This window comes from Podarcis gaigeae (genome assembly GCF_964106915.1).
Source record: "Podarcis gaigeae genome assembly, chromosome: 4".
NCBI classification, from domain to species: domain Eukaryota; kingdom Metazoa; phylum Chordata; class Lepidosauria; order Squamata; family Lacertidae; genus Podarcis; species Podarcis gaigeae.
The window spans coordinates 37,006,915-37,295,272 of NC_139677.1; the positions used below are offsets into that span (position 1 = coordinate 37,006,915).

General features: G+C 42.2%; 7 protein-coding genes and 4 long non-coding RNA genes across 29 annotated transcripts in view; 3 read left to right on the forward strand and 8 right to left on the reverse strand.

Annotated features, from left to right (window-relative positions):
• The first annotated feature begins 1,782 nt into the window (after positions 1–1,782).
• CD99 (CD99 molecule (Xg blood group)) lies at positions 1,783–35,541 on the forward strand. Of its 2 annotated transcripts, XM_083734529.1 has the most exons (11): positions 1,783–2,233; positions 14,370–14,402; positions 15,447–15,500; positions 17,654–17,689; positions 19,181–19,252; positions 20,009–20,062; positions 22,904–22,927; positions 24,699–24,728; positions 27,713–27,823; positions 28,096–28,149; positions 32,891–35,541. In XM_083734529.1, exons 1-11 carry the CDS (start codon positions 1,798–1,800, stop codon positions 32,917–32,919), a joined length of 933 nt encoding a protein of 310 aa, XP_083590655.1. In that variant the 5' UTR covers positions 1,783–1,797; the 3' UTR covers positions 32,920–35,541. The 2 variants fall into 2 exon arrangements, with proteins under 2 accessions (XP_083590655.1, XP_083590656.1); XM_083734530.1 differs by lacking the exon at positions 22,904–22,927.
• A 3,162-nt stretch (positions 35,542–38,703) lies between these two features.
• On the forward strand, positions 38,704–118,660 carry LOC310842506 (glycoprotein Xg-like). Of its 5 annotated transcripts, none has more exons than XR_014563114.1 (12): positions 38,711–38,861; positions 39,378–39,578; positions 49,188–49,226; positions 50,601–50,642; positions 50,995–51,060; positions 51,694–51,732; positions 52,687–52,758; positions 53,791–53,847; positions 54,674–54,712; positions 55,408–55,527; positions 56,581–56,712; positions 118,648–118,660. XR_014563114.1 is itself a non-coding variant. In XM_083734629.1 (11 exons), the coding sequence occupies exons 2-11, from the start codon at positions 39,521–39,523 to the stop codon at positions 56,595–56,597; spliced, it is 549 nt and encodes a 182-aa protein (XP_083590755.1). In that variant the 5' UTR covers positions 38,704–38,861; positions 39,378–39,520; the 3' UTR covers positions 56,598–56,990. The 5 variants fall into 5 exon arrangements, 2 of the variants coding, with proteins under 2 accessions (XP_083590755.1, XP_083590754.1); XR_014563115.1 differs by lacking the exon at positions 38,711–38,861 and adding an exon at positions 40,082–40,285 and having other exon boundaries at positions 39,129–39,578; XM_083734629.1 differs by lacking the exon at positions 118,648–118,660 and having other exon boundaries at positions 38,704–38,861; positions 56,581–56,990.
• Positions 57,041–59,939, reverse strand: LOC310842587. The gene is made up of 2 exons (XR_014563246.1): positions 59,103–59,939; positions 57,041–58,833 (listed from the first exon to the last, which is right to left on the reverse strand). It is a non-coding gene; the product is annotated as an uncharacterized lncRNA (long non-coding RNA).
• GYG2 (glycogenin 2) lies at positions 61,037–79,152 on the forward strand. Of its 3 annotated transcripts, none has more exons than XM_083734499.1 (10): positions 61,037–61,206; positions 61,666–62,494; positions 65,094–65,235; positions 67,900–68,074; positions 69,008–69,170; positions 69,965–70,091; positions 71,785–72,007; positions 72,455–72,583; positions 73,880–73,984; positions 74,859–79,152. In XM_083734499.1, exons 2-10 carry the CDS (start codon positions 62,488–62,490, stop codon positions 75,018–75,020), a joined length of 1,233 nt encoding a protein of 410 aa, XP_083590625.1. In that variant the 5' UTR covers positions 61,037–61,206; positions 61,666–62,487; the 3' UTR covers positions 75,021–79,152. The 3 variants fall into 3 exon arrangements, with proteins under 3 accessions (XP_083590625.1, XP_083590624.1, XP_083590623.1); XM_083734498.1 differs by having other exon boundaries at positions 62,367–62,494; XM_083734497.1 differs by having other exon boundaries at positions 62,370–62,494.
• LOC310842427 (arylsulfatase D-like) lies at positions 77,054–96,136 on the reverse strand. Of its 3 annotated transcripts, none has more exons than XM_083734397.1 (10): positions 95,317–95,462; positions 93,069–93,209; positions 92,524–92,645; positions 91,953–92,075; positions 89,768–90,191; positions 87,477–87,613; positions 86,673–86,807; positions 85,486–85,648; positions 83,672–83,793; positions 77,054–78,290 (listed from the first exon to the last, which is right to left on the reverse strand). In XM_083734397.1, the coding sequence occupies exons 1-10, from the start codon at positions 95,346–95,348 to the stop codon at positions 77,914–77,916; spliced, it is 1,776 nt and encodes a 591-aa protein (XP_083590523.1). In that variant the 5' UTR covers positions 95,349–95,462; the 3' UTR covers positions 77,054–77,913. The 3 variants fall into 3 exon arrangements, with proteins under 3 accessions (XP_083590523.1, XP_083590524.1, XP_083590525.1); XM_083734398.1 differs by having other exon boundaries at positions 93,069–93,259; positions 95,108–95,437; XM_083734399.1 differs by lacking the exon at positions 93,069–93,209 and having other exon boundaries at positions 95,317–96,136.
• Positions 97,318–109,209, reverse strand: LOC310842423 (arylsulfatase D-like). Of its 3 annotated transcripts, none has more exons than XM_083734388.1 (10): positions 108,900–109,209; positions 105,367–105,516; positions 105,006–105,127; positions 104,135–104,257; positions 102,189–102,612; positions 101,972–102,108; positions 101,329–101,463; positions 100,062–100,224; positions 99,016–99,137; positions 97,318–98,618 (listed from the first exon to the last, which is right to left on the reverse strand). In XM_083734388.1, the coding sequence occupies exons 2-10, from the start codon at positions 105,444–105,446 to the stop codon at positions 98,242–98,244; spliced, it is 1,683 nt and encodes a 560-aa protein (XP_083590514.1). In that variant the 5' UTR covers positions 105,447–105,516; positions 108,900–109,209; the 3' UTR covers positions 97,318–98,241. The 3 variants fall into 3 exon arrangements, with proteins under 3 accessions (XP_083590514.1, XP_083590513.1, XP_083590515.1); XM_083734387.1 differs by lacking the exon at positions 108,900–109,209 and adding an exon at positions 107,540–107,713; XM_083734389.1 differs by lacking the exon at positions 108,900–109,209 and adding an exon at positions 107,198–107,530.
• Positions 109,445–126,048, reverse strand: LOC310842426 (arylsulfatase D-like). 4 transcript variants are annotated; one of them, XM_083734394.1, is made up of 13 exons: positions 125,727–126,048; positions 123,816–123,954; positions 122,061–122,113; positions 120,752–120,901; positions 118,916–119,037; positions 118,495–118,617; positions 117,276–117,699; positions 115,069–115,205; positions 114,838–114,972; positions 113,496–113,658; positions 112,623–112,744; positions 109,759–110,144; positions 109,445–109,705 (listed from the first exon to the last, which is right to left on the reverse strand). In XM_083734394.1, the coding sequence occupies exons 2-12, from the start codon at positions 123,816–123,818 to the stop codon at positions 109,786–109,788; spliced, it is 1,791 nt and encodes a 596-aa protein (XP_083590520.1). In that variant the 5' UTR covers positions 123,819–123,954; positions 125,727–126,048; the 3' UTR covers positions 109,445–109,705; positions 109,759–109,785. The 4 variants fall into 4 exon arrangements, with proteins under 4 accessions (XP_083590520.1, XP_083590519.1, XP_083590521.1 ...); XM_083734393.1 differs by having other exon boundaries at positions 109,445–110,144; XM_083734395.1 differs by lacking the exon at positions 123,816–123,954 and having other exon boundaries at positions 109,445–110,144; positions 125,727–126,047.
• A 13,763-nt stretch (positions 126,049–139,811) lies between these two features.
• Positions 139,812–147,116, reverse strand: LOC310842528. Its single transcript, XR_014563150.1, has 3 exons — positions 146,997–147,116; positions 141,379–141,800; positions 139,812–140,185 (listed from the first exon to the last, which is right to left on the reverse strand). It is a non-coding gene; the product is annotated as an uncharacterized lncRNA (long non-coding RNA).
• A 52,954-nt stretch (positions 147,117–200,070) lies between these two features.
• Positions 200,071–226,336, reverse strand: MXRA5 (matrix remodeling associated 5). Of its 2 annotated transcripts, none has more exons than XM_083734114.1 (7): positions 225,898–226,336; positions 219,426–219,641; positions 217,525–217,654; positions 216,088–216,478; positions 210,012–214,763; positions 207,404–208,304; positions 200,071–203,663 (listed from the first exon to the last, which is right to left on the reverse strand). In XM_083734114.1, exons 2-7 carry the CDS (start codon positions 219,629–219,631, stop codon positions 201,755–201,757), a joined length of 8,289 nt encoding a protein of 2,762 aa, XP_083590240.1. In that variant the 5' UTR covers positions 219,632–219,641; positions 225,898–226,336; the 3' UTR covers positions 200,071–201,754. The 2 variants fall into 2 exon arrangements, with proteins under 2 accessions (XP_083590240.1, XP_083590241.1); XM_083734115.1 differs by having other exon boundaries at positions 225,894–226,336.
• Positions 226,337–234,784: 8,448 nt separating this feature from the next.
• On the reverse strand, positions 234,785–248,414 carry LOC310842556. 2 transcript variants are annotated; one of them, XR_014563206.1, is made up of 4 exons: positions 248,258–248,414; positions 236,444–236,525; positions 235,278–236,123; positions 234,785–235,203 (listed from the first exon to the last, which is right to left on the reverse strand). It is a non-coding gene; the product is annotated as an uncharacterized lncRNA (long non-coding RNA). The 2 variants fall into 2 exon arrangements; XR_014563207.1 differs by lacking the exon at positions 248,258–248,414 and adding an exon at positions 241,373–241,511 and having other exon boundaries at positions 236,444–236,515.
• A 13,122-nt stretch (positions 248,415–261,536) lies between these two features.
• Positions 261,537–288,358, reverse strand: part of LOC310842538 — a 49,226-nt gene continuing 22,404 nt past the window's right edge. The window contains exons 4-6 of one of the 3 annotated variants that reach the window (XR_014563168.1): positions 268,565–268,687; positions 262,013–262,070; positions 261,537–261,820 (exon numbers count right to left, since the gene is read on the reverse strand). This is a non-coding gene — a long non-coding RNA (uncharacterized lncRNA). Of the gene's footprint in view, positions 261,821–262,012; positions 262,071–268,564; positions 268,688–285,404; positions 285,473–288,358 lie in introns of those variants that run through there. The other 2 variants (XR_014563167.1, XR_014563169.1) reach the window with 2 other exon arrangements.

Consider the following 288,358-nt stretch of genomic DNA (forward strand, 5'->3'; position numbering starts at 1 on the left):
GGAAAGGCAGACATGTATGTAAAGATCATATTAACTGTAACTGTTGTTGTTGTTTTTCAGAATGTTTTAACTGTTTTAGAGAATTTTTTCATTTTTAATTGTGGGTGTGTTTGCTGCCCTGCGGTCCTTCGGGAGGAAGGGTGGGATACAAATTTTGGCAAATAAACCCATTAAATAATATGGGAATAAAACACATGGGCCTGCCTTCTGCCAAACATAACAATATTTTAAATCCATAGTACGGAAAGGGAGATCCTTGAATAATGCTGGCACAAACTCTGTATAATGCTTTCCAACAGGGGAGAAAGGTTGGGTCAGAGTGTAACAGTCCAGTAAACTTAGCTGGTGACAAATAACTCTGGAATTATTTTAATTGTTAAGTGCAAACAAAAACACCACCCACCCACACCAATGTTCTCCTGGAGCTGGAGAAATCAAACCCTGAGCAACCACTAAATAATCATTTTTGAAGTTCAATTTATGAGGGAACTTAATATTTGTATAAAATATCTCTGCACCTTGTCTGTGCAGAGGAGAGGCCATAGCCACCGCTCTGAGGCTTTATTTTATTTTTTACAATTAAGTGATGTATAAATTTTATGAAATAAAATAAATAGCTTAGTGCTATTCAAAGACATGATGCCCACCAGGCAACAATACTTTGCTATGCTCACTAGCAACCACTCCATAAATTAACACTGAATTTGACCAGCTCCCCCCCCCCCTTGTTCCAGAGCTAGGGAACCTTTGGCCCTCCGGGTATTGCCAAACTCCTAACTTTCATCATCCCCAGTCAGAATGGCCAGTACTCAGAGATGATGGGGTTGTAGTCTAGCCGCATCTGAAGGACAAATTCCCCATACCTATTTTTACTAAGACAGCACCTCTGATCTAAGCATGTGCAGTCTGTGTTATTATATTAGCCAGACGTAACCTGCCAGAAGAGGTTCAAGCATCCTCACTTGATGAGATGTCTGGCTTGTGTGAAGCTTCCCTCACAGATCTAACACTACAGTGGTACCTCGGGTTAAGTACTTAATTCGTTTCTGAGGTCCGTTCGTAACCTGAAACTGTTCTTAACCTGAAGCACCACTTTAGCTAATGGGGCCTCCTGCTGCCACCACACCACCAGAGCACGATTTCTGTTCTCATCCTGAAGCAAAGTTCTTAACCGAGATAATATTTCTGGGTTAGCGGAGTCTGTAACCTGAAGCGTATGTAACCCGAGGTACCACTGTACTAGGTTGTCTCAAAGGGTTGTGTCCAACTAAAAGGAGTGGGTCAGTGTAGACCCACTGAAATAATTGACCCTAAGTTAGCCATGTCCATTCGTTTCGATGGGTCTGTCGGCTACAACATATATAAGGCTGGCCTGCCCTCACAACATCCAGAGCGCAATGGCTTATCATATGTATTGCATTGATATCTTGCATTTCCGACAACCAGCTGAAGATCGCGCACGTGGTTCTCTCCTCCCAAGTTTATCATCAGGCCAACATTTCAGGCTGCGCGTGTGAACTCTGGAGATAAGGGCGGATTTGAACCCCAGCCTCGGCGGGATCTCCAAGCCATCCCTGCCGCCACATGCGGACACAAGATGACCCTTTTGGCCTGCCCACCTCAGCCCTGCCAAACTCTCCGTTTAGCCAAATCTCTAGCCAAATCCGGGCCCCTTCCGCTGTGATCTGAGCAGCAGGCCTGCGATTCCACACACGGCTCCCTTCGCAGATGGAAGAAAGCCCAGCTGCGCCACACCCGAGCCGGCGGCTGCCCGCGGGTTTCCTATTACTTCGGGGCATGACTCAACGCTGGTGTCTTCTCCTGGCCACCGGGGTGGGCGTTGCTCTCCCTCGCCTCTCCTTCCATTGGCTGCCGGCGCTGGGCGCCCACTCCGCATTGGCCGCCCTTCTCCTCGGGGGCGGGTCTCCGAGCGAGCGCCGCTCCGAGTCCCCTTTTTGGCTGCGGGGCTGCAAGTTGCGGGCCGCTTGTTTTGCAGCTGAAGCGGAGAGGGCGAGGAAGGGAGCTCGCGGGAAACAGGGTCGCTCACTCCATCCTCTGAGGGGAGTGGGGGAGAAACAAGGAAAGGATCCGAGCAGGGATTGGGAGCGCCGCGAAGTTCGTCTCAAGTCTCGGCGGGCGGCAGCAGCAGCTGTCGACGGCGGCGGGACCATGACGAGACTCGCCCTCCTGGTGCCTTTCGCCGCGCTGGTGCTGCTGGCGGGACGCGGCCGAGGTAAGGAGCGCTGCTCGGCCCTTTCCCCCTCGCGCGCCTCTAGCCTTCGACGCGGGGCGCTGCCCGTCCCTCTCTCCCCCAGCCCGAACAAAGGCTCCGGGAGAGCGGCAGGAAAAGGGGAGCAGCAGCCGCGCCCCGACGGGAGGCGCCGAAGGGACGCCCACCACCTGCCCGCCGCAGCGCCGCTCCCCGCCGCCTTTGTGCTGCCAGCCTCGAGGAGCGGGCGAAGGGAAGCCCCTCTGCACATCCTCGAAGACATCCTCTTCTTCGAAGGCTCGTCTTACCAAAAGAGTCCCCGGCTCAGATGCAGGGCTTTTTTTCTGGGGGTACGCATACCCCTAAATTTTTTGTGGCTTTTTTGTCCTTTTGTCCATTTACCGCATTTATTTTTCCCGATTTGAACTATAAAATGGTGGTTTTCTGGAGTCCAAATGAGACTACCCCTAAACATTTTTTTTCCAGAAAAAAAATCACTGTTCAAATGGATCCTAGAAGGATTTTTTTTTGGGGGGGGGGGAGTGGGAATCGCAACGGGGTGACAGGCGTTTGACCCAAATTGGGCTGTAAGCAAGTTGTTTTTGTTATGTATTTAGGGACACCCTGCCTTTTCCCCTGATAGGGACACAAGGCAGATAAAATAAGAACAACTGAAAACATAGTGGGCAATAATAGTAAAAAAAACCCAATTAAACATTAGAGTCTGGGACACACTTCCAAGAAGAATATGCTGATGGTTTATCTTTAGGCCACATGGACAGGATCACACCCACAGGGATGCCAGGTTGAATAAAATATTGGGGGGAGGGGAGGTAAACCCTGCCCCGCCCAATCAATCACATGGTGGGGCACACCCACACCATTTGAATGGCAGTGCGCATCAACTTGGGGGCCCTGGCCCCCTCAAGTATGGGGGCAGCCCATGGACATAGCCAAGGGGGTCAGGGAGGGGCAGCTGCCCCCCAAAATCAATAGAAATAAAAATATATAGCTAACTGAGGTTCTCCCTGCCACACAATAGGCCTGCTCCCCCCAACAAAGGTCTCTCCCCCCCAACAAAAATCCTGACTACACCTTGGCCCCTAGGAGTTGGCTCCTGTGGTACCCAGGTGTTGTCCTAATATTGTGGAATTATTCTTCCACTTCACCCCTTAAGCTTGCTCTGAAAGGAGAGGGAATTCCGCCTGCATCATGTCTACATTCAAAAGAGATGTCACTGTTAAGATCTTAGATAAGTATGTGTTTTCTGGCTTCACTTCCCTGTTAGACACGCCCACAGGTCTTTGTATGGAGCCTTTCCCCAGTTGTTTAAGGACCTGGTACTATAAACTTGGTAGTGCCTATTCCGATGCAGAGCGAACGGTGCTGAGTAAGGTGGCTGGGTGGGAACTTAGGGTAAAGTGTGAACTGGAGGATATTTGTGGAAATTCATTCTTCCTGTTGGCTGGTTGTGCCAGACTCTCGTTTATTTATTTGCCACTGAATTAACATCCTAAACAAATAGGAAGGTAGCCTTGAAATCTATTATACTTTTATGGGGTAGGCTTAACTGCAACCTAATATTCTTTGGACTTGTATATTTTCACGGGGGGAAAGGCAATATAGAGTGCAGCCCTATATAGGTTTACTTAGGGGGAAGTCTCACTGAGTTTAGGGGGCCTTTCTCCATAATAGGTGCATTTAGGATTGCAACCTATGTCTGCTTTTGGCTTAGCTATGTTGTTGAATAGTGACAGGGATACTGGATTTTCCATGGCTTTGGAATAACCATTCCACGAGTATAGAAAATGCAGTATTATTAGCAGACTATTAACATACAACTGGTCCAGTTAAGGCAGGCTTCCTCAACCTCGGCCCTCCAGATGTTTTGAGACTACAATTCCCATCATCCCTGACCACTGATCGTGCTAGCTAGGGATCATGGGAGTTGTAGGCCAAAAACATCTGGAGGGCTGAGGTTGAGGAAGCCTGAATTAAGGACTAACTGTGACTGCTAGTCACATTATTTGAGCTGACTTCTTTGGAAGATATTTATTATGAGGATGGGAATTGCCCTTTATGTGATTCAATAATTGGGAGGGGTGCACATGATGCTAGAATTCCATCCTCCTGTGACATCTGGGGACACCCTGCCCCCCGGAATCATCACAGTTTTTGGAAAAAACATGTGCACACCCATAGGTGAAGGATGCATACAGCTGTTTTGGTCTTGTATGTGGTGGAGTAGATCTAAGAGTGCTGTTTTAAGTATGACAATATATTCACACTTAAGTGGTAATCTTTGTCTGAAGCAGCCCTGATGTACTGGAAGAACAAAATTGTCTTCTCTACAGCATATTATTCTATCATCATTGTCATCATCATCATTATTTTTAAAAAACCATTTGTAACAGGACTTTCTTCCTTGGAGATCAGAGCATTGGTTATTGCTCAGGCTGCACATGATATTTTTCTTTCTTTTTATCTAAAGTAGTCTCTCAAGCTGCAATGCCCTGTGGGAGGGGGGGGACATTTTAACCCTTTCCATTCTACTGCTTTTGCACATCTGCAAATTGTCCTAGAGCTGTGTTTAGCTTCATTTATTCTGCCCCCCCCAAACTACAAGCAGCTATGTGTGGACAATAACATAGTTAGTGGTCTGCACCGGGAGTAGGGGGGCTGTAGAGTGTCACAGCAGTGGAAGACAGGAGTGCCTGGCATGCTCTGGTCCATGGGGTCATGAAGAGTCGGACATGACTAAACAACAAAGGATGTCACGGGAGTCTATAGGGCAGCACAGGAGCGTGGCATGGGACCTGCTGTACCTGGGGGTAGGGGTGGGATTCTGTGCCTCAGGGGAGCTTGCAGGTAGCACAGCGGTTCCTGGGCATTTCGGGTGCTGCAAGGGGAGGTGGAACCACTTCCCATCCCTGAAATCAGTGACTGCCCTAAACAAACTCAGCAACTGTGGTCTGCCCCAGGCGCCGGAGGGGGTTGCTGCACCACACTGTGTGTGTGGAGGTGAAAAAGCATCAGAGAGCAAAGGGTTAAAATGTTCTATCACACGCCTCCTCCTCTTTGCATCATGTTCAGTTTGTCTCTTAGCCTTAGAACAACCCACTGAGTTAGGTTAGTCTAAAATATTCTACTGACTTGACCAAAAGCACTCCTTGAACATTGCAGCTGAGCGATGTTGAAGTTGAACGTATAACAAGTTGAGCAGTGCAGTTGTTTTGCTCTAATTGCATTAAGTTTAACCAGACAGGGAAATAGCTTTCCTTGAATGCCTTTCCATTTTGGAATTCTGGCCCAGATAAATTCCCATTTTAGGCAGTGCAGCTAGTTACACAACTTTTTGACTACAGCAGAGTTCTCTGTGACAGGACCAAGTTTTAAAAATGCATTTACTTTTTGTTAGGAGAACATAGGGAATCCTTACTCTATTAGAGACCTTAAAAAAAGTTTAATACCATAGTTTATTATCCACCACCTAAACAAGTTTATTTGGACATAAATCTAGATTTCAATGATACCTGTATCTGGGTAATATGCTTGGGATGGCTGCCTTGAACTTTACAGTCTTTCTCGGCCCAAACCATTCATCTTCCTGCTCCTAAAGTGAGCATTATAGTTTTCCAATAAACAATTTTAGAACTGACTTGCACACATGTAAGTACTGTACTTGGATCCAACTTCTGTGTGACATGTACCACTCTGAGCAAGCCACCTCACTGGAATTGTTATGACTGTTCACTTATGCCTGGATAGCTCAGTTGGTTAGACCATGGTGCTGATAACACCAAGGTTGCAGGTTCGATCCCTGTATGGACCAGCTGCATATTCCTGCATTGCAGGGGGTTGGACTAGATGATCCTCAGGGTCCCTTCCAACTCTACAGTTCTATGATTCTATGTTAGGCATATTAATCATTTCCTTACCAACTATCAAACAACAGAGTCCTACAGTAGTATGTAGGTTGGCAGGGAAGTAATTTGTACACATATTGTTTTGCAGTTAAATGTTTTCTCACTTCTCCTTGCAACAATGGGCAAGTATAAAATAATATTTGTCAGCTGGTAACCTGCCAGTGCATGTGCATGCTGCATAAGCACAGACAAGATGCAGCACTTCCTCTGGATACTTAGAGAGACTTTTTGTGTTATTCATGAGGCTACAGTATGACAAGTGAAACATGGGGGAATAGAGAGCAGCTGTTGTGAAAGTTGTCATAGATGATTGCCTATTGCTTCTGTAGGCAAAATCCCCAATTAGGAGTGAGACCAAGCAATGATTAATAGGAGACCAAATGCAACGATTAATAGGAGCAGTTAGGAACATGCCTTCTACTGTGTCAGAGCTCTAGTCCATCTATCTATTGCCTATGGGGAATTTTCTCAGCCCAAGGACTTCATACCCTCATGGCAGCCTCCTGGGGGCTGCATGCCAGCAGTGGCCAGGAGCAGAGGCAAAATGGCAGAGCAGTGGAAATGACTCTTGTCTTCGTACAGTAGGGTGTATTCCAGCCACAAAATGCCTGGGTTTTGCACACACTTCTCCATTCAGTCCAGCAAGAGGCATTGGTTCAAGGACTTATTTCAGCCAGGCAAAGCACTTGTAATGGACAACAAGCATGGCTGCTGGGGGCTGGCCTGGGGAAAGTCCTGAGAGCTGGAGAGAGGCTTGGGGAGTTGCATTTAGTCCCCACGCATGAGGTTCCCCAATCCCTGGCCTACACTGACCCACAATGGCTCACCCAAGGTTTCAGAATGGGGACATTTCCAACCATGCCTGGAAGCTCCAAGGATTGAACTTGAAACCTTCTGCCTGCCGAGTTTGTTCTCCCACTGAGTTGTGGCCCCATGTCACAGAATTACTGTGTGAGCTGCTTGTCCTAGCAGAGATTGCCTTACCATTTAGCTATTGCCCACCAGGTTCCAGTTATGTTAGCAAGTGGGAATCTTATTGGTGCAAGGATGTTTAAAACAGGACAGCTTAGCAGAAATATTATCATTATGGTATTTTATGTTTATTGTTCTGGGGATAAAAGAAGAGGAGCAGGGTATAAATATGTTAGTACTGAACTGGCATCCTGCCCACCTAGCAGTTCGAAAGCACATCAAAGTATAAGTAGATAAATAGGTACCACTCTGGTGGGAAGGTAAATGGCGTTTCCGTGCGCTGCTCTGGTTCACCAGAAGCGGCTTAGTCATGCTGGCCACATGACCCCAAACCTGTACGCCAGCTCCCTTGGCCAGTAAAGCAAGATGAGCGCCACAACCCCAGAGTCATTCACGACTGGACCTAACAGTCAGGGGTCCCTTTACGAAAAATCCTAAAAATACAGCAATTAAATTAATCCAGCCGCCTGTCCATAGTACAGGTAAATGAAAGCATAAATGCAGGTATTTAAGCTCACAAGGCAACAGCAGTGCATTAGCTGCTTTAAGTATAGGGTCTTTCCCCTACAAAACTGCTGTCAAAAGAACAAAAAGGAGGAACAGCATCTTTGTTGGAAGACAAGCTGTTAGGCAATTCATTCCAGATGTTTGTTTTCCTCAACCCTTATTGAATAAATCTTGAACTTTTGCCAGCAGCTTTGTGTTTACTGGGTATGTTTATCCTGTGGATTGCAAATGGTCCATCTGCTCTCTCTTATTCCTTTCCCCCACTTGTGCAAGGAATATAGCCCATTTCCAGGGGGGAAGGAAGCAATGGATGATGATGGCAGGTGAAAGAAAATAAAGGGAGAGGCATTCAACACCTAGCTTTACAGTCAACAATGAGCACAAGCTTCGCATTAAGTGCTGTCTGCAGTTATACATTGGTGTTACCCACAATGAAACTGTATCACACTCCAGTGTGGGTAAGACTGCCATGTTAAAAGCCTGGACATAATCTTAGGTGCTGCATCTTTCTGTGCATTTGTCTGAGGAGGGCACATGATGCAGCTTCCTTGGAGAAGCTAAGAAGGTCTGGATCTTGTCAGTACTTGGGAAACCTTGGCTTCCATGACATCATGGAAGACAGGGGGCACTCACACAATGCAATAAACATTGTAAAGATTAAAAAAACACCCAGCAAGATAGAATTGGGAACCTATTGCATTCTTAACTGGTTGTAGTGATACAGTTACAGATTTGATTTGAAGATATTCTGTTGACTTGTGGAATAGCTGGGCCTCTGTTCTCCTTCCATGGCTGGAAGCTTCTTCCATTAACAGAAGTGAAACTGTTGGATACATTCCTGTTAACTACAACATGGTGGTGTAGGTTTTCTTGTATCACTGATGTAGTGATACAGTTACAGATTTGATTTGAAGATATTCTGTTGACTTGTGGAATAGCTGGGCCTTTGTTCTCCTTCCATGGCTGGAAGCTTCTTCCATTAACAGAAGCGAAACTGTTGGATACATTCCTGTTAACTACAACATGGTGGTGTAGGTTTTCTTGAAAATAATCAGTGCAAATATGAATAATTTGTAGTGGAAAAATTGCTGGTGCCGTAATACTGATCTAGTTAGCATGCCTGCTTTGCCCTTATTTGGTATACAAAGCCCAAAAGAGCTCCTTTGAAATGACCAAGTTTGCCTAATAATGCATCTACAATTGGCATCCATTCTTTGTTACCAATTAACTCGAGAGATCTGTAGGGTGGCAACATGAGAATGGGCCTTCTCTGCAGTGGCTCCCCCATCTGTGGAATGCACTCCCGAGGGAAGTTCGCCTGGCACCTTCATTATACACTTTTAGGCACCAGGCAAGAACGTTCCTTTTTAACCAGGCCTTTGGTTGATTTGACTGACATCCTATGCCCTTTTAAAATGTGGAGGTTTTTTTGGAAGGTGGGTTATTAGGTTGTTGTTTTTATTTTGATTATATATTTTGTGGTTTTATATTCTGATTTTGTTCTGTGAACCACCCTGAGACCTTCGGGTATAGGGTGGTATATAAATTTAGTAAATAAATAAAACTTTTGCAATGGACAATTTTCTGCAGAAAAATTGCACTCGCATCAATATTACTAAATTACTGGAGTATAAATATAGACTGGGGAAATTGGAAAGAAACTATAGGCTGAAGGTAGTCATTTGAGACAGCGTTATTCCCCTTCCATACGAAAGTATGTATTGCATCATGAGTCTCAGTGAGACAAGGGAAATCCCAAATCTTGTTGTCAAGGTCTTGGTTGCAATCAATTTTGGGTAGTATTCCTACAGATGAATAAGTCAAATCAGTCTGGCATGCCTCATGGCCTTCATTTTTTTGTGGGAGGTGCAAGTGTTAATTTATGAAAGTTTAGCCTTGCATTAAAGTATCAGAAAAGTCTTAAGGATAGGATTCTTGAACAGCTAACTGTATTCCAAAAGAAGTACTGTGCTCTTAACCCAGTCACAACAATGCATTTAGTAATGGTTTAGTGTTCAGTGCTCATGGTGCCATGCTTCTGATTTGCCACTGTGCGAACAGAATGTTAGATAAGGTGGACCTTGGTTATGTTCCAGTGGGGCTCTTACATTTTACACTATGTTATGTTAGAAGTTAGTTTATATAGGACTCAGTATACCTCCTCTGTTTGTGTCAACTGCATCAGCTGCCTGTATCTGTCTGTGTGCAATTCAAAGTGTTGGTTCTGACATATAAAAAGCCTTACATGGCTTTTCAAGACTAGGTGGTGCCCTTCTCCATAGAACCCTGCCTGAGAATTGATTTTCCATGGAAGGCCTTTTTGGTGGTGCCCTTTCCTCTTTTGGAGTACACTTCTCTGGGTGATCTGGGCTGCTCCCTTACTGCTTATGTCTAGCCAAGGCAGTTAAACATTCTTAGGAGGAAGGGAGATGTACAAACTATTTAAAATAAGTTCATGGCTGACAGACTGTGGCATTGGCACTTCTAACTTTGGAAAAGCTAACCTAAGGCCCGGAAGGCTACTTGCTGTTCACAGTTCAAAGCAGTGATCCCCCCCCAAACACCACTCCCCATACAAAGAGACTCTTAAGTTGTGCAAACACATTAATTATCTGTCAGTGGTACTTACTGACCCTTTTAGCCACTTTTGCAAATTGCAATCTCTTTCCTAACACTGGCAACAAGAAGCTGTCTTATACTGAGTCAGATCATTGGTTCATCTAGTTCATATTGTCTGCTAGTTCATAAAAATATTCCATATGGTATGTGTTACATTGCACATTTCTTTTTACCCTCCATCAAATAGCTGAATTTAAGACATTTCAAGAGACCAGCATTTCATTTCCCATTGAGCAACTCATGGAACTTCTACTTTCTTCTGCAATTGGGCAGTCGGGACCATGGCAGCCATTGTTTGACTTTAAACAAATGATTGTCATCTATATTTTGAGATGGAGAGCAGCCATTTATACTTAGATGTTACATTCACTTGGAAAGTACAGCATTCCTTCTGCATATATCTAATATAAAGTTTGTCTTACAACTGAGCTAGTAAGTATTCTTTACCTCTATTGCCTGGGGCTGTAACTAAGATAATGGCTGTGTCCCCAGCCATCATATCAGCTGAGCTAATGGTTACCTAGAGATGTGGCAGGAAGGGAGAAAGGGGTTAATGGACTATGCTGATTAATATGCTGATCAAAACAGGACAACCCCAAAATACCTGGGGTAAATTTTCACTGGCTAGTGTTACTGCCTTATTGGGAAAAGAAACTGATCATTGGAAGGGGGACACATTAAGTTAATCATGCTTCTCCCCCCTCCCAAAAGGTGCTTTTAGTACTGGTCGCTACACAAAAAAACAACATGAGGCCCCAATCTGGATCAGGCCAGTGTGGACAAGGCATTAAATGTTTCACCCCACATTCACCACCCCTCACCCTCTGCAGTAAAGTGAACTGCCAGCATGCCAAAGGGGGAATGATTTCTGGTAAAAAGAGGATATGTTTTCATGATCACAACCCAGAAGGTGGTCTTGCAGAGCAACTTGCTGTGTGTATGTATGTGTGGAAAGTTAAGCATTTGCCCCAGCTGGGCTCCTCCTTTAAAAAAGGCCTGAAAGGCAGTGATTCGTACTGCTGAAAGACACAGTAGAATGAAGTAACACAGATTAGTTTAGTGATTTGGTGAGTGGGAAGGAGCCTAGTGTAGACCCAAAAGCAGCTGGCAGCATGGTAACTTGTTAAAAACAGGGAAAGTGAAGTAGCAGAGGCATGGGATTTCAGATTCATAGGAAAGTATGTAGATGCAGTTGCGGTTGTAGTACTTGAATCTATGAAAAAGTTTTGTCTCCTAAGCTTGGCAATTCCTAACTTAAAGCTATTCGGACAGTACATTTTTGATCCCTTGCATCTTAAAAAGGGCTTTGAGATAACTTTTTCCTTGGACAGAAAATTAGTACAGCAGCAGCTTTTTAGCTTGGAGCAGTGTGCTGATAGAAGCAGTCTGTGTGGTGTACACTTTCTTGAATCTGCAGTGCAGCGTCGACTCTTCCCAACTTCGTGGTATGTTGCTGCAGAGCTAATTATAAAGGGCTGCTTGGCAGCGCGTGTAAACATCCTGCCAGGGTTTTTGCCTCATCGGGTAGCCCACAGATTTCTGCGTAGCACGAGATGACTCATGCTGTTGCAAGCTGTCAGTTATTCTCATATGAGTCATGCTTGTATGCCAGTCCCTCTGCTTTAAAGGTGTCCAAATGTCCAGATCTCTCTATTGAGCTGTTTTGCAGAGGTGATATGACAAAAGCATTCCAGTCTGTTACTCATTAGCAGGGAGGGTGTCCCCCACTTCATCGTTCTGAAATCCCATACCCAGTGGTTTTGGTGTGCCTCTGTTGCTAAATGGATTGCAGATGACAAATGAAACTCTGAGAAAATCGCAACAATAAAAATGATCAAAATGCAAGGGGGCAGGAGGGAGAGGTTAAATATTACCCACCTCCAGTCATTTGAAATGGATGTTTGCTTTTGTTTATTGAAAAGGTGGCACAATGTTTTCATTGGTGTTGATCTCATTGGGCTGGATCCTGACTCTTCTCCATGGGTGTAAGGGATCCTTCTGTGAACACAACTATACTTCTGATTTTTAGAAGTTCTTTCAATTTTTTAAGAAAAGTTGGGAACCATGTTATTTTTAATTGAATGGTGTTGAGCTGTTTAGTCACACTTTATAGTCGTTTAGCAAGCTATATCTGCCAATATCAGAACAGAACTTTCATCCCACCCAGCACTTTCTTTCCTGATAAATCTCTATTGGTAACCGGACAGGAAATAAGTTACCGTATGTGTTTTTAAACATTAGTTTTGAGTTGGAGGAGAAAACCCACCAAAAACAAGGCACCTTATCAACATGCTAATGGTTTTTCACACATACCTGCACCCTAATTGACTGTCTATGGCTGAAAATAAAAATTGATAATGTGTTCATCCAACCACTGTACTGATTCCTGCTGCTTTCATCAGCAGGCCTTTATATTATTATATTTAATGGATTTATTAACTACCATTCAGAACACAATATTTTTGGACACCCGCTTACAGCCATTTAAAACAATGGTTTAAAACAATCGCTATCATAATAACAGCAATAAAAAACATTAATATGTCACAGCCAGCGATATCCATATAAGGCTAGAACAGAAACTGCTTCCTTTTGGATCATCTCATTATTAGACTCCATTTCATTTTCCTTATGCGTGGTGGAATTGAACACTGGAAGTAGTAGTTGCTGTAGGGTGGGGCAGGTCCAGCATGAATGCGGTCATGCACTTATCCATGGATTAGTTTTGGGTGCAGGATTGAAAGACAACTTGCCCAGAAGTCATGTAGGGTAGACACATGTATCCTTTAAACACCAAGTTCAGGGCTTTGGGAAGAACACAATCCCTGAGCAGGTACGAGAAGACTGATGGCATCCTGCCTTAAAGAAAATTGTGATCGCTCAGGTCACAAAGCATTAGCACCTGCTGTTCCAGCTTTGCAGGGTGATGTTGAGGGAGCATATCTATTGGGCTGCTATTGAGAACCTTCTGAAAACCCATAGTTCTACCCAAGGGAAATAGACAAGTTTGGGGGTACAAGGGTACTGTTGACAGATGCTGAGAGATATGTGTTTGGCAAGCTTGTAATGCCTCTTCAATCATGTTAAGAAATGGAAGAATGGAAAAGTTAACTGGACAAGCTCTTGTGTTTTGTTATAATCGCCCTGCAGTGACCTTTTTTTCCTTAGACTGTTCTTTTGCATGTGGCAGAGCCTGCCAACCTTTGATTCATTTGCAGCTTGAAGATACTGTCACGGGCAACACACACCACAACTAAGCACACATTGCAGCCAGTTCTTCTGGCTACAACAAAATGCTTCTTTCAAGCTTAATTTCAGTGGAAGGGGACGGGGGGGGGGCAACGAAAGCTGCTATGGGCACATATGTATACACAGATGCTACATTGGTGACCCCTTGTGTGTGACATAGGGCATATCTATGGGTGGGTGAGGTTAATCTAACAGTGACAGGAAACTGAGCCTGTGAAATGCTTTTCCAACAGAGACCTAGCAGTCACCTTTTGTTTTAACCTTTAAACGTGCTGGAAAAAGTTCTATGTCACCAAGTTTGTGCAAGCAATTAAGAAACTATTGATGATCTCTGATTTTAAATATTTATGTTGTTTTTACTGGATGTATGTATGGCGGCTATGGGACGTGGGTAGTGCTGTGGTCTAAATCACAGAGCCTAGGGCCCGCAACGGGGTGAGCTCCCATTGCTCGGTCCCAGCTCCTGCCAACCTAGCAGTTCAAAAGCACGTCAAAGTGCAAGTAGATAAATAGGTACCACTCTGCCAGGAAGGTAAATGGCGTTTCCGTGCACTGCTCTGGTTCGCCAGAAGCAGCTTAGTCATGCTGGCCACATGACCCGGAAGCTGTATGCCGGCTCCCTCAGCCAATAAAGCGAGATGAGCGCCGCAACCCCAGAGTTGGTCACGACTGGACCTAATGGTCAGGGGTCCCTTTACCTTTACCAGGGGCTTAGTCATGCTGGCCACATGACTCGGAAGCTGTCTGCAGACAAACACCGGCTCCCTTGGCCAGTAAAGCGAGATGAATGCTGTAACCCCAGAGTCTTCCGCTACTGGACTTATTTTTTCCTTTGACTAGAGGCATACAAATATATTTATAAATAAGCAAATATTTTAATTTTACAGGACAAGATATTGACTTGGCAGATGCAATTGGCGGTAAGTTAACTACAACCTAATGAAGTAAACTTAAGAATATTTAATGGGTTTTATAGTAACCATGATATTGTGATGCAGATTTTAGTCTAAATCAGATCTTAACCCTGTCTTCGCTTCAGATGCATCATGCTGCATTATCTCAGTTTGATGAATCAAGAGGGATAATCCTGATTTATAGAGCCCAATAATTTTAAACAAGGTGGATAATGTAGAATTGGGGGTAGGAGGGGGAGGAAATGTTAAATTACTTTAATGTAAAAATCTGCAGTGCCATGAGATTGAGCTGTGATTAACATACCAGCACAGCATTATATATTCAAGAGAGCTAGAAAACTAATTACCAGGGTGTACACTGGATTCAGATGAATTTGAGGCTGAACCAAATCTTATGGTCAGTGCACACCTCTACTCAGTTATGTGAGCCTACGGGGCTTTAGACATGCTGGCACAGGGGCTGGGGGAGCAGTAGCCTCTTGCCCAACTACTTTTGAAAGTGATGGGAATTGCAAATATAGTTTGGTATTCAACCCCCCCCCCCCACCCCACCCAGGTGAAAACATTTATTCTGAGCTAGCACAAATCCCTTGTGGGAACCTAAGCAGCTCTTTCAGTTCACGCCCACAAGGGTGTGGTCTTTAAAGCTTGACCATGTGCACTGTCCAAAGTGAATTCCTACCTTCCATTCCCCACCCCCTGCTTTGGCACAAACTTTGCTTTGCCTCCTACCCCCTTCGGATGACCAGTTTAGGGTTTGGCACAGCTCTACTTTACTCGTTGTGCAAATGAGCAGCAAAGGCTTGCTCCTTATATCTGGCTTCTTTGTGTATTTTTAAAAATAATGAATATATGTTACCCACCCTTCGCAAAACATCCTGGGTGAGGTCTAGTAAGAATAAAAATGCAGTCAAGCAACTATCTTACCAGCAAAAATAAGTGCAGCCCTGTCCAGTTTGTGTGTGTGTGTGTAATGCTGAATCAGTCCTAGCAAGTGCCCCCTTTGGTCATTGAAGTTATACTAAGCCCTGTGTGTTTTTAATATGGCAGATCCTGAAGATGTAACACAGAAGCCGATTCCACCTAACAAAAAGCCAACACAACGTGAGTATAAAAGTAATCAGAACATTGATTTTCTATTCCTATACAGTTATTTTTCAGTGTGCGTGATTAGGTTTGGGTTATAAATGGCATTGTATGTCATGAGTTGTCATCCATCCATCTCAGGAAACAATGGAGGAGTGCGCTCTGATGAGTATAAGACAAGTAGATGCTAAATTTGCCTTAGTCCAATGTTTTGCTTTGTTTTTTGCCCGATGTGTGAGTGAACTTTCCATAACACTGATAATTCATGCATATAGGGTCTAATAATGCAGCCCACTTCAGGCTTGGTATAGGGCAGGACAAACATCCAAATAATGTATCCTTGACTACATGTGTACATGAATGTGAACACGTGTCACCATCAAAGGTGTGATTTCCAAGATATTGGGCCTAGAGTCAGGTCATGCCATCGGGACATGGCCTTTCCAGACTATTTACAGAGGGGAAATTGCAGCAGAACACAGACTTCCATTTGGGTGAAAAATGAAAGCATTGGTTACAAAATTGAAAAGGGGTCAGTGGGTAAAGATATACGTGCAAATGCTGCTTGAACACCATCCTGCCTGGACCAACCACTCTTCTCAAGTAGTTCTTTGAACAGAGAGATAAAAACAGGCAAGAACAATTGCTGTTGCCATATGATACGGCAGATAAAGTGGGTGGGCAGCTAGGAAGCTACTATGCTGTGCTGGAGCGCCTCCCCCCAGTGTGCTCTCTAAATCTGTTCTGAAAGTTCCTCCAATGCTTCAGAGCAAAATCAGGGACAGTGCAAGGTACATCTGGTGGGAAGTCTCATTGGGCTAGTTTTATTATTGGTGCTAGTGAAACTATTTTATTGAGTACCATCCTTTCTGCTTTAAAATATCAATCATTTTAACCTATAGTATTTCATTGGCAACCCCATGAGTGCCCAATTCAAATAGGGTTCTATGTGCATTGTGAAAACACCCGCCCCATGTGTGTCACTTACTGTTATCATTTTTAAAAAATCTAAATCGTTTTACCTGAAATATTTCATTTCTGGGAGAAAAATTACAACCGTGTTGTCTTCCCTGTTTAGGTGATGATGGCTTTAACTTGGCAGCTCTGTCCAGTTTGTGTGTGTGTGTGTGTACACATAAAATGCTGAATCACTAATCAGTCCTAGCAACTACCCCCTGGTAACTAGTCATTCAAGTGATATTAAGCCCTGTGTGTTTTTAATATGGCAGATTCGACAGATGTAACACAGAAGCCGATTCCACCTAACAAAAAGCCAGCACAAAGTGGGTATAAGAGCAATCAGAACATTGACTTGCTATTCCTATACATTTATTTTTCAGTGTACATGACTAGGTTTGGGTTATAAATGACATTGTGTGTCATGGGTTGTCATCCCTCCGTCTCAGGAAACAATGGAGGAGTGTGCTTTGCTGAGTACAAGACAAGTAGATGCCAAATTTGCCTTAGTCCAATGTTTTGTTTTGTTTTTTGCAGATATGCGAGTGAACTTTCCATAACACTGATAATTCATGCATATAGGGTCTAATAATGAAACCCACTTCAGGCTACGTATAGGGCAGGACAAACATCCAAATAATGCATCCTTGACTACATGTGTACATGAATGTGAACACGTGTCACCATCAAAGGTGTGATTTCCAAGATACTGGGCCTAGAGTCAGGTCATGCCATGGGGACATAGCCTTGCCAGACCATTTACAGAGGGAAAAGCATGAAGTACTAATAACTGTTCCAAAGTTTCTCATTGCGCAACAGAAAGCGTTTCTCCCCCTCCTCCCTGTGTACTCCCTAAATCTGTTCTGGAAGTTCCCCCAACCCTTCAGAGCAAATTCGGGGACAGTGCAAGGTACATGCAGTGGGATATCTCATTGGGCTAGTTTTAATCTTCGTCCTAGTGAATCTACTTTATTGAGTACCATCCTTTCTGCTTTATAAAATATCAATCATTTTAACCCATTGGCAACCCCTGACATTGACCATGAGTACCCAATTTAAATAGGGTTCTACATACATTGTGAAGCACCCCCCCCAACCCGGTGTGTGTGTCACTTACTATTATCAATAATAATAATAATAAAATCTAAACCGTTTTACTTGGAGTATTTCATTTCTGGGAGAAAGATTACAACTGTGTTGTCTTCCCTGTTTAGATGATGATGATGGCTTTAACTTGGAAGATGCCTTTGGTAAGTATTGTCTGCACTCCATGCAAGTCTAGTTTGTATGTTGCTTTTGAAGACAGTCGCAAATTCAAAGACAATAGGACTTTGGAAGTCCTTTGTACAAATAGCACTTCTGCAAACCTAAGGTTTTAAAGAGCAGTGTGAAGCTGTTTGCAAAAGGCTTTCAAACAGCCCTGTGTTGTGCTTTGAAGCAGCATCCGGCAAGATGCTGATGAGTGGAGATTTCAGTGCTGCTTTCTGCAGGGGTCTGAGCAGGATTTAAACTCAGCTTATCAACTGTTGAGTGGCAGTTAAATCCTGCTGCTTTGGCTGCACACACCACTTGCCTGTGAGGAAGTGGCATTTGCAGCTAAATTGAACTCTTCCAGCTCCCTCAGCAGCTGATGTCATCCTCCCAGATAGGTAGGTGGCTGTGGTTTTGGGGAAAAATAGCCTTGTGTGCCAAGACTGGCCCAAGAGCCAGAGCTTCCCTATCCCAGCTGAGCAGCATAAGCAAATATAATGGACAAAGCAGTATCCCAACTGTACAGTTGCATCAAACAGTTTACTTAAATTTGGCCAGAGAATTGCCTTTTCCATCTTCTGCAGATTTTAGGAAATGGTGCTGCAAGATAGTCTACAGTCACACTTTGCACACTATAAAAACCTTTCCCAGATGTTGCAAGAATGCTAGTCCCATCATCCCTGACCATTGGTCATGCTGGCTAAGGGTGATGGGAGTTGCAGTCCAAAATACCTTGAGGAAGCAATTTCAGGCATCTGACCCAGCACTACAGATGCTGTTTGTGTTTGCCTTTCCCTTGCTCTGTGTATGCATTATTTAGTCTCTGCGGGTAATCTGTACATCCCTCACCTGGATACATTTATAATTTGGGGGAGTTGGCAGGTGACATTCTTAGTGACTGCGGGGAAGTAATATGTATATTACAGTGGCTTATTGAGCTGCCTTTACTCCTGTACCAAAAGAAACTTAAGGGAAGAGAGGGGAGGTTATTTATCCTGCTTGGTCTGGAACAACTCCTCCCCAAGGAGCTTAGGGTCTTCTAAATAGTTCTCCCCATCCCCATTTTATTCTCACAACAATGCTGTGAGATACATTTTGCTGAGAGACAGGCCCAAGATCACCTAATCAGTTCCATGGCTGAGTGAAGATTTGAACCCTGGTTTCCCAGATCCTAATAGCCCTGTGCCAAACCCCTCCTTAAATTTGGATGGGTTTCTGAGGGTATGAAAGCTGCTGAACAAGAAAGTGATGGAATAACCTGAGAGCATGCCAGGATGTCATGTACACACAGCTGTGGTATTGGCTTTAAGCTAGATTCCAAGTTTTACCATTGTGGATGGGCTTGTCAAGTACGTAATTCTACCTAAGAAGCAAGGAAAATGGGATACCATTCCTACAAAATCAGACTATCAAGGTATTTTCTACTTCTCATATTTTTGTTCTCTCTCTCTCTCTCTCTCTCTCTCTCTCTCTCTCTCTCTCTCTGTTAGTTGATGACCCCAAGAAGCCAGAACCACCAGCACCACCTCAGCCAAATCCTGGAAGTCATGGCAATACCGGTGGTAAGCTTCTCTAGAAATATTACTTCAGAGCGTAGCCTGACAGTATCAGTTATGGTCAGTAAACTAAAATCTAATATGAGATTAAAGAAGAGAGGTGATAACTTTCATCTGTGCTTCAGTGAATCTTCAGATCTTTATAGTTCACCACCTGCAAGATTTACAGCTCAGTGCTGATATAACACTGCTGATGGCTTATCCATAGCTAAGGGATATGGTGTGGGCTGCAGGCACATGCACTCTCTCTTTCCCCCTCTCATTCTCACTTCCTTCCTTGGTCAGCAATAATATAATGGAGCTTTATATCAGCATTGATTCTGGTTTAGTTTTAACCAGAACTTGAAGTGATTTGTGAACCTGGTTAGAGCTCACTTAGTGAGCTACTGCACCAGACCTTTTGCAGGAGACATGGAGAAATTTATAAAGCATATATGTAATGTAAGGCACTGTAGGTGGAGAGTGCTGCCATCATGCCATCATGCGCATGGGTGCTTGATGCCAACATGTTTCACAAAATGGCACTAGCATGGCTGTTCACTTGCCCCTCTTGAGCAACTCAATGTGAGTCTTACACGTTCTCCATAACCAGCTTAGCTGAATTATGTGGGCTTTTCTTCATGGTAAACATGCTTGGGATTGTAGCTATATTTATGGTCCCTGGAAAAGTGCCACAAACACCATAGTGTACAGATTGCCATAGGAAATATATGTTGTGGGTTTTTAGAAGACTTCATTCTAACAAATATTCTCTTTTCAAAGATTTTAGTGATTTGGATTTAAATGATGGTCAGGCACCCCCAGATCCACCAAAAGGTAAGTTTCTAGTGCAAACTGTTATAAATATACTTAGATATGTCACATTTGTGTTTTTTTTATAATACTGAGGGATTATGATGGGGGTTCTCTGGTCCAATAATAATAATAATAATAATATGTTTCCCTAAATCAGTTGAGATTTAATTTAGCTGGATTGACTTGCATTAACTAAGCAAACCTTTTTAAAATATTAATTTAAACATTTTTAACAGTTTTCTACTAGCCAAAATATGTTGAAATGTTTTATTTGGGGGTGTGGTGTGTGGGACAAACTAAAAAGATGGATTGTACTGTGATCTTAGCTTTGGTGCTTACAGAAATTCAACATTTTACTTGGAAATCATCTTGATTAGAATACCTGTAGGTATTTTGAGATGGGCTTGGGAACTTGCATCTCTCCAGGTGATATAGGACTACAATCCCGATGGGACCTGGAGTCCTACAATGGCTAGAAGGCCACATGTTCCCCATCTCTTAAAGATGTTTCCCTTCGATGCTGAGGGGGTGGGGGTTAGGGGCAACGACACTGAAAACTTTGTGCATAAATACATGTTTTCCAGGGACAGGCATCTGAAAGTAAGTTAATTACAACTTTTTTAAAAAAAATTTTTACTAACATTTCTATTCCATGTGCTATTAATTAATTTCTGAAACAGGAAATGTCTAAAAACGGGTTGGGAGTTGAGAAAGCTTGTAAAAGTATAGCCATGGCAAATGCTCAACTATACATGCTTGGTTTATTGAGCAGCTGTGGTTGCCTGGGTGGGGACACGAGCATAAGCAGTGTAAATCTTGCTCCAGAACAATCAGAACTACCACAAAGCTGTGGGGGCAGCGAAGAGATCCTACTCCAATATCTGCATCACATCCTTGAGAAGCCAACTAGCAGAGTTGTTCTGTATGGTCTGGAGGTTGATCACTCCTGACCAGGGGGTAGGGTGGACCTCTGGAGCACATGGTGCCTTTTCTGTAACCAATTGGCTAAACACTTTGAGGATAAAGTTGGCCAGCTCTCCTGTTGTGGCATTGCCAGCCCAAGTGTCGATAACACAACATTGTTGGATCCAGTGTTGTGGGATCGATTCCAGTTAATTTGGTCTGATCATGTAGACAGGATACTGCCAGTGCTGGTTTGATCCTGTCAGTTAGTTGGAGTGGAGCGACCGTTTTGGTCCCAGATGTGGTCAATGCCTCATTGTTGTAATCACATGCCTCCCACTACTCTTAAAGACACAATGATGCATATTTTCTTAAACAGCCTGCTCTGAATCCAGCAGAATATAGTGACTATAGGCAAATCATCAACATCCCTTTCTTTGCAAATATGGCTGAGAAGGTGGTAGTGGAGCCACTGCAGGCATTCCTGGATGAGGCTGATTACCTGGATCTGCTGCGATCTGAGTTTCAGACCTACTTTCAGAACTGAATCGGCCTTGGTTGCCCTGATCAAGAAAGAGACAGTGGGTGTGTGACTCTGTTACTTCTGCTTCATCTCTTAGCAGCTTTTGATACCACCAACTATACGAAGTGGCTTCAGGTTTTCATACATTACTTTCTCTTAGCCCCCACCGCCAATATTAGTATAGCAACACGGCTGATATAGCTCGTGCTTTCTTTACCATGAAAAGCCCACTTTGTAATATAAATATACTAATGATGAATTATTATTGTTAATAGTTTTTGCATGAAATTAACCCCGAGTTGAAAGAGCATGAATGCTCATATTTGCGAATTCCTTTTGCTTTGGAGTGGACAAACTACAGTCCAGTCACAGCAACACTAAACTCTTGAATTTCTTAATTTTTTCTCAAAGCCACAATCACTTTTCTATTAGGGACGATGGAATAAAAACTTCAGAGTGAACGAGGACATCTTTCTCAGTTGTCCAAATGTAGAGGGGGAAATGAAATTGCACTCAAACCAGGGAACACCCAAAAATTGCTTCAGTGGAGAAAGGACTTCCTGCTTCATTCTGAAGCTATTACTGGGTCTTCTCAGGACATGTATAACTCTAAATTTCCTTATAGCACTTGACAATCTTGGTTATTGGCTAAAACACTGAAAATGAAAGCAGGCTCGTATCTTGCAAACCAGTTGCTTAGTATACTGCCTGCACATTGTGCTTTATTAACTTTTGTTCTACAAGGACTAAAGGCTTGTTTTTTAAAGAAATGAAACTCAAGAATCTGTTCCCCTGCTGGCCCTGGACCCAGTATCTGTTGAATTAGTTTCCAGTCCTGAAATGAAAGCTTTGGGAATCTACTTTTCTATACCCCTTTGTACATAATAGCAGTTTCAGCATTCCTGACCAGACAGAAGCTCTTAACATAACACAGTTAATAACATTGACTTTTTGTTTATGTGTAATAGCTTAATAGTTTTAGTTTTCTGTTCTAACCATTCAAGGAACTAATGGTACAATGAGTGTCTGTAGTGGTGGCACTTGTACTGCTCAGATTTGTCTACATGCTCCTTGAAACTCCCTGTAAAGGTCCTTCATAGATAGGACACACTTAAATGATCATGCATGATAAATGAATGAATCACCTTGATTGAGCATGATAAATGGCTGAATAATCTTTGAGTTTTGATCTGGGGCTGGTTTTGCAAGGCATGCAGAAGACTCTGATAGTTTGAACGTTATTCTACATTTTAAGTAAAGAAGTACAAACACATAGTTGAAATTGGTTATGTCTGCATGTATTCTATGCACAGCTAATTGATGCTAACTTTGTGCACAGCTAACTTACTCATAATTTCTCAGTTACTTTTCTAAGAATAATTTATGTTGATTTTGCTTCTCACGCTGTTATGCACAATTTTTCTTTCTTAATGTAGGCCGTGCTTCTAATCCTTCTTCAGGTATGTGAGCTGTGCCAATGTTTGCTTTTCCATGTAGCAAGACCTTTGCAACTGCTGTAGGTTATAGCACACATGTCCTTGTTACATTGTTGTTTTACTTGTAACTTGCAAGTCCCTTGCAAGTCTTGGTGATACTGCTCATCATATGCTTTCCATAGGTTTGTGAGCTACTTGAAGGCACGCAAGGTTCTAAAAAGAAAAACAAGAAAACAATCCAGTTTAATTGTACAGGCAGTCCTTAATACCTTTTATCAAAGCAAATTTATTTTAAGGATAGCCTAACTCAAAACAAGGCAAGAGAGCAATTGCTTGTACAGTAGTTCTGGACCTCAGTGTGATAGAAATATGATTACAGTCATACCTTGGATCTCAAATGCCTTGGCTCCTGAACAAAGTGGCTCCTGAACAATCTAAAGCTGGAAGTGAGTGTTCCGGTTTTTGAACTATTTTTGGAAGCTGAATGTCCGACGCTACTGCAGCCAATCCGAATCCGCACCTTCGTTTTCGAATGGTTCTGGAACACATTCTGTTCGAGAACCAAGGCACGACTGCAATAAGAAAAACAGAAGATGTATCTATGGACACTGATGAGCCAATCATGGGTAAAACAAATACAAACAAAAGGATTGGCAAGACTGCAGGTAGAGTGAGGAGATGGTCCATCATGTCTGGTCAGATACCAAGGGATGTATTAGGTGAGGTTAATCTGCAGATGTAGAACAATAAGCAAGGGACCAAGAGGAATTGCAGACTGCTACCTTTTCACAGTATCTTCAGTACATCAGCAGTAGAAACAGTTGGTGTAGACCTGTGTAATAATATTACAGCTCTAGTCTGACTATCCTCTCTGCTGCCATCTCACTTTTGTATAGAAGTAGTGCAGCACTAACAACACTTTTACATTTCTTTCACTCCCACTCACATATTGGGAAGGGCAGTTATGTGATTGCATTCAGCGTTCTCAGAAGGTTGTTGTGTATCATTTCCCTCTGACTTAACTGCTCATATCCAGAGTATTTCATAGTAAAGCACTTCTATCTGGAAACTAAAAGGGTTACAGCTAATTGTTGGAAGGTAATATTCTAAATATCTCTTCCAAGGAACTCTGAAAGGCTTATAAAAAGGGGGAAGGGAGAATCGCCCTGCCTTCTGGGAGTCTTAGGCCATGCCCAGCACAAAGATAAACAGCAAAATACATCTGGAAATAAAATGCATGGCAAACTAAAATATTTAGAGAATAACCATCATTGAAACACCAACCCAGAAATTTCTGCTGGTGGCAATGAAACAACAACAATTTGGAAAGTTCTGTGTGATCTATAAAGTCTTCAGTTGCTGTCTCTCAACAATGAAGGGGACAGAGGTAACCTGAGGCAGAGATCATTCCAAAGTCAAAGCCCTTTAGGCATAAGTGATAGAGTACTTTTGGGTAAGCATTTCTGACAAGGAGCACCAGCCGACTTTGAAAAAGTGTACCACACTATTTATATCTTTCAGTGATTAATAATATGCACCTTGCCTTTGATCGCTATTCATAATTGAGCAGAAGAAGGAACAATATATGAAGAGGCTTCAGATGTAAATATTTATCTTGGTAATAGCACTGGCCCTTCACATACTGCTTATTTGTTAATACAAGAATCCTTCTGACCATCTTTTACTCTGCTAATATTTGAATTGGAAGGTAGAACACTTTTTACTGCAGTTGCATCATAAGGGGGAATAAAGAGCTACTGTTTGCAAAGCATATTCTAACAAAGTGTTTTCATAGGTGGCTCGGACTCTGGTGGCAAAGCGGAAGGTAAGCTTGTGAGGTTTTTTAATGGCACTTATAACTTTGGATTCTTAAGTCATCCCTAAAAGTTAACCTTTGTGCTACAGCGGTCTATATGTTTTATCCTTGCTGTGTGTGTTCTGGTTCATCAGGTCAGTTGTGGGACAGAACTATTAAAATGACATCTTGCTGTGATATTAAATCATATCCAAGGGGGAATAAAGCAAAGTCCAAAATGGCCATGTTCACACATCACAGTCATCCAGGGTTGTTGGTTTCTCACATGCAATCTACCTAATTATTATTTTTTTAATTACAGTTGGGAAGGAGGCACAAAACCATTTTGGTGTCTACATATGATATGTGGGTTAGCCACTCCTAGTGTTTAGGATTACAGTACAAATGGCAAAGTCTCAATGATGGGTCAAAACAGATCTAATGGCTGTTGGGCAGACTGGAAGTAAAATTTAATCAGGCAAACACGAAATAACTGTGGGTGGCTTCTTTTACTCAGAGTAAGCTCCTTGAAACTAATGGACTTTATTTAGTCCTATTCATTAATTTCAGTGGGCCTACTCTGAGTAATAGTTAGTTGAATACTACTCAAGTTTGCTAGATAGTATTCATTTTTGTGAAACAATAATACTTTTTCTTTTACATAGAAAAACTTTCTGTAACTCTTATCAGAGGCATCAATTCATAACTGTAGGACTATATTCTGATAATTTAATATTAATCTATTCTTTAAAATAGGGATGGAGAAGATGTGGTTCTCCAGCCTACAGCTTGCACTACAACTCCCATGATGGCCATCCTGCCTGGTTCTGATGGGTTTGGTAGTTCAACAATAACTGCAGGGCCACAGGCATCCTACATTTGTTTTAAGAGAAGGCAATCACATTGTAAAAGACACACATATACACAAAATAACATGGTCTTAAATTTCTTTCTGTTTATACATAAAAATGCAAAGCTGTAGTCATGCTGCAGTTTATGGTGGCCCTGTCAACTCCAGTGTGAAGAGCAGCCGGCAGACAGGCAAGCAAACAAGCAGTGTGGGTGACAGGCAGCCCAGTTATGATGTTTAAACATGGCTACAGTGAGGTTTGACATTGGGGGACAGGTGCTTCACACAATGGTTTAGCAAGCCATTGTGTGAAGCTCCTCCTCACTTCTTTAAAAATGGCTTGGGATTGGGGTGAGTTGGGAAGGGGTGCTTAGGCAAGCTGGTAGGGTAGGGAGTTAAAGGTAAAGGTAAAGGTACCCCTGCCCGTACGGGCCAGTCGTGTCCGACTCTGGGGTTGCGTGCTCATCTGTCCAAAGACACTTCCAGGTCACGTGACCCGCGTGATGAAGCTGTTCTGGCGAGCCAGCACCAGCGCAGCGCACGGAAACGCCGTTACCTTCCCGCTATAAAGCGGTACCTATTTATCTACTTGCACTTGGGGGTGCTTTCGAACTGCTAGGTGGGCAGGAGCTGGGACCGAATGATGGGAGCTCACCCCGCTGCGGGGATTCGAACTGCCAACCATGCGATCGGCAAGTCCTAGGCACTGAGGTTTTACCCACAGCGCCACCCGCGTCCAGGGTAGGGAGTTAGTGAAGGGTAAAGGGTCGGGGTTTGCTCAAGTGGGTGGGAAGAGTGGGTGGCAACAGGGTGGGTGAGGTTTGTAAGCAAAAGCCTTAGGTTTTTTTAAAAAAATATAATTTGATTTGCATCCATCCTATCATTCCTCACAGTTGGTAGGAACCTGTTGTCACTGTATGAATCAGCCCCCGCCCCCCTTTGAGCATTGTTTGAGCTTTTTGTTAGGAAACAGAAAATTGATGACCCTTCAAATTTCTGCTGAAGCTCTCGGATTTGTCATTACTTCTGGGAGGAAGTCTAGCCATCTGTTCCCCTTTCATTCCATCTGTTCTCCTTTCTATACACTTCCTTGAAACTTCTCATGAGCAAGCATCCCTTATCAGATCTGACAATCGCTGAGCCCTTGCTTCCTCTGCAAGCAGATTGGACAGCAGTGAGTTGTAGCGTAAGAACACAGCAATTGCTCTGCTGGATCAGGCCAGTGGCCCATCTAATTCATCATTGTTCTCTCACATAGACTAACCAGATACCTATGAGATGCCTCCAAGCACATCCCGAGAGCATTAGAGAACTCTCCTCTCTGCACTTTTCAACAAATAGTATTCAGAAGCATACTGCCTCCAACCATGGAGACAAGAGTATTGGCATTGTGGCTAGTAGCCAGTGACAAACATATCCTCCATGAATTTGTCTTTATCTTCTCTTCCGGCCATTCAAGTTGGAGGTCATCGCTGTCTGTCCTGAATCTTCCGACATCTTCTGTGTTGATTTCCATGAGTTCTAGTGGTGTGAGAGAGGGAGAAAAATCTACCTGTATTCATCTTCTCCATACATAATTCACACGTGATTTTATGTGTGAACCTGTGAAGTAATGACTGGTTTGAATACTTGGGTTTTCTTCCTTTCCGCCATGCCTGAACTCACCATGGACTTGTTTAAGAATATGGATTTTTCAGCTAGAAGCCAATGATATTGATGTTGGAAACCTACATTTCACAATATCTAGCTTGGATTTTAAATGGAACAATTAGCATTTCTTCTAATGCAGCTTTTAATTTTATATATATATATTGTATACAGTTCTTTATCCATAGAATTCAGGGCAGTTCATAGCATAATAACTAAGTAATTGGAGCTAGAGATCTTCCTGCCTTAGGAAGTACTACTGGGTAGTAAATACACGATCAAGCAATCACAAACATTATGAAATGTAACAGTTATTCCAAAATTTGCATTATTTGAAAGCTGTGAGTGAATGTCTTTTAAAGAAAAGGGAGCAAACACTATTGAATACAGTGATTTCTTCCAAGTGCATATTCTCTGGTGTCATTAAATTGCTCTTAAAAATGCTTTCTCTGTTATTTTTATTTATATGGCTTTTGAGAAGTGGATCAGATTAAGCCTGCTTTCTACCTTTTCACAGAAAATCCAGGAATGTTAGCTGGAATTATTAGCTCAGTACTTGTAGCAGTAGCTGGGGCTGTGTCAAGCTTTGTAGCCTACCAGAAGAAAAAGCTCTGCTTCAAAGCAAGTGGTAAGTTTTTATATTGAGTTTCTTTTTGCTTTTCATATGTTGCCTTTAATGTTTCTATTAGCCTAACCAGTGACATGAGGAATCTTGTTTGTGCGTGCACGAGAGAGAGAGCGTCTCCATAATATGCATTATGATTGTATTAGAATTGTATTTCCCAGTGTAATTGGAGGCTTTAAATTGGAAATGCGCCCACACTAGGCATTAGGTAATGTGTGTGAGCTGAATTATCTATGTGAAGTTTAAATGTATCTAAATTATGTTTGTATCTACAGATGAAGAAAATGTTAATATGCAAAATCAACAAGGAGCACATTCTGAACCACCTGGTAAGGAATCTTCTTTATGAAAACAGAACTGAGTATGATTATTTGCATACTTGAGATGTTTCAGAGTGGCTTTATATATGGAATTCTGCATGGTCTCCCATCAAGACAACACCCAAGGCAGGACTGAAGAGCCAGTGTAGAGTAGTGGTTAAGAGTGGTAGATTTGTAATCTGGGGAACCGGGTTCGCGTCTCCGCTCCTCCACATGCAGCTCCTGGGTGACCTTGGGCTAGTCACACTTCTCTGAAGTCTCTCAGCCTCACTCACCTCACAGAGTGTTTGTTGTGGGGGAGGAAGGGAAAGGAGAATGTTAGCCGCTTTGAGACTCCTTCGGGTAGTGATAAAGCGGGATATCAAATCCAAACTCTTATTCTCTTCTTAACATGCCTTCAAACAACTCTGGTTTTCACTTAACTTTGTCTTCCTTGCTAATCCTTTTATTAGCTTTATTTATTGGCCATATGTACCATTGTACCATATGGAGATAAAGACACTGACCATTTTGTGTACATTCAATTTGTACGCCGTTTTCAGATCTGGAAGTGGGCATGGCAGGGTTGGAATGGGGTGGGGCAGACTTGCACACACTCCACCTATGTGTGTAGTGACCCAGAATGCAGCCTCCGCACAGACAGAGAGTTTCCTACATATCTAAATGCCCTCAATTTGGAGGTTGGGCTTGGCTCATTAAGTGGGTGTGTTTTCTTCATTATCGGCTCCAAAATTGTTCGTCTGCCACCTCCAACTCTGTTTCATTTGCGGAGCTAGTAGAATCTCATGTGTCATCATGGAAAAGATAGCTAATGCTAAAAATGTGTTGTATCCTCTATTTGTTGTTTAGAGCAAAATAGTTAAACAGAGAATAAAAGATGTGGAGTTGTTTTCAGCTAGGTTCTAGTCAAAGTACACCCATTCACATTTGGGTTCCTAAGTCATGTGCATTCACTTCAATGGGTCTACCCTGAGTAGGCCTAGAATTGAACACCACCCATGGTATTGCAAGAGTTGCCACATTCGGTTATTTGCCATGTAGCTTATCATTAAATATGTCCTTAATAATTGTACATCTTACTTGCTTGCCAGTACATAAAAGATAGAAGAGCTATTTATTAGTCCTCTTCAATGCTTTACCTTCAGATGGCAGGTTTTCTAGAGTTTCTTTTGAAGATAAGTGTTGCCAAATAATTGCATTGAGCTGGAAACATTTATTAATGCTCTGGTTGGTTGAGCGTAATGTGCTACTGCTACTGACTATTGGTGGTGCTCTGGAGTTTGAGAAGGCAATCTTTCCTAGCCATACCTGGAGATGCAAGGGGTTGGACCTGGGACTTCCTGAATAGCATATGCTCTGTGAGTGAGCTAAGATCTTTGCCAGCAGTAGCAGGGAATGACTTTTAATAACAGAAACATACAGTTCAGGTTTTCGCCATCTTCTCACTATTACCTTCTCAGCCATAGCCGCCCAGTTGTGGAACTCTCACCCCTCTTGAGATTTGGCTGGCACTGACTTAATCTTTCAGTGCCAGCTGAAGTCTGCTCTCTTTGGGCAGTCATTTCAGGTGCAATCTAGACCAATACAATGATAGATGATCCATCTTGCTTATGCTGGGCTCTGTGTACAAGTGTGTGTTGTGCATGCAAGGGGACACAGACACACACACGTGTTCTGTCAGAAATGAGATGTTACTGCATCAGAAACCCTACAATACCAAGGGATAAAATGGGGGTGGGGAGCAGGTTTGTTTATAAGATGTCTATCTCATACTCTGTGTGCACATGAAGTGACCTGAAGCATAAAAGCAATAACATTAATTATCAGCTAACAAAAATATCTCTGAAAATTACAGTGATGAAAAGAACCCACTAAATGCTATAAGCATCCAGCTAAATAAAAATGCATAAAATAGTGGAGAGTGCTACCCTTTAAATAAGTCTTTCATATCAAGATGTCTCCAGCCTGCTAAATTATGGAATTATGGAAACACCCATAAATTAGGGCTGCCATACGTCTGGGTTCCCTCTCACATTACCGTGATTTCAAAGGTGGAATTGACATCTGGGGGGGGGGGGGACTTTGTCCTGGATCTTAGGCTTGTCTAAAAATAGCTCAACAACTTTTGGGATGTCCTACAAAAATATCTGGTATGCATATGTGTGTTTTAGGTTATTTTCACCCCTGCTTACATGCCTACTTTATTTATTTATTTTTTTTAATAATAATTTTTATTAAGGTTTTCCAAATTAGAACAAATCAAAGCAAATTAAATCCAATCTATTGCCAATAACTAGGACTTCCCCTCCCTACCCCCTCTTGTGTTCCAAATCTTCCAAATAAGCAATTAAATTCAACAAATTCTTATCCCCAAATTACACTCTTCGTCAATAACCCAATTTATCCAAATTCTCCTCCCCTAAGATCGATCTTTACCCTTCCACGGGTTTCCCCCTTTCAAACATAGTACAGATGAAAATAAGATAAATGTAAATAATAATTTTACAGCCTTTGGATTCCAATTTTCCCTCCCCTCTTTCCCCTTTGCGTTTCACCTATCCCTCCACTTCTAATATCTTCCTGGAGTTCCCACATTATACTATATCCCTCCGATTCTTTGCCAGTCTTTAATTACGGATGTCCAATCGTAGAAGGAGTCTATCAAATAAGGGCCCATTTCTTCTATCCAGGTTTTTATATCCAGGAGTAAAAACTCCAATTTTGTATCCATAAGCTTGTCAAACCTGAATATCCCAAATGTTCCCCCAGTTCTGTCCAGTTCTTGTTGTTTCCTTGTTCTTATCAATCATTCTCCTCCTTTTTATTTCTCTGTTCTCCCACAGAAATGTTCTTTTTCCAAAAGTTTCTAGTGTCTCTGCAGAGGTTTGTTATTCTTGAAGCAAAGCATTACATCATGTTCCTTTCATTTTCCAACAAATAGTTCCATTGTTTCCTGTAGTATGTAGACCTCTGTAGACAAAATAGTGTTCCATTCCTGCAGTTTCCCAGGAGATTGAAAGTTCCATTCAACTGTTCACATTTCCTGTGAAAAACACATGCAATGTCCCTCGGCTCCTCTAGGTGGATTGCAGTAACAAAGTTCCCTTCCAGAATCACATCCACCAGACCAAGTAGCTTGTTGACCGATATTTAAAACAGTTTGTATTCAATTTGTAACAAATATAACCGGCAAAGTCCTCATAACAAAGTCTCTATTTTAATCTTCCTTTTTGACAGCTCTTTGACAGCTGTCAAAACCTCCATCACTTTTCTCCAGGCAGTTTCACGAATCGCTCCAGGGATTCCGGGGGGGTTGCTTTTTTTAAAAACAATTCCACTTTTCTCCTCCAGCTCAATCTTATAATTTTCCCTCGCGAAGTTGCTGATTCGGCAAGATAAGGTTACACTCGATCTTAGTTGTCCAGTCCTTTGTTTTGGCTCTTCTACAATTTAGGGGTAGGCTGACTTCCTTTTTTCCACCTCCCCCGTTCGCTCCGAATTTTAAAAATTTATCCCCTTTTTTTTTTAGTCCATATTCCAATTACTCACGAGTTCTTCTTTAGAGCCGAATTTTCAATAGAAGAAGTCAGCGCTCTCCGCCGGATGGCATGCGGCTGCGCTCGGCAGGGATAGCAGAGAACTCAAAGCACCACGCTTCTCCCCGGCACCCGATCCGTAGCCTTTAAAAAGGCTCCTTCACGAGTCGGGAGGGCGCTAACGGTGCCAGCCGAGTCTCCATGTCCACGGCCTCAATCTGGCCGTGGTTTTTAAGGGTCCCCGCCTCGCCGGTGCGGTAGGACCCAGCCCCTGCCAAGCCGGCTCCCTCCGGAGCTCGGAGGGAGCCCGCCATTCGGCGATGGCGCCGACCCGGAAGTCCTCCATGCCTACTTTATTTTTTAATTGTATTTTGGTGCTTAATCAAAATTATGAATCCTAAGTAATCCTAAAGTAAAAGTGTAAGAAACAGTTGCAGCAAAAAAGGGAGGGGAATATGAATTATGATGAGGGATATGTGTTTAACCTGAAGATTACAAGGCTGAAGCTGCAATTGGTGTGTAGCACAGTCTACTGAGAAGTAAGTGCCACTGTCTCCCATGGAGTTTACTCCCTAGAAAGTGTGTTTAGTATTGCAACTTCAATTGGCAAAAAAAAGGTATCAACAATAATCAGCTAGTAGTCATGGTAGTGGAATGTTGGATGTCTGACAGCTGCCCCTTATTGTTGGTCCATGGATTAGGCCAATAAAGCAAAGCTTAGCAGGACTTGGCTTTAGGGAAACTTTAATAGAATTTGGACAGAACTGAAACAAGCTGGAAGCAGGAAAGATTAACTTTGCTGGTGAATTGTTGCATGGAACAAAGAAGCTTCCTATAAAAGAGAGCACAAGACAGCAACTTTTTCTTTTGTTTGTGTTCATAATGATCAGATAATTTTTCTCCATCTCCAAAGTGCACGGCTGTTAACAACTGCTGAGAGGGCTTTCAGGGCTTTGAGGGTTTAGGATCACAGAGGACTAATGTATTGCCCATCTTCAAAAAGCCCTTCACCTTCTAGATTGCAGTGGTGACAAAATGCTTCACTACTAGGAAAGAAGTTCCCATAGGTCCTGTTTTGGGGGTTTTGAATAGGCATGCTTAGGCATGGGCTGTAAGAAGTTTTAACAGCAGCCTTTGTACTTAAATACACTTTTTATTGACTTCAGGAAGTAATATTTGAATACTCTAATCTGTTTCTCTTTTTTCCTTTTTAGTTCAACGCACACTTTTGCAGAAACAGTAGCATCATTTAAGATTAAGCGAAGGCCAGAAAACTGGACAGAGAACCTGCATATTTCCCTGAAAAAATACCACACATTTCAAGCAGCAAAAAAAAAACGAAGTTGCAAAGTAGAGTGAAAATAGTCCTGTTGAAAATGTCTTTTGAAAGGGAGAATGGACGTTTTAACAAATCTAAGTACTTGTATCTGTGGTTTACCCTTTGAAGTTCAAAGTTGCATACTTGCTGATTCCTGGCTTTAAAACAAATTTGTATTTGTTGGAAACTGTTGCTTTTATCCGAAGACTCTCATTTTGCATTATGGCAAGAACCTTAACAGAGGAGATGATTTTAATGTATACTGGTTAAATGCCAATAGGTGGGCTGCACCTGCCACTCAGTTGTTGGGAATGGAATAAATGTTTGCCCTCTTCATGTTCATGCCCTAAAATGCAGCACCTTACTTGTCCCCCATAAGAATATATCACAACCATCTGCCAAATGGATAGAAGTTAAGCATAGCCCTCAGGCCTATGCTACACATAGGGCTAAACTTCCTTGTCCCTAGAGACGCCAACTATTTTAAAACTGCATAACCTTATCCTGGCTTTTGCTTTTTTTGTCATCTTAGAATGTGAGCAGTAGGTTTTTATATGTACATGTATTTGCCTTTGAATAAGTGATTAAGATCTAATGTCTCTTTTGGAGCATCTCTGATAATTGTACCTTTGCCTTTACAATGATTGCATAGGAGGTGGAGGTGGTATTTGCATTGCCTTGCTACTTATTCCCACTCAGGGCAAGTCCTATCTAGTATACATGTTACACCTGGGGCCTTTTGAATGCAAAATAACAATACAGTGGTACCTCGGGTTATGAACTTAATTCGTTCTGGAGGTCCGTTCTTAACCTGAAACCATTCTTAACCTGAGGCAGGCTTTCCCTAATGGGGCCTGCTGCTGCCGTGCGATTCCGTTCTCATCCTGGGGCAAAGTTCGCAACCCGGAGCAACTACTTCCAGGTTAGCAGAGTTTGTAACCCGAAGTGTTTGTAACCCGAGGTACCACTGTATTATATTGAAATGAAGTGTGTAATTTTGGGAGGGCACACTAAAGCTGTGCAGCTGCATAAGCATATCATGTATAACTTATCCAGCCACTGTCTCTGAGCTGGAGTTGTTTTCTACAAGAATACCAAAACTTAATTTAGCAAATGCAATTGCCATTTAAAACTCAGTGATAGCATGTGCCTCTGACTATGGGATTTACCTCTTTATTATTCACAAGTGCCCTGCTTCCTCTTGTTTTGTATTTACAAAAAAAGTTGACATTATTGTGACTACGTAGCTATATTTTTCAGTAAGTGGCTTCCAACAAGGCTTGTTTGACCAATTGCAGATGCCTTTAGCTGCATACCTTGAAGTGCCATTAATATAGTAGTAGGTAATTGATCAGAATAATATGAACTGAGCACTCTGTATTCCACTTAACGTGCAGAAAGGCTTGATAATGGTCACTAGGAGCATGAAAATGGATTGTTTTCATTGGATCTAAATAAATTCCTGTCTACATGCTTTCAGTTTCAAGATTGTGGTAAACGTTTGGCACAAGCTGACAGCAAAAATTTGACCAGCTAAATCATGCAATGAGCATTATTTTTTGGAACTCAGATACTTTCTATCGAAGCATTGTGCCAATGTAAAATCAAAGTTATTGCATAGAATGTGATTTCTGTATGCATGACTCTCGTAATCAAAACAATATTGGATGCCATATTCTTACTTAAACTAGAAACTAGATGGGAGCTAGCCACATGTGTGGAGCATGGGTGCTTAAATTTGTTTCCATTTTTAATGCACACAGAACTCAAGATCAGTTCTTCATCATATTATAAACTGAGCTAGGCACATGCTCCACGGCAAATGTGCATCAGTTAACCTAATAAGAATATTGCATTTTGAGGCAATGTGTGCCACTGAATAAAATTTGCAAAGTGGCAATACTTTTTAAAAAAGGAAAATAATCATTTTGTAAACTACAAGCAATGCTAAGCTTAATATTGGAATGCTGCTGATTTCTAAAGATGTTTCTATGTCATTCCTAAACAGCAGAGCCTGAATTTTGTGCCCATTACCCCCACACCTTTGCATATTTTATCTAATGTTCCACAGAACTCAGGACAGCTTACTTCCCAATGACGTGTGTATAAAATTGGCTGCACTCCTATATGTATTTGGAAGTAAACTATATTGAGGTCAGTGGGGCTTGTTTCTGAATAAACAGACATACAATCAGGCCATTAATTTCTAATGGAAATCATTGTTTTATTTCATCCCATCTTATTTCATGTGTACTATGTGATAAAATGACTTAAAACAGTAGCTGTTTGAGTGTGCTAAACTTCAAGTAGAGTAAGGATGGTGGGCCTTTGCTTCTGCAGAGATTGCCGGACTACAACTGCCATCTTCGTTGACTATTGGCCATTCTGGCTGGCACTGATGGGAGTTGGAGTCCAGCAACATCTGGGGGACCACAGGTTGTGAATTAGTGTTGTGGCTCCTTAGATTGCAAGAACTTCTAGGAATTTGGTAATTAAGACATAATACTTGTGATCTTTTTTTAAAATAAAAACCAACAAAACCTAAAACGTTTTCGCTTGTCTGTATGTTTTTAAGGGGGTCTAGACAAAACGGCTGTATGATTTTAGCAGAGGCTTTGGGATTGAAAACCAAGAAAATATAAGTGGCTTGTCGACAATCATAGAATTGTAGACTTAGAAGGGACACCAAGGGTCGTCTCATCCAAACCCCTGCAATGCAGGAATCTCAGCTAAAACACCCAAGGCAGATGGCCACCCAAACTCTGCTTAAAAACTTCCAAAGAAGGAGAGTTCACAACTTCCCAAGGGAGACCGTTCCACTGTTGAACAGCTCTTATTGTCAGAAAGTTCTTCCTGGTATTTAGTATGATTCTCCTTTCTAGTAACTTGAAGCCATTGGTTTGAGTCCTACCGCCCCCCCCCCCCAAGAGCAGGAGAAAGCAAGCTTGCTTCATCTTCCATCCAGTAGCACCTTAAAGACCAACTAAGTTAGTTCTTGGTATGAGCTTTCGTGTGCATGCACACTTCTTCAGATACACTTCTTCTTGGTATCTGAAAAAGTGTGCATGCACACGAAAGCTCATACCAAGAACTAACTTAGTTGGTCTTTAAGGTGCTACTGGAAGGAATTTTTTTTGTTTTGACTATGGCAGACCAACACGGCTACCTATCTGTAACTTCATCTTCCATGTGACAACACTTTAGATATTTGAATATGGCTATCATATCTCCCCTCAGTCTCCTCTTTTCTAGGTTAAGAATACCCAGCTTCTTCAACCGTTCCTCATAAGGCTTGGCTTCCAGACCCTTGATCATCTTAGTTGCCCTCCTCTGCACACAATAACTGATGGTGACCTGGTTTAGTTTTAAATTAGGTGAATATCTGGACTAGCTTTGGAAGGATGCCAGTAAGCAAGAGGACCTTAATATAGCCTCCATTATAGCTTTCAAAAGCCACGGTGAAGAGATGGGGCTCTATTACACCTTTTCATAGGTGTATAGTGAATATAGTTCTCCCCTTTAGCAACCTGGATTGATAACCTTATTTTATTGATGCCCCCTACAATTCTTCCATGGGTGCTCAAGGCAATGTTCACAAGTCTACAGCATCTAATCCAGAAACAGACTTAGCATAGCTACGGCAAGTCTGTGGCATCATGTGCCATCTGTTCACACCCTTGGACTTACGATTCACAGGTGGGCATGAGCATCTGAGGAAGTTAGTGCCATTTTGCCAGTCTTTGAGGGAGCATTAGGGAGGGGTTGTATCAGGAGAGCTCTGCCAAAGTTTCAGTTGTTGCTCTCACTGCAGTGACTTAGGAAGGGAGTTAAAGAACCCATGGTCTGTTCCTTGACTTTTGAGCATGAATGAAGTAAGGAAGAAAGCCAGTGTTGCCTCCTCTATCTTTATTCACCTCAAAGCCTTGCCCTGATGTAAACAGCGACAAGTTGCCAGCCAGGAAAAATTGTCACTGAACATAAGCAGGGCTGTGTTTATGCTATGATCGAAAGTAATGGTTGTATGCCAACTTGATTCCAAATCTGCAATCTGTGTCAGTCATGGAAAGTAGGCACATACTCATTATTTATAAAATAAACACCAATCTTAGTTAAACTCTGGTCCCCTCTTAGGTTGTGAAGTATCAGTTTATTTTCCATTTGTTTAGATCAGAGAGGCACACGCTTCAATACCTGCCTGTGACTGGCTGCTTTCTCATTCTGTTGCCCACTGCAAGTTGACCAATACAACATAGTGTCCCAGGTAGAAGAGCCCCAGAAAGATAATAGTTTGGGAGACCAGGCCCAGGGCTGAGGATCCTGGAACAGCCCTTTCCCCCCCTCTCCATCACTCCATGCACAAAAATGTGCCTGTGCAAAAAATGGGCGTTCTGGATTCTGCCATTTGTTTGAAAAAGTAGTGAGCAGGGATGGGGAAGAAAATGGATTCAGATCACATTCAAAGCTGATACCCTAACCCTAATTCACACTTTCTGAAACATTACATGAACCAAAACAAAATCAGCCTTGGAAATCCACCCTTCTCTGAATTTTTCAATGCCTATCTCTAGACAAGTAATGTGTACAGAAATGCAGGTTCTGAAGTAGTATACAGATACTTCCTCTGATCCTGAAAGCAGTACGCAGCCATCATGATGTGCTGGGCCCGGGGGTAACCCATGAAATGCAGTCCAGGACCTGTCCAGAATCCGAAGGTTCCACTGGGAGTCAGTCCGACAGGGCCAAGGCAGGAAACCAGGCAAGGACAGGTACAGGATCTCAGGCAGGATCTAGCATACAGCAATGTTGCTCCCGCAACGTGGGGCAAGGTCCAACAGCCTTTTTGTCAGGGTAGCGGCTGGTCCTGATCCCCTGGTGACTCACCTCCCTGTTTCGCCAGAAAGCGAGCACTCCTCCTGCGAGTACTCAGGTCTCTCCTTCTCTCAGACCTTAGTCTCTGCAGCTCGGGAGACGTAGGTGGGTTACTAGACCCAGAGACCGCCTCAGCCTCCCCTGACCAAACTGGTAGTAGAGCAGCTGTAAGTGATGGCCCAGCTGAAGGCAATGAGGTAATCCCCGCATCTGGAGCCAGGGCAACCTCAGGCCCCTGACTCAGCCCAGCTAGTGTTTGTTGCAGGGGAACCTGTGCAGACTGGGACTCTTCAGGATTAGGCCTCAGACTTGGTTCAGATGATGCCTGAGGCAAAGGATCCGGTGCAGACTGAGTCTCCTCTGGTTCCGAGCCTGAGTCCCAGGCCATCACACATGGCTAGTGGCCTTGGATTGTAGCTACCTTTATGATTTTAAGCCAGTCCTATCTGTCCACCTAGCCTACCTTGCAGGGTTATTGTGAAGATAAAATGGGGAGAAATATGTATCTCAGCATTGATTTTCTTTCAGGAAAGACTGGGGGGGGGGTGTCTATATGTTTATGTCTATATATATATAGTCATAAAATGCACTGAAGACAAACATGGCTTGACTCTCCACAGCAGTATATTCAGCACTGTTGATCTTTTAAAGAGGGCGGCATTATCAGAAAGCATAAGCCTGCCAAAACTACTCATGCCTACTCAAAACTAATCTTACATGATCACCCTGCATATTGGTACTAAATGGTTGGCTGTATAATGCGCAACGTAAGTTGCTGTTTTGCAGCATGTTAATTCCAAGTTATTTCTTCTGTGCTTTGTCCCATGCAAGCTCTGCTGCTAGTCAAAATGTGAGGAAACTTGCTCTCTTTTTTCCAGTTGAATCTTATGATTCATGAGCAGCTGAGTGAACCAAGCTTTCAATCAGGGGAGCTTTTCAAGTTCTTGCGGTGCAACATCTACAGATGGCCAAGACATGTTTTGACAGCTTGTTTACAGGTAGCCTGTGTATAGTTTGGGCTTTCGTTCCATCCTTTCTCTGTCTCAACGATTGTAATAACAGATGGGGAATTCAACAAGGGGGTCCTCCTTGACGCTTTGCACTCATTCTCTGCAAAGCAAAGATGTGACCCACAGCTCTCTGGTGATTTTACAAGAAGTTGGTTGAGCTTGCTTCACAGACATTTTCCTTCTGCTGGGGATTAGCATAATGCATACTTAGGCCACACCCTGCTTGGCTGCTTAATCATATGACAATTATTTCCGAACGCTGAGTGTCTTCTCTGTGGGAAGGGAGGTGAGCTGGGGAAAGCCTTAATTTGTGCTTTTTGACTGGCTGCAAACAGCTGGTCCCTCCCTTTTCCTGAATCTACATGCCTTTTGCTCATAGGTGAATGGATGCAGATGTGGGTGTTGTATAATGCAGCTGCCAACTGTTTGCTTGAGATACTTTGCAATCAGCTTTTGACGCCTTCCAAACTTTTTCTCCTGCGTGTGACGTGGATTTCTCGGTAGGACACCTGCGAGACCACAAGCGGTTCATGGGAGTATACAGTCATCATCTGCGTGGGGGGCTTTCTTCTTAACGAAACAAGGAAAGGAACTGTAGAGCTGTGACTCCTTTATCCACTTCAGACAAAAGGAAGACAAGCAAGGCCATGGTGAAGTTGGCAGCTGCCCTTTTGTGTGCAGGTTGCTTTCTGCTCACGGTCACAGGTAAGAAGCCCTTGTGGCTCTTTTCATATCTGGCATGGGGTGGTCAATGAAGCATTAAGCCCCAATAGGCTCGTAATTTGTTGATGATGTGGTCCTTCCTGCATTTTATGCCTAGGATGAAAAGATACAGATTATCTCTCTCTCTCTCTCTCTCTCTCTCTCTCTCTCTCTCTCTCTCTCTCTCTCAAACTTTGGGGTGGGTGGTGGTGCTCTTCCAACCATCAGATGGTAGATGTGGACAAGAGTGCCCCGTACGCAACATATTACTTTGCCAGCTCCACCTCCTGCTGCTGGAAGAGAAGATATTTGCCCACATTCCTACCTCTGTGATCTCCACATTGGTTTAAACCCATTGGACTGCTCTTGACAATTGTTCTGAATCAGCAGCTGGTACATCTCTTGACACTCATAGGCTGGTGAAAAGACATCTAAAATATCCATATTGGCAAACAGTTTGTTTACAGACCTCTGCATTCTGGGTGTATCAGGGAGTATTTGCATAGGAAGCCACCAGGGCCTTCAGGTCTGCTCATGAAAGCCTGCTCCAGCTTCCCTCCTTTGGGAAGGTGAGACGGTTGAGATCATCCCCGAGGAGCAGGTCTTTTTCTCTATTGGTTCCAGAGTTGTGGATTAATATCCCCAAAGATGCCCTATGGTCACCTTCAGTGGACATCTGAAGATTATTTCATTCCACTTGGCATTTAAGCGTAATGGCAGTTTCTTACTTTTGCTTGTATGCAGTTTGCATGTTTGTTGTTTTAACTATAGCTTTTATATAGAGTTTTTAAAGAAGTATTTTAAGTTGTTGTAAGCTGCCTTCTGAACAAGCTTCATTTGAACAGCAGTCTGTAAACGTTAAGTAAATAAAACCCTGGGGGTGGCTAAAAAAAAAGAAAATGACTGAATAAGATAATTCAAACAGGCTAGAAGATTCAGATTTTAATAAGGCTTCTATTTCCCCTGTTACGTACACATTTCTCCAATAAGGAAAAAAACAACTTTCAAACACATGTCTATGATAGTTAGAGCCAGGGGTGGAGGAAAGGGAGGCGGTGGGGGCCCCCGCCCTGGGTGTCATCACTGAGGGGAGGGGTGACATTCAGTGAGCCACCTGCCTGCGACTCCCAAGCCTACCCCAAGCCGTCAGGGGAAGGGGTGGAGCTGCGCCACTTTATCGGCGGCCTTCTCCTCTTCATTTTGACAGCTTGGGGGAGGCTTGGGAGTTGTGGGCAGGTGCCGTGCCATTTTTCCTGCTCCCGGGCAGCTTCCGGGTTGGGGAGCCTCCCCTGAGCTGTCAAAAGGAAGAGGGAATGGAGGAATGCTGCTGGCAAAGCGGTGTGGCTCCCCCCACCCCCGCCCAGGAAACAGCCCATCATGGGTGGCTCGCTATACCCCCTATGGGCAGCTCACCCCTGGGACACTCGCCGTGGCACCCCCCTGGGACGCTCACCCCGCCCCCATGTCCCCACCCCTGGGTGCACAGGATGTGTGCCTCTCCAGGTGCTGGAGCAGCTAGCTCCGCCTCTGGTTAGAGCAGGGGCATCTAACATTAATAATAATTAAAGAGCTCAGTTCTGTAAGAGATATGCATAAGTGATGTTGCTCAGTAATTTCTTTGGATTGTAAACAACAACAACAAAATATTATTATTATTATTTTACAGTTCATTTCCAACAAAGGAGCCATTTTCCAGCTATATAGCTCTAAGATGTAAACATCAACCAACTGTGGTTCTTTGTATCATGTGTTGTTAACTTTTTCATTGGATCAGAACATTGTCATGAAGCACATCGGCAAACACAATATTTGGTCTTAATTAAGCTAGGGTTGCCATATTTCAAAAAGTTAAAATCCGGACAGAAAAGTAGCTGAGCATTTTCCTGATTTCCACCTGGACACTGCTTGCAGCTGCAGTATTCCAGAAATTCTGGTTGTATGGTAATCTTAATTTAAGATGAACTCCCATCAACACATATTTGGGAGTAAGTCCAGAACCTTGTTTCACTGAGGCTGTATACACACCATACATTTAAAGCCAATTTAAATAAAATGCCCTCCTCCAAAAGAATCCTGGGAATTGTAGTTTGCTAAATGGCTGGGACCTACAGCCCCGTGAGGAATAAACTAGAGTTCCCATGATTTTTGCTGGGGGTGGGGAGAATGTGCTTTAAATGCAACTTAAGGAAGAATTTGTTGCTCTGCCTCAGGCAGCAAAATGTCTTATCTCTAGTCATGGTGAACCTTACCCAAGGCTGGTCACATTATTTTGGCACCTGAGGCAGAAAATCCCACAAGCAATAACAAATAAAAATGATACATTAAGGCAGCGGGGCAGGGGGTGGGGAGAGAACCCTTTGCTGCCTTTCCATTATACCCAAATTCAGCTTCCTGAGGTGGCCACCTCTTTCTGTTAGAAAGTGTATTCAGCTGTAATTATTAGAGCTTTACATTTGGGTAAAAAGAAAGCTTACAAAAGAGGATTGTACAACTTGGTCATATTCATTTTGCATTTTTTTACAACGTCAAGCCCTTTTACTGCAACCCGGAAGCTGCTTATTAGCATTATAATCAGTACTGCTATATTTTCTTTTTTTTAAAAAAAAAAAAAGCACCAACAAGCTTTTTAAATACATAATGTAATGAGTTCAGACTTCCAATAGTACCAATCATCTGTAGGTAATCTCATGAGTTTGCATTTTTATTTTTGCATGAAGTGGAGGGAGAGGGCAGAGGCAGGAGGCAAAATCTAGCAAGATTATAGGCCTAGGCATGGCTTTGCTATTACAAACTATGGAAGCAGAAACAACCCAAGGCCTGCAATGAACAGATGCTCTTTGCAAACTCTGAATTGCAAGTGAAAGTCTTTACCAGAATGAGAAGAGAGAGGAATGCAAGCTCTTGCCAAAAAAAGTGATATTTGTATTAATATAGGTGCATTATCCATACAGCTCTATTATGTGGCTTGGAAACTCCTGATCTAGTGTTTCGTCTTGAGTATTATTGAACAAGCTGTTTTTCTGACTCATGCATTTTAAAACTTAATTCATTAATGCTAACAGTCCTAATTTACAAAAGTTAGTCCATTTTTTTCTGAAATGAATGATAATTGCCTGAAAACTGGTGTGCTGGACAAGCTTTTCAATTTATCACATAACTAATGAATGACTGAAAGGATGACAGTCTTCCAGAGAAGAAGAAAGTTCATCTGAGTAGGTGAAGAATGATAATCCACACCGTCTCATTAAGTTTGGTATGTGGACTTTCTTGTTCTACAAAAAAATTAGACGGGGCGTTGCCTCTTCATGACACTTGGTAAGACTTCAGTTTTCAAATGCAGCCTGAATATTGAATGGTGTATTTTATAGGACATATTAAATTCAACAGTTGTATTTTTACGTTGTGAACTGCCCTGAGATCTTTGGATGAAGGGTGGTATTATACGATGACGACGACTAATAATAATAATGTATATTGCTCCTATGTCAGAATCCATAGTCTGCTTTAGGATTTCCGTGATCTCCTCTTGAGGGACTATTTGTAGTGAAACCTCATTACCAATACTTCTTTTTGATACTACTGATTTGCACTTGACTTGAGTGCCCACCCTTCCCTAAAATGTCAGGCCCCCAAGGCCAAACATAGGACTAGATTATTTCCAAATAGTCCATGCTCCACAGTGAAGTCCTGTCAATCCTCTGTTTCAGGTCCACATATACCTGACAGCCCTGTTTGCTGTATAAATGCATCCTGATTGCTTTGGAAACTATTTCATTATCTATCTACATTATTTCATTATCTATCTACATCTGGGTATCCATTATCCTTGGTCCAAACTAGACTCTGCTTCAAGCACAGTATCAAATACACATCTAGGGCACTAAAAAGCTGACATGAGGACTGCAGTCACATGTTCCACACCTTTCTCTCAAAGTCCCAATCTTCAAGTGTCCTTTAAATGTCATCATGAATGCTAATCTCACCTCATGGCTTCAAGATGATGAGTCATGTTGACAACCTGCTGGTGAGGAAGGGACATCTTCATGAGTCTGTGCTTTCCATCCTCTTGGAAATTAGTCATGGCCTCTGAATCATAAGCCACCTCTTTCACTCTTCTGTATCATTGTCTTCTCTTCCCTTGGCTTATGAGCCACTGTCTTAAGTGGTTGTTGACATTGCTGCTGATCAACCTGTTTTCCCTGTCCGTAGTACATGCTCAATTTAGGAAAACGCACCCAGCTGAAACCATTTCCATGACTGGATATGTTACAAGGTTCCTGCATGAATACGAGGTTGGATTTGATGAGGCCCATAGTCCCTTCCAAGTCTGTGCTTCTGTAACTTCTAAGCCAATAATGAGGAGCTAAAGTGGGGGAGAGACCACAAAACAGGAAGGGTCAAAGGCCTGCCAATCTACGTTTCAGTAACAGAAATGCAGTTGGTTGTTCTTTGACTGTTGATAATATGTCACAAATCCTGCTACCTGTGCAGCTTGAAGCTGTTTTTAGAGTGTGACATTTTTGTGTGTGCTTGCCCACAGATAAAGCTATGAAAGAAAGAGAAATAATGCAGGATTGCACCATTCCCCCATTGCAATGTCATTTTTCTTATCTATCTATCTATCGTCTATCATCTATCTATATCTATCTATCATCTATCTATCTATATCTATCTATCTATCTATCTATCTATATCTATCTATCTATCTATCTATCATCTATCTATCTATCTATCTATCTATCTATCTATCTATCTATCTATCATCTATCTATATCATCTATCTATCTATCAATCTATCATCTATCTATCTATCTATCTATCTATCTATCTATCTATCTATCTATCATCTATCTATCTATCTATTTATCTATCTATATCTATCTATCTATCATCTATCTATCTATCTATCTATCTATCTATCTATCTATCTATCTATCATCTATCTATATCTATCTATCTATATCTATCTATCTATCTATCTATCTATCTATCTATCATCTATCATCTATCTATCATCTATCTATCATCTATCTATCTATCTATCTATCTATCTATCTATCTATCTATCTATCATCTATCTATCTATCTATCATCTATCTATCTATCTATCTATCTATCTATCTATCTATCATCTATCTATCATCTATCATTGCTTTTTTGTAGTGACTCTCCTGAACAAAATGAACAAAGCAGACTTTGGTGGTGCTATAAAGGATGCTATTCCTATATATATTTCTATATATATATCCATTATTAACAATGATCAACAAAACTGTTTTTTATTTTTAAAAACCTTCAGATGATAATATTCCACAAGTAAATAGAACTTAGCAGACAATTACAACATTTCTTTTATAAAAACTCAAAACCTACCTGAATTTGCTTTTGTGGGAGGTAATTATTTTATTGACAATATTGCATAAAGGGCCACCTGTTTCCCCAGAATTTATTTCTATATTCCCTTGCAATTCTCACTCTTAGATAAGACAAAGGATACGATTTCATACTGCAGCAAGGATACCGAGAGACTGTGGTTGCTATCTGTTTTCTCCCTTCTGCTTCATTATCTCCTCCGGCTGTTAATCACAGTATATTAAAATTCAATATAGCATGAATTAAATCATTGATGCCCTAATAATAGACTTTGCTCCCCCAAACCATGAATGTATGTTTGTGATTCTTCTTTGAGTGCCCTGCATGCCTCTATCTTCTGTGTCAACATAGCCATTTTCCTCACAAAGTTGCATTTTCCTGCACTCCAACTGCAGAACCGCTCAAAAGCCAGTAATGAGGTACCTATTGAGATTGCCATGCAAATTGCCTCGATAACGGTGTCTAGAGGGAACTGAGTAATGAGGTGCTTGTGTCATCCAGGAAGTCACTTATCACATCCTATTTCCTCCAGTTTTAAAATACGGATACTCCAGAGCAAAAATCACTGGAGAGGAGAATGATTACCCATTTTTCATGCATGGAAGCTACCCATGTTCCATTTTTTGTCATTAGAAAGCAACCCTGCTCACGTTGCTAGATTTTCAGGATAGTTTCTAGGCCCTCCAATTGCCCCAATTTTCCAGGGACATCCCTGATTTAAATAAACTGTCCAGGTTTCTGATTTGATCCTGGAAAGTCCAACTTTTCCTAAGGATGTCTCTATTTTCATTGGAGAAATGTTGGAGGGTGTGGAGTTATCCAACCTTTGAGCCATCTGAAGGGAATTTTTTTAATAAAAAAGTTTATTTTTTAAAAATATATATATGTTGGAAGCTGCTCAGAGTGGCTGGGGCAACCCAGTAAGATGTGTGGCATATAAAGAGTAAAGTTATCATTATGGAATGGGACGTCCCTATTGTAATTGGTGAACTGTTGGAGGGTATGAGTTTCCCTTTAGACAGAATATATTGATGGCTTTTCAAAATATTCATCCGCTGTTCAACACAGATTTCTTGGAACAAAGCAGTACAATAAAAAGAAACTGGCGCTCTGCTGTTTGGGTATGTACAGATGTTCCACAGAGGAGATGTTTTTGGTGAGATTGTCTGTTGTTATCGGAAAAGGACTATTTTTACCAATCCATTTTCACTGCCTGCACAACTCCAAGCATTTGAATTAGGAGCACTGGAAGCTACCTTACACTTAATAGACCCATTGGTCTATCCAGCTCAGTATGGTCTACACACCAACTGACAGCAGCTCTCTAGGGTTCACATGCTGGTCATTCTCAGCCCTACCTGGAGATGCCATTCAGGTATGGGATTGAGCCTGAGACCTTCTTTGCATGCAAAGCAAATGGCCTACTACTGACCTATTGCCTTTTACATTGATGATATCACCTGCAGCTTCTAGTGTAATCTGTCCTTTTATCACCACACTGGGATTTACTGAATGATCCCAGACCTCAGGCGTTTCATGGCTTGTCTGTGGAATCTAAGGATGCTCTAGGGTGGGAATGGGAATCCTGTGGTCCTCCAGAAGTTATTGGACCAGTGGTATGCCATCAGCGGACTAGGAGAACTAGGCTAATCCCCTAAATGTTCCTCTGGTGTCTCCTTCTCAAAGCTCGTGAAGCTTCTGCCTAGTCTAGGGAGGGGGGCACAATGCTCATGCACACGGTGTCAGGATGTTGCAATGTCCAAGGGGAGCATTGGTTACGCTTGCAAGCTAGTGCCTCTGGCCCTAACTATTCTCCTGTGAAAAATTTCACTGCATGCCACTGTATTGGACTACAACTCCCATCACCACTGATCACTAGCCATGCTGATCAAGACTGATGGATCTTGGGCATCTAATAACATCTTACTACTTCAGCATCCAGATCAGTTTATTAGACTGTCCTAACATTATATTTTCTAGAGGCAGATTCAGAGGAACAGTTAAGGAGCTGGCATGGTTGTTGGTTATTATGGTTGATTGCTATTGAAGCACTGTGGTTCTGACCAGATGCACAGTGTGGTTCACCACTTTCTGTCTTAACTCAAGATGCCATTTTTTACCCTGTGGTCCTGTGATTTCACCACACACGCACAAAATATATCGGAACATTTATTCACAACACTGTGTGGCTTTTAGCACATTGATACATCAACATTTTCCCCTCAACAGCAGGCATTTGAAGAGCAACTAAAATCTAAAATTTAGTTGAAGAGCAACTAAAATCTAAAATTTGTTTATATATGGCAGGGCTGTCCAACTTCCAAGAGACTGTGAACTACTCACAGTATTAAAAAAAAAAGTGGTGTGGAGAGATGAATTTGTCACTGAATTGGGCTTCTTCCCAATTCAGAAGACATTGTTATTAAGTAAGAATGGATGAGAAACGTCACTTCTTGTTGATTTTTCCAGATCCAAAATGAATGTAAGACTACATACACACAATACATTGAAAGTACCCCCATCTGATAATTCTGGGGACTGTAGTTTTCTTCTCACAGAGCCACGGTTCCCAGCACCTTAAGCAAACAACAGTTTTCAAGATTCTTTGTAGGGTGGAAGATGCACTTTAAATATGTGGTATGTACTCAGCCTCAGATTCAATCCAGAATTATAAATGCATAGGATCTAGAGAATCCCACCCCATCGCAAAAAAAAACCCCAAAGCTAGGAAAAAGTGCCATCACAACTCTGATCAGAAACAATGTAAAGTTTTTCAGTGTAGCAGCTTTGTTTTGTTTGTTTTTTTGTAGCTGTCTCCTGATCTGCACAGCAACTGTAGCTATGCTAAAAGCAATTTTGATTCTGCTTCCCCCTCAATGTTATGTGAATACATCAATCAGATTTTGTACTGCTGCAGTTCTATTGGCACTTAAAGTGGAATTATTTCACCGTTTCACATTTCCTATGTGCTATGTGCTACAGTGCTTTGTCTTTCCTAATGCCTCATTTGCTTAACTTGCAGAGTGATAGAAAGACTACAGATTAACTAGAGCACAGACAGGAAGAGGTCTTAATGAAACAATGTCACCGCATCCATATTATTATTAATCATTTCTATTGCACTTTTCAGTTCTGCTTTGGGCCCAAGTTTAAATGGTTCTTTCTAATTTGTATGGCACCCCCAGTTTTCACCATCCTGGCCCAGAAACTCCTCAAATCCCTGCTTGTTTGCTTGCCTGCTTCACCAACAGAACACAACCTCACACTTTCAGTCTAGTAGAGCAATTGCAGTCTGCCTTCAGGCAACCATCACTTGTCTACAACCAGTTCACTGCGTGGCACTATTTCCTTTCTCCATCATAGTACCAGTGTTGCCATTGGAGGGTTCAGCAGAGAGGAGAATGGAGACAAAACCAGAATTACTGCCTCCCATAGTTGAACTCTGTGCTGAGCAAACAGTTATAATATACCTGATTGGATATCTTAAGCATATCTTAAGATATTGGGCATGCCAGGTATAATCTTCTACTATCCAATATTCACAGTTTATGAAAGTCCCTTTAGTTTCAAGAGGTTTGCCACCATGCAACAGGAGGAGAGAATTCAAGACTTCAGGAAGAAATCTTGATGGCACATTGGCATCATGACACCATTGAAAACATCATTTTTGTTTTGGGAGGGAAACAATACCTGCAAACCAAAATACTTGTTTTCAAACACTTCCATTAAGTTTACTTTGGGAATTTGTAAACAAGCTTTTTGGAGTTGCAGCCAAACTGTTTTCTAGACTCTAGAGGCTACATCACATGTTTCATCCTCATTCTGATGAATTAAGCTAGTGTGATTCTGTAAATGAGATCATTATGCTTCATTTCTGAGAGTTCCTGTTTTGAATCAAATGGGCCAACTGCATCAGTCATGCCATCTTCCATGGGACCCGGGTGCAACAGCTGTGGAAGAAGGCGCATTCCGTGATGGGAATCATTAGGAACAGAATAGAAAATAAAATTTACTAATATCAAGTTGGGGAGGGGAAAGTTCATTTTGGGTTCCTTCCAGACTAGTTTAACTCAGAGCAACCACAATCTTTCAAATTTTATATAAAGCTCAGGCTACACGTCTGCCATCATGCTGTTATAGCAGGCCAGAATCCTTGGCAGATATTCTGGGGAGACAAGGCAGATTGAAGTGTTGCATTCTCTTACAATGTCTTTCTAAATTATTGTGTTCTTTTGATAGGCAATGATGACTTTGACTTAGCAGATGCTCTTGACAAAGGTAAGGTTCCTGGCAAAAATAATTTTTAATATTATTTTTTTGATCTAAACATCAAACTGAAGTGACTCCTCTTTCAGCTTAAGTCAATGGCAAAACTGGACATCATTGTGCAGAAATAAATGTGGAATCCTGGGTAGATTTTCTGAAGAAACAAAACACAATTAACAAAAGGGTCTAAAAGAAGTAAACAAATGCTGCAGTTCAAGATTAGTCATTTTTATTTTTATTCTTGTTATTATTTTTTAAAGAAATTTTTAAAAGAGGCAGAACATGTTTAATATGATTTGGTAGAGATCTCCCTCTTCTGGTCATGACCAAAAGCGAAACCCAAATCTAGGATTCAAAGGAGCATGTATGTAAATTATGCATATCCTAACTTTTCCTAAACTATTTGTCCTTGCTATTCCTTCCTACCCAACAACCTATGCAGAGAACTACATATGCATAATCCTCCCAGAATCCTTCAACAGATGCCATTATGTGTACATGTTGTTGTTGTTTTGGGGATTGTTGTTTTTTAGAAACTCGTCTTTCTATCTAAATAGCAAACTTTTTTTAGCACAGGGAAACTCAAAGAATGAGTTTGGGGTTCTGGATGGCACCTTCTTTACCCAGGAGTAGAGTTTGAAGGAGAATTTACAGAAGATGCAGTTGGATATTGGCCCAATAATTCTTCATTTTAAACATAATTTTACATGCCATGAAGTGTGATTCTTCTTGATTGGATCAGGGGTATCCAGCATCAGCTACTTGTTATCTGGGAGAAGGGAGATGACAAAATATAAATCTAGAGGGGCCATTGGGAGTTCCTTCTACTTTAAAGCAGGGGTGGGAACATCTTCTTCAGTCCCTCAGTCCTGCATGAGGAACCACCTGGGCACTGTGGCAGAAGGGGCTCAAGGCAAAATTGGGCAAACGTAATACTTATCTTCACATGGCAGGCTACATTTCAGCCATGGAAAAGTCAGAAGTTTCTAACACACCCACCCACCCCTCCATCTTCCATCCCAGCAAGCATTATTGCAGTTCAAGAAGGACACCTTCCAGTCAGGTGAGAGTGCATAAGGATGGCATGGAACAGGGAAAAGTCCCTGAGGGGCTTAGGTGGCTACATTTGGCCCTCAAGTCTGGACTTCCCAACCCCTGCTTTGAAAGAAAAGGCCAATCATATTTCACAATGCAATGTATATACAGGTCAGGAGTGGTGTGTCCCATTTTGCCACCTGAGGTGAAAGAAGAAAGTGCTGCCCTGCAGCCAAATGAGTATAGAATTTCAACCTTAATCGTCTCATTTGGATTGAGAAACGTAATATCAAGTTGCCCCTGCTTTTGATAAGCTGTATGATACACTAACTTTAATTTTAATCGTGTTAGGTACCCCAAAGCCTCCTCCAGCTACCAAAAAGCCTTCAGTGGGTGAGTTGCTATAATTATACTCTATCTTTTTATGCTCTTTTAGATGTGGTAGACATTTTGTGTCTGGTGATCAGGCACTTCCCCAAAACTTCAAATGTGTTTCATGGGCTATAAAGGCTAGTGACCCTTGCCTTAAATTAAGGAAGTAAAAACAATGCTCTTGCTAAGGAAAGAAAAATATATGAACCACATTCAGGTGGCCAAGGGAATAATGAAATGAATGATTTACATTGTTAATGAGGCAGATTTAAAATTTAATAGTTAAGACTGGATACAGATTTTTAAAAGGAGCATTAATTCTGATTTCCATTTTGTTTTTCTTCATGGATACACTTCTTGAAATGTTTAATAGATGGCAACTCCAGACCTAAGCTGTATCCTGACCTTAGACCACACGGAGGTGGCAACGGAAACAATGGTAAGAATTATTTTCACTTTTAAAATCTAAAAAAAAATGAGTGTTTATTTCTGATAATTAGAGTTATATAAGCATAAACGTTTTGGAAATCCTTATTAGATTAGTATTTTTCTAAGTTCTATCCTAAGTTTCCCCTGTTATTATGAGATTTTTTTTGGAAATGTTCTCTTAATATGTCTGACTGGATCAGATCAGCCCTAAAATACACTGTGTACTGTTGTAGTTGTGTGTGTGTGTCGTGTGTATGTGTGTGTGTCTATATATATATATATATATATATATATATAGAGAGAGAGAGAGAGAGAGAGAGAGAGAACTTTAGCCTAAGGAATGGGGACCTGTGGCATTCCTTATGTTGTAGGACAATTCCCATCATCACTGACCATTGATGGCTGTGACTGATGGGAGTTGAAGTTCAATAATATCTGAAGGGCTGTAGGATCCCTATCCAATTTTAGATTAAAAAATGGATTATAAACGATGGGATGAAATGTTTGGGTGTAGACATGGGATGGCTGTTATAACTGTTCATATTTGCTTTCTATTTTAATGCTTTCATTCATTGTTGAAAACTGGTATTTTATCTACATTGATAATTCTCATCCATTTGTAATATATTTTTATTTCTTTTAGATCCCGACTTTCACTTAGGAGATGCCATAGGTGCTGGTGGTAAGTATTTGTCCATTTCCTACATTTTGCAGTAATCTTTTCATATTTTTTTCAGCCAAATCCACAAATCAATGAACTCTGATTAGTTGGGTTTAAACTCATAATGCTAATTTAACTTAAATTCATCTAAACACATTCTGCATTACTCATTTAAATCCATGTAATCTGGATTAACAGGGTTATGAATCAGACTTTAGCCCTTTCGCATGTGCATTCTATGAATTTATGAACTCATTGTGATGGCAAAATCAGGGTCAACATTAAAATTGACAAAATACCTTCAGTCTAGTTTCAGGTATATTTAGGATGCAATACAGAAAAATTGAGTAGTTAATTTATGAAGGTATGTAGGCCTTGCACCACCATACAAGCAAGATATTATAATCCTAGGAATGTTTACTTGGGAATCATACTATGCTCAATAGTCCTTATTCTCAGGCAAGGTGCATAGGATTACAGCCTTAAATATGCATTGCATCAGAAGACTCACATGTTGCATCCCCTATTGAAAAAGTTTGAGACTCTTGCTTCTTAGTGTGTTTTGCATTTTTCATCCATACCATTTGCAAAGAATAATGGGTGCACGAGCTTCTTGTGGTTACCACATCTGTGCTCTCACTACCGACACAGAAGCATCAACAGAACACAAGTAAATTGGCCATTTTTTCCTTAGCACAATGGTCCAATATTGTGTTTTTGTAACATGACACAGATATTTATGTAAACTTTTAAAAAAGGAATAATCATCAGGACTGATTTTAACTAAACTAAACTTTAAAAAAGAAAAAGGAAACCCTGTAAAACCAGTTAGGGCATGTTAGGCTCAACCTTTCAAGATGGAAACCTACAAGGCATTTCTAGAACGAAAGCCCAGCAAAAGCTAAAGCAAGCAAGTAAGAATTCTATGCCTTGCTTTGATTTTTCATTTCTTCAAATTGTACCTGTCATTTCTAGATGGTCCTCCTCCAAACCCTCAGCCATACCCTCCACGTCCACGTCCACAGCCAGGAAGCCATATTAATTCTGGTAAGCATAATTTGTGGTAAATGCAAAAGGCTGTTTAACAAGCAATTGTTGTTGTTGTTTAGTCGTGTCTGACTCTTTGTGACCCCATGGACCAGAGAACGCCAGGCACCTCTGTCCTCCACTGCCTCCCACAGTTTGGTCAAACTCATGCTGGTAACCTCGAAAACACGCAACCATCTCATCCTCTGTTGCCCCCTTCTCCTTGTGCCCTCCATCTTTCCCAACATCAGGGTCTTTTCCAGGGAGTCTTCTCTTCTCATGAGGTGGCCAAAGTACTGGAGCCTCAGCTTCACAGTCTGTCCTTCCAGTGAGCACTCAGGGTTGATTTCCTTCAGTATGGAGAGGTTTGATCTTCTTGCAGTCCATGGGACTCTCAAGAGTCTCCTCCAGCACCATAATTCAAAACAAGCAATTAGTTGCCTATATATTTTGATAATTATGACTGGGTTTAGGAGCAAAGTGGCTGATGTGATTATAAGGAGATCTGTCTTGAGACACACTTAAGGCTATTGGAGGGGTAACTGATGGGGGTTGTAGTACAAAACATCTGGAATAGATCAGGTTGGGGAAGACCATAGTCATTCTGCAAAAACAGCACATATCTTCCAGTATATGTGCTTTTTGAAAATATATCGTTGTACTATTTTTGTTGTTGTTAGAACAGCAATTTTCTGTCTGTCTGCTAGGTATTGTAGCTTTTGAACAGAAGTGGATGCTTTGAGGTTAAAGATAGCTCATTTCTTATATCTAGCTCTAGATCAGGATTTCCCAAGCTTGGGTCTCCAGCTGTTTTTAGACTACAATTCCCATCACCCTTGACCACTGGTCCTGCTAGCTAGGGATGATGGAACTTGTAGTCCAAAACACTTGGAGACCTAAGTTTGGGAAACCCTGGTGTTGATATAGACCGAAGGCAGGTTGCTGCCTTTGAGCCAAGAAAGATGTTTGCAAAATATTAGCATTCATCCTGGCAAAAGCTGGGAAGGATACTTTGGAGAAAAGGACTAATACCATAATTTTAATTATTTGTAGGTGATTTCAATGATTTGGATCTCAACGATGGGAGACCTCCACCTCCAGGACCAGCAGGTAACCTACAGTGATTCAGGTCCTTCACACTGGTTCACAGTCCTCCTCTCAACATATCATAGCAACATATCATCAGCATTATTTTAGCTGCACTCTTAGAAATTCATAGAACAGAGATGGAAAACTGTGGCCTTCCAGATATTGTTGGACTTCAACTCATCCTTAGCTAGTGGCTGTGGCTGATCTGTGTTGGGGCTTAGGTAAAGGTAAAGGGACCCCTGACCATTAGATCCAGTCATGACCGACTCTGGGGTTGCGGCGCTCATCTCGCTTTATTGGCTGAGGGAGCAAGCATACAGCTTCTGGGTCATGTGGCCAGCATGACTAAGCCGCTTCTGGCGAACCAGAGCAGCACACAGAAATGCTGTTTACCTTCCCGCCGGAGTGGTACCTATTTATCTACTTGCACATTGACATGCTTCCGAACTGGTAGGTTGGCAGGAGCAGGGACCGAACAATGGGAGCTCACCCCGTCATAGGGATTCAAACCACCAACCTTCTGATCAGCAAGTCCTAGGCTCTGTGGTTTAACCCACAGCGCCACCTGCGTCCCTGTGTTGGGGCCTAGCAACATCTTAATGTCCACATTAATGTCCTGCCAAAGAGTTTACAAAAAGTTGTAATTGACCGTGGAGTATGTATTATCCTTATTCTTACTGCTGATACAGAATGAAAGCACAAAAGGTTAAGCTAACAGCCTAATAACTGGCACAACTGTAGCAGAGTATTTTTAACCAAATCTTGCTAAATAGCTTGCTGTGGTTTTGACATTTCTCTATTTCTCTTCCCCCCAAAATCATGTTTTTGTTGCTGTCTCTCATTTCAGGGGGCAACGACCACATTTCAAATCAAGGTGGCAACACTGGTAAGGCTAGTGTACAGTTTTTTTATAAAAAAATGTTGACGTATATTATGGAGCAAAGTACATTTTATGATAAATGGGCTTTTAAAAAACAGCCTTAAACTGGCCATGTTCATTTCAAATAAAAAGTAGCTGGAGGTCCCCCATCTGCTGAAAATCACTTTCCCAGCGTCAGGCATTTATTTCCCCCTGGAGTTGCGGTTTGAAGTAAGCAGCAGTCAGGTGAAGGCGTTATCTGTGGACGGAACCATTTATGTCCCCAACATGGATCAAGTGCGTGCTCCAGTTGGTGGCCTGTGTAGCTGCTTTCCCTTCTAATTCAGGGAGGTCTGCATGTAGCCCTCACGGCCTTTTCTGGTAGCCCTTGGTAACATTTGATGCCCCCCAGCCCTCACTGGCAGATACTGGGTTTGGGAAGGAGGTATGAGGGCTCTAAGACTCTGTCAGATCCTCACACCTCCTTCCCCAAGCCTGGTAGTCAGTCATTGCTTCCTTTATTGTGATTTTGAGCAGTTCTACTCAGATCTCTCTTTCTTAAAGTAAACAAACAATATTAGACCACCCTGACACGGATTATTATAATTTTTAAAATATACATGTGTGAAACTACCATAGTGTGCTGGTTCAGTTTCTATACTTAAAACAGAATATTCATATATTTCAGAAGAGAAATATGTGTTTCCTCCCCTTCTCTCTAGTGGATAGTTCGGCAGCTCAGATTTCGTCTCCTGTTGTGATTGCAGTTGTGCTGTTAGCCTGTGGGGCGATAGCGGGCTACACTGCTTACAAGAAAAAGAGATACTGTTTTAAACCGAGAGGTAAGTGTAACTGTAGTAAGAGTTACATATTTGCTATGATGAACTAAAAAATAATCATGTTTCTAATGGATGAAACCACTTGCAATGAACATTCAAAACTGAAGAGATGAGTTAGAGATTCTTTGTTCTTGCCAATCTACGGTACTTCAATTCACCCTCAGATTTGCTGCTAGATTCCTTCTGCCCACCTCTGGTTTAGCCTTTTACTATTTACTCTGTCAACTTGTTTTTAAGGCATTTCCCACCTCTACTGTCAGAGAGTCACATTCCTAAACCCAGAATGTTAGGTATGCAAGGCGTGTGCTCTAACACTGAACTCTGGACTCTTCCCGAATAATTGGGGATATCTGACTCTCCAAGCAAACAGAGGTAGAAATAATAATCCCTGCATTACCCATAGCAGAACTAGAGACTCAAGAGAGTGGGGGAAAGTGCATTATTTTCTACAAAAGTAGAAATACTACAGTTGAGAAATACTATTTAACATTTAAAATAAATCTTTCTGGTTTCAACTTCTGTCATGCCAGATTTCTAAGCTACATTACGGCTGGAATCATAAATACACATGAAATAAAGTTCTTAAGTGTTCAAGGACACGCATTAGGAAGCTCACAATTGCATATCCCCGGTGCTTTTTTTTCCTGGGGGGACACAGGGGTACACATAGATGGGCAGTATTTCAATATGAGTAGGAAAATGAGAGTACTCCTAAAAAGAAAAAAAGAGCACTGTATATCCCTTGTGTTTAGGAATGCACAGGTTTACTGGAAGAATTACCAGTGCAGTCACAGCAGATACAATTGCCATGTAAAAGTTTGATAAACCAGTGGTTCTACAAACTCATGGTTCCTTTGAGCATATAGGCTCTGTTCTGTGCATGGATTTCACCAAATTATAAGGGCTTGCAGCATAATCCTCCGCATTTGTCTTTATTTGGAAGCAAGTCCCATTGTGTTCAACGGGGTTTTCTCCCTAGTTAGTGTATTTGCATTGCACTGCACTTTGGGTAATGCATGCCTCTATTTTAAATTGATATGACATCTTTCATTTTAGGTGGGGCAGTTGTCTAAACCATCAAGAAACCAACTGAGAAATATTGACCTCCAGAAGATCATCTATAAACTCTTACGCACTGTGTTACATTTATGTATAAATTAATGTATAAATTCCTCCCATTGAGGTTTTCAATAATATGGCATTTTCCTTGAGTGAAAACTGTTAACCAGTATTTCAAAGCTAGAGACTAATTAATTGCACACAACTACATGAGAGTTCTTCATTAATATGACATAAAATGTTTCTAAATGTCATACTTTGTAGGGGGGAAAAGTCTTTCAACTATATTTTCTGTTTTACTCAGGGAGTAATTGGAACATGGTCGCTACCCTGGAGGTAGCTTTGAGCAATACACAGGTTTATTTGCCACTGACAATCAGAATATCAATAAATCTTTGTAATGACAATATGACGTGATTTATCTCAGTTCAGACATTACTCATTATTTGGATGAGCCTAATGCATTTTGGTAATATTTTATTAAGCAGCAGATGTCCTAGTCAGTAAATGCAGCATCAGATCCAGAGCATATGAAAAACTGCATTCTCCCAACAAACCTGTCTGTGTATTAGAATCAACAACAGAGACCCTGGTCTTGGAGTTTCCAGCACCAGATATTCAGTGAATAACAACTGGCTATGAGGCTTTCTTGGTTGTGTTGCCCTGGCAATGGAATGACCTCCCCAGATCTATGTGTTGGTGGCAAGCTCTTAAGTATTTGGCAAAGGCTATTTTATTTCCTTCTGCTTTTTAGTGAAATCTGCTTTTTAGATCTATTTTGGTTGCTAACATTACTTTGTTGAGGTTTCTGATTTTAGTCAATTGTCTGGAAGAACAGGGTAGTGAGTCTTCAATTCAATCTATTGGTATCTGTGAGATATGAAAGACATTGGTTTCACTCACAAGTAATAACCCTCAATCAGATATGTGGATCCACATGAACAAATAAACATGTTTCTGAATGCACATTCCCATCTGGATGATAAAAAAAAATGAATTGTGCATTGTGCAGTGTTAAAAACTCTACTAGTATCCGCAAGGCTACTAGTTGGGCTCAGGGGTTTCTGGCTTAGGGATATTGTATTTAAAAGTGGTGGTGGGATTTTTACCTACCCCTGACTTTTCTGTCTATTTTTAATACATAATGATTTCTCATGATCATCTTTGTTAGTGTATCAGTTGTCTATTATTTGCAGAATTTATGGGAGGATCATGTTCTTGTTGTTTTCCTTTCTGTCTTAAACTGCACGTGAACAATTGTGCCAAATGAAGAACTATTGTAATGAAATAAGTATTTAAATATATTAATATGCTGCACATTAAAAGTAAAAAAAAAGAGAATCTGAGATGGAATCCTTTGTGTGTGGTCTTCAGCCATATTTCAAAAAAGTATTCTCAGAATAAACAAGCCCAGCCCTGACTTTCATCTAAAGTGAGGCCAGGTGTTTGCATTGTGCCTTAGAAGCCTTTCCTTATCTGTTTGTTTTGATACTTAAGTTCATACCCTACAATATTTCATCAAAAGGGTGAGCAGTTGTAGCACCCCAATTCTCATACCAAGGTTCAATTGCTATGTTCTTAAGTACTTCCTTTGCTATATAAATTTATTTTGCAATGGCTAGATTGCCCTTGTCAGATATTGTAATTGTCTTTAAATGTTGTTATGCTCACTTCTAAGAGCAGCGGGGGCACACGTTTGTTGCATGAGAGTTTAAATGTAACTGTGAAACCTGAAATTGTCAAACGGTGACAGTCTGGAAGTGCCCTATGTGTTGTTCTCTGGATTCAAAACCAACCACCCTTTCTATTATTTCTTTCCATGCACAAACCAAGATTCCATCATTCTTATCTGGGAGGGGGAAATATGTGCCCCACAACCCTTTCTCAGTGTCAGGAAGCAATCTTCTAACAATTAGTTCCCATGGAGACACACCACTTGAATATTGTGGGTTATTAACATTCCTTTCTCAAGTAAGCACAAGAACTCTGGCCAGGTATTGCCTGAAGGCAACAAGCAGAGATGTAAGAGAAATCTGATAGCAAAAATCCTTACTATATGAAGCATACGACTCAGGAGCTGCAGTATGTCATATGCCCAGGCTTCATGGTGGAGCCTCATTCTTTCCTTTGCTTAAAGACAGCCATATTGAGGTGAAGGAGAATCTAAATTCAGATTTGGGCCTTATTCCCTGGGGTGGGGAATTTAACCATTTCTCCCTCACTCCATTTTGCAGATCAAACACACACACCCTTGCCAGTGTGGTGTAGTGGTTAAGAGCGGTAGTCTTGTAATCTGGGGAACCGGGTTCGAGTCTCCCTCCTCCACATGCAGCTGCTGGGTGACCTTGGGCTAGTCACGCTTCCCTGAAGTCTCTCAGCTTCACTCACCTCACAGAGTGTTTGTTGTGGGGGAGGAAGGGAAAGGAGAATGTTAGCCGCTTGGAGACTCCTGAAGGGGAGTGAAAGGCGGGATATCAAATCCAAACTCTTCTTCTTCTTCTTCTTCTTCTTCTTCACACCCACACACCACCACTGCCAATTAATATGGAGATGAGTGCTAAATTTTCACAAGATTCCACTAGATTTCCAGAAAAGGCCTTTATGTCATGTGGAAGCTAAAATATAATGTGCAATGTCAGGGAAATGGAATAAACTGTTGTGTCAATGCAGCCCAACCAGTCGAGGCAGAAGGAAAAAAACACATGCATATTTCTCCCTATCTGTGGCTTAAAAATACTGCCATACACTATATTAAATAACTAACATTTTGCTGCCTTTTCATGACACCCATAATATATTGCTGAGGCAGCCACCTCACTCTCCCCTCAAGGCAAATAGCAGCCAGGAAAGCTTTTGACAGGGAGAGGAAAGTTAAGCCCCTCTTCTCTACCTTTGGGGTTGTTATTATGACATTTATATCCGTCCATGCACTTCAATATATCTCCTTTCCAATGGTGCAGGGAAGCCTAGGTATGCCTCTGATCCCCACATCTCTGTGAGGTGAGATTAAGAGGCAGACTGACTTAGAGACTGGCCCAAGGTCACCCTCTGGGACTCATGGCTGAGCAGAGATTTGAATCCTGGTGCTCCAGGGTTAGCCCAACACACTAACTATTACGCCACACTGACTACAATATGGCCCCTTCTTGTTATCAAGTATTTTATGTTTTTTATACTCTAACATAGTTTCTCTCTGCCCTCCTCATCCATCCATGTAATTTCCCCCTCAGTGATAGGCAGTCTCTCTCTCTCTCTTTGATGCATACAAGAGGCAGAACACGTGAACCCTAAAGAGTGCCAACTCTAGCAACTCACAACGATCATTTTTAACGAGGCCGTCCCCGCCGAAGGCAAGACTAGGGAGAGCGATTTAACTAGGAATGGGAATGAGAAAAGACAAACCAACAAAGGGTCCAGGAGCTCCAACCCTCCCTATCTTGACTTACAGTGGTGCCTCGCAAGATGAAATTAATTTGTTCCACAAATCTTTTCATCTTGCGAGTTTTTCGTCTTGCGAAGCACGGTTTCCCATAGGAATGCATTGAAAATCAATCAATGTGCTCCTATGGAAACCGCCTTCAGACCAGGTCTGAAGGCCGGCGGGGGGGTGGGGGGTGAAAGTCTTTGCTTCCACCCCGCCTGCCTTCCCGGGCTTCGCTGCCGTCCCCCAGCATTTTAAAAGCCCATAGGGAAAATCGTCTAGCGAAGCGATGCAAAAACCGAAAAACCCTTTCGTCTTGCGGGTTTTTCGTCTTGCGAGGCATTCGTCTTGCGGGGCACCACTGTATTTGGATAATTTCATGACGTCGACTTGTTTCTAAAATCTTTTGATTGTCGTTTTGTATTGTATCGATTATGCACACCCACAGGAGCCAACTCCTAGGGGCCGAGCCCCTTTCAATAAATTTATTTGAAGGGCTGCCTCCCGCCCAAGTTGATGGGCACTGCCATTCAAATGGGGTGTGCGCAGCGCAGCGCGTCTTGTGATCGATTCTGCAATCAGTGGCGTAGTGTAGGGGGGGTGCAGGGGGGGCCGGCCGCACCGGGCGCAACATCTGGGGGTTAGGGTTAGGCGGCGCAAATTACTTGCCTTGCCCTGGGTGCTGACAACCCACGCTACTCCACTGTCTGCAATCCCCCTATTTTATTCAACTTGGCACCCCTGTGCTCACTGCTTTTTCTTCAGCGGCATATAAATCTTTTTACCAACTCCCAACCTCCAAGTGACAAGATCGACCCCCCCTCCCGCTCCGGCCCCAACGGAGCCTGTTTGATGCTGCAGCAGAGCTCGCTTCGCTCCCGCTCTGTCGCAGCGCGCCTGGCGAGCCCCTCTCCGCGACGGGGCCCGGACACTGCTTGGCTTGGCGGAGGGAGGGGCGGGGTCGCGGCGAGGGCCAATGAGCGCGAGGCCCCGCCCCCGCTGCCTGGGAGGGGGGCGCGTCACAGGTTGCCTTTGGCCCCGTCGGCTGGCCGCGGCGGCGACTGGGCAGAGAGCAGCGACGCGTCGGCCGAGCTGCCCGTGGAAGCCCCCAAGGGCGCCTGGAGGACTTGCAGAGGGCAGCGCCGCTTGCAGAGCAGGGGACGCGCATGGTGTGGAGTGGTAGCAGGGATGGAGGCGGCAGGGTAAGCGGGGAAGGAGGTCCGAGGGGCGCCCAGCAGCTTTGTCCTTGCACTGGAGGGGAGGGGAGTCGGAGCCAAGATTTCTCCCATGATGGAGGCAGGAAGGGGCTATTGCATTTAAAGCCCACCCTTTCTCCAAGAAGCTCTAGATGGCGCACGTGTCCTGCACCACAACCCTGCGAGGTAGGATCGGCTGAGAGGCAGTGGCTGGCCCAAGGTTGGACTATGCTAATAGCACCCTTTCCCCTCACCAGCCAGGATTTATGTTAGGGGGGTGCAGACTTTTTTTGCGGGGGCAGAACCTCATTTAGTTAAGTATTTTAATTGATTGGGGGGCAGTTGCCCCCTCCTGCCCCCTTTGGCAACGCCCATGCCCCTCACCCCGTGGGAGGATGGAGGGGGGCAGCACGGGCTGGTTGCCAGCGCATGGGTGAGGGTTATTATTGCCTTGATCCGTTATAGCAAACCCGCCACGATCCTTGGGGCAACCTTGAGGACTAGCGGATCGCCGAGGCATTAGCCTGTGTGCACCTACTCAGAAGCAAGTCCTACTGAACTCGCATGCAAGCAGGCGTGCAGAGGACCGGGCCCTGTGGTTGCAGCCCTGATCACGCGGAGTTACATGCCGCTGAACTTTGACGGGCTTGCTCCGGAGTGAACGTCCCTTTAGCATCGTGCTGTTCGAAGAAGTGGGGGCTAGCCGGAGAAAACAAAAACGATCGCCAACAACCACCGGCCTGTTAGGCTGCTGCGAGACTCATTCTTCGTTTTAGCCTTGTTAATGGTCGCCTTCTGCTTTTCTCCCTCTCAACTGCAAATGCACGGTCAGATATCAAAGAGTCAATATTTTGCTGGGGAATGTGAAGGAAGGAACATGAAACTGGGCCTCCTTTTGCTGGTAAAAGGGAATGGAAGGAGACGTGCTCACGTGCGCTTCTGCATAGCCTTTAAAAGATTTGTACAGCATTGAGTTTCCTTTTTTGATCGACCACCCAAAGGAAAGTTTGGTGGGTCCTGAACAGTAGGAAGGATCAAGTTCCTTCTTTTCCCTCTCCCTCCGACATCTTTCCTTCTTTCTCTCAAAGTGAGGTTGGATTTGTCTGGGGCCACATGCAATCTGGGGAATGTGTGAATGAATGTTTTAATTCACTTGCTCTCATCAGCAGGAAAGAAAGAGGCTAATCTTATCTGGTGATTTGTTGAGTGAGACAGGCCTGCTGGGAACCCTTCTCTCTCCCATCAGTATTGGATTTACTTAGCAGCTTACCCTGTTGGCTTTAAAGGATGCCTGGTAAGTGGATTTCTCCCCTCTCGCCTCTATTCTTTGTTTCCTCCTTTGGGAACTACAGTATATGCATTTTCTCCAAGCAGTTTTCATTCTGAATACATTATACTGGGCACAGTTCATCAAGAAGAGAGTGAGAAGGAAGAGGTTGAATCCTACTGCATGCTTACTTTTGTTACCTAGTACACATGGCAGAAATACACCCTTAGTACAGTGGTACCTCGGGTTACAGACGCTTCAGGTTACAGACGCTTCAGGTTACAGACTCCGCTAACCCAGAAATATTACCTCAGGTTAAGAATTTTGCTTCATGATGAGAACATAAATTGTGTGGTGGTGGCACAGTGGCAGTGGAAGGCTCCATTAGCTAAAGTGGTGCTTCAGGTTAAGAATAGTTTCAGATTAAGAACAGATCTCCAGAACAAATTAAGTTCTTAACCCGAGGTACCACTGTACATTCTTTCATTTCTCTTTTCTGATCTCAGCCATGTAGAACGATTCTTTATACATGTACATGCAATAGGTTTTTAAAGAATTGTATACATTTATTTCAGTGGGAGAGGGTCATGGGTGGCGCTTGCCGATCAGAAGGTCGGTGGTTTGAATCCCCGCGACAGGGTGAGCTCCCGTTGCTCAGTCCCAGCTCCTGCCAACCTAGGAGTTCGAAAGCATGTCAAAGTGCAAGTAGATAAATAGGTACTGCTCTGGCGAAAAGGTAAACGGCGTTTCCGTGTGCTGCTCTGGTTCGCCAGAAGCGGCTTAGTCATGCTGGCCACATGACCCGGAAGCTGTACGCCGGCTCCTTCGGCCAGTAAAGTGAGATGAGCACCGCAACCCCAGAGTCTGCCATGACTGGACCTAATGGTCAGGGGTCCCTTTACCTTTACCTTTTATTTCAGTGGGGCTTACTTCTGAATAAGTATGCGTAAGATTATGCAGAACATACGCTTGTGTAAGATTATGTAGAACATGGCCATTGGTCCATATGGCACTGTATTGTCTGCACGGACTGGCAGCGACTGCAGGGTTTGACGGGGGACATTCCCAGTCCTATCTAGAGAAGCCAGAGATTGGACCTGGGACCTTCTGCATCCAAACCCCTACCACTAGACTATGACCCTTTCTCTAGCAGATAACTATCACACTGTATTCATAGAATCGGAGAGTTGGAAGGGACCCCAAGGGTCATCTAGTCCAACCCCCTGCAATGCAGGAATCTCAACTAGATCACATGTGCTTAAAAACCTCCAATGGAGAATCCACAACCTTCTAACAGATTCTGCTCTGCTGTGGAACAGCTCTTACTGCCAGAAAGGTCTTCCTGGTGTTTTGTTGGAATCTCCCTTCTTGTGATGAAGCCCCCCCCCCTTTATTTAAAAAGCACTGAAAACTGTATCGTTTTTATTAGTTCACCTGTTTCCCGTAAGTAAATATAAACAACCCTATTTAATTCCTGTATGTTTCTCTATTGTGCCTGAACTTTTATTCCATTCGCACGAGCGTAGCCTGGCAAAAGCAAAATCAGAAATAGTCTGTAATGAAGTAATTTCCCTTCTTTACATGCTAAGTGTTGTTTGATGAGCAACACATCTGCTTTCAAAAATAAACATCCAGTTGCAGTAGTTGAAGATTCCTTGCAAATGTGCAGGGAAATTATAGGTTTCGTTTTGGTTCCTAATTTTAAGGTTTAGCACCCGCTCATTTCCAAGGAGGAATTTGTATTAAGCAAAACAGCAAAAATGGTACTTAGACTCTTCACGTTGCTTGCTTTCTGTACAGCAGGGTTGTACAGTATCACGAGAGGGTTGCAATTTAGAGAATGTCTCCTCTTTCTGTACCTTAGGCCTAGGCCTGACTGCACTGGCAGTATTTTGTATGAATGGGATGTTGTACCTGCTTTGCCGGACCTCCATGAGGCCTGACAAGCTAAACTGGTACATCACATAAACTCTCTGTGTATCCTACACCCCATGTCCCAGATAACTTGTGCAATTCACTGGAGTTCCATAACAGGTGAGTGGGTGTGCAATTAATTATCTGAAGGCAGAGTACTTTAAGTCCGCAGAAATATCCCAATGCCCATTGGGTGCATATAGGCAAAGTCATAAATAGATGTCACATAGCCATAAACAAAGGGCTTCTGTGTACATAGCCTGATACCAGTGTCCTAAATGTATTAAGGCACCTGTCTCTCCCCACAGTGTGTGATACAAAGCTCGCATACCATCACTTGCACTCATAGGCTGGCTCACCCTATATGTTTGCATCTATTTCAGTTGCACCAAGATTGCATGGGTGGGCCTCTGTGTGCATGAATCTATGTACAAGTGCATCATGTGTTATGCTTAATTCTATATTGTCTCTTTCACTATGGCAAAACAAAATCTGAGACATGTTGTCATACAATCTGCTAATAGGAAGCAAAACCTTGCTAGCGTATGCAATTATTTACTTGTTTCTCTCAAAGGTTTATGTAAGCAAAAGAGCTAATTGTAGAGTCAACACACGTTTACAGAAATTGCAGCTTGGTAGGATGAGGCAAGAAGGTCCCCAGCTAATTCTCAGCTGCTGTCATAATGGACCACTCTGAAATGCTTGTTTACAGTGACAGACCAGGCCTTTGTGACCCTTGCTACCAATGATGTTTATTGCTACGGAGCTCTGGTTCTCGGACAGTCCTTGAGGAACCATAAAACATCCCGAAGGCTGGTAGTGCTAATTACATCTCAAGTCTCCAGTGCAATGAGGTGAGGACATGCTCTCAGATTCAATTAATTGAATATCTTCAAAATGTAAATGCAAATTCTGTTCCATAACCCTGATTACAAAATAACAATAAGCAGGCAGTGTGTTGAATGAGTTGCTTAATTCCTAATGAAATCCTGTGTGGCCAGAAGTGTGAGCAAACAGGTTTTGTTTTGTTTAGAAAACAGATTTTCTCTTGTGGTCCTATATTTGGATCACTTTGTGCACAGAACTGTAAGCAGAGACTGATATACTTCGGTGACTTCATGAAGAAAAGAACTGCATTACAGGTTTTCAGCCATAAAAAGTCCAAACTCCAATTTACACACAGATATGGATAACCTTTCAGCATTCAGTTAGAGTGTGGTATGGTGTAAGCGGTCAATCAGGGTTCCCATTCCTTCCTGGGAACTGTGTGTATGAGTAGAAGAGCTCCTTTCAGAAAAACGCAGGTCATACATTGGCCAGGAAGTGTGCCTGGTGCACATAGCATCACCAAGAGGGTGGGGCTTACCCTATGCATTTTCCCTTCTCCCTTTCCATATTCAGACAGAACATCCAAAGAGGGCAATATTCTCTCCAAATATTTGTAACAGGTTTTTTTGCGGTGTTTCTCCCCAGCTCCCATTTCATTCTCTTACCGGAATCACCGTCTATTGACAAATTTTGTAGGGAAACACAAACATATTTATTACAGTTTAGGAAAGAAGGAGGTCTCTTAGAAGAACTACAGATAGAAGTTTTGTTTCCAATCAGAAACAAAGAACTGAGGTTTATTCAAAGAAACCGATTGGCAGTAGGTTCAGACTAGATAAGACGGAAGTATTTTTTTGTGCCCAGTGGGCAATAAAGGCATACGCACTTACCTGGGATAAAGTCCCATTGAATTCCATGGGGCTTGCTTCTGAGTAGACATGTCTAGCACTTGGCTATAAATTATGGAATTAGCTCCTGCCAGATGTACCAATAGCCACTTGTTTAAATAGGTTTAAAAAGGATTGGATGATGCAGGATAGGACAGCTGATGGCTATTAACTAAGCCAAATGGTACCTGCAACAAAATTTTGCAGCACCAAATGCCTTTGTTTACTGTTCCTAGTGTTAGCCATGCCTTCCTTCCATTTGCTCCCCTCCCTAACAGCCTGCTACTTTTCTGTGGCCACTGGGAATATTTAGTCTTCAAATGGGCTGTACTGGGAACCCTCCTTTATAGGATCATTATCTGCATATTTTCTGCAGACGTTGGGGGTTTTCCTGAACCTGCTGATACCCCCTTCCCTTGCTCAGGGGTGGTGTCATTTTGGCCATGTAAAAATCAGCACTCATGCCTGAACATAAAAACAGGAAATGACAGCTCAGTGGAACTTGATATTCAGAAGCCATCCTTGTATCCGACTACTAGATGCTGGAGACAAGCAGCAGGGGAGAACATTCATGCTCTGCTTTTGAGCTTCCAGGTCTATGCATCTGGCTGCCTGCTGTTGGAAACACAGGCAGTTCCTCCATTACATATTGATCATTACTCATTTACAGTTGTACCTTGGTTTTTTAACACAATGCGGTCCGGAAGTCCGTTTGACTTCCGCAATGTTCAAAAACTAAGGTGCGGCTTCCAATTGGCTGCAGGAGCATCCTGCAGTCAATTGGAAGCTGTGGAAGCCATGCCGGACGTTCGACTTCCAAGGCAAAGTTCGCAAACCGAAACACCTACTTCCGGGTTTACGGTGTTCGAGTTCCAAGTTGTTCATGAACTAAGCTGTTCAAAAACCAAGGTACAACTGTATTCCCCATCACCTGGCAGTCGCTTGAACCGAAATGGATATTGAATCGTTCTTCTAAGTCTTACGATAGCTGATCAACTTTATTAGATGATATTTTAAATAGTCAGATTGGTTTTGACCTGTAATCTTTGGTTCTTGCGTGGCATCTTTAACTTGTTTCCTTACATTTTGCTCCTGCTCCTTAGTTATCAGCAACTGCTTCTTATAGTTCATAGGAAGTGGATTTTGGTTTTGGGTTTTCTTATATTTCTAATGTGACTTTGTTTGCTTGTTTATCTTGCATCTAGTAGATACTACAGGCATCTCCCCACTCATGTGGGGGTTACGTTCCCGGGTACCACATATATACATGAAATCACGTATAGTGGGGGACACCATTTAGAACGCCTGTAAACATCTTCTAAACCCCTGGAAATCCTTGAAAACCCTTAAAAAAACCAGCTGCACTTACCAGACTGGCATAAATGGTGGCAATGGTGGCTCTCAGTCTTTCTCATCCCTGGAGGACAATGTGGAAATGACAACAAGGAGGGTAGACCGGTACCCTGAAGTACCTGGCTATGATTTAGAGGTACCTCCTTTCTCAAACTTCAACTCTCTACCAGGTCAGTGCAAAGGCTCATGGGATAGCAGTTGCAAAGTCTCCAGGAATTGCTAGCCATTTCCCCCACTTTTTACATCACCACTCTTTGTGGCTGATTTTCCCCTTTTGGCACCTTTCGGCAGTTTAAATCAAACACATGTAAGTGTGGAGATGCCTGTAGTTGTTTTTAAAAATCCAGCTGCTGTTCTCAGTTCAGTTTAATGTCAGAAACCCTGCACTGCATTTCTTGCAAAAGGAGATGTCTCAAGGCTCCCAATCTTGTGTTTTACTTGTTTTGTCAGGGCTGCCCTCAACACCTTATTTGACACAGTGGTGGAGGTGAATGAAATTGACAGCAATGACTCTATGCACTTGGCTTTGCTGGAGAGACCGGAACTGGGTGTAACCTTTACCAAACTTCATTGCTGGACTCTTACTCAGTATAGCAAATGTGTCTTCATGGATGCAGACACGTTGGTAAGGGAAGCACCAGTTAGAAAAAGAAAGTTTTGCCATGTTGCTTTCAGGTGACCTTTTTGTTGATTGTTGTGGGATTTCAATGGGATTTCAATGGAATAGATTCATATGTGGGTTGGGGAAAATCCTGTGTAGGTTTGTAAATACCGTATTGGCCCGAATATAAGCAGCACCCAAATATAAGCCACACCTTTAAAATTGGGGGTGGAAAAAAAAGGAAAAATACCTATATATAAGCTGCTCCATTCCTCACTGCTGCTGGCTGCATACTGGGTGGGCAGGGGAAGCCACACTGCATTGACAACGGCCTTTCCCCTTCCTCATTCTCCCCCTTCCCTGCCTTGGGGGAGAGGATGGGGGACTACGCACGGGGCGGGCACCGCTTTGCCGTGCTCCTTGCACTGTTTGCCCCGTGCTCCTGGCTGCATACAATAAGGTTGTGAATATAAGCCACATTTTAACTTTTCACAGTTGGAAATTGGGGGGAAAGTGTGGCTTATATTCAGGCCAATACGGTATGTTTGCATAGCACATATATATGAATAATATATGTACACTGTGGGTGCGAATCTGTACTTCATTGTTCAGTGCAGAATGTCAGTACAGTTATAAAGCACCAGCTATCTATATCTAAAGCTATATCTACACACTTTAGGGTGTAGAATGTTCTATTCTGTTATTGAGATGGGAAACCACGAATGCTTAGCAGTCCTGTAGTACATTTAAAAGTGTCTCCCATCATTTCCAATGTGAGAAGCAACACACTGGTGTGTTCATATTGATGCTGATTGCAGGGCTGAAGGGGAGTGGTGAATGGTAGGAGATGACATAGCCGGTTGATAAAGACAAAACAGCTAAGAAAGAGCTTTGAATCCCTGAAATTTGTATAGTAGGGGGATCGGCTATGATTCCAACATACCATGTCTTTTCTAGGTACTGTGCAATATTGACGAGCTGTTTGACCGGGAAGAACTCTCAGCAGCTCCAGATTCTGGCTGGCCAGACTGCTTTAACAGTGGTGTGTTTGTTTTCAAACCTTCTTTGAAAACCTACAACCTCCTCCTGCAGTTTGCAAATGAACATGGCAGCTTTGATGGTAAGTTCACTGACCTGCTCCCCTTCCTGGTTCTGCTTGAGTGAGGTCCGCGTTGGTGAAGTTCTTTGACGATGTGAACTTTTGATGGAGCTGGACCCTTACTACAGCCAATGTGTTTTCGTGGATGCGGACACTTTAGTAAGGCCACTGATCTCTGAAATGGCAAGCTAGGATGAAAGTTCAGAAGTAGATGCTACCAAAAAGAGACAGGAAAGAACGTCAAACAGCAATTGCTACTGTAAATGGCTTTCATATATACAGCTTTCCCCATTTCCTGTATCATCTAGCAGTTCATATTAGATTGTGTCATGGTGTCTCATGTACCTTCCCCCACTTTGGCTTCACCGGCTACTATTTGCTGGGTGGGGAAGTTGGCTAATAATAAAGCCACCACATAAACTGTTGGCATTTTCAGTGCTGGTTGTTGTTTTCGTTCTCATAGCTCTGCTACTCCATAAAGAGGAATGTACAGGGATGGAGAAACTGTGGTCCTCCAGATATTGCTGGACTCTAACTCCCATCATCCTCAGCAAGCATGGTCAGTTGTCAGGAATAATGGAAGTTGGAGTCAGGCATCAGCTGGAAGCCCACAAGTTCCTCTTGGTGATGTTTCCCCCCCAAATATAGCATGCCATGTAAAAACGGGAAGAAGGAATAAGAAGCACCAGTTTCGGAAACTGATTAAGAATTTGGGCAGGTGGTCAAAACCAATTGTCAGTACCATTTGGCATGAGTAAGTTTGGGTTTGAAGATGAAATGGTTGTTTATGTTATGTGTTCTTTTCAATACTTTAGGAGGTGATCAGGGATTGTTAAACAGTTTCTTCAACAACTGGGCAACAACAGACATTAACAAACACTTGCCATTTCTCTATAATCTAAGCAGCAGTGTTGTCTACACCTATGCCCCTGCTTTTCAATAGTAAGTACAGGAATGTACCTCTCTCTATAATACATTGGTGAATGTCTCCCTTACTCTAGGGCTGAAATCTCAGTGGCAGACCCTTGCATGGGCAAAAAATCTCTTCTAAAGACATATGCTCACAGGTTTCTCTTTGTCATAGCTGATAATGGGATGTATGTACACACATGCAACACAAGATTGCTCACAACCAAGATCATATATAGGTGTTGAACCTCTCGTAGAATCATAGAATTGGAAGGGACCCTGAGGATCATCTGGTCCAACACATTGCAATGTGTCACAACAGTTTCAAAAGCAAGCCTGATTTAGGAAATCAGTACTGTAATTGGCTATTCTGAAGCTACTGATCACCTTGTGTCATACATAGCATTCCTATCAGTATATATATATGTAGGTCCCAAATATGGTGATCAACTGGTCAATTTATTTATATGGCAAAAACATTCAGCTTGCTGTTTCTGACCATTATGTTTACACAAAACCAGTGATCAGCTTGGAATAGTTTGACTGCCGTGTTTGTTTAATCTGGAAGAAGCAATGGCACCCCTAAGCATGCAAAAATACAAACACCTAAATTATGCACCAAATATATAATAAATATATAAAATATAAACACCTAATTCTGCAACTACTTGCTTGATGAACAACAGAAAAGCAAATGAGACAGCCCATGCAATGCTCAACCGGAAAACCAAAAATCTCTACCAGGTACTGATGGGATGCTTTTGCTTTAAATGTGCAAGAATCCCTCCTTGTTGATGTGTTATGGAATGGAAGGCCTTTTACACTTAGAAGAGGCCATAGGTGATGGAACAGGATGAGTGAGACTGATGTGTTTCCAGGGCATCTTGCTAAACATCATTCTGTCCATCCTGCCTTCATCAGCCATGGCTTCCGGCCATAATTCAAAATCCCCCTCCCATGTTGAACATGGTAACACCTTCTAGTTGTTCCTTGTCCTCCCAAGTGCATTGTCAAGTTCATGCTCCTGTTGTCTAATGAGCAGTTTGCAAGGAGTTTAATTTCTCCTCCCCCCCCCCCCCCGCACAACCAGCAAGGACATTATTCCTGCTGTCAGTTGGCCTATGACTGCAGAGATGAAGGGGAGGGCACTCTGACCCTTGTCACTAGCCACTGGAAGGCTGCTCACCTCCTTCCCAAGAGGCCACTTTCTGGCAAGGGTGACTTCAATTGGTTCAGTGACAGTGAGCTGCTTTCAGTCTCCCACCCAACAAGAGCACTGCTGCTGGTGTGACAACAGAGGCCTTTCCCACCAAGCAGAGGACCAAGGCCTGCTGAGTGCTTGCAACATCTCCATCTCAGCAAGAACACTAACAAAGGAAGAGCATTCTGGCCCCAGCTAGATGCAAATGCCTGTTATCAACTCACATCTTACTTAGTACTGGAATTATCAACCTGATTTCCCTCCTCTACACTTATGTATTTGTAAGCCAGGGCCTGTTCTATTTTCACTTATGTTTAGCTCCTGCAGTGGTGCTGTGTATTGAATTTTAATTGCTATGAGTCACTGGATTTTTTTTATTATTATTAAAAAAACTATATACCCATGAATGAATAAATAAAAAGTTCTGCAATGCCTTGGCAGAGATGAACCATCTTGCATTTACTTTTTAAAAAATGGGGCTTAATATAAACTCATTTTTAAGATTACATGTGTGTTTTTTTGTAGTTTTGGCAAAGATGCAAAGGTAGTCCACTTCTTGGGACCATCAAAGCCATGGAACTATAAATACAATCCTCAGACAGGAACAGTGATAGAAGACGGTTCATCCTCATTATCTAACAGTCAGCTCTGTTTCCTTCAACTCTGGTGGACAACGTACAGTTCTGATGTATTGCCATTACTGGAAAAAACACAGGAGTCTTCTGAGCCACAAATCCAGAGAGAAGAGGTAAATTTTTTGGAAGGGAAGCTTTTTGGGTTGGTTTCCTTGTTTTGTGAAAAACGGCTTTTGAACCCGCAAGAACTTTTGTTATATACCACAGGGGTGTGTTCAAGGAAAAAGGGGAGGAATATGGGCAAACGTCGCCTCCCGCACCGCCATGCTTCCCTCAGGCACACCTAAAGCACTTCTTGGGATATGTGTTTGAATGTGCATTGCCATTCCCTGCCTGGCAAAACTATTCACCTTTTAAAGGAGAATTTGAGCTACATTAGAATAGCAATCTGCATATAATATAGTTGTTAGCAGTGGTAATAGAATGACAACTGTCAAAATAAATAAAAAGTGAAATGTAGCGGAAAAGAAGACAGAATATTTAAAATGCGTGGAGTACAAACATAGGAACTTTCATGGATGAAGAACTTCCAAAATTACATTAATTTTTGTTGTTATTAGCCAAACTTGAGTGGAGATGAAAGTAAATTGGAAAGAGGAAATCCTGCCACTAGCAGTTCTTTGCCAGCAAATGAGGAACATGTATCTGAAACAGTTGCAAACTCACCTGATGAGTTATTTGCCAAAAAGGTAAGTACTTTTTATTTCTGCTAATTAGTTATAGTAAACTTAATTATAAAAATATCATGATGCTTCCAAGTATTTAAAATTGATTTAAAGTATTGTGCCGGCTTATCTCCCAACTATATATGGCATGAGTATGCTTAAAATCTGAGGGGGGGGGGTGTGGATTCCATTGGAAAAGCAATGAAATTAGAATTTCAATTGTAAATAACTTACTATAATGTTATTTTCTGTTTTAAAATGAGTGGCTTTGGACCAGACAGAGAGCAGCAGCATTAGTGTGCTTGTGGTTTCCTCTCATCAGTTTTCTGCTTCTTGTTTGAGCCTTGTAGATGCACATATCTGAGGGGGGAGGGATGTCCTTAAAGGATTTAGGACAAGGCACAGAAGTCTGGTGATACTAACAGCATGCTTATACCTCATTCAGTTCACTTGGGGTTTTCTTCCCAGTAGGATCGCAGCCTCAGAGCGAGGAACTCCATTTCTGACTACTTTTGGGAACAGAGTCTTCTCTCCAGAGCAGAGATGGGGCTTATTAAACTATATTCAGTTTAATCCTTAATACTTTTACTTGACAACATGCTATGTTGCAGTCATTGGAACTGCAGTTGTGTCTTGGTTCTCCAATGAAATCCATTCCGGAAGTCCATCTGAAAACCAAGACGCGGCTTCCGATTGGCCGCAGGAGCTTTCTGCACTCAATCAGAAGCCATGTAAGATGCATTGGACGTTTGGCTTCCAAAAAAGTTTGCTCACTTCCGGGTATGTTGCATGCTAAGTAAGTTTGAGGAACCCCATTTAAAAATGAGGATTTTTTAGGGTGACTCTGGCTGGAATCTTAAGCAATACAAACCCAAGAACGTCCTCAGTGAGGGATTGGAACAAGTGGATCTCTCAGCCAGGGCTAAGCCAAGACCAAACTACTGAGAAGGCCCTCTGTCTGGTTCCCTGTAGCCTCACTTCTCGCAATGAGGGAACCGCCAGAAGGCCCTCGGTGCTGGATCTCAGTGTCTGGGCTGAACGATGGAGGTGGAGACGCTCCTTCAGGTATACAGGACCGAGGCCATTTAGGGCTTTAAAGGTCAGCACCAACACTTTGAAACGTGCTTGGAAACATACTGGGAGCCAATGCAGTTCTCTCAGAACCGGTTTTATGTGGTCCCGGCGGCCACTCCCAGAAAGAAATGATTGACCAAGTGATGATGTATTTAAAGATATGGGCCAGGCTCCATAATGGCTTTGATAAAAACTGATCTCTTCTTTTCTGAATGAGCAGTAAAACAGGCACTTTATTTTTATCAGTCTGTACAGAAAGCTGAAGGCAGTCTTGAGGTCCACATTGCTGAGCTAAGTGAATCTTCTCCAGAGCCCACTTTTAACCCAACTCCTCGGGAAACAGTGAAAATGGTAAATATGAGTATATACCTTTTGGAGGCAATGTTTATTTCTGCATTCTGATCTGAGAGCAGTGATTTTGGAATGGGCATCTTCATAAGATAATCTGTACAGACAAATAGCAACATGATCCGCTAATTTTGTTCTGTTTTTAAAAGAAGAAAAGGGGAGGGGAAATGGATGAAGCACTTTAAGGCATTCTGAGCCATGGGAACAAGGGAAGAGCCAAGAACCTGAAAATGTCTGAATGGGATACACATCCAGTATGGTGGGAATGACAGCAAAGTATTTGGAAGACGGGAGCCAAAATTAGGGCTTGCTTACATTTGCTATGAGACACTAGCTCTGTTCAGATGCTCTGCTCCTTTGGGTGATTCCAATTATGTGAGGAGGGAAGTCAGGGAGCTGCTGCCTGGCTCTGCCCATTCTGCTTCACTCTTTGCACTCATCCCTTCCATACCTTGAGGACTGAACTTGTGCAACATTGAGCATTCTCCACTGTGCAATTTCTACTCATATACAGGCCCTAGAAGATCCAAGTTCTAAATAGCACAGGGAGTCTCCTTGAGAGGGTGGGGGACTAGGGAGCACCCCCCTCCACTCCCTCACATTGTTAGAATCCTAGTGTGGGGAAATGCTTCAGTTTTGCTACTCAGACCAAACAATTTGTGCACATCTCTATTCCCATACAGTACTGTAATAATGTCCCTCAAGTAACCTGAGCTACTCTATTATCTGTATTAATACATAGCTCATCTTCTAGTTACCCTGGGCACTGAAAAGTCAACTGTTTGCACTTTTATCAGAATCTTGAAACTAGCTTTCAGGCTTTTATGTGTTGCCTGAAAATGGTACAAATGGCATTTCTTGATCTCCCTTTTTGCAGGACGACGTTACCAGCTCTGTTTCAGAGCTATGTATTCAGCCAAATCCAGAGGTGCTAAGTGCAGAAGATGAACGAAGGAAATGGGAGGAAGGCCACATTGACTATCTGGGGAAAGATGCTTTTGAAAACATTAAAAAGAAGTTAGATTCCTTTTTATTATAGATCTTGCTCATATGCGCTTACAGGGACCGACTGCTGTTTAAATTTACAACATCTGTGAAATCTCCAGGGCCCTTTCTGTTTTGCAGGGGGGAATGCAAACAAAAATAGCACCATGAAAATGGTTGTGCTTGCTAAATGCACCTGTGTATGCATTGTGACAGTATGCATTGCTTCCAGAGAATGAAACACAATGGGCTTCTAAAACTGCCTTACATGAGTCAGAACATTGGGTCAGCTTAGCCAGTACTGATTATTCTGCCTGGCAGCATCTTCTAGGCTTGTATAGTAAAGCTACTTGAGAAATGCTTAACTGAAAAGGCCAGGGGATCTTCCATCTGCATTTCTTGTGTGGTTTTTGGTGGGACAATCCACAGTGCCTAGTTGCACAGTCTACTGGTACTGCAGCTATTTAATCTTCATTCATTTTTGCAGCTCATTGTGTTTTGTCAGACCAATGTTGTTTTCTTTTGGATTTATTTACTTTTGTTTTGGACCAACTTCTATAGATAAGCATGATAAAGACTTTGGAATCCATTAGATCTCTCTCTCTCTCTCTCCCTCCCTCTCTCTCCCTCCCCCTTTCTCTTTCTCTCATGCAGATGGGTGCTGTACACTCTGCTAAAAACAAACCCCTGTTTTTATTACTGATCTATAGTGCCTCATGAAATATTCTCACCTTCATCTGAGAGCATGAAAAATGGCTTTATACTAATGAACCAAATATTGCATCCTATTTGATTCTTCGGTTTGGCAGGTACAAATACTGGAAATAAAAAGTCCAAAGACTTCTAAGGCAGGACTGATGTACACACAGCAGACTCTGTGTTTTAACACCCATCCATAGAGGATTCCTGTGTGTTCAGTAAACTTGTCTTTCTCCCTTCCCTCTGCCCTCAGGGGTGAGGAACCAGTGGCCCTCCAGACATTGTTGGACTCAAAATCCCATCAGCCCCAGATGATCAGAAATGATGGGCGTTGGGGTATAGCAACTTCTGGAGAGCCACTGGTTCCCCACTCCTGATTTACATGTGGTGTGCTCTCAAGCAGTACAGTAGATGGCTAAGGCGGTCTCTGCCTACTTTCTGTATCCCCATCCAGTCCTGCTTGTTGTAAGTTGGGCATATGCTGAAGCATAAATTACATCAAGATGCTAGGGTGGACCTGGAAGTGCTGGTCTGCCCCTAAGGCCTAGCTTAGTGCCCATATGTGCAAACTTGTGGGGGGGGGGGATAGAGCTACATCGAGCCTATAGGAATCTCTAGTATATTCCATGATTTCATGGACCATGGCCATAGTTTTCTGTTTTTAGGAATTACCTGGATGTGTGTGTTTTGGGGAAAGAAGTTTCTTTTCTCTTTTTGGTTCTTGGGTAACTAAAAGTTTGTTAATTTTTTTCTGTTGAGAACAATTGAAGTACATCTTTCTTCAGGGCTTGCCATAGCTTACAAGGCAAGGAGGTGGATCGTTTATTAGATGGTTGACACGTGGAATCAAACACTTTCTACAGTGGTGCTAATGTAGGACTTTTGTACTGCTTTATAATTGCCTTGGAACTTAATGTACATAGGTACATACGCCATGTACTAAGTCAGACGTTTGGTTCATCTAGCTCAGAGTTGTCTAGAACTGACTGGTTCTCCAGGGTTTTAGATGGAGATATGCCCAGCCCTACTTGGAGACCCTAGGAATTGAACCTGCAACCTTCTTCATGAAGTGCAGATGCTTTAGCACTAAACTACAGTCCTTATGTTCCCATGTATTTGGACAGCCCCAGGACAGAAGGCACTGTCTATTTATATGCACCTATCAATATTGTTTGAAAGTTTCAATATGTTGGGGACAGTTAGGGAAAGAGTTTGCTAAACTTTAGGAAGCTGAATGCTAAATAACACTGGGGAACAATTTTTTTGTTGCATTGACATCTGCAGTTGTTCTAACCTAGTTCTGACATGCTGATTTCATATCTGAAGTTTGTTTTGTTCTGTAAGCTCTAGCTTCTTTGCAATTCATGTTTTTCACTTTTCACCATAATCTTTGTTTTTCACAATTCAAGAATTCAATATTTTATTAAACACATAGCCAAAGTAGTACAATATGAGTATAAATGTAAGTGACTTATATAGCATTGAACCTGACATGTATAGCATTGAGAATGACATGTATATCTATGTACAGTTGGAAGTATGCAAAAAAAGTATTCCCTTGGGATACAGTCTACTTGAAGAAGCCATGGTCCAATCTGAAAAATACAAATATTTAGGTTACAAAACTACAAAAATTAACTTTACAAAACAATATTTACCATGTGGTTAGGGTAGATGTCAGTGTCCACTTATTCCCAGTGTAAATATGACATATCGGCAAAAGTCGGAAATTGAAAGATAACTATAGCATGTACACGAAAATATTTTTTAAAGATTTTAAATCAGCACTGAAAGAACATATAAGAACAGTTGAAAAACCTCATGCAACAGAAAATGATTTTTTTTTGTTCCCCAGTGTAATTAGACTTTGTATCTAATCCTGCAAAGATCTGGTGCAGCCCTGGGGTTTCTCTGCCCATTTGATGCTCCTTGATCCAAATTTTAAGTATAGTACAGACAACACAAGCCAAGACAGTGAGAACAGAGGTCTCCCTGTATAATTTTAGCTGTTCCTTCTCAATTAAGGTTTGAGCAAAGCAGGGATGGAGAGACACTGAGGGGCTGCTGTTTTTAAGAAAACAAGCCAGTAACAAGGAAAAGTGGCACATATGGGTATAACACGGAAACTAACCAACAACAAAAACCTCCCACTTCCAATCCCCAGCTGCTTTATGAGAGAAAGCTAAGAATGTCTTGGCTCGTGTTGTCTGTACTAAGAACAGTGTTTCATTGCAAGAGGGTTCTTTTTGCTAGCCCACTTTATATGAATGGGTATCACTTTCTTCATTGTCACACCAACAGAACGGGAAGGTCCCACAGCATGGCTGCAGCCATGGTTTCCACATATTGTTTCCAGAAGAGAGCTGCTGTGGGACAGGTGTGAGGGAGCTGCGGTGCTCCTCCACAGCTCTGCCTATGTGCTTTAGGACTGTGTGGAACAAGGGCTCCATGTCCGGTGAAAGAGGCACAGCCTCTGATGGGTCTCTCGAGAGATCAAACAGCAGAGGAGGATCGTGATGTGTTACACCTTCTCCGGAACATGGGCAAAGCCCCTTTCCATAACAGGCTCCTGCGCCTTCGGGGTCGAATATTGGTGTTGTGTAATGAACTTTCCATACTGGACCACCTGGAAGGGAAAGCAAAGCAAAAACACCATGATGCAATAACTGTGAAAGTGATGGAACATGACGTTCTCTGGAGATTCGGTTTAAGTATAATAATTCAAATAGATTTTGTTGATTTGTTCTATGTACAAGGGGAGTCAAGAAAAGTAAGGAGGAAGGGAGTGGGGGAAAAGGGTTGAGTGTGAAAATGAGGGTGCAAAGGGAATTGCAAAAATAAAAGGAGGGAGTAGGAGGCATGGGAATGGGGGTGAAAATGAAACCAGGGACATCAAAGTCTATGCCGAATAGGAGGGCATGTTGGCTTCATAATGTACTGGAGGCGAAAAGGGTGCTTAGTAGTTGCAAGTTCCCATCATCAAATGCATGAACTAAGATGATTTCATCTCATTATGTGGACTCCACAAACATGGATGCCATAATAAAAATCCTTATAAAATTATATTTGGCCTGGATAATTCTCTTTACAAGTTTCTAAATGAGCCACTAATGGGCAATGTGATTGTTTTAATTAACTATAACTGCAACTTGAGACTACTGCAAAAAAGAAGACGTATACAACATTCTATAATTTGAGATGCATTAGAATAGTTTTCATAGATTTCTGCACCCTTCCTGTATTTGACTGTGAACATCCCTGTTTCATAGTGGGAAAGGACAAGTCTACTTGTGCTCTTTCTAAGTAGAGTTCCTTGATAACCGTTGCTGCAGGAGGAAACTGCTTTTGCCAACACAATCAGCAGTTTCTCACCCATATTTGTTACTTTGTAATTCTTTACTTTCTGGTTTTGTAAATAGAGAAATCCTGCTTTTTTTCTTTATTTTTGTAACTTTGTTCATTATCAAATAAACATTTTATATTCTTGATTTCTATATCTGTCTTTCATTATATTAATTAGTTTGGGAATTGTGTGTAGCATCTGTAGATGTTATTGTCAATGTGACTTGTAAGAGCTGGTTCTTTATTGGGAGAAATTTACAAGATGCAGTTTTTTAAGGGAAAAGCATCTGAGCGCTCTGGAAATCCTGTTAATGAATGTGTGTGTGTAGTATGAACTAGAGATGTGAAGACAGGAGAAGAATTGGAATATCCCCCACCCATTTTTTTTCAATTTTTCCATCCCACCCCCTCTGCCTTCATATCACATTTCAGTATAAAGCAGCCTTTGCTGTTTTAATCACACATTCACTTGCACCAGAGTTGTTGCACCAACTCTGATGTGATACATGCTAATTTTTGTAACTGACACAATACTGATTTTTTTTAAAAAAAATCACAAACACATCAAATGTGAAGTGTACCTGCTTGAACTTTTAGGCATTGGCAAAAAAAATTGACTAAAATTCATGCTCGTTGGAAGAGTGAGGGCTATACAAATGTTGCAAAAGATGTAATACACTGCGGATATGATCAATGAGAGCCAGACAAGAGAAGCAAAGGTGGTAGCCTTTTAAAAATATATTTTGGGTGCCCTAGGCACTTTAACATGACCAAGGGAAAGTAATGAAATGATGTGGGTTTTTTGTGTGGGTTTTTTGGTAATTTAAACCAAAAGGCTATCTTTCAAGAAACAAAGAATTAGACTGAAAGAATTGTCTCATCTAAGGAACAGCATGGAACTAAGTAACTGAGTATCCTTTGTTGCATTTTACACACTGCTCAAATATCCCCACAGCATCCCCCCCTTCCCTTGTACTTTTCTTCACCATACCAGGAAAAACAAACCTTGGCTTGCCATCATCAACAAACCATTGATGCCGGTTTGTGCATAATGGCAACCTATCTGCTGGTTGGTTTCCTCCCATCATGCTAGTTCATTGTAAACTATAGCTTATTTTAAACCACAGTTCAATGCAGTGGTGGGGAACTCCTAGTCCATGGGCCTAATTAGAATAATCAGGCCTGGCACACCCCCTCATTTGGCCCATGCCATACTGTCTTATCAGACGTCCGTCATGGCATCAAACTCAAAAGAAGAGGAAATGTACTCATATGTGAACTGATCCTTTGCAGCTGTGGGCTGAATTCTTTTTTTAATTCATGCCAGGGCTGCAAAGGAAGAATTGGGTGTACACTCTGAAGCAGCCCTTTGAGAGCTCATTTAATGCTACATGCAAAGTAGCTTAATGGCCATGGGTTGAATAAACTTGTAATTCATCTCTGGATTATCTCTTTCAACACTTAGATGGATTGCTGTAGGAAAGAAGCCCTATAACATGGCGCAGTATCCAGCCTGTAAATTTCCAAAGAGCTCAGCTCAGTAGTGGTCTGCATATTCTCACCTTCACACTGGGAAGCTGGTAGTTTATTTTAGGTGCCTAGCAATTCAATCAACATCTACGCTGTTTTTTAGCTGTTATGTTGACCAAGGACCAAGCTCCTTTAGCTCCATCGCTCTCAATGAAAATTAATCTGCTTAAATCCAAGTTCTCCGCATTAGCAGTGTGGAAGATTGGTCTGTTTATAAGGTTAGAGCTGATGCTTGTAGGTGTAACTGAGTTCATAGTTTGGTGCACTGAAGTCCCATTCCAATGGGGTTTAACTATGATTATATTATGAACATGATTTAAAAATGTGACCACTTCTTTCTGGATTGAGAGGAACATGCAGAATTCACGACCATGGGCAGAATTATTTCCGTTACAAATGTAAGATTCTGCCTTATACCAAATCAGATGAATGGTCCATCTAGTTCAGTTTTTGTCTGATAAGCCATGGTTTTGTCTGATCATCTTCAAGTCAACTTGGTTCTTTAAGCAAACCATTACTTAGCATTACACATGAACTAGGCCAGTAAGAAGGGAATTCTATAAAAGTCATCGGAGTCTACAATTTATTTGTTTAAATAAGTGCATCTTCATTATCACTTCATTATTATTATGTTTGGAGATCTATCGGGATCACGCGATCGACAAGGATCGACCAGGAACGCCCGTGATCGACCAGTAGATCATGATCGACCGGTTGGACATCACTGTTCTAGTGTGTTGAAAAGTGGCTCAGAATTTGGTGGAAAAGGACTGGTTTCAGAAGGATGATGTGAGGTCAACAAGCAAAGGAGGATTGTGGTGAATTATTCGCTCTCCAGAACACAGACACAGTCTTCTTCCATAACAAGCACCCCCCCCCCCGGGTGAAATTTTGGAGTCACATAATAGGCCTTCCAGAGAGCACCACCTTAGAGAAAAGAAACTAAAGATATTCAGTTTCTAGTTGATGAATATGTGGTCCTCCAAACACTTTTTGGAATTCTCACTGGAATGGATGTCAAATTTGTTCAAGGTTGGTTAAACCACTTGGTTCTTCCAACGGAAGATTTTCCAGGACAAGGTATTTGGAGCCTTTACCCTCATACAGCTCTGTCAAAAATGATGAATTGCTAGTTGCCATGGAAGAACGCTTCTCCACAGGATAGATATGGAATTCTGTTTTTCCGCTCCACAAAACTGTTAGCTCTAAAAATAGCCCTGGTGAGCAGCTATCAGGAAGAGGGAGCCATTTTTGTGAGGTGTTCAACTGTAGCATCAGGATACCTTATAAGGGGCTGAGCCTACCTCATAGAAAAATCTCATCTCCAATATTAAAGATAGATATTTCTAAAAAATGTGTTTATACTGATTAATTGTATCGAGTTTAAGAATGGAAGATAAGAAAGCCCACTGATTCCAGGAGAGGGTCTTTAAAACAGTGGCCTGCAAGCTTCTCTCAGATCGTCTGTAGTGTGTCTGTAGATGTATGGTTGCATTAAGGACTCAAACTGATTTTTAACTGTTGCTTTCCTTTTTATTTCTTATCTTGTATGCATTTTATTGTATTACAATTTGATTTCTGTGGCATGCAAACTGCAATGCAATAAATTACAATAGGTAAGAAATACAAATATAATTTTAAAAAAATCACACCCCACCTAATGGTCTGATTAGAATATTTTTTTTAAAAAAATCAGTGACTTGAAAAAAGAAGAGTAAAGATTAAGGGTGGTATTCAACTAAGCATTCAACTACATTTTTGCACTTGTGTAAAAGAATTTCCACCCTTTCTGAAAACACTGTGCTTCTGCATATAGGGGTTATAATACCTGCAGCTGAATCACTTTCAAAATCTGGCATCAAAAGCACTTCGCAATTCTGTGGCTGTGAAGATAGCTACTTTTCAGAAAAATAAGCATTGGAAAAGGAAAGAATAAAATGCATGGTTTGTTCAAAGAAAGCTTGGATATCTTTGCCCTCTAGTGGAATATCTTATAATACACATATTCAGCATCTAGTTACCGTATATTCCAACAAACTGGTGAAAAGAAGGATGCTGAATGATGCACACTTCCAGATTAATGCAAGAAGAAGAAGAAGAAGCCTATTTCTTTATTTGTTTGATAATCTCTAGTTTGGTACAAAGATTAAGCTTGGTACTATTGATTTCTCAATTTTGTTGAATTCCAGACCTGTACTGCCAAAAGAAACCCGTCAAAATGATCAAACCCAACTCCTTCAAAACAGACAAGATCCATCAGGCACAAAATTGTTGTATTCTTGTCATCAGTGCTCAACCCTTACTGCAAGCAAGAGCAATGCTGTGCATGTTTAATCATATGAAAATCCCACTCTGTTCAATGGAGTTTCCTTCAGAGAAGTGTGCATATCTTACTCACCAGCCTGCAGGCAAATAACATTAGCAAGTAATGTTGTTGGTACCCCATGGCCAACTGTGGCTGACTCAACATGTCACCTGACTCAACTTTTGAGAAAGACTTCAGGAGAGAGACATTGTTTTGCCCCCTTTATGACCCCCAGACAGTCAGTTCATAGAGAATGGATATACACAGATATAGAATGTCTCACACATTATTTTGTGTACATTGTGGTTAGTGCGTGAAGATACTCAATGCTCTGACACAGATTAGCGAGTGTGTGAGCTTGCTATTGGCAACTCACAGGTAGAATCCATTCCAGCTTTTGAGATTTCACCAACCATTTCCAAAATGTTTTCAGTCTCAACCTAGCAGTCATAATAGACAGAAATGGATACTCGATCCAGAAATGGATAATAGGCTACCCAGTACCAAATCCTCATGTTTCTAATAGTGAAATCCATACAGCACAACCTATAGCTTTGAGTGCAGTTGTGTGGACACACCATACATTTAGAGCACATTTAAACTGCATGGCTTGCCCCCAAAGAATCTTGGGAACTGTAGTTTACCCTTCACAGAGCAAAAATCTCCAGCACTTTAATAAACTACAGTTCCCATGATGCACTTTAAATGTATGGTGTGCACACAGTCTGAGAAGCAAGCAAGTTGGTGTCAAGATGCCACACTGAATCATGAGCTACGCACTTTATTTCAGTGACCCAATACCTGATATAAGGAGAATATTTTCTACTCACTCTCTTTCTGGTACCAGCGCACCGCATGCAAGTACGACCCACAGTAGTGAAACATGAATTCATGCTCTGAGTGCTGCACCGCTCCCTGTAGCAAAGCTATCTGGTTCCTTCCATCAATCACCCTAAGAAAAGTAATAATACATTTAGTAAAGTAGTATTGTACAGCATAGGCCGATGACTGATTCTTTAGCTCATACCTAAGGAACCGCCTCTCCTGGTATGCCCCGTGGAGGACTTTAAGGTCCATAAATAACAACACTTTGGAGGTCCTGAGTCTCAAGGAGGTTAGATTGGTCTCAACTAGAGCCAGGGCCTTTTCAGCACTGGCCCTGACTTGGTGGAACGCTCTTTCACAAGAGACCAGGGCCCTGTGGGATTTGACATCTTTCCACAGGGCCTGCAAGATGGAGCTGTTCCGCCTGGCCTTTGGCTTGGACTCAGTCTGACCCTTTGTATGGGATTTGGTATATAAATTTTCCCTTGGCTTTTTTGCTGGCCCATGTAGGACCAGCATGGATAGCTGGCTCAGGTGAATATCTGATGTTTCCTTCCTTTATGTCCTTGGTTTATGGGCTACTATTAGAATGAGGCTGCATTTTCAGCTGTATTTTCAGCTGTATTTTAAGTAACTGTTTTTTTCTTTATTTCTATTATGTTTTATTGTAATTTATATTTGGTGTTAGCCACCCTGAGCCTGGCCCTCTACTACTACATACAGTTCAGGGCAAAATGTGCCAGGATAGAAGGAAGGGTGGAAAGAAAGAGGATACAGGATTTACAGGATCTTCTCTGTGCCACCATATTTCCTGTAAGAGTCCTTATTCTGCCTTAGGAGTTGCGCTAGTCTTGGTACTATCAGTTTTTCCATTTAATTGAATGAACAGTTTTCAGTCAGGCAAATGCATAAGGTAATACTCATCACCAGATGAGCCAACTTCCACTCACATAAGACGACTTCCCCTTGTCTTGCCCCCTTCTCCTACCAACTGCAGCTTTCCATCCATCCTCCAGAATCCAATCTGAATGGTTGGTGGACCCACTGGAGTAGAGGTGGTGAGCTTCTGAGGGAGTCAGGCAAGCAGAAGTCCATTGTGCAATTGATCAGGCATAACGATGTCAACCATATGTCCCAAATTCCTACCTATTGGGCAGCTTCCAACAAATTTAAACACAATACGACATCAAACATTAAAAACATCTCTGAGCAGGGCTGCCTTCAGATGTCTTCTAAAAGTCAGATAGTTGTTTATTTCCTTGACGAGAGGGAGTTCCACAGGGTGGGCGCCACTACCAAGAAAGCCCCCTGCCTTCTATTTAAATATGTGGTCTTGTGATAAAAAGAAAGATTTACATTTGATTTTGTATTTTACAAAGTCTGGGATAGCTCAGTTGGTAGAGCACAAGATTCTTAACCTCAAGGTCATGGGTTTGAGCCCATTTGAAATGGAGAAAAGGGGAGGGGAATCCTAAAATATTAAAGGCTGTTGGGAAAATAAAAAAGCACATGATGTGGAATAATATTCCAGCATTGCAGGGGGTTGGACTACATGATCCTTTCAACTCTACAATTCTATGATTCAACAGGCTTTTGCCCTTATATGGAGAAATCCATTTGAATTTAACAGGTCAGCATATTTTTTAAATGCAATCTTTACAGAATACCTGTAGATGAAACCACTTAAGATGTTTCTGGATTAAAACATGTCAGAAAGCCAAGCAAATGGATGATGCTATGGATTATATACACATTTTTGCAAATTTTAATGGCTAAAATCCAAATCGTCTTGAGCTACTTTCAGACCGGTATTCTGTACCTGTCTTGTGGGATGGATGCCCCAGCCAAGTGAGCCACTGTGGGGAAAATATCCAGAAGACTTATTGGTTCATCAATAACACTGCCAGCAGGGACTATCCCTGGCCACCGAACTATTCCAGGCACACGGATTCCTCCTTCCCAGCCTCCCATACCTTTTCCACCTGCCAAAGAAGAAGTAATAGAAGAGAAAGATGATTACAATTCATGAGCTGAATGTCATAGTTCAGTGTGGAGATCGTCAGAGTGGAGATCAGCTGTTAAATGCATTTTAAAAAACCTAGAGCCCAGCATGAATAATGAGGAACACACATATTGATAAAGAGGATGCGCAGGCTCTTGACATAAATATGTTTGTATATATAACTGCCCACGCTTTAAGACTGATATCCAAGGCACTGTTTTGTGATCCACCTATGAAAGCAGTAAGCTTGTCGAATATCAGGGATCTCCCATATCTGTGATGGTCAAGATGAATTCATAAGTCCCCCACTCTTTGGCCATTTAAGAAATCTTAAAGACTTGGGGGATGGGGATCCAGATGGTTTTATGGATATTCTATTTAAGAACAGTTTTAAGCCACTGATGCTATTAATTTTTAACCACTATTTTAAATTTTGTTATGTCATAATAATTTGTTGCAACCCACTTTGGGAGCCATGGGACACGGGTGGCGCTGTGGGTTAAACCACTGAGCCTCTTGGGCTTGCCGATCAAAAGATCGGCGGTTCGAATCCCCGCGACGGGATGAGCTCCCATTGCTCGGTCCCTGCTCCTGCCAACCTAGCAATTTGAAAGCACGTCAAAGTGCAAGTAGATAAATAGGTACCGCTCCAGCGGGAAGGTAAACGGCATTTCCGTGTGCTGCTCTGGTTCGCCTGAAGCGGCTTAGTCATGCTGGCCACAAGACCCAGAAGCTGTACGCCGGCTCCCTCGGCCAATAAAGCGAGATGATCGCCACAACCCCAGAGTCAGTCATGACTGGACCTAATGGTCAGGGGTCCCTTTACCTTACTTTGGGAGCCAGTCAACGTACCTTTGTAGTAGCATTATACGTTTGTAATTCAGAAGCCCAGTTTGCCCTCTCAAAGCTTTGTTCTGTACGCATGGAAGTTTCCAGACACACAGGCACATTGAAGTACAGTAATCTATACAAGGGCATGGAGAATTGAAGGAAAGCTGCCTTACCTTTGTATATACCGTTCCAGCCACCTAGCTGGGTAATACCCTCTCTAGCCTCCAAAAAGCCACCGTGGTCAGAAGTAAAGTAAGTAAAAGTGTTGTTCCTCAAGCCCTCTTTGTCAACAGCAGCAAGAATTTCCCCTGCAGAGTTGGATGAACCACAAGAGTTAATTTTAAGCCAAATACTTGGGTCCAGGATACCTCAAGGACTGCAGAATCCTTTATATCCCTGCCCGATCACAGATGTCTTTTGGGATTCAAGGCTCATATCCCTCAGAAGATATGAACTTAATATTGTGGGCCCAGTTTTATGGTGCCCCCTTCCATCTGAGGTCAGGCAGGCCTCCTCCCTGTTGCACTTCCAGTATCTAATGAAGATTTAAAAATAATAATAATTCCAGATAGTATTTTAACTGGTGATTTGATTTCATAGTTTTAACTGGTTTTTATTTCTTGCATTGTATCTTTGTAAACTGCTTTTAGATACTATTGTAGTTAAGCAGCATATAAGTTGTTTCAATAAAATATAAATAAATAAGGTTGTAAAATCACTATAGAGAGGATTATTTGCCATTTCCAGATGTTGAAATGACATTGCCACAGTTTCAGGAAGTATTTCAAGGAACTGATGACAGGGAAGGGGAGCTGTCAGATTTATGAATCTCTGTTCTCCAGTGCTAAGCTGAACGGTACAGTCAGTTGAAGGACAACGAGGAAGTTACAAATTCAGGAGAAAGAAGAAGAAATGGTCCAAGAAAGGCTACTACTTTGGTCCTTAGAAAAATATCAATAGCCACAAGTGCTACTCACCCACCATCCAGTCCATTTCCTCTACATTGTCTCCATATAAACCATGCCTGCTTTTTCCATGAAACGTCTTTGTGGTGAAACAGGATGTGTGGACGTGTAACAAAGAAACAAAGAGGAGGAATGGTCCTTGTTTGTTTCTGGGGGGGGGGGGGGAAATGTTTTAAAATGTTGTTTTAAAACAACAACAAAAGCATCCATTAGCTATGTGGAATTCATAGCTGAGCAAAGATCTGAACAGATACAGACACAGAGATCTTTCCATACACACATGTTACAAAAGGAGTAGGTTTTAGCCCATTCAGCCAGTCATTATTATCACCACCATTACCATACTTCATGGTCATTGTTATGATAAGCAGTGCCTGCCAGACTGAAATGCTGTGAGCTGCTGAGTTTCCTATTGACTGCCACCCTAAAACTCTGAGCAACTGCATTTGGTGAAGCTTATGAGTTGCATACTTAAAGCATGGGAATTGCTGATCCTAAATTTGTTGTGTTGGCTGTACCACATGCTTACATTTACACACATAGTCAGGCACTTCAGCACATGTGAACATCAATGAAGCTGTAAGAGCCTTTTCAGATACCCAATAGGTAAGAACTTTGTAATCGATCTCGATTTTCTAGGAGTGTTGCAGCTCCACTGCTTTTCCCCTTGTGGATTATATTGTTTTCTTTCTTTAGACTAGGAGTATGTATGTAATAAGATATTGGTTTAAATGCACCCTTGATGCTATATTTGTGCTGCACCATATTAGTCAACCTACAACTTACTATTAATTTTCTTTGCAATTTTATCATACATGGATGCTTCTCTTAAGCGTCCAGAGAAATTTCTGATGTGGTGGGAAGAAACTGTTTAAAGACATTTTCTATAACAAAGTGCTCAGTCTGGCTCCTGCCAAACTTCCCACCTTCAATAAGCATCTTTTAGGGTCATGTATGAAGTACACACAAGCTCCTACACGTATAATAATGGGAGCTATAGTCCAACAATATCTTGAGGGCACATTGACAATCCTTCCACAATACCAGATTGTTTATTTTATTTACATTGAAGGTCAAAATAGATGATGATGATATTCAACTACTTTATACATAGTTGTTGTGAAAGAGTCACAACAAGAATAATGTACACTCAACACTCTGAACACACAATAGGACTTTATGGGTATTATTACCCTTATGCTTGCTGCCAGTGGTTCAGCCCAAATTAGTGAAGAACTTTGGGTAGAATTCAAATCACACTCTTTAAATTGTTCTGTCTGCGCAAGCATTTCAGTTTGCCAGATGGAACAATCCCCCTTCTCCTCCCCATGCACTGTTCTGAGTTCTCCAGACTCCTGAACCAATTTTGGGGGACATCTAAGAGAAGGGAATCCTGTTGCACCAGCAGAGAGAAATCCTTGCAGAAGATTTCGGTTGATGAAGTTTCTTAGGGGAATCCAACCCAGTATGTTTACAAGTTGCACACTTCTCTCTTATACGCTTAATTTAATGAATGTCTGAGCCCAATCAAAGCGCAAAGGAAAATTCACATTTCACACACATAGTTTCTTTTACCACATGCACACAGTTGAACATGTGGACATCTTGGCTGAGATGTACCAATACTTCAGCAAGGTACGCAGATCCTAAATCAGAGCTTTGCAAACTGTGTGTCACGATACGTTAGTACAGGGGTCAGCAAACATTTCCAGCAGGGGGCCGGTCCACTGTCCCTCAGACCTTGTGGGGGGCTGGACTATATTTTGAAGGGGAAAAAAATGAATGAATTCCCATGTCCCACAAATAACCCAGAGATGCATTATAAATAAAAGCACACATTCTACTCATGTAAAAACATGCTGATCCCCGACCATCCATGGGCCAGATTTAGAAGGTGATTGGGCTGGATCTGGCCCCCGGGCCTTAGTTTGCCTACCCATGTGTTAGTGTGTCGGCTGCAGTGTGCAGGTGTGTTGTGTGAACACTCCCCATGGTCCTCCCGGAGCTGGAAAGGGGTTAGTTTAACCTCCCGTTTGCTAGTAAAACTGAATTACTGTGTCGCGGAATGATGCAAAACTGAATTACTGTGTCGCAAAATGAAGCATAAAACGTTTGGAAAGCTCTGTCCTATAAGTTTGTATCAATGCAACATCATCTGAAAAACATGCCACTGAGCAATGCAGTGATTTGACACACTAGTAAAGGTAGTCTTAGCTCTATCCTAAGCACAGACGACAAAGGTTTCAAAATCAGTCCACTCCTCTCAAAATCTGAAAAGCAGTTAAATAATTTTAATGGGTTACCGTTTAATAAATGAGGTTGACTCTTTCAACATCCTGGAGGCAGCATTTTCCAGCTTTATTGGCTGCTGAGTAATGATGTGATCTCTCAACATGATGCAGTTCCAGTATCTTACAAATCTATAATTGGCAAACCAGGAGATAAAAAATAGGATACCACATGAAGCAGTGAAGGCAATTATTTTCCATTTCACATAGAACAAACCAGTAGTTCTTCCCAGCACAAGAGTGAACACCAAAAGAGCTGCCATCTGGGTGTAAAACCAATACGTAGCTTGCAGCTGGACGTTTATCTCAGGATCCTTATTAGCCTGGCATTCATTCACAAGTGTAAAAGGGGTGCCATAGAAGTAATCAAAGCCATGGTTTAAAGGGTGGTGGCAGTGGTCATTGTGGGATTCACAGTTCATGCCTTGGTGCCATTTTCCTGAAAAGATAAACAATGATAGCTAAAGAAACCATGAATCCTGTAAATTACCAATAAGCAACTTAATACACATAATATTTATATTGGAAAAATATAGGCAAACCCTGTCCTCCATTCAAAATAGCTTGCCCCCCTTGATTCTGCCTGCTCACCCTCTAATTTATTTTATTAATGTTTTTTTAAAAGTTTTTTATTTATACTTTTCAAGTTTATACATTTCATTAATTTTACAATCAATTTGACATTTCAAAATACGACTTCCTTCCCCCTCTTTCTGCGGTTCCTTAAATTTATTTTTCAATATCTTCTGCATATACAAATTCATTTAACTTCCCCTTTTAATTATCTTCTGTAAATATATACTCTTATAAAACTTCAGGTTATTACAACAATCCTGCTAATGTTTTTATCTGTTTACAATTTATCTTTAATATTCAATAAAATGTTTCCATTATTTTATAAACAGTTTGTTATCTCTGCATATTCCATAGGTTTTTGTATCCATTCTTCCTTTACTGGGACTTCTGCTTCTTTCTACTTTTGGGCATTGTTGCTGCTGTAGTAGCATACAGTGGTACCTCAGGTTACATACGCTTCAGGTTACATACACTTCAGGTTACAGACTCTGCTAACCCAGAGATAGTACCTCAGGTTAAGAACTTTGCTTCAGGATGAGAACAGAAATCGCGCGGCGGCGGCATGACAACAGCGGGAGGCCCCATTAGCTAAAGTGGTTGTCAGGACTGCCGCTAGGTCCCAGCTCACAGAGGACCAACGCCCAGTGGATATTATATACAAAAGTCTTTATTGAAGTTTAGTTTCCATTTCCAAGCTCTGGGCGCGCAGGCCCACGTCTTAACGCTAGACCGGCTAAGTCCCCTCTGACTCACTGCTCCACCCACACCAGTTTAAGATTCTAGCCCGGCTCCACCTCTTGCGCTGCTCTTTCCTGCGTTGGGTCCTTCTGCCCTCTGGGGTTCCCTCCTTCCTGGACTCCTCTGACGCGGAGCCTCCTGAGTCTTGCCCCTCCCTCCGGCGGGCTTTAGGACCTGGCTCCCTTCCCGGGCTCCCCGCTGTGCCGCGCTCCTGTACATTTGAACTTGGCGCGCGCGCCCAGCCGGTGACTTTCCTTCTGACCGTTTCCCCGCTTCCTGATGTGGGTGTTGCCAAACCTGACTCCTCTCCTCCCTCTGGTGGTGAGGACACTGGTCCCGACTCCTGGGACTCCCCCTCCCCACTGCGCTCTGGTGGAGACGCTGGCCCTGATCTCCAGCTGCTGTTCAGAGACTCCCCGCTGGCCCCTCCCTCTTGAGGTTTCTCCCTTGGAATCTCCCTTGCTCTGGCCACCGGCGCTCCCTTCTGTGAGTCCTCCGATTCGCTAGAGAGGCTTGTGGAATAACTCTGGCCACTGTCACTGCCTGCGCCCCCCTCGTACTCCTCCTCCTCACTCTCCATTTGCTCCCCCTCCTGTGTCTCTCCTTCTGAACCCCTGACAGTGGTGCTTCAGGTTAAGAACAGTTTCAGGTTAAGAACGGACCTCCGGAAGGAATTAAGTACGTAACCAGAGGTACCACTGTACATAAATAAATTTCTATACGATTTAGGTAGTTCTGTCCCAATAATTTCTTTTGCTTGCCCTCTAATTTAACTTCGTCAGCTGGAGACCCCAAGAAGGCAGTGACAACCATGAATTTTTTGATCAAACTGAAGCTCAGATGTGTCAATGAAAAATGGAAGGAATATGTCAATGTGATACTGTACCTACAATGCCCGTGGTGTAGCCCTGTTGCTGTAATAACTTAGCAAATGTTGTTTCATTCGGGGGGAGTCCTCCAGAAGCACCAGTACGCGTGAAGACACGGGGCTCATGTCTAGACACCATACCTAACATGTAAAAGGAATTGGGGGCAAAAGCCTTAGTATAAGTGGCAGCTGCTATCACATTGACTTGGCTGGGCTGCGGTTAATTAACCCTTCAGGTCAGGCAGGGTTCCCTCCCAGCCCAACCAGGAGATGATGGGGATTGAACATGGAAACTCCTGCATGCAACACAGTTACACTACCACTGGGTACAGACTTGTGCCTGTGTGAAAAGACTCCTGGAGTCTTGTGCTGCATGATAGCTGGCCAGGAGGTGTGACTGACAGGATCTTGTCATGCTAGGTCCAGCTATGCAAAAAATGCACGCACAACTGCAGAGCCCTGAAAGAGGTCTTTGTATGTGTGTGCATGTGCTTCTCCCTCCCCCCGATCTGCATCAGGACTGGTTATCGCTTAGGGTAATCCTCTGTGCACCCAAACACCAGCCAACCATTTAAAGAGAATGTCAAACCTGATCTGATGGGGTATCTGCCAGTCAGAAAAGCTGCTCTGCTTGGGGTACAAAGCGAAGCTGCAGCAATCTGCTGAGTAAGCTTGACTCCTTCCCTTGCTAGCTGGTCAATATTAGGAGTCCTAATATGTAGAACAAAGAGATACTTCAGTTTGGGAATACTGTATGGTCCCCTGTCATTTGCAGAAACCTTTTCGTGAAGCCTTTCTTTGGTCGCAGCTCCATCTTGAGGGCTGCAGAGGCAACAAAGAGTTTATTTAGAAATTGTATCAAACACTTACTAAAAAAATTCTCTAGGCTGTAGAGATGAAACCATAGAAGCAATATGGCTAAATTGCATGACCCAAATCATCAGGCTCTAGTCATGCAGTGGCACTGTACAAAACTGTGATTTACACTGTGGTGGTTAATTGAACAAGGAGCCATCGGGGTGAATAGGAGCTGCCCCCCAAAGCAAAAGGTTAGCCTGGGGAGGAACAGGACGAGTGGTGCAACTTTGTGGGTGGGGCTGAGTGCATGATCTCAAGTCACAAAATGACACTTACTTGAGTGTGTCGTTACCAAAGCATCCCAAATCACCATAGCCAAGGTCATCCGCCATTATCAACAAAATGTTGGGTCTTGACACGGCTGCATCACACATTTGGGGAAATAAGGAGGAAACTAGCAAAATCGCTAGACTGCATCTACATAAACAACCACAAAAACATCATTTTACAAAGTATACCAGGAAGATCTGAAGTGTTTTATATCAATTATCTTTTGCCTCACCAGTTTCCCGAGATCACCGCCAAGGTAGCTAGTTTTTGTGTGGCAGCAATAGCTTGTCAGCACAGGATCTTGTCTTAATTTTAGAATTATTAACACCTTACCCTGTGTGTTTTTTTTTTAAAAAAAACATTTTAATATAATTATTTTATATTTCCCCTTTTTAATATCTTACATTGTTTTAAACTTCACATGTAATAGTATATGTTATTTATTTTATTGTGGTTTGCTGTCTTCTTATCTTCTGTACTGGTCATTGACTGAAATAAAAAAGTGTTGATATGAGAGAGAGGGAGAAGAAGAGGGAGAGGGAGAGGGAGAGAGAAAATCTTGCTTTAGCGTTTCTTGAACGTGACCTGAATGTCCCTGACCTGAAGGAACATATTTTGAGTTCTTCCAACTTATGGCATGATGGGGTGTGTGATGATGATAATGTAAAGTTTGTTTTAGAGTTAAAGTCATGCCCTTTACCCCTGATACCATGGAATAGGTTTTTAGTCTTTATCATGAGGTAAGGCATCTGCAGACCTTGTAGTAGGTGATCATATTTAAAATTCCCCTGTGTTTTTAGTTATAGCTACTAACTTTCCTTATAGTTATTTCCATACCCCATCCACTACCCAAACAGTAGGAATAAGGAATAGACATGACCCACCATATTCAGGCCCCTTTATGGTGCCGAGGGGTCCGTTTTGCTCAGGTATACAAGTCATACCATTCCCCACTTACCACCCCAATGTGATTGTTCCCCCACCTCAACCAATAAATAAATGCATTACAACTTCACTAAGAAACACACTTTATAGTACATTGTGTATGCACATGTTTGTCCCCATTTTAGCTACCCCCAATTTCTGTGATGTGTCAATTTCCCACCACCATAAATTTCTTCTACGAATCAAATGACAGACATCTATAGAATAAATCTGGCATGTACAGCACAATGGACTTTAACAAAAAAAAGTTACAACCACAAACTCCAAAACCACAATGAATTAAGTATACCAGTGCTCTGGGGAGTAACACTGACACATTTAAAAAGTACTCAACACAACTAGCATTTTTACTGTGTTAGTGATTTGCATGTTTAAAGAGAGGCATTTTTAGAGCCGTTGCAGCGTTATTTATGTATTCAAGTGCATACAATCCCATCCCCCTCAGACGCAACAAAACTTACTTGAATAGGGTGTGGTGTTTGCCCTCCTAGGTGGGTCATAAGGAACGGGTTAAATGAGTGTGAAGTGATTGGCCAGTGGGAACCCCAGGGGAGGAGTCAGAGTTAGAGCTGGAGTTGTGTGGAAGTCAGTTGGGAGTAGGAGAAGGAAGAGGGAGGATAAGTCTGTGGGTTGGTCGAGTTTTGATGTGAGAAAGTGAGAGAAACTGATAGGAGGAGTCAGATAGACAGTTGGGATAATCAGTTAGCAGTTATTAGGAAGATATAGGCCGGTATAGAAACTAAGGATAAGAAACTGAAACCATATGGTTATCTGAAACCATAAACTTGTTCATGCTTATAAAATAAACTTGATTATTTGTTTTAATGTTAACAACTGTCTGGACTCAGTGTGTACCCGAGAGAAACGGGTTGGTGGCAGCAGGGAAGCAATCAAAGTGGTGGCACAGGGATCAATAGACTGTCAAACGTCCGGGGACTCTGTGTGATCGCCACATAGGGCTTCAATGGGACACAGTACTGAAGAAATCTTAGAAGTTAACCACTTGCTACATTCCCTTAGTGTTTCAAAAATATAGCTCAGTCTTGGTCAGAAAACTGCCCTGCATACTGTAGTTACTTCCACATTCACCACCAATCAACCGGACATCAGGGAACAGAGAGATTATTTTAATTCTGTCTGGGTTTGCCTGCACAGAGTGCAGGGTCACAATGGGAAATATGCTGTCTAGCCATTGCTACAAATACCAGAAAGCACTGGAAAAACTAATTGGCAAGGATCAGAATTAGTTGCTATTTAAAATATAGAAAGAGAACAATTCCTTTTTCAAAAAGGAATGCTTTCCACTTACCTGGAGAGCCTAATCTTCAATTTGTGATCCATCCCCAGTCCTCTAGGCGTTTGGAGGTGATATAGCGAGAACGACTGTCAGGCTTTGTCTTCTTTTTTGACAGCTCGCAAGGCTGTTTTCCCAACCATCTGCTTACTTAATAGCTTGCCAAGTAAATCGGTGGATTGTGAAACAAGATGGCTATTACAAATTGACACGAACCCTTGAGCAGCTACAGACAAAGTCCACTCTTGGAAAGCAATCACTGTTATGCTTTTCAACTGCTCTAGTGGCCTTTACAGCAGCGTCTGTTGCACCCAATCACTCAGAGAACAACCTTCACCGTGCCAACAGGAAGTTTTGTTCCTGAAGCAAGTAGGATTTTATTATATTTTGTTTCCTCTCTTCTTTTTGCTCACAATCCCAAATTTACAGACAGCTGAAATATATATATATCTCAGCTCACATTACATTCAAAGCAGTGCTCTTTTTTTTTTTTAAAGGAAAAAATGGTGCTGGTACACAGCATGAAGTTGTTGCAGTAAGTGCCATTTTTTTTGGGGGGGGGGTGCCAGTACTACATATCCTTGAGTACCCCTAGGAAAAAAAGCACTGATTCTAAGAAAGGTACAATCACTAAAGGAAAAATAGGGATGGCTGTGGCAACCTACAAAAGATTTTCGTGTGTGTGTGTGTGTGTGTGTGTGTATGTGTCATGGGCTTTTGTGGGCCAGTATAAACACAGAGCCTAGGGCTTGCTGATCAGAAGGTTGGCAGTTTGAATCCCCACAACGGGGTGAGTTCCCATTGCTCGGTCCCTGCTCCTGCCCACCTAGCAGTTTGAAAGCACATCAAAGTGCAAGTTGATAAATAGGTACTGCTCTGGCAGGAAGATAAACAGTGCTATCGTGTGCTGCTCTGGTTCGCCAGAAGTGGCTTAGTCATACTGGCCACATGACCCGGAAGCTGTATGCCGGCTCCCTTGGCCAGTAAAGCGAGATGAGCACCCCAACCCCAAGAGTCGTCTGCAACTGGACCTAACGGTCAGGGGTCCCTTTACCTTTTTAAGGAGTCTCAAAGCGGCTAACAATCTCCTTGCCCTTCCTCCCCCACAACAAACACTCTGTGAGGTGAGTGAGGCTGAGGAAAAGAGGAAGTGTGAATAAACCCAGAGCCCCAAAATTTGTGGAAGGACAAACAAATATTATGGTGGAATGAGGTGGGATGGAGAATAAAATGGGAGTATCCTGGGAGAAGGAATCTTGTACAACAGAATCTTCTCATCCCATGCACCCACTAAATCTGTATTAGGGATTCTCCAAACTCCCTGGAGCAGGTTTGGGGAAGGTGAAGGGCATGGGCAGAGGACGAAGCAGGAGGAACTGTCCTATTGCACAAGCAGAAATGGGTTGGATGAACATAGGCCTTTGTGTCAAGTTCCACTTGTGAATGGATGAGTGCACCATCTGTGGAAAAATCCATTTGTATCTTCTCCTTTATAATTAGAAATATGCCCCCCTGCCAGCCACTATACTGCCCTTAACAGCCTCCCATAGTCAAAGGGAATACAGAAGCTATGAAAAGTTTACACAGAGAGTTGTTAGGAACATAAATATGACAAGGAAATGCTTTGTGGCTTGAGCCTGAATGAATGAGGTTGGCTATCAATCTCAATAAATACAGCCAACAACTCTGGCTTCTAAAACCAGAGTATTGCTTTTTCCTTTGCCAAGTAATTTGCTAAAGGATATATAAGTCACAGCAGTAAAGGAACAGAAGCGAAAGTTGGCAGGCCTATAGAGGTTGGTAGAAGCATACAGGAAATGTCATCTATGTCACACTCCAATCAGAAAAAAGATTTTTCATTCTTTTGCAACAGCCATATTTTGGAGACATACTTTCTCATTTTTTTTCTCCAAACCTCTAAAATGCAACTATGTGTTCTCTCCATGTTTTCAAAGTGCTAACCAAATGGTTCTAACCAGTGCTAAATCTCATTATACAGTCCTAAAATCAGTGATATTAACTGAAACATGTATTTTATTAAATTTAATTCATGATCAAATACCCCAAAAGCAAAATATCAGTCAATATTAGTACTGCAAAAATGGACACTGATCTCCAAAAGCCTTACTTCCAGCATAATCATGAGTATGTCTGCTCACAAGCCAGTCACATTCTGTTCAAGGGAGTGTGCTGCCATGTAAATATGTATAAGATTGCAGCCTAGGCTGAGGGAGCCAGATTACAGTTTCCAAGTCATGTGACCAGCATGACTAAGCCACTTCTGGTGAACCAGAGCAGCGCACGGAAACGCCGTTTACCTTCCCGCCGGAGTGGTGGGGATGTGAAGGGCAGTGTCAGGGGCTGGCCTGAAGAGGAATGGCGGGGGCCACTCCCCTTCTACACAACCTTCCCAAGAACAGGAGGACAACATAGAATTACAACAGTGGTTTGCAGAAGGTCATAGTTCAGAGAATGTAGAGGGGAAAAGCTGGGAAATATTGGAAGAGGAAGTAGAAACAGCTGGCAAGACACAGTGTGTGAGCATTCCTGAGCCCCCCTCCCCCAGGACTAGGCAGTGTGAGTAGCTGAACAGAAAGCTCAGAGACAGAAAGATCAGTCCAACCGGTGCAGGGATGACGCATAACAGAGCATAACAGAGACAAAGGAGGACGGGACTTTATTTGGAGCCATTTCTAGAGAGAGAGAGAGAGAGAGAGAGATACATTCCTTTGTCTCTCGCTGTGATTATTGAATAAACTAATTGGTAAGAACTCTTTTTTTAATCAGCTTCTTTACTGCCACCAGAAGAGGGACCTGATTCCCCGAGCCTGACAGGCAGGAAATGATGTGGCTGCATCCTCCTTCAAGCCTGGGGACTCCTTGAGAAACAAGAGAAAGCAACCTTAACTGACATTTCTCTGCCATAAAAGGATTCTTTGGTCAGCCGACTTTATATGAATGGGTATCACTTTCTTCATTGTCACACCAACAGAATGGGAAGGTCCCACAGCATGGCTGCAGCCATGGTTTCCACATAATGTTTCCAAGAGAGAGCTGCTGTGGGACAGGTGTGAGGGTCCCACAATGCTCCTCCACAGCTCTGCCTATGTGCTTTAGGACTGTGTAGAACAAGGGCTCCATGTCCGGTGAAAGAGGCACGGCCTCTGATGGGTCTCTCAAGAGATCAAACAGCAGAGGTGGATCGTGATGCGTTACACCTTCTCCAGAACAAGGGCAAATCCCTTTTCCATAACAGGCTCCTGCGCCTTCGGGGTGAAAGATCGGCGTTATGTAATGAGCCTTCCATAATGCACCACCTGGGAGGAAATAGAAAGCACAAACAAAAATACCCTGAAACAATAATCATGAAGGTGATGATGTTCCCTGGAGATCTGGCTGAAATCTGAAAATTCAAATAAATTTACTTGCCAGCAGAAGGAAATGCACAAGAACAACTCTCCGATAGCCCAGTGTATTAGGTGTAATCTATTCCTCTCACTTTCCTTCTGGCCACTTGACCTGATTTGTCAAGTTCCATTGGCAATGAACTTTATGCCCAGAAGTCTTAGGAACACTGCTCTCTATGGCAATGATTACCAGGCATGTTCTCCCCCCACCCCCGCAAAAAAGTAGTAAATTTAAGTACACCTTCATCTTATTAGTTTAAATAACAGGAGGTTTGTTTTCACACTCAGGGAAATCTGTTGTACTCACTGTCTTTCTGATGCCACCGTACTGCATGTAAGTATGATCCACAGTAATGAAACATGAATTCATGCTCTGAATGCTTGACTTCTTGTTGTAGCAAAGGCAATAGATTCCTTCCGTCAATTATTCTATAGCGACAAAGAAAGAATACGTCATCAGGCAAGAAGACTAAAATGAAAAAGCCATGTTTTTGCAGTGCTTTCTTGTAAACAGAGCCCCCCCATGCATTCACCTCAATTTTGAACAACATCCTGAAAAGTCTGTTTTTAATCCCCCCACCCCCCAGCATTTGATTAAACACAGATTTGGCCACGAGGGACGCAATTGCATTATGTCCAAAGATATTATAACAAAGAAGAAAGATGAGTGTATACACTATTCAAACAACTAATTATGAGGAAAGAAGTCATGAAGTAGTGCAGTTATTTAGATATTTGCTTCTTTTTTAAGTGTTATGTGAGCATGCTTAAGCTTCAATGCTGCAGAAAGGGAGCAGCCAAAATTATAAACAAAACCTAACTAAGGAAACATTTCCAACATTCAAAAAATAATATAGGCCATAAATGGAGGAACCATGGTCATCAGTTACGTCACAGATGCTGTGCAGTAGGTGCTTACAACACTAACACAACCATATTCCACACAACATTGATGATCTCACTGATGCACTAGGTGGGCTGGGAATTTTCTCTTTCTTTCATTTCAAAAGATAGCAAAAGTGCTGGAAAAGTGTACGTTGCCTACAAAATGGTATTACTTAATACCTTAATTCAGATGACTGAATCTTGCAGAAGAATACTGGATAACCCACCCCACCCCCCAAAAGGAAGGAGGGAGGGAGGGAGGGAGGGAGGGAGGGAGGGAGGGAAGGAAGGAAGGAAGGAAGGAAGGAAGGAAGGAAAGAAGGAAAAGTGTATCCTTCAACAGAGAACCTACACTATCAATGTCCACTGCTCCCAGGCTACATTATATATTGCGTGATGAATTCTGCTTATTTCAAGATGCATTCAAGTAGAGCATGCACAATACGAGCAAGGATACAGGCTCTATACCTGTCTTGTGGTACAGTCCCTCCAGCCACATGTGCCACCGTAGGGTAAATATCCATAAGGCTTGTTGGTTCATCAACAACAGTGTTGGCAGGGAGCATTCCAGGCCACCTTAAGATGCCTGGCACACGAATGCCTCCTTCCCAACCTCCCATGCCTTTGCCCCCTACATTGGGAACACAATAGCAGAAACAGACATGTTTATTATACTTACTTTCCTAAGCAAAAGAACATTCCAAGTCTCTTGTGGGTGGTGGAACCACATGGGCTTTCCATTTTCTTTTAAACTATCAATATGCACTAAAGGGCTGAGAATCAGTGGGATTACTTTCATTTCAAACAAAAGCAGATCATAGGTTTTAGAATATATTGCAACCTTCCATATTTGTATTTGTATTATTATTTTATTTATGCCCCACCCATCTGTCTGGGTTTCCCCAGCCACTCTGGGTGGCTTACAGCATATATAAAACATAGTAAAATATCAAACATTAAAAACTTCCCGATACAGGGCAGATGTCTTGTAAAAAGTTATGTAGTTCTTTATCTCCTTGACATCTGAAGGAAGGGCATTCCATAGAGATGGTACCACCTCTGAGAAGGCCCTCTGCCTGGTTCCCTGTAACTTTGTTTCTTGCAGTGAGGGAACCAACAGACGACTCTCAGAGGAGGACCTCAGTGTCTGGGCAGAATGATGGGGGTGGAGAACTTCAGGTATACTGGGCCCAAGGCTGTTTAGGGCTTTAAATGTCAGCACCAACACTTTGCTCAGAAATGTACCGGGAGCCAGTGGAAATCCTTTAACACCAGTGTTATTTGGTCCCGGCGGCCACTCCCAGTTACCAGTCTAGCTGCCACATTCTGGATTAGTTGTAGTTACTGAGTCACCTTCAAAGGTAGCCCCAGACAGAGCTCAGTGCAGTAGTCCAAGTGGGAGATAACTAGAGTATGCACCACTCTGACAACACAGTCCATGAGTAGGTAGGGCCTCTGACAGCGTACCAGATGTAGCTGGTAGACAGCTGCCCTGGACACAGAAGTGACCTGCACCTCCATGGACAGCTGTGGGTTACCCAATAATATTTATCAGCAATATGCAACTCAAAAGAGTTCCCAGAGACATATGTCTACAGGGTGTGGTCAATAAAAGACCACATGCCTCCTCATTTCATAGCACAGGAAAAGAGATAAATTTATCCTAGAAAACAACCCAAAGCAAAATTACCCAAACTTCCAGATAGGCAAAGCAACTATATGCTGCACTGTTTACCTTTATATATGCCATTCCAGCCACCCAGCTGTATTGTTCCTTCCTGAGCTTCCAGCTGCCCTCCATGGTCTGAGGCAAAATAGGTCAATGTGTTGTTTCTCAAGCCTTCCTTGTCAATAGCATCTAGAATTTGACCTACAGTTAACCCACCACCAAAAACAAATATTTACTATGGAGACAATAGCACACAAGGAATTTGTCTTATCTTATCCTCAAAACAGTCCTGTGGTACAAGTTAAGCTTGGCTCATGAAACAGGGATAACCTATCTCTCCCTGCTGACTTTGAAAGAGGCTAGCTGTTCCTTAGATGCACATCAAATTATTGCATAAAGGTGTACGTTGTAGAATTGACAGTGGCCATGCAGGAACCTTTCTCCTCCTCCTCTCCATCCTAACAGGATGTGTCTGTGATTATCCCACCAAAACTATAATAAACTGCAGCACTGAGGGCAGGATGTTCTATATTTCACCTTTGTACTACAAGAAAGGGTAGCTGATTTTTAAATCATTCACTCAACCCTTGCAGCCCATAAATAAGGCAGTGTTCAAGACAGCCACAGAATCATAGTCCATGCCTCACCACCACTTGGGATGACTAGTGTCCATTAACAAGAGAAAAATGTTTAGAGAAAGCCAACACACCTACTAACCAGTCCATTTCTTCTACATTGTCTCCATATATCCCATGCCTGCTTTTCCCAAGAAAAGCTTCTGTTGTAAACAGGGGCGTGTGGACGTGCAAAAAAGAAACAAAGAGGAGGAATGGCCCATGCTTGTTGCTTAAAAGAAATGAATAGAACACATTTAGTAAATTGCAGCATCTTTGCAGTTTGATATTTCAGGAAAAGTGTTCAATTACCTCTGAATAAATGAAACTGCTTCCTTTAGGACAAGAGAAGCCGTTCTTTCCAGCTTCATTGGTTGTTCAGTGATGTTGTGGTTGCGCATCAAGATGCAATTCCAGTATTTCACAAAGCCATAGCTGGAATACCAGGAAGCAAAAAACAGGAACCCAAGCAAAGCAAAAAAGGTGACCACCTTCCAAGTAACAGAGACCAGTCCTGTTGTCTTTCCTACAAGAGCTGTGAGAATTGCAAGGGCAATAAGTTGGGTGTAAAACCACAGCTTAGCCTGCAATGCTGCATCCAACTCTGGAGGCTTGTGGTCCTGGCAGTTGTTGAGAAGAGTGAAAGGCATGCCATAAAAGTAATCAAAGCCGTGACTCAAAGGATGGTGGCAGTGATCATGGACAGAGTCACAGTTTACCCCTTGATGCCACTTCCCTGGAAATTAAAGCAGAAAACAGTCTGTTACTATTGCTTGGAGTGGATTCTGCTGCCCACCCCTTCAGAGTTTCATAACTAAAGTTATCTTCCAGGAAGGTCTTCCTTTCAAACACAGTCGCAATGAATGGTACTGTACAACCGTGCAGTTTCATGGGACTATAGCAGCACTAAAGCACTCTTGTAGCATTTTAACATGTCATGACTTCCCCTAAAGAATCCTGGGAACTGGAAGGGGTTAAGTGTGCTCACCTAACATACCTACAATTCCCAGTACCCTCAAGAAACTAGTTTCTAAGCTTCTCCATAACTTGTAAATCTGGTATCAGTGTGCTTTAAAAGTATGGCATGTTTGTCCACTCAAATCCTTACTTCCCTCCCTATAATGATCCTTTAAGCGGAGATTTCAGAATGATCCTTTAAGTGGCATTACCTGACCATCTGTGCCAGACAGTGTTAATCTTCATGTTTAATACATGAACCATTTCTCAAAAGGACCGCTATGACTGTGAATCTTTAGAAGTACTGTGAACGTTTAGATTTACAAGGAAACTGCAACACAGCAGATTTAGTGGAGTCTCTTGACCTACTAACCTCCACTGTGAAATCAATCGACAATTTGTTGCACTTGGCTTCCTTTCCAGTTGATGGTCTAATCATTTGACTCTTAACTCTCACGCACGAGCCCAGCATGTAGTCGGAGAAAGACTCCCACAGAAAGCAGCAATGAGCATGCATCACTTCAGGAGCACTCCTAATCCACACAGAAAAAGTCCTAAACGTCTAACCCGGTCCCGAATCTCAAGATGACCTTAAGATACAGTCATTACTGTCCCTGCACACTGTTTACACAATTGCAGCCAGGTGTTTAGGTACTGATGCAGACATGCAACTATAAATAGAAATCTAGTTACAGTATTATTTATTTTCTCTCTTTTTACAATCATTTGGTATTTCTGATTTTTCTTTTCACTTTACTTCTGCCATCTTAAATCAGGAATGTAACCAAGTGGGTATACAAGTCAGAAAACAAAGACATACTTGCCGACACACTTGGTAACATATTTGCCTCGCTCAAATGCTTGCTACAGTACAGGCAGGTTATTGTGTAACACTGTTAGTATAAGTCACGTAAAAGTAGGTCATGTTAATGTAGCACATTCTGACCCAGTCATACCAAATATCCCAGGTTTATTCTCAACGCACACCCTGAGAGAGAAAGACAGGCAGACAGACAGGTTAAAGAGGGCAAATTCCAGGTAAGCATGGGGACCCTTAGCTTTAACAAACAAACAGAGGATCTTATGGGAACAGGGAATTAAGTCAATGTCAAAGCTGCCTTCATTCCACAGACCTTATGATGAGGAAAGGTCAGGCAACAAACATTTTCTTATCTGTTGGAACCAGTAATTTTTCATTATCTTCACATCCAAGATTTAATAAGCATTTCTTTTTATATGAAGACCTGAAGATCTACAGACACCTATGATCATGAGGAGGAGGTCATAGGATTTCTACGTACCTACAAGTCCCGTGGCATAACCCTGCTGCTGCAAGACCTTGGCAAAAGTGGTTTCATTGGCAGGGAGTCCTCCTGAGGCAGCGTTCCACTGCAGAGCCCGATATGAACCACCTGAAGCCATGCCTGTATTACCAAGGATAAAGACCACATGTAAACCAACCACCAATACATTTATCAAGTTCAGTTTACATGGATCTGCATTACTCAAACATTATCAAGACATCAATATATATTATATCAATATAACCCAGCTGTACAAATTCATCCGGTTGGGTCCAAAGGTTGCTGGTGTCACAAAAATACCATATCCTTCCTTTAAATAATACTATCACAGGAATGAGCTCCTGTCCTGGAACACAACATAATAATGCTAAAACCATTTCATTGACGGGGAAAGTATAATAGAAGCTGTAAAAACAAATACAAAGCTTAGTCATTTAAATATGGTTCCTTGCGTCATCAGCCTGGTGAAACTTCAACAGATGCCAGTATCAAACAACCTAATGCCATGTACAGTGACAATTCTCAACAGATAATTAAATCAAAAATTTAAGTAATTGTCATTATTTAAACTCGGGAAATACATCATTGAATTACACTTCATTGACGGATAGTAGATTCAAGACAAGACAGATAGTTAACTTGCAGAACTCACAGCCACAATAGGCTATGGCCACTAGCTTAGATAGCTGTAAATGAGGTTTAGATACATTTATCAGCACCTGAGTATCATGCTAAAAAAATGCAGTCGGAATGAAGTACTGGTTTTTCATGTGGAACAAAACTGTACTACTTTCAGCGTGCTTATTTTGTTCAACTTTGCACATTGTCTCAGCTGCACATCAAAGCAAACATTCCAAATATACTCGACCTGATCTGATGGGGTATCTGCCAGTCAGAAAAGCTGCTCTGCTTGGGGTACAGAGCGAAGCTGCAGCAATGTGCTGAGTAAGCTTCACTCCTTCCTTTGCCAGCCGGTCAATATTAGGGGTGCTGAGATAGAAAGGTGATATATTAATAGAATGAAATAGCAGGAGACGAAAGGAGGAGGCAATATATGGCAATTTATCTTGACAGTCCAAGCAACCTGCATCACATAGGTGACACTTCTTTGTAGTGACAAGACACACTGAGAAGTAAAATCAACTGGAAGATGGCCCAAAGCTCTTCAAGAAACCTTTTAGCCAGAGTCATATTCACAGCAATACAACAGTAACCCGAGAATCCCTTACTTGATAGTGTCATTGCCATAGCAGCCTAGATCTCCAATCCCGAGGTCATCGGCCAACATCAGAACAATATTAGGTTTCATGTTCAGAGCTGCATTTGTCCCACGGGCATCGAGTGATGTAAGTAAAGCCAACAGAGTAGCTAGATAGATTCTGAAATCAAAAATCACCAAACAATGGTTTACTTGTATGAAGCCGACAGGAGAGAGGAAAGACCCAGACCATATGACAGTATAGTGGTACCTCGGTTCTAGAACGTCTCTGTTGACGAACGTTTTGGAACACAAATGCCAAAGACCCGGAAGTAAATGCTTCCATTTTCAAACGGCTTCTGCTGTGTGTTTTCAATTTTCTCAATTGAATGTGCAAACAGCCCTTCACGCCTCAGTTTTTGAACCTTTTGGAACCTGAACGGTCTTTCAGAACAGATTACGTTCGAGAACTGAGTTACTACTGTATTTTTAATATGCCAATGATGAAATTGTTATAACGGACTACGACAGTTGAGTAAAATGGGGCGACACTTTCAGGACTGCTTTAGATGTAAATTATTATGATGCAATTTTAATTATAATAATTTATTAAATTTCTGTTCTGCCCTTCTTTCCAAAGGAGCCCAGAGTGGTAAAGCAATATGATTGAAATGAAAATTTTAAAAAGTTAAAACATCTAAAAACAACAAGGACAACACTGTAAGCCTAAGTATTGGATGGATCCCCACTTTAAAGGTAAAGGTAAAGGTACCCCTGCCCGTACAGTCCAGTCTTGACAGACTCTGGGGTTGTGCGCCCATCTCACTTAAGAGGCCAGGGGCCAGCGCTGTCTGGAGACACTTCCGGGTCACGTGGCCAGCGTGACATCGCTGCTCTGGCGAGCCAGAGCCGCACACGGAAACGCCGTTACCTTCCTGCTGGTAAGCGGTCCCTATTTATCTACTTGCACCCGGAGGTGCTTTCGAACTGCTAGGTTGGCAGGCGCTGGGACCAAGCAGCGGGAGCGCACCCCGCCGCAGGGATTCGAACCGCCGACCTTTCGATCAGCAAGTCCTAGGCGCTGAGGCTTTAACCCACAGCACCACCTGCGTCCATCCCCACTTTACCCCCACCTCAATTTGAGAACTATGCATCTCTGCTATAACAGGTCCCCATGTGTTGGGAGAAATGTCTGTAGAGGGAAGATTGTCCTATGCATGGAGGCCTCAGGGTACCAAGAGGTACAAAAGACTCTTTCAGAGATACAGTGGTACCTCGGGTTACATACGCTTCAGGATACATACGCTTCAGGTTACAGACTCCACTAACCCAGAAATATTACCTCGGGTTAAGAACTTTGCTTCAGGATGAGAACAGAAATCGCACAGCAGTGGTGTGGCGGCAGCAGGAGGCCCCATTACCTAAAGTGGGCTTCAGGTTCAGAACAGTTTCAGGTTAAGAACGGACCTCCGGAACGAATTAAGTACTTAACCAGAGGTATCACTGTAGTCCCCATAAGGTGTGGAAAGCACAGAGGCATAGCTGTGACCATAGGGGTGGGGCTAGAGGCATTGTCCTGATTTAAAGAGGATATCACGTTGCCCATGCTAGGAAGGGCAAGAACAACCCCTCCAACCAATATTATTGTTGAGAGCAAGCAAAAATATTTACGGCTTCTTCAAATGGACGCAATCCCCCCCTTCCCTGCCCGCCTACTCTTGTGCCTTTAATAGCAGCTCCACAGCCTAGAATTATGCAAGTGAAGTTTTATTCAGTGTGCAGGAAAATTGTTTTGTAATGGGGAAAGCTCGTTTGCTTAATTTCTGCTGGTAATGGCAAAGGTAGGAGGAAGACAGCTCTACCTGCCACGCCTTTGTAGGGTCTTGATTCCCCTCCAATTTATTTTATTTTTTAATGGAAAGTTCAGTCATTTACATAACTGAAAACCGAGCCCCTGCTTTACAAACTCCATAGTTCCTTTGAAAACAAAGATCCCCCCAAGCAAGATCGCAGGAGTTTGACTTTTCCGAAGGACGGGTGTCTAAAAGGAGGGAGCAAGCGGCAGGCTTTCGCCTCCGACCCCGCTAGTCAAGCACAGGCTCAAAACCAGAGCTCGCAGACGCTGCGCTTCCAGACACGCAGAGAGGGAACGCAGCTCCGTGGAAAGCAGCCGTCATGGTCCAAGCAATTCGGGAAAGGCACACCTTGGAAACGAAGGAGAGACCCTCTCCAGGCGCTCGCCCTCTGCTTGGCTGAGCCCACCGTGTAGCCAGGCAATCCCCATCGCGAAAGCCAGGACCCACCCGGAAGAAAGGAGCCTGGCCAAGGGGGCAAGGCTTAGGCAGAGCCAGTAAAAGGCTGCAGCAAAAGCCTTCCTTGAAAACAGCGAGCTTCGGTAAGGGGATGAGGGAAAATTCCAAACTTTTTCAGAAAGCGTAGAGCAGGCTTTCTTTCATAGAATCATAGAGTTATATGGGATTGTGTGGGGTGTTAGGTAGTACTTCTGGTGGGGACACGTCGCTCTCCTTCTGGGATACGTGGTACACTTTAGTCCCCACCCTGCACTCAGCTCTCACCTAGGGCTCCTAGAAGCTGTCAGCGTGCAGCCACACCCCGGGAATGGCTTCAATTGGCTGGCTAAACCAGGTGAAGGTAGCTGATGGGTCTCAAGCCCTCATAGGGACTTCAGTACTTGGCTGACCAGACCAATTGTGGATCCAATGGTTAAGAAGGTGGTTTCTGCACATGCTGTAGAAGGAAGTGAGGGGCAGATGGGACTCATCAGCTTGGGAAGGTAGCCCATCTAGGAGAAGGAAAACTCTGGTCTTAAACCTCCACTTCCTTGTGGGATATCTTGGGGGGGGGGGGGGAAGGCTAGGAGTAAATCCTACAGAAATCCAGAGTTCCTAGGAGGGTTGATTGGCACTTGGCGTGGCTCCTTCCTGCAGCCAAGTCGGTGCCAAACATATTGCTCTGCTTTCCTTTGGACTGCATTTCATTGTCTTTCGTTGTCAGCCCTCTAGGTAGATAAAAAAAAAAAAAAAAACTTTAGAAGGTAAATAGGCCTGCCCAAAATGATTTATGGCTTTTAGGGTTGCTTTTTTAAGTCTAGCTGAAGCGTCTTTTTAAGCATGTGAAATGAATAGGTACTATCTTGAAGGACCCAGGAATACCAGATGACAATATCTGAATGTTTGTGTTCATCTGTAGCTTTGATTCAATTGCCCTTTGTAGAAAGAAGGGCACTGCAGACAGTTACCACCTGTTTAATCAATCAATTTATGGACAACTTCATATAACTGTGGGAATGTTAAGGAAGGTAGGAAAGGTTATATTGTTTTGATATTATCCCTCCTCACTCATGCCAGCATGTAAGTAAACAGTAGAGCACATTCCCTTCCAACTTATTGGAAGCTAGTTGATGATTCATTAGAATCCTTTAATTAAGCAATCGAGTTTGGCTTGTCCAGTCTGGATTGTTCCTGGCAAGTTTCCCCTTTATTTTCCTATTAAAATAATAACACAACACAGTCTTCTTTAAAGTAAGAATAAAGTTTTACTCACATTCAGTTCACAGCAGTAATCTGAAGGTAGGCTTTATCTTGTAGTTACAGTGAAAAGAAGTTTGAATTATCTCATACTTTCTGCTTGTGGGCTCCATCCTATGTGAAGGTTTGAGCCATGCACTGGTTAAGAGCCAGGAGAGTGAGAGTCCATGAGTAAGACTATGAGACCAAGAGATTGAGGGATGGTTGCATGGCCAGCCCTTTTACCTGGTCAGCTAGGGTCACGTCCATCCAGAGCAGGTATGACAGGAAGTCCTCCCTGTCTGCAGCCACATTCCCATGTGTCCATTCTAGGCAACAGGAAATTGTATTTGACTGCTCTAGTAATAATACATCTCACAATAACAAATCACTTAGTAGTTTACAAATAAAAAATGGTAACACCACAAAGCTAAAAAAACAAGTAAGAGGAAATACATAATGTCAGCATCACAATAAAATACAATATTGCTCTACACATCTCCAAGCAGCAAAAGACTCTAGGGGCTCCAACGCTTACCCAGGATTCTGTTTCCTTGGAATGAAGGTCAAAGGAGACTTTGGTGTTTTTAAGATATATGGTTTTATTTACACACACACAAATATATACACACAATGTGATCAAAGGATGGAGGGGCTCTCAGCATTAACTCCCCAACAGATCTTTCTTCCTCATTAGGCTTCCAGCAATACCCCAGGCCAGAGCTCTTGGGTCTAGCTCAGAGCAAGACATCTCTCTGTCTCTGGCTTCAAGCATCACACAAAAATAACTTGACCTATTATTCCCCACCCCATGGCAGCTTGGCATCCAGCCAGGTGAGCAGGCTGGGAAATGGCCTACCTAGTTGTCTCCATTGCAACTTATTAGGGCACATAACACAGGAAACTTTAAAATGATGTCCCTTTTATAGGTTTTCCTTTTCTTTGTCACACCAGCAGAATGGGAAGGTCCCACAGCATGGCTGCAGCCATGGTTTCCAGATATTGTGGCCAAAAGAAAGCTGTGATTGGACAGGAGTGAGGGTCCTGCGATGCTCTTCCACAGCTCTGCCTATGCGCTTTAGAACTTCATGGAACAGGGGCTCCGTGTCTGGTGAAAGAGGCACAGCCTCTGATGGGTCTCGAGAGAGATCAAACAGCAGAGGAGGATCGTGTTGTCTTACATATTTCCCAGAACATTGGCAAAATACTATATTGTAACAACCTCCAGATCCCTCTGGGTGAAAGATTGGTGTCATATAATGAACCTTCCACACATTTCCACCTGTTGGGAAAGAATCCACATGAATATATTATTATTATTTTTAAAAACTATTTATTGAATTTTCAAATTTTACACATTTTCCACCCTTCCATGATGTCCTATGTTTTCCCTTAAATGCTTCATATTTTTGATTCTTAATCTCTACATTTAACCATCCTGAGTTATTCATCCTGATATTTCTAAACTGTATTTCAAATCCTGCTTGCATTTTCATAATACTACAATATTTCTTTAAATATTCTCTGAAATACTTCTATTCCTCCAAAAACGTTTCTTCATTCTTATCTCTAATTTCACCTGTTAGCCTTGCCATTTCTGCATGCGACATCATTTTTATAAGCCATATAATTAACACACACAGTTTCCTCAGTCTTTTATACTGGCTGCACCACACACACACACACACACACACACACACACACACATGCATACCTTGTGAGGAGGGCAGATTTGTAAAGCTTCTGGTCAATTGCAGTCCTTAAATAAAAAACTATTACGTGCCAGATTCCTGGTTATGTACCTTTGCTCTAGTTAGTATAATAGGAGTGACCAAAGGGGAAGGTAGATCTCATGTTATGGTCTGGAGGGACTAATAGCTTGCTGAAGCGAATATCTGGAGACTACCTGGAATCTCATGCTCCCCAAGTTTCCATGATGGAAGAAAGGCAGAATATATTTGTAAGAAAAGAAAAAGTGATTGTCCATAGAATAGCTGCTCCTTTCTCCTCTTTCTGACTCACTTGTACTGGGGTCTTGGATCATGCTGAGCCCTCATTTTCTTTATGGTCCCCAAATTTCTCCTTGTCAGAAGTGCCACATATCCCGCCTCTATGTTAATTCTTATGAAAGAGTTTTTACTTATTAGTGAACCAGCCCAAGCACCCAAAGGCGATGGTTTCAACACCGAGATTGTTCCTGCCAGCGTCTTGATACATATTAAAGTCACAGCCAAGTGACTTTTTTTGTAGAATGATATATCTCAGATCAAACCAGAAACAGGTTGTCCTACGTGCACCACTTTCAAGATGAGGCATCTGTTGCCACATTTCATGACAGTGCCTCATCGAATCCTAACCCCATTTATCTGGAAGGAAGCCTCACTGAATTAAACAGAACAAATTTTTCAACAGACATGGTTATTCTTGTGCTGTAAGCTCCCTACAATATCAGACAGTGTGATGAATATTTGCATTCAAGCTTGTAATTTTAAATGGCAGGTGGGCATGTTTACTTGCAAAATGAGCTGCTCCTGGGTACATAGTCCGGGCCACCATAATAACTGACAGTCTAGAGCCTTTGCCTGCCCAAAGATCTGCTCTTAATCACCTTGCATTATCTTGATGTATGCCTTATTACGCATCTGTCCTTTTGTTATACAAGAACACAATGGGAAATAGGCAAAATGTGGGGGCCCAATGGAGGATGCAAGTAGACCAAGAAAAGAAATCACCATTTGAAATGTGGAAGTATTCTTAAGACTAAGTACCATGCTAAACAAGAAATCCATTACAGTGGTACCTCGAGTTACATACGCTTCAGGTTACATACGCTTCAGGTTACACAATCCGCTAACCCAGAAATAGTGCTTCAGGTTAAGAACTTTGCTTCAGGATAAGAACAGAAATCAGGTTCCGGCGGCGCGGCAGCAGCAGGAGGCCCCATTAGCTAAAATGGTGCTTCAGGTTAAGAACAGTTTCAGGTTAGGAACGGACCTCCGGAACAAATTAAGTACTTAACCCGAGGTACCACTGTAATTCATGTTAGGCATATGGTAATACAGCATGCAGAAGTGACTGCTGCTTCACCAATTTGAAAAGAGACTTAATAGATTGTGAGATAGTGAAATAGGGGCCCATTTCTTTCTACTGTGGGACCAGTATCTTCCAAGCAACACAGCTTGTTGCAATTAGCAAATCCGTCAATTTCTGATTCTCTCAGTTCCCAAACTTAAATTCAGTTCCCCCTCAGTTTGATTTTTTTAAAATTTAAAGCCCTCATGAAAATTCATTGACATTTGGGTGGGAATTTCTCCTCATATACACTTTTGCCAAATATACACATTATTTTTTTTTACACTTTCCCGTGATATAACCATGGTGTACATATTACTTGGCTAGAGAACTAAATTGCAAAAGTAGGTTAAGTGTGAATTTCCAATGATGGTTGTGTTTTGGGTTGCGCATTGCTTCAGAAAGTGCAAATAAGGTTGGTTCACCTTTAAATGCAAACTTCATCAAATCCTTCCTCCTATACCTAATCTGTGGTCATCCTACATTATCCTTATAAATATGCTGAAAATGAAGAGGGACCTTGAGTCGCTCATTTTTCGTTGTTGATCTTTATTAATTTCCTTAGTCCGACTCTATTATTATTAAACCATCTCTTCAGAAAACATAACTATTTTGCCACTGTTTTGTGAATGATTATTTTACCAGAAATTAAATAGATTTTTAATTTGAAGGAATTTGCTGTACTTACTGTCCTTCTGGTGCCACCGTGCTGCATGTAAATACATCCCACAGTAGTGAAACAGGAATTCATGCTCCGAGTGCTGAACTGATCCCTGCAGCAAAGGCATCAAATCTCGACCATCAATTATCCTGAAGGGACAAAGGGAATGACTTAGATTGCTTTCGACAAATTGCCCTTGGATGGGTTCCACATTAGTTTTGCATTCAGAACTTTGAAACAATAGTGACTATGTAATTTGCTAAATGAATGTGGGTGATAGCTGCTTGTTTATATCTAAAGCAATATTATTTTCTATTTATAACCACTATGTGAGTCCTTGGGAGCTGAGAATTTGAGATGCCGTGTGTGTTTGTGTGTGCGCGCGGACACGTATGCACGCATATGTATGTGAAAAAGGTAAAGGCAAAGGACTCCTGGATGGTTAAGTCCAGTGAAAGGCGACTATAGGGTTGCAGGGCTCATCTCTCTTTCAGTCCGAGCGAGCCGGTGTTTGTCCACAGACAGCTTTCCAGGTCATGTGGCCAGCATGACTAAATTGCTTCTGGTGCAACAGGATGCCATGATGGAAACCAGAGCGCATGGAAATGCCGTTTACCTTCCCACTGCAGTGGTACATACTTATCTACTTGCACTGGTGTGCTTTCAAACTGCTAGGTTTGGTGGAGCTGGGACAGAGCAACAGGAGCTCACCCCATTGTGAGGATTCAAACTGCTGACCTGGTCAGCAAGCCCAAGAGGCTCAGTGGTTTAGATCACAGCACTACCCGCTGTGTATATCTACTTATCAAGGGAAGTTGGCCACCTGTATACAATAAAACCACAAGCCATTTTGAGACACTGGTAAATATATGAAAGTGTCTACCGTGACATAATCCATACCTGTCCTGTGGTACTGTCCCGCCAGCCAGATGAACCAACGTAGGGAAAATGTCCATTAGACTGGTTGGTTCATGAATAATCTTGCCCTCGGGTAGCATTCCTGTCCATCTAAATAATCCAGGGACACGGATTCCTCCTTCCCAGCCTGCCATGGCTTTTCCACCTAGAATTACCATAGAACAACATCTCATGATTAAAATTGAACTCCCTGCCATGCACTTATTATGTTGCTCATATAGAAAACTGAATAAACTGCACTTCATTTTTTTATGCCATTTATTTAATACTTCACCCTTCAAGGGAGAAATACACTCACAAATTTATCAAGCAAAGAAAAAGATAAAGCCACCAAAACATTCCTAGATAGCTCAGTTAAGCATGGATGGCTCAGTTGGTTAAAGTGTGGTGCTGATAATGCCAAGGTTGCAGGTTCGATCCCTGTATGGGAGAGATGCATATTCCTGCATTGCAGGGGGTTGGACTAGATGATCCTCAGGATCCCTTCCAACTCTTCAATTCCATGAATCTATGAGAAAAACAGTACTACCACTAATTATCTATCATCTATCTATCTATCATCTATCTATCATCTATCTATCTATCTATCTATCTATCTATCTATCTATCTATCTATCTATCTTTCTATCTATCTATCTATCTGGGGAAACAGAGGCATTTGTCCAGTGCTCAAGGGATGCTTTATGTTTGAGAAGGCAATCTATCAGGACCCAGGACATGGAGGGTTTAAAAATCTTAAGTACTGACATTTTTTTTGCTTGTGCCTCAAAATGGGCCTCGAATCAGGGCTGAGATATGTTCCCATTGTCCAGTCCCAAGACTGAGTCATGAGCAGAATGACTTCCATGTGCGCAGTGGACCTTCCCTTCCCTCAATGGTCTCCCTCAAATCTGTTCCAGAGGGTTGGGTATACCCCCAGAGCAGATTCACAAGAGAAGGGAAGGGACGTTCCATTGCAGGGGCGTATCAAGGGGGTGCGGTGGGTGCGGTCCACCCTGGGTGTCACCACTGAGGCGGGTGACAAAATGGTGGGTGGCACTCACCATGGGGCCTGTAGCTTGCCCTAGCCACGCGTCTCTCCTGGGAGTGATGCAGTGGCTTGAGTGCCCACAGGCTCCGTGCTGCCCCAAACGGTACACCCACCGCCTCCCCATCAGCTGTCGGGCGGCTGAGTGGGAGGAGGCAGGCAGACATCTCGGAGGCCCCATGGTGCCGCTGTGGGCTGCTGGCCCCCCATGGGTGGCTGGCCCCACCTCCGGGCACGCCACCCCAGGCGCCCGATCAGCTTGCTCCGCTGCTGTTCCATTGGTATCAGAATTCTCACCTTTGTAGATGCCATTCCAACCACCTCGCGGAGCATTTCCTTCTCTTGCTTCTAAGTGGCCACCATGGTCAGAAGTAAAATAGGTCAGTGTGCTGTTTTTCAAATTTTCCTTGTCAAGCTTATCCAAAATCCTTCCTATAAAGAATCCACAGTGACATAGAGGATTACGGTATGGATTGCTCTGCCCATCTGTTTTATATTCTTTTTTTTTTTTAAAAAAGGTTGACTTACCTACCATCCAGTCCATCTCTTCGACATTGTCACCATACAATCCATGCCTGCTTTTCCCCCTGAACCTTTCTGTTGTTACCACTGGTGTGTGGACATGTAAGAAAGAAACAAAGAGGAAGAATGGTCCTTGCTTGTTCCTACAGAAACGACAACAACAACTAATTATTGTTTAGAACAAATTTATATATAATTTTCTGATACTTCTGTTAGTGTGAATAATCTATACTGAGTTAGTAATTAAATAAGGGATAGGGAAGCTGTGGTGTGTGTGGCCCTCTAAACCTTTCTGTCTGCCTCATGGGGATGTTACGAGTCCTATAATACCAACCAAGAGGGGCTGTCAAGATCTGTCAGAGGGGGAGGAGGAGTCTGATGAGAGGGTATGTGGTGGGCTTGAGCAGTGTGCTGGGAAAAAGAAGAAGAAGAAGAGTTTGGATTTGATATCCCCCCTTTCACTCCCTTTGGGACGCAGGTGGCGCTGTGGGTTAAAGCCTCAGCGCCTAGGACTTGCCGATTGAAAGGTCGGCGGTTCGAATCCCTGCGGCGGGGTGCGCTCCCGCTGCTCGGTCCCAGTGCCTGCCAACCTAGCAGTTTGAAAGCACCTCCGGGTGCAAGTAGATAAATAGGGACCGCTTACCAGCGGGAAGGTAAACGGCGTTTCCGTGTGCAGCTCTGGCTCGCCAGATGCAGCTTTGTCACGCTGGCCACGTGACCCGGAAGTGTCTCCGGACAGCGCTGGCCCTGGCCTCTTAAGTGAGATGGGCGCACAACCCCAGAGTCTGTCAAGACTGGCCCGTACGGGCAGGGGTACCTTTACCTTTACCTTACTTTCACTCCCTTTAAGGAGTCTCAAAGCGGCTAACATTCTCCTTTCCCTTCCTCCCACACAACAAACACTCTGTGAGGTGAGTGGGGCTGAGAGACTTCAGAGAAGTGTGACTGGCCCAAGGTCACCCAGCAGCTGCTTGTGGAGGAGCGGAGACGCGAACCTGGTTCCCCAGATAGTGAGACTACCACTCTTAACCACTACACCATACTGGCTCACCACTGCCAGTGGTCCTGGGAGAGGACTTTGCCCCACTGCCAGATATCCCACAAGCCAGAGCCACCCCTGACCCCTCCTCCTCTGCTTGACATTTCCAATTAGCAGGGCTAACTAAGTCTCAGGCAAAGAGGAAGTTGGAGGAGCTGAACCTTTGCTGTCAGCTGTGCCAGTGTGAACAGACTGAGCTCCTTCAGAGAAGCACTCATTTGCAAGCACAATCCTAGAATTATGCTTACACACCCTACACCCTATAACCTGTAGACCAAGCTAAAGCATCAATTGTGGGCTGATTCCTTGAAACCTTTGGTTTCCACCAAGCAGAGACTTGGCTTTATGAGTCTGAGAGTGGGAGCCAGAATAGGCACAATTACAGACCACACCCTTCATCAGCAATGCTTTTCACCCACCTGTGTATTTATACTTGGCTAGAATTTGAACTCTAATAATGCTTCTTGCTTGCCCCAATGGAGGATAGAGGGTGGTGTGTCTCTCTGGGTATAGAAACACGCCTACCGGACAAAGTGCATTCATTGCTATACCCACTTTTGCTTCTGGTTCTGCCCACCCATAGAATATGGTTGCTGGAAGGTTGTCTACAAGGAGTGCCAACTTGGCCCCGTGACTGTGAATGTCCATGGCCGTGGGTGCTGGAGAATTTTGTGGGTGCTTGGGCACCCAGGGCCCCAGGGAGTTGGCACTTATGTTGTCTACAAGGTCTACAGGCTGTAAAAAGTTCTTCACTTCTGCATTAAACTATAACTGATGGCATGAAATACCCCAATAAGGCTCATTGGTTTCTATAAAATTATGGGAAGATAAGATGTGAGGCAAATGCTTTTCATCGGAGCAGACAATTACAGTGAAACATCTTTCTGACTGATGAAGCAATTGATTGTGTAGCTTTTGCTTACTATTCTAAGTCTTTTGTGTAACCAAAATGCCTCAAGAATCCCACAACTGGAGATGTGAGGTAGAGTAGCCATTTTGCTGACTGAAAAATAATAAGAGACAACTTCTAAAGACCTTGTTGCTTCTGCCTCTATTGAATATCATTACATTCATTACAACTGGACTTTTTAAAAACAAACAAACGAGATGGATGCTTCATTTCCTCTCACACATTTGTAATCTCATGTAATTCATACGAGGAATCTCGTTTTACCTTTCAATAAAGGAAATGGCTTCCCTCAGCACCAGGGATGCAGCTCTCTCTACCTTCATTGGTTGCTCTGTAATTTCATAGTTTCTCATTACAATGCAGTCCCAGTATCTTATGAATCCATAGCTTGAGAACCAGGAAATAAAGAAGGCAAAACCGAACAAAGCCAGGGAGAAAATTGTTTTCCAACTGAGGGGCAGCAGATGAGTGAGCTTTGCTGCCATAAGTGTAAGTACAGCAAGGGCAATCAACAAAGTATAGGACCCAAGCTTGATTCGTTGGTGCATCTCCTTCTCTGGAGGGTATGTAATTTGACAATCACCTATCAGTGAAAATGGCATTCCATAAAAATAGTCAAATCCATGATTTAAGGGGTGATGGCAGAAGTCGTCACGGGTTTGGCAGTTCATACCTAGATGCCACTTCCCTGAAAAACAGAATTCGGGAGGGAAAGTTACATTTTTGCCAACCAATGCATGCTAAGCAGATGTATATGGACAAGTTGGCTTCCAATTTGTCCAACTTATTTCATACATTAAAACAGTCCCCACCCTTGAAACATTCTTGAACTACAACTCCCACCACCCCTGATCACCAGCCATACTGGCTAGGAATGATGGGAGTTGTAGTACAACAACATCGAGGGACCCGAGGTTGAGAAAGACTGCATTAAAATGTTTTTCCTCGGAGAATTAGTGGCATATATCCTGGTGAAAAATGTTCAAGATTCCCTTTTACACATGTGTTATTATTACACATGTGTTATTATTTATTTACAGACTGGCTTCCAGCAGGGTCTTCAGTTATAAAGATAATAAAACAGCAGGAATATAGAATCAATTAATAAAACTGATGATTGAAAATTGATAATTAATTGATAAAATTGATAATAAAATCAAGAAATAACAACAACAGCCATTATTCAGTGGGTACACAAAATTATCCATTATATTTATTATGTATTCTGTGGTTTTATATCTTGATTTTATTTTGTGAACTGTCCTGAGACCACTAGATATAGGGCAGTATATAAATTCATCATGAAAAAGAAGAAGAAGAAGAAGAAGAAGAAGAAGAAGAAGAAGAAGAAGAAGAAGAAGAAGAAGAAGAAACAAAAAAGTTCTTCCCAGAAGGACGTAGTGATGGGGACTACTGCTGTGCCCCATGACCTTCTATGACATTTGTACATTCTTTCCTAAATGCTGTGCACAAGTTTTCTTACCTATTAAGCCAGTGGTGTAGCCTTTGTTCTGCAATATCTTGGCAAAAGTAGTTTCATTCTGTGGAAGCCCACCAGAACCAGCAAGCCAGCTAATGACACGGAAACGATCCCTTTCATCCAAACCTAAGATAAAGTGATCATATATAACATAGCCAGTAATATGGCTGTGAACTTCAATCAGTTGTCCACATACAGTTCTAATGGAAGATTAAGATGTCCCTCTCCTTATCTAAATCAATGGACATCAGATTAAAAACAAACCAGATCTTTGTAAAGCCTGCATAGCGAAGCCCTCCCTCTCTTATCCTTCCCATCGAGATCCAGTACCTCGGTACAACTGTAAAGAATATTTCCACAAATGTCTCCAAGGGCAATTGTTTCTACTGAATACTAGATGGTGCCTTTTGACAACACTGCACACCTGATCTTACGGGGTATCGGCCAGTCAGAAAAGCGGCTCTGCTTGGGGAGCAAACGGGGGCTGCTGAAATGTGCTGAGTGAGTTTCACACCTTCTTCTGCTAGCCGATCAATATTGGGAGTCCTAAGGAAAACAACAATAACAGGACAATATATTTGAGCTGAGTAACTGTAAAGCAAACAGAGAATGTCTAGGAACCGAATGCCTTGACAAAGTCTAAGTTAGCTAAAGGCACCTCCAGATTGTCGTGTTTTTGTGAGAAGGATTCAAGTGCATACTGGAAATTTAGGTTTGCACAATTAAAATGGGTCAAAGTCCTGCCAGCCTAGCACAACAAATGCATTTAAACGACGACATAACTTGGTGATTAGCACATAAATGGGAAAATGCGCAGAAAGATGTGGAATGAACTAATTGTTAATGGAAATAATAGGATCATACAATTGTAGAGTTGGAAGGGACCTCAAGGACCATCTTGTCTGGCCCCTGCAATGCAGGAATATTTTGCCCAATGTGAGGCTCAAACCCATGACCTTGAGATGAAGAGTCTTATGCTGAGCTATGTCAGCGTATATAATACATATAAACAATTCAGGCTGCATGCTAATGGATGTACAGTGGTACCTCAGGTTACATACGCTTCAGGTTACAGACTCCGCTAACCTGGAAATAGTGCTTCAGGTTAAGAACTTTGCTTCAGGATGAGAACAGAAATCGGGCTCTGGCGGCGTGGCAGCAGCAGGAGGCCCCATTAGCTAAAGTGGTGCTTCAGGTTAAGAACAGTTTCAGGTTAAGTACGGACCTCCGGAACGAATTAAGTACTTAACCCGAGGTACCACTGTATAACCTCTCCATAAACAAATCAGACTGAACGCACAATAAAGACCAAAGATAGTCTAACCTCTGCATAAGCTTTCGACCTAGTAAGCCAATTAAAAGTGTCATTGTAGCAGCCTCAACACACACACTCAATGTAATAATATAATATAATATAATATAATATAATATAATATAATAATATGAGCTTTTCGTAGACCAACCTTAGGTAACTAAATAACAGCCAACTAGCACAGAAACTTAGTTCTTCAAATGTAACCCTTGACTTTACCTCCACCTATGCTTACATTGTATCTTAAGTTGTTTCAAACAGTTTTTAATATTCTGCAATATTGTATTTTAATATCCACATTGGATTAACTGTTGCAACCTGCTCTGGGACCTTAGGGTAATAAACTGCAATAATAATAATAATAATAATAATAATAATAATAATAATAATAATAATACCAAGCCTTGTTCTGTTAAGCACATTTTAAAAGGTGATTTCCCCACAGTTTATATAAGTCAATGTGGTGTAATGGTTGGATGAAGACCTGGTTGACCTGGGTTCAAATCCACATTCAGTCATGACGTGAATTTCAGTGGGTGACCGTGGGCTGGCTACTACAGTAACTCTCAGCTTAACTTACCACATAGGATTATTAGGTTAATATGGATTGGTGTAGGGATTCATGTATGTCACCTTGCGCTTCTTAGAATAAATGTAGGATGTAATGAATGAATGAATGAATGAATGAATGAATCAGATTTCTATATCGCCCTTCATCTGAAGATCACAGGGTTGCTTACAATATAAAAACACAAAAAACACGTACCACTATAACAAACAAAAATACCCCACACAGTTTAAAAGGCAATAGATTTATTATTATTTATTAAATACAATGAGGAATAGATAAATAAAATTAGTGCCTAGCACTAGCACCTGACATTTAATATCATGCATATTTATAGAATGTGTCGTGGAAGGCTATCACAGATCTGCAGAAGACTTTACCTGATTGTATCATTTCCATAGCAGCCGAGATCCCCAATGCCAAAGTCATCAGCCAGGAAGATGACAAAGTTGGGCTTATAGCTGACTGAAGCTTGCAGTTCCACTGAATTTAGCAATAGCACAAAAGCTAGAAGTGAGCATGGATTTCTCCTGGAAAGATGAAAGATGATTAACTGTTATGGGTGTGTTGTACTATCTTAACTCATCCTATTCACACTCCATAGTAACTTTCCTCATGAAAGGCTGCAAAGGAACTTGTAGGTTCTAAGAGAGTGAAAATATTTTAATATGGCTTTTTTAAAAAAGGAACTTTAATTTTGCGTATTCATCCTGTAGATGTTATCTATTAGCTAATTTCACCATTAAGCAGCGTGAAACCACAGAGGGCAGCAGTATGATTAACTGGGCAATAGGTAGCTGTCTGAGAGAAATGTCACCATGCAGCCTCCAAGGGCATGAACCTGAAATAAAATGCAAACCATAATGTTCCTTTGAACACTGACCGCCAGTTTTATTATATGTGATGTACACATGTGTAGCATCTTGCTCCTACGGGTGCGTGACCAACAGACAAGTTACTGCCTTCAAGCAGCTCCCATTAAAAACTGCCAAGTTGGGTTTTTTGTTTCATATTACTCAAGAATATCCATTTGACACACCATAAAGCATATTGTTGTAGTTTCCATATGCTTTGCTTTCTAATACAAGATTATTATTTTTTGCACTGGTTTCCTTATTAATCAACAGGGGGATTATTTTGAATGAAAATTCATTATTATGAATGAAAGTTTATTTAAGCCATGTTAATGTTACATACGGGACGCGGGTGGCGCTGTGGGTTAAACCACAGAGCCTAGGACTTGACGATCAGAAGGTTGGTGGTTCGAATCCCCGCGACGGGGTGAGCTCCCGTTGCTCGGTCCCTGCTCCTGCCAACCTAGCAATTCGAAAGCACCTCAAAGTGCAAGTAGTACCGCTCTAGCGGGAAGGTAAATGGCGTTTCCGTGCGCTGCTCTGGTTTGCCTGAAGCAGCTTAGTCATGCTAGCCACATGACCTGGAAGCTGTACGCCGGCTCCCTTGGCCAATAAAGTGAGATGAGCGCCACAACCCCAGAGTCGGTCACGACTGGACCTAACAGTCAGGGGTCCCTTTATCTTTACCTAAAGTCATACAACAAAATACAGCAATTATAGAGAAGCACACTGCTTTCCCATTGCATTAATAAGCTATTGGAATTTGTTTTTTTTTTTTTTTAAAAAAACCAACATATAATGAAACACCATCTAATTCTAGTAATGTGCTACATACCACATGACCTCTTTCAGAGATTGCCACGTTGTAGATATACTGCAATGAAGAATCTAAAAAAGAAAAGAGAACACAACACCAATACTAGAGAAGATCTGGATAATGACAATATATAGATGTTAAAACTTTCTATATTCATTTAAAAGGAAGAAAACAGCATACTGAAGGAGGCAGACAAACTTCTGTTCAATGCAATAAGATGGGGAACAGAGTTCTTCTTCTTCTTTATGCCTTTTTATAACTACCTTCTTATAGCCATGAGGGGATGGATTTATTACTGTGCTGTTCCACTTCATTTTTGTTGTGGTAAAACAACATTTCTTTCAGTGACATGATTAGGGACTTGCCTATTTCGTTTCTTTTTTAAGTGCATGCAGCTCAGTGTTATGCTGCAAAGAATGTTCTTTCCTGAGGGGAGAAACTTCCAGTGCTTTCAGCCAGTCACGTTTAAGGGCACGCAAAGGTTTACAGTCATACCTCGGGTTACAGCCACTCCAGGTTGCGTTTTTTCGGGTTGTGGATCGCCACAACCCGGAAGTACCAGAATGGGTTACTTCCAGGTTTCGGCGGTCATGCATGCATAGAAGCGCTAAATCATGCTTTGTGCATGCGCAGAAGTGCCAAAACGCTGCAGGTTGTGAACGTGCATCCAGCACCGGTCACGTTCGCAACCTGAGCGTCCACTGTACTCAACTTTTGCAAGCCTCCAAAGGAAGGTTAAGTTTCTTGTTCTGCACACCAAATATCATAGATATGGGGGCTTTCATGTAAAAAATAATTGGTGGTTCTACCAGATTTTTTGCTGTTGCAAAACTGCATCTCCTCCTGAGGCAGTTTATCTAAAACACACCCACCCACCTTCCCCCATAGCAATCATAAACCCAATGAACTCAGTGAGATTTCCAAATAAGCACGCCTAGGATTGCACTGGTAGGCATTGAAGTCTGCTTGAATCTTTGCTTCTATGCTGAGATTCCTGTCCCTTAAGTGTCCTTTCAACTCTACAATTCTTCAATTCTATGACTTGTTTCAAGAGTGCAAGCATCCCCTTCCTGCAATTAGTTTCTTAATGCGGTTCAGAACAGTGCAACAGTATACATTATTTCTAACAATATACTTTACTGGCACCTGATGTCTCATGTTGCTGTGAATCTTAAACATTGTATTGTGAAACACTGTCCTGGTTCACTCTAACACTGGGAGCCACTGCTTTTTCTTATCTTATGGCTACTACATGAAAAGCTGCCTGAAAACTGGTACAGACATGGAGTCTCCCTAGACAGCTATGGATGGGAAGCAGCTCTCCCTTTCTATAGCAGTCACACAAGTAGTCACCACACTTGTGGACAGAAAAGTGTCCATAGGTTTCTTAATATTTGGGAATAGTTATTTGAATAGTAGTCTTGACTGACAGATCTCAGTCAAACTACCTTTGGGCTTGTGACTGATTTGCACTGGTTTTCAACTGGACCAAGTTCAATGTAGTGGTTCTAACATATAAGACCCTATGCATCTCAGTATTAGACTGCCTATCCCTTATATACCTCATAGGTCACTGCAGTTTCTCAGCCAAGTCCTTAAAATATCAGAAGCCCACTCTCTAGTAACTTTCTGTAAAGCTGCCCCTTTTTTGTGGAACAGCATAAGGCAGAGCATTCCTATCTGTACTTTCTGAAAGCAACAAAACATTTACAGGTGCTTTAAATGCATGGTGTGCATGCATCTAGAGCGAAACAGAAGGAATAAAACACTAACCATTACCTTTTCCAGAGAAAAGGAGAAGTAGCGGCTTTCGTGTGGTTCCAAGCAAGCAACCTGGGGCCCTTGGAAGTGGCTTAAAACTAGAAAAGTTCTCCTCAGAAGAGCACACAAGGCTTGTATTCCCTTAAGGTTCCTAACCAAACATAGGGAAGATGTGGGGAAATGGGGGTGGTTAGAGAAAGGGATGGGATCAAGTTAGGCAAGTTGAAGGAGGTCTGCTCTCAAAGGCATCCATGGGGTCAAGAAGGCTTGAAAGCAAGGAATGTTCAGAATCTCTACCATACCCTCAGGAGAAAGATTAACAAACTTGAGACTGAACAGCTAAAAGACAGGAGCTGGTAAAGGATTATTACATTTAGGACAAACAAAGAGACTGTCTACTTTCCAGAAAATGCAAATACAGTAGTACCTTGGGTTAAGAACTTAATTTGTTCTGGAGGTCCGTTCTTAACCTGAAACTGTTCTTAACCTGAGGTACCACTTTAGCTAATGTGGCCTCCCACTGCTGCCACACCACTGGCGTGTGATTTCTGTTCTTAACCCGAGGTAATATTTCTGGGTTAGTGGAGACTGTAACCTGAAGTGTCTGTAACCTGAAGCATCTGTAACCTGAGGTACCACTGTAGTGCATTGACTAAGATATCAGTAGACCTTGCCATTTGGTAGGAAACACTTTATTCTTTTGCCAGAGTTAATTAATAACCAAATAGAACAGTTTACTTGTGTTAAATGTGGCAATGTTTCCAGTTGTTAATTTGGCATTTGTACACAATTGGGGCTCTTTCTCAGTCCCTGGAAAATAGGGACATGGGAGGGTCTGGTAATAGCTACACAGACTCACTGTCACTCTCTGTCCTCTCTCCATGAAAGAAGAAGGCACTTGCAGATTTGAACGTCATATTCTAGGTTGGCAAAACACATGAAGGACCACGTTTTGCTTGTGGGCCTGAAGTTTCCTACCCCTGGTTTTGGTCTTGATGGAATTTTACTCAGCCACCACTAGAGCAAACCCCAGCAGCTCCTGACAGGTCTATGATTTGTCTCTGGTGTTCAGGAACTTGAAGAAGAATAGATAACCCCACCAGAAAGGCCAGCAGAAAGTGCATGCAAGCCTTAGGTGTTTTTCCACAACAATAAAAAATTGCACAGAAGAGAATGCTGCCCACTCAAAGTAAGTCAAAACACTGAAATGCCACCCACTTTACTGAGTGTTGTCCACAACATGGGGCAATGCAAAAAGAAAACAAGCTAAACACACAAATTTAATGGAATTCATAGCAATAGCTCAATGCAGTGTTTGCTCCCCCCTTTAATGCATAGTATATTGAATTATACATACCAATTGTGCAACAGTTGTATTGCTAGCTATGAGGTTCTCACTATGACCCCCTATGATTTGACACATCTACAGCCCAGACTTGCCCTTCTCCAGTCAGATGTGAGATCTATTGTGTTCAGTGGGTGAGTGTGTATATGGCTGAAGTCGTAATTTCTTTTCCAATTCCCCAGACTTGCCAAAGAGAATCATATTGTTCTAGGCAGTGTTTATGGATATGTTCCAACCCATCATGCTTTGCGTGACAGAGCCTTTCACAATTGCCTTACTCACAGGACCAGCAGGGCTACACCTGCTAATTTCAAAATTACAGGTTGGTGCATAGTCCCAGAATAGCGAGAGGACATCTAAAATAGCTTTGCAATGCTTGGGAGCTTTAAATGTAGTTTTCTCTGTACAAGCTCTTCATGCAGAGAGGAAGCTGACCTCCTTAGAGATGTTATCAAAAATAAGCTGTTTTGAACTCAGTGTGCTGGCGTGCTCTTGAGCGCCAGCCGTAGCAGTTGCATACTTTCCAACAGGAAAAAGATTTCTTGTATTTGATCACAGCAAAATGTCTTATACTGTACCTGGTGAAGTCTCCAGGAAGCCAGAGAGGCTACAGCAGCAGCAGCAGTTGCAGGGAGTTTAGATTCAGGGCAGGCTTCATTCCCAGCTTTTCATCAAGGCTTAACCCCAGCCACAAGTGGCACATCTTTCATCAGTTGCTGCCGGAGGCTATAAAGGAAGTCATCATATCTGTCCCATCTGCTCATGCGCACTCTCTGAACAGTTCCCACTGGAAGAAACGCCGCTTTCTAGATCGACAACTAAGCTGAAAACTTCTCAGGCTGCTCTCTGCCTGCCAGTCGCACTCTGCAGCTCTCCCCAGTCTGCCGCCCTTTGATATCAGCACAGTGTTAACATTCAGTTGCACATGTGGGACTGATCAGAGAACAGTAGGGCCTTTCAGGAGAGACCTGGCTCAGATGATTGAAGAGGGACTCCCTGGTTTCTGGGAAATGGTTGCGGAATGCTCCCACTCTAAATTCTTACTGAAGCAGACCAATCCCCATTCCTAGAAGAGCCCCCCCCCCAAGCTACTCTATAGGAATTTAAAGTAAGCAATCTGGGGAAAGTGACAAACCCCTGCAAAGGTTGCATAAAGGAAGACCTGTTACAAATGTCAGGCAGTTCATTTTCGAAAAGAACTTTTGAATGATCCTTGCAGCCTATGACTGTAGTGTCATGAATTTCTTTCCAATGGTTTTCTTTGATGGTGGTGTAAAATCCTTTGAATAAGACAAAGAACACCCCCCCCCCCTGCAACAGCCGGAATATCCTCCACTCTCTCTTGCCTATGTGCATGCATGAGAGCACATGACCATACACCCTCCAACGTATGTCCTCCATTTCATTCTTCCTCCTTCTCTCCTTTCCACAGCCCCCTCCCCAGGCACACCTTTTTACAAATGGAAGCTTTTAACTGCTGGGCTGGGGGCAAGATCAAGGAGGGGAGGCTTGATGAGAAAGCCTGTAAGTCACTTGAGAGCACAAAACTTGGATTATAAAATAAAATATTACTGATAAGGTGCTTTTGGAGCTACATTAATTCCCTGATCTTTTCACAGAAGATGCAAGCTGCGGAACTGATGAGGGGCAATTCATGCAGCTCAGCTCACATCATGGGGCAATATGCCTTGTTGTGACTGTCTAGGACATGGTGCAACATGCCAATTTTGCTGAGTAGCAGTGTTTGAGGTTATCAGTGCTTTTCCCCCTAGAGAAATAGGTGCCGGTACTCACCATGATATAAGAGAGAGAGAAGATACTCCGAAGTCAACATATTTCAGAGGGTGACATCGGTTCCACTTCCGAGTGGGACTGGGTTGCGCTCAGGCCACCAGGTCCCACCCCTGCCCCTGGGGTGGGGTAGTGCCCTGCATCACACTGAGGGTGCCCCAGCCACACCATTTGCCAGGCGACCAATCAGGGTGCTGTGGCGTCATGGCCGGGGCCAATTTAAATGCGGCGCTCCTCTTTCAGCTTCGCACCGCAGATCTCCCACCCTCCCACCGTCTTCTAGGTAGGGTCTTGTTATGGACCTCGGTTGGTCACCTGTTCAAGGGGCCTGGTAGGACTTTTTCCACTTGGCAAATTGGCATCAGACACTTGGTTTTCGCCGACCTCGTAGCAATCATCACAACTTTGTAAGGTTTGGCAGTTAGGCACTGGAATAGCGATGTGTGGGGGAGGGGAGGTGCAGCCATACCTGCCCCTCTATGCGTAAGGGTATTCTGTTAAAGGAATCTGGGGGTTGTGGATCTTGTCTGAAGCCTGGGAGGGGGGCTAGAGCCATGCCACGACCCCAGCGGGAACCCAGGGGGGCTCGAGTCGATCCTCATTGGTGGGGCTCCCCCTACTGGTGGTACCCTTCCAGACTTCCTGCAAGGTGGGCAAGAGTCACATATAGTCTGTTGATGCCTCTGCCTAACCAAATACAGTGGTACCTCGGGTTACATATGCTTCAGGTTACAGGCTCCAGAAATAGTATCTCAGGTTAAGAACTTTGCTTCAGGATGAGAACAGAAATCGTGCTCCGGCGGTGCTGCTGCAGCAGCAGGCCCCATTAGCTAAAGTGGTACCACAGGTTAAGAACAGTTTCAGGTTAAGAAAGGACCTCTGGAACGAATTAAGTACTTAACCCGAGGTACCACTGTACCGCTCGAATTCAGTAACCAATAAAGTTGTGGCCTAAATTTTGCCCATTAACATTAACCTAAATTTTGTGTCCTTGTGTATTTATTCTTCTGGGGGGTGGCTTGGGGGGGGGGTTTGAAGTGCAACCAGATTTGTTCACTGCAGGTCAAGCTAGATTTAAGCTTGTTGATTTCTCTGGTATCTTCTCTCTCTCATATCATGGGTGTCAGCTTACATTATGGATGGATGTTCTGTGCTATTTTATTAATACTATTGCTACAAGTTTGCCATGGCCTTTCACTAGAGCAATAGACTTATAAACTTTAAAGTAATGAAACAACTCCATTGCCTTCAATGTTTTGAAATATGGCCGCTTTGTGGTATGTACCTTTGACTGGTTCTTAGAGTCAACTCCTCTTCTCAGTGAACTCTGGGTACTGTAACACCGAAGAAAACAGGGGTTTCCTAACAACTCTCAGCACCCTCAACAAACTACTGCTCCTGGGATTCTTTGGGGGAAGCAATGACTGTTTAAGGTGGTATTTAAATGCATAGTGCAGATAGGACCTGAGATGCACGGAACAGCAGAGCTCTCACTCTAGAAGCTTAAATGAGTTTAGCCACACAAGGCCTGTGGGCTGAGACACACTAAGCTCATAAATTCCACCCAGAATTCTACAGATAGTTAAAACTGTCACCGTATATTTAATTATAGAAAATAATGCCCATAACCATGTGCCATTTCATACAGAATACTAAAATAAGAGCCAGTGTGGTGTAGTGGTTAAGAGCGGTGGACTCGTAATGTGGTGAACCGGGTTCGATTCCCCGCTCCTCCACATGCAGCTGCTGGGTGACCTTGGGCCAGTCACACTTCTCTGAAGTCTCTCAGCCCCACTCACCTCACAGAGTGTTTGTTGTGGGGGAGGAAGGGAAAGGAGAATGTTAGCCGCTTGGAGACTCCTTAAAGGGAGTGAAAGGCAGGATATCAAATCCAAACTCTTCTTCTTCTTCTATTAATACCCTAACCTAGCTCACTCTCTATCCTCTAATAAATTACCTGAGAAAACAAGATTTGATCTTTTATTATTAAAGGAACTGTGAAAAGATCAAAATAACCACTAGAGGGTGCAAGTATCTCTTTTTTTAAAAAGAAAGAGGGGAGAAAAAGTGGTGCATAAAGATAGATGAAGAGGAGAGATGCTGGAGGAATTTGTTATTTGTGTATTCCAAGATAAACTAACCTTATCCATACCTTCCAGCTATTTGGGACTTATTGATATATCCACTGCCTTTCTCATGTCCCAAATATTCCAAGACAATTCCCAGCTAAGAATATATTTTGAATTGCATATTTTAAGAGAAGTATAATTACACTAAAAAAGTTAGTGCAGATTTTTTTTAAGTAGAAATTGGCTAGCTTACTCATCCCTAGTAAGGGGACAGCCTTGAATCCCACTTTGCGCCAAACCTCAGCCTGTTCATTGTAGATCACACCATAGGTGCCAACTCCCTGGGGCCCTGGGTGCCCCAGCACCCACAAAATTCCCCATGAAAGGGCCAGATACCCACAAATTTTGGTGCCAGGGCCATGCACACTGCATAGCACCCATGGTCCCGGGCACCCACAGTCGTGGGGCCATGTTGGCACCCCTGGCTCACGCAAAAGGACGGAGAAGGACAGAGAAACTCCTATTGACATTTTGAATATACAGTGGTACCTCGGGTTAAGTACTTACTTTGTTCCAGAGGTCCGTTCTTAACCTGAAACTGTTCTTAACCTAAAGCACCACTTTAGCTAATGGGGCTTCCCGCTGCCGCCGTGCCGCCGAAGCACGATTTCTATTCTCATCCTGAAGCAAAGTTCTTAACCTGAGGTACTATTTCTGGGTTAGTGGAGTCTGTAACCTGTAGGGCAGCTGAGTGGGAGGAGGCAGGCAGACTCCAGAGGCCCCACGGTGCACCCTGCCCCTATGGGTGGCTCTCCCCACCCCTGGGCATGCTGCCCCAGGTGCCCAAGTGGTTTCCTCTGCTGCTGCTTGTATCCCTCCTTCCAGCAACTCTTGTGGCCAAGTTGGGGCCAAACATATTGCTCTGCTTTCCTTTGAACCACATCAGCGAGGCCAAGAAACAACTTAAGATACAATGTAAGCATAGGTGGAGGTAAAGTCAAGGGTTAAATTTGAAGAACTAAGTATCTGTGCTAGTTGGCTGTTATTTAGTTACCTAAGGTTGGTCTACGAAAAGCTTATATTATATTTATTATATTATATTATATTATATTATATTATATTATATTATATTATATTATATTATATTATATATTATTATATTATATTATTTTATATTATATTATTAACATTGAGTGTGTGTGTTGAGGCTGCTACCATGACACTTTTAATTGGCTTACTAGGTAGAAAGCTTACGCAGAGGTTAGACTATCTTTGGTCTTTATTGTGCGTTCAGTCTGATTTGTTTATGGAGAGGTTATACAGTGGTACCTCGGGTTAAGTACTTAATTCGTTCCGGAGGTCCGTACTTAACCTGAAACTGTTGTTAACCTGAAGCACCACTTTAGCTAATGGGGCCTCCTGCTGCCGCCGCGCCGCCGGAGCCCGATTTCTGTTCTCATCCTGAAGCAAAGTTCTTAACCTGAGGTACTATTTCTGGGTTAGCGGAGTCTGTAACCTGAAGTGTATGTAACCCGAGGTACCACTGTACTGCCATAAATCAAAGAGATATACAAGACTTAGGAGTAAATAACGTATTGCATATATTTATTCTTATCATCATTATCATCATCACCACCACCATCATTATCCCACTGCCTTGAGGGATATCTTCAGGAGAAAACAAGAGTAAGGAGCAAATAAACCCACGCAAATCTGGAGTGGAGTCCCTAAGACAGTTGGATGATGTCTTGCACACAAGGGCAGAAAAAGGGGGTGCGGTGGGTACAGGCTGCCCCAGGTGTCAGCACTGAGGTGGTGACAAAATGCCAGGTGGCACTCACCTTGGGGCCTGCAGTGTGCCCGAGCCACATGTCTCTCCTGGGAGAGACGCAGTGGCTTGGGTGTGCGCAGGCTCTGTGCTGCCCAAACGGTCCACCTGCTGCCTCCCCCCTAGCTGTAGGGCAGCTGAGTGGGAGGAGGCAGGCAAACTCCAGAGGCCCCACAGTGTGCCCTGCTCCTATGGGTGGCTCTCCCCACCCCTGTGCGCGCTGCCCCAGGTGCCCAAGTGGTTTCCTCTGCTGCTGCTTGTACCCCTCCTTCCAGCAACTCCTGTGGCCAAGTTGGGGCCAAATATATTGCTCTGCTTTCCTTTGAACCACATCAGCGAGGCCAAGAGGGGAGGGGTCTTGCTGTCTGTGCAGCCCAGGACCTCCAGACACATTGCCCAGGCTTGTGCCTGGGGGAGGTCACTTGGGTGCTACTAACATAGCAGTTTGACTTCACCCCTGGAGGTGCATTCCATCGTCTCTTCAAACAGATGGATGCCGACAACGTTTGATATCCTACCCCCCCCGAACGGAGCATCAAAGCAGCGCACATATTTATATCATAATAGTAAGTAGTTTACAAAAGGATAACAAATACTTCATAAAGAGAACAAACAGAACAAACCATACTAGATGAAATGGGTATGTGGGTGGCGCTGTGGTCTAAACCACAGAGCCTAGGGCTTGGGTGGGCAAACTAAGCCCGGGGGCTGGATCTGGCCTAATTGCCTTCTAATTCTGGCCCGTGGACAGTCTGGGAATCAGCGTGTTTTTACATGAGTAGAATGTGTAATTTTATTTCAAATGCATCTCTGGGTTATTTGTGGAGCATAGGGATTCGTCCATCCCCCCCCAAAAAATATAGTCCAGCACCCCACAGGGTCTGAGGGACAGTGGACTGGCCCACTACTGAAAAAGTTTGCTGACCCCTGGCCTAGGGCTTGCCGATTGGGAGGTCGGCAGTTCGAATCCCAGCAAACGGGGTGAGCTCCCATTGTTTGGTCCCTGCTCCTGCCCACCTAGCAGTTTGAAAGCATGTCAAAGTGCAAGTAGATAAATAGCTAACACTCCGGCGGGAAGGTAAACAGCGTTTCCATGGGCTGCTCTGGTTCACCAGAAATGGCTTAGTCATGCTAGCCACATGACCCAGAACCTGTACACCGGCTCCCTCGGCCAGTAAAGCGCGATGAGTCGTCCGTGACTAGACCTAAAGTCAGGGGTCCCTTTACCTTTACTAGATGAAACAATAACATGCAAAAAATAATAATCCCATAGCAGCTTACTTTGAAAACTTTGAAAGAGTTGAAAGATGACTCAGTTGTCTGGCCAGCAAGTACTTGTAAGATGGACAGAGGACCAGAGCCATCTGGACCCCACATCCTCCAATCACATCTCTCCCTTCTTCCCACACTGTCTCCAACCCATAACCTATTGAGTAGGAGCAATTTGCAGAGAATTAACCAGTGGTGGCTGGTCCATTAGGGCAAATGCAGCACTGCCCACTAATCTCAGTCTGCCCTCTGCCAGCCTTCACCTGCCCTGCCTTCTTACTTAGAACCAGTGCAGAGGGCAGCACAGCTTGTCAGCTTTCTCCTCCTCAAACTCAGTGTTTCCCTTTGTACTACTCAGTAGGGAAGAGAATAGGGACAAAACTGGAATGAGTTGGCTTTGCTTGCCATTAGCTCTGGCGCCACCTACTGTTGGCCTCCCTGCGTTCCGCCCTATCAGGCCAAATGGACACCAGCCACCACTGGAATTAATACAGGAATTCCAGGTGCTCCAACTGCATCTACTCTGTTGCTTTTATTGCCATAGTTGCATCAGCAGTGAATTTCCTGGCTGGATTCCCCATTCCAAGTTTTCTTCTTGTGTCAGGTGCATATAGCTTGACATCTGCACCAAAGGCCTTGATCTACGAGGGAAGCTCGGAAAGAATGCAAAAGTTCCTGTCAAGAGTTTATGGTGGAGAACAATACTCAATAAAGCGCTGCTCCTCTGTGCTCCAGTGTGAGAAAACTCTTGACAGAAAATTGGCTCTGTTGTTGAATGTTGAGGGAAGGTATCAGGATGGTGTTCATTTGGATGGGATTTCGTCGCCGAGTATTTCTGCGACTGTTACTTGAGTGTGACTGTGCATCTCTTCCACATCTTGTTCCGATTTTGTGAAGGGGACTTTGTGGGATAGAAAATGCTGTTTCACAGCCAAGGACGCCCGTCAAGTATTTTGTGTTTTTGGCAATCGATGGAGACAACACTTTACTGCATTCGAAGAAAAGATATATCAATGACTACTTCCACATTTTCCCCTCACCTATGTATCATATGCTGAACTGTGGGATGCTCTGAAGCCTATATTCTCATAAAAATCCAGTATAGTATTTCCAGTATTTTAAAAATGGTCTTTTTCAATGTGTCTCAACTTTCCTCTCATAGCCAATTACCTGTCAGTGTCTTTAAGTTACTGCTTTAAGAGTTCGTCCCTGTAGACAGTTTCCCTCTCTTGCCTTTGGCTTTTGGTGGTGTGGATTAGGGAGAAGAGAGCTGCTTCCTTAAAAAGAACACAAAGTGCTTGGAAACCCATTACTCATTTCAACAAAGGTAGCACTTGCTGCTAAGGGTAAACTCCAAGCCCCTGGGGGAGGAGACACGAACCCTTTCCTCTGCTAGAATTACTACAGTTCCCCACTGCAAATAACCCTTCCTAACTGTGGTATGAATTGTTCATAGGGAAAAAGAGGAAGTCAAATACATGCAGTCATTGAGGAGATTGCACCCCTCCCATATCCAAGAATCTCCTGATGAGTCTGGTGATTCTCCAGAGAGAAGGAGGCGTGTTCTGCTCTCTACTTATTCTACTCCAGCACCAAGTCAGTCAGTCAGTGTGTTGGAGAGAGAGAGACTGAGTGTTACAGATCGTGTGTAGAGATAAGGTTGCTGCTAAGAGCAGCTGCAGACACTCAGAGCAGTTTAGCATTCATTTATGCTTAGACCTCGTTAAGCTCTGTATATAGTTGTATAATAGTTGTAGATAGAATAAAGAAGATATTCTACAGAGCTGCTCTCCAAGTCGTTTATACTCTGCTAGACTCTGCTATACTCTGCTGTGCGACGACTGTCTTCTTGTTGGAAGTGAATCCGGTGCTCACAACTCTAAGCTGTGAGTCCACAGCACTTTGACCTGTTCCTGTGCAGAAGGTGGTCTCTGGAAGTGCTACCCCAGCTCGCCTGGCCCAGTCGGGGCTGAAGTGGATGAGTCCAGTTGGTGGCACTGGCTCAAGGGCGATGCTGACAGTCATATCCATCCTATATACAGTCTTCAAGTGCATATACATGCAGCCAAACAGGATCTTTTCATATGAGAGATGACAAGTTTTCCCTCAAACACCTGAATAAGTCTATACATGTATACACCAGAATTGCCAGGTAGCAACCTCTTGCTACCGTAGGAGACACACCTCTGCTTCCAACTTGCTTAACTGGTACTATTTCCTTTCCCCACTGTAGAGCTGGTGTTAATAAAATTACCCACCAACACTATATTTTGGAGGCTGGTCCCCTAAACTTTGCTAACTGGAAATTAATTGGGGCACAGCAACGTATAAAGCAAATATCCTTCAACTTTTTATTTTTTAAAAAGAGAAATGTCCATTCTGACCGAAATTGTCAAAGTTTGGCAGGAAGAAGTTATTTTAAAGAAGAGAAGAAATACTGATAAATTAAATGCAACATAATTAAATACATCATCCAAAACCATACATTTCCTTATAATATTGTTATGAGTTTGGGGTGGCAGGAGGAAGTAGGCTGGATGTGAGATCCTTCTAACCCCTGGGTCCAGCCTCCATCATAGGCTCAGGTCGTAGATATGTGTAAATAAACCACATATCATAAAGACACCACCTCCGCTGTGCCTCATTTCCAAAAGGAAGCACGAATCTTGGGTAAACTCCTGGAACTCTTGGAATCTGAAACCACTCGGAGAATGGAATGGCTCGCAACAATATGCTTTAGCCACTAGAGGGTGGAGAGATACTATAATGTAAGAACATGGGAAGTTGCATAGAGCGAACACCTCATTTTATTGCGGGCTTTTTGCACAATCCATTATCTTGAACTTTGCTCAAGACACCATCTAGGTTTCAAGTGGAGGTGCAGAAAGTACTGTATTTTTCGCTCTATAAGACGCACCAGACCACAAGACGCACCTAGTTTTTCAAGGAGGAAAACAAGAAAAAAAATATTCTGAATCTCAGAAGCCAGAACAGCAAGAGGGATCGCTGTGCAGTGAAAGCAGAGATTCCTCTTGCTGTTCTGGCTTCTGGGATAGCTGCGCAACCTGCATTCGCTTCATAAGACGCACACACATTTCCCCTTACTTTTTAGGAGGGAAAAAGTGAGTCTTATAGAGCAAAAAATACTATACTTAGATTTCGTTGGAATCTATGTTGATCTGTTGTTCATATAAGGAAAGATTTTGCCTAACCATGAGCAGACACTTTCTGAGACGAAGAGCTGTTCTCCCATGGAACAGTCTACCTTGGGAAGCTGTGTGATCTCCTACGCTGGAAGTATTTAAGCAGACACTGGGCAGCCATCTGGCAGCAATGCTGTGGTTGTGTCCTCCATTGGAGACCCCACCCTGAGTAGCAGGTTGAGCTGGATATCCCTTCCCAGCCTAAGATTGTAACCAGACAAATGGTTTCTGCAGCATGGATAGCAACTGCAAAATTATTCCACTAAGCACAATGTCATAGATAGACACTTTCCTCTAGCTGCTGTACAGAGAAAGCTTCAGTTCAGCCCTCATGTGTTGCTAGCAATCTTGGGTTCATTCCCACACAATCTTTCATTTCTTATTCACGAGTGGCTGGTGGGATGGTGTCAATGCTCTTTTGTTCTGTGACCTCAGAATGGAGCGGAGTAATAATTCTTTGCAGAAACTCGAGGGTGCTGTTCTTAGAGAGTAACTGTTGCCCGTGGTGCCTGGTATCATTTCTAGTCACCAGTTTTAGAGGGTGTTGTGGCGCTTCAGTAATCTGTATCTATGATGTCAGCAGGAAAAAGAAAACGTGCATACATATTTTGGGAACCGATATTGTCAACTTGCCAACTGCCCAGGACAAAGAATAGCCTAATTTGCTTGTTTGACTCCCCCCCCCCCGCCCATTTCTTTTGCAGAGTTTTGATATGCATTGCATCTGGCCTGGAGTTAAACATTATCACCTTCTCTAATGGCAACAGATCAAACTGCTCTTAAATGGAGAGCTACAGGGGCCTGTTCAATATGAAGTGGAAAATGTGATCTCAAATTTTAGTATACACCACACTGTTTCCCCTCTTTCATCTCCAGTGCCTTCCCACGGCTGATTTGTTCCATATATCAAGAGAGTTATATTTACCCTTGTTGGGATTCTGTAATTAATTACTGCAGATGGAAAAGTGGAGGTGACGGGGAAGGGAAAATCTTGAGGTAAAACCAGATCAAAATGATGTGGAACCAGAGCCCAGTTTTTCTCCACTCTTCAGGCATTCTGCAGCCACATACAGTAGATTTAAGGCATTATCACGCCACTTTAAACAGTTATGGCTTCATCTGAAGAATTCTGGGAGCTGTAGTTTGTTAAGGGTTCTGATAGTTGTTAGAAGATCCCTCTGTCAAGGGAGATTTATTGTTAAACCACTCTGGCAATTGAGGCAGGGGGCTCCTGTACTAACAGAGGCTCTGAGTGTATTTTAGAACCCTGGAAAAATCAGGGTTCCGCTGCTATTTTTCTAGAAGAAGAGGTGCCAGAACTCACAAGAACCCTTGTTCTCTTATAATGGCAATGGCGCCCACCTGAGAGGTGCTGGAACTGAATACCCAAGAGTTCCAGCTGAAACAAAAAGCCCTGAGTGTGATTGTTTGCAAGGCGCAATCCACACAGAGCCTCTGCTTAATACCAGGAGCAGGGCCATCTTTACCCGGGGTGCAAGGGGTGCGGGGCACCTGGGCACAGAATTCTGGGGGGCGCCAGGCGCCCACCACTGAAACCACCTAAGCTCTTAACTATCTACCTGTTATGAAATAATAAATAATTTTGATCAAGCTTGAAAACCAAATTACATATATACCTAGGTATTACCGAAATGTATACCTACTGTTTCACTAAAGGATTTTCGACTTTGTGCGCTCATTTACCAAAGATGTGCTGCACCAGCTGCGGCCCTTGCCATTCACAACAGTGGCACTTGTCAAATTTGGGGGTGCTGGGCAGATTTTTGCACCCTGGCAGCACATAGGCTAAAGACTCCCCTGACCAGGAGTTTGTGCATTTGGTTTTCTGCTCACATAGCCACACACAGCTCATGATTTGTGCATGGAAAAAGCATGATGTTGAGGTGGGATGAAAAATGCAGACTGCCCCTTTGCTCTCCACATCAATGCCTTGCACACAGATAATATGTGAATATGGGGAACAATACCTCAGTAATATCTGCAGCAGCCCTGTAAAGCAGATAGTATGATTAACATCATATTACAAAAAGCTACTGGAACCAGGATCTTTGTCTCACTGTGATCTTTAAATACTGTACGATGCTGAACTCATGATGAAATCAGGCCCAGGAATCTCAGTCTAATGCTGACCCTAGATTGAATCGTGCTATGTGAGAAGGTTCAAACTCTTCTACCACTTTATTTTTACATGGGTCCTTACCAAGTCGCTTGATCAGGATGGAAATTAACGACACAGTGGGGAATAGAGTAGATCATTAGCACGGCAGTTTAAAGCTCTGTATGCATCAGTAATAATTGCAAAATCCTCTGGCAACTTGATAGCTATATATCCTTCACTAATTCCCTCTTTATGCATCGTAACATCAGAGGACTTGGATGCTCAAAGCAACACATTTTAAACTGTTTTCAAGGCAGCTTAATAAAAGGCCTGAGTTGAGCACATGCTGCTTCTATTAACTTTAATGGCACAAGTTTTCAATCTCAGATAGCTATGTAATTAATAAATTATGCCTAGGCCACAATTACATGCATGCCCACTCACTCACATACACTTAAGGGAGGAGAGGCTAATAACCCCCCCCCCCCAAAAAAAAAAAATGAGCAGAAAAAAATCACAAGAAAGGATGCATTTTAGTAATATGTGCAGGGGGACAAGTGACCAATCTTCAGTTTAGCACCAGTGGAAATGAGTGCCACACCCCAAAGTTGAATTCAACTAGACTTAACTGTCCAGGGGTCCTTTGCCTTTACTTTACTTTTACCTTACTCTTTAAAATGAACAAAAAATCCTATACGAGAAAGGGAGTGGGTGAGTGAGGTAGACATGGAAGACACACAACAGCAGTTATAGTTTGCATTGAGTATTTCCTCCTTTCTGTGTAGGTGGAATGGTTGTGTAGACACTGTCAGTTGTTGGAGTGGAGTCTAAGTATGCACACAATACATTTAAAATGTATTTAAAGCATGTGGCTTCCTGCAAAGAATCTTGGGAACTGTAGTTCACCCTTTACAGAGCAACAAATTTCCAGCACACTTAATAAAATAGTTAATGGGATTCTTTGGTGGAAGTCATGTGCTTTAAGTAATAGAGATAATTAGCAATAATTGTGCTTTAACTGTATGGTGTGTATCCAGCCTGCATTATTGTTTGTTGGAGTCCCCAAACAGGCACCTGTTAAGATTCAGACCAGAGAAGACTTAGCAATGAGATCAAGTCCCTAGGAGTGTTCTGGAGGAAAGCTCTTTGTGGAAGTGCTTCCTTTGTGTGGTCTTGCCAAATTGGGAGAGGTAGCCAATGATGCAGAAGACAGAATTGGGATTCAAGAATACCTTAACATATTGGAGAACTGGGCCGTGGTCTGGAGGTGTATAGGATACAGTTGTATCCAATGCTAGTCCTACACAGGGTAAACCCACTGAAATTAATAGATACTACTAATTTAATTTCAGTGGCTCTAATCTGGACAGAACTTAGTTGGGTACAGTCCTAAGTCTGCTCCTTCCATTCGCTGCCCCATCCCACCCATGACTTCATTCCTAATTTAGCCATTATGGTGGCATATCTGGGGCATTCCACTAGCATATATGTCATGGAAAGAGCATGTCTAGCTGACATAACAGGGCTTTCACCAAATCCTATAGCCAGAACTGAAGTACAGCATTGTCACATAAAACTCTAGAACTGGGATGGGAAGCTTGTGAACCTCCAGACGTTGCAGAGCTCTAACTCCCATCATCCCTAACCATGGACCATACTGGTTGGGGCTGTTGGAGCCCAAGAAGATCTGGTAGGACAAAGTCCTCCTATCCCTGCTCTAGAAGAAATGTGGAAGGGAAACTAGCACAACAACTTTTCCTTCCAGCATTTAACTGGGAAGACATTTGGCAGAAGATTGAATAAAAAAGCAAAAAACAAAAAACCCCACAAAACGTAATAGTAGTTCCCAGATGTCTAAGATTACCTTTTCAAAGCAGAATTCTGAACTGATATATTTGGCCCCAGAGCTATTCTTTATGGAGCAGTTAGGAAAATCTAGCAAAAAGATGGAACCCGAGAGCAGAGAATTCCACTAGCTGTGTGTCTAAGCAAAACATTTTCCAGAGATCTGAGTAGTTTTCCAATATTCAATAAAAAAACAGGTTGGCTAAAGCCATGTCTTATCTGTAGACCTATATTCTCACGATATAAATGCATGTGTCTCTAAGAAACAACTACACATGAGATGGGCAGAATGTTGGAAGCCAGTTAGAAGAAGAAGAAGAAGAGTTTGGATTTGATATCCCGCTTTATCACTACCCGAAGGAGTCTCAAAGTGGCTAACATTCTCCTTTCCCTTCCTCCCCCACAACAAACACTCTGTGAGGTGAGTGTGGCTGAGAGACGTCAAAGAAGTGTGACTAGCCCAAGGTCACTCAGCAGCTGCATGTGGAGGAGCAGAGACGCGAACCTGGTTCCCCAGATTACGAGACTACCGCTCAGCCAGCCTCGTATGGTTCTGTCCCTCTGTTCTCCCTTCTTCTTCCCACCACACCTTGCTAAGGACACTATTCTCCTGTCCCCTCTCTCTCACCTCCCATCACCTTGGCAGCTTCTGTCTGCCTAGGCCCAAGATTCCTCTTAGTTGGGCCATTGACACCTTTTTGTCATGTTAACATGTCTCTCCCAGGTGAGGCACTTTAGGTATTGTTGTTGTTGCTGTTGTTGGTGAAGAACCAAAGCGTACTAAATGCAGTTCATCTCATGCATCTTCAGGTAGGGTCAAGAAAGAATCCTGCTTGAAGCACTGTCAGTCAGTGCTGACAATATTGAGCAAGATAGTTCAGTGGTATGACTTGGTGAAGGCAGTTTCTTATGCCTATACACGAGAGAAAGGGCAAGAGGGAGAGAAGTAGGTGGGGAAGGATACAGCACTCCCATCTACATGCCTCTTGTGGTTTAAATTGCATCCCACACATCCCACTCTACACCACGATCGGAGGCAGCTGCTACCCTAAGAACCAGTGCAGATGTTTCTGCAGCTGATTCAGGGACTTAACCACAGTATCAAATTTGTTCTCACTGTTGTAGAATTTGCCTCAATTTTGTAATGATATGACCTTTTTTTGGCCACAAGATCTTCAGAAGAACACATTGGTCAAGTCTGAAATAGTTAATGGGATTCTTTGGTGGAAGACTGAAGAACCACGAGTAATTGCTAAGCACAATTCAGTCCAACTTCAAATTAACTTCCAGACTTCCAATCAACTTTTCTGTCTTGCATTCCACTCCTAAAAAGAAGGCACTGACATGTAAAGAGTTATGTTCAGGTCAGAAACAGGGTGTCCTGACTGTTTCTGACTATTGCCACTTCTGAGGTCAGAATTACACCAGTTTTGTGCAGGGGTTGGCCTGTTTGTCCCATGTAGACTGTGGAAGGGCACTGCTGGCAAATGATAGCATATCTATCATTTTCCAGAGATGTGGGCAGTTTCTTCCATGCCACCAGTAATCACCCCTCCTCTCCCTCTATATGCAGCAATATAGAGAAAATCCATGCAGTGGTTGTGAAGAGCATAATAGGATACCAAGTGTGTCTGTAGGGGTCCCTATTGCTGGTTCAGACACCGAGGCTGAAGAAATAGGGTTGCTATGACATCATCGTACTTGATGTGGGTGTGATGATTCCGAAAGTGTGTGGTAGGCATGGTCCCATCACTGGTTCCCTCTGGATGTGAGAAGAATGTAGACATTATTGTTACTAGAGTCCCTGATTGCCACTGGTGGTGTTTCCTGGGTCACCGTGATGCGCCTCTCATTTTTATGCCATTAGTTTCTTTTCTGGTTGCATGTTTCCCACCCTGCCCTTGTTGACTGGGAAAATCTAGAACACGGCAGCTGTTCAGGCTCCCCCCACCATCAGAATTAGGATTGCTCTGCCTAGCCTTTAAAAAGTTCTATGGTATTAGCACACAACAGCTGATGTTGCAGCTATCCTTGGATCAGACTACTGCAACCAGTTTTATTTAGATGGAGACAGAATTAATCAGTGACCTTCACTAATGCACATACCATACTTCGCAACTCCAAGGATGATGAAGCTCTTAAGATTCCTTGGTGTATTTTTCTGGTAATGTTAAATGGAAAAGTTCATTAAGGGATAGAAAATTCCCAGCTCAGCTAATTTATGTGCCAAATGGCTCTGTTCACTTCCTGCAGAAGGTGGGTTGAAACCGAGCTGTCCAGCACTAAGTCACCTCGTACAAAGGTTGTGGGACCAAATATAACTAGTCACTTGATAATTCGCTCCCCGTTAATTCTGGAAAGAATGCGAGTGTTGAAAGAGACAAAAACATTCTGATACTTAGGAGCATTTAAAGGGCATTTCCAGATTATCATGTTTTGTAGGAAATAAATGTCCAGTTGCGTTACTCATTTGTTGCGTGGGATCCAGACGTCTGTCTTCAAGGTAGTTGGGGAACATCACAAAGGCCCTAGATGAGAAATAAACAACACTCCCACACTGAAGCATAAAATGTAATAAAGACTCTTAATATACAATACAATGCAATGCAAAAAAAAATTAGCATAACGCATGAACACCTAAAACATTCATTCATATTAATCTGTGTGCACCTTCCTTTTGAGCATCAAAAGCCGAGTGACACTTTTCTCATATTTTTACAGGAGGGAAAATGTATGAGCAATGTCTATTCCCCAAAGTGTACTCTAATCTCACAGCATTTGGTTCAAACCAGGTCATCATTTGTTCTGCATTATCCATGGGCCAGACTGGATAATATTGGGCAATATCCCTCACTGAGGTCCAGTGTAGTCTCTTGCTCACCCAGTGCATTAGCACTGGCTCCACATGTAAAAAGTAAAGGACCCCTGGAAGGTTAAGTCCAGTCAAAGGCTACTATGGGGTTGTGGCACTCATCTTGCTTTCAGGCCAAGGGAGCCGATGTTTGTCCACAGACAGCTTTCCCGGTCATGTGGCTTGCATGACTAAACCACTTCTGGTGCAACGGAACACCGTGACGGAAACCAGAGTGCACAGAAACGCCGTTTACCTTCCTGCCTCAGTGGTAACTATTTATCTACTTGCACTGGTTTGCTTTTGAACTGCTAGGTTAGCAGGAGCTGGGACAGAGCAATGGGAGCTCACCCTGTCATGGAGACTCGATCCGCCAACCTGCAGATCAGCAAGCCCAAGAGGCTCAGTGGTTTAGACCACAGCAGTTCCAAGTACCAAGGTACAAATTGCTTATATGATATAATTTGGAAAACCATCCATGTAGTTTTCTGCATATGTTGAACTGGACATATGCAGATGGCATTCACATGTCTTATCCCTGCATGTGCTTTCGGGCTGGAACACTGAGTGGGTGGGTGGAGAGCTACATTCATATGTTGGGACAAGTTAAGGGAGATGTACCATCTGTTCCCAAAGGGTAAACACTGGGCCTCTGATGCATGTTTGGTATATTAAATAACTTCTGAGGACCTTGAGGAAAGAAACGGATATGAGGGTGTCATTACATTCAGGTGAAATTTGCTTATGCTCTTTTAAAAGGAAGATTTAATTATACTCTTATTACAAAACTGAACTAATTTGGATGATTGATATGCCCAGAGAAAAAAAAAGAGGACCATGGTGTGAAATAATTGGCATAAGGAGGTTTAAATTAGTTGGATGTAACCTGAGACCATCAGCACATGGAAATAAGTAGGAGAAAATGATACTTTCCTCGGAATTAGTGTTTCTTTATTTTGAAAAATGGTCTTGCCACGAGCACTTCAGGAATGGTTAATAGCACTGGGATCAAGGTGTCAGCTATTGCTAGTGTTTCATAATAAGTAATTCTGCTTTTCAGCTAGTGACATGTATAATTGCTCCAGTATTAAAAGGAAACCACAATTAAATTGCTCCAAACCTTAAAAACTTTTTTCTCCTTTCCACTCAATATATTTCATTGTAAGAGACATGAACAAAATGATAGTAAGAAATGTTTCAAATTGCACTTCCAATCTTGCTGGAAGAGGGGTGGGGGTGGGCTTCAACACTAAAATACATCTACTTGATACCTTCATAAGTAACATGTGGTTTTATATTTTTAAAATGTGGATTCTTTTTCTGCCTGAAGGAAAGCTTTGAGAAGCTGCTGGGTTTGCTTACTTCCTCAGTATCAGGCGCTGGCCCGCTGAGAGAGATCATTTCCCCAAGTCTCCAGCATTCCTAAAAAAACCCCCATTCCATTAGCATCCATTACACAGAGCCAGAAGCAGAGGCTTTGCAAACCCTACATTTACTTCCAATATGTTGTACATGAGATTCTTTTGAACGCCTAGGCAATTGCTTTAGGATTGGTTAGGAACATAATAATATAATAATAAATTTTTATTTTATTTTATTTTATTTATGTCCCGTCCTCCCCAGCCGAAGCCGGGCTCAGGGCGGCTAACAACAATAAAATAATACAACATTCTAAAAAACATAGCGTTAAGGAAGATATGCAGGAGCTATGTTACAAGGAGAGGGTGGGATTCTCTGATGGTTTATGCAGGGCCTTTATAGAAGCCTGAACTTGCTCAGTTAATAACCTTCTAGGCTGTGTCCTTTAAGGATTTAATTATGTTTAGAGATGCATCAGGTGAGGACAGATTAATGCAATGTGAGCTGATTTTTTATTATAATAAAAATAACTTTTTATTGGGTTTTATAAACACAGAGCACTGGAATATTAAACGATACAAATAAATAGACTTGGGAGCTGATTTTTAGACTACAGAGACAGGACAGAGATAGAGGCTTATCAGGACATGAGGTCAATCTGGATACTGAATGCCAAGATTGAGGATTGATTCATGTGCTTGCAGGATCAAAGTCATGAGAATGACAGGGACTAGTGCTTCTCACACGAACAGTAGAAGAGGGCAGCTTGCCAATCCTTTGATGTACCTGAGATGAAGCCATTGGTACTACCCCTGGCTGAACACAGGGATATGGCTCCCACACCCAAATAATATAAATATGGGAGACTGGAACGCTGCTAAGATTAAAGATTGAAGACACTGAAGACATTGCCTTAGACTGAAGGAGTGAGAGGAATAGCTGTTGCTCTGGAGGTGCTTCCCCAGCCATGAGAAATCTGATTTTTTTTAATGCTTTACTTTGTATTCTTTGCTAGCAAATAAACTTGTTAAAATAACCACCTTGGTCTTTTTATTGTCTGCCAGAAACAAACAAACAAAAAAGAACCCCTTGCGTCTTGGAAAGGCACACGATTACATAGGAAGCTGTGTCAGACCACAGGTCCCTCTTTATTTGACTCCCTGAAGCCCTGATTGTGACTTTGGTGGGACTATATTAGAACCACGCCAAACAAAAGTGAATGGCTTGGGGATTCCTGTCTGTAATAGAGCAGCATAAATAATCTTGAAAGTGTTGCTTGCTTATGACTGTATGACATTCTTGAAGACGGAAAAAGTGACTTAAATGTGGTTCTCATTAGATCACAACCAGATGGGCTTTATTAAGAATAATATTAAGTGATTTGCTGCTTATGTTATGGTGTAGCACTGCCTTACGTTCTCCAAATTGTATTGCACTCTATAGGGCTTTGAAAGACACAAAAATGTGGCTGCGAGGAAGTCAGCTATGTATTTCTGTTTTGCTGCCTTAAGCTGAAAGCTATGTGAAATCCAGATGTATTTGTTGTATCCAAAGTTACACTGGGTTATAGTCACCATTAATGAATCTGCATGTCTTGGGTCATATCCCACTGAAACTTCTGGGAAATCCAAATTCCATTACCTCAAATACAGCAAAGGGATTGTAATTAGTGAGCCCACCACATCAGAGTAAAATGTATTTATTCTGGTTGATAAATTGATGGTTTCCCCTGTGCTCTGTAGCCAAGTGGATGAAGCTTCTTGATAGCAGGGACAAGGTCTTTCTTACAGAAGGATGAAGGGAACTGCCTCAGCTGGCACCATGGATGTGGTCAGATGATGGCAGGAACTGGTGTGTGAATGATGGACTTTAAAAGAGGGTTCTCCTAGGACACTTGGCTGCCTGAGCCAAAAATGGCATCTCTGTATTCACTGACCTTTATAATAGAATCAGTTCAAAATGCAATGCTTGAAAAGGCGGAACAGATATATTTGGACTGAAAGGACAGCCTCTGCAAGAGGAGAAGCAAGCTCCTTTGGATGATAGCTAGCTCATTTCAACAGGACTTTAAAAAACAATATTCATGGGAAGAAGAAATGAGACAGTTATGTCCGTTTGCCTAGTGACACCTAGTGATAATGGCATGAGATGATGACCTTTGAGTCAAATAGCCAGAAAAGGGGCATACAGTCCAGAAGACCTACAGTCAACACATCAGTCTACTTGTCATGTAATAAGAGAGTATAAGAACCCCGGAGACAGACCTATTTTGGGGCAATGGCCTCTGCAGCACTCCAAGGAGCAGCAGGACACTTCCATCATCATCCCACTTCACCATTCCTCTGTGCTACTCGACTGGCCATCTAGTTAGAACTTTGGTTAATGTTTATTTATTTAAATATTTATAGGTTGTTTTTTTTAAAAAAGGTAAAGGACCCCTGGACAGTTAAGTCCTGTCAAAGGCAACTATGGGGTTGCTGCACTCATCTCACTTTTCAGGCCGAGGGAGCCGGCATTTTTCCACCTACAGCTTTCTGGGTCACGTGGCCAGCAGGACTAAACTGCCTCTGGCACAACGGAACACCGTGATGGAAACCAGAGTGCACAGCAATGCCATTTACCTTCCCACTACAGTGGTACCAATTTATCTACTTGCACAGGTATGCTTTTGAACTGCTATGTTGGCAGAAGCTGGGACAGAGCATTATTTATAGAACACTCTTCAGCAGCAAAAATACAGCAAGGCGGTACACAATTTAACAGAAATGACAAGAAGATCAACACAATATGACATGAAGATCAATACAGTACAAAAGAAGAAGAAGAGGAGGAGGAGGAGGAGGAGGAGGAGTTTGGATTTGATATCCTGCTTTATCACTACCCAAAGGAGTCTCAAAGCGGCTAACATTCTCCTTTCCCTTCCTCCCACACAACAAACACTCTGTGAGGTGAGTGAGGCTGAGAGATGTCAAAGAAGTGTGACTGGCTCAAGGTCACCCAGCAGCTGCATGTGGAGGAGCGGAGACGCGAATCCGGTTCACCAGACTACAAGTCTATTGCTCTTAACCACTACACCACACTGGCTCTCAATAAGTCAATAAGATCAATACAAAGTATATCACTGCACCGCATGTGTGATGAATGCATCATGTAACTCAGAGTTCTTGACTCTAAACCAGGGTTGGCATTTCCCCTTTCACTACATGAGGCAAAACGGGAAGGTGTCCTCTCAGCTTGCTGCCTCCCCAACCCTGATGAAGCCTCCCTTAGTTGGGTTGTTTGGCAGTGCTTGCAAAGTGGCAATGGGGGGTTCCAGTGAGATTTTGTGGAGCTCTTATGAGATCTTATGAGATCTGGCTGAAAACTGCTGCTGGTGTCACCTGAGATGACTGCCTCTATGCACTCCTCCTTTGACCCCAAGTGGTATTCATAACATCCCCTCCATTTCCAATTTTCCCAAATAAATAAAGCAGAAAGTAATATTTTAAAATATGGCTTAGGTTAAAGTACTTACTGGGGTGGGGGTGAACATTTTTGGTAGCAATGAAAAGTGCACCTTTTCAATGTCTTTTGGGCTGGGACAGGACAGGAAGGTTGTGTGTGACTGATTCAGTAGTGTTCACTGGGTAGCATTGTCCTAACTCCATGACGACTTCATTTACATACAGTGACGTCATCACACACCAAATCTGATTGGTTATGTGCAGAATCGTGACACCATCCTCACCATTATGTGATTACTGATGGCCTGGGAATACTAATGCAACTAATCCAGGAAGAAGTGGTAATTATTATTATTATTATTTTAATGTGCAGAAATAGCAACAGATGGGGAAATAGTAGCAGTGAACAGGGCTCTGAACAGGTCAATATTTTGAAAATTAAGACCCTTGGATACTGAGAGAGTGTCCTAGGGGGCCATAGGATATATCAGAGCTTACTCTCCCAGGTCCACACCAGGGAGCATTCTGCAGGCGCATCGGGACAGGCTTCAGATTCACTGCATCTTAAGCCTTTATGTTGTGTGGGGAGTGTGCCACCCCTCCCATTGTAACAAAATACAAATAAATATTAGTAAATAAGAAGGAGGCAATGAACAGTGAGGAAAAAATACAAAAGGCCACCCTCCCACCTTCTGCCTTGTACCTACTGCATGTATAAAATTGGCTTGCTCTGCCTTTTTTTTTGGTGGGGGGCAGAACATTTGCCATAGACCTACTACTTAAAACAATATTGATCCCAGCAGCCTGCTCAAAACAGGAAGCTTTTTCAACGCCCTCTTAAATGGGTCAATAGAGAGGCTCCAATGGGAAGGAGTTCCAGAACCAAGGGACCTCTGCCAACAAAGTTCTGTTTCTAATGGTAGTCAGTTTTACCTTAAAGTACTTCTTTTACCTTAGAAAAAGTGTCCCATTTTCTGGAACCTGAATCACAGGGGTTCAAAAATATATTCTTCATATATCCAAGACCCACAACCCATGCTCATTTGTGATGTTCTGCGTTTAAGAACCTGGAGTCCAACTCTCGTTCCCCACAAGGCTCTTATTTCCACTTTAGCGACGGTGTAGGCTTCTGAAAATAGCTCTTAATAACGGAAAACCTGATAAAACTCTAGCTGAACTGAAGTACTGCCAGTGCAACATTAGACGGCAGTTACCAATCTTCAGAACCTTAATAATTGGAAACAGAAATTGAGAAGTCAAGAGGCGCAGCTAGCGGTTCGTGCTGATGATAAATCATAAGCCGTTGTGACTAAATTTATGCACAGGTGACAACAGCTATATTTCCTTCCTTTGTTTTTCATGTCTAGAGCAGATGGTCCACAGTTATCTCTCGTGGCCATTAGACTGCTGTATCTTTCGGACTTTCTTTTGATCATAGTCAGCAGATCAGCTACTACTGATTTAATATCAAAGATGCCTCTGCAAGCAGAACGATGCCTATAGAGGCAGCTGTAAATAATCAGGTAGGACACAGCTAGGTACTGGCAAATCTGTCAATTTTGGTTGGACTCAGTGCCTCAATTTCCCATTCTAAAGTTCAGTTTGCCACATTTTGACACTAGTTTGATATAGGTATGCATACACACATAGAGTTCACATGAAAACTAACCAGCATTTTAGTGTGCACTTCTTCTAGTTTACACATTTTTAAAAGCCATTTCCCCTAATAGAATGCATTTTGTTTGTTAGAGATCCCACCAGCAACACTTCTGCCCATCCATATGTTTGGGGGGAAGAAGAGGCAGCTTTGCACTTGGAGAATGATAGGTTAAGGTAAAGGGACCCCTGACCATTAGGTCCAGTCGTGACCAACTCTGGGGTTGCATCGCTCATCTCGCTTGACTAGCCGAGGGAGCCGGCGTACAACTTCCGGGTCATGGGGCCAGCATGACTAAGCCACTTCTGGCGAAACCAGAGCAGCGCACGAAAACGCCATTTACCTTCCCATCGGAGTGGTACCTATTTATCTACTTGCACTTTGACGTGCTTTCAAACTGCTAGGTTGGCAGGAGCAGGGACTGAGCAATGGGAGCTCACCCCGTGGCAGGGATTCGAACTGCCGACCTTCTGATCGGCAAATCCTAGGATCTGTGGTTTAACCCACAGCGCCACCTGCGTCCCTTGGGAGAATGATACCCCTGTCCAATCTCTTTATTCCTTCAGTATACCAAATTACCTAGCTCAATTCAGTCTCATTTCAGTACAAATCTAAGGACGCTTCCTATCCCACCATTAATCTTAGACATCTGTGAATAAGACAACATTTTCAGGAAGTGAGTGGGCTGAAACACTGAGCGGACACATTTTTTGGGTATTGCAAACAGAGGTGTTAATCTCTCAAAAAAGGAACCCAGACTTTAGAACTGGATGAGCTAGTGATAGTTGTTATGCAGAGTCAAAAATATGAGCAGCTGAAATTAGAAATTTAGGGCAATTTTGAACAGTGGGAAAAATTTTTTTCCAGTGCATGGCAGTTTTCATATACAGTAACTCCCATGTTACTGTTACAGCGGGTGGCGCTGTGGGTAAAAGCCTCAGCGCCTAGGGCTTGCCGATTGAAAGGTCGGCGGTTCGAATCCCTGCGGCGGGGTGCACTCTCATTGCTCGGTCCCAGCGCCTGCCAACCTAGCAGTTCGAAAGCACCCTCGGGTGCAAGTAGATAAATAGGGACCGCTTACTAGCGGGAAGGTAAACGGCGTTTCCGTGTGCAGCTCTGGCTCGCCAGAGCAGTGATGTCACGCTGACCACGTGACCCGGAAGTGTCTCCGGACAGCGCTGGCCCCTGGCCTCTTAAGTGAGATGGGCGCACAACCCCAGAGTCTGTCAAGACTGGCCCGTACGGGCAGGGGTACCTTTACCTTTACCTTTAACTCCCATGTAATATCTGGGTACTGCACTGATAGTAAGAACACACACACACACACACACACACACACATGTAGCAAAGTGAAGTTATTTTTTAAAATGGCTTATAATAAATTTCTACCAATGTCTACCCAGAATTAAGCTGTATTGACTTTAAGAGGGGGTGGGATGTGCTTCCAAGTAAGTCCATCTTAGGTTGCACCTGTAGTGTCAGGATAGCAGAAAAACAGGTCAGGATCAAGCAATCCATCCTAACCCAACGGTACTTCATTGCTATAAACATGTCTGGAAAAAGTATACCTATGAACCACTGAAGCAACACAACTGTGGAAAGTCAAGTGCCCCCCTTTCCAAAGCAACAACTTCGAAGCACATCGCCCCAGAGCATACACAACAGCTGCCTTAAACTGTTTCTCTCACATGGCCAATGACTGAATAAAGCTTTGGAAATATGTAGGTAATAATCACTTTAACCTAGTTTGATAATTATTAAGATGAAGGAGCTTTGAAATATATAGCACTTGACCAGAAATGGAAGAGGTTAGACTTGCGTGTCAGATGTTTTCCTTTAATTTTCTGGTAACTATTATAGGACCTCTGTTTATAAATAGCAATTGTCAAAAATAATAGTAATGAAAAAGAGATGGAATGGCACATGCAGACATGTGGATTCTTTTAATATTTACTGGAAACTTGTCTCAGTGGAAAAGCAGAGTGCTCTGGCCATTTTAACAGAGTCAAGTACACTTTTTATTATAAGCATTAGCATGGAGGATGCTGGCTCTCCTCTCCCCATTTCCTATTTCCTTTATGAATATAGATATTTGCTTCTTTTAACAGTCTATCTGACATTAACAGGACAGAATCCACAGCCTTGAAGAATTTTTTAATGGCACATTTTACAACATAACACAATAATTTTGAATATTAACGGCTCATATGGTTCAAAGGAAGTGAAATAAGGGACGATTAGGATCCTTCACTAGGCTACTAGGCCTTCTCAGTAGAAGCTTCATTTCTCTAATGCCAAATGAAACTTTGGCTGCTACGCTATACCAAACAAAAAGCCTATGTAGGACTCCCAGAACTTCTACATCTACTGATCTATATTTCTACTATATATTTCTATCTATATATTGTTAAACACCAGTTTAGGATTTCCAATTCTACTCTTTCCATGCCTTTAAGATCCCCTTGGTGCAGAAATATAGCAGGCAATATATTGGAGATAAAGTGAACAAAAAGGTTTTTCTTGCATGCTATGTAATACCTAAAGGCAAATTTTGAATATCTGCAACCTGAAGACTTACTATTATCTGCAGAGAGCACATGCCCCCTATCTTGAAAGAACTTCATTGGTTTCAAGGTGTTGGTGTTGACATCAAAGCCCCAGTCTACTTACTGGAGGATCTACTGCAATTGTAAACCTCCAAACAACCTCTAATGCAGACTTCCTCAAACTCGGCCCTCCAGATGTTTTTGGCCTACAACTCCCATGATCCTTAGCTAGCAGGACCAGTGGTCAGGGATGATGGGAACTGTAGTCTCAAAACATCTGGAGGGCCGAGGTTGAGGAAGCCTGCTCTAATGTCTTCTGGGGATTTTTGTAAGAGCCATCCTGGATCAGACCAAAGGCTGATCTAGTCCAGCATTCAGTTCTTGTAGGAAGCCCATATGAATGGCATGAAAGCAACAGCAATTTCTCCCCATGATCGCTAGCAAATGGTATTCAGAGGCATACAGCCTCTGATATAGGGGGCAATATAGTGATCATGACTAGCAGTCATTGATAGTCTAATATTCCATGAATTTGTCTTAATTTGTCTAATTTAACACTGTCCAAGCTGGTGTCAATTATGATGTATTGTGGTATCAGATTCTACAGCAACTACAGTGGAAGCTTGGTTTTCGAACGTAATCCATTTCGGAAGACCGTTCGACTTCCTTAACATTTGAAAACTGAAGATCAATGGGCACTTGGCAAAATCCATTGGAAAAAAAATGAAGAAACGCATCTCAGAAGCTGTTCGACTTCCAAGGCATGTTCAAAAACAGAAGCAATTACTTCTGGGTTTGGGGTGTTCGGGTTCTGAATCGTTCATCAAGAGAGACATTCGAGGTTCCACTGCATGTCCATTTTCTCTTTAACATGAATAGTTTTATAACCTCTATCACCCAACAGTCAAAATGGACCAGGGGGTGGGAAGCTTTCCAGATCCTGCTTCCCACTCTGCTCTTAGGATGGCGGATAAGAAATGTCAGTGATAAAAAAAAAGTTCACAAACTTCATTGTTAATGTGTAATATCTGTAAATTACTGTACTGAAAAAATGCAGGGCTGCTTTATGTTCAAGTGTGAAGAAGAAGATGAAAAAGCCACAATTTTGCCAAAAGAAGAATGAGCTGCTTTGTAGAAAGGGCATTACAAAACCATTCTCTGTCTTTTCTTACTCAGAAGTAAGCCCCATGAAGTTTACATATTAGTAAATGTTCTTAGCACCGCTGTCATTATTCTCCTAATATAATCCACTATTTCAGTGGAAGCCCCTGGATAAGGCAGGGACTACAGTAAAACAGCTTCTTGCTGTTAGGAGTTATTATTTGCGTTACAAGGAATACAATGAAAAATAGAATCCTTTGTGTCAGAAACCAGAAGCTCTCTGGCAGATTATATCGAGGCAAATGATTTAGTGTCCCTTCTTGACTGTGTTAATTGTTATCTTAGTCGCCCAGGAAGGGAATTTTAAACATGCAGAAGTCTTGCAAAAATAAGCTTCAGCACATTTATGACTGTCTCAACAACATCCCAGCTTTCCGGCTAGATGGGTGTTCGGTTCAGAGGAAAGTTGATTTTGCTTTAGCATAGCAAATAAAGAGTTCCCACAGATATATATCTGAGGGGGGCGAGCTGGGGAGATCTATAAAAATAGTTATGAAACTCAACAAAAGTCGAATGAGTAAAGAGGTATGGCTAGGAGGCATAAAGCTCTGCTATCTTAGGAAGGATTCTGTAAGATAGGAATTGCTGGCAAGAATACAGTAGTTGAGCATTTCATTTAACCATTAGCTAGGGTAGATTTGACATAGGTCAAAGTACAATTTTAGAAGGAAGGGGGCATGGACGGGGAACTTTTCTCTGCTTGCAGACTTCACTTTAACACTTTGTATAGGGCTTAATCACAGTTGTCTCCAAGCAATATGTAGGAGACCCAATACAACAAGACTGATTTTTTTTTAAAGGCTAGAAATGAGTTAAAACTATAAAATCAGAGTTCTGTTAAAAAGCCTGCTGGAATAATGTAAAGTTCTCAGTAAGCATGTAAATAATACACTTTATAGTCTAAAGTTTATACCATAAACCTAACCCCACCTTCTTGGAAGTAAATACTAGTAAATGCAATGGCACAAACACATGCACTTAGGATCTCTGCCATACTAATGAAAGGAATGTGTGTGGGATGGGATTTAGGAGTGTGTTGAGACGTTGGTTCCAAGAGATCATTTTAGCCTTTGAGTGACCTCTGGTATGGAATGACAATATAACTAGTTGCGTGCAGGCTATAGACCCAGGCAAGGCTTCACTACCTTCACGTGTTTTAGAGAAGGGGAAATTTTACCAGGTGTAGCTTGATTTAAAATCAACAGACATGGTGGATTACAGTCAGTGTTTTGGAGCAAGGTAATTGTAAAATAGCACAAGGGTAGAAAATTCAATGGCATATCCATCCCCCCTTTGCTTCAAAAAGCATCACACACATCATTAATGAAACATTGTTAAAATTGGATCCAGTAGAAATAAGAGCAAATTCTAGACAGTAGAGTTGTATCTGTGATGTAGTATACTGGGATTAGAAGCCTGACTGCTGAAATAAGATCCTGACTATTGGAGCTGAACATCTCGAAAAGCATTTTTTAAAAATAACTTAAAATAAGGAAATTTTGTGGGTTTCTCCAATCTCCTTCCCTGCACCTGCCTAAATCTGTTCTGGGGTTTCCCTTAACCCTCTGGAACAGATTTGGGGAGGGTGTGTGCAGAGAGACGTGAGGGGAAAAGTTAAGGTTGTTGGATATTACCCATGCTGCCTAACCAGTTTTCTGATGACAGGTCTTCACAGTCCCTTAACGTACATTTCCAAGCCCAATTCAAAGTGTTGGTGCTGACATTTAAAGCCCTAAATGGCCTCGGTCCAGTATACCTGAAGCAGCATCTCCACCCCCATCATTCAGCCCAGACACCGAGGTCCAGCGCCGAGGGCCTTCTGGGAGTTCCCTCACTGTGAGACGTGAGGTTACAGGGAACAAGGCAGAGGACGTCCTTGGTAGTGGTGCCTGCTTTGTGGAACGCCCTCCCATCAGAAGTCATGGAAATAAACAAGTATCTGAGTTTTAGAAGACATCTGAAGGCAGCCCTGTTTAGGGAAGTTTTTAATGTTTGATGTTTTATCACTTTTTAATTATTAATATTCTTTTGGGAGCCGCCCACAGTGGCTGGGGAAACCCAGCCGGATTGGTGGGGTATGAATGAATGACTATGTGTTGTGAAATGTGCCTGCTCTGCCCTTATGTATCAAGCCCAGTCAAATGCAATGGGTAGGCCTCAGTCATGTAAGCACACCTAGTTGACAGGCAGGTGTAAAGGCAATTCTCTCAAATGTTTGCTCTTCTAGAACAAAGCTCTTGTGGGGGAAAAACCCAAAACCAACCCAATACTTTTGCCGCCTGACAGATGTGTTTACACAAATTAATGTCAAGGATAGATTCCAACTTCAGAATAACCAAATTGGAACACACTGGGGCATTTAGTGTGTCAAATGAAACTAAATTGGACAACTTTCTGCTGCACAGTAGCAACTCACAGAGCTCCAAAAAGCTCACACCCAAAGGGAAAGGGAAATGTTTCGCCAGTATACAGCCATGGGCAGAATGTCCAGCTTCTCTAGGTGGGAAACTATGCTGCAAATGAGATTGGCTATGGGCAAAAGGAAAGGTTCTGCCCTGTCTCTGTAGCCTTAGCCAGAAATGCAAATAGAAAAACAGGATGCTTGCTAAAGGATTTAATGTGCATGATATGTCCATATGTATTAAGGGGTCATTGTTGAAGGAGAATGCTGGTAAAGGTGAGGGTTTCATTACAGCACATTTTCTTCTGACTTTCACAGCATGCATTAAGAAAAAAAATATGTGTGTAGGTTGTACTCCCTGTAAGCTTCCTTTCCTTAGTCTCAGTATTGCCCTTATAGTACTCGGAAGGGAAGAAGATGGAGAGTAAAGTAGAATTAGTTGTCTCTGCCTGTGGCTCTCTCTGGCTTGACCTCCTCTTGGTCTTTCTGCCTTCCAACCTACCAGTTCCAAGGAGCACCAGACATCCCTGGTCTTTCTTTCTTTCTTTCTTTCTTTCTTTCTTTCTTTCTTTCTTTCTTTCTTTCTTTCTTTCTCTCCTTCTCCTTCTTTTAGTTTAACAAAAGTCATTTATTGCTTGATTGTAGGGGAAAAACACCCTCTCTAAGTAGGTTACAAGACTATATAAAACAAAGCATTAAAATTGTTGATAACAACAGTTAAAAACAAGGATATTTGGAAGATGATCCAAATCAACAATTGCTAAAAAGAATAAACCACATGTAGCTTCTATATGTCTATTGGCTAGAGCGTGGTGCTGATAATGCCCTTCCAACTCTACAATTCTGTGTTTCTATGAAAACATTCAAATTGTTGATAAAAACAGGGCCTTACACACCTCTTATAGCCAGGCATTCCTGGGTGGTTGCTAGCTCAGAGAATGCTCAGCCTTGTCTGCCATCAGTCAGTTGTCACTTGATAGGGCATTCCATGCCAAGGGATCACCCCAAGAAGTCAGACTTGCCCCACATTTGACCTTAGGCCCCTGTGGGGCCTCAGTAGGCCTGCAGACCAGAGGTTCTCCATTGCTGAATTATAGCTTTGAATATCCAATTATAGGGACAAACAACAGAGAAAGGCATCAGCTTCGCTGGGTTCTTGTGAGCGCCTCAGGTGATTTTGCTGCAAACAGATTAGATGGAGTCTGCTCTGCTCCATCAAGACCATTCTTGGAGTTTGCAGGCTCTGAGGAAGAGCATCTTGAGCCGTGTGTGTGTGTTCTAAATATTCACTGAAAAATGAAATGCAAGCCATAAAGTATTTAAAGATGAAGCTTTATTTTGAAGAGTAGCTTTGAGATGCGGGAATGTAAACATCGGGCAAATGATATAGCAAGAAATGTGACAGGGTTATTCAAAGACTGCAGTGCCTAATTCTTTTTTAGCGGTGACAAAACAATGTGCCTCTTTTGCATAACTTAATCCAGAGCAAACCATTTAAGCATGGGCATGTTTTTGGAATAAGTACTTCTACATGGTTGTGGAACTACATACAGCACAAGCAGTTAAAAGCCGCAGTGAATCATTTTCTCATGGAAAAAGAATTATCTGCATGAGGTTACTATTGGATTCACACGTCATTTTACAGCCAAGGCTAATAGACATTTAGATTATTTTAAGAAAACTACAGAGGATTAACATATACAATAGCCTCATTCATCAGCGAGGAAGTCTATTTCTGTTCAGGTGTTTAAAGAAACGCAACAGAATTTACAAAGAAGCCAACACTTGGAAGATTTATCCCTACCACAGTACTTAGTTTATTTAAAGTGACACACGTATCTCAATTTATGCTTTATCTGTTAAATTGCCATGTGCGTCTAGAAATATCCCACCACAAGAACACAACCCTTATAAAAATTCCAACATATGCAGACCTCCTGGCTCTGTGATTCTGGAACAAATGGTTTATAGTCAGAGTATGTGTTACTAGGGAAGCCACCTCCCAATCAGCCCCACACTTCTATTCCAAGTGTTTTAAGACTGAGAGGAACAGATTAAACATTCCTGTCCCTTCTGGAAGACTGTGGTGGTCTCAGCGCCTTATGTGGTGTTTACCCCAGATGCTAGGCCAGGCAATGGAGAGACACTACAGACTTTTAACAGGTCCTCCAAGCCTTCTAAGCAGGATGTCAATATAACAACATCAGTGTGGATGATGCTTTACCTATTACAAGAGGACAGGTTCCTACATTAAGAGGATAACAATCTAAAATTTGGCACAGGGGAGTGGCACAGAAAGAGGATGGGGCTAGAGGTAGGAGTAAGAAGGGGAAGCTTACACACGTATTTCATTTTCCTGTGCTTAGAGTTGGTTACTGTAGGGAGCAGGGCAGGGCGGGGAACCTGTGGTCCTCCACATGTTGATGGAATTCAGCTTTCATCAACCCCAACCAGTATGGACAATGGTCAAAGGTAATGGGGACTGTACTCCAGAGGACTATAGTCCTGGTGTAGGGACTAGGGTCGGAGGGGAGATTTGTTAACTTAGCATTTTAAAGTGATCCATTGTAATTTGCAGTTCCTGGATTTATATGTAAATCAGAACATGGTTACCAATTGATTGTGAACTTCTCTGAATTTTGTAGTGCACATGAAGCACATAAAAATGCATATTTCATGGGGGAAATGCATATAAAATGTGTATTTTACAGAAAGCATATGCAAAAATGTGTATATTTTAAATACCAATTCCCATGTTTCAAAAAGCACCCCCTGAGAATGGAATGAGATGGTTTTATGATTGAAATAGAATGAAAATAAGCTTATCTATCAATCCCCAGTAGGGTTTAAGAGGTTTTGCTGGTAAAGACTTCATGAAAATTATGAGTTGTGAAGAAAGTAAGAGTTTTGGCACCATAAAGGTATTCTGAGGGGCAGTTCTTGATGTAAGGGATATTAAAGATAGGGGAAGTTTGATAAGATCTTTCGGTGGCTTTGAATGAAGGAGCTGGAGAAAAAATGTTCATGAGAACAGAAATGTCATGATATGAGTTGCCAACTGGTCAAAAATATCCTGTCTTTATATCCTTCTGTGGTAGTTGATCTCTGGTCTTCAATTTTTTAAATATGGTTTTATGATATGGTTTTAGGTATGATTGTTGTAAACTGCTCTGATTTTTTTAAAGAAATAGTGATATATAAATATTTTCCATAAATAAATAAGTGCTCAAAAAATGCAGAACTTGCCAGGCAAGGATGGTTGTGTCATGGAGGTAGATTTTTTATGTGGAAAAGATGAAAATACTTTATAATTGTATAATTGTTGTGCCTATTTGATCAGATTTGGGTTGAAGGTATGTGAGTGTAACAATGATGCCATGCTTTATCCAGTTTCTGCTATTTGTAAATGCCCATGTTATTGTCAGCACAACCTGTGGTGTTACATTTATGCAAGCTTTGAACAGCAGCAGCAATATAGGCGATAAATAGAGTCAAGGCACAAAATAAAATTAAAGCTATGTCTGCAGTTGAATACACAGTGCACATGCCCTTCAGTTGATTCAGTTTTACAAGGATTCCATTAACTTATATTCTCCAAGAGCAGTTTATTGAAATTTCCATTTTGGCTCTGCTCTGGAGATTTCGTTCATCTGTTACAGCAATCTCATTCTCCAGCTTCAGATGTGGAAGCCACAAATCCCACACAACTCTCCCAATGGCCTTTGTGGGATTTCATTTCATAGCTTGACAAAAGCTGGTTTGACAATAGCCTTCATATGCAAAGCACAATTGAAATTTACAATAATTCACTGTTGGGTTTGATCCAAAGCCCAGAGCAAGTCAAAGTGCAGTTTTTCGGTTGACTTCCCTGGATTTTGGATCATGCCCATTTGTGATTTAAAAGCCTTGCTTCCTTAAGTTTACATCACACATGATTTTCATTCAGTTGAGTGCTATTGCAAAATATTCCCATTAGTACAATTTTTATGTTGGGGAAAAAATATACACCTGCTTCTTCTCAAGTCAGACAGGAGTATGCCAAGCCACCCCTAGATTCACAAGGTATTTCTTTTTGATTTGATATCTATATCCTTGGAACATTCTGAATTTTTTCCTTCACATGAATGGTTTGTGGGAACAGCCCTGTGTAAGAAATTCATATTGTTGGAAGCAGCTCTCTGAAAAAATTCTTTTGAAGATCCAGTATACCAGGGTTTGTCATTTTTGGAGGATACTATTCTCTGAAAGGGCTGTGTGTATTTTGCCCCCAACTTCTGTGATTACTATACTAAGCTGTAATCACTGAATTCCGTAATTAAGCTGAATGTTGATAGTTAAACTGCTCTCTAAACAATCATGTGTGATTTATATAACTCATTTTAAGTGACAATATAACAGAATATAGTCTTAGTTTTTCTGCTGAAGTGCCCATAACTCAGAAACCATAACTCAAAGGAACTAAATACTGGGGGGAGGAATTCAAAATGATTATTCAGCAAAATAATGCATTGTTCAAAGGTACAATAATCTTGGGCTGTGTTTAATACAAAATTGTGTGTATGTGAATTTTCTGCACGATTTCAATTCCAGAGACACTTTTCAACCAATGAAAGTCCCACAGTGTGCTCATAGAAGGGTTTCTTTTATATAAAGATATGACTTTGCTTCGGTACATGGGTGGCGCTGTGGGTTAAACCACAGAGCCTAGGACTTGCTGATCAGAAGGTTGGCGGTTCAAATCCCTGCGACGGGTTGAGCTCCCGCTGCTCGGTCCCTGCTCCTGCCAACCTAGCAGTTCGAAAGCACGTCAAAGTGCAAGTAGATAAATAGGTACCGCTTTGGCGGGAAGGTAAACAGCGTTTCCGTGCGCTGCTCTGGTTCGCCAGAAGCGGCCACATGACCTGGAAGCTATACGCTGGCTCCCTTGGCCAATAAAGCAAGATGAGTGCCGCAACCCCAGAGTCGGCCACGACTGGACCTAATGGTCAGGGGTCCCTTTACCTTTACCTTATGACTTTGCTTGGCTTCAACATCTCAATGTGTTTAATATGTAAGGTTCTAAAAAACTTCTTCACAAAGTAAAGTTACAGGAGCAAAAAGGAGACTGGTAATAGACCCTCATTTGCTGCCTCTTCTATGGTGAAATAAATACTCTTGTATCAACTTTGAGCCTCCAGGCACTTCTAAAACTAGGACCATCTGTTCACATTTTGCTGAGATGCCAGTTAGGCTTAACAAGTTATATCTGCAATGCATGGGAAATTGGTTTTTGTTTTTTTTAAAGGTAGGTCTGTGTGAATTAAACCTGGGTTTCAAATGGTATTTGGAGTTGGAGGGTTTTACGTTTACCCCACTCTTCATTTTCCTTTATGCCTATGTTTTGACCTACTGGCTTGTAAACTTGGCTGTTGCAACACCATGCAGATCAAGCCTGGAAATACCTCATTTAAGATTTACAAAGAAGCGGCTGTTTTCATCCAGCTCCTGCTGTAAGGATTTTCCTCTTTCTTTGCTAGCTTGCTAGGAATTTTTTTAAAAAGAAGTAAAATACTTTAGGATATACTGGCACCAAAATTTGAATGCTAAAATGATTCCAAAACCCAGCAGCAGGTATTTAACGCTAAGTTCATTCTTCATTCGAGGATTATTACACTACTTCTCAGCAAAAAGCTCAACCATCATTTTTGTGTAGTTGCTCTGCCCAGAGATAGAACATCATATTATTTCCTTATGCTACCATGGTGTAATCGAATAACTCAAAAGCTGCAATATGTTTCTATCTCTCAAAATTATACCATGAAACTGGAGTAACTACAGTCGTATCTTGGTTCTTGAACTTAATCCGTTCTGGGAGTCTATTCGACTCCTGAAACTGTTCAAAAACCAAGGTGCAGCTTCCGATTGGCTGCAGGAGCTTCCTGCACTCAAGCGGAAGCTGCGTCAGATATTTGGCTTCCAAAAAATGTTTAAAAACCAGACCCAGGGCCAGGTTTAGGTTTGATGAGGCCCTAAGCTACTGAAGGTAATGGGGCCTTTTATTTGTCCAGCTGTCATTTGTCAACAACAAATTGTCGCTGTTTTTTGTGTTGAATATAGGCTATATGGTAATTTGGGGACCTAGAAGGTATCTAAAGCCATTTGCACGTAACAAGTAGGAGCCTACACAACACAAAACACTGTTACCGTGTGTCGGTTTTATTTTATTTGTTTTTTTATCTTATATTTTGGAAATGTACATTCAGTTTTTCTTCTTCCTTTAATTTTTTTGGGGGTCTTGAGAGCAGCTCAATAACAGCTTCACCAATGACAACAAAACCCTTATGTATGATTTCCTCCCACAAAATGACAGACTGTATATTTTACTTGAGAATAATAGCTAATAAAAGTTTAAATAAGTTTGAACTGGAGGCACTAGAGCCCCAAACAGATTTTTATTTTATTTTTTGAAATGACTGTTAAATTTGTCAATGCCTGGATTCCCAAATAAGCTGCTCTATTCTGTTTTTCATATCAGGTATTCATGGTGCCCCTAGAAGGTATATTTGCAGAACTAACAGTTGCCTAGAATCACATATGTGTGTGCTAAAAGAAAAGTTATGTATGATTGTCATGTGAACATTCTTTCATTACTGGTGATATTCAGAGTGGCAAATGATGGTTTAGAGAAAGGCACATCCAAATCTTAATATGTAAACACACCCCAAAGCCATTTTGAAAAGGGATAGTGGATGCAGATCTCAGCCAAAGATCCCCAATTCTGAATTATGAAGATTTTATTCCAGCAGTTTTCCATTCTGTTGCTCCAAGAACACACTTTGGATTAATATTAACAGGAATTCTGATTTCGATTTCAAACTAAACACCAGGCTTTATTTATATAAAACTTAAAAGATAGGATCTGGACAGGAGTGAGCATGTGTTTTTCTAAATGTGAATACTGTATTTGATTATACATGGAAGTGTGGAACAAGATGCTTAATGCCAAGGAAAATATGTAAACTGTTTTGTGGATCCAGTTAACTTTAGGCCCATGCATGGCTAGGCAATATTTATATATGTAGGTTGTAAAGGCGGCTGCTACTTGCCAAGAGTTGAGCATATTCTCTTTGTCCTACCCAAATGAGACAAAGTCTAGTCGGGATATTGACTTATGCTTCATATGGTCAGCTTTCCCCCACCCCAAAACAGTGTATATTATAACTTGATAAATGTGCTGCAAGCAGGTGGTTGGAAAAACCCTTCCCTTTGCCTTTCACAAGTCTTCATTCTCCGAAAAAATGAGCCTTTCACTCCAGGGCTACGAGCCATATCTGAGGTAATGTTCACAATTTATTCATGGCTTCCAATAGCTCTCAAACCTAGGACCCATTTTAAAAAAACCAAGACAGATTAAGGCCAGAATGCAGTCTATATGTTTTATATTATGGGGATAAGAATGTTGTTTTGATAGTGGAACTAGCTTGGCATAACAAGGTCGCTGTGACCTTGAATGAGACTTGATCACAGCTAATGCTTGGTAAGGTGGGGTTTTTTTTGGGGGGGGGAGGTAGGTAGGGCAAAAAAGCTTCCTGAAATTTGTATTAATCAGCAGTCAACAGTCAGATTTTTAAGACATTTCAGGAAATGGAGATCTTACCTTAAAACATAAGATGAGCAGTGCCAGATTAATGCACAAGCCAAGTAAGCTACGAAAAAGAATTTCAAATTTTACTCAAGTACACAAGAATACACAGTTTTTGGTAAATGCTTTGGGGCCAGTTGAATATGACATCTTTCAGGCACTCTGCATGTCTTAATCCAGCCCTGAAAATGAATATAATATGACTGAGGTCCTTCACATTTTTTTTATATCGAAAAGGGGGGAAAAAAAGATCCCTTCAAGTCCACATGGAAGCAGTCATGTTCACTCTCTGAAGAATACTCCTGAGAATAGCGCTTATTTCTCTTGTTTAAGATTACCTAGCAAGGTCATGGTTTATGTAAAATTTGAAGGACACAATAGAAATCAGCACAAATGAGTAGAGGAAGCAATAGTATCTCAACAGATGATTGAATGAAAATAGGTTATTATGCAAAAAGTTGCAGCCAGCAGCAACATCCATATGAACAAAGATTCAGAACAGGTGCTGTCAACGATATCACTTATATAAATGCTATACTGCAGAAATATAAGATTGAACAATCATATATATATATATATAATCACTTTAATATTGCTATAAAGTGCAAGTCTTAAAATTAATAATCATTGGAAATAACAATGGCAGCATTAATATTGACTATTATTTTTCACCGCATTCCTAAAATTATGCCAAATGAAAACATTCAGGAAGGGAACAAGCAGAAGCAGTTTGCACAACGTATTTAAGTTATAAAGCATGAACCAGGGATTTCTGGAACTGCATCAGACATCCTGCTACATCCAGTCCAAATGAAACAAAAGTAAATTGTCCCAGTCCAAAAATTTGCTGCCCCGAAAATGGGTGTTTCAGGATGGGGCTGAAATGCCAACAGCTGTAACAGTGTGACTTCCTGTTCTATTACATTATACTGCTGTCGTAGAACTACAGATAGTTTTCTCAAAAATGTTGACTATTGAGATGCCAAGCATTCTATGGATATCAGAAATCTAGAGGACACTGTTCTCGGCTAGAATAAGAAGACATTCCTTCCTTACTCATTTCGTTCATTTTGTTGCTATTTGCATTCTGAAAACACAGTTTTCAGGGACTAATAGTGCATTCCTGTTCATGTCTACTCTAAAGTAAGTTCCACAAAGTTCAATGAAACTTGATCCCAGGTAAGTGAGTACAGACTTGCAGCCTGTTTGCTGTGTGTTGTACACATGTGATTACCTGCACACAATTTGCCACATGATAGCCTTCCTGAACCTGCTCATGCCTTCCAACTGCCCCGATTTTAGTGGGACATCCTGGATTCACAGAACCATTCCCAGCTTCCATTTCAATCCAGGAATGTGCTGCTTCTTTCCAGCCCTAATCACCACCACTGAGCTCGGGGATGAGGATGAGCCGAAAGAGCCTCTCCATAGCCACTGTTGCCAGCCTCCTCCCTTTGGCAGCTTATAGTGGCTCCTGGAGAGCAGGCAGAAGAGGGGATGCTGCCACCACTGAAGCCCAGCCCCAGTTATGTGCCAGAACCAGCAACTCTGGTGCACCCATTGCAGGAGCTGCCAGCATGGCTGGCCCTGTATGGATGATGTCCCCATAGGGGTTGTCCTCACTTCCCTTGTGTTCTGGATCCCAGCAGTGGAAAAGTGCAGTTATGCTGCCACCACGGCTTCTCCTCTTCACTGCTTCCGCCTCCAGATCAGGCCTGACCTGGGGTGGAACTGAGACCTGGCGGTGCTGAGCTGGCACCAAGGAAGCAGCCTCCACAGCTCCCTAGTGCACCGTAGACCTATAGAAGAGAGATGTGGCACTGCCGCCGCCACTCCTTCTCCCTGTCACTTCCACCCCCAGCATTTTGATGTCTCGGATCCAGAGATATGTTTGTTGGCGGGTATGATTGCTATTCTCCAGTTGTTCCACCAGCCCCACCCAGTACGGCTAATGGTCAGGGATGATGGGAGTTGTAGTCCAAAACATCTGGAGAGGCACCAGATGGGAGGAGGATGCCATGCAATCACTTCTCTTGTCTCACGTTTACAGAATTAAGCTGGCACAACCAGCTGTTGATGGACCCCATTGTCAGAGCATTGAAGCGCCCCAAGGGAAGGGTCTTCAAGAGATAATATCAACTTGCCCTTGTCAGGTGTAAGATACTGGTTTGCTTGACATATCAAGGAATGGCATTTCCATTTTCTTCATGAGAACGACCACAGACAAAGGAAAAGCAATTGAAATGAATTCTTAAACAAACTGGTGGATGGATGCAAAGTATGGAATTCTTTGCCTAATGCAAAACAGGACTTGGGAAATTGAGCCAGAGAAAGCAAACTTTGGACCGACCTAATGAGCCAAGCCAAATGCATAATGAGGCTTAGCCACCTCTTTGTATTCACTGTAAGCAATCGTGAGGAAAATTAAGCAGTCAGGAGGATTGTTAAATGAATATTATATAAAGTACTTTCAGGTGTCCAAATGCTTTATGACTTCTGCGGAGAGCCAAAGTTAAGCCTCAGTGAGTTCAGCAGAAAAGAGAGAACATCCCTAAGTTTCCTGTTGGCTAGATTGCACCTGGTGTTTGCTGAGTGCAATTCTGCAGTTAAATGCTGCACGTTTAAGGCTTTGCAATGGATTTACGGAGTGTGAGATTCCAGTCTGTTCATAATATAACCTTCAAATCTCCCTGCCCTGCCCTGCCTTGCTACCACTTTTTAATAGCATGTAGCATGATCCTATGCATTTTTACTTGGAAGGAAGTCACAGGGTGTTCAATGACACTTCTTCTCTAAAATGTGCATTTAGGATTGCAGCCTAAATTGGTGCCAGGATTCACTAGCACTTAGCCACAGAAGTTGGTAATGAAGTATCTGTTTTAAAAGCAACAAACAAACAAACAAACAAACAAACAACCCTGGCCTTATTCTTCACCTTATAACAACCTCGAGTGGTAGGCTTGGCTGAGTTACTTTGTTGATATACCACCATTCTTCCAATGACCTTGAAGTGGTTCACAGTTTAAAATAATGATTTTAATATGAAAAGTAAAACGGGAAGGGTAGCAGGAAGAAAAGAAGCACACCCGCAATGTGAATCCTATACATGTTTGCTCAACTGCCACCATGTTCAATACAGCTTTCTCCTTTGTTAATGTGTTTTCAGGATTAATCCTTCAGTCCTCAGAACTCTCCAAGAGACAATTCTGGGAGGAGATAAACAGCAGGTAGTGTCAGCCATGTTTATGTATGGGCCCTCACTGTTCAGTTGCCCAAGGTTGCCTTTTCTAATTAACTTTGTCAATGAATTGGTATTTGAACCTGGGTTTCCCAATCCGAGGATGATCAGTTTAGCTGCTACACCTCATTGGCTGTCATCAAAGTTCAGCTACAGAACATGTGAAGTAACAAACTAGTTCATCTGTGCTTATGTCTTCTAACCCCAATTCTATACATTTAAATAAAAAACTGTATTAATTATTTGAAAACAAAATAATTCTGTGCAAGTGTTTTCAGGCTGGGGAGGCTGAATTTACTACTCGTACTATACAAAAGACTGGGAAATGGGAGTTTAATTATGCTGGTGATGTTTCCCCCCCTGACTTGAGTAGACACATTTAAGACTATTTAGCAAAACATATAATACACCTCCTTCCCTATGACATAAATTTGCAATATATATATATAAACTACTCAAGGATAAAGTCAGCTGGCATTTATTCTCCTCAGCATTTTCGAATGCTCTTAAAAAATTGTCCCCCCTCCACTTAATACATATTTTCATTTCCCCTCATTAACAATAATTTTAGATGGTGCCAATCTTGTAACTGCAGTATTCTATTGCTTAAAAAAAAACCTGTTGGGAAAGAAGAATTCAAAACCAAGGAAAATAAGAATAAATATAAAAGAGAAAACCCCCTATAGCTGCACAGTATACCTCTGCTTCAGAGTCCCCACCCCCACCTGCAGCAATCCCACAAGCAGGTTTCCGCCAAATGTGCATTTTGGCAAATACGAAGGGTCTTAAATAATGGTCACATCTGCTATGAAAATTTGGCTGTTGATAAGCAACAGTATAATCTTAGGGACCAAGTAAATGTTGACGCTGCTCAAAACACAATTTCAGATGTGGTCTGGGATTTGGCATATTTTCCTGTCAGCTGACCATAGCTATCAATTTGGGGTGTACAAGGCGATAAATAATGGTGCTCAACTACTGAAGAGTGAAGTCATTAAATCATCATCATTATTTTAGCACACTGATCCTAAACACATGTATCTGGAAACTGATTTCTGTGGAACTAATTTCCAAAGAAATGTGTTTAGGATCATAGCCTGAATACATAGACAGCTTAAAAAATATATCACAGTTGTAGTCTTAACTAGCTATTTGGGTTTCTATTTTGCACATTTGGTATTAAGCATAATAAGTTGCGGGTGATTTAGCATTCTGCTTACGGGGTTGTACGGGGCAGCAAGGCACTTCATTGCTTTCAAACCTGCTTTTGAAAATTCTTGTATTTTGGGGGTTTCTGTTTGAAAATAGAGAAGTCTCATTGCACATGTTGTTGTTTAGTCATTTAGTTGTGTCCGACTCTTCGTGACCCCATGGACCAGAGCACGCCAGGCATTTCTGCCTTCCACTGCCTCATTGCACATACATCTATATAACTTTTTAAAATCATGACCAGTGTCCAAAGACAACTGACTTTTATATTCCACATTTCCTCCAAGGAACTCAAGGTGAAATACATGCTTCTTCCTCTCTTCTTTTTATCCTTACAGCCTTACAGCCTCATGATGTCACCCGGTGACCTCATGCCTTCTTTAGTATAATGAAAAGTGGGGAATTTCCCCCCCTTTTCTTTGCACGTTATTTAATTATTAAAAGAGGTTTACTCCATTTAAGACAGCCAAGGCTGCTAATTAGTTTTGTAAATATATTGATATGAGAACTAATCAGGATCTAAGTTTTGCAAAGCTGTAAGTCAGGCATCCCCAAACTTGGCCCTCCAGATGTTTTTGAAACTACAATTCCCATCATCCCTGACCACTGGTCCTGTTAGCTAGGGATGATGGGAGTTGTAGTCCCAAAACAGCTGGAGGGCCGAGTTTTCCTTTGCCTGTTGTAAGTGAATATAACTAGTGTAATGTCATGGATTGACTGGATGCAGAGGAGTTCGTGGGAGGCAACCAGCTGGGGAACTCCTAAGGCGAGAAAGCTCAGAGCCAGGGAATTGGTGGTAGGACAACAATGAGTGATGAGAGGTAGGAGAGGGAGCAGACTGGGAGGAGGAGGTGTTGGAAGCTAAAGAGGCAACAGGGTTTAGTGAACAGGAAGAGTCTGTGGCAGAGAGCGGTCCAGAATCAGAGGCAGAAGTGGAGGTTGGAAATAAGGGGGCCAGAGACGAGGCAAGCTGGTGAAGAAGCGAGGGCATCTCCCTCTCCTGCTGAGACCAGCTCCCCTTCCCCCTGGTCTCCCAGAACACACAGAGAAAAGAAAAGAGCAGAGGAGATATTAGTTGTGCACAGACACAGTCTCCACTGGCTTGGAAAAAACCTTGGAGAGGATGGGAAGGTAGAGCCCGTCAGTCTTTGCAACTGCAAGACCTACTGAGAGGAGTTGCTGGGATCCCTAGGCCTGCACTCTTTTAGTTTTTTTGAATAAAGAGTTAACTTTGCTGACACCGGTGTTCCTTTATTGCTTTTATTACTGACCTACACCTGACTTTGGCTCCTGACATGTAACTGCACAAGTTAAATAAAACATTCCTTTATTAGGAAATAACTTCTTTAGAATCAATTATTGAAGGAACCACAACTTTGTTATTTTCTTGGTTCCTGGATTTTTTAAGACTCTGTTATTCATTCATTCACAATATTTTTACTGCCTTTCAACAAAAAAACATTTTCAATGCAGTTTACATGGCAAAATTAGGGAACAATTAGAATAGCTTAAAGCCACTTAACTCTAAAATGTTCACTACTCTCTGCTCTCTTCCAGGAACAGTGTGTTCCTTGATCTTGTAGGTCTCAAGTGTGAAATAATTTCCTGAGTGTCAATCATTGCCAGAAAGAAGCATGTTTTCTAAGAAAACTATCCGAAGAATCATGAGTGTCAGTTACAGGGAGGTCTTCCACACCTGTTTTGCCCCATGCACTGTAGAAGATGGACAAGGTTCCTTTTCATTCCGCTCATAAAACTAGGATGTCAGATGGTCCAGCAGGAGAACCTAATCATGAATTTCTATAGAATCTTTCACTAACCTAAGGGGAAAGATACCAAGTAACTTAACTCTTTAGGGCAGCGCTGGAGAACCTTCATCAGCCTGAGGACCACATTCTCTTGAGCAATTTTTCAGGGGCCAGAAGCAATGTGGCAGGTGCAACTTTTGTACAGAAGGCTGCATTCCAGCCACACAAACTCAGAGGTTTCTACACACACACACACACACACACACACACACACACACACTTCCATCTTTCAGCCAGGCAAGCAAGAGATATCACCACTTTTCAGCCAGGCAAAAGCACTCAAGGAAGATGAGGAGCAGAATGGCGGGGGGGGGGGGCAAGTTAGAGGATGCTAGAGGGCTGAATTTGGACCCCAAGCCTGAGGTTCTCCACCCCTAACTTCACTACTTGAAAATGCCAACAATCTTTACCTAGAAGATTAGAGACAAAAAAATGTGTTAAACCATAAGGATTACTAAACAGCATGGGGAGTATTTATCAAAATGAATACATGTGGAATTTTTTTAAAGACACAGAGTGGTGGGTGGTGGGTGGTTCGTGTTGGCAGTGTGGAGCTGGGCACAGTGGTGGTCGGGGGTGGTGCATGGCACACAGTGGCAGCAGCAGGGAGGGGGAGGCCAGGCACCCACAACAACAAAAATTATGGGTGCCCAGGCCCCCAATAGCAGTAGAAGTGTGTAGGCTCCTCCAGATGAGCTGCTCATTGAGCATTCATCTTGATTTCCTTTGCACAAAACTGATCCAGTGATTATATCTGGTATTTAGTGAACATTTGGTCTGATTTGTTTGTGGGGCAGATATAAGACAATGAACGGTTGCCATGCATTTGCTTGTGCAGTGTTTATACACCTTGCCATAAGCCACCCATTCACCCCACACTTTTCAATGTATTCGTCCATTCCTTTCAAGTCCCATTCTTTTTTAAAAAGTGAATTTGTTGTGCTAGTGTTACAGTGTGCTTTAATCCACAAATATAAATTTATGGTATGTACTTGAATCCCTCCCACAAAATGGTAACGGTCTGGAGACAACCTGTGATTCTGTTTCCATTCCTAATTAAGCAATCTTTTTTAAAAATGTGCCATTGAAGGACATTTTAGAGAAGGGAGAACTCCTCACATAGTAACTGTCTGTACCTGATTAGTAAAACCTGCTATGCATTGAGAATGTAAGTGATGCATTGATGAATCCAAGCAGTTTTCCATGAGCTTGCTCTGTAGAGACCTGATGCTACTGCACTCCACCCAGTTACTAAAAAGCAACCTCGCTGCTGCCAGCATTCATAGCTGCATTTTATTATTGAGGGATGACTTTATTAACCTCGTATCTTCCACCAGGCAGATGATGTCCACCTGAGTGAATCCAGGGCAGGCAAAATTTAATGATCTTCTTGATGACGAGCTGGATGAATGCCTACCTGGAGGACTGAGAAGGGGAAATGAACTCTCTGACCTGCTCTTTGGCTGCAGCTCAACAAGGCTGAACTCTTACTCTCCCACAAGTAAAAAGTTCAACAGCTTTGAAGGCAGCAGAAGGAGTCAGAGCAAAGAAAGGGGGTTGGAGTGGTGTTCCTCAGCTGCTTAGAAGAGGCAAAATGAAAATGCAGGTCTAGGAGTGAGTTCAGTCTCTCCAGAGGCACGCAACAATAGCACTGCTTCTCTCCAGAGAGACAAAAGTGCTCCTTTTTTAAATTGCAAGCTGCTGCAGAGGCCAAGGAATTTTGTAGAATTCTGGCCAGGTTTCTGTTATATGGACACTGCCATATAACATCCATGTGCACTCTGAAATTGTTAGAACCTGGAAATACTTACTTGACAATCAGGCCTTGTCCGTACACCCTGGTTATCCCGATGTGGCCAGTAACACAGTCTGAGCAGCAGTTTTAACCAATGTTGTAATGCATGGTGAGACTTTTATCAATTTCATTTGCATCCCACCATCCTCCAAGGAGCTCAGGATAGTGTACATGACCCCCCCCCCCTTAGCCCATAATGCTATAAGAACCAAGGTATACTGAGCATCCATTGCACAGTTTTAAGAGTGCTTAAAGATGTTACTTCTGTTTTTCAAGGAAAGCAGCCCTTCGTAACCAGGGGCCTCCATCAACTGCTTCCCACCCAAATCTTCCTAGCTGTTATTCCCCCCCCAGAGATGTGAGGGCAAATATGAGGTGGAGGGCAATTTCTATCAGCAAACTGGCACTGGGCCTCAATGTGGGTCTGGACTGCCATGCACAATCAGGATCCTGCTTGACTGCTGTTCTTTCAAACAAAAATATAGTACATTTAAGTGTACCCTTTAAAAAGCATGGTTAAAATTCCCACTGACATAAGTGGTACAAAAACTTACTCCTAGATTCAGCTTGAAACCTGTATAAGAGTAACATGCTGAAACACATCTGTGATTGGAGCAATTTACCTGTCCTTCTTTAAAATGAAAACCATTTCTTAAGGAGAAAAATAAACCACGAAACATCTGGCACATTTTGTCCTTAAACGAACCTCTATTTGATGCAGTGGGAGGGTAGGAAAAAAACATGTAAAATGGTAGAAAGAGGTAATTGGGCTATACAAAGGAGTTGCTTTACTGTGTCTCAGGGACCATAAAAGTGCTGCTTTATTGAAAGCCCTGCTTCAATGAGACAGGAAAAGAAAGAAAGAAAAACACTTTGAAGGTGTACATAGGTATAATTTTAAAATGCAGTCCTTGATACCACAGTAGCTCTGGGCATTTAATTAAAACATGGCACTACCTCTGGCTTAGTATAATTCAACTTCAAAGGGAAAGTAATATTTTGAATAACATTAAATGGTGGTGTTGAGGAAATTTTTAATCCAACATTTAAGTATAAACTCGAATTTTAATAAACGCTGGCATAAAGTTACAAGTTTTGCATTCAGATCAAAGTCCGTCCTCTGAGATCAAGGTGATTCTGTAATTTTACTGGCTTGCCTATTGCATTTTATTTTACCATTAAAAAAATAAAAAAGACTTCTGGAGATAATAGAAATCTGAAACACACTACAAAGTAAAGTAGGGCTATACCATTCTACTAAAACCTCGCCCCCTTTCTTACTGCTTATATAACAGGTGGAGAAACTTATTGTTGTACAGGTTGAGTTGCTATAGGGCTGGCATGTATATTTGTGTTGGCTTAACAATATGTGAACACAAATAGCGGATAAAGAATGAGAGCACAAGGAACGGGCACTGACACTCATCATTAAACAGTTCTTTTCTGCAGGATGTACAAAGGAAAACACTGGCCATCCAGATGCTATTGTGATGCAGCTCCCATAAGCCACAGACAGCATGGCCAATGGCAAGGGATGATGGGAGTTGTAGTACAGCAACTTATGGATGGCCACAGATTTGGCATTGTTCTTTTAAAATATTCAACTGCACCAAAGGCTCAATTAATTCCAGTTCAAATATGCATGTGATCAATGGGATATGTGTCTGAAACAAGACATGAAGTATCTGTTTGGTTTTTCATCAAGCATTTGATCTGGGGCACCATTTCATAATGGGAGGGGCCACCTCAGAAAGATGTAAATGCTCAACCTTGGATATATTCAAAGAAAAACAGCAAAATTTTGTGTAATCGAAGTGTTTTTGTTTGGGTTACTTATTCATATCTTATAATCACTACAGCAACATTATTAACATAGGTCACCTACCCCTTTTCTTTTAAGCAAAGTGATTTATCTGTGCCTCTGGCATGCATCTGCCCACCTAGCAGTTCTGGCGGGAAGGTAAACAGCATTTCTGTGCGCTGCTCTGGTTCACCAGAAGCGGCTTAGTCATGCTGGCCACATGACCCGGAAGCTGCGGACAAACGCTGGCTTCCTTGGCCTATAGAGTGAGATGAGCGCACAACCCCAGAGTCGTCCACGACTGGACCTAACAGTCAAGGGTACCTTTACCTTTACCTGGCATGCATAACTGGTACACTGGTAGGTTGAGAGGAACAAAAAAACAGAACAATTAGGTATTACAATGAGTGGGGGAAAGCTATCTATATAACAGCATGCATGCACGCACACACACACACACACACACACACACAGAGAGAGAGAGAGAGAGAGAGAGAAAGTGAGACAAAGAGAAAGAAAATTGTCCAAGTACAGTGCTACAAAGACTCAATAATTCACTGTGGTTTGAATGCCCAACTCAGGATGCCATTTCCACATGCAATCATTCTGCAGGACCATTCTGTCAGTAGCTCGTCCTGCACTCGAGTAGGACCCTGGCAGAGACACATGCCCAGCTGGCATGTTCTTTCCCTCCTGGTTGATCATTCGGGAGCTTCAGAAGCTTTCTTCTGCCTGAACATCACAGCGACCGATGCCAACAGAGATCAGCACACTTAGGGATCCATAGAGTTTGCGCAGCTTGCGTAACAGACCTCAGGAACTCAGTATTTTGCCTAATCTACTTTATTTACATATAAACACACACAGAGCATTGCAACATGGCTCCCTCTCTCTCTAGCATCAGATAGCAAAGAGAAAGAACAGAGGACAAAAGTCCCACTTCATGGAATACAGTGACACAAACATCCTATCTCCGTCACTTCCCACACTGTGGAGTCCAAACATATACCATCATGTGATAGACAACAATCCCATGACTGCAGTCATGGAGCAGGAATTCTAACAATATCCACATGCAATCATTCTGCAGGACCACTTATATTTCTGACCAACTCACTGGTTGCACACCCTGCCTTTGATGCAGTTGCATCTTTTCATGGGGAGAGGCATGCAGGGAACAGTAAAACCAACCATCCACCCAGAACAGCTGGTGAATACAGCTGCTGTTTATTTGATGCTGGGCTATGTGAGCACAGCCCTGGCTGCTGGGCCTGGCGGAAATCACAGGCACATCACCCATTTGCATGTGTAGTACATCATCAACCTTTGAATATGTATGTGGAAGCCTGTCCTCATCTGCATACTGCTTATAGCTCCCACCTAGCTTGGAACAACTGAGTGGCCTATTGATAGACAATCAAAGCCAAGTTGATTTTGCTGTTGGGTGCATCTATGGCTTCATACCTCTCCCCTGATGGATGACTGGACATGTGACCAGTAAGGAAGAGGTCATGCCATGCTTCTGTCTGTTGCTGCATCTACTACCCCCTCAAAACAGTTGTTGCGGTGTGACAGTTAATGTTGATCCCATCATTTCATATCTCTTTTGCATCTCTGGATTGACCACACCCAAAGATTTACTGCCAAAGTCTCTGGAGGGAGTGTGAATGAAATCACTGCAGACAAAAGTATATAGTCAAACCTGCCTTTTTAAAAAAAGTTCATATTGGCTGATCCATAATTTATACACCACAAATCTACAGGGGATTTAATAAGCTTTATACATCAATTAGGAAGCTGTAACCATTTAAAGTATTGTTTTTTTTTCCTTCCAGGAAACAAGAGGTTTCAAAATGTGCAAATGGCTTCAATGAAAGTATTCAAGGAGGGGGTTTAGCGTTCTCTGTGATGCAGCTGGGATTAGAATTAAAAGGGTCTCCTTCCAAGAAATGGAAGTTTACAGGCTTCAGCAGCATTTTTATTCAAACCTGCCAAAGTTTATACAGCAGATTACATTTCTCGTTTATTTATTTTACTGCTTTCATACGGAATGAACATCGATAGTAGCTCTGTTTGAGAATGGGATGGGGGAAAACAAAATGGTTGATGTACAATGGTGTCCCCCATTTGAAGTTCTCGGGAACATGTGGGGTCACTGTTGGGCAAGAGGGCGACTGCTTGAGGGAATCGGTACCTTCGCATGGCTGTTCCTTATCACACGACTGCTTCTGTGCATTCCATAAAGGCAGCCCTTTCCCAAAGTGCCCTGACTTATCTGTTTCATTTTCCAGCAAGTATTTCTATACCACCAAACATAAAATCAAACATCAAATCTTCAATAAAACTATATTTGGAAAACAAACAGAAGCAAACCGACTAATCAGATTAGTTGCTCAACTTTGCTGAATCAGCTGGTAGAAATGCCATTAGTAATGCCAAGTGGGCACAGCTGGGCCTTGGCAATAACAGCATCCCTGCAAGTTTTTGGTGCTGCTCTCAGTTGCTAGGGAGGAAGAACATCAGAACCCATGATATCTCTCCCAAGTGTTGACCATAGGAGGGAGCCGAGTACCTAAGCAGCTTTGTGTGACACAGTAAGGCTAACCTTGGCATAGTGAGGCCCTGTGATTGTGCAGGTTTCGAGAGAGGAGCCTGCAGATGCTTTGCTGCTCCCTGGGCCTTTTTGCTGGGCCAAGGAGGTCTTAGCATGCCATCTGAACTGGGACTCATGATTAAGATCTTTCTACTCATTAACCACAAGCTGTACCAAATCAGGCCAATGCAAAATGGGAGCCGGCCCTACCATTAAGTAGAGGGAGGCTTTGGGTTCCACGAAAGGGCAGCATGTTGCTAATTATTTAGTATTACTGTCCATGGGATCTTACCCAGCACTTCCCTAAGTTTTATGAAGTCGGCTTTCTTAAAGTCAAGAAATTGAGTCCTAGTATGCTTGGCTGCTCCTTTCCGCTGTATAGTAAACTTCAGAACAGCATGATCACTCACGCCTAATGATCCTTCCACTTCTACCCCACTAACCAGGTCATCAACATTGGTTAGGACCAGATCTAAAATGGCTGTTCCTCTTGTTGCTTCTCCCACTTTCTGGACAATGAAGTTGTCTGCAAGGCCAGTGAGGAATCTGTTTGACCTTATGCTCTTGGCTGAGTTTGACGTCCAACAAATATCCGGGTAATTGAAGTCCCCCATTACTACTATCTCCCTTCCTTTTGCATGCTTGGTCATCTGTCCCAGGAAGGCATCATCTATGTCCTCCGTTTGGCTTGGGGATCTATAGTAAACTCCCACAATGAGGTCACTGTTATTCTTCTCTCCCTTAATTTTGACCCAAATGCTCTCACTTTGGCTTTGAGGTTCTAAATCTTGGATCTCTTCACAGGTATACACATCCCTGACATATAATGCCACTCCTCCTCCTTTCTTGTCTGGTCTGTTTCTCTGAAATAGATTGTATCCCTCCATTATTACATTCCAATCGTGGGACTTATCCCACCAGGTTTCAGTGATGCCTATTATGTCATATTTAGTTTGCTGTACCAAGAGCTCAAGCTCATCTTGTTTATTTCCCATGCTTTGCGCATTAGTGTACAGACATTGAAGTCCATTAATCATTCCCCCGTGTCTCTTATTTAAGGATTTTTTCCTCCCAGCACTATGTCTGCGTGCTGTTTGCTCCATTTGGTCTATGACATTTGGATGATCATCTTCATCAATTGATAGACTCCTACCTTCAGGAGTACTGTCTCCCTCCCCCACATTAGTCAGTTTAAAGCCCTCCTAATGAGGTTTCTGAGATTTTTGGCAAAAACATTCCTTCCAACCATCGCTTGCCAGAAGTCCATCTTCAAGAAATTGCAGTCCGTGATCTAAGAATCCAAACCGTTCCTGTTTACACCATTTGCGAAGCCAGCTGTTCACTTCCACTATTTTTCCCTCTCTCCCTGGGCCACGTCGTTCAACTGGGAGGACAGATGAGATGACAATTTGTGCATTTAATTGCTTCAATTTCCTGCCCAGAGCCTTGTAGTCTCTTTTGATCTTCTGGACGCTATTGCTTGCAGTGTCATTGGTTCCCACATGAACCAAGAGGAAGTGGTATTTGTCAGTGGGTTTTATGATTCCTTGAAGTCATTCAGTTACATCTTGGATCTTAGCCCCGGGGAGACAGCACACTTCCCGAGACATCTTGTCAGGCCCACAGATCACTGCTTCTGTTCCCCTCAGTAGGGAATCCCCTATCACCACTACACGCCTCCTCTTACGTCTGGTCGGGGTTCTTCCGTGACCTGTCCATTCCAAGGTCACCTGCACATTCCCTGAGGACTGACTTTGCTGCTCGTCTTCATATACCTGATCGACTGTAATGAGGGAGAGATCCTCAAATGGAGTCTGCTCTTTGTCTTCCATGCTAGGGGAGAGGACCTCAAAGCGATTGTGTATTTCTAAACAATCAGAGTGAACCCTGGGCCTCCTACTTCTTTGAGTCACATTTCTCCATATATCTGGCTAATGGTTTCACCATTTAATAATGGTGAAACTCTTGGCATCCAGATGCGTGTTGCTGAACTACGTAGAGCAGGGGTGAGGAATCTTCTCAGACTCAAGGCCACATTTCCTTTCAGGGGCCACATAGCAACAGTGCGCAGGGCCAGAGGCAACATATTATGGGTTGGAGCTATAGGTGTCAGGTTCCCATCTCCAGATGCAATGACAGTAGTTCTTAGTTGAAGGTAGGGAAGAGGTTTTTATTCAGGCTAATAGCAGTGCAGGCTCAGCAGCAAGCACAAGCTCCAGAAGTCAAGATTCCAAGGCACATAAACAAGGCAAGAGGTTCAAACCCAAACAGAATCTACAAAGATGCCCCCAAAGTGGACAGGTCCCTCTTGACAAGCTTTTAAAGTTGAGATGTTGTTCACTCACTCAAAAGACAAGAGTCTGTGGTTCTGAAGCACACACCTGCACTCTGCCGCAGTGGGTGTATCTCACCCAACTTATATCAAAGCAGTGTCTGGTTTTTGGAGGCATGATTGTGTCCTGCCTCTCTTTCTCCAGGTCTGCTGCCACCTCCTCCTGTCATAAGAAGCATTCTGCAAGTCCATTTTCCATTCCTTACACTGCTAAAAAGCAAATAAATCTTAAAATAAGGCCCTGATGTTAATGTTCCACTTACCAAAATTGATTTGCTTAATTCCTTGGCTCCAGTAGCTAAAGCTCATCCCGTTACTGTTAATAGGACCCATGCCAGAATATACACCATGCTCTCATTACCAAAGAATGTCAGGTCAAATTAAGTCGATGTTCTTAAAACGTACTGGTGTTAAATGATGAACCATTTTTAAATCTGGCACACTTAGTCAGTGTCTTTCAACAGTAAATGCTGTTTGATGTGCTGCGTTCAGGATGCCTTGCAATTATTTTTCCTTCAGTACATTACATTCTGAAAAATGACAATACTGTACTAATGGAACTGCTTGGGAGTAATTTGTTCCCCAAACACTTGGCATGCAAGGCAAATGGAATAAATAAAAGGGTTGTGTTTCAGATGCACATTGACTCATTTAGTATGGACAGGACTGGTGTCAGACTTCAGAGGGACCCTTTACATGGTGCCCCAAGACCCCTTCCCATTTTTCTTCTTCTGTGACTGCAGTGGCAACAGCAATACCATACACCACCACCCTTGAATTCCTCAGAATGGCATTTTAGCAATGGGCAGTGGCACTTTTGCATGGGAGTCAAGTTCATCTCCCATCCCTGGTGGCACCTGTCATCTTAGTTTACCCATAATGCAGTGCCCCAGCCTATAAATCTGTGAAATCCTACCCAGCATAGCACCATGAAATCTATAGGTGCTGAAGATTTTATACCACCAGCTTGGTAGTGGTGGTTCAAAGCAGTACATGTATGAATTTAGAGACTAGCTGAGTACACAATGAAAGAATCACAACTTATTTGCCAGTTGTCAAACTGCACCTCAGCCTCTCATTCTCTGCTTTTTCTACAGACCCACTTAATCATGTGAGTTGTCCAGCGTTCCTTGTTGAACTCAAGAAAATCATTGCCAAGTACTTTTTCTTTTCTTTTACTAAAGCATGCCAGCAATGAAAAATAGCTCTAAATATTTCAGGAGAGAACAGATTAGAATTTAATTTTAGAACATTCAGCAGAATGAGACTAGTGATGCAGATTTTTCAGAAAAATTCAAATCAGAAAAATTTCAGAGTGCTCTAATTTAGCATGTTTATTTCACTTGTGTTTAATAAAGTAAAGGTAAAGGTACCCCTGCCCGTACGGGCCAGTCTTGACAGACTCTGGGGTTGTGCGCCCATCTCACTTAAGAGGCCAGGGGCCAGCGCTGTCCGGAGACACTTCCGGGTCACGTGGCCAGCGTGACATCGCTGCTCTGGCGAGCCAGAGCCGCACACGGAAACGCCGTTTACCTTCCCGCTGGTAAGCGGTCCCTATTTATCTACTTGCACCCGGAGGTGCTTTCGAACTGCTAGGTTGGCAGGCGCTGGGACCGAGCAGCGGGAGCGCACCCCGCCGCAGGGATTCAAACCGCTGACCTTTCGATCGGCAAGTCCTAGGCGCTGAGGCTTTAACCCACAGCGCCACCTGCGTCCGTGTTTAATAAACAAAGCTAAAAATGTTTAAACTCCTTAACTTGCTCAATATTGTATTTGCAGTTGCTATCCATTCATTGTTACTAATGAATTTGTGAAAAAGATTGTTGTTTTTTGCATAAAAATGACACACTGCAAAAAATAATAATCTGGAAAATAATTAGGAAAATCTTCCACCTCACATCACTAACTGAGATTTGTATGTCCCAGTGAGAATTGTATGTCTGTATGTTGTTTATCCACAACTAAATTAAGAACAGGCATGTTTAAACTGGTATGTTGAAACTGGTGAAGTGTTTTGAACACTAAACCCTCCCTTCCCTCTCTCTCTCTCTGTGTGTAGGTAGATGATAGATAGATGATAGATAGATAGATAGATAGATAGATAGATGATAGATAGATAGATGATAGATCGATAGATGAAGAATATCATCATTCAATTGTCAGTTTCTCTAAGATAAATACATACCTACAACTAGCCAAAGTTTTTTTTTAAAAAAACACAACAACCCATCACCAATGCTTACAACATTAAAAACAAAATTAATCCCACTACTCTTCATTTTTTTGGCAACCATGGGAACAGTAATTTGTTTCATATAAATACATCCTTAATCACTTTATGATAGTCTTGGGCTACATTCATCTGCATCAGCTTTTATCTGTTTGAAAGCCCCCAAAGCATGAACATCTTCTTCAGGCACAAGGCCAAGAGGCACATTAGACTTTTCCTAAAACTTGACTAAATGTCACAAAACACGTCTGAAGAAACAAGTAATCTTTAGGCATAGGTTTGAGATGCATGAACTGATTTGGGGGCACTTTGCCAGATGTATATCTCTCATGCTCACCATTCAGACATTGCAAACATCTTATTAAAGAAGCCTTGCTTCAGAACAAGGAAGAAAAAATAAAGGCTAAATGAGATCCATTATGAGTGCACATCTCATGTATGGAGGGTCCCCAAAGGTTAACCCCATTCCCCCTTTCATGACACATGCACACACATACATATCTGCAGTGCTTTCTTTCAAAAAGATGTTTTGGGGTACTCTCATTTTCCTATTCATATTGAAAAACTTCCCCTCAATGAGGCCAAATTTAGATTCACAAAATGTTTAGGGGTATGCGTACCCCCTGCACACCCCCAGAGAAAAAGCACCGCATATTTGTGAACTATTACATGGAATTGGAGGTCAATGTCACCCATAATATCCCCATCTAGTCCTTCCTTCAGCTTTGCATGAATCAAGTTTCTGATGCTCTAGCATGAGAAAGTTGCAACACAGAGATAAACCTGTTTCCACTCATGGTCTACCTGTGAGCTGCTTGTCTGTGTGGCCATGCACATAAGCTGGCATGTGTGTGAATATTCAGCAAACTGGAAAATGATATAAAATATAATCTGTATTGGGGTGGCTAATCTTTGGCCCTCCAAATGTTGGACATGATCGATCATCATTTCCAGCCAGGGATGGGTGAATCTGCTCACTTTGCCTTCTCACAGTTTCTCATTTGTGCAGACTTAAATTTGGTTCTCCACATTTCCACGTCACTTTGCATCTCTTCACAAAAATTCTTCGGCATTTTAGTGCAACTTTCTTCTAATATAGACATTTGTTGCTGTTATTTGTAGTAATATGTGCATTTTATGCACTTCTTTCTTTCTTTCTTTCTTTCTTTCTTTCTTTCTTTCTCTCTCTCTCTCTCTCTCTCTCTCTCTCTCTCTCTCTTTCTCTCTTTCTCTCTTTCTCTCTTTCCATAGAAAAGGAAAAGGGAACTCCTGCCCCAGGACCCAGATGAAGCACAATGACTAGCACAATGACTAGGTCTAAAAGGTGAACTGATATCTAGTTCAGGGGTAAGACTGGAAGGTGGACCCCAAACAGAACAGGTTTTTTGCAGGTTCCCAGGGTAACCAGTCTGGTAACCATTATCCTGCTAGGTCAACATATTCTATTCAATCTATTTCAGACATGTATATACAATGTTGGAGGAAGAAAAAACACCTGAGTTTCTTGGAAAGCATCCAGTTCATTGCTTTCAAATTTGCACACACCATTTTCAGTTGGCCCGGCAGCAACGGAATTTAATTATGATAATCTGTACTACGAGGGATGTTTGAAAAGAAAGGTAGTTCCTCCCTGGACCATTTTGCCAGGTTAACACATATAATTTAGTCAATGCTCCAACAAGAACTAATTCAAAGTGCTCTTCAACTTTCCATGCAGCCACTTGATAAAGTGTCTCCCTCACTGCAAAAAAAATATGTCATTTTCAGATAAATGTTTAGTTATACAAAACGTGTTTTCAGCCATATCAGCATTCAGCTACTGTGTACCAAAATTAACTGATCTTTAATACTAATCACATTCTGATTTGTACAAGGGTTAAAAAAAACTAGCAATATTGGCTCCACCCTAATTTCTAATTGAGCTAAGTTTGGAGCTTAGAAAAAAACCTGGTGCTCTTTAATTTGTTTGTTACTGCTATAAAGTACCAACAGAGACTTTGGAAGAGACCTTCTTCATTAGTTACTTGAATCTCTTTTTTCAAAGTACAGGGAAAGGACAGACAAGTCCCAGACCCCTGTGGGACAATGTAAGAAGGCACCTCTCTTTGGGGCAGGGGGGGCAACTCAGAAACCTGGGGCAGCAGCAGTGGCTGCCCAGAAGACTTCCAAGGAGAGGGGGGAGGAGAGGAGGCTGAGGGAACACTGCACAAGGGAGGGTGTTTGAGAAAGGGTATGGGTCTGCCAGCTCTGCAAGCAAGGGGTGAGATAACTGGGCTCCTGGGCCCCACAGGGGTGCTGCAGAAAGAATGTAGTTGGTCAAGGGAGCCATGGACTCAAAAAGGTTGAAAACCTCTCATATATACCTAAAGAGAACCATCAAAACCTCTGGGCTGACAGATCTCTGATCATTCACGCATGAGGCAACTACTAAGGAAGGCATAGGAATAATTAAGGACAATAGTATCTCTAGTGACAGAAGGTCCTGTGACAATGTTTACCGCTAGATTTCAACAAATGTGAAGGAAGGAATCAAACAAATATCCCATTCTTGAAGGCATAAGCATTCAATCACATGTGTTCGGTTAGATGTGAACTGTTGCCTACATAGCTAGAAGTCTTGTTTTGAAAGTCTGTTCTCCATCAGTGATTTATCCTTTCAGTCGCTTATTCAAGTGGTCCTTACAATACAATGCACATCAAATTATGATTTTGGTCCAAACCAAACCTTAGACAGGGAAAAGTAATACATGCAAATAAAATGAATTAATGCAAGACATTCCATTCATATGAAACAAGATTCTTCCTTTGCAGGATTTGCTGGAAATGATTATGTCATTAAGCCACTGAAAAGAACACAGTCCTTCACTACTGATTGGTAGTGATCTAATTTGGGAATTATGTTTTTAATCCAGATGTTTCCTCTGATTCAGCCAAAATACTTAGCACAGATCTGCAGAGAGGAAGGTGTCTTATTTTATTTCCCACCAGAGGTACCCCCTTAAATCAAGTTGCCTGCAGAGATAGTCTGGGCCAGTAAGACACCATAAATGCCAATAATCTATGACCCATTTGGAACCTGATCACAGGGATACATTTAGTATCTCCCTGATTACTTTTTGCTGATGAAGTGATTGCAATGCCAAGACTTTCACCAGAAATGAGTGGATTTATCTTAGCAAACTTTGGAAAAGTGGGTGAGCTAATAAAACTGCACAAGTACAGTGGACACCCGGGTTGCAAACGTGATCCATGCGGGAGGCACGTTCGCAACCCGCAGCGCCGCATCTGCACACACGCGTGTTGTGATTTGGTGCTTCTGCACATGCGCAAAGCATGATTTAGTGCTTCTGTGCATGCATGAGACCAAAACCCAGAAGTAACCCGTTCCAGTACTTCCGGGTTTCGGCACGTCACCTGAAGCATCTGTAACCCGAGGTATGACTGTAGTGGTGGCTGATGCCTGTGACAGCAAGTGGTACTGCTAGAAGGTCACAGGGTCATGGCGAATGAGCAGTAACAGGAATGTGGCCAGGTTGTTCCGATTTTGTCCCCATCTTCCTCCTTTGCAAAGTGCCTGTGGATACTTAAGCATTGCAGTTTTACAAATAGGTATCACTTAAATGAATGGTTCCCACTTTGGTTCAGAAAGGGCCTCTGCCCTCACAGTTGCTTCTGCGGACCTCATCCGTTCTGGTTCTCTCCCCATCTTTCTCCTTTAAGATGTGTTAATGTTTAGCTTTTAAGTGTCTTTACCTTGGTTCAGAAAGGGTCGCTGCTGTCAGAATTCCTAGTGTGGGTTCATGCCAAAGAAGCTGTACATTACTCAGAGGTAAACCCCAGTGATTTCCATTAAGATTAAAATCCTGATAAATATGTACTGTACAGGATTGCAGCCTGAATTGGTTAGTCTTAAACAGGGGTCAGCAACCTTTTTCAGCTGTGGGCCGGTCCACCATCCCTCAGACCATGTGGTGGCCCGGACTATATTGGTCTTCCTTTTGTGTTACAGTTGTGATTGAGCTGGGTGAAAGGTTCTAGTTGGGTCACGAGTCCTTTGGAGGGTTACCTCTGTGTGTAAATAGCTCACTTAAACCAACTAGTGTGCTCCCCATTTTGTAAATAATACTGTTTGGTATGTTCCGAAATCATCAGTTGTTTTGAATGAACCTTAAAAATAATATATCAGACTGTGGAAACAGAGAAAAACTTCTTGTTCTGGTCTCACAATCTGTCCTCTCCATATAGGAAAGAATAATGCTATAAATGGGTCCTTTCATGAGCAGAGAGAGAAATGGTAACTTTTCAGATACTTGTGTTTTAATGGCAGGAAGTCCTAACCATACACCAGAGAGTTCAATCACACTTAAAGCTTTATTTGTGTAGCCCCCAAAGGACTGCCTATACATCACCACATGTGTTCATTGCAGGGACAGCACAAATATTTATCTTTTCAAGTTTGCATGAGAAGCCCCTGCTTTATTGTCTGTTAGCTGACTCTGTTCTACTGTATATTCCTTCTTGTGACCAAAGGCATTTCAAAATCTAAAGTAAAGCTTCTTCTTTCTTTTTTTAAACAACAGATGTCTTTCTATGGCCTTTGGAGTCAAGACCTTGCACCCACGCAATTTGATATATGTATATATCTTGGCAAATATCACAAATCATAGCATATTTTTTTTTCATTTTCAGGGAGGGATGCATAGAATCAGCCCTTCATGCTTAACAACAGTTTGTATTTACTGATCATTCCAGATTTTTCAAGCATTTAGCCTCCTCTCACACAGCTAAGATTAGTTCTTCTCTGGAGAAGATAGAATGTGAAACTAGAGTGGAATGACTAAGCATGAAATATATGTCTCTATTTTCAGGGGGAATAGTTGCAGCTTGCAAATGGCTTGCAAATAGTTTAAATCTGCAAGTTGCAGAGCAGCAGAATTCTATTAGGAATTAGCAGCACAGCAAAAGGCTACGGTGTGTGTGTGTGTGTGTGTGTGTGTGTGTGTGTGTGTTTAGCTGCACATTCAGTCACACATTCAGAACAGGTTGCTGATGCTAGTATGGTTGGTGAGGAGATGTGATCAACTGGCTCCTGGGAATAAATGCTGAAGGAAGCACAGAATTTGGCCAGCCAGATATTGTTTTTGTGATTGGAATCTGACAAAAGGAGGGAGCTGTAAATATGGTCAGATGTGCCTGGAATTTTACTTAAAATAGGTGTAATATATAAAGCGTGAATGTCCTTATAAAACAAGCAGTACAGTAGTGCATGCTCCGTTGTTCCAATACCTGATTGACAACAGCAGACACACTAGGTATAAAGGATGTGTGAATATCTCTCTTCCAATAGAACAGATAGTATGACATTAAAGTAGGCCAAAGTAAAAGTTCTGCTGCTATATTTGGGGATTTGGGGGGGGTATAGAAATAGTAAGATGGAGCTAGGTTTTTGCTACAGTTTCCAGCTGCTGAGTAACACACAGTGTGAGCTTTATCCTCTTGGAAGGTTACATCCCAGATTCATAGTTTCATTGTGTCTTTAGCTCTCAGGGGCTCCAAGTGTAGTAGAGGTGTGGTGAAGCCAAAGTATGATAGTTGCACGTCTAGAGCAATCCCCCAACTAGAGGAGAAATTGACAGATAGAATGAAACAGCAAAGGGTTAATATATAACTAAGCCAGAAACTAATTGTGTAAAAACACAATGCTTTGAGTGTGATCCCTCTGAGATTATATTCTGAGTAAAGTTGTGAGAAGGATCTTCACAGCCTGTTCTGTGTAGGTAAATGCTTTTGGAGAAAAAACTGTAACCTCCAGCGCTATTAGCTACAAGCAAAAATGGAAAAGCCAATTCCAATTTTGCAACCTGAGAGAGAAGCTAATTGTTGGCTTTCCTATGCCCTGCTTGTGGTGTATTTTTATTTTTATATTTGTAAGCCTCCTGGGAACTTTGTAACTGTATGTGCAATACATTAATCCCTATGATGAATTAGTCAATCAGTAATCAGGCTCTCATTCAAGATCTTTTCAAATGCTAGTAGTTCCCTAGCACTGCATTGTGATGGGGACAATATTGCAGTCTCTGCTGCATTTCCGCTCCCACTGCAGTGATGTGCTAAGGGGAGAGGAGATGGTTTTTCTCCCCAAGGTAGTGCTGTGCTGGGAGGAGATAGGATTGCACTATAAGTCTGTTCACTGCGGGGTTTCTATGTTTGCAATTTTCAGCTAAAGACTATAAAAATGCAGCTATGGGCTACAGGTCTCTCATTTCATAACAACCTTTCATAATGAAAATGTTGCACTTTTTATTATAGAAACTTGATGAATATAAATTATGCAGCAACGGAATGCATAAAAATTCTCGTTGTGCAATAGGACTTGAATGTTCGCCAAGGAGGATCCTTCTAAATAATACTTTCCGTGCTCTTTTAAAAATTTGTTTTGGTCTAGTGGAAGATTTATTTTGACAAGTAATCTTGGCACTGATAAAAGAAAGAAGACCTGAAGCAGGAGCAAAGAGAGATAACAGAGTAAAATCTCTAAGGTCTCGTTTCACTTTAGAGATTATAACTTATGATGACAATTTAAATTAAAGCCTAAAAGAGCATAAAATCCTTTGGTGTTTGGGGCAGAAGATCCATCAATGGCTACCTTGAAAGGTTGTTATGAAGTGAGAGACCAGGATATTTTTCTATGTAGAAAATTGCTATAGAATACAAAACCATTTTAAAATAAAGTATCAAGGATGGTCTTTCTGCAACCCTTCTTTTGGAGAATGTGTTGACCTATTTCTAGTTCATTGGCCTGCATATGACACCACATCACACAAAGAACTTAATATGTAGAGCTCTACATTGCTGCATTTCAATTTAGGCTAGGGATGGGAGAACCCTTTTTTCAAAGTGCCATTGCAGGGATCATTTAGTTGGTTAATTCTGCTTTCAGTAAGTCAGCTAACCAATGATGCAGGCATTGCTTAGCAACTAGGCAGAATGGCATGTTGTTTGCTGAAGCAGCATGTGCCCTGATTGGTTGGGTAGTACGGAAGGAGTTTCTCCTCTGTACGCATGGTTTAATGTCACTCTACTATGTAAAAGGCACAAAGCAAGAAAGAAAAATTTCTCTGTTCCTTTCCCTTCAAATTTTACATTGTTTTTATTCTGTTTGCTAAAGCGTTATCAATTCTTTTCTCTTTGGACTTTGTCTGAGTTATTTAAGTGACCTTGCGAACACCTTTTTTTAGCCCATAGGTCACATTCCCTGCTGAGCCACATTCTAGAGACCACATGCTTGTGATGGTCAGGGCAAAAGCAAAAGTGGATTGAGCAATGATTTTACCTTTGTATCATGAGTGTCTGCACACTTGCACATATCCATGTCAAACCCTTCCATCCATGCAAGCAAGAGGCATGGCCAGAGTTCTAGGACACATTCCAGCCATGCAAAAGCACTGAAGAAGAGTGTGACAGGCCAGATAGAGAGACCTGGGTGGCTACATTTGGCCTCCAGGCTGGAGAGTCCCTGCCTTTGGTTTAGGCAGGGTGCATGCATGAACTGAGCCTCAGCATTTTACTTATTTAGGAAACTTAGATGCCATCTAAAAAGCTCCAGGGAAGCAACAACAGGTTTTTGTTTTGCTTTTTTAAACTGTTTGCAAGTGAAGTGAATCACAAACTTTTGAAATATGCTTCTTTATAAACTACAATGTCTTATAGGGAAAAAAGAAACCTGAAGAGAAGGCAAGAAGTTTTAAAAGATGGCTAAGAAAGTCTTGCATGTGTTGTCAGTGTCATAACTTGTCCCTACATCAAATATGGGTTGGAAAGGAATGATGAAGATGACAACAACAGAGAATGGGCACATGCTTATTTGTTTTCAACATCAAAGATATCTTTTAAAAAACCCTGTTTCGGCAGTGCCTGCCAGAATTGATGATCGTTTCATATATATGAGTGCTATGCTTAAAAAAAGAAATAGTGACTGCATTTTATTTTATAGCTGGCATGGTAAAACCTTTCCCAGGCAAGCAGATAACATCTGTGTTTGGAACTATATCAAAGGCTTTTAAAAGCATCTGTATGCAGTGGTTGTGTGATAAAACAAAATAGTATTCAAGGCACAATCACCAATGGGGCTGAAGTGACTTGTGCCTCTGTGGTGATCTTTTGATCATTAAACTAATGTTTTCATGAGAAGGATATAGGGTGTTTTTTTTAAGGATTGGTTTTGGCTGGGGACTCACAGTTTCCAGCATCTACCATATTTTGAATTGGGATACTAGTGCTGTACTGAACATTTGTTGACCCTCTTGTATCACGTCATGAGAAAATAAATTGCATTGAAAACTTTTCAAAGAGGAGGAAAATTGTTTGGTGAAAGTCTGTGTCAATAAGTGGGTTACACATTGTGTGTATGTTTTCTTTCAAGATGATCAAGTGAGCATCCCTTTTGTGGCAGCTGGGGAGGCTGTCTAGATGATGATGATGATGATTAGTCCTTTTACTAATGAAAGAAAGAAAAGAAAAACAGTTAAAAGGAAGAACTTCCCTGAAAAAACAAAATCAGTGGTCACACCCATCTCAAGCACTTGGTAGCCAGCCTTCCTGGTTTCTCAAGATGTAACATCATGAGAAAACTGCTCCCGTGTGTTGTTTTCACCTCAGGAAGTAAGGATAGCTGGGGAGGCTGTACTGTACTAGATAAAGGTTGAATGGAAAGAAAAACACCCACAGGGGAGAAATTCAGTTCAGTAATGAGAACTTCCTTAATCTACACTTTCTGAAACAATATAAAGCCAGACCACAGGCATTCTTCAAAATGAATTTTACTGGACTAATGTCTACAGAAATGCATGTATTGGTGGAAAGAATATACAAAGATGCATTCTTTGAGAGGAAATTGCTTTGTGGTTCGAGGACCCGATCCCCACATAGTGGAATGAAGACACACGGACACGTGATATAAGGTTAATGGGCAAGGCCACAACTTTCTTGATTACAGCAAGTGAAAAGGTATTGGCTTAGGCATTGGATCACGTCACTTGATTCCACCCACTTGGAGAGGGATGAGTCAAAAAGGGGGGTTTATTCACCAGTAGGTGGAGCCTGTTGATGCTAATCCAACTATAAGCTCTCCCCAGATGTCACCGAGGGTCGTGCCATGGCCTCCCGCCACGCAGGCATCAGACAGAATACACGACCGCCAGATTCCTTTAACAAAATACCCCAAAAGTGAAGGCGTAGGCGATGGCCACACCTAGCCCTTCCACACACCACAACACATTATTCCAATGCCTAACCTATCCACCAATACCACGAAAGTTGTGACGATTGCTACGAGGTAGGCGAAAAAACCAAAGCCTAATGCCAAATGGAAAAATTCCTACCAGGCCCCCCGGACAACCAGGGCGACCAACCTAAGGTCCATAGCAAGGCCAAGAGAAAAATTGAAACCCTGAGCTCTAAGGGAGTGGAGGTTGGTTGACTCGCGACGGGACGGTGAAAAGTGAGGCCACGTGGCTGGAGCAGCAGCAATTTACGCTGCCGTCCACGCCCCTTCAAAGGCACCTTGTTGGGTGCCTGCCTGTGGGTGTGGTGTGCCAGCCAGGTGAGTAGGAGCCAGGGGGCTAACGCCCCTTGCTTGAGGCGGAGACCGGCTCCCGCCCACAACCACTCCCTTCTTTTGCAGGAGGAGAGTCTTTGCAAAACTCTGCACATTAAGCAAAAATGGCTACCAATATGCAGTTTTTAAATACTTCAATACTAGGGGAAATTCACAACAAAATGCTGATGAATTTCCATGATGACTGTTTTTTATTAAACAAAGAACATGATGTAAAATCATTAAGTAGCTCCTAAAGATACAGCATCAGTAGTGAAATGAAATAGCAAAGGTACACAAATATTAAATATATGTTTTAAAAAACATAGAGGGTCAGGAAAGATTTGGGTAAAAATATGTGATTTCAGGAGTGACTAAAACAGATAACTAATGCTGTCTTATGAATTGTAGCATGACTAGAGGGGTAACCATGGAAAATGGAAAAACACCTTGGGAAAAATTGCAGGACAGTGTCAACAAGAAGGTTCTCACTAATCATCTAAGTGGCCAAATAGGCCTGTATATGGGGAAGTGGTCTTTCAGGTTTTTACATGTTAATAACAAGAACTTGATCCAGTAGCTAATTTGCAGTCAATGCAATTCATTTAGCACTGGTGCAATATATACAGATCCAACAGTGTTCTGCACCAGCTTCAACTTCCAGACTAGTCTCAAGGAAAGCCCCACACAGTCCAGTTATTCTATTTGAGTTATTGTAAGTGTCCTGGGATGACTTATGATGAAGAGTGGGCTGAAATATTTTAAACAAAATAAATGTTTAACAAATAGTTTTGTCCTGAAAAAAAAAATGTTATCAGAACTGCAGGCAGGAAACTTTATTTTATGTTACAAGGCTGACATATTCAAGTACAAAACTTGCAGAAGAAAAGAAAAAGAATCAAACTTGGCATAAAAATTGAAGTTTCATAACACCTGCAATATATTGAAAGTAATTAGCTGAGTGACTCTTTACATGAGATGCTAATCACAAATACCTAATAAAAATAAGTCTTCAGGCAACAGAGAAACATAAACTATCTGATAAAATAATGTATCCCTATTTGTTTGCTAGGAGAAACACATAATATTTTTCTTATCACTATATGATATCCATTGTGAAAAGAAGCCCTTGTTAAGCAGTTCACTTATTGAAAACTAACTATTTACAAATGTTACTAATCTTTTGACTTCTCAACACAATTCATCAATAGATGGAGCTGAATGATAAACAGTTGTAAAAATAAGGCCATTATGGTACTATATTGGAATGTCTTGGCATTTAAAATCATTTCCACCACTTCACAATATTGTCCAATTTTGAAATGCAGCTAAATTAGATTTTCATATTGGATTACATATTTTGACATTTTAATATCAAAACCATCCCATTCCAAAAAGCTTCCATTTATGTACTGTTATAAAATTTTTATGCTTTGAGGTCAACAAAATTTAAGAAAGTGACATAAAACCCATATAAAAATTCATTTTATGAGTTCAGGTTCCTTTTCTGTCTCTGTGATCATTTGTAAGTTTCATGAAGTTTCACAAAGAGTTTAACACTATTCTAGAGTGGGGCTCACTAACGTGGTGCTCAATATAGATCCTCAGTCTATATGGACACTGACTTGTTATATGTTTGATAAAAAGGAAATACTGATATAATCATATAATTGCTGGAAGATTTCTCTATTTTAAAATCCTGAATGCAAGTTATGTGACATTTTACCACCCCCCGAGCGATATTGAAACAATGTCATTGAAACATTGACCACCTAAAGAGATATCAGTTCCAGGGGGCTACTGTAGAAGAAATCCAAACAAGTTTCAAAGAAAACCTCTGGTGAAATTTTCAGATGAGAATAAATAGATGGTGAGCACAAAGGACTTCATAGGGAGTAAAATAACATCTACTTCAAATTTGCTGACAGCAGGGCTGTTCTGTGGGGATGGTGAGTACACAGGAAGGCCCACAATATAAACTTAAAAATGCTTTGAGCATCCCAGGGAGACCTCAGCCTGAGAATCTCTCATCCCATTCCGATCTCTCTCTGCTTTGACTGGGAGCATCTCAGAGGTAACTGATAGAAAATACGTGGGGAACTTAAAAAGAAGCACCCTGAAGATTCATTGGAGGTTAGAATCAACATCAGAAGATGTCCAGCTGAGAGATGAGCTGGAGGCTTGTATAACAGATCATTGACAGCCATGTCTCCTTGACTAGCATTGTGGTTAACCGGTCAACAGGGGAGGATTAAGCAACATTACACACAAATGTGGATCTACAAATGACTTGTATCATGTCACTGAAGGCAGGTTGATAACAGATTGATAGAAAAACTACATATAAGTAGATTGGGTTGGAGGGTGGGATTTGTGGTTGGCAGAGGTTGTGGGAAGTGCCAGCATAAAGAATCCATTGAAGTTCAAAGTTGTTTTCAGAAGTGGTGCTTAAATGAATGTTTGCATTGCCTGCGTCTAAAACTGGCATTGACTATTAAGTTTTTTTAAATGAGAAAATCCCTCTTTTGTGCTTTTAATCTTGCATTAACTGTGTTCCTAATTCACACTAAAGGGTTTGTAGGGTTACTTGTGAATATACCCAGAGAGTATCAGAATTGCTTTGTTGCCGGGGGCGGGGGTTGTTCCTTTATTTTATATATGCTCTGACAACTGTAGTGTTGATTCTTAGTCATCACACACACCAAGCTCTGCCATATACAGTAGTGCAATTCATAAAGCAGTGCCAAATGCAATGAATGATTCATATGTTTCCCATTTGCTCTAACTGTGAGCTGGACTCTTGCTCTGGCACTAAAAGCATTGTAATAAAAAGCAGACTTGGCCAATGCCTACACTGACATTGTTAAAGTCTTCTGTTACCCTTGACCAGCTAACTTCTTAAAAAGGCATTTGCATTAAAAAATCTTAAAGCAGTTTACAAAAAGAGTAATCAAATGGCAACAGTGCAAGATAAAAAAACAAAGCAACAACATCATAAAATATAAAACCACAATGTTGAATACAGATCCATTAAAAGCTTACCTCAGTGATCTGGGAACCCCTATGCAAAGAGACAAGTTTTTCAAATGGTGCGGAAGATACATGAACATTTTGACAGGGTGAGTAGCCTAATTCAGACAAATACTTCTCATCATGTCTCCATCCTACTGTCTGTTGGGGTTACTGCAACTGGTGTCAGAAGTACCCACATAATTTGCACTATCCATATGATCAAACCATCCATTTATTACTTATGCTTAGACCATGTAATTGCAGCCATGCTTCTCCATGTGCCTGACACAGCCTCATTAATCTTCTTTATTTGTGAAAGTTTTAGAAGGAAAGCACTGAGCTCGCATGTGTAGTAGTAATACATGCCTTCCCTAGGCATGATGTTTATTAGATGGTATGTTAGATGATGTTAGAAGGTGTTCTGTTCTTTGCATACATTGTATACAATGCATAATGACACCAAGAGTGAAAGCTAATTAATAATAATAATAATAATAATAATAATAATAATAATAATAGAAGCAGTCTATCTTGAAGACTCAGAACAGTATCCTATTTGTGGGGGAAAAAAGAGAGAGAAAGTTAGAATATTAAAAATAGATATGGAGAATAATTTCCTATTGGGTCACTAGCTAGTTTTTTAAAATTAGTTTTTATTAAAGGTTTTTTTGTAATGCAAAACAAACAAATAAACAAGGGAAAGTACATATAGTGTCTCCTCTTTCAATTTACAGAGTCTTTCTTCACAGGTTGTTTACATTTGGTATGAGACCCTATTGTCATAGACAATGGGGAGAAAGAGAGAGGGGGAAGAGGGAATAGTTGTAGACATCCAATGGAAATAAAAAGCATTTATACTATCTCTGCAAAATGATGTTGTTCTGGATATGATGAACTTCCAAATGGACTTGTAGGACATTCAGCAAGAAACCCTCCCAATGACCCTGCCCTCAGGTTTACTAAAAGTGCGTATTATTATGTATTTGCTTTTGGTCTATGAGAGAGACTTTTTATTCATTGTTACAACAGGAAATGGTGAAGGATTTGGCTCCTTCTAAATGTATAGAGATCAAAGTATATGACACATTAGGCAGAAACATGACTGAACACCAGTACCATTTGCACGGTGACAAATTCCAGAGATGCAGATTGTTAGTCTGAAACAACGATACACAAAGAGTTATCCTCAGTTGACAGTTACACACCCAACCACAGGTAGCGACAGAAAGTGTGTGTGGAATGTCATTGCAAGATGAGGCCAGAAGGCTCAGCAGCAGAAGAGATAGGTGTGCCACATGGTTATGTTGAGCACAGGGTGTATCCCATGAGTTAAAGTGATGATGCAATGATAAGGCTAAATATCACGTTTTCTCAGTAGCAGTAATCAAATATGATGTCTGAAAGGGCTCCCCCACTCTCCAGGTAGCTGTTTTTCACAGCGTAAGTTTGTCCTTGTTTGAGATTGTTCCTCCCTAAGGTGTGGTGTCCTGTTTATCAACTTCGTATTAAATATTACCTTTTGGCATATCCTGTGCTAATTTATGTCTGGATAATTTTACTGACTCCAGAACTGCAGAGAACTTGGCCACTCATCTGAGTCTGCCATTAAGCAGTCTTATGGCAGCCGTAATTCTCCGGGTGGTTTCAAAGCATGTCTTGTCTTGTCATCTTTGTGGTTAAGATTCCCGTCCTATAGCTCAGATTACTTTAAAAGCAGGAGGAAAGGGTGCCATACAAATATTCCAAGTCAGCAAAGCCTGCGGGAGCTTGACAATCGGTGGCTCACTCTGACTTAGGCTAGTTGTTGGTTTTGGCAGGCCTGTCAGTTTGTTCCCCCTCCTTCCTCCTAAAAGGGACTAGTTGTTCCTAAAAGACATTTAAGGGGGGGAGGGAATGGAGGTCAATACCGATGTGTAGAAGAAACAAAAACTGAAGAATCTTTGAGCAGGTCTTGGCAACCTGTTTATTGAAACAGTCTGCGCTAGTTGAGGACATAGCATAAATAACACAAATTTATGACAGGACTCGATATGTTTCTTTGGTCTTGGATGTTATAAGAATAGGCTATGATTACACCATTAGTCTGAGGGCAAATCATCCAAAATGAAACTAATAATTTCACAGTCCTGTGGGAAATTCCATTCAGATTTTCAGAGACCCATGGCCTCTTTCTTCCACCAGTATGGCACAGAAACACAGGTGTCTCATCAGGTGAACCCGTGTCCAATCCTGGCTCCCTGATAGGGATCTGTAGGGTATCTGCTGGCCACATTTCACCAGCCTACTACAGCTTTATAGGCACATGGGAAATGTCTTGTGTGCTTGCCCTTTGAATTACAATAAATTAGCTCATCTGCCCACACTTAGTAATTGGTTCTTGATTTGCAGATCTTACATTTCAATAAACATAATCATTCCACCAGTTTTCTGGCTGTTGAGTCTTCTTCAGGGGTCTGGGGGCAAGAGTCTCATTGGATCAAACCACAACTCATCTAGCTCAGCATCCCATTTCCCACAGTGGAAACTGGATCCCTCTGGGAAGCTCCTAAACAGGTCATGAGGAGGTTGGAAAAGGAATAGATCCCAGCAACTTTTAAAACATCTACCAAAGTGGGAATTTTCCATCTCTTTCCAACAAAGCAAGCCACAAGAAAGGTTTTCTTCCACAACTGGATGTAACAAGGGATCACGTTACTTGTTTGCGCCTCACTCCTCCTGCATATATGTGTGAATCACCAGGAATACATCATCCTTATAGCAATGCTCTTAATTGAATTCACTATACGGCCCTTAAATTTCTATTTTCCTTTCAAGATAATGTATGAATCATGCTGTAGGTCACATAGAAACTTTTAAATGCTTTGCAAGACCACTTATGCCTCTTAAATCTGTACAATTACCTTACAGATGGTACATGGGTGGCAGATCAACACGCAAGCAAAGGCCAACGCGAGCATTCCTGCCTCACGGTTCAACCTTTTATTGTACCCAAGCCCTCCGCTCAGCGAGAACTGCTTTATCTGAATCAAAATACAATGAGTAAGGTAACAGCAGGACATACAGCATAAGTTCACGAGGCCAAGTGCTCCTTTGTTGTATGTGGCACTTTACAGTACTTCCCAAGGCACTCCATGCTTCCAGTAATGAGGGAAATGAGCATTTATTCACATGCTGGCTATTCCAATTGCTGTTAGCTCTGCGGTGGTGATTTAATGTAATTGCGTGTTCAGTGTATCGAGATGACCCGGGTACAGAATCTAGATTAACGTTTCTTTTGTCTTGGAAGCTTATGAGAATTGACGAGGATACAGTAGGTTTGAGGTCGGGCCATTCAAAGGAAAGAAGATTAATAATTCCATTCAAAAGCTGCAGAACATGCAGTTCAAATGGTTCCCCATTCAGAGCCCATGAGATGTCTTAATCATAATGATGTACAAAAATGTTGACAGCTCAATTTACAGAAATCTCTCTCTCTCTCTTGAAACAGAAATGCTAGTAAATTAAAATCTGGATGTTTCTATTAAAATAAATAAATCATTCTTTGCAGAGGGAATTTGTGTATGTAGTTTTGAGTCTCTCACATCTTCATGAACTCAGAATATTTTAGTATTCTGAAATGGGCCATTCAAATAATATACAGTAGTACCTCGAGTTACAAATGCCCCAGGTTACAAATGCTTCAGGTTACAAACTCTGCTAACCTGGAAGAGTTACCTCGAGTTGAGAACTTTGCCCCAGGATGAGAATGGAAATTGTATGTCGGTGGCGCAATGGCAGCAAGAGGCCCCATTAGCGAAAGCACGCCTCAGGTTAAGAACAGTTTCAAGTTAAGAACGGACCTCCAGAACAAATTAAGTTCGTAACTAGAGGTACCACTGTACAAATTTGTTGTTGTTGTTGTTTAAAAAACACTAAAAACATATAATCCCTTATTGATGTTTCATGTACTCAAAAATATAGGAAGTCAGATTTGCTTGTGTTGAAAAAGCTCATTTTATATTTTTTAAATATAGACATACAGTTTCTGACAGGAGGGAAATCTGTTTTATAACCATAGAAACCGATCATTATTGTGAATTTCTGGAGAAACCGTTAAGAAAAACTCTAAGGGGATCTATACTGATATGGAATTGCATAATTGTATGTGCATGCTCTGAGCTTCTTTTCTTTCCCCCTCTTAGCTGTTATGTTGACAGCAGCAGTTTTGACAACAATAATTGTATCAAGTACATACTTTATCCCAGTGGTGCAGTTTGATATTTTCAGATACTTTATGGTCTCGCATTGCACTTTAGATGGTAAAGTGTATTACTTCACCTCAGTATGTGGTGAGCCAGCCCTATTGTGTTTGAGGGCCCTCTGACAGCTGAGTGGGTCCTTGGACTTATGCCCCAATCTCTTCCCTTTACAGCTCCATGACCCTGTTCCTTCTTTATACAAATCTTCTAAGTATATTTGTGTATACTGGTTGAAGATTCATGCTTCCCTGCTTTGCTCTCATGTATGTGCCTGACTATTCCCCCAAAACTGGTCAGTTTCTCATGCTTTTCAATAAGGTCTCCCACCTCCACCCTGAAGTCTCACTGAACCTCAAACTGCTACTTCAGAAAAAGAAACCCCCTCCTTTTTTTTTTAACATTGGCATTTATTTCTCTTCTTTTGCTTTCTGCAAGTTACCTTGTGTCTTCACAATGTCTCCAGATAATTAATCTCTTTGACAAGTTCCACGGGGATTTGCAACTCACATGTTGCAGTCAAGTAATTCTGTGTAAATTTAGCCCGAAGACAGCTTTCACCTTCAAGTGTTACAAATTAACTGCGATTGATTGAAGAAGATATGATATGCCATTTTGTTCTGTGGGAGGCGAAACGGTTCCTTATGATTGAAAACAGATATCTTTCTCTTAGGTATTTATGCTATTTGCTGTATGATTGTCTCATATTATATGTGGTGGGTCCCTGCATACTTACAACAGCTTCTCTGTATGAACAAGCCTGCTCTATGAATCCCTCTCATTGGGGGTGGGGAAAGACAGAGGTCCCCACCTCCAATCTTCCAGATCTTCTTAGAGAACAGTTGCATGTAGTAAAGCCTAACTGAAGCATCCTCTCTCCATCTTAAGCCCATGACTTAGGGCTCATCCAGACTTCCCTTTATGCTATGTTTCTAGGCACAGGTACATGCTTTAAAGCTCTGTATCTGAGTGCTTTTATTTATTATTATTTTTTGCCTCAGCACTTTCCCCACAAAAACACCTTCTTTACTGCTGAATCGGATCAAGGGGCAATTTGTAGAGAACTCAAATTACCATTGGTCTGATTCAACGTTAAAGAGTGGGTTGGGGGGGCACATAGAACTTTAAAGTGCAGGCCTGTGCCTATAAAATGTGGGCTAAAAAGTAAGTCTGGATTAGCCCTAAATGTTTCAACACTAAGCATATGTTTTCCCTGCCCTTTCTGCTTTGCTTAACAGCAGCCCTGATGGAGTTATGGAGTACTCAAAACATATTTACTATTTCGTAATGTTTCAGTTTATCCTTTTAAAAGTGGGTAGCTTTGTTTTTGAAATGAATAAATTAACACCTGCGTAGCATCATAGCATGTGGCATTACTGTTTTATTAAACCATGGCTGAATGATTACACTAAAGCTTAGTATTAAGTGTGAGCCTTGCCCAGTGCCTTAACTATGACTTGTTTACTGCCAACAAACCAGTCTGAGGCTGTGTTTTGTTGTTGGTGTATGAGCCATGGTTTAACTATGGTTTGGCATTACCGGCAAATCAATCATCTTTCCCTATGGTTTGTTTGAGCATCCTCACTAAATTAAAAAGGCATGAGGCAAGAGCAGATGGAGAACAAGCCAAACTTTGGCAAAAGAAACTGTGGTTAGTCTGATGCTCTGTGAGACAACTTATTAACTTCTTGTTGTTTTGTGCAAACAAGGCCAGTATCTAACCTAGCAGTATTCTTCTGCAAATACTTGGAAATGATAATTAGCATCTCTGTGTTGTGGAGGGAGTGGAATTGGGTAAATGCCACATAGTGGAGTACTCAGATGACCACTGCAAGTTCTGGATGCCACATTATGCGCAGCTGTTTGAATTGAAAGATCTGCTTTGCAATGCATGGTCGATGTTAATGGATTTCCTGACTCTCTGGTAAGAGATTGCCCAAGACTCCAATTTAATATGATATTGAAGTATGGAGCCAGCTTTAATCATGCAGTCTTTTAAAGTGCTATTGTTCTTAGTCTTCAGAATAAGAATCCATATAGAGCTAATTGCCCTTTTAAATTTTTTTTTTGGGGGGGGAGGGGGTTATTGGGTTCTTGTATTTATTTTGATTATATATTTTGTGGTTTTATATTTTGATTTTGTTCTGTGAACCACCCTGAGAACTCTGGGTATAGGACAGTATAGAAATTCTAATAATATTATTATTAATAATAATAGCAGCAGCAACAACAACAATAAATAATGCATTGCTCAGTATAATAACAGAAGTGGGCTTGACATTTTAAACTGTTTTTCTTTTCTTTCTTTAAAAAGATGTTGCATCATGCTTCACAGATGTTGGTGCCCTATCATTTAAAAATAGAAACATGTCTTTTAAATCAGAGTCAACTTTTAGCATGATGTTCTTTAAGTGGCTATCAAAGAGCAAGCAATTCAGCAGTGGTGGAACAAAGTAGTACTTCATATACCCTTCATTTGGTTATAAATAGGACCTAGACAGACAAAAAAAATTCTGAGGATTCCCTCCCCCCCAAACAATACATTTTGGAGATTTAAAATCAAGTTGGCTGATGGATGAAGACTTTAGGCCAGCTTGCAAATGGTGGGGAAGGGAGCTATGTTCTTCTTAAAAACCCATGACAGGATATCATATTAAAGGTCCATTGCTCTCCCTACCCTTCACACCTGAATTGATGCTGATCGGACAGCAGATATGGAATTGTAACCAGGAGTTTTGGTACACCTAACATGGACTCATTGTGTAACTTTGACCAACTGTCACAATTTTTCAGCTTCTCTTCCCCATCTGTAAGAGATGTGCATTATCAGTGACCCATTTTACAGGATCAGTGTATGAAAAAAGGATTGTGAGCATTGTGGAGCTTGCTACAGTTCACAGCTGCCACATTTACCTAGCATTTCCATAGCAGCTAATAGCATTTGCTCAGTCACAAGGCACGAGTCCTGAGCACTGAAGCACCTTGGGGAAGGAGGATAGATTACCAAACCACATCAACACTAAGACTGTGGCAGCTTTGTGCACCTTTGATCAAGTCAGTGCTGGCCCTACCATTAGACAGAATAAGTCAATTGCCTCAGCTAACAAATACTGTCCCTTCAAACCATTTTTCCATGAGCCGCCAGCCATTCCCAAGCTTTGAGCAGAGCTGTGTGTATCCAAGGATGGTTGAACCTGTCAATCCTGGTTACTCTGTTTTCGTTTCCCAATTTTAAGCTCAGTTTTCCACATTTGCATATCAGCTTATGATTTTTTTAAAAGTCCTTGTGAAAATTCATCAGCATTTTAGAACACCTTTCTTACAATATGCACTTTTTGTATGCAATTTTGCTCAAAATGCACATTTTTGTAAAGCACTTCCTTCCTAATACAATGCATTCTTGTATAACGCTGCTACAAATAGATGTATTTTAATGCACATTTTGCCCCAGCAGATGTGCTTTGGGGCACATTGGAGAGCTGCATTGCAATATTCAGGATCAGATTATCAGAAAAGATAACTATTTCTCTTCTTGCACTGCTAGTACGAATGAACTAAGTTTGCCTTTAAAGGCAAACTGAATCAAATTCCTCCCCCATCTCTCTTTCTGCCACAGGGTTGTCATACACCCATTAAACTGTCCCCTCAGGTTCACTGGATGCTATTTTGTTGCCAGAATTGAAGGAGGACTCAATTGCCAGTGCTGTCAGGCTCAGTACATGGACTGGAGAACTGCCATCTTTTCCTTCATGTCAAGCAGCAGAGCGTTACCTTGGGCTGGCCCTGGGCTGAGTCCTTAAAGAAAGCACTTTCTTTTTAAGTGTTTTGGAATTGTCTATTCTTTAACCACACTCTGTTTGACATGGTCCATGGAGCGGTTTTATTACCAGGAAAAACCACTGTGACAAAGCTTTGTGGAAAATATTTTTTTTTATTATAAAACATACAGTATACTGATCTTAATATTTATATAAAACACAGTAGAAGTATCAGAGTCTTGTAAAGACCAATAATTTATACACTGAGACACAGGTCACTGTATTCTTCCAGTCTCATAGTCCGAAACAAACACCATACAAAATACAGAAGGACTGAAGTCAGCTAGGGATTCCCTTGCTGTGAGGCATTTGCATTGTTACAGTAATTATTGCTGTGCTGTGATGGAAAAAAAATCAGGGTTGTTGCTAACTGAAGAGTTGATCCCAGAGAGCTCATAGAAGAATGGTTAGAGAGTAAGTTAGTAATCATATTCTATAAAGGCTTGACTATGTCAAAAGTATTGCAGGGGATTATGGAAATAATTTTGTGTCCAACAAAAATAATAATGAAATAACGTCTCTTGCATCAGCTCTTTTGTTATATTTAATACTACTTTGGTACATTTTAAGGTGCATGTTGCATAAAGGAACAGATTTGCACTATCAGTGGTCATAGTACTTTATATCATAGGCAGAACCAAAATTGATTGGGGTAAGGAGAATTATCAACATGTTTCTCTCAGTTTAAGCTTTCTTCCAAAAGATGCACATTTATGTTCCTATTTTCTCCTTCAAAATAAAGCCATGGGGCATGGAAAGGGAACATGTGGCCCTTTAGGTGTTGCTGGACTACAACTCCCATTAACCTGACTATTGGCCATGCTGCCCAGGGCTGATGGGAGTTGGAGTCCAACGATTGACGGGCCAGAGGTTTCCCATTCCTGCCACTGGAGTTTGTAGATAGCACAAGGTGTGAAAATATTAATTTGTCAAGTTAATGCTATACTTAGGACAGAATTACTTGTTACATGCCCTACAAGACTGCTTCTGAGAACAGCATTCCTGGATCAAGTATTCTCCTCTTCCTCAATACCAGTAGGAAACTCACAATAGGGTAAGTGTTCTGAGAAGTTATCCAGGAGAGAAAAACTTGACAGGGGGATTCAGTGGTCAGGGATGATGGGAATTACACTCCATCAACATGTGGAGGGTTACAGGTTCCCCACCTGCTCTGTGGCCCCCTAGATGTTCTTGAGTTACACCTCTCATCATTCTGACTGTGTTGGCTGGGACCAATGAGCAATGTTGAGTCCAACAGTGGGGTTCCCCATTCCTGACCTTAAGGTTGTGCTACACAATTCAGCCACTTATTGGGTTCCATTGATCACAGTGGTTAACTCTTCCACTGAAATCAATGAGTCCTGAAAGTACTTAACTTTGGCTGAATTGCACTATATACCCTAGATAGGTATATGGCAGGATTAAAGCAAACGCCTCTAAATCAAAAGCAAAACTGAAAAATGTTTAAAGTTCACCACATTGAGATGAAAGATTGTGGGCTATTAAATCCGTAGCCCCCAAGGTCAGATTTCAAGACAAGTGGCAAGAAGCCCTCTAACATCACAGAGAGCGTGTAGACGGCTTCTCAGATCTGCTACCTGCCTGAATAGTATTTTGGAATTTCATGAAGGTAAAGCTGTGATCCACCATTTCTGGCACAACCCTGTTCTTCTCTCAGTTCAACTGTTTTCATTTAGCAACTGTATTTTCCTAGCTGTGCTCACTTGGCAGGGACTTTAGATATTTTTGTGTATTCAAAGGCATTTTTTAAAAAACTTTAGAATATGTGTATGTAGGTTGCTTTTGAATCACTGCCTAGTATATTTTTAGCAGTGCATTTATAGAAGCCTGCATCCTTTTGTGTAGCCTGCTGGATGATCAATGAGCCCTGAGGGTGAAGGAATTTGTTTCCATACAGACGGGATTGAGCTCCCGTTGTCAGATGTGATTTGTCTGGGAGATCCCACGTTATTTCTGCTTTAGGGATCCCAATGGCCATGCAGTTCAGCTTCACTGTATTGCCTGGCCTTGCGTAAATGATGGGAGCCGGTTCGCTTGTGATCCGGGGTGGGTAGGCTATCACAATCACTGGGACATTCATAAGGGAAGAGCCATACTCGGTCGTGACCTTGCACAGGTAAGTACCTCTGTCAAACACGGATGCTTCACGCACTGTGAGAGAGCCATTCTCTAACAGGGAAAATCGCCCAACAGCCTGGGGACCATCTAACACCATTCCGTTGGGTAGAGTCCAAGTTATGCGAGCTTGCTGGCTGGGCTGGGTGATGCAGTGAAGCTGCAGGGTCTCCCCATTGATGATGCTCACTAAGTTGTTATACTGATTGCTGATTTCTGGTTTCAACCCCACTTTGAGGAAGACCACCCTTTCTGCATAACCACCTGGGTTCCTGGCTGTGCAGCGGTAAGTCCCAGCATCTGCTGCAGACAAGGCACTGATGTGTAATATTCCATCCCTCTTGTGGTAGAATCGGTGCAAATGGCTGCTCTTCTGCAGCTCGGTGCCATTGGGAAGGATCCAGGCTGTGCTAGGTTGAGGAGTCCCATACACTGAGCAGTTCAGATTGATACTGTGTCCTGCTGCCGCAGTGATCCTTTCAGTGACTGGATCCCGAAAGGCTGGCTTTTCTATGTGGTCCATGACCTGCAGCTGCACAATCAGCCTGCCCTCTCCCCCTTCATTCCTGCCAATGCACACCAACTGCACTGAGTCTGTCTGTCTCACTCCTCGGATGTCTAGTGTGCCATTGCGGTGCACAGTAATTCTGTTCCCATAATAGGGAGCAGGCAGGATCACTCCTTCTGGGAAAGCCCACATGACCCGTGGAGTTGGGATGCCTTCAGCTTTACAGTCAATGAGCTTCCGGCTGTCTCTCAGGGCCATTTCTCTCACCGAGGTGATGGCACTGGGGTGCCCATTTATTTTTGGAGGTTGAACATTGACATGGATCCAGACAACTTTCCGGTCTTCCCCAGCAGTATTCCGGGCTACACATGTGTAGTTGCCACTGTCAGATCTTTGGGCCTTCTGTATGAGAAGCGTCCCATCCCTGTACACCTGATATTTATCTGACAAAAGTGGGATAGGTCTGTTGCTTGGAGACAACCACATCACTTTGGGTGTGGGCTCTCCTTTTGCTTCACATGCTACAGATACCACATCTCCATATGGGATATTGAGAACCAAGTAAGTTTTATTCCTAATTGTAGCAGGTTCGGCCACTACTTTTACCCGCACTTTCATCTCATCTTTACCAATCTGGTTTTCGGCGTAGCAGGTGTAGTCTCCCTCTTCTCTCAGCCCTACATCATTGAAGTACAGTGTCCCATTGTTGAATACAACATATCTCTTTGTTCGGCTCCCACTGTCATCTGCTAGCATGAGGGTATTGATCATGCTGCCATCTGGAAGGCCCCAGGAGATCTCAGGGTTAGGCAGACCTGTAGCTACACAGTCAACTTTCAGGTCCCCTCCATACATCACCTTGTGATTATTCTCATTCTTGTGTTCGATTTTGGCAGGTTTCATCATCACATTCACTTTAAGAACCACGTAATCATCTCCAATCTTGTTGCGGGCCACACACAGATAGTCCCCTGCATCCCTTTCAGTGATGGAATGAACAACCAAAGTTCCGTTGCCAAATACCTTGATTCTGCTGTCCAAACTAATTTAGAAAAAAGAAAGAAAACAAAACATGTGTTTTAAGTTTATGTTCATAAACCATCATATTTTGAGCCAGAAAACAAACAAGAACAATTATCTTCATTTGCAATCAAACAATTCCACCCTGCAACTGACTTTCTTCTAGTGGAAGGATGTTTTTACATCATTATGCTTCTTCTGAAGATCCAGATTTTATTTACAGTATTCTATGCTGCATTTAGACATGGAAATACAAAGGAGGTGGGGGAATCTCCTGTATATATACACACCACAGATAAATCCCATGTAAGCTTATATGCATGGATACATATGTTTATAAAGTGAACAGGATATTGACAATATACTCCATATGGCAAGATATACATACACTTATTCCATAGAGAGCCACATTGCTTTGGTATGAAACAGACCAGAGAATTTATTAGCTATTATATAGCTATTATATAGATATATTACCTTTATATTGTACATACGAGTGCCCACCTTCAGAATGCAGTCCTATGCACTTTTACTTGGAAGTCAACAACACAGAACTTAATGGGGCTTACTGCTGAGTAGACATGCATAGGATTGTGCTGCCAATTCCCAAATAGTTACCATGGGGCCTCTGGGAGCAGAAGATAATGGTTGTTTGGGTCTCACTAACACAATACAAAATATTTACATGGAACAATCTAAAAAGTTTATAAAGCCTAACTACTTAATGCATAAGGGCACTTATCCTCTCTGCAACAGTAAAATGTATGATCAATCTATTTTAAATGGTTATAAACATCCAGTGACACTAAAAATAAGATGTTTGCCTGGGATGCTGCTCTGCAGGAATACCTAGTCCTTCTGGCTATGACATTTCAGGAGTTACTCCCGTTATTCTCAGATCAGAGAGATGGAAGAACTGCAAACTTTTCTCTTTGAGTTACTTTGGCAATTACTGTGTGTAGTCCTCTCTGCATTCACCAAACAAAGGAGCTTCAGGCAGAGTTCAAAGGAAAACTTGTGTGTGGTGTATCTAAATCCTATGCATGCTCCACTTCAAATGTTAAAACCAGCACTGCCAATCAGATGCAAACCACTCCCAAAACTATCTTAAACTAAGGGATCTTTTTCATCCCTGCTACCAAGGAGCCTAAAAGTGGAACAAGATGTTATGGAAGGTCTAGGGCTGCTGCTGCAAAAAATAACATAAAAAATGACACCCCTACACCTTGTTATCTGTTGTTAGGAAAGACTAATGAGATTTGGTGCCTGGTGTGATATAATCACACAGTGACATTCTTTACTCTCAATAGTGAGAGTGGCAGCCCATGATGTAGAGCGTAAATTGGGGGAATTCACAGTATGATGACCTATTGTGACTTCCTTACATGTTACAGGGAACGGGGGGAGAAATAGGGGGATGATCCCATGTCTTCTGTAATATCTAATTCCACAGTACGTTTATAGAAAAGTCCTATAGAATCCATCTAAAAAACCAGGAGCCTCAAGAGTTCTACACTTTTGAATGTTAAAATTTGCCATACTCATCCTACTATAGTTCCATGACCTCAGGTATAATTAATGCATTTTATATGATGGGTGGATAAGCGGCCTGTATAAAACTCACATTTGTGAACAAATTACTTTACAGTCATAAATGCTTAATGCCCTTCTCTTAAGGCTAACATTTTTTACATAATTTTTTGTAAGGCAGGTAAAAGGTAAAGGTACCCCTGCCCGTACGGGCCAGTCTTGACAGACTCTGGGGTTGTGCGCCCATCTCACTCAAGAGGCCAGGGGCCAGCGCTGTCCGGAGACACTTCCGGGTCACGTGGCCAGCGTGACATCGCTGCTCTGGCGAGCCAGAGCCGCACACGGAAACGCCGTTTACCTTCCCGCTGGTAAGCGGTCCCTATTTATCTACTTGCACCCGGAGGTGCTTTCGAACTGCTAGGTTGGCAGGCGCTGGGACCGAGCAGCGGGAGCGCACCCCGCCGCAGGGATTCGAACCGCCGACCTTTCGATCGGCAAGTCCTAGGCGCTGAGGCTTTAACCCACAGCGCCACCTGCGTCCCACTTGTAAGGCAGAGTCAGTGTCAAAAAACTGCGCACACAACTATGTATTTTAAAACAACATTGCAATTGCAAACCAATTTGAAGTAGCATTGGTATGAATATAAATCAAGCCCAAGCATTTCTCCATACCTGAACCTCTTGGAAAACATAAATGATTGTATATATGTTTAATATAAATATCAACACTGGATTTCACTAGATGTACACAAGCATGAACAGGGAAATCAAATCTCATATTGCTCTTCTAGCAAACATGTCCACAATCTGGCCAAAATGAAATACATTAAGCCCTGCTGGTTTAAGTGAGGAGTTCACAACACAATTATCTCTCCTCAAGCCAATGCCCTGAAGAATGCTTCACTCTGGATACACTACAGCCTATATTTTTTTTCAGATGGAGAAAAGTTGGACAAATAATGTGGACAGCTATGCAGGCCAATTTTAGCTTCACTACCCTCTTCATTAGAATTATTTCAAGGTATTCTACCTTAATTTAACCCATCCATATCCAGAGGAATTTCCTATACTGGTCTAAATGAAAATTTCTGCCTTTAAGGTACCTTTTCCACAGTGCTTTGCTCCCTGCAGAATCCTGCATGCTGTGCACTGCAAGACATTCAAAAGCATAATCTAGCTCCATATTATGGCACTTTGAATTTCACTGGTGATATGCATAAACAAGAGTGTACCTGAGAACACACCAAACACCCTACCACTCCTTTGCAAGGCAAGGGAAGATTGACAGTGGTGGGCCAGCTGTCTTTCAGGGATACTTTCCCATTGAGGAAACTCTGATAAGACTGCAAGGAACCTTAAAGGTAAAGGTATCCCTGACATAGATCCAGTCGCGGACAACTCTGGGGTTGTGCGCTCATCTCGCTCTATAGGCTGAGGGAGCCAGCGTTTGTCCACAGACAGCTTCCGGGTCCTGTGGCCAGCATGACTAAGCCGCTTCTGGCGAACCAGAGTAGTGCACGGAAATGCCGTTTACCTTCCTGCCAGAGCAGTACCTTTTATCTACTTGCACTTGACGTGCTTTCGAACTGCTAGGTTGGCAGGAGCAGGGACCGAGCAACAGGAGATCACCCCGTTGCAGGGATTCAAACTGCCAACCTTCCGATCAGCAAGCCCTAGGCTCTGTGGTTTAGACCACAGCGCCACCTTAGGATTCTTTATAAAACAGGTATTCTAAACAAATGGTCTTAGGTTGAAATGCTATACATACTTCATAGGAAGTGTTACTGAACTCGGTTCAATTTGTTTCTGAGTGGCCATGGTGTACAATCAAGCACTTAAGTCCAACATGTCATTACAGTGAAAACTGTCATGGATGCTTTAGTTGAGATTCCTGCATTGCAGAGGATTGGACTAGATGACGCTCAGGGTCCCATGCAACTCTACTATTTCAGGATTCTATGCATGCGAGAGAATTGAAATGCTGTGAAAGGTATAACACTATCGCTGGTGGTTTACATTCTGAAACCATGTGCAAGATACAGAGCTAAACTGCACTCTACTGAGAAGTAGCCCAGAGAGCTATTCCCAAGTAAGTGTGTATAGGATTGCAGCCTAAAGGAAGTAACATTGAAATCACTATAGCTATAGTGCTAATTTGAATAGTTGTTATATTTAAACTAATCAAAAACAACAATTAGATACATATATCTATGGTCATTCTTATTTTTTTACCTTTGTAGAGAATCCACCATCCTTTTTGAAGGCAGCCTCCAGAGGATCCGTGGCCAGGGATCCCCAGAGGCGCTGCAGTCCAGTCTCAGGGTGCTTCCATAGGTCACATCTGTTCTCTGAGGAGAGCTCCCAGTAATCTTGGCATTTGTGGACTGCTTTCTGACATGCAACCATACGGTTCGCCTGGCAGCCCCAACCATGTTGGCTGCAATGCATTCGTAGCTCCCACTGTCTTTGGGAGAGACGTTACGTATGTAAAGAGTTCCATTTGGAAAAACAAACAGATTGCCGCGTACAAACTGGGAAGTGCGGATCTGGGTTCCATCAAAAAGCACCCAGCGTATGCCAGGCAGAGGAGCTGCTTTGGCACTACAGTGAATGTTAATGTTCTGCCCTACACTGAGGGTAATGTTTTCCTGTTTCTCCTGTTGGATAATAGGTGGCAAGGCAGCGATGTGAAGCCTCACGGCAAGACTGTCAGTTCCTGCAGCGTTGCTGGCTATACACTTATATACTCCACGATCTGAGAAGTTAGTGTCCTTGAGGGACAAGGTTCGGTTTTCATATAGCATCACTCTTCCCTCTGTAGTGCTCACAGTTTGTAATATTTTCCTGTCGGGGAAAATCCAAGAAATATGGGGACTTGGAATACCATTGGCTTGGCACTCCATGATCACTTTTTCTCCAAAATAAACAGTCACATCTCTGAAGCGGGAACCCAGCATTTTGGGCTGCTGAGCTAAGACGGTCATCGAGACGATCATTTTATCAACACCATGCAGGTTCTGAGCAGTGCACAAATACTGTCCACGGTCCTGAAGCTGAACATTGCGAACGAGGAACGTACCATTTTTCAAGACTTCAAATCGTTGTATCCTTGTATTGGCTGTCATGACAGCTCCTGAAAGGAAAAGCAGGAAGGAAAAAGAAGAAAAGCATTTTTGGGGATACCTTTTTTTCTGAAAAGGAACATAGAAACTGTAGTAAACTACAATATTCAAGATTATGATTATTTTATTATGCATTAGTATTATATCTTGTATATTTGATAAAATTTAAATAAATAAATTTCTAATTTAAATAAATTAGAAAAGGCCAAGACACATCACTTTATTCCTTTTTTGCTGCATAATAGTACTCTGGTAGGACCTTATAAGAAGCAGAGGTATGAAGATCCAATCTAGTCAGTCATGTCAGAACACCCAATGGTCCCAGATGCAGTTTTATGTCCTTATTTGCATCATAAGAATTTTCTGGCACTAGCAAAAGACATTCATCACAGTGCAGATGAGAATGGGCAGCCAGATACACAGAGGGTATAACCGGATGGGTGCAACAGTTGTGCCAAAACAGGTACCGTCAAACCCTATTATTAGGTAAAAAAACGAATCAGCGCACACCTAAATTAATGGGGAAATGGACACTGTACCCTCCAAATAGGTTCCTAAAGGGAATGAAAATGTATGTTTATTGTACATAAAACATACTGTTCATTGGGGGGGGGGGTATAGAGAATGCCTTACGGAAGAGGTTGCCAATCTGGCACCTGTGGGCAGCAGCCCCAAACTCTGAATTTGCATTTAAAAAGTAAGTCTCTAGCCCTCCTACAAAGAAAGGTAAGAAGCAAAATATGCAGGTACTCTTCTATGTGATTTCTCTGAGACGAGCAAGCCTGGCTGCTGCTTCCTGTCAATGTTTTTTAGCCAATGACTGACATCAAAGCTGCAGTGGATAAGTGAGTTGTTTGGAATCCCTGGGATCCTGAATAACTAACTCCCCTCTCCCCATTAATGCACTTTTCCTGTTTCCATCTAATCTTCTAGGCTGATATTCAATAGGATACGTCTTTTTTCCCACGGTTGTACTTTTCACCATGTACCTTTGCTCATTTTGTATTCTGCCACACCCTCATGACAATCATATTGTGAGTGGCACCCCCAGCTCTCAAAATTAAAAATGGTTGGTGGCCTCTGCCTTATTGTGACTGGATCAAAATTGAATGCTTTAATACAAGCTGTGGGAAAATGGCCTCTAAAAATTATCTGCTCTATTTAAGGGCAGAGAAACTGTGGGGGGGGGGGGACTGAATTTCTCCAGAGGGGAAGATAAATTCTTCACCAATTTCTCAGGGGCAGGACTCACCATTAGGGGTGGAAGTAGGGAAACTTTTATGTTCCTTATTTATTTCTTTTTGTTTCTATAACAAGTGGCGGCAGCAGTAACTACTGTGCAGCCTGGTCACCATTTTGCATCCTCCACAATTCTCTGGTCCTAGCATCATTCCAAGAGAAAGGGTAGTAGCAGCAGTGCTTTTTTTCTGGGGGGAACACAAGGATATGCATACCCCTAAACATTTTGTGAATCTAAGTTTGGCCTCAATAAGGGGCAGCATTTCAATATGAGTAGGAAAATGAGAGTACCCATAAACATCTTTTTAGGGGGAAAAGTAGCATTCACAAAAAAGTTAAACAGTTCATAACATTAAAAAAAAAATCTGTAAACGTGCCTTTTCTAAGGGCAGGGGAAGAAGAAAAACATCAGGGTTGTTGTTGTTTTTTTAAGAAAAAAAAAGTATTCTGAGAAATTCTAACTGGTTTAAATATCTTACCGGTGGATACTTTTGTCCAAGAAAGGAAAGGCTTGGGTTCTCCCGTGGCATCACATGGGATAACAGCATCTGATTCAGCAAGGATGGATAAACTGTTAGATCCTTTTGTTATAATCTTAGGCCTCTCTCCTTGTATCTTGAAATGTGTTGAAGGCTGGATTATGCTGGAATTAAGTGCCTTCACTCCTCCAAATTTAGGCACAAATAGCACATTAGGATTATTGTAGTGGATGTTTCTGGAGGACTGCATTGTGGAAGTCCCTTGTGGCTTAATGTTAGGAGTAGTACTCTCAGATGGCAGTGTAGTATCAAGGGGCACAGGAGGCACTGGGGTAGCTGCAGTCCTTAGAGGAGTGCTTTGTGTGATCACTCTGGTTGGAGAGACAAATTTCTTCTCGGTTGTGCTAACTGGGGGGTAAAGCGGATTAGGCACTATAGGTTTAGAGTTTACTCCCAATTGTTGGAATACCCTAGTTCTGTTCAACAGGAATGGTATTCTGGAATTGGGGAGGTAGGGTACAGCTTGATTTATTGTTCTTCCAGGCTTGTCTCTGGTGTCGGGAAGGTAGTTATTGGCAAAAACTCTGGAGTGACTGTTGAGTCTGTTTTCTCCCTGGTTGCCAAATCTGCTGGGGGTCTGCAACTTAGGTCTGTATAATGGAGCAACAGTTGTGGTGGGAAAGGTCTCTGTATGAGGAGAAGAGGTTCTTTTGTCCTGTGTGGTATGTGCTGCGTAAGCTGTAATTTCTGGCTTATTGGTATAGTGAAGGGGGGCCTGGTGAGTTACAAAATGGTGATACAGACCTGGTGCAATGAGATATGGAGGTCTCATGGTCCCTCTTGCAGGGATCTGTTTTGGAGGTGCAAAAGCAGGTGCCTGATTAAAAATGGGTATAATTCCAATTGGCTGGTTGGGAATATTTGGATTCAGTGTATTGTATCTCCTACCACCATATGGTTCTTTCAGTTGCTTTTGCTGTGAGGTTATTCTGTTGTAGTTTGAATGGGAAGTGGAAAGTTCATTCTGTCGTGGGCTGAGACTGAATCTTTTGATGTCTGGAACTGCTACTTGACCAGATGTGTAATTTTCTTTTGTAGACAAATTAAGAGTGCTAGGCTTTGATGGAGGAAGAGTAGTGGCTAATGGTGCAGATGGAATAGGTAATACTGGGGGATAGTTTTTTTCAGTTCTATATGCATTAGTCTGACCATGACGATCATGTAACTGGGTAATACTTTCCTTTGTGTGCCTTGAAGATGGGGGTATAAGTGTTTTATTATGCCAAAGACTGATCACTTGTTTCGTTTTTGCAGGTGTGAAAATGTGATCACCCACTGTACCATGGTGAGAAGAAGTCAGTATTTCTCTTTGATGAGGAGATGTTGCCACTGTACTTATCTTTAGAGAGTCTGAAAATTTCTCCTGTTCATCTACAGTTGGAGGATCTTTAAAGCGTTCCCTCATGCCATCAGCAGTACTTAAACGCTGTACCTGGGAAGGTCTTGACTGAGCTACCCTTAAGTCAACTTCATTCCTTGAAGCTGATGAGCCAGTAAGAAAAGCTTCTTCTTTGAATTCTGGAATCTTTGAGAAACTAAGCTCAGAAAGTGACACTGGCCTAGTGATACTTTCTACAGATACTGAAATGCTTGTTGTATGAGTGTTTCTAACTTGGTTATTTGCTGAAACAGTATTCCCTTCCAAGACTTTAATGAATTCATTGCCTGCAGATGTTGTAAGCATATGTCCTGAGCTGTGAGACAAATGTGGTTGTCTACCAGGGGCTGTAGTTAGAGAATCCGGTGTTGGTGTTGTCACCATGTGACTTTTCCAGTCCTTGGCAGCATTGGAAAGAGTTACAGGTATTTTAGGTGGCAAAGTAGAAAGATGAAGAAATGAAGCTTCTTCTGTGTCTTGGGCCCCAGTAGACTTCCTTAAGGCAGCAGTACTTGTTGCTAGTGGAGAAATTACTTCAGGAGGCTTATATTCATTTCCATGTTGTGTTTCAGCATCAGATTTATGATGACCTTTAAAAATGGAACCCTGCAAACTTTGGGTAGCAGCTTCCGATTTAGATATTTTTCTAATAAAAGGTGTCTCTTCTATGGTGAAGACAGTAGGAGGGATAAGTTTTGGTCTTCTGAACCTATTTGGTCTTAGTCTCCTTCTCCCATATGGTCGTCTTCTGGGATGTTGGATGACCTGTGAGTTAGAGGTAGTTGTTTTGCTTGTAATCATGGTAACTGTGGTCAATTTGTTACTGGCAGCAGCAGTCATTGTTTGGGTTTTCTTGTTAAGTGGAGCAGTGGTACTTTCTACAATAAAAGTGGCTTTGGGGTTTTGAGCATCTGTTTTTTCAAGTATTATACCTTCAGAACCCCTGAAAAGGTCAGAAGAAATTCTTCCTTGCTGGTGCTCTATACTACCACTCTCTGTAGCTACAGAAGCAAAAATAGTAGTAGAGGCTATTGAATTAATATAATTTTCAGTTTGAGAATGTGTGGGATGTTTTACAGCATGATGTAGCTTATTCATACCTTTCTGCTGTAAATTTGTTCCTGAACCTTCAGTTTTTGCAGGGACAGGTGCTTTAGGTGATAGTTCCACAGATGATAATGGATAAGGCAAGCTGCTTGTTACATCTTCATTTGAAGGGTCTTGGGTGAAGCTATCTATGCCTTTTCGTGCCCCTGGTGGATCATCTTTCCTCAAATCACTATGATCCCACACCTGTGTCTGTACAGTTGGAGAAATCAGAGCACCTCCTCCAGTAGGTGTTTCTCCCCTGTTTGACAATCCACTTGCTATGGAAGACTCAGTACTCATTGGTGTAGACGGTGTGTGGTCTTGGTTATTATTCTGAGCGTTGACAGTGGGAAGAATTGTGACTGAGAACATTTCTCCCTCAGCCAGCTGCCATGAATCTGCAGAAGACTCCTCTCCATTGACTTCCACAGCAGTGTTTGGTGGAGGGCTGATAATGGGAGGAGCGTTGGTGGTTTGGTGCATGGACGGCGTCTCTGTTGTAGTTCTGAAGGAAGTGCCTGGTACCATTGTTGTTCTAGGGAAATTTTTCCCACGGACTTTTGCCAAAATGTTGGCCCAGTGCTGCGGATTAATTTGTTTGTTGGCCATATTTATTCTCCTTCGGGATTCAAATACCCTACGGCCCTCTGCAACATTGATCTCTTCAGTCCTGTCCATGCCTTTCCATAATTTCATTTTGTGCCTTCCTTTTTTGTTCTTCTTAACCTGAACCTGAGGAACGTTGTCATTCTTTTCTTTAAGGGGCACTTCACGGTCCTTCAGGTGGATTTTTTTGCTCCGAGTATCATCAGCTTCTTCAGCACCTGAACCCTCATCATCTTCTATGACCCGCCCCTTTGCTTTTACAGAGGTTCTTGAACCAAGGCGTTTTTTTAGTTTCACCCTTTTTGAGGATCTGTCAGAGACCATTTTATTTACTGTGACTTTAACAGCAAATTGATCTGATCCTTGCTGGTTTATAGCCACACACCTGTAGTACCCACTGTCACTGACATGGCTGCGTGGAATTAAGAGGGTGCCATTGTCTAACAGGTACTGGTTGGATGAGTTTGATAAATCATGAAGGACATGGCTGCTTGGGAGTACCCAGCTTATGTGCGCTTCTGGTACAGCCACTGCACTGCAGGGCAGAAGTATGGAATCCCCCACATTTTTTTCAATTTTCATCGTCTCAGAGTCAGCTGGCTGGATGACTGCGGGTTGTACCAGAAGTCTGTAGGCCATTGTGTCTGCATCACTCCTCACTTGAGCAACACAGTGGTACACACCAGAATCAGCATAGGCCACGGATTTGATGACTAACTGACCACTGCTGAGGACAGAAAACCTGCTGTCTTCCATTCTGAATGGAGCTTTTAGTTTAGTTCCATCTGGAAGCATCCACACGATGGAGGGACTTTCTGATGCTTTCACATTGCAACTTAGCTGAGCATCCGAACCTTCCACTACACTCTGAGCTGCCTTTGTGTGCTGGTCTTGCTCTATCATAACCCAGCTGCTTCTCTGCTGTCTGTTTTCCTGAATCTGAAGTGTTTGAGTAATTTGGGTAGAAAAAGAGAGCACTACTTTATTCCCTGTGCTCTGGCGCCTGTTCAGTTGGATATGTATCAGTGGCTGCATCACCCAGGAAGGCTCAGCAAGGATTCTCCCTTTGACACCTGTGTAGTAAAGAGCATCATAATCAGAACCTTGCTTGTAATGATAGCTTAATTTGGGTTCATGGCTGAGCACATGCTCCCTTTCTAACTTGACAGGCACTTCACTGTAATAAGCAATAAGCTTCCACAATTTTTCATAGTTTTCTCGGTTCATTGGGCATTCCAGATCCAAGGAAATGGTTGCGTTGATTTCAATTTCTTGAGGCGAGTTCTGGCTCCACTGAATTTGGGTGGTGTTTGTTGGCTTCTTGATTTCACACTTCAGATTCACTATGTTGCCATGCTCATCTGTCAGGTTCAGAGTAATGTTCCATGGAGACAGCTGAAATTCTTCCATGGGAAGCTCAGAGACATCATCTTCCTCCACTTCCTCCATCTCCTCCTCGAGGCCAATGCTCTGTTTCAGTGGAGACTGTATGATAGGCTTTGTGCAGGAAACATTTTTCACATTTTGAATGTCTTGTTTCTGGAATTGCTTAGGGAAGGTGCATTTAGGGCAAAGCTGGCCTTCTTCATAGGCTTTGTCTTTTTTACACTTTAAAACAGCTGGAAGACAAAAAATAGTAATAATCTAAAAGTCAGATGGAATTTTGACAGAGAAATACTTTATCTGAAAGTTTTGCTTATACAACACTCTATCAACTAGCCTATACAACCTATTGATATATATATATTTTCAAATGCCTTGGTTTAGAGGATAGAACTGGGAAGAGAATTCTAACTGAAAGTATCATCATATGAAATAAGAAACGCAAGAACCTTCCTTCTGACTATTCATATCCTTCTGCCCTATCATACTACTGTCTTCCAGAAATTCGGCCTAACAGCAATAGCTATTGGTTTCACAAGCATGAATTCTGCAGCTTTGGGAGCTCAATACATGCTATTTAAAACATTTAAATGAGGAATAGGGAACCTCCAGTTTATGGGTCAAACTTGGCCTACCAGGCACCTCCATTTGATCCAAGGTGCCATTTTTCTCATGCTGTGGCCACTTTCCCCACATCTGACATCATATGTGATATTCGGTATGGGACAGGTAGAGACATGGCTGCTCCGAGGAGGATTGAACTCCCTGAGCACCTGAAATGGTACAGTCCACTCTGCCATTTCTGAACTGAGCCACCATATTCTGAAACATGTGTACGCCTAACTTCTATCATTGCCCCAAAGAGAAGAGATAGAAAATACCCTTTTCTGTAGAATGGAAAGTTCCCCAGTTAAGTTGGGTCTGTTGAGCTAACTGCTCTACAACATCAGAAATACATGAAAGAATCAGCCTCCCCACACCCAAATCATGCCTTTAAGGCCCAATATGTAGCATGCAGCTGTGTCTTCAATTTTGGCGCTTTCCCCCCTAAGCCTTGCAACTATGTGGTTTGTCTAGACTGCATCTAGGGAGGGAAAGGATACCAACAGAACTGGGACCCACTGCATCTATAGATTTAAAGAAAAGGGAAGACGGAACGGCATGCTATGTATTTAGCATAACGTGTAATTTGCCCCTTATACTGTACTTTGCTATTCAAATAGTGCCCAATTAGCTTGGAGGAATATCTCAGGACCAGTTCAGGTGTATTCACTTCTATATTTTTAACACTTTCCATTGGTTTGGTTGGTTGGTCAGGTCCTGCTCTGGGGCTTCCCAGAGGCATCTGGTTAGCAACTGTAAGAACAGGAGACTGGACTAGGTGTGCCATTGGCATGAAATTGCAGGGTCTTCTTATTTTCTTATGAATTATGGAAAGGCAGTTTTTAAGGTTTAGAAATAAATAAATAATCCAGCCCCCGAGTATAGGCCAACAAAGGAAGGCAATATTTCTGCGATAATTTCCAATGCAGTAAAACAACAACTATGATCTTCCCTTACCTGCAAACTTCTGATTCCATTCAAGGAACCATTTCAACCTGCAGTCACAAGACCAGGGGTTCCCATGAAGATAAACATTCTCTAGGAGTGGCATTTTTTGAAAAATGCCCATAGGCAGTGTTCTAATGGCATTTTCAGACAAGTAGAGGTGCTTTATTGTCGACAGCCTGAAATAATCAAGGACCAAAAATGTAGAAAACGTGTTGGGGTGAAGCTGTTGGAGCAAGTTTCCTTCCAAATGGAGAAGTCTGAGGGAAGTTAATCCATTAAAAGCATTTGGGTGGATGAATTCAATTCGGTTGTGGTCCATGTGCAATCTCATAAGGCTGGAAAGCCCTTGGAGGGTTTGACCAGTTATAACCTGCAGCTTGTTGTAGCTTATTTTGAATACCTAAATGGCCAGGTAAAATGAATAGGTTAATACTTTTTAGTAGTAACATGGCACTGCAGAATAGGCACACATAAAGCAATACAGGAGAATATAGTGGCACAGACTAGACAAATGTAGCCACACTTCAGTCCCTTCACAATAAGCAGGATTTACTTAAGACACAGCAAAATGGATTTCAGTAGGATGTACATAAAGTATGATTGACTTTATGTGGATTAGAGCTACAGAACTGTAAGTCTGATCAGGAACTTCTACATACATGAGGAATGAAAGTGACTGCTCTGTGTGCTACTCTCTCTCTCTGTGTGTATGTGTGTGTACCCACTAACAAACATAGTTCAATAATATAGACTACAGGTGTGGGTGGGTGTTTGTGGGTGTATGGTCTTCAAACAAAAACATCTTGGAGGTCCCAGGCCACAGAGAGGTTAGGCTGGCCTCAACCAGAGCCAGAGCTTTTTCGGCTGATCTGGTGGAACACTCTGTCACAAGAGACTAGGGCCCTGCGGGACTTGACATTTTTCCACAGGGCCTGCAAGACAGAGCTGTTCCACCAGGCCTTTGGCCAGGGCACAGCCTGACTCCCTCCTTTGGCAATCTTCACAGAACTCTAGCCCAATGGTTGCCATAAATTTGATTTGAATTAATTTTATAATGAAATGATTTTTGAATGTTGTATTATTTTATTGTTGTTAGCCGTCCTGAGCCCGGCTTCGGCTGGGGAGGGCGGGATATAAATAAAAATTAATTATTATTATTTATTATATGCAGGAGCTTCTGATCATGTATCTTATATAGCTTTCTCCAATGCCACCAACAACCAGGCAGTTAACCCAGCTCAGTATTGCCAGTCAGCAGCTCTCTAGGGTTTTGGGCAATGGACACCCCCAGCCCTGTGTGGAGATGTCACAGATTGAACCTGTGGGTCTTCTGCATGCAACACAGATGCTCTACTCCTTCCCCATGTATGCACATCTGGGCTTTGTGGGAACATAGCTAATAGACTGAAACTGTTGTTATTTTAAGAAGAAACATTTTGACTCAACCTGTAGTGATGTCAGATCTTTTAAGGCTCCGTTAGGTATGTTTTGGATGTCATTCCCATGAAGCATGAGCAGTTCCAGTTTTGCAAGGCCTGCAAATGAGTTTCCAGATATTGCCTGTATGCTGTTAAACCTGGAGGGGGGAGGGGGGAGAACCACATTTAAATATAATCTGTGCTGAATCATCATTTTGCATTGAGTAAACCAGACATTTTAGGCACCTTTGGGTTATTCATAAATCATATACTTAACCTGAAAAAGTTAATGAAGCATTTTAACAAGACCTGGTATTTCATGTGTTAAAAGTCAGTTTTATGCTTCTTTGGCTACACACACACACACACACACACACACACACACACACACTTCAGTTGGAGCTTAAATTAATGGAATTATCAATTAATTAGAAAAGGCTTTTCTGGGCAGTGTTCTCCATGTGCTGGATATATTAGTCAGTGGCAGGGATCCAACCTATGATGATATGGAGACTGGCAACCAGTAGGCGCACAGGGATGCCAACAGAACATGTAACAATAAATGAATAACGTTTTGTGCAGAGGACATTTAAACATGGATGCCTGCCAAGCAGTTTCTGGAACCAGAAAACCACAGCTACTAGCTAAACTGCTAGATTTGCACATATAGCATGTAATTAGGTATTTAACTGTTAAGATAAATACAGTATGTGGTTTTGAAATTGCAAAACTGTGAATCTAGAAACTCAGGCTGCAAACTGATTAAAAAATGCTTAGTTGATTAATCGGTTGCCCTTTGACAGGCCAATCAATTAACTCTCAGTACATTTGCATTTTACTAAAGTTTCACTGCAGTTGTCTCAGCTACTGAAGGGAGCATATAAAATAAAGAAAGCCATGGTTCATTATTAGAAGGCCATCTTTTAACCTCTGTCCGAATCACAGTAGCACAGCAGAACAACTAATGAAGAGAAACATGAAAATGCTCTCATGACTTCTATGGCTCCTCTTCTTGAATGCTACACAGCAGCCACTGTGGAGGGTTGTGGTTATTCTCTTGGTTTTTGTAGGCTACCATTACAATATGGCATCATTTAGGGAAGCAGCATCAGAGACAGTAGTACAGCAATTATTTCTGTATATTTTGAGTCTTGTAGGCAAAATGGGATGCTGCTCGTCTAAGTGGTCTGTGCACACATTTAGCAATTGATTTGGGGAGAACCCCAATGTAGGCAGGAGGAGAGTCACAACCCAGGTAAACAGAGGCAGAAGAAAGGATAAAAGCAATAGCAATGGTGGTAGTAAGAGCAGATGCTCTAGAGTCTAGAGAAAGTAGGACATTCTGGAGCAAAGCAAGGGAAGGAAATTGCTGGGACATGGACACAGAGAGACTACAGCTTATCAAATAGTCCATGGCCATTCAGGTGTGGTAAATATAAAATTAGCTGGGTAAGGTCTTTGTTTAAGAGCTTAGAAGAAACAAGACTGGTAGGGCTGACACGTAAGAAGTGAGCAAGAAAGCTCAACTGAAATTGTAGATCTATTTTCCAAAAAGGATACAAGGTGATTATTAGTGCTTCAACAATTGTTATCTCCCCTCTGAAAATGAAGTGATCGTGATGTGGGCAGGAGAAAGGTTTGTAGCAAGACAGCAAATGCTAATGCACATTCACCATTGGCTCATTGTGTTGGTCAAATACTGTAGACAAAGCAGTAGGATTTATCTGGGTCTCGCAAAAATGTTAAATATAAATGTAGGTAGATCACAGTAGTTTTAGATCAATTCCCATAAATGCTCCTCTTTATGGAAGGCTTTTAATCTGTACAGTAATGGTATCACATTGCAGCTCATGTGATGCACAATGCTTCAAACTAGTGGGATGAACTCTCAAAGAATGTAAAATGCCGCAGTAAAATTGCAATACAAACCCCAAATTGATTCGTTCCACATGTTTAGAGATTCTTGTTGGCACAGCTGCTAAGGACCGAAATGTGCAGTGAACTTCAGTGGGAACATAACAGGCGCATGGATGAGGACACGCAAGTGTAGTTTCCGGAAGCCCGAGAGAGAGAATCAGCACCACGGATAGTGCCCCCAAATATGTTTGCTTTAGCATCTTCACCAATTTATTCATCTCACTATACCTGTTTAATTCAAAAGAGAGAGAACTAGTTTAATTTTTAAATAGATGTCAAACATGACTATTTAGATACTCTGCATTGCATGTGGCCAGTTTGATGACCTCACTACTTCCTTAAGTGTGTGGAATCCCTTCATGGAGTAACATGTGAAGGCGGCTAAGGAAGAACCCAGATCTATCACACTTAAAACACTGCTACCAAATTGACCCCAACGTGGAAGAAACCACCCACAAGCACTCTTCTCATTAACATACACAAAGGAAGTAACAAGTGGGAGCAGAACACACCCATATACTTAAGACTTAACACAAGTTCACACCCATTAAATAACCAAAAGGCAGATCTTAAACATTTAGAGCCAATGAATGAGGTTTAGATAAAGTAATGCAAGCATTTACTTGCTCTGCTGCAGCTGAAGCATGGCTGTATGGATGGATAACTCCTAATACTACCCGTGGCTGGTGCAAAGTATGAAAAAGACCGATGACATGTCAAGCAAGGAAGGATCTTCCCCATTCTCCTTGAACTTCCTTAGAATAATCTGACCTATTTCCTCAAACAATAAGCCAACGGCTTTGCTTACTCTGAGCCAATCTGAGTTAAATCAGAGCTCAACCTCCTATGTGCCTCTCAAATTCCTCCTATTCACCACTTAGCCCCACCCCCTCTTCGGATGTAAGCTCACCCCAGGCCATTTTGATCTAATTCTCCATGACTCTTGCCTGTTTCTGTTTACTTGTTCCCTTCCTGTTTGCCCTTCCCTTGATTCTGCTATGCCATCCATGACCTGGTTTGTTTTCCGTCAACAGAGACATCCTTACATGGCTGTGTGTGAGTCAAGGAGTAGCACAAGAGCGGCTTTGCCATAAGCTTGTTTGAAGCTCTGGAGCAACTGGTGAGTTACAGTCTCACATCCATGCTGGAATTCTCATTCCTGATCCCTACAAGCTGCTTCCTCAGAAAAATGGCTCATGGGATTGAGCCATTAGCGTCTACAAAGCTATTGCTTTGTGTATACTCCAAAGTTCTTAGATCTGCAAGCAATAAGGCTGTCATTCCTTTCCTATCAGCATCATATGCAAGCCATTATGACTCTAAAGCAGCGGTTCAAGAGGCTGAAGGGGCTTCTCAAATGTCTGTGGTCAGGTTAATACAATAGTTGCCCCTTCTTTAAAAAATAACTCCATGGCACGTCAAAGAACTTTGTACTTAACACAGTGTTTCTTTAATGCATATCAATATTTTACATATTTTCTTTTCTTTAGAGGACTAATAAACATCTATTCATATAATTCCTGCTTAGAGTCAGACCGAAGTTACAACATCAAAAGATGACTTCCTACTCAAAATCCTGAGCTCAGGCCTCTAAGTGGAAAATGATGTACCGCGAGGTTTCTTTCTTCCTTTTAAATAAGAAGATCCATAACAATGGAAAATGCATTATGCCGTCACAATGCCTTCCACCCCTACAGATGGAAGACCCTAGGGAAAAGCTGTAGCTCTGTAGCAGAGCACATGCTTTGTATGCAAAAATATCCCAGGTTCAGTCCCTGGCATCTTCAGACTCCTGCCTGAACCCGTGAAGAGCAGCTGCCAAACAGTACAGACACGACTAAGCTAGATGGACCAATAGTCTGACTTGGTATTAGGCAGGTTCCTATGCTTCCTACATTTGGCACAATGGAAAACACATACTGACTAGAAATAATGGCTTTTTAAAATTCACAAGTTCATATTACACAGAAATGAACATTTAAAATATGAATGATCAAGAAGCTATATATGAAGACTAGCAATTGTAGCAGGAAATCAACTACTAATTTACCCAGAGAGCTCTGTGTGATGTCATCTAACCCCATTACAGTATAAATGCTGACATTTGCACTGGTTCTGGGTTTAGAAGATGATTGCAATGAGAATAATTGTTGAATCACACAGGGACTTCACATAGGTATTTCTGTTTCTTAATTGATGCCTTCTCTTAATAGTCTTTGTAATATGCTGCTTATCTATGTCTTTTTCTCGAGAAGATGTGTGATAAAAAAAGAAGCAACTTATTCAAACATTCAGAAACACAATTACCAGTGGACAGAACAATCCAAATCCCAGGTGGGCAGCAGAGACATCATCACCTCTGCACCCCTGTTGCTTTCACCAGTCAGGGTGGTAGGCAGAGTACAGGGGAATTGCTGTGCTAACCTGGAGCTTGCACAGTGATCAGGCTCAATGCTGATGAGTGAAAGCAGTGAGGCCAGTTCACTTCTTCCCCCAGAATGCCTCATTTGGAGACTTTCTGCAGGTGGGGATCCCACAGGTGGTACTTTCTTCTGACGGTACATTTGGGAGGCAGAATGGGGAGCTCCATGCCAGAAGAGTGGTACTCCAGTCTCTGATGGCAGAGATTGGCATGGAGGGACACATATGCTCAAGTTGGGGTCTGGTAGTAGTGGTGGTGAGGGATGCACACACAATGCCTGGCCCCAATGTCCAGGTAAGTTCTGATGCACCTGCTTCTTTCCTGATCCTTCCCTTTGTTGAACAGGAGAGGTCTGAAGGTGTTTCTTTTACTCATATTTGCTTGAGCTACTAGGCATACTGATGAAGGAGGGTGCCCAATCACACAGAGGTTTCTACTCGCTTTCAAGGAAACTCTAGTTCAAGTCTCATTCAGACTGTGCCAGCTCAACAGGACAAGATTGGGGACTGAGCAGGAGGGGATGTGCATGTTAGGTGCAGGGTCAGCAGAGACAGCACCATGCCTCCTAAACATACCTTGATGTATAGTCCACTGGAAGTTGGGTCAAAGCCAATAATGGACATATAAATGCTTCAAATGAGCCAAATGACAGGACACTTCCATACAGCAGTTTATTGAGGATTTGGTGATGCTCATGCATGGAAGACTTTGCAGGGTCCTCATCAAAATGCCATCTGGTTTGTTTGGTGTGTGTTTTAACTTAATTGAGTTTTTTGTGGAAAATCTGATTTAAATGGAAAAAATAATGTAGGGTGGAATTTGAGGAGGACAACGCCAAGTGAACGTTGCACAAAACATGCATTCATGAGCACCACCAGGTCCACAATAAACAGAAACACTTGATATCATTTGCTACGGGAATCTGCTACTCAGTAGTTGGGAAGCACAGCAAAACCTGCTTCATGGATGTGAGTGACCAGTGAGGCTGCTATTGAGTTTCTAGTAAGGTTGAAGGTGAATTTGCACTTTTAAATAATCACAGGGCAGAAAGAATGTACCTGCACTGTGTTCTGTCCTGAACCTGCACTGTGCTTGACAGGAAAAAACACTTCTCCTAAATTTCTCTAGCTTGTAATGGATATAAACAGCATTGAAAGGGCCAAGGACCTTGTTTTATTAGCAGTTTGGTGGTTGGTGACTGCTAGGGCGCTTAACCCTCATACAGAAGAAGGAATTTCAGCAAAGGCAGCATGTCATGCTATTATGTTACATGAGTAAGAAAAGGAGCCCCTGCCAAAATCTGCAAGCTTATGTAGCATTTAGAGCAGAGATTTCCATAATGTGTGGCGTGACATGTTAGTGTGTCGCGCGAATGCTCCCCACACTCCTCCCAGGGCTGGAAAGGGGTTAGCTTAGCCTCCAGTTTGATAGTAAAGCTGGATTACTATATAGCGAAATGAGGCATGTCCAAAAATGTGTCACCAACATGAAACATTTGGAAAGCTCTGTTTTAAGAGTTACAGGAGCCCGTTTCCCCTTTGTTTCTAGCCAACCTGATGTTGACTTTGAAAAGTGGTGATCAATAGAAGGAAGCCAAGTAGCATGCTAGATAGAGTCAAGTCTAGGAATCTGGGCTTGGTGCACAGGAGAGCAAAAAACAGAGGATGTGTAAAGAGAGGTTGTGGGTTGAAGAGCAGCAGACCACATTATGACACAAGCAGAGATCCAGTCTACATCAGAGGGGGAGTTGTGGTTAGAAGGGAGCAAGGCACAAACAAGTAGTAAAATACAATCAACAGTGAATAACCACCGTTCTAGTAGAAAGCTTTACAGTCGTATCTTGGAAGTCAAATGGAATCCATTCTTGAAGTCTGTTTGACTTCCAAAATGTTCAAAAGCCAAATTGTGGCTTCTGATTGGCTGCAGGAAGCTCCTGCAGCCATTCAGAAGCTGTGGAAGCCCCGTTGGACGTTCAGGTCCCAAAAGAACATTTGCAAACCGGAACAAACATTTCCGCGTTTGCAGTGTTCAGAAGCCAAAAAGTCTGAGTTCCATGGCATTTCGGATCCAAGGTATGACTGTACACTTGCCTCCGACCTATAAAGATTAATTAGTGGGCAAGTCACTGGAACTCAGAGGCTCAGGGATGCCAGGTCCTGGGGACTGAGCTGTTTTGTCCCCCCTAATATTTTTTGGGAGGGGGTCAGGGCTGCCCAATGATGAGCTGAGTGTGGCACAGCTCCAGTGGCAAACTCTTCCTCCTGCTGCCATGGAAGAGAAGGAGGTTGGAAGCAGCTTTCTGTCGGTGGTGGAGCCAGGAGGAGGTGGAGTGACTGGCCATTGAAGCCTTGCAGCTGCCACATTTGGCTCTGCTCCCAGCTCCTCTCGACGTCACATGCGTCACATCAGGACGTTGCATCACATGTGATGTCACCCTCATCACGTTGGACCCCCAATCGCCCTTGCAAGCTGGTGATCTATATACACTACTCTGAGCTCATCAGCAGAAGGGTGGGATGCAACTGTAATAAATGAAATAACTGAAATATTAATTTAAGCTCTGTGGAGGTAGGCTCTGTGGAGAGGGGAAAGTGGTTTGAACTAGATGACTTTTGATATCTTCCAAGCCTGCAACTCTATAAAACCAGTGAAGCAATGAACAAGCAATTCCAAGGGTACCAAAATAAGAGAAGGGATATAATACTTGGATCTAATTACCAAAGCTCTCCTATTGAAAAGTGGCCTATATGTGATGGCAATGTGCAAAGGTACTAACATGTGACAGGGATAAAGAGATCTTGGCTTAAATTGGGGTGACCCTACATTTTCAGCTTGAGGGCCACACTGACAGCCACCCTCTGAGGGCCACATGTAAACACAGCACTAGATGTGTGCCCCTGAGGGTAGAAAACTTTGGCAAAGTGGTACAAACTGGTGGGTGATGTGCTTGAATTGGATTATTAGAAGCATCCCTGCATCTGCAGGGGACATTCTGCAACTCCAAACATCTTCCTTGCTCTCTAAAACAGAGAAGTTGGGGGAAAGGGTGAGAAAAAAGAGGAAACGTAAGACAGGAGGGGAAATTACTGCTTTGAAATCCTGCTTGCCCCATTCCATCTCAGCATTCATACTGTTTCCCACCGCCCCCTAGGGATTGTTTAGAGTTATTACCTAGGCAGAGACCTTAAGGGTCAAGAAAGCAGGATTATTGAGATAATGTATGAGGTGCTAGGAAGGCTCTGAATACTCTAAAGGGCTATATATAAACACAGTGCTGATGATGCAAAGGAAGACACATTGAATCTGGGAGACCAGACAGGGTGAAGTCAGAGAGAGCTTAACTTCTGGATGGGCAAAGGACTGTCTTGTGTCGATCCCTCTGCAGATGATTTCATGACACTCCATCCTGCATGTGCCTTTGTCTGGGCAGGGGCTGTGGTGGGATCAAGTCCAAGGATTTATCCCCCAAGGCGGCCTCAGGTTTCCTCCTGGAGGCGGGAGAAGGAGTAGGTGGTGAAGGAAGGAAGGCTGATTATTTCCCCAGCCCTTCTCAGGGCAGCTGAAGGTGATGTGCCTGAGAGCTACACTGTTTAAGGGATACCTGAGCTGGATGTGCTTTCCACTCCTAGCTTCATTTGGAGGGCACATGCTTCTCATTAGAGAAGAATGTCCTTAATTCACTGAGTCATTACAGCGATATATCCCTTGGGGAAAGAAAGAGAGAGGAAAGAAAAAGAGAGAGAAAGAAAAAGAGAGGGGGGGGGAGAAAGCCCCACTTCCATCTCTAGAAAGTGAGTTTCTATTCCACATTTCATCCCGACCTTTCAAACACAACAACAACAAAGGGGAGGATTGTGAAATTCAAACTAAGCCAGACAAAGTTCCAATCCTTTCTAATCGTTCCAAAACAACAACTCCACGAGCTTGTGCAATTTATTCTCTCTCTTTCAAACAAAATATAATGACAAAAGCAGTTAAGGCTGTTTGACTACGGGGCAAGATTGCATTCGGGAGGCGCAGCAAGCCATGCAAGAGGTGGAGAGCGCGCGAGAGATTACCTACTGTTGGCCAAGAGTGTCAGAAACTGTTGCTTGCAGGATCCATCCTGTCGACGAATAGCAAAGAACAGCTAGTGCCACGGGCGGGCGCTTCGCCTGCCTGCCCGAGCAACACCCCACCCCCGCCGACGCCCCCGCCTCGAGCGCCTTTCTGGGTCTCCTCTTCCGTGGACTCCAGAGCTGCGCGCAAACGTGGTTCACACCCCACCCCGAAGGTGCGCGCTTTGAGCCGAGCTCAGCAGTCTTCCTTCCTGGTTCTGCAACTCCCAGTTCTGAGATGCATCAATCCGGGGAAAGTGGGGATGTGAGGAGAAGAAGGGGCGGAAAATAGATACACATTTTAAGATTTAAAAAATATATATATGGGGAGGGAAACAAAACAAAACGGGAGCTCAGGAATCCTTCCCAAGATCTATTCTCTGTTTTCCTCACCCCTGTTAGGCAGTAAATCCAGGAACTCTTATTGAAGAGCCAAGTGAAAAGCGAAGGAATGGAAAGCAGGGTAACAGAACAGGGAACTTGGAGCGCTTCTGTCCTCTCGGCGCTTCTCTCTTTGAACACTTTGAAACGAGAGGCACCAGCGAGCTTGGGGATTTCTTTCTTTCTTTTTCTCCCTACTTCCCCACCGAGTCGCTTCCGCAGCCAAACTCTTGCCCCGGGGACGGACTCTGCCCCTCCGGCTCCCTCCGCAGCTGCTGCGTCCCGGGACGAGCAAGAGGAGCGCGCCCCGCGCCAAGCATGCCCCGCGCTGGCTCTCTGCCTCCTGCGTCTTGCGCGGCGCGTTTGCAAGCAGGCGCGAGCGGCGGCTCTCCTTTGCCTGGTGGGCGGCTCTGGAAGGCGGAGGGGATTCGCGCGGCGGACTAAGCTTTGCGGGAGGAGACGTCGAAGGGGCGCCCCTCGGTTGCCCATTGGCTGAGCGCGCGAGCGGCGTGGGGAGATCACCTTTCGCGCAAAAGCGCAACTTGACTTGCTGTCCCTTTTCCTGCGCGCCCGCCTTTCTGCGATTCATGCGCCCACGTGGGCCACGCCGCCTGCAAGGGGCATACAATCGCAGAATAGTACAGCTGGAAGAGATCCGTGGGGGTCATCTAGTCCAACCCCCTGCCATGTGCCACCAGAACTCGTCTTGGTGCTCCTGGCTGTCCGCCACCATTCCCTCTCTCCACAGAAGCCCCTGCCAAAGCAACTCTGTATCATTGCACCAGATAGTCTAAGGGTGTTCACAAATACGATTTTTTCCCATGGTTCATTGTCATAGATCATGATAGAGCAGTTGGCATAACCTGATATAAAATAAGGAGCCCATTATCTGGTACTAATCCTTATCTTCTGCGTGTCCTGGCAGTTAGTTATGAGTAAATATCCTGAGCTAATGCCTAAAGGAAAGATCAGCAATCCTGCGCTACCAGCCAGCTTTAATTACCATCTCCTGTAGGTAAAACACATGATTCAAGAAACAAACAAGGTAACTAGGTAGAGGTAGCAAAATAGGAAACAGGAATTTGTACGAAATAATGGAAGAAAGGAATAACTATATTTTGGCACTCACCCCCAAAGACCCCTCTCTTCTCCGTAAGGTTGCATTGATTTAAAAGACAACCAAAACCCTAGATTTTCAATGGCTAGGTTGCTCAAAACAGCAACGGGCCCCCGTTTGCTCTGCAAAAAATGGACCAGCTTCATACCCCACTGGACCTGGACCCAAAGAATGGGTGAGAGATCTCTGTTGCCTGGTTTGTATGGGATTTTAAGGGAAGAATTTAACTCTTGCAGGAGGTCCAGATTTTGCATCCCTCACTTTGTTCCATGAGGCTTCGAAGTTGAGTTGAGCCCTTTCTTTTCTCCTTGTGAGCATGGGTACTTTGGCAAATTGTCACTCTCCAGGCTCTGGGGATAGTTAGGGGTCTTTTTTTTTTTTAACTCTTCATATTAAGGTGTGTTTATGCTGTATGATTTCCTTTCCCCTTAGATTCTAACCTTGCTATTGAAAATAGCATCCCGGTACACTGTCTCTTTCTGTTCATGTAATAAACCAAGCCTGCTTTATTCCTCTTGCATGTGAACTTTGTGGAGCATAACACGTATTAACTCCAGCAAAAGATCCTAAACCTCTTGGGAGTGTGCATAGGTGAGTGCTGGACACATATGTAGGGACTCAGACTCATACCTTGTAACAAGAGCTTTTGGGAGAAAAATGACAACAGCCTGTTTGTGGCTGCTAGGAGTTATGGCATCACAGGTAAGGTCAGTGGAGTGTTTTACACACTCCTGAAGTTCAGTCCCTTGCTTCCCTCAGAGTTAGATTGAACTATAAAGAGATTCAGCACAGTGGCGTAGCGTGGGTTGTCAGCACCCGGGGCAAGGCAAGTAATTTGCGCCCCCTAACCTGTGGATTTGCACCCCCTAACCCTACCCCCCAGATGTTGCGCCCGGTGCAGCCGGCCCCCCCTGCACCCCCCCACGCTACGCCACTGATTCAGCATCATGCACCATTAGCTAAACATAAGGATGGCACCAAATCCATCCTGTGGATTTTTAAGAGGAAATCTGTTAAAAATGTATGCTGATGCGCTAAGGTAAAAATGAACAAATAAATGTATTTTTTTTATATAATAATTTTTATTAAGGTTTTCCAAATTAAAACAAATTAAAACAAATTAAATCCAATTTATAAACTTTTTGCCAATAACCAGGACTTCCCCTCCCTACCCCCTCTTGTGTTCCAAATCTTCCAAATAAGCAATTAAATTCAACAAGTTCTTATCCCCAAATTTACACTCATCATCAATAACCCAATTTATCCAAATTCCCATCCCCTAAGATCGATCTATTCCCTTCCACGAGTTCCCCCCTTTCAAACATAGTACAGATGGAAATAAAATAAATATGAGTAGTGATTTTACAACCTTTGGATTCCAACTTTCCCTCCCCTCTTTCCCCTTTGCGTTTCACCTATCCCTCTACTTCTAATATCTTCCTGGAGTTCCCACATTACACTATGTCCCTCAGGTTCTTTGCCAGTCTTTAATTACGAGTGTCCAATCATAGAAGGAGTCTATCAAAAAAGGGGCCCATTTCTTCTATCCAGGTTTTTATATCCAGGAGTAAAAACTCCAATTTTGTTTCCATAAGCTTGTCAAACCTGGATATCCCAAATGTTCCCTCTCCCAGTTCTGTCCAGTTCTTGTTGTTTCCTTGTTCTTGTCAATCCTTCTCCTCCTTTTTGTTTCTCTGTTCTCCCACAGAAATGTTCTTTTTCCAAAAGTTTCTAGTGTCTCTGCAGAGGCTTGTTATTCAGGAGCAAAGCATTGCATCATGTTCCTTTCATTTTCCCACAAATAGTTCCATTGTTTCCTGTAGTGTATAGACCTCTGTAGACAAAATAATGTTCCATTCCTGCAGTTTCCCAGGAGATTAAAAGTTCCATTCAACTGTTCAAGTTTCCTGTCAAAAACACATGCAATATCCCTCAGCTCCTCTAGATGGATTACAGTAGCAAAGTTCCCTTCCAGAATCACATCCACCAGTCCAAGTAGCTTGTTAGCCCATATTTGAAACAGTTTATGTTCAATTTATAACAAATGTAATCGGCAAAGTCCTCATAACAAAGTCTCTATTTTAATCTTCCTTTTTGACAGCTCTTTGACAGCTGTCAAAACCTCCATTGCTTTTCTCCAGGCAGTTTCACGAATCGCTCCAGGGATTCCGGGGGGGGGGGGGTTGCTTTTTTAAAACAATTCCACTTTTCTCCTCCAGCTCAATCTTATAATTTTCCCTCGCGAAGTTGCAAATTCGGCGAAATAAGGTTACACTCGATCTTAGTTGTCCAGTCCTTTGTTTTGGCTCTTCTACAATTTAGGGGTGGGCTGACTTCCTTTTTTCCGCCTCCCCCGTTCGCTCCAAATTTTAAAAATTTATCCCTTTTTTTTTAGTCCATATTCCAATTACTCACGGGTTCTTCTTTAGATCCAAATTTTCAATAGAAGAAGTCAGCGCTCTCCGCCGGATGGCATGCGGCTGCGCTCGGCAGGGATAGCAGAGAACTCAAAGCACCACGCTTCTCCCCGGCACCCGATCCGTAGCCTTTAAAAAGGCTCCTTCACGAGTCGGGAGAGCGCTAACGGTGCCAGCCGAGTCTCCATGTCCACGGCCTCCTCTGGCCGTGGTTTTTAAGGGTCCCCGCATCGCCGGTGCGGTAGGACCCAGCCCCTGCCAAGCAGGCTCCCTCCGGAGTTCGGAGGGAGTCCGCCATTCGGCGATGGCGCCGACCCGGAAGTCCCAAATAAATGTATTTTTGAAGTGGTCTGAAGTGTGCAGCACTACTTTTGGTCCTCCTAAGATATTTCTTTCCTTTTGAAAACAGGCAACCACAAGAAAACATGGCTCCCCCATGTAAACAAGCAAACAAACAAACCTGGGGCTAGACATGCTTTTCTTTTCTTTTCTTTTCTGTACAATTCCCCCTGAGTTTGAAAGAACATCAAGTCCTGTTGCTCCCAGGGGAAATTTTCTGCATTTTGGTCAAACTGTGTGATATGTGCTAGCTTCACCAGACTACAGTGGTACCTCTGATTAAGAACTTAATTCGTTCTGGAGGTCCATTCTTAACCTGAAACTGTTCTTAACCTGAGGTACCACTTTAGCTAATGGGCCTCCTGCTGCCACCGCGCCACCGTTGTGCAATTTCTGTTCTCATCCTGAAGTAAAGTTCTTAACCTGAGGTACTATTTCTGGGTTAGCGGAATCTGTAACCTGAGGTGTCTGTAACCTGAAGCATCTGTAACCCAAGGTACCACTGTATAGGCAACAGGATTACCTGTTTTTAAAGTTTAAAGCAGGAAATGGAATCTGGCTAGTAGGCCAGGATGTTAATTTCCCAATCCCTTGCAGGCCAAGTTTGTCAGGGAGTTGCCCAATGATGTCAGGTGATCTCCTCCCCTACCCACAGGGGTATTCTAAATCCTCTTTCAAAGCACTGTCATGCCCAGCAATTCACATTAGCTGTGAGTGAGTGCTGAAGGGCTCCAATGCTCAGTGGAGGCTGGGCCATTTGGGTGAATGGGACCTGCTCCAACAACCTCCGTCTGCCATCAGCCAGCCTCCACTTGTCTGCCTTGCTGCTTCCTGTCCAGGGGGTGGCACTGCTTGTCAGCTTCCTCCTCATTAGTCTCAGTTTTGGCATTGTAGAACTTGGCAGGAGGGAGGATGGGGACAAAGCGAAAATTCATTGGTTCTTCCTGTCATTGGCTCCAACTCCACTGACCTTCTTGCCTTCTGTCCCACAATTTCCAGAAGGCATCAGCCACCACTGCTGGTATTTCATGGTGCGACGGCTCTACAATGAACCACACATCTAATAACGAACAATCATTGGCTCTATAGTGAGCAAGGCAGTATAAGGTTTCACCCCAGCTGTTGGCAGTCCTATCTTCAACACTGAATAAAAGAAGGAATAAGTATAGAATAGGAACAAATGACTGGTATCGTCAAAACCAGTGCTGATGGTTAAAGCTCATCACAGAACCACACGCCAGGTTTTTAATCTCACATTTTGTCATTGCAAATTGTTGCCGTATTTTTCGCTCTATAAGACGCACATTTTTCCTCCTAAAAAGTAAGGGGAAATGTGTGTGCGTCTTATGGAGCGAATGCAGGCTGCGCAGCTCTCCCTCTTGCTGTTCTGGCTTCAGGGATAGCGGTTCAAAGCCTCTTCGGTGAAGTGGGAGCGTTCCTTGTGCTTCGCTGAAGAGGCTTTGCACTGCTCTGCTGAACCCAGCACAGCAAGAGGGAGAGCTGCCTCTTGTTGTGATGCCTTAGGCTGATCCCCCCTCCTCCTTCCTCTTCAACAACATTTGATTCAGAATATTTTTTTTCTTGTTTTCCTCCTCTAAAAACTAGGTGTTTTTATCTTATCGTCGGGTGCATCTTAGAGAGTGAAAAATATGGTAAATTGTATCTGAAATCATTTTATGACTGGCAACAGTGGAGCTTATGCCCACAATGCCCGGAAAGGGGCATTCTTCCATGCACTACAGTTCAGGGTAGGAGAGAGGTGAGGAAGCTTCTGCCCACTCACCTCCTGCTCTCTGGGTCAGGCCTGACCGGTGGCAGAGCTACTGTAGCCGGGCGTAAGATGCCTCATAGGCAAGGAGGGTGGGCAACAGCATTACCCCCACTTGCCTGCTCTTTCCCCCAGGGTCAGGCTGGACCTGGGGCAGAGCTACGTCAGGCACAAGTGCCGCCACCAAGGCACAGCTCCCTCTGGTGCAGGCTCCGATGAAGGTGTCTGCTGTGGGGGCACTTATTTGTGCCCCCTCTCAAAATTGCACCCGGGGTCACGGCATGAGCCATTCAAGACTGAAGAATTCTTTCCATCCTCATACCATTTCACTGTGTTGAATTGCCTGCTCCCCCCTTTCTCTGTGTGTATGTAAGTGATAGCACAGTTAATTCTTCAAAGATGTGCTTATTAATATGAAATTATGGTGAGTCTGTTTCATAATGTTTTAATTTGAAAGTAGACTTTTGTGGCTCAGTTAAATGGCAAGATGCTTTTTTATAGGTCTGTCAAACGAGTACAGGAGACACTGTTGTTTTGTTTATTTTTAAATGTCGTCCATCCCACCCCCCCACCCCCGTTTAGAAGAAAATTAAATGGAAATCCCTGTCACAATGAATATGGAACTGCTACTGAAGACAGCATTTCCCATGCCAAGCTATGGGAGCAGCTGTGCCTCGGTGAGTGTGTGCAATGATTTGCATGCAAGAGAATCCTGGCCTCAGCCCAGTATATCCAAAAGAGCATCTCCACCCTGACTGTCGAGCCCCGACACTGAGGTCCACTTTCAAGGGCCTTCTGGTGGTTCCCTCACTGTGAGAAGTGAAGTTACAGGGAACCAAGCAGAGGACCTTCTTTGCAGTGGCACCCTTCCTGCAGAATGCCCTTTCATCAGATGTCAAACAGATTAAAAAAACTACACAACATTCCAAAGACATCTGAAGGCAGCTCTGTATTGGGAAGTTTTTAATGTTTGATGTTTTATTATGTTTTTATATGTCCCCCCAGAGTGGGGGAACCCAGCCAGATGAGTGGGGTATAAATAATAAAATCATCATCATCATTATTAAATCCCCAGCTTCTCCAGGTAGGACTAGGAATCTCTCTCTGCCAGAAACCCTGGAAGGATGTTGCTAATAACTCTTTGTCATCCCACCACCAATTCCCTTCTTCCCCTGGGGGTTCCCTAGGAGTTCCCTGACTGGTGTCTTCCATCACTCCTCTGCATCCAGCCAGTCCATGACATTCAGTTCTGTGACTAAATATTCCAATGCATGAATGAATATGTTAGAAAAATGTAAAGGAGGGGGATCATGATTCAGGGCAAAATCTACATCCACCTAACAGGAGCACAGGAATTATGAATGTTTATCATCACTAGTGGACAGAGTGCATCCATAGGGGGCTGTGGCTTCTCACCCAAATAAGTAGTATAGTCCCTTTGTGTGAAGGCCAGCTTTCTTTGTTCAGGGACATCATAAAGCAGATGCATCAAAAAAGTCGCATTGTAGATGATACTGTATCTGGTGAGATAAACCAATGGTCTCTGACTCGGTATAAAAGAAGCTCCCCATATTGCTAAATTATTTCCCTCTGGAGCATGCAGTAAGACTTGCCCTGCGTTCTAGATATCCTTGTGTTGAACATTTTCCTGCTCCATATCACTGGATGCTGTGGGTGGAGAAACACACATCTGGCAGATCAAGGAAACAAGGGATATGCCTGAATTTAATTATTTAATCCCGTGCTGTATTAAGAAGCAAAAAATAAAAATAACAGAGGAGGAGCAAGCAAAATGTGTTTGCAGGCTTTCAGAAATGCCTCTAATATTTCAGTTCTCATTAGCTATAAGTCTGCACTATGTCGTTTCTCCACTTGAGTGTGTATGTATGTATATCTATATGTGTGTGTGTGTGTGTGTGTGTGTATGGGCAAGCATGTCCTGTGTCTGCGGAGAAGGTAGACTGAGTTTTCCCCATGGGATTTCTTCAACAGTGCTAATAACTTCCGGACCCTGCTTTGTATCACAGTGCTTCTCAGGAAGGAGTAAAGCTCAGATATGACGGACAGGTTCAAGCTTGTCAGCATATCAATGTTTTTGATGTGCATGTCTGCTTATCCTCTTAGGGTTTACTCCTTTGTGTTTTGTGTGGCTGGAGTGCTTTAATATTGGAAGAATGTAATCAACGAACCCTAGCCAGCTTTTACTCATCTTTCTCTCACCTACCAGGATGATTGATATATCACCCAGCCAACAAATTATCATTATCATTATTATATCATATTTAGATATCCCGAGGTATCTAGGAAAGAAGAACTGAAATGTTGTCTCATTTTTCATAGATTTAATCCACTATCCAATATTTCTGTTTAGACAAGAAGTGGGGAAAATGGCACATCTTAGAATTATCTACTCTTTTCCCTCAAAACAATAAAGCTTTCAAAGAAGTATAAAACCTTGCTTTTACAGAATCAAAAGTAATATGATTCACTTAGAACAGTGCTTTTCAATTTTCCATTAACTCTGTTCACATTGGCTGACCATGGAACATTTGTGTCTCCAAGAAGATCTTAGGGCATCTTCTAAGATGCAGAAAACTCACATGAAGCACTGGCAAAGCATATGTTTTTATCATCACCCCATGTGAACAGGGAGCACACTCTGGAATAGACCCAGCAAGCTCTGTGGCTCTACATTGATAGGGAGATCAGGATTTGCCTTATATTTCTGGTCTTCTCATTGAGCACCCCACGGTAAATTGTATGCCCAGGTGCATGATGCCTGCAGCCTGGTGAGGCACCAACCATTGAAATAAGACACAGAACATTTGCATTTGGTCGAAATTGGCTACAACTTTATTGACTACAGATGTAAGTAGAGATCCCACAATAATTTATTCCGTAAGGGAGAGAACCTCCAGGTGTAGTCCTCTCTTTATACTACGAAGGTGGAGTCGGCTTCGGCTGGGACAGCCCCACCCCAGCTGTGCCCTGGTTGGCCTGTTCCAACAGGCCTTTGGCATCAAGCCAGCATGGCCCCCAACAGTTGTGAGGAGAAGAAAATATGCTTCTTGGAGCTGGGCCATGACTGCACCAAGGCAACAAACACTGCTTCTCTGGAGCAGCAGGTAAACGGTAATGTCCAAGGAACCCAGAGTTTTCTAGAACACACTTTGAAAAGCACTAATATAGAACCACCAGTGGTTGCCAGAAAAAAAATATTCATTGGTTTGGAAGTACACATTCTGGTGACTTGGCAGGGGGTTGGACTCGATGGCGCTTGTGGTCTCTTCCAACTCTATGATTCTATTCTATGATTCTATGACTTTTTAAATGGGTTCCGATAACATACATTGTAACAGCTAGTAATGCTTTCTTCTGAGGTTAGTATTGGGGAAGTCTGTAGTTCTGGAAAAAATGACATTTAGCACTGTCCTGGCACCCGGCACATAGCTGTAGTGTAGTTTGAAAGGTGGGTCCAGTTCTTCTCACCCAACTGTTGATCAGCTAAGAAGGGGGAGCAGTGATCAGATAAGAAGGACCTACACATGTTTCCCCTAGCATGTGGTTTTCAACATAAGGAGACAAGATGAAGTCACTGAAATGTAGATGATGAGCTACAGAAACTTATGAAGGGGAGTCTCATTCATTCAGGAAATGTCATGACAAAGAGTAGCCAATCTTAATTTTAAAATTATTATGTGAATAAATCCTATTTAAATGTCTGGAAGATAATAATAGGGGTGCCTCAGATTTGCAATCCAAGTTGTGAGTTGTCCTTCTGAATGCTGGATGGTATCCACATTTTGAGGCTCCTGTCTGCTCCCAAAATGTCCCCCCCCCCCGGTTTCCTGCAGAAGCATCACTTGATCTGCAACTATATTTTCAGCTTGGTGCTTGGCTACTTTATTGTACTGATCTGGAGGACAGGATTAAAATAACTGTTCCACACATACACATGCCATCACCATTGGCAAAGGAGGGTTTTTTCCCTACTTGCAAGTGAAAATCTGTTCCAAATGGACCTCCATTTGTGACGGATCTGGTTCTTTTTATGCAGGCAGATTGTTGCAAGGGTTTCCCCTCCCCCAAAATTATGATAGGCAGCTTCCAGTTGAGGGTTCCAGTTGCTTGGAGCGTGTCTTTACTGCCAATAACTTGCCTCAGTCCAGCTTGGGGTGGGGGCAGGGAAAGAAAGAAGAGAAGAGCTTTAGTTTCCCAAAGCCAGAACTTAAGAAAAGCTTGTGAACTATCCTTAGAATGCAAAGAGGTAGATTTGCAAACATGCAATCTAGCATGTGGGGATGATTTTAGTGAGAAGTTCCAGAAAGTAGCCTTTTAAAAACCAATAAAGGCAAATGTAAAAACATATGGAATTTTACCAGAGAATAAGAAAGGGAGGGGGGAAAGGAAGGAAATGGAAAGGCATCAAAATTGTGCTTACATAGACTTGCAAATGAGGAACAAAGCTCAGTTTAAATTAGCAACTTACAGTTTCCTTGCTTAAGCAGAGTCTTGGATTTCAGAGATGTCCTGCCAGATGGGATGTTCTGAAAGACAGCAACTTTGGAGTCCTGATTAGATAAGGAATATAAAATACTACAGTGATGCTTCACATTTATATGAGGATCTGAGACTGGTAAAAGGTGCCCCCTCTGTGCCCAAATCCCTGGAAGACTTCATACCACCCACACTTCTAATATTTTACTCAAAGAGGCTGGCAAATCAGGTACTATGGTTGTCACAAACCACTTGGACTACATATGAAAGGCTGAGAGACAACACTTAACACCAACACATTCTGCAGGCAATTGTCTTTGTTTGATCCTACCAAAGGAATTACACAGCTTTCTATAGTGCCAACTCTACAAGCTTCAATTTGCTTGTAAAAAAATAAAAAATAAAATCCATTTTTTTTCCTTACGGTCAATTTTATAGCATTCCCAAGTAATGGGTACTGTTGGATTTAAGAAATTGGGGGCAGGGGAGGAGAAACAAAGCATAAAAGTATTGAATATGTTGACCCTGGACCTTATTGAATTAACTTAAATCACGATGAAATTGTATTTTTGTCTTTCAAAAAAATAAAATTCCGAGTCAGATTTCAGTGCAGCAAAAGAGATCTGTGCATGGAAACTGGCTTCTGCTTATGGGCCACTGTTCTAAATTAGATCCATGCACACAAAGGGGTACACATTGGACACTTCTGCACACCATACACATTGCCAAACAAATGGTTGGCAGTATTAGGGACAGTGGCTTGGATCCAGAATTCCTGTGAGTGAAGCTGAACTCATGGGGCACTCTCGCTAGGAAAGAAGGAAGGGGCTGATATTGATTCCTCTATCCTCCTTGCAGTCCCATGAAAATATGCTCTGGAGAATTGCACGATGCTGCAGCCAGGAGGGGAATCTGCAAGAATTGCCTCTACAGGATTTCAATCCGTTCCATGAATCCAATGAGTCCATCCATTTTTGGAAATGCAACTCTGGAGCTAATCCAGTGTCAATGATACAGGAATGAGGAAAGGTTTCCCTTTCTCTCCTTCTTCTCCAACACATGATCAGTATTTTCTCTCTAGCACCAAAGTTGTGCTTAGATCTGTGCATGCAGCCTGATCCTGAGGCAGGGAGTCTCAAAGTCTAGAAAACTCAAATTATTCATAATGTTGATTTTTCACTTCTCTTCTACCTTCATGCCTTTCTTTCAATTTGTTTCCCTCTGGAGAAATGTAATGTTGCCTCTGCTATTTCCTGAATTAACACACTATTATTAACGGCACAGACTTCTATGGAACAACTTGTTCTTACTTTTACGCTCTTGCTACAGAAATGATGTTGGAATTAAATTCTAAATGTGTCACTTCATCAATTAAAAGGGACACAGTGGGCAAAAAAAACCAAGTTGTGGTTCAGAGTTTGAACATGTGCTTCCCTGAATTTTCAAACAGCTGTTAGCATTTTCATTTGTCTTCATGATTGGCTGGTGTGAATTCAGCTTCACTAGCTAAACGCATTCTCTGAATAGATAGAAATCTATGGCTGGTTCTTAAGGTTGCCACCTTGCAGCCTGGATAGGTTAAACCCTTCCATGTTGTTCATGGAATAGCCACATATGTTAAACCCTTCCATGTTGTGTATGGAATACTTGTCCTGTTAAATAGCCACATATTGCAAGCTTGTTAAGTATCTTTGTTACCATGAACATTTTTAAAAGCTGTCTAAAATGTATAAATGCAAGTAAATAAAAACTAGAGGGCTCCAAAAAGTGGGTTGATTCTTCTCAGACCCATACGGAGGTATATAGCTTCACACTGGGTCTGAATCAGAACCTCACTTGTCTCCCCATTGACTATTAGAGGAAATCAGCACATGGCTATGGACTTTTTGCTTTGTGGCAAAACTGGCTGAAATTTGCAGGCTTACTATCCCCTTCCAAGTGGATGATGCATGTCAAATGTCAGACAAATAGGTGCAGAGGGGATTGTTTGCGTATGTGCAAGTAGCCCTTGAATTTTGAAGGTTTTTTTTTTTTAAAAAAATGTAAATGCCATTATAAATATTTTGTCATAATTTGATGAATTTTGTAGGCACAGTAGCCTTTTACATATAGAGAGATACTGTCAAATTTCAGATGGATAGGTGCAAAAAGTGTTGTGCTAGATGCCTTTGAATTGGATTGGGGGTTACGAAAACAAGATTTGTCTCATTTCTGTTTAATGAATCACAATACTATCTATTTCGAAACTGAGTGAGCCAAACCTTTTTGGAATGTGGTGGTATAGTCCTGTTATAGAACTGTTCTGTCTTCATTTACATTTGAAGAATTTGAAAGCAGACTTGTGTGAAAATTCAGTTTAACACTTTCAGGTTAAACTGTCAAGTTAACAAGTTGTAGGGTTTCTCAGGCATTTTAAAGCCTTTATTGATTTTAAAAGGCAGAATTCTGTAGTAACTCTAGAACTCTCCTGACGACTCCCTCCAAGCCTGGTTAGGAGTGAAGAAAGATAAAAAGATTTATTTTGTAACTGATCTTCAGATTATGAGTCATTTTAATTGGCTGCACTTTAAGCAAAGGTCCCATCATGCTTCTGATGTTACAGGCAGTGCAATGTGACCTAGGGACTTCTGCATCCAATACCAACAATATTTCACATTGTTCTCAGTGGCCCCTGAATGCTGTTGTGTACTTGCAGTTCCACAGAGATCCTACAGCAGTACCTTTTGCTAGCCTTTACCACTAAATAAATGTTGAAGGAAGAGGATAGTCAGGATGACGAGGGCTTGTGGTAGGAGCTGGGCATTTTGGGGTCCATTTAGACTCACGTCCAAATTTCAGAGGATCACAATTTGAAACAGGCTTGAGAGAGAGAGAGAGAGAGATTTGTGACATTTAGGATACAAATGCTTGAATGAAATTCAGTGCCATTACTTGTTGTTGTTGTTGTTGTTTAGTCGTTTAGTCATGTCCGACTCTTTGTGACCCCGTGGACCAGAGCACCCCAGGCACTCCTGTCTTCCACTGCCTCCCGCAGTTTGGTCAAACTCATGCTGGTAGCTTCAAGAACACTATCCAACCATCTCGTCCTCTGTCGTCCCCTTCTCCTTGTGCCCTCCATCTTTCCCAACATCAGGGTCTTTTCCAGGGAGTCTTCTCTTCTCTTGAGGTGGCCAAAGTATTGGAGCCTCAGCTTCACAATCTGTCCTTCCAGTGAGCACTCAGGGCTGATTTCCTTCAGAATGGATAGGTTTGATCTTCTTCCATGGGACTCTCAAAAGTCTCCTCCAGCACCATAATTCAAAAGCATCAATTCTTCGGCGACCAGCCTTCTTTATGGTCCAGCTCTCACTTCCATACATCACTACTGGTAGTGCCATTACTACCGGGAGCTAAAACTTTGCAGCAGAATATAAAGTCAGGGACACTGTGTGTGATGATGGATTTGTTATACATACCTTGGAATCATGCGACTTGGGATATCACACCATTTCTATTAATCTACAACTTGATCCCACAGCCATAAGAAAGTAATCTACAACTGGCTGTAACTGGAGATTTTTCGACAGCAGCAGTAATTGGAGCTGACATGTATATTTTCTGTTTTTGAAAAAGATGGCAAAAGAAATGCAGAGAGGGTAAACAAAGAAAAACAAAACAGTCTGATATATTTGGAATTGACAACTACTAGTAAGCTGAGAAACCCACTTCCTGGATTTATTTCACTACCTGGAAGAATCAGCACCAGTAAGCCAATTCTTATAGTCCCCCCCCCCAAAGGCCAGATCCTGTCTCCTCAACTCCCACCTTACAAATTTGTTTTCCTACTTTTCAAACCATTTAACACCTGGGAATTTATAGTAGAAGAAAACAATGTTCCATCTGTATTTTAACTTGTCAATCTGTATTTTGCTTACCTTTAAGTGAATAGACACAGACCTCATTTTGATAATTGCCTGCATATTAATTTCCATTTATACTCAATTATGGCAAGGGAATGCATGCCAACAGAATAAAAAGTAATAGAACATACATTTAATCTTAAACCATCCAGCATTGTATATCTAGGCAACTGGTTCAGGATCAATTAAGCATAAAAAAATGATATAAAGAGCATCTTCATTGAAGACTAAAAATTAAGGTGCAAGAAAGGTAAAACTGCAGGGCTTAGAGTAGCTTCTTTCTATGATTGAGGGTTGCGGTGCACAGAGGCTAAATCACAAAGAACGTTTATTTGGCTTGTTGTTTTTGTTAGCACATATTCGTCATGGAAGTTATTGGTGTCTTTCTGCCCTGTAGCCTAACAAACCTCTGTAAGATGGGAGCTTACTGTTCACACTGGATGTATTTTACATGTAGGTAATTGAGTCTGAGAGAGAACAACTTGTTCAAAGTCACTTGGGCTGAACCTGGCTGGAAATAACAGACCACTGAGGTAGTTCCATTATGCTTCTATTCCAGCAAAACAGTTTCATGGATTGTCTTCAAGACTGCTCCATTGGGAGCACAGTCAGGAGCACAGATCCTTGGAGCAGGGGCAGACTTTGGCACCCTGTGTGACACAAAAATCCAGAGTTTCCTGCCTCTCACCTTCCATTGTTCATCATTGTTGTGGCACCTCCTGCAGCACCTCCTCTCAGCTTGGCCTAGTGCAGGCAAACCTGTCACACTACCCTAAAACCATCTCTGCTTTTAGGATGGTTTATAGTGGCATGGTGAAAAAGTAAGGCCAGCCATCTGGCACTGAGGAAGGTATTAAACACAACAACCAAGCCCACAGGGCAGATGTTAGAATGAAAATATATAAATGCTAGTAACGCCAGGACATGTGTGGCTATCATAGGATAACAAGACCCTAAGGAATTATGAAATACAAGGAAAGAGACAGGAGATATATATACACAAATCCAGTAATCATATTTACCTTACTTTTCACGCCAGCAATGATCTCATAGATTGTAGGGTTGTTAACTGTACAACACTAGGTCTTATTTAAATGAATGTGAACTTCTTAGCCTGCAAATTTCAGTACTCTTAGATCAACTCATAAGAGGTGAAGACAAATAAAATGGGAAAGAATTAGTTGTCCTGTATTTAACAATACTGTAGCAACTATTTTCGTATGTGTAAACTAAAGGATTGCTCATGAAGGACCATATTTATTTTCTCTCTCCCTTTATTGCCACTAAAGGATTGCTCATGAAGGACCACATTTATTTTCTTTCTCCCTTTATTGCCACCCTTTGGGTTCCTGGGGAGGAAAGAGAGATCCTGTCCCCATCAGGATATCCCATTTTTTACATGCTCTTGTGTGAGAACATTGCTGCTGAATCAAAGTGGATTTTATCACTAGAATCCCCTGATTACTCCATTTCCCCATTTTTGTTTGTTAAGCTATTTGGATTATGATGGCGATTTCAACATAACGTTAAATATTCTAATACGCGAAATCCTGTACAAATATTATTGTCCATATCCTGTGGAAAACAAACATTTATTTGGCAAACTGCTCCCCCTGAACCATGTAGAATAGCATTCCTTTTATACCTCTGTTGACTGATTTCTGAATTAATTGTGCTGTTGAATGAGTAGAAGTGACTTGTTTGCCCCTTTTCAATATTGACATTAGGCTTGTGGTTCACCTGCAATATCTTCTATTCATGCCCATGGTGCTATGGCACAGCCTCAATTTTGTTCATTTAGTTCCTCAAAGAAATTCCTGCCTTATTTGTACTCTCCCATTTCTAAAAAATAATAATAAAATAAAATAAAAAGCCACTGGGCAGGAACAAGAGAGAGAAAGGCAGTTATTCAAAGCCAAGGGGGCTTTAGGTTTCTGTGTCTTAAACATCACCTCCAGCCCCAAAAAACCAACCTCATACCACCTTTGAAAATGAGGGGACTTTGAAAAGCAGTTTGTGGCATGGCAGCCAGGGAAGTCAGCTGTTCAAAGGCAGAGACCCAAAAATCCCAGTGGGTATACCCAACCAATAGGCATGTTGATTCCAACCACTGCTACAATTTTGAAATAATGAAACAACTACTGAACGATGTTTCACAAAAGAAAGGGGTCTACTAGAAACTCATTTTTTTAAAACAACTACTGAACGATGTTTCACAAAAGAAAGGGGTCTACTAGAAACTCATTTTTTAAAAAAATGTAATATGGATTCAGCCCAAACACATTTCTCGTTTAAACTTACCCACTAAAGAGCCATCAGAAAATGCAGTCATTGTTTTATATGTGCTCCCTGGTTCAAACAGAAATGTTCTAGCTGAGTTGTCAACAGCAAAGATAGCCAATGCTGAATCTCCAGAAGAAGCGAAATGAATGGATATCAGATAAAAATCACAAATGTTGACAATGGCAGCTGAGTCAATTATATCATGAATAATGAAATCAATACATAGAACTGGTGTGCATGTAACACACTATAGCTAACCACACCATAGCTTAGGACAAACAGATCAGCATGAGGGTTCCTGAAAAGGCCCATGGACTCTCCATTCTTTCTGTAATTCTTCCTCTTCTGTGGTAAGCCATGGTTTGGCTTTGTATGTCAACTTGGACTTTTGGTTTGTGCACCTTACTTGACTGGAGAACTGCACTGCAAAATTCAGATTTGATAGATCACCTTTTTTTGTTCACTTATTGTTTCACAAAGTGTGAATTAAGTGGGTTCCCCTTAAAATGCCAACTGAATCATCCTTAGCTGTGTGACTTGGGAGCGCCCTGGACAGGAACTTGCCAGCAATTCCCGGGAGTATAACATCTCAAAGTGCTGCTATCAACATGGAATATTTCATCCTGACTATTACAGTTCCATAACTGGAGAGCGCAGGTCACAAATTAAGTCTTCCGCACAACTGCTTGCAGGCAAGACTGAGAGACAGCTTTGACAGCATCAAGGGAAATAAGTTGTGATTTGGTGAGTTGGCTCAAGTCCCATTTTCTTGTCAATATTTTCAACAAACTAGCTTTATTCAGCTTCCTACTCCCCAAGCTAGCTGGCCACACACACCTTCTTAGGATATACTTAAACACGCTTTTCCTCTAGTTGACATCACTTCTTAAAGATGGTTTGATTTCCATTACAGCAGGGATGGTGAACCCCTGGCCATTCAGATGTTACTGACATTTTCCCATGCATCCATGTATTCAATAGGTTTTGCACCTCTTCTGAAACATTAAGTGCTCACCGCTTTAAAAAACAAAAACTCATAAAGTCTGAATGCACCACAAATCTAACCTCTCTTTCTTCTGCTACAATATTGCATCATAGTTGTTCTATTCATCTAGGCTATTTCCTTAGCTGTCCTCCTTTATTCGAGAGGAGATTATGGAAATCAGAAAATTAACTTGAGCAGTTTCCCCTCCTTTCTTTTCAAAAGTGATCCAATTAATCAAATTAAAAACTGTTGTTTTGGAACCCATCTGTCAGTTTGGTACCTTTCCAAACTATCTGAGTAGATCAGTTGGTTTAACAGAATCTCTGGAATTCAAACTTACTCTTTTATGCTGTTGCCACATGTTCATTTGGTTAAAAAACACATCAGGGGGAAAAAATCCCAAAAGTCAATGAGCTAGCTGTCTGTACCTTTCATGCATAGTCATAGTAATTTATTCAGAGAACTGGGGAACAATGTTTCTTAGCTCTGTGGAGATATGGAAAGGAGGAAGAAAAACTGCCTTCCTTGAAAATATATATACATCTTACATCTCACAGCATGTTCCCCATAAACAACTACTGTGTGTCTCCTCCCATTTCATAGCGTTGAACTTCGGCATGTTCTTTTATTCTCTGTTGCTTCCCTGGATAAAATGTGTTTCCTGTAAATAAGAACATTTTTTTGGTTGACTAATATGTTGGAGGAGCCACATCTGTGTATATCATTTCAGGCCATAGGAACAGCAGTTGGCCTGCTGGATATCAAGACTTGAAACAATGCGCTTAAAGGCTGTCATTGAAATAGCAATGATTTGAAAAACATTCTCCATTCCTCTAGAAACTGCTTAATTATACATGCTTTCAGGAGAGGCCCTTCTGACAGTACGCAAGCTAGAGAAAGACAGCCAGGAGCAGCCCAGGTCAAGCCATTTTGTTGTCTGAGGTGGACAAGATGGCACTCCACACCTTCCATTCCACATACTAGACAGGCTGTTGAATCTTAGGTCCCATCTGCCCTATACATTAAAGGTGGTGTCATGTATGACCTCTATTCCATCCACAGAGCTATGATTCTTAGAGTTGTGGTTCGAGGACCTGACCCCCGCAATGTGAAATGAATACACAAGGACACATGATATAAGGTTAATGGGCAAGGAAAGGCCACAACTTTATTGATTACAGCAGTGAAAAGGTATTGGCTTAGGCATTGGATCTCTAAAACAAGTGGGTTTATTCACCAGTAGGTGGAGCCTGTTGATGCTAATCCAACTATAGGCTCACGCCTGATGTCACCGAGGGTCGTGCCATGGCCTCCTGCCAAGCAGGCATCGGACAGAATACACGACCGCCAGATTCCTTTAACGGAATACCCAAAAATTGAAGGCATAGGCCACACCTAGCCCTTCGACACACCACAACACATTATTCCAATGCCTAACCTACCCACCAATACCACAAAAGTTGTGACGATTGCTACGAGGTAGGCGAAAAAACCAAAAGGCCTAATGCCAAATGGAAAAACTCCTACCAGGCCCCCTGGACAACCAGGGCGACCAACCTAAGGTCCATAGCGAGGCCAATGGCCTAAGCCCTAACTCAAAGGGAATGGAGGATGGGTGACTCGCGACGAGACGATGGCGAAGAATGAGCACGCCCCCTCGGAGGCACCTGGTTGGGTGCCTGCCGAGGGGCATGGGCGCCAGCCAGGAGAGGTGGAGGCTCCCGCCCACAACCACTCCCCTCTCTTCCAGGGAGGAGAGTCTTTCCTTAGCAAGGCAGATTGAATGAGCATTGAACTGCCTTGGGGGAAAGGAGGAGTATAAATATGACAAGGAGGAGGAGGAGGAGGAGGAGGAAGAGAGGAAGAAGCTCTCTGAGGGGAATAGGGATCACATAGCAATTCTCTATGAGTCTCTCAACCCTTAACAAACTGCAGTCCCAGGATTCTTTGGGAGAAGCCATGGCTATTTAAAGTGTTCCCATTCCATTTCAAATGTATGGGGCCTTACTTCAGTGCTGGCTAGAGGACATTGTTCCTTACTGCACCTACAGACAGCAGGTTGTCTTAGGAGGGGCAGGCCAGGTTATGTGGCACACACAGCCCTGTTCTCCACCAGTTCTTGACCCCTGCCCCCCTGGCATCTGTCATAGGAAGAGACTTAGTAACAGTATGGCTGGCCCTGGAGATAGTTGTAATGGGTGGGATGTGCAGTAGGTTTTATAGATGAAATTGGAAACAACTGTAAATGCTGCCCTAAGTGTTTCACTAACTTTACTAAATGGTGATGCCAGAAGTTAGCCTCAATATGTAGCACTGTCTGTTCGGTCAAAGAAACTGGCATAAGTGAGCACAATGAGTAGAAAGGTGGAGATGTTGTAGGAGAGTCTCTTATATCAAAGTTACTGGGGAAATATGATGAACTGCTAAGATGTCCCTTCCAGCAGGTTATTGCTGTGGACTATTAAGTCTCCACAGGAATCTGTTCTAGAGCAAGGTGCAAGCTTCAAGACTTTCCCCAAGTATGGTTTGAAATTCTTTTTATCCCTTGAATCTGCTCTTCTTCCTTTCTTTTCCAACCTTTTCCAGACTGTCCCTAGTCTATTCCCCGCTTTTCCTGGTTGTCAATCACATTTTCTTTTGACTTTATGCTTCCTTATGATCACCACATCCATTATTCTCACCATTAACTGTAGCACAGATACCGATTCATGTTGTTTGACTCCTGTTCCTGTTGCAACCAGCTGAACAGTCTACTCTGTATATCTTTCTTCTTCTGGGACCTGAGGTGATGGGGTCTGAGCCAGGAAAACACTTTCCTGTGCCTTTCCTTTCAGATGCAACTTAATCACGAGGGAACATTTTAATGAATTCTGCTCCATGAGCCATTTGCAACTACAGAATCTGCACATGCTGGTCTTCCATATTGACCTAGGCACTGTTGCTTGCAGTGCTGTTGCAACATTCCCATGGGGGAAAACATCATGCCTTGTAGCATTGCATTGGCACAGATGTTGGTTCACCCCATCCAGGTCTTTTCTTTTCTGGGGCAGCAAGTCTTGGCAATCATTGTGAGAAATGGTTCCTGTACTTACAACAAGCACAGGCCTGCTTGGAATAAAAGCTTAACAATGCCTATAGACAATGTAGGATGTAGAAATTGTGGCCATGCAGATGTTCCAGTACTGAGCGAGAATATCTGAGGAGGGATTCCTCACCCACTCAGGTGAATATGCTTGGAATCTGCCAAGCATTACCAGGGTTCATGGTCATGGGAAGTCTTCTAAGTCAATGCAGCTGTATCTGCTTGGAATCCCTCTTCAGATCTTTCAGTGAAGGAAGGTCAGGTGTAGAAGAGGACATTAGGGACAGCACCTGTACTATCCAGTGCCTCTTTATGTTCTGTGTACCTTCACACATTTGTTAAGTGCCTGAACAGGTTCGTGACTCCAGAAGTTGTCTCACCAAAGTGAGACAGTTACAAAACTTAGCAGTGAATCCCCCCCCCCCTAACAAAAAGTGTGAATGTTGCATGTTAACTGATGCAAAACAGGCTTCCCAGTGAATCATGTTTAAATGGAGCAAGTCACTGCTTGGCGGTAGTAAACTTTATGGCTCCTTCAATAGGAATAGACATTGCCTCAAGACAAATCTGGCTCCTGGTGAGTAAGAAGCAAAGAAGCAGTAGCCAGTTAAGCAAAATAAATGTGTGTGTATTTTTCCAGTCTGGTACATTTCACTAGCTCAGTCAATGAATATGGTATTGGGGTAAGCTAAGGTAATGAATGTGCTGGAGAAAAGATTTTTTTAAAATAAAAATCATAATAATCTCTACTTGCAAAGAAAAACACTGATCTATCATCTTCACTGATGCGTGCTTAGTTTAGGGCATCTTTTAATAATAATCTCTATTCCCTCCCCCACCTCAGCCATCAGAAAATAGATTATTTTGATCACTATTTCTCCATGTCTCTTTACAACATAAAAGCACAGTAGTTGTAATGGGCAATGATTTATTTATTTATTTGCAATCATATTCTTATATTTTATTATATATTTATTTATTTATCAAACTTATATACCACCCTATACCCACAGGTCTCAGGGAGGTTCACAGAATAAAATCAGAATATAAAACCACAAAATACATACCGTATTGGCTCATATATAAGCCGCACTCCCCCCCCCCCGCCAATTCCAACTGTGGAAAGTTAAAGTGAGGCTTATATTCATGACCTTACGCCGCTGGCAAAGTGGCACGGCTCCCATCCCCCAGGAAGCAGCCCGGGAGCATTGGGCAATGGCACAAAGCCCACCTGCAGCTGCCAACCCTCCCCAGAGCCGCCAAAAAGAAGGGGGAAGGCCGTCAGCAATGCAGCATGGCTCCCCACCCAGGATGCAGCCCAGGAGCACGGGGGGGTTGGGGTGGTACCTGTACTTGGGTATTGTCTCTCCCCCACACCGATGAATTTTAAAGGTGTGGCTTAATTGCAGGTGCAGCTTATATTTGGGCCAATACGGTAATCAAAATAAAACAACAACCCAATAACCCCTTCCATAACACATTTTTAAAAAGCCTTGCCCCTTTCATTATAGTTTACTCAAGACCAGTGCTTAAGGCTGCAGTTCTATACATACTTACCTGGAGCAAGTCCCATTGAATTCAGTGAGGTTTATTTCCAGTCAGACAGACATTGGACTGTAAAGCAAGCAGTTTGTTTCTGTGACCAAACCATCAAGAGACTGGTAGAGCTGGATTCTGTCTTTTTTTGCAGGGCTCCACAGGTTCACGATATCTGCCATCTGTAAGAAATGGTTCTTAATAGGAACATTATATTAAAAGTCAATATTATATTGTACTCTAAAGAGCCACTTCAGTGTTTTTGAGACCCAGTGCAATCTTTCAGGCAGCAGACTCAGGTTTCCATCTTCATTATTCTGGCATTCTGGCCAAACCGCAACGAAGCCTTGCTATGTCAACGATTGCATAAAAGCAGGTACTTAGCTGTATTCTTCCAGAAATCAGTTAGATTGAATATTAAAAATAATCTTGGGAACATTTCAGCTAACGTTGCCAATAATTTGGAAAGCACAGCAATGGCAGTCAGGTAGTTCCTGTTTCAACCTTCTGGAAATTCTATCAGGAAACAGGAATGACTGAAGCAGGAATGCAAACATGGAAAAAATTTTACTGTCAGAATTGATTGCTGAAGCTACTTGAGCCATGTGAGGTTTGGAATTTTGCTGATCTTTTCTTCAACTTTAAATCAAACAGGAGCGGTGCAAACCTATAGACCAAGAATAGGGAAACCCAGGCTGAGGGCCCACATATTGATCTCCTGCCCTCTCTATGTGGCCCTCAGAACTTCTCCTGGGCCACACACCCTCCTTCACCATGCCCCTTCTTTCCAGACCACACCCCGCACTAGTCCTGCTTTTCACACTCCTTGTGTGTTTTCGCCTCCTAGAATATGCCATTGAACTGTGACAATACTTCTTCATTGCCTGGATGAAGGAAAGAGAGGGATGTGTGAGCAAATTAACATTTGTTTTTCCACTCGCTTTTGCTTCTGGCATGGTGGTTGCCTAAAGGTTGCCTGGAAAAGAATGCAGCCCTCAGGTTGAAAAAGATGCTACATACAGAAGTAAGGAAGAGGAACCTCTCAGCCAGGAACACCAGTTTGACTGCTGCATCTGAAGGCCTACCTGTTCGCAACACACAGGGCAAAGGGGAGGACCATTTCTATCATTTTTGCTGCTCTAACTCCAAGTTCTAGCCTTCTAAGGCAGGCAACCTCAGCCCTCCAGAACTCCCATGATCCCTAGCTAGCAGGATCCGTGGTCAGGGATGATGGGAATTGTAGTCTCAAAACATCTGGAGGGCTGAGTTTGAGGAAGCCTGTTCTAAGGGGAATGGATTAGTTTAGGATTCAGCAGATTCATGGCTGACTCTGCTCTTCCCCAGCCCCATAACGCCCTATTTGGGGGACCTATACTGGTTACTGTCAGTGAAGATACCACCAGTGGTATAATTTCATCCACACCCTCAACAGTGGAGCCTGGCGCCTAGGCATGAGACCTGCTATATTCTAACTCAGCAGCACTGATCAGGAGGGTTAGGACTCCTTCTTTGGAGGACTTTAAGCAGAGGCTTGACAACCATATGTCAGGAGTGCTCTGATGGTGTTTCCTGCTTCGCAGGGGGTTGGACTCGATGGCCCTTGTGGTCTCTTCCAACTCTATGATTCTATGATTCTATGACTGCCCTCTTAGCCTGCCTGTGAAAGAAGCATGGATAATCTTGCATTCACTGTGCAATAAAGATAATTTTAAGATCACCAGCATACAGTAGTCAAGCAAGATAGTAAATACATGTCTGTTCTGCCAAGAATGTTTTTGAAAGAAAGAGATTACAAAGGGTGTCATTCCCTGTACTATGATGATTTAAGCAGATGTCCTCATTTACATTTGAATAACTGAACAGCCAGTTCAGTAGCAAGTTGCCCTAGTGGACTACTTCAGAGTAAGAGACTCTTGATTTGCCTCATGGTGGCGCTGTGGGTTAAACCACAGAGCCTAGGGCTTGCTGATCAGAACGTCAGTGGTTCGAATCCCCATGACGGGGTGAGCTCCCGTTGCTCGGTCCCTGCTCCTGCCAAACTAGCAGTTCGAAAGCACATCAAAGTGCAAGTAGATAAATAGGTACCACTCCAGTAGGAAGGTAAACGGCATTTCCGTGCACTGCTCTGGTTTCGCCAGAAGCGGCTTAGTCATTCTAGCCACATGACCCGCAAGCTATACGCCGGCTTCCTCGGCCAGTAAAGCAAGATGAGCGCCGCAACCCCAGAGTCGTCCACGACTGGATCCAATGGTCAGGGTCCCTTTACCTTTACCAATGTCTTGGTTAGCTAGATCCTGCAATCATCATCATCATCATCATTATAGAACTTTCCAGGACTCTTCCATGTATTTATTTCAATGGAGTTAGTAGAATCTGGTTTCATATCAGGGTAGCAGCAAAGAGTACAAAAATGCAGTAAAAAAGTACATTACACATTATGTACAATGTACATCTTGTTCATGATGTATAAGCTTCAAGTGTGGACATACATCTCCATTTACATGGCACATGAGATCCGGCGAGTTCCAGCAGAAAAAAATTAAGCCCTGCTAATGTGATACCAATTAGGATAAGACCAATGTGAGATCAATTATGGGAAATCAAAACAAATATCTGGACTGCATAATCTAAATAACTGAAGAATGCATTTGGATGGATTTTAAAGCATTTAACTCTCAATAAGCCCTAACAGTAAAAATAAAGTTATGGTTTCCAGGGAGACTGAGACTCAGTCCACTTGGAAACAGAGGTCTGGGGCAACCAAGGCAGATGGTCAGGGTATGTATACAGTGGTACCTTAGTTCTTAAACTTAATCCATTCCGGGCGTCCGTTCAACTCCCGAAACCATTCAGAAACCAAGGCTGGCTTCCGATTAGCACTCAATCAGTTTCCTGCACTCAATCAGAAGCTGCGGAAGCCATGTTGGACGTTTGGCTCCCAAAAAACGTTCGCAAACCAGAATACTTACTTCCGGGTTTGCAGTGTTCGGGAGCTGATTTGTTCAGGAGCCAAGCTGTTCAAGTACCAAGGTATCACTGTATATATAAAATTGTTGGTGGTGGTGCTTCTGCTGGGAGTAACGGTGAGGAATGGGCATGTCAAGGGCTTACCAGGGTAGACTCTGAACGTGGTGATTTTGCCTGCCTCCTCATTAACACCAAGAAAAATGTGGAACAAAAGATTAAAGGGAAGAAAATCACCCTAACCCAGAAACTCCAGAACAAACCTTGTTCATGAACAAACACTGGTTACAGATCATTGTTAGTTCAAGGAGAGACAAACACAGGCTTGAACGTAATGCTAAGGTCTTAGGTCCTGGCAGTACAGAAGAAGCAGAGGTGAAAGCAAAGCAGCTGCAATTTTAGCCCCATGCAACAACACTCTGAATGTTCATATTTAAACCCTGTGGTCAGACTGTAATCTCCAGGTGGGACTGGGAAGGAATCCTGTCTGAAATTTTGGAGTCACTTCCGCCATTTGGTGGCAACACTGAAGAAAATGGACTAACAGTCAGGCTCAATGAAAGACAGCTTCTAGTATTATTATTGTGTTACCCAAGGGGCAATGGTTCTTTATTAATGTGAAGCACAATGAACACTCAGATGGGATGCCCAAAGAAAGCTACAAAGCACTGCTGTTATCTTATGTCCCTTTACATTGTCAGAGGACCCCTTATTTGACCATGCCTGTGTTGAGGTTCCAGCTAACAAAGATGTTCTAGGTTTTTTTAATCCCTTTACATAAATCACAGACGGCCCATTCCCACAATAGTGAAAGACCACTTCATACAGTTTGGTTACATAAGCCACACCTGGTGTTTGGATGACGCATCAGTTTCTCATCAGAGTAAAATGTTAATACTTGGCAGGAAGTCAACATAGATAACTTCCAGGCCTGTCTGATACTCCCTATAGCAGGTGTCAGCATGAGATCCCTGGGGAAACTTATCTAGAAGGTCACAGTTCTTACACAGTGCTGTCTTAGCATAACTAAGTATGAGATGCTACCACTTTATGGAATAAATAGAATTAACCACTCAAAGGCCCAGATCTGCAGGATTTCCAAGTATTATCCAGGCATGAGGGGGACAATTGCTGGGCACCACCCTAATTTCCTCAAGATAATGATTGTCTTACATGATATGGCAATACAGTTATCCGTATTAAAATATTGAGAGCTGTAAGGCATCCAGATACATGCAACCAGGTTGGTTAGATAGTTCTGTGTGATGGGCTTGTAGGGTAGGATTAAGACTGCGCCTCTATAGTACTCCAAACAGATAACTAAATACAAATGAACAACATTGTGCTTCTGTTGAAATCAGTCACTTGTGCCATCTCCAAAAATTCCATGTAGCCTTCCAAACTAATTGGCACCTTTTGTAAGCACTATCTGTAAAATCAACATATGCACAATTTATATTGCCTTATTTGAAATATCATACTATGTCCTGACTGATGCAATCTTCTTTTCAAGTTCTGTTATAAAAAGTCTTAAAATATTTTTCTTCAGATCTTGGAAACAAAGGAAGAAATTTAGAAGGAAATTACATTTATATCTATCAGCACGTGGGAGTGTGCAGCTTTTGGAAAAACGGATATCAAAGAAGAAATATTAGAACAGTTTGGTAGAGACTACAAAGACATTGTTTTATGATTGTTTTGATCTGGACTGAATGTCTGTATGTAGTTCATATACGGAGGAAATTTAATGAAGGAACACTCTGCCCAGGTTGAAAGAGATGCTCAACAGATACAAAGTAAGGGAGTAACAAAATGATTTAGTGGTCAGAGTTTCATTGGAAATCACATGCATGATCAATCGCCTACTGTGGATCACAAATCACAAGAATGGGCATTTGGTATATATTCTTAAATCACTAAGCAGCCCCTTTGACCTCACTGGATTTTCTCTGAATGTGAGGAGAATCTGGCCACATATGGCAAAATTCAAGCCTAAAGGCTATTTTCACATTGCCAAAATTGAGTCAAGGCTGACTTAATGCTCTGTGATTCCCATAAACAAGATGACAGTTAGGTGATGGATTGATGGTTAGAATCTCTCTGGAATTTTCAGGTAGGTTTTTTTTATTTCCTGACATGTAGTGATGGATAACTGTTGCTGAAGTACACACGGGGGGGGGGGATCACATGTCGTCTTCTTATTGAGGTCAAGCATTTTGATGACTTTATGGTTCATAAGACCATAAGAAGGCCCATCTAGTCCAGCATTCTGTTCTCACAGTGGCCATCCAGACACCCATGGAAATTCTGCAAGCAGAATCTGAGCATAATAGCACTCTCCTCAGCTGTGATTCGCAACAACTGATATTCAGAACCATACTGCCTCCAATGGTAGAGGTAGATCATGGTTTCAGGGAACCGTGAAGCCACTGGAGGGCATGAGTTATCACTGGTTCTTTTGAAGCTGGGCTCATATGAGACATGGCTTCCAGATTTGGTTTTGTACCTAGTATTCTGTTATTGCGTTTTAGTGTGGCTTTATATATTTTCCTTCAAAGCTACATTTACTTACCTGGGAGTAAGCCTCACTGAAGTCAAAGACAATGATTTTTAAGTAGAAATTATCTATCTATCATCTATCTATCATCTATCTATCTATATCTATCTATCTATATCTATCTATCTATCTATCTATCTATATCTATCTATCTATCTATCTATCTATCTATCTATCTATCTATCTATCTATCTTATCTATCTATCTATCTATCTATCTATCTATCTATCTATCTATCTATCTATATCTATCTAATCTATCTCTCTCTCTCTCTCTCTATCTATCTATCTATCTAATCTATCTCTCTCTCTCTCTCTATCTATCTATCTATCTATCTATCATCTATCATCTATCATCTATCTATATCTATCTATCTATCATCTATCTATCTATCTATCTATCTATCTATCTATCTATCATCTATCTATCTATCTATCTATCTATCATCTATCTATCTATCTATCTATCTATCTATCTATCTATCTATCTGAGAATGTGCCACTAAGAGTATTTTTCTTGTTTTATTATTTTAGACTGCAATTTCTAAAGTACTCATTCAAACAAACAAACAAACAAACAAACAAACAAACTATTTTTATACTGCTTTTCTTTAAATTCCCAAAGTGGTCTACAACATACAAACAAAATAACACTGATATCACCTGTAGGAACAGCTTTGTTGTCTTCCAAATTGGTGAGGCTCATCTAATGTTAACACAAAACTGATACTTCATTGTTATTGTCCCGGTCTTGTGGAATGCCCTGCCAATAGATATTCAGCAGGTGACTTCAGTATTAATTTGTACATGTTTGCTGATAACTTTCCTATGCTGTCTGGCTTATGCAGATAGCACAGTAAGGTATATTTCTGTTACAGTTAGCTGGTGAACTGTGGTTTTGTTTTGTTTTTAATGTGGTTTTATACTATAGATATTTGTTATACTCTTCTATTTTTATGAGATTGCAGAACATAAATATTTTGTTAAATAAATGAAGAAATATATCACAATTAAAACCAGCACATATACAATTATGATTTTTTTAAAAAACCCAGCAGGAACACACCACAACAAATTTAGAATCAACTGATACTAACTTTCAGATAAAATTTGCTAAAAATTTGAGTTTTCAGAAGGTGCTGAAATATTATCAGTATCAACACCTTTCACAACTCAGAGGTAGTTAGTCCCATAGAGAGGGTGCCACAAAAGAGAGGCCCTCTCTTGCTGACCTCATTGTCTAATCCAGGTGATATGGAAGAAGGTGCTCCCTTAGAGAATCTGGTCCCAAAATTGGACTTTGTAAATCAGTTCAAGAAACTTGAACCTACCTAGGTAGTATATCCCCAGGCAATGCAGCTCCTCACACGCATCGTCATCACATGTAAGGTACTTTAATTACATTCTAGCTACAGCTTTTTGCATTCAATGTATATTCCAAAGCAGCCTCAAATGTCACCCCAGATAGAGTGCACAGGCTTTTACTTTGAACTGGTTAAGTATTTGTTGCTCTGTTTATCTCTTCTGTGGATTTGAAATGCTACAGAATAGTAATAAAGAAATCTATGTGTAAAAGGCAGCTCCCTGCATTCTGTTATGTGCAAGAAACAGACCTAAGGGACCGATCTATGTCTGGATTTGTTTATCTTAAAAAAAAAAAGGAATCCAGAGAAGGCAGTAAACAGAAAACTCGATGGTATCCCAGTGCACAGCTTTTTCCAATTCCTCATCGTATGGTTCATCATTGCTTTGTGTTTACAGTCATGCTAGTGTTTAAACCACACAACAGTCTTCCAGGCCAAACCAATTTGGAACGCATAAAAACTTTGATTATGTTTTCTGAGGCATGGAATTAAATATTAATTGGCAAGAGTCAAACTACAAAACTTCTTCCCACCATGACCATTGTCAACACTGCTTGTTAGATTTCCTTCTGCTTCCTATTTTTAGTGTAGTCTATCATGCAAATAATCTGGCCTCACAATTTGTAGCTATTGTGTCTTGTCTTGTTTTGTCAACTGATGCAAGAGTGTGGTGTCAACATGACTAATTATGGTAGATTGCAACAATTATGAAGTCAAACCTTATCAATCTTTTAAGCTGAAGAGTCCCAGCTTGCATCTCAACTAATATCACTTTGTTTGTTTGTGGTGGACCATGATTTCAAATTCTTGCCTAGCAGGCTGTCATTAGCCCACGTTGATGTCCAAAGTACCCTGAGATGAATGATACTACTCTCAGGTAGTTTAACCATCTTGAATCATGCTGACAGGAGTTGGAGTTGAACAACATATTGAATACCATGGAGTCCCCATTGCTCTAGGATGCTTTTACACACACACACACACACACACACACACACACACAAAAGGAGCCTGCTGGATCAAGCCAACAGCCCATCTAGTTCAACAGTCTATTCCCACAATGGCCAACCAGATGCCTGGATCTGAGCCCAGCACTCTCCCATCCTGTGGCTTTGAGAAACTGGTGTTCAGAAGCATACTGCCTTTGACAGTGAAGGTAGAATACAGCTACTGTGGTTGGCAGCCATTCATAGTCTTATCCTGCATGAATTTGTCTAATCCTCTTGTGGGAGCAAATTCCATGTACTGTAGTAAGAAGTGCTTTCTTTTGACTGTTTTGAATCTTCCAACATTCAGCACCATTGGATGCCCAGGGACCCTAGAGTTATAAAAGAGGGAGTGAAACTTTTCTCTATACAGTGGTACCTTGGGTTACATTCTCTTCAGGTTACAGACGCTTCAGGTTACAGATGCTTCAGGTTACATATGCTTCAGGTTACAGACTCCGCTAACCCAGAAATAGTGCTTCAGGTTAAGAACTTTGCTTCAGGATGAGAACAGAAATCGTGCTCCGGCGGCACAGCAGCAGCAGGAGGCCCCATTAGCTAAAGTGGTGCTTCAGGTTAAGAAAAGTTTCAGGTTAAGAACCAACTCCCGGAAAGAATTAAGCACTTAACCCGAGGTACCACTGTACATTTTCTCCATGCCAGACATAATTTTATAAACTTTTATCATGTCACCTCTCACGTGCCTTTTCCCTAAACTAAAAATGCTGCAAACATTGATCCATCTTCTCTAACATTTTGCTTGCCTTTTCCCAACTCTACAATATCCTTTTTGAGGTGAGGCAACCAGAATAGTCTACAGTATTCCAAGTGTGGTCACATCATCGAAACAGTTAACAATAGCTCTGTTCAGTCATTTGGTACCAATGAGTACTGGATGTGTAACAGGGCTTCTGAATGGTGTAGCTTGCTACTTCCTAGACACCAATATGCCACTCCCTGATGTGCAATGGTGTTAATTTGAAGGGAGCCTAGGTACAAAGGGAACTGCCTTCTATTGAGTGAGACACTTGGGTCCACCTAGCTCAGCAGCAACTCCCCAGGGTTTCAGGTAGGGCCTACCTGGAGATGGCAGGGATTAAACCTGGGATCTTATGCATGCAATGCAGTTATTCTATCTCGGAGCTACAACCCTTCCCAAACAAATGTTGTAAGTACATATGGATGTACATGCATTGGGTCCCCTGCTTAGGGATACAAACTTGAATCGAAGAGGCATGTTATATGGACATTTTCCCCATTTATGTGTTGGAGAAGTGAGGTTTCTGCTCTTTGAATGGACAGTCTATCCCTGTGTGGCATTTCAGCCTGTCGACAGACAATTTGTTATACTTAAAATCTCATCTCAGTAGAATTCTGCCCTTTGATAGCCTAAGATCCATTGCCTAGGGTGTAGAATGAACTTCATTCTGGTGAAAGGCAGGTTTCTTGTCATGCTGTTACTTGTAGCAATAAGCGCTCTTTAGATTTTAACTTCTTTGTTTTGCCCCTAACATTAATGTAACCAGGGCCACCCGGGGAAATCGTAAAGAAGGTATAATTAACATTTCAAAATAATGTCTTGGTAATATTATATATTTATGTTTAATAAACTCTGGAAGTTTAAACAATTTTGTAATAAATACACATTACTGTGTTTCACATTACAGGGCAGAGACGCTAGGCTATAACTATGCAAAGGGGCTTTGTTTTTGTTCCTCTTTAAGCAATCTTGCCAGCTAGGTTGTTGCTAATCCCACTGGAGACTGAGAGCAGCTTCTGACATTCTGAACATGAGACATTGACGTTCTGTGATGTCTCTTCTGCAACCGACTGGTGATCTCGCTTGTTATGTCTGGAAATGATCTCTACAAGAAAATTGCAGAGGCCGAAGTCATGTCTATAGCTCACATACCTCAATGTGCAAAACCTTCAGACATCACATACAAGCCTTGGCCCTGGAATGGAGAAATGAGTGTGGAGGTGGTTAGCAGAATTTGCATTGTAACATCCAAAGTAGTACTGAGAACTGAGAAACAGAGATCTGTACTCACTAAATACATAATCTGGTACCACGCTGGTATGTATTCTACTGCAGTGGGTCATGTTTGAGGCTGCTTTGAAGGCTCAAACTTTGATTTTTTAAAAAATAAAAAATATAGCTGCTAGATTGCTGATAGTTACAGTTGCCTGAAATATACTTCATCACTTTTGAAACAGCCTACCTGGGTTAACGTAAGTTTCTAAGCATGACTCAGTGTTGATTTTAATTAGACCTCTGCCAAAACCTATCCTCTAATTTCTCAAAAGTGTTGCTTCCCTGTGAAAGAGGCTTTGTTTTTTTAACTCATGCTCAGAATGCTTTAGAATTTCCTGAGAATGCCTTTAGGATTTGGGGGATGAAAGGTTGAACTGACTTTACTGGTGCAAGGTGGCTATGGATGGTGTGTGTTTTTTCCTCTGCAGCCTCCCTGGTTGCTTGCACTTCCTAATCTGAAAAAGTTGCATGGGAGGAGTTACTCCATAAATTTCAAGCATGGGAAAGCTGGGCAGGCCAGCTACCTTATGCTTGAGATCAGTGCACTTGCTGATGCTGTTTTTATGGGAAGTCCATTCTCTTTAACCTTCAAAGAAAAACTTTCTACACTCATTTCTTTAAAAGTAAGAAAGTTTCACTTAAAAGAAAAATAACAACAATCGGCAGCTCACTAGAGAGATTATTTGCAGAAAGAAAGAAAGAACACTTATCTTGGCCACTTTGAAAGCAAGGCAGGCACAAGCAAGCTCTCCACCACCCATGAGAATTTTACCAAAAAATTTCCTCTCCCATCAATAATTTCCAGTGGTAAAGAAACAAAGAAAAGTGGGAGAATTTTTCAGCACAGTACTAATTTTAACCTATAAAGCTCAGGTTTTTCAGGGACCATTTGTGTATTCACAGGTCTGAACATGCACTGACATCATCTGAATAAATCCCATTTAAGATGTTCTCATCTGCAGCGGTTAAGCAGGTGGTGATGAAAGGTCAGGCCTTCTTGGTAGTTGGGCCATGACTCTAGACTGCTATTCTTTAGTAGTAGTAGTAGTAGTATTTATTAAATTTGTATTCACAAAATGTTTAGGGGTATGTGTACCCCTGTGTCCCCCCAGAAAAAAGCACTGATTGATTGGATGAATTAATGAAATAAAAAATAACAACTTTGACCTATCTTTTCCCATTCAAAACAGCCCACATTATTCTTCTCTGTCTTATTTATAGTAATTGGTGGATGTATCACATTTGAACAATGTATTATGCTCAGTTTTCCAAATCAAAACAGTGTTACTTTAACTAGAAAACCAGTAACATTTGAGAGGACTGCTACATTCTAGCCATTCATCCACAAATCTGAAGATGGAATCCCAGTCAGATTTCTTCCTTCATTACCCTGAAACCAGATGGGAGTGAGGGCAAAGGTTTCACCTCTCCAGGAGTTCATTAAATTAAACCAAATCATTCTAGGGTTTCTATGTCCTGTCTAGAGAGTAAGAGAATTAGAGCCAGAGCTATTCAAAGGATAGGCAGACTAATGAATGCTTGAAAACTCTCCAGATTTCTTGAGAAGAAATATGACTAATTTGTTTCCCTGGGCAAAGAGCCACCATTTTGACAGGAACTTGCCACTTGAGGCAGGTACACTTATCCAGTAGGTGGACAAATTTTGGTCTGCTTGAAAACTAATTGCACATCATGAAAAATGCATATAGGGACAAATAGAGATAAACCATAAAGAAATAGTCAGGCTTTTCCTTATAGATAATAAGCATTCACAATTGCTATATTTGAAAACAGAAAATTTCCAAAACACTCTGATGGATGAGAGTGGAACAAGGGGAGTGCAAATTTCTTCCTGCTTTTCTATCACTTCTGGGTTTTTGTTGTTGTTGGTTGCTTTTAATGCTTATTTTACAAACTTGTAAAAACTTAGAGGGAGTTTTCTTTTTACAACCAAATGGTGTTACCCAGGATTACGAGACTACCGCTCTTAACCACTACACCACACTGGCTCAGATAAAGCTTAGAGGTTTCTAAGCAAACATCACTCCAGGCAAACAAGGGGCATTATCAGTTGAAGAATAAGTTTCAGCCAGGCAGAAGTATTCCAAATGGGCATGGAGTAGTGCCTGCCATGGCTGGATGGAAAGGTCCAAAGGGTTATGTTTGGCCCTCACCCTGGATACAAAGCAACTTGAAAACCCAAAACCTACATATTATGAAATGGCTTAAACTGGCTACCTTTATTTTGAGCGGAAAACAGCAATATGCCCCCCTCAAAAAAAAAAATTCTGGGTCAAGAATGTTTTTCAGATCAGCTTGTTGTACATTGAAAGAGAACTATATGAAAATGATGTATCATTGGGACTTGACTCCTCTAAGCAGTGCTATTTCTGGGGGTATGCAGGAGTACGAACACCCCTGAACATTTTGTGAATCTAAGTTTGGCCTCATTGAGGGGCAGTATTTCAATAAGAGTAGGAAAATGAGAGTACCCCCAAACATTTTTTTAAGAAAAAAAGCACTGCCTATAAGATTAGCAAAAATGTATAGAAACACTACCAATTTATGCTGGAAGTGTAAGGAAAAAGAAACTACGTTCTACCACATGTGGTGGACAAGCAAAATAACAAAATAATTCTGGGAAATGATATATAATGAATTAAAAAAAAATGTTTACTATAACTTTTGTCAAAAAAAGAGAAGCTTTCTTATTAGGAATAATTGGAGATGAAATACCAAAGAACTTGAAAAGACTGCTTATGTGTGTGTCAACAGCTGCAAGAATGCTTTTTTACCCAGAGATGGAAAGAAGAGAAAGTCCCAACCAAAGAAGAATGGATAACCAAGTTGATGGACTATGCCAAAATGGCAAAAATGACTGTGAAGATCAGATACCAGTATGATAAGAAATTCAGTAAAGAGTGGAAAAATTTTATAGAGTACCTTAAAGATCACTGTAGATATGAAAAACGTTAGCACGATTGTTATAACACTTATAATGTAATAAGGCTAAAGTTAAAAATAGATATAAAATGAATTTGAAAAATGTAATTAGATGCAGTAGAAAGAACAGATAAATATTGGAAACCAGGGGGGGGGGGGAGTCCAGGGATTCAAGTAATCTCAGATGTGTAAAAAATTGAAAATGATTTAAATGCATAGAACACTGTTAAAAAAATAAAAATGATTTTTTTTTAAAGAATGCTTTTCAGATCAGGTCCCATGTGGCTGCTTTTCCTTCAAAGTATAAGCATCCAATTTAAGCACAGGGTTGTTTTTTTAAAAAAAAGAATAAACAATATCCCAACTGAACAAAATCTTGACTGAATTTTAGAGAAAATCTCACTCACAGTCCTGAGAAACACCTCAGTAGCTTATAGCCAGCACTCATAATATTTTGGAAGTGGTTATGACACCTTTATAACATTTCTTTACAATAAAAAATGCATACAGTTTTGCAATCAAAGCATGCCAAAAGGGAATCACCTGGCTTGGCTGCCTTAAAGCATAAGCCACAACTTCAATTTGCTTTTATTAAACCACCTCTTTTGCAGTCTATTATGGTAACATTTATAGTTCCAAGTCTTGCACATGACTTTGTAGAGTATGTAAGATCCAGAAAACAGGTTTCACAATCCACATTCCATCACATCCACAAGCACCAGTGGGCATCTTGTTTCTACAATGCAAAAAGGGAAATCAGCATCCATTGTCTTTCAGTAACTGTGATAGCATGACATTTTATTAATTTGTTTAGAACACATGTCCTGCTTTATAACCCAAAGAGGTTTTCGAAGCAAGTGACAGAAGATTTGTATGGTTCAGTCACATTAAAGTGTACTATCAGGAAATGAAATAACAGATTTCCTACGTTTCTTCTTGGTCTTCCATGGTTTCACTCTTCAGCTACTGTCTGTGAGGCAACTTTCCTATGAAAGACAAGTATTACACCATTATGATTCACCTTTCTTTCTTTCTTTCTTTCTAAAACATACTTTCCAGTCACTGTCTTGAACCATGTTGCTAAAATGATGGTTACCAGAATCATGTTTAATCATTTGTGTGTGGATTTTTAAATTAAATAATTTATTTAAATAATAATAATAACCAAAGTCATAAAATGATATGTACCATAAGTGTTACAGTGGACATGTGCTGAACTGTGATAACTTTATGCCTCTGTCCACTTCATCCCCACCACCCCAATCTTTTTAAAAAAGATTACAGTAGAGTCCTACAGGCAGCTCCACCTCTGGCAATTGAGGTTACATTTCTGTTCTGTAAAAAGACAGACTTTCTGCAGTTTGAAAAAGGAAAGACAGAAGATGTCACATGGATCTCAATTTGTTTTATGAGCGTGGCATGGCCCAATTGCAATGTGAGGTCTCTTGAATCATGAGGGTGCCCAGCCCCAGCTCTGTTTTAAACAGTTTCATTCATCCTTTTGCAAAACCATCAAACAAGCTCCTGAAGAACAGCCCTCTCTCTGGCTGAGTAATAGTCCCGAGAGAAGCAGTGTTATTTCATTCCAGAAAGAAGCCCTAACGTCCCTACAAATACAATAGAAAAGGGCTAATTGTATCCTCCCTGAAACATCTGCAAAAATGCCTTTCTTGAAGCAAAAAGAGAGAGACTGATAAGATTTTAGTAGCAGGAGGGGAAGAAGTTGAGGCAAAGTTTTGTTCTGCAGCTTCCATGCCAGCTGGCACCACATCAAGGCCAAAACATGACTCGGTGTAGTACTCTTTAATCACCTTTCACCATAGTTGCTGTAACCGTTTGTCCTGAAAGGCAATCACCTCCTTAGTCAGGACTCTATTAGGGGAAACCAACAAAATCACCTCTTTGCACATGGTGTTGGAAACTGTGCGGAATATCCTGCTGTATAAGAAGCACAAGGCATTATCATTCACTCAACCCAGATTCCTCTGGAGGTCTATTTGCACTGCATTTTCAATTGCACCTCAGCAAGGAGGTTCAGCTTTACTGCTTTGAATGAGTAAAAGTGAAGAAAAGTGCTTTTGTAGGAAGCTGACATATAGTAGACAGAAATCCCCGGTTTAGGGGATTAGGTTAAACACTTTAGCAAGCCCACATGGCTCACAAAGACTCCATCATGTATCTAGAACAATAGCATGGCTTTCTGAGGTGAGCATAGAAGTGACACCACAGTATTCTCCCTTCTCTTCAGAGACACTACGTGTTCCCAGCCATCTTCTGTGGTATTGATCCGGGAACAGTGGGAAACGGCCATTCAGGCATGCTTTGGGGTAAAGAAACAAGTCTTATGCAGTAAATCTAATGGCACGTCTACATATCAACTTTAACCCCCTTCAGATTAATCTCATACTGTCCCAAACCTGTGACAGAACTTAGTACAGAAGCCAAAGTGAGTTGACAGCTTGCGAGAGCTGTCCTCTGGGCCACAGGTGATAGAGGTGGATCAAAATCTAGACATTGCTAACATTTCAGGATAGGTTAATGTTCCAGGTCTTATGGGATGATTATAACTCAGCAGCAACTATATCTCTGGATAGCTCACTGGTTCCATACTGAGAGCCTGTTAGCTAGGGACAGAAACGAGAAGGATAAACTTGTTAATTTTAAAAAGGAGTGCTTGTTTGCCCTGTACTCATAATTATAGTACTGCTTGGACAGTAGACGTAAGGAAAGGGACTGAGGGGGTGGGAGAAAAGTTGAGTAATGTAGAATATGGTTTTCAATTGGAAGGACTCCCCAGATATTTGTCTCACACCAGCAGGAAGTCAATGGGTCTATGAGTGACCTGGGAAAAAGGAGGCACAGGGAAATTTTCTCAGGAAAACATCCAGCCTGAATGAACACAGACAAAGGACAGTAATACATTTCAGAAACAATATGTTTCAAGGCTCGGTTTGGTATTTGTCCTTACTGTGTCCAGCACCATTCACACAGACTGGCCTGAAGGAACTGGCCTGATTAAATTAGCAGTCAGACAGTTTTTTGTACAGGCGTGGGTAGCCAATACTTGGTACAGCTCTGCTTCCAACAATATGTTTAGGAAATTAATTGAATGGAAATGGCACAGTGTTACTGTCTTTAAGTTGGCAGGACATTTAATTCATCCATTCATTCATTCATTAGACTAAACCTTTTTTTAGAAAGAAATTGAGCACAGATATCTGAAGATGCACAAGGAAAGTGAATTATAGCTGTGGACCTCAGAACATAATGTTTATCTTTTATCATTAACCATGGTGAAGTATGAACATGTGAGCAAGCTTGTACTCGATAGCAAAAATTGTGACAGTTTCCCCTTCTCCTTCAGTTCTGTTGTGCTTCCAGGAACTAAGCCATGGTTTGGTTTAATATTGCATCGAACCCAGGCTCATGGTTTGTAGCCCTTAGAGCAGTAAACTAAGGACAAAACTAAGCTATAGCTCGTAATATGTCTTGAGCGAGAGAACCCATGAGCCTGGTTTCAAGCATAACACAAAGCCAAATCATCTTAGCTCTGAGTAGGAAAACAGCCACAAGACTGGGGAGGAGTGAAATGGCCACAATTTTTGCTGTAAGAACCTGCACATTCCCACATTCACACTTAGCCATGATTTGGTTTAGCATTGTATGTGAACCAGGCCATGGCTTCATAGAAGAATTGTGTTCCATATAAGATCAAATGTAATCATAGAAGAATTGTGTTTCGTATTAGATCAAATGTAATCATATGCAGTTCCACAAAGCTTTTTTTTTTAAATAGGGAAAAAATCTGGTAGAAATGTCCTGTCTTTTTATAAATAACCCATGCTAAATTATATAAGTTAGAAAATCTTGTCATACTCTAAAGATTAGTCCACACTGTTTTATTCTTGATGAATCTGTTGTTTTAGACTTCAGATGTGTTGATAAATTAATTTTAAATGTGTTTTATGTTTGTTTCATTCTTTTAATTATCATGGATACAGCTCTGAGGGCATTTATGGTGGAAATTTGGCTTCTAAATAACCTTAAGTATAAATAAATAAACTACTATACAATACATTACTAAGAAGCAAAATGGGGTGGGGGGGAATGGACAAATGACTTCCAAGTGAAATCCAGAAATCTCACTTCAGACATTAAAGTGGAAACAGGAGTTGAGGAAACATGAATCAATGTTCCTTTCCCCCCTTCTTTTAAGGAGAATGGGTCTTGACTTCACCTATTATTGGAAATGGGATCAGGCTGGACAGGTGATGTTTCCAGATTGCCCATTTAATGAGCAGAATGATTCAATTGCCTAGACATCTTGCCTCAGAAACTGGGCCTAGAGAGCTTAAACACACCCTTCCTTAAAGCATAGCTAAGGCCTCTCAACCATACGTTCAGTGTTATGCTTTCAAGAAATGGAAGAGAGCAGAAAAAGCCACTTACCTCATCCAAGTGATACTCTATGAGTACCAATTTGTATCAGCCTCTCAGCAACAGTGTAAAGTTCAAAAACTGGAGAGAGCTTTCTCCTCCTCCTCCTCCTCCTCCTCCTCCTCCTTTTAAACAACTATCCAATATAATAGGGGAATCTCCAAAATGGTAGGATCTTCAAGGCTTGCTATTGCAATATGCCCCTGTATGTATCTTGCCCTGAGCTTCCTATGTTACCATTGCAGGTAGTTATACCACAAAAAGTTGTGGTAAATGTTTTCAGGGATGGTGAAGGATAGCGGGATGGTGTTGTTAGTTCATATACTAGAATCCCACAAACACAGAGAGAGATCATGGCTTGTGCCAGAGGAAAGCCTTTTCTATGCCTAAGGACCACATTCCATTCAGATCAACCTTCTGAGGGCCACATGCTAGTGAAGGATGGGGCCAAAAGCAAAAGTGGGAAGATCAACAAATGTAAATTTTACCTTTGTACAGTACAATAGTTTCTACTCACTTATGCAAGAAGCATAAAGGGCCCATTCCAGTCAGGCAAAAATTCTCAATGCAGGGCTCGGGAGGGTTGTGTTCCCAAGGAGACTTCTAGGGAGTGAATAGTGAAACCTGGAGAACATTTGGCCCCTGGGCTTGAAATTTCCCTTTCCTGTCATACAACATGAAGCAGTTAATGATTTGGACTGAAATGAATGGAAGAATTGGATTTCCTTTGAATTTTTCATTCTGAAACTGGGACACACACCAGTTTTGCTGAAACATTTCCATTACAGCCTGAAAAAAAAAAATAGCTGTCTGGATTTTCCTTCTAAAAGTATGGTGTAGATTTAAGCTTAGACATTTGTGAGCTGCTATGACCATGCGGGAACCTAGAAAGGGTTCTTAATACATTTCTTATTAGACAGCTACAGTTTTATAAGTATCATTACCCTACGGCTGGAATCAATACTGGGCAAAAATCTGTACACATTGTATTTCACGTATATGTGGCTTGGCTCTGCCACAAAAAAAAGTGAGCTCAGACCTATTGAACCCAGACATATGTGGCTTTTCCTTTTGCACATTATACATATGGAAGGATGTGCATTGCCAGCATTTAAAAGGAAAGTGTTGTTGTTTTTCCTCAACCAGCAGCAAATGGAAAGTACAGAACACTTGCATTTGCCATTCAAATAGTTTACACGTGTCTAGTGTTTTTGCTGTGCTCGAGGTCTTGATTTAATTAAAAGCTACATTTGGTGGTGTGAAGAGAAAATTGTATTGCCTCAGGAAACAGAAAGAATAATAATAATAAACTTTTCATGGATTCAGACTCTGAGAGGTAGAAATGCAAGGTGGTCTGAAAATAAATTATGTAGACTAGATATGCAATGTATGTTTTGCACCAACAGAAATATTTGGGGTTTGGTGATTCTTGACTGATAACACAGTTTTTCTTGTTATAAGTTTGCATTTTTATTGTAATTCTCATGCAGAGTTATGATAGAACTGCAGCACACAATGTCTTTAGAAATATCAGTCAATATAACTGCAGTTATGAGCATTTGGGAACTTCCACAAGGCCATTTATCACTGCATCAGCACAGTGACATCCTTACCAAAGTGCTGCCACTTATTATATGCCCAATTAATCAAGATTTCCCATTTCCACAGAAAAGCCAATAAAGAAAGAGACCTGTGGAAATGGTGAATCTAGATTAAATTTGGAGCAGGAGGCGAAATATGGAATGCATTTTGATGAGGGTGATACTATGCGGATTCTGACATGAGTAAAACTGGCATACAGTATGTGAGTTGCATTGAGTCCAGAGTAAAATACTCTGTAAAAGCACCTTATGACAAGACAGAGAATATTAGAAATCCTATTTTCATATTTTGCTGCTCCTCTGCACCCCCTTCCCATCCAGGTAAGCTACAGTGCTACCAGTTTTGGGGAGGCAGCTCAGTAGCTCTGCCCCACCACCCCAGCTGCTACAGAATCTATGCATGCTAGTGAACTTGGTCACACACCACCATTTTATTTGCTCATTTGTGAACATGGATGTGTCAATAATGACCAAAATTTTGACTTGTGTATGTGGTGATTGACTGGAGAAGGGAAAAAACTTTTGTTGCGAGTACTGTCCATGGAACTCTTTGAAGGTGCAGGGGGCCAGACCCCTGCTTGAGATAAGCAGATCTGGTCTGTTCTTACATGGAAAGCCATCTGAGAATGACATGTTTAGCACTTTGGGTTCCACATTGGAAGAAAGATTGTGTGTGTGTGTGTGTGTGTGTGTGTGTGTGTGTGTGTTATTGCAAAGGAAGAAAGAAAGTGGTCAGCAAGGAAGAGAGTAAACCACTAGTGGATGATCTGCTCACCTGACCTCTGGTTGGTCACATCACTGCTGCTTACTGGGAGGGTGAAGGGAGATGTTTTGATGAGGTCAGCACAATGCAAACACACCAGCAAGAGCACTGGATTGTCTCAGCCGGTGCATTTGCACCACGCCAACCTCAACACTGCTTCTCCCTTCACTGTATATCTTCTTGTGAGCAGTGACATGACCATCCATAGGTTAGGTAAGCAGAATCACCTGACCATGTCATCTACTACTAGAGTAAGCATATGGACCAACCCAGAGTCTTTCATTCCTAGGAGTTTTGTTGGGACAGTAAGGAAACTACTATTTGTCTGACCTGTGCTCACATGGTAACATGATTAATTACTTCTGTTGGACCATCTGGCCCCATTGGCTCTCTCTCTGATGTAAATGATCTATGAAATTGTTTTAGAAAAAAATATTAATATTCTGCATCTGACAATAGCAGAATATCCTTCTGATGAATAGCAGAATGTACCATATAGCTATTTTAAGTGAGACTCCATGGTTCCATGTGAATAAAACCACTTTTCCCTAACTGTTTTCCCACGTAATTTCTGTAATTCAGTTAGATACAATCTTATCATTTCCTCAAAGTGTCTAAACAATGCCTGCATCATGCAGACTCCAGCATTTTAACACATATTGCATATATATTGCATTACCTAAAACCCATTGTTGAGCATTTTGGCAATACTACTACAGTGTGTTTTCTGGGCTTGATATCACTGCATCTGGTTAGTGTCTAAGCCAAGCAATCTTCATACCCTTGAGACCAGTTGTTATTACTGCAATAGTAAAGCAGAGTATGATTTCCTATGTCAGGAAAAAAATCTTAATACCTTTTGTTACCATATGTGTTTAATCGTGAGTAGAACGAAGTGCGTTTGTGGAATCATGGCTGTACTTTGAAGACTCAGAGGTAATGTAAAAAAGTTTTCAAGACCATCTGTGTTCCTTGTGTAAGCTCCAGTTTGCTGTTGAATCCGTTTCTCTTCACCAATACTCTTCCATGAAATAGATTGACAACACAATTTACTACTCAGCTAAAATACTTGGAGTTAAGAATGTAGAGTTTCACCAATGTCAATGGGACTGAATGGTAATTCACATGGGATCAGATCCCAAATTTTTGAAAGACAGTTTATGACATAGCCTAGCAAACTTGCCACAGTGGCACAGCAGTTGAGTTACAGTGCTTTCAGTTTGTACCATGGGTCTGTAAGATAAATATCTCACTCATCCATAACAAGGGCTGGCAGGGAACAATATCATTAACTGAGAACAACAGCGAGCCCAGCAATAACTATTGGGGAAAGGGAGGAGCAATCACAGACTCAGAATTTCATGTGAGAGGATTGTGTCCTCAGTTCATTCTGTCTGCTGCACTTATCCATCCTCATCTTGTAATGTCAGAAAGATGAAATTACTTGCCCCAAATCTCTCTCTCTCCCCCCCATATTTTCCCAGCTCTTAGAATGCTCTGGAGACAGTCCACAAATAAATGGCTTACAAGAAATGGGTTAGGAGGGGGAAAGGAAAAGAAGCAAATTCAGGTACTGTAGAGAAAAGGAGACATATGGTCCAAACTGATGGAAGGAGCCTGGCTGACTCACTTTTCCTTCTGATGCAGTCAGGTGGAATGGCTGTGGGTGGGGAACAGTCAAATGACATCTTGTTTATTAGATGAATTTATATCGGCACCCCATAATATAATTTCTCTGGGCATCTCACAAAACAAAAAGAATTAAAACATAATATAAAGCAATAAAATGATTAAGAACCAAAAACACAGGTGATCTATTAATCTTGCAAAATATGACAATGTTAATGAGAGTACATGAGGCTACAATCCAAGCCCCCTTTGCACCAAAGTGGCCCTGTGCCAAGCCCCAACAGCCTCCACTGGCCTCCGCTTGCAGGAAGCTTCAAAACAGGGAAGTACTGGGGTAGGGAGAGATTAAGCTGGCTTTGGGAGCCATCGGTATCTTAGCTGCCTCCACTGCTGTCACTTGATGGCGTCAGGTCTGAGCTAGGTGAAATCGCTGCACCAGCTCCATGCTGGCACAGCAGTTTGCTTCCACTCACTTCCCACCCTGGCCAGGGTGAGCAATGGGTTGGCAGGTGCAGCAGTGGTTCAACCTTGCCCTGCCACCATTTGGCTGTCTTTGGATTGTCTCATTAATATACCGTATTTTTCGCTCCATAAGGTGCACCTGAGCATAAGGTGCACCTACTTTTTTTTGAGGGGGGGAATTCAAGAAAAAAAAATGTGGCTCTTGGGGGCTTTGTGGGAGCTGGGGGAAGTGAGAGAGCCTCACTCTGTCCCTTCCCCCACCTCCCACAAAAGCCAGGGATAGCCGCACGAAGCCTCCCCAGGGCAGCGGGATGAAGGCTCCCCGCTGCCCTGCGAAGGCTTCGCGGGCTACCCCAGAGCTGCTTGACCCAAAGAGCAGGTCGGGGAGCAACAGAATGGCTGCACGCAGACTTCCCGCTGCTCCATGGGGCTAGCGGTGGGGGAAGCGCGGTTTTTCCCCACCAGCAGCCCCAAAGAGCAGGTCGGGGAGCAGCGGAAAGGCTCCCTGCGCTTGTCGGGGCTGGTGAGGGAAGCCCGGGTTCCCCCCCCCCAGCCCCAGGGACCACACATTTGCTCCATAAGACGCACAGACATTTCCCCTTAGACATTTCCCCTTAGAAGAAAAAAGTGTGTTTTATGGAGCGAAAATACGGTATTACTTATAAGACTAATCATGATTGTTATGGTAATCTGCATGGTATAGTAGTCCAGATGTCACAGGCTGGCAAAAAGACAGATGACGATGATGATGATGATGATGATACTTTATTTATACCCCACACATCTGGCTGCATTTCCCCAGCCACTCTGAATTATTATACAATAATTCATCAAATATTAAAAACTTCCCCAAACAGGGCAGCCTTCAGATCACTTCCAAATGTGTAATTTGACCTTGAAAGTAGCAAATGTACCCTGCAAATTAGTCACTGGGGGAGTGGGGGGGGATACAAGTAAAATCTTGAAGATTTCATAGCCTCTTCTTTCTTCTGCTTCTGCTTGTCAGGCCTGAGATTGCTTGGCGATTTAATTTAATACTAACTTGTAGCAGAAAACAAGCTGAGATCTTGAAAAGAAGTGCCAAGTACCTAATGTTTCCTTAAGCTTAAGGATTAGGCTTTCCTGATTGTCTAAAGATAACATGACACCTTTCAGAACACCACAGTGATTAAAATAACTTTATACACTTCACTGGGCATTTCCCCTGCTTCTTAACCATGGGAGCACTCTCAAAATCACTATACTGTAAAAAATAAAAACAAAAAACTTTGGAACCCCCAAAGTGTTATGTACACACATAAGAATGGTCAGAGCTCCATTGAGAGAGCCATTGAGAGGTGTGGCCTAGAGATAGGAAATATGGCTCCAATTCAAGGGTCATGGATAGAAAGTCCTAAGCTTTATCTGTACTCCATTCTGTACTCTCTGGAGGAACAGGAGAACCTACAGAGCAATGCCTGGAGGGGGAAGGAGAGGGATGATCATTCCATCTGGCAAGCAGAACTGGAACAATTGTATTATCACAAAGCTGAAATCCACCCATATATGCCAATTACTCAGCACTGAGTGAAATTGATTTTAAAGAAATAAAATGACTAGCTGAATAAGAGGGGAAGTCCAGCAACATTGAACTCAAAATGGTCAAATGAAACTGAGAGCTATTTCTGGGAGGGATGATAAATTGTGTGGCGAGTCCCCTCCCCCCAAGTGAAATGAAGACACAGGACACATTATTTAAGGTTAATGGGCATAAAAAGGCCACAACTTTATTGATTGAATTGGAAGGTATTGGCCTTAGGCATTGGCTCCTATCGACTATCTGGCATGGGGACCGGGAAGGGTTATCCACCAGCCGTGGGAGTCCTGTTGAAGTACGCCAACTAGGATCCCATGGGTGTCACCGCTTGGGGGCGTGCTGGAGGTCCTCACCTCCCTAGGTTTGGGACAGGGCAACGCCCCCCGGAGTCCTCTACCGGACTACCCTTTTCATTGGGGGGAAGGTAATGGTGCTTCCTTCCCCCTTCATTTGCATAACAATTAACCCCTGCCAATGCCTAACCACCAATACCGAAGAAGTTGTGATGTTTGCTACGAGGTAGGCGGAAAAACCAAAAGGCTGGAATTGCGCCAAGTTGGAAAAATTACTACCAGGCCCTTTGCGGCAACCAATCGAAGTCCATAGCAAGGTCAAAGCTAGCTAAGCCTAAAGGGTGGGTGGGATGGGAAAACTGGGCAGCTGGAACGGGGAAAAAGAGGGTGGTCCCCGGGCGCGCCGGTCTTAAATGGGCTAGGCCACACCTCCCCTGCCCGCCGATTGGTGGGCTGGGTCGCGGACACACCCGCGGATTCCCTCTTCTCGCAGGGGCTAAAAGCAGCCCCCGCGTGTGTGGCAGAGGGTGGCCCGCAACCCCCCTCCTCTCGAGTTCGGAAGTGGCTTTCTTGGAAGAAGGGCTTAGTAAGGCTTACACAATAACCTAACGCAATAGGTGTCAGCTATGGTGAAGACAGAGATACCTCCAGTCACAGGTTCTTAAATAACACCGGGCAGCATTTGTCCTTGGCTATTTAAAGTTTTCAACAGTGAATATATAGCCTTCCATGAACAGTATTCTTGTCATCAGCTGCTTGCTTGTCTTACCTCCCAGTCTGTTTTTTGATCCCCTTTAAATATACTGCTGGTAACTCCTGTCTGGGTTTGTCGGCTAATGTTTTTATAATCAAGCATCCTGAATAGATTGAATTCCAGACATCCTGTAAGTGTGGGGGAATCCAAAAGCACTTTACCAAAATAGAGCTACTGTGAAGCCTCCAGATTGATTTGTTGTTCACGTATAATAAAGAGATGGAGGTGCCAGGAGAACATATTTCTTCTTTTTTTTTTATTTTGTTTGATAAAGAATTAAATAAGGCCGATGGAGTAATTCATCCCAGATGGAAGATTTTCCAGATTTAAGTTAATTACTGAGTGCGGCAGTCCTAAATATGGGCACTTAAACACAGGCATGATGAGATTTTGTTATCTCATAATAATAATAATAATTAATTTATTATTTATACTCCGCCCATTTGGCTGAGTTTCCCCAGCCACTCTGGGCAGCTCCCAATCAAGTGTTAAAAACAGTACAGCATTAAATATTAAAAAGTTCCCTAAACAGGGCTGCCTTCCGATATATTTTAAAGATAGGATAGCTGCTTCTTTCCTTCACATCTGAAGGGAGGGTGTTCCCGGGGGGGGGGGCACCACTACCGAGAAGGCCCTCTGTCTGGTTCCCTGTAACCTCACTTCTCACAATGAGGGAACCGTTATTCAACCTCATTTTAATTTCCCATCCTAAATTGTCTTTTCTGCATCATGACACAATAATAGTGTGTTGGTGGCTGATATTTACTGTGCACTCGTAATTCCACTTTATTAGTTGTTGTGCAATGCTTCCCCAGTGCTCTTGCATTATTGAGATCTGGAAGGATACTCTTGCACTATAGCATGACGAAAGTGGGACAAAAATAATAATAAACCAGGACATTTGTAGTATAAAAAGTTGGAGGATTTCAGCCTGGGTATCAAACATGCATGTACTGGAAGCCAATTAGTATGTTTGCCACCTTTGGCAGGATCATGTAAAAGGACCCCAAGACATCATGATCTTGAATGCACAATGAAAAATAGAGCTTGAACATGGGGCCTTTTGCAAGGCATAATGTTCTACCTCCTGAGCTAGGGTTCTTCCAAAACTTGTGTGCTAGCTCAGACCGATTTTGGTTAGGCTATAAACAAGTTATTTTCAGAAAAGGCAAGAAACTTTCTGTGATTGTAAAACATAAAATATGCTAGTTAACCATCTGGCTAGGTATCCCACTTCTCCTGCCTCAAATACTGGCAGCTCATTCAGCATCTCTGCAACTTTTCACATTTACAAGGTATAATATTCACTGAGTCTCACATGCAAGAAACGGAGACACGATGAGTCTGGCCAAATTGTCAGTCCCTTGCATTGTAAGACAAGAAGACTGAATCTTTATGTTAATTGTCAGCTGCTTCATTCCTGAAACCAGACGCTGTAAATCTATCATCTAATTGACTGCTCTGATTAAAAGTTTTCTAGACAAAGCCAGTAGGTATTCATTTTGAGTCGGTTAGTCTCCTCTTTTAATCTTAACATCTGAGAAAGTAGCACATTAAAAAACAATGCTTATTACCATGCCTAAACTTCTTAGAAGTCAGGTTGACCAGTGTGAAAGTTCTTCTTCTTACAGCATTAACCTTAGCATTGTAAGCATGTTTCTGACAGTATACTAAAAATATGCATTCGTATCATATGAACTGTTTTATAATTCTGAAGCAGCACAGAACTTTAGAGAGGTGTATCATTTAGGAAGGGCAAGGGTTACATGGCTGGGGCGGAGATGCTGTACCAGCTTCTCGGCAGGTGAGCTGCTGCTTACTGGCAATGGGAGAGGTTAGGAGGTGGGGAGGTCAGTACAGTACAAACATACCGGCAAAGTCAATCCTGTGTCCCACTTCAGGGAGAGGAGCACTCCTGCTTTCCATGTTTCAGACATGGAATTGGTTTTGGAAGCCAGTCTTCAATAGTTGTTTTGAGGTATTTTATTTATTATTTCAACAATTTATATACCAATTTTCCAAACATACTGGACTAATATTCAATAAATAACATGATACCCCATGAGCGCCTTCTTATATGCATATAATGTACTGGCATTATATCATGGCCTACATACTCTTCTAATGCAAAGTGGTTTGGTCTGATGGGGGAAAATTGAGCCACTATCTATCCAAAGGAGTAATAACCAACCTGACCAGTAAAAGTGTGGAGCCAGTTTGATCTTTCATAGATCCCCCTATAAAGATATGCATGAGATCCCAATATGGAAACAGCTAGGGCACCTCACTGGTTTGATGTGAGCATCTCTTAAAATTGAGCTCTTAATTGTGAAGAGGTATAAAGTAGCATTTAAAGTAGCGGGACGCAGGTGGCGCTGTGGGTTAAAGCCTCAGCGCCTAGGACTTGCCGATCGAAAGGTTGGCGGTTCGAATCCCTGCGGCGGGGTGCACTCCCGCTGCTCGGTCCCAGCGCCTGCCAACCTAGCAGTTCGAAAGCACCTCCGGGTGCAAGTAGATAAATAGGGACCGCTTACCAGCGGGAAGGTAAACGGCGTTTCCGTGTGCGGCTCTGGCTCGCCAGAGCAGCGATGTCACGCTGGCCACGTGACCCGGAAGTGTCTCCGGACAGCGCTGGCCCCTGGCCTCTTAAGTGAGATGGGCGCACAACCCCAGAGTCTGTCAAGACTGGCCCGTACGGGCAGGGGTACCTTTACCTTTACCTTATAAAGTAGCATTGCCATATTTCAAAAACTGAAAATCTGGACACAAAACCTTTTCTGGCAGAGTTGTTTGTTGAGTTTCTTTTGCAAAATCTCAAAAGAACTATTTTTAAGGAAATTCCGTACATCTGTAGAAAAGACATATGAGTCCATTCTTAGGAAGCCTCAACAAAATGACATATGATTCCATTCTGCTTCTTGCTGTTGTACCATGTTTTGTATCACCCTCCTCTTAGTTTGGATTTTGGATGTTCTAAATAATTTCAATAAAATTAATAAAAAAAAATAAAAAATTACCAAGATTTAGGGGGGCTGGCAGAAGCTTCCCTGAGTATTGCTGGTGCCACTTTGGGCTTAATAGGCTGCTTCCATACCCCGCTAATATCCACCCTCAACTCTATAAGAAATTAAAAGAGCATTACAAAAAGAAACTCTTCTTGAATGATCCTGATCCTCTGAGGCAATTCCATCCCATCCTTGGGTAAATAGAAGCCTGAGTCACGAAACATGGCATTTATGCACCTCAGTTTATATTAAGAATGCTGATGCTATCGGAGTTCCGACTTATCTCCTGCCTTTATTTGTTTTGGAGTGTCTTATGCAATTCTTTCCAGCTGAAACCTCACAAGAAGGAGAACTGTATCCACACCTTGTTTTCGCAAGCAAACTTAACAGGACCGTTTCATTCTCCCCATACTCACCCAAAGTTTCTAATTCACGAAACTAAAAACGATAGAAATTTGAGAAGTGACATGGCAATGTTTTCCTAGATTACCACTGTATGAACAGATTTTTATTATAATATAGAGCTCCCAAAAAGTATACATAAAATAAGCAAAATGGAGGCAGGTCATCTAAAATAACATAACATAACGTAACATAGGGTTCAGATGAAGAGAATGATGTCGGGATCAAATTAATAAAAGTCGGATTTCTTTTATTTTCTCATGAACAGCTATTTCACTGAATATTCCCCTTTGCACTATAGACTCAGTGCATTTATTATAATCCCCTTGAACTACAAACATCAGGCATTGTGGCACCAAATGGGTAAAAGAGGGGCAGAAATATATCCTGTACATTTTATTAAATTACAAAACGAGGTGAAGAATGAGTAGTTTAATAATAATAATAATAATAATAATAATAATAATAATAATAATAATATATTTTTGCTATCACCGGCGGGGGACTGAATTCACTTCCAAATAGATCACAAGCAAATGGAGTTTTTATCCCTTTAACCTTTCCAAGTAAACATCTGTCTACCCTCCGTTATATAAAACCACCACATAATTTGGCATGGTATCCTCATAAGCTTCTTAACAAAGATCCAGGTCTGGGATAATAGGGCAATTATTTCTGCTAGGTCAGAAGTGTTTTTGAAGCTTGCTGTGTGTCTGCCTGCACTTGGGTAGATCTAACTACTGTTATCATGCTCTCACTTTCATTAATTAGAACAAAACCCCTTGCAATTATTTTAAACCTGTGAGGTGCCCGTCATTTTGATGGGCTGTATATGTAAACCTCTGTGTGTTAAGTGAGTGAGAGGTAGGATGGGAACAGAGGGTCTTTGTACAGAAACATTGCACCCCATCATTACTAGGGGAGGACAGGCCACATGTTTCAGGGATGGTAAGCAGATTTACCTCCATTATCGTGTTGTCGCTAAGCAAGGCCCTTCCTTCTTCCATATTAGCAATTAATAGTCATTCACTTATACTGGAGAAAGGAAGGGATAGATAACTGGATATGTGATAAATCTGTCCTTACCATACCTGTCAACTGCCCTGGAAAAACTGGGACATCCTGTTTTTCAAGCTACAGCATGGCAGCCATTTGGGGTGCCTTGCTTTCTCATGGCTTTGGGCCAAGATTACACCCCGAAAAAGCATTTTAGGGGGTCTGCAAACTTGTGCAACTCCCAAAATGTGCGTTTTGGGGCACTGTGCCTTAAAAAGTGCCTTTTCTGGGTCTGTGATTGCACAATTAAGTGACTCGCACAGAATTCCTGATCTAGAAGATGGTGTCCCAAATTTGGGCCACATCCTGTTGGAAGGTATGTCCTGCTTACTCCTGTTGGGGAAAAAACCATTTGCAGCATGTTGTGACCTCAATGGGCATAGTCATGCCTAACTGTAACTGTGTATGGATTTTCTCTGGGGCCAAATAATTAGCAACAATAGTTTGAGTTATTACTGTCCTGTACTGACTTTTGGACGAAGATTCCTCCATTAAATACAAGGAACCTTTGGGTGCAGCCTACTGTCTCTTCGTATTAGAGAAGCTAGATCTGAAATAGTTTTTGATATTTTCAGTATTCACATCCATTGGAAATAAGAATTTGCTGGGTTACATCCAACTAAGGTTTACTCAGAAGCCATTGAAATTAATAGGTTGAAGTTCATCATGTCCATTAATTTCAATGGGTCTACTCTAAGTAAGACCAGAATTAGCAGACCCATTCAGACTGTCAACTGAAACAACCTAAATTGATTCTGATCACACTGTAGATGTGATCCACTGGTTGATGATGGCCAAGATCTGTAACATTTGCAATATTCATAAAAAAATAAACAGAAGAACAGAAGCCTGAACAGTTACAGGATTTCAGCAGAAAGTTACAGGACATGCACTGATCACAAACAAAGCAGTATGTCAGCTACAAAACCTTTGCAGGGACAAACAGTGTTAAAAATAGGAATGTGCATACCAATTTGCAAAAAAGAGGATTTTTGCATATTCCCTGATGCCATCATAACTCTAAATCTTCATTAATGCATAGTAAAAAGGACATGGGCGGGGGAATCACTACTCCAGAACCATGGGCTCTGATATTGTAGTAGAAGACCACAAAGCAAAGGTAAAGAGGCAATCTGTCTTAATGGCTATTTACAGCTTCTTCTAAGTGAAACATTTCAATATGCTGACATGGTTGCAAATCTGAGAAGTGACAGGGTGTTAGTCAGATAGAGTATAATTTTAGTAAATGGTAATAATAACAGGCATCAAACTAGTGTCTGGGTGGGGAAAGGATAATTATGTGATATATACCATACAGTGTGCTTTCCTAATTGCTACTTTGGGGTCAAAGAGGCCAGAAAGGTTCTTGTCATTTGCAGAGCTAAACAACTCTGAACTATAATCATACTTAGCACTCTAGACTTGACGCTCTCAATATCAAAGTGTCTCGCGAGCTGCGGCTTCCGACATAAAGTGAGCTTAATGAGAGGAAGTACGGGATATTTATTTACATAACCGTTCACCCAAATGCCATAACAAAAGTCAGACCTTGGAAAAGAAGCTCCGGCGGTTCTTGGACTGTTGTCATGCCATTTCCTCCTGTCTTTATGATTCTTCATCAAAGGAAACAGTGAGGGTGTTCCTGCGGTTATAATCACTGGCCCTCCACTGAGAGATGGTTGGAGGGTAACGTCAGCGGACTTTGAAGGCAGTCACGAGGAATGTGAAAAATCAGCAGCTATTTGTGTTTGTCACGCTGGGGATTATTTGGAGAAGAATTCTCACCTCTGCTTTTCCTGGGACTTCATGCTCAGAGAAGGTGCAGTCCATTGTTTTCAAATCAAGAATAGACATGGTCACATATGCATTATATTGGCTGGAGGGTTTGATTATATCTTTTGGCATTACAACTTCAGATGGGAATGTCTCATGATACATAAATGTCAGTGGCCCCTCCAGATGTCCTTTTTATTGTAATCCATGGTGATTTGGACTCATAACCAATCCCATTTTCCATAGCTGCAAGGTTTTGGGGTGGACATACTGCTTCCTTTCCAATCAATGCATGTCCTGTATCTTCCTGCTGAAATCCTATTTTCATACCACAAATATTCCACAGAATGGTGTGTGTGTGTGTGTGTGTGTTGTCCCACTTTTCCTACACTATAGCACAAGACTGCCACTCTAGAGGACAATAATATGATGACACTGGGAATGCATTGCATAACAATTAATAAAGACAAATGATGAATGGATAGTTGAATAGAAATCCATCTTTGTGAGTCCTATGAAGATGTCATGGAGTGGATGCTCAGATCCAGAAGAAGAATGGGAGGTGATTGGGTAGTTGGAACTAGGACAACCCTGGGGAAGGTCCTTATGGGATGCGATAGGTCTAATCAGGACTCCAAGAGGTGTCTAAGCTTGGGGAGCAGGCTGGTCATTTAGGGACTGGATCCAGGGAGGGACCAAGTAGGCTGGCAGGTGAATGTTCTGCCCTCTAGCACCAGACATCTCCTGTTGTGGCACCTCCTGCAGAACCCCCTTCTGTCAGGGAGAAGCCTTCTCCTTCTGAAGAGGCAACTGGGAGTAAATCAGATGCTAGGCCTGTGCTAACACTGCCTCTGTCTCCAAAGCCATGAAGAAGCCAGCACTGGAGTGAACAAACCTTGCTTCTCCAACCCACTCAAAGGAGTGCCTGCTTGTTTGCCCAGTCTTAAGAGCTATGCCTGCCATGCTCTTCAAAAAGAAGGTGCAAGACGAGGGTGTTGCTTGTTGGATTATTAGCCTCTGCTTGTACTTAAATATGTGTCCATACCTCTTATGTACCTGGTGAACCTTGCCTATGCCTTGTCTATGTACCAATCCAATTTATGCATTAAAGCCTTTGGCAGAAACAGAGCTGGGAGTTTGAGTTCTTTGTCCAGCAGTCCCAAGGTAATGCACTATTATTGCATCAAAGACATGTTGCAAAATACACACACACATTCTGAGTAGACTTTTTGAAATCAATGGACAAAACTAACAAGTCCATTGGTTTCAAAAAGTCTACGCTGTGACGTAGCTGGATACAAGCCTTATTTTGAATGCTTTCATTGGAAAGTGACAGATCTTTTACTACAAGCGATGCACCAAACATTCTCTTATGCAAGGCTCAGCTCTTCCACCTCCTTGCCAAAAGATTCTGATCTTTAATAAATTCATTTGTCAGCAGAAATAAACTATAATATGGGCTTCCATTCATTCCAGTGAAATTTGTAGTAATTAGCTTCATATTCACTTCTGGCACTAAACACTCACACCCCACATTAAATTTACTATCTCCATGAAGTATGGTGTAAAATACACATTGCCCCTTCAGCTTCAAAGCAGTGCAATTTTTTTTATTGGATAAAACCTCTCTCATTAAATGCAAACAGGCAGTGGTCATACACTTAAATCTAGGCAATGATAGCCATTGGAGGTGCACTCTGGTCAAACCCACACCACATATTTAAAGTAGTACCATACCACTTTAAACAGTCTTGACTCCCCTCACAGAATCCTGAGAAGTGTTGTTTGTTAAGGGTGCTGGGAATAGAAGAGCCAAACCCCTCCCCACAAAGCTATGATTTCCAGAGTTCGCTGAGAAGAAGGATTGTTAAATTGTAACTCTAAGTGGAATGGGGCTTGAAGTGGTGTAACAGCATCTTAAATTCATGGTACAGGTGTGGCCTTAGACTTTGAAGAATGGCTTCTGCTTGGCTGAGAGGCAGAAGAACTGTCTGCACTGCCACAATATTATATCAGATAACAGAGACACAGATTACATTTAACAAGATTGATTCTAGCACTCACAGCCAAAAAATTATGTATGATATTTTTTAGTTCAAAATCTGATGTCTGGGTGGGAGAGAGAAGCTGGACAAAACTTCATGGTAAAGTGGGAGCTGGAGTTGCGAAATTGGAGCTTCATCCCTGTCAGGACAATGCTAGGTCATCATTTATCATTTAGTCCTGGAGCTATGGGGGAAAGTATATGCTAACTATTAGCTGGTGGCACCAGGAGGAGCTTCAAAAACCACCAGCAGTGAGTTCTTCTCCTCCCGAAAGTATTTTGTCATCTCCTGAAAAATCAGCTAAAATGGCATCTTCATTTTTGTCACATGAATGTGATGGCGAATTTGGGATTGAGCACTTTTGCATAGCCCTGATTTCTTTACAAAACTCTCTCTCTCTCTCTCTCTCTCTCTCTCTCTCTCTCTCTCTCTCTCTCTGTTTAGTACTAAAATCACAGTGTGTGCATTTGTGCTTAGACATACATATATGAATTTAATCAGCTTGCATTGACTTCTATATGACCAGCTCCTTAAATGAATTTAGAACTGCAGCCTTCATTTTGATGTCCTTCTGCTCCTACAGAGTCACTGAAGCACAGCTCAGGATTTTGTACTTTATTAAGATCAAGTCAATGTTATGACCATGTAACAACAAGAGCATAACAGGGGGGCAGACCAGAGATAAGAATGCAGCTAATCCAAAGGCTGTTCCACAAAAGCTCATATGACTTGAAAGAACCATAAGCCTACTCATTGTGATGTCTAAAGCATGTTGCAGTGTTGCATATTGCACCTGTTCTAATAGCATTCACTGTAAGACTTAGCTCTGGATTGTTGCTTATCTCCACCCTCCTGTGGGATTTCAGATAAGGCAGAGGAACCACTGCATTCTTGCTCTTGTCCCAACGGTTCACTCTATGGAAAAGAATACTTTGGTGGCTAGGGCAGCATCCAGTCTGTTTCATGCAGCAACACAAAACAGACGAAACATTGGAAAATCTCGCCTAAAAATATTGAGGTTCAAAGCAAAAATGTATCATGAGTCCTTGCCTACAATTACAATGATTAAATTAACAAGAACACATGGAAGGAAAAACAGAATGTGATCCAAAAAGATGGATTAAATAACCATGTGTCCTTCACAGCAATTTGTTTTGGGGATTTTTCCGCAATTCTCATCCAGTTTTCTCCCCAGAGTTTGGTTTTTTATTATTACTATTATAAATATATACAAGTCATATAAAACTTATGGACACTAATAATAAGTGATCCATCTAATAGTCTATGAATAGACTAAGATTACTAATTCTACTACACAGTTCACATAATGAAATATTTTGCATAGCATTTTTATACATTCATGTCTATGTTAAATTTCAGGCCACACCCATTGGCCCTTGCCCATGGGTGTGGCATGGGTGGGTGTGCCATGCATGCTTTTCCAGCACATCCATCACCTAGCAACAGAAGAGGGGAGAAAAATGTATCCATGTTGTTAGGCAGTCCATGAGGATGGGTAAGGGAGGACATGTGTATGTTGAGAACATTGTGGTGAACCCTCTTAATTATGACTCATTTCACTCTGTTTTTTATCAACGATGAGGATGAAAAGAGAAAAACTGTTTGCAAATGTGTCAGTGACATTTGGTGAGATGCTTTTACAGCATCCCATTGCCCTCGCTGCACTTTCCCACGAATGTGGACTCGCATAGACATGCTGCTGTCCATAAGAGGGGAAAGTATTATTCATGGCAGAAGCACATCTGGGGTGAAAAGGCAATGATGGCTGGTAGTTATTTCCAAGATTCATCCTATAACATAAACCTGGCTCAGATTGTAAGCCAGAAAACATGATCTGTCAGAGGAACGAGGTTGATTTTGGACTCTCCCATTTCCTCCACATATTGTTCTTTCAAACAGAATGAAACAATTAACAAATCTGTGGATCATCTGACTGACCTACTTGCCTAGGCAGCTTAAAACGTGAGTTGGCAGTTCCTGGAATACAGCAGCAACAGCCACAGGCCTCTGTTCCATTGGCTGCATCACAGAGCTCCTTTTCATCATGAAGTTTCTGCCACTGTCTTTAATGAGTTGCTGATTTGCATGTTGCACTGCTCATATGAATAGACCACATGTGTGTGCCGAAAAAGATAAAAAGAAAAGCACAACGTATTACAAATTGGAGCTAAGATATTGCTTACCACTGCGGGTGAACCTGGACGGCAGATTCAATATAACAGCTGCATGGAGTTTGTGTGAAAGCACTTAAAAGTGTAGGATTTCAACATGGTTCATGTCACTTTGAAAGGCTTTTAGCCCATGTAATGGTCCACAAGCAGACAGTGTCTGCACTCCAGCATGATGTGAGTTGACAGAGATTGTTGTCCCAACATTGCGTGCCTATGTGTCGGTCACTGGATCACAACTAATAACTTTTTTATATATAAAAAAAAATCAGGCACATTGGGGCTTTCACACAGCTAAGTATTTTTTGGGAAGCAACTACCACTGATATTAATTTTTTTGTAATCTTTATTCTTAGATCTTATTATGATATATGTGCCAATTGCTCAATTTTGTTGTGTACTTCTTAATCTATTGTTTATGGCCACTTTTGTAATTATGTAAATCTTCTCCTGTTGCAAGCCATCCTGAGCACTTGTAGGTCCTTTTGCATTTTCTTCATTGGGATAAATCTGGCCAATGACATAAGTTGATAGATGTAACAGTTCACAGCAGACTTGCGCTTCAATGATTCCACACAAGAGGAGGCTACTGATTACAACCCCTCCTTCCACATCAAAGCAGGATCTAGCATATTCCAGTGCCACAAGGGCTTGCTGCTTGGACAAGATGTCTGTGAACTATAAGAGCTGGATGTCCAGCTGATGATTATCTATTTATTCTCAGAGCTCCAGTTGGGTATACTCAATGTAACTGTGCATGGAGGAAAAGAATCCTTTAATTAAAACACCTTATTTGCATCACTAGTCAAATCTTTCTCCTGAGATGTTTCTTTTTCCTGGTATAAAATGTAAAGAGCATCAATATGTCCATCTGTCATAGAAGCTTCAGCTGAGATCCTTGCATTGCAGGGGGTTAGGCTAGTTGACCCTTGGGGTCCCTTCCAACTTTACAACTGTCTAAACCAAATAGGTCTTTAACAGAGATGGTTTTCCCTTGAAAAGGATTCTTGTAAATTTAAAGAGTCTTCTTCTTCTTCTTCTTCTTCTTCTTCTTCTTCTTCTTCTTCTTCTTCTTCTTCTTCTTCTTCCCCACCCATCTGGCTGGGTTTCTCCACTCTAGGTGGCTTCCAGCAAAATATAAAAAATAATAAAATGTCAGACATTAAAAACTTCCCTGAACCAGGACTGCCTTCAGATGTTTTCTAAAAGTTGTGTAATTCTTTATCTCCCTGATATCTGATGGGAAGGTGTTCCAAAGGGAGGATGCCACTGCTGAGAAGGCCTTCTGCTGGATCCCTGTAGCTTTACTTCTCAAAGTGAGGCAATTGCCAGAAGACCCTCAGAGGTGGACCTCAATGCCTGGGCTGAATGATGGAGGTGGGGATGCTCCTTCAGGTATACTGGGCTGAGGCCATTTAGGGCTTTAAAGGTCAGTACCAACCCCTTGAATTGTGCTTGGAAACATGTTGGGAGCCAGTGAAGCTCCTTTAGGACTGCTGTTATATGGTCTTGGTGGCCACTCCCAGTGGCTAGTCTAGCTGCTGCATCTTGGATTAGTTGTAGTTTCCGAGTCACCTTCAAAGGTAGCCCCACGTAGAGTGCATTGCAGTAATCCAAGTAGGAGATAACCAGAGCATATACCACTCTGGCGAGACAGTCTGCGGGCAGGTAGGGTCTCAGCCTGTGTACCAAATGAAGCTGGTAGACAGCTGCCCTGGACACAGAATTGACCTGAGCCTCCATGGACAGCTGTAAGTCCAAAATGACTCCCAGGCTGCGCACCAGCTCCTTCAGGGGCACAGTTTCCCCATTCAGGACCAGGGAGTCCCCCACACCCACCCGCCCTCTGTCCCCCAAGAAAAGTATTGAGTCTTGTCAGGGTTCAACCTGATCAATAAACCAATAAATTAATAAAACAAACAACTGTTGTTCATGTTTTGTCTTTGAGATGTCTCAGAGCTCCACTGCACAGTTCCAACATAAAAACAATTCTATGTCAGAACAAGCACACAAGCCACAATTGTCAGTTCACTTGTACTGGTGGGTCCTCATACCATGGCTAACTTTGTGAAGTTTGATTCCAAGTTGTCAATTCCAGCACATGGAGTGGGGGATAATCTCCTTTTGGGTAGATTCCATGAAACCCATGCAAAGCATGCTTGAGTGTATGATCTTTAAAATGTGTAAAGATGTCAAACTATCACACAGAGAGTGTAAGTGTGCACTGAGTGGATTGATGAGAACCCAAATGACAGCTTTAAAAGTCATTCCCCAACTATTTCTGTAGCCTTTGAAAGGGGGTGGTTTTCTTTTGAAATCTTCACTTGTGTACTCACATTCAGTTGAGAGAGAGAAATTTCCCACACAGTTATATCCTTCTCTTTCAAGCTCAGACTCTTTATTCTATAGAAATCAATGCAAATTAAAACCAGCTGATTACATGTATAGGGACATGTAAATGTGGCACAGAGAAATATATAAAGGAACAATATTCAAAACAAAAAAGAGGCTCATTTCATCTCATTGGAAATCTACTCACACAGAATGATCTGCCTATCTCTGGGGATGCAGGCTATGAATAAAGCTATTTTCTGACCCACTGCATGCCTCAATATAGCTGCCACATTTCCAGGGTCAATGTGCATGGAACTGGCAGCACATTTTAAAGCCGTGGAGGCAAGCAAACTTCTGCCAACATACACTCCTTGTAACTGTGGGCAGACTAGGCCAGGGACTGCCTCCTCCAAGTGGCTGTGCCCCCAGGAATGCTTGGGATCTACAGAGTTTAATCAAGCTGAATCTATGGTCAGCTCAAGATCCATAATCAGTCATTACCATAACAATCATATCACATACCCGACAACATTTCTCCATTGTAAATAGGAACATCCCAAGGGAAAGCAGGAGAAATAAGAAACTGGGATGGCTTCTGTAAATCCGGGACTGTTCCTGGAAAATAGGGACACTTGGAGGGGCTGATATCACATATTTTAAGATAATGTTTATAGAGACACCATGAATGGGAGTCCTCTGCACTTGTGTTTGGGGCATAAGAAAGCTAGTTCTATAACACACTAGACTGAATAGCTTGTTAAGGAACTGACAGGCTGCTGATCACGGTAGCTCTGAGGGGTTTCAAAACAATTCTCAGCACTTTTAACAAACTACAGTTCCCAGGATTCTTTGGGAAAAGCCTTGAATGTTAACGTGTTACAAGAGTGATGTAAATGTATGGTGTAGATAAGTTTTATGGTATCTGGTAACAGGCATAACTGTAGTTTCTCCCTGGAGAAGGAGAAAGCTAAGCTTGTTTGTCAAACAATGGCGGGGGTCAGGGAGAGAACAGAGGCCAGTAGGTGCCCTCTGGGCCATAATGTAGAGTTTTGTTTTCGGCTTGCTAGCTCTTATTACTGCCTAGTTTATTTAAAATCAACAACAAGAAGCATCTAGTTTTCACTGAGGAAGCGCAATAAATCAGATTTCCATCTTTAATATAGTGAAATTGGTTAGCCTGCTTTCATGGGCGTGTATATGATTATGAGTTTATGCTCTGTTGGTTTTATGTGACTGCTTTTATTGTGTATTGAATGTTTATTTTTTATATTGTCCACCACTGGGATTATTTTTAATGAAGACAAACAAACAGAATCTGGCTGACTTCAGCCTGACAGTTTAGCAATACCACATGACATATGCCTAGCTTCACTGAAAAAGAAGGGAACCTTGGAAGGTACTATGAATACCTTGGGGTTCCTCAGTTTCTCCTCTCTGCTTGCTGCCTGCCCTCAGAAACCCTTTCATGGTCAATATGCAAAGCACAATTGCCCTTTTGCCATCAGTGTTCCAATGGTGGAGAGGAAAACAAACAAACCCACAAAACTCTGAACCCCAGAACTAGTCTACTCCTTTTCCCTCCTGCTGTCCTCTCACAAACACCTTCTGACCTGGTTGGGGCATGATGGCCAGAGTTCAGTGTTTGGTGGTCCTGCTGCCATAGACTTTCCCTCACTGTTAACTTCTAGAAACACTGAGAAGGAAGTGAAACCCCCCAAATGATATCATTACTGACTGACACAGATAAGACCCTCTGTAGGATGCCTTGGCTCCAACTCTCGAAGCTCCTCCCATTATTTCTCAGGATCTGACCATCCACTCTAGGATACCTCCCCAGGGTGCGTGGCAGCAACTTATGCAGAATAAGATAGCAAAAGGTGAAAGCTTTATATGATCTGAAGAGAAACCACACCAGAGCTTCCGAAAGAATTTTTTAATTTTTTTATGTATGCTTTTTGAATTATGGAGCTGGAGGAGACTCTTGAGAATCCCATGGACTGCAAGAAGATCAAACCTATCCATTCTGAAGGAAATGAGCCCTGAGTGCTCACTGGAAGGACAGATCCTGAAGCTGAGGCAATACTTTAGCCACCTCATGAGAAGAGAAGAGAAGAGAAGAGAAGAGAAGAGAAGAGAAGAGAAGAGAAGAGAAGAGAAGAGAAGACTCCCAGGAAGACCCTGATGTTGGGAAAGATTGAGGGCACAAGGAGAAGGGGATGACAGAGGTGAGATGGTTGGACAGTGTTCTTGAAGCTACCAACATGAATTTGACCAAACTGTGGGAGGGAGTGGAAGACAGGAGTGCCTGGTGTGCTCTGGTCCATGGGGTCACGAAGAGTTGGACACGACTAAATGACTAAACAGCAACAACAAAAATGTATGCTAAGGTGGCAGCAGTAATAGTTTATGTGCAAAAATAGAAAGAAGAATTCCCATTGAAGAGGAGGAGTTTGGATTTGATATCCCGCTTTATCACTACCCGAAGGAGTCTCAAAGCGGCTAACATTATCCTTTTTCTTCCTCCCCCACAATAAACATGCTGTGAGATGAGTGGGACTGAGAGACTTCAAAGAAGTGTGACTAGCCCAAGGTCACCCAGCAGCTGCATGTGGAGGAGCGGAGACGCGAACCCGGTTCACCAGATTGAGTGTCTACTGCTCTTAACCACTACACCACACTGGCTTATGAAGATTGGCTTATGAAGATGACAGAATATTATAATAATAATAAATAAAAAATTGTGTGTGTGTGTGTGTGTGTGTGTGTGTGTGTGTATCTTGCCCATCTGGCTGGGTTTCCCCAGCCACTCTGGGAGGCTTACAGCATATATAAAAACACAAGAAACATCAAACATCAAAAAGCAGAATATCCTATACAAGCAACGAACAAGCCAATAAACCAATAGAAACCAGTAACAACAACAACAACAACAATAACAACAATAAACAGTTTACA

What these genes read in the sequence shown, in the direction of transcription:
- CD99 (XM_083734529.1), top strand. Translation starts at nt 1,798, where the DNA reads ATGACTCAACGCTGGTGTCTTCTCCTGGCCACCGGGGTGGGCGTTGCT. An exon ending in TAACAAAAAGCCAACACAAC is followed by an intron (nt 15,501 to 17,653) that starts GTGAGTATAAAA and finishes TTCCCTGTTTAG; the next exon opens with ATGATGATGATGGCTTTAAC. An exon ending in AGCACATTCTGAACCACCTG is followed by an intron (nt 28,150 to 32,890) that starts GTAAGGAATCTT and finishes TTTCCTTTTTAG; the next exon opens with TTCAACGCACACTTTTGCAG.
- LOC310842506 (XM_083734629.1), top strand. Translation starts at nt 39,521, where the DNA reads ATGGTGAAGTTGGCAGCTGCCCTTTTGTGTGCAGGTTGCTTTCTGCTC. An exon ending in AGGAAGCCATATTAATTCTG is followed by an intron (nt 52,759 to 53,790) that starts GTAAGCATAATT and finishes AATTATTTGTAG; the next exon opens with GTGATTTCAATGATTTGGAT. An exon ending in AAATCAAGGTGGCAACACTG is followed by an intron (nt 54,713 to 55,407) that starts GTAAGGCTAGTG and finishes CCTTCTCTCTAG; the next exon opens with TGGATAGTTCGGCAGCTCAG.
- GYG2 (XM_083734499.1), top strand. An exon ending in CAAGTCTCCAGTGCAATGAG is followed by an intron (nt 65,236 to 67,899) that starts GTGAGGACATGC and finishes TTGTTTTGTCAG; the next exon opens with GGCTGCCCTCAACACCTTAT. An exon ending in CACAAATCCAGAGAGAAGAG is followed by an intron (nt 72,008 to 72,454) that starts GTAAATTTTTTG and finishes TGTTGTTATTAG; the next exon opens with CCAAACTTGAGTGGAGATGA.
- LOC310842427 (XM_083734397.1), bottom strand. Translation starts at nt 95,348, where the DNA reads ATGGATCACAAATTGAAGATTAGGCTCTCCAG. An exon ending in GGAAATGGACTGGATGGTGG is followed by an intron (nt 86,808 to 87,476) that starts GTGAGTAGCACT and finishes CCAACTCTGCAG; the next exon opens with GGGAAATTCTTGCTGCTGTT. An exon ending in GCATCCATCCCACAAGACAG is followed by an intron (nt 83,794 to 85,485) that starts GTACAGAATACC and finishes TACTTTTCTTAG; the next exon opens with GGTGATTGATGGAAGGAACC.
- LOC310842423 (XM_083734387.1), bottom strand. Translation starts at nt 107,619, where the DNA reads ATGGGGATTGCCTGGCTACACGGTGGGCTCAGCCAAGCAGAGGGCGAG. An exon ending in GCAGTTTCATTTATTCAGAG is followed by an intron (nt 102,109 to 102,188) that starts GTAATTGAACAC and finishes ATTTCTTTTAAG; the next exon opens with CAACAAGCATGGGCCATTCC. An exon ending in ACGGTGGCATCAGAAAGACA is followed by an intron (nt 98,619 to 99,015) that starts GTGAGTACAACA and finishes ATTTCCTCCCAG; the next exon opens with GTGGTGCATTATGGAAGGCT.
- LOC310842426 (XM_083734394.1), bottom strand. An exon ending in TATGGAAATGATACAATCAG is followed by an intron (nt 119,038 to 120,751) that starts GTAAAGTCTTCT and finishes TGTTTTCCTTAG; the next exon opens with GACTCCCAATATTGATCGGC. An exon ending in CTACACCACTGGCTTAATAG is followed by an intron (nt 117,700 to 118,494) that starts GTAAGAAAACTT and finishes TCTGTTTTTCAG; the next exon opens with GGAAGTGGCATCTAGGTATG.
- MXRA5 (XM_083734114.1), bottom strand. Translation starts at nt 219,631, where the DNA reads ATGAATAAATTGGTGAAGATGCTAAAGCAAACATATTTGGGGGCACTA. An exon ending in GTGGAACGAATCAATTTGGG is followed by an intron (nt 217,655 to 219,425) that starts GTTTGTATTGCA and finishes TCCCCCCTCCAG; the next exon opens with GTTTAACAGCATACAGGCAA. An exon ending in AAGATCTGACATCACTACAG is followed by an intron (nt 216,479 to 217,524) that starts GTTGAGTCAAAA and finishes CTGGCCATTTAG; the next exon opens with GTATTCAAAATAAGCTACAA.